Raw genomic sequence first — 288358 nt, 5'->3', positions numbered from 1 at the left:
TATATATATATATATATATATATATATATATATATGTATATATTTCCATTTATATATTTGTTTATCACTTCTCATATTTTTGGCACATTTTATATGCTGCACCATTGTTTTGCGCTGATATTTTCACTTTGTTTTTGACATATAGTTACATTGTTGGTGAGGTTGAAAAAAGACACCGGTTCATCCATCTCAACCTATAATGTGTGTGTGTATGTTTATGTCAATAGTACATCGTATACCCCTAAATGTTGTGGTCGTGAAGGTGCCTATCTAATAGTTTTTTAAACTATCAACGCTTCCTGCTGATACCACTGCTTGTGTAAGACAATTCCACATCCTTACCACTCTGAAAGTGAAGAACCCTCTACACAGTTTAAGGTTAAACCACTTCTCTACCAATTTCAGTGAATGGCCATGTATTTTTTTAAATTCCCTTTCACTGAAAAGTTTTTTCCCTATGCTAGGGTCACCAGTACAGTATTTGTACTATGAAATCATATCCCCTCTCAAGCGTCCCCTCTCCAGAGAAAATAATGGCATCCCAGTTTTAGTCCATAGGGTTCAATATTGAGTTGGCCCACCCTTTGCAGCTATAACAGCTAAACTTCTTCTATGAAGGCTGTCCACAAGGTTTAGGAGTGTGTCTCTCTGACTCTGACACACCGTAGGTTCTTTACCATGTGACCAGCTGTGTCCAATCACAGCTGGTCACATAGTAAATAGGAAGTGCCGTTGATTGGCTTTCCTCAGTTCATGCCTGACAGGCACGAGTAGAGGAGAGCCAATCTGCGGCTCTCCTGACAGGGGGGGTTGGTCTGCACTGGTAATCAGAGCATTGATTACCAGTGCAGACCCTTGGGGGGGTGCCACTAGAACCACCAGGGATGCCCACCCATGACCCCAGGGATGCCCACCCATGACCCCAGGGATGCCCACCATGGCCACCAGGGATGGCAATCGGGGCTCTTGGAGCCCGCCAGTGCCCTCCCCATCAGTGCTGCCCACCAGTGCCCTCCCCACCAGTGCTGCCCACCAGTACCCATCATTGCCATCTATCAGTGCCGCCCACAAGTGCCCATTATTGCCCACCAGTGCCGCCCATCAGTGCCCATTAGTGCCCATCAGTGCCCATCAGTGCTGCCTATCAGTGCCCATTAGTGCCCATCAGTGCCCATTAGTGCTACCTGTCAGTGCCACATGTCAGTGCCCATCAGTCCTGCCTATCAGTGCTGCCTATCAGTGCCGCATATTAGTGCCACCCCATCAGGGCCACCCCATCAGTGCCACCCCATCAGTGCCTCCTCATCAGTGCCTGTCAGTGCGGCCTCATCAGTGCTCATCAGTGCAGGAAAAAAACGTATCTATTTACAAAATTGTTTAACATAAACAAAAAAACTTTTTTTTTTTCAAACTTTTTGGTCTATTTTTATTTTTTTAGCAAAAAAGAAAAAAACCTAGTGGTGATCAAATACCACCAAAATAAAGCTCTATTTCTGGGGAAACAATTTCACAGATTTGGTTTAGGTACAGTGTTGCATGACCGCGTAATTGTCATTCAAAATGCAACAGCGCTAAAAGCTGAAAATTGGCCTGGGCAGGAAGGGGGTAAAAGTGCCCAGTATTAAAGTGGTTAAAGAAAAACTGCACAATGTAAGCACGCATGTTGGCTCCCAGTGGTGGGCTTTTTTAAGCAGCTTACTGTTTTTCCTGACTGATCCCTTCATTTAACCAACAAGAGAAATTGGGAGGGACCCTATTCTAAAGGAGACCTTTAAGGCTTACATTCATATAGCCTCTGGTGAGTGCATATGCTGGTGGAGACTCCGAAGTGCTGATATGGTGTTATCACACCTGGTGGAACATACTGGTTTTTAATGCTGTTGTTGTACAGGCTTCTGGTGAGTGCATAACTGAGCAGAACTTACTTACCATCAATTTGTACACACAGTGGGGATCCATCCCTTGTCAAGGACTATTGTTTCATCAAAATTTTGGGACTCACATTACATTATTTTGAAGTTGTTATTTACGTTGTCACATCTATATCTTCTTAAATACCACATAGCCTGCACTTTCTTCGTTTTGTTGGTTATTTACGAGTTGATCACTCTTTTTGTCCTAGCAGCTTTCTTTATTTGTATAACGCTCACTTACCTACTTGATTTGTATTTTGAAGTTACATAAATAAATAAATGGAACAGTTCTAAAGCTAGTGATATGAATAAAGGAAAAATTATATCAAAATAAAAAAATGTATTTTCAACCTTGTCTGTTGTGCATGATCTGCATTTACCAAAAACTTAGATTTTTTCTATCCCTTTCATATGACTGGTTATGCCTGCCCACACATATTAAGGTTTAAACTACAATTTGTAAATAAATTTGTGAGTGACAATTATGTTTTTTTTTTTTTTACGTTCATTAAAAACAAATATGACCTATAGTGAAGCACATGACGGCTATATTGGCAACAAAGACCATTGACTATGATGTCTTCTGTGCACTACTTTTTGTGTAACTAGCAAGCTGTGCTCTGAACATTATAGGAAATCAATAACAGAAAAATAGAGGGTCTTCATAGATCTTCCCATATTCAGCTTTATGTGCCTTCCTGCTTCTTACTTTTGATTATGGATCTGACCTTGTTTCCTGTGACAGGTAAATAAATGTAGCAATCAATAAAAGGGCAGCAATGTAGCCTTCGTGCTAAGGCCTTGGGCTGTATTGTGGAAAACAGCATTTTCTATTCTGTCAGTTGCATATCTTTCTTTGTATAATATGCTACATTGTAAAGACAATGTATTGCACATGTAAGACCCGTGAATTCAGTAAAACATGAAGGAATTAAACAAATATTATTTATTTGTTTTTAATAAAACATAGGATTGGAATCCAGTACTGAAAAAAATAGGCATGATTTCATTGCGTTCACATCCTCTTGAAATTGTTAATTCCCTGGAAGTGATGTTGCTGCAATGCTTTTGAAAAAGCTGGGGGTTGATTTACTAAAAAAAAAAATGGGCAAGTTTACTTTGTATTATGTATGTTCCTACTGGAAAGTAAATGTTCACTTGTTCAGGAAAAATAAGGTGAGGCTGTATTTACTTCAATTTTCCAGCTGTTCTTTTAGTTTTCCTTGCGCATTAAACAAACCGCTATATAAAAAAAGTAAAAAATGATACAATTTACCTTCAATAGAACAAATAGGTGGTTACCACAGTTTGCCAAATAAACGAATAAATCGAATTATCCTGTAAAAATATCATTTTGGCATTCCCATTGCTGAAAAATAACAAGTCCAATTTTTTGTACAGCTGTATATGTATTATTTTTATTGATATGATTATGCTGGTACTTTGCCCATGAAAAAAGTTACACCAATAAAAAGCACTAGAATTTTTTTTTTGAGTTCAGGGTATCAGTAGTTTATCTATCTATAGCTAACTATCTATCATAAATCCATCCATGAGCATTTAATTGGATCACACAGGGGCCCATTGATGACTATGTCTATCAATAAAGGCAGATGTGTTTTTGTTAGAGGAAAGCAGGGAGCATTGCTCATGGGGAAACCAGGATGAAGTTAAAAAGAACCTGTTGAGCTCACAGACAGCAGAAACATGGCAAGAAATATTCCACCCAAAACTAAATATAGCACAATTTAGCATCTGGTTTAGTATTTTTATTAATGCACTAAATGGAGTCTTGCATGTTTTACGGTATGTGATTATTTTACATTTTACACATTCATTCTTAGCTTTTAATTTCAAGAGCCACAAAACAGTTTATATTTATTTGTATTTTTAGAAGTGAATCCAAAATCTAAAATGGTGTGTTCCATTTTTAAAAGACATTAAATTGAACAATGTAAAGCTAAAGTTTAATTACTTTATTTTAAACCATTCAGTAGTTATATACCCAAAGCACAATGTGGTCATCTAAATGTACAGCTTTATTCTTCTGCTCTGCTCTTATGTTACTTTTTCCCTCTGGGTCAGTGGAATGTTCAATTACACATACTGTGTACACAGGATGTAAGTTATTATGTTCTTATATTTTCATTTCGATGTTAGTGATTACGACAATTGCCTAGGGAAAACTGTATTAGCTGTAAAATATACTGAAAAGTTATAGCTAAAAGCGCAGCACTGTCGTAATGGTTTGTACGTAATAAGAAACCTCGGCTTTAGAGCTGTCGCACATAACATTTATTTTTAACTAAAATATATGACTACCTTTGACAGCATGCTTGTTCATGTTTGACCACATTCTGTTTACAAATGTATTCTTCATAGCTAAATATAAGTTACATATAATATATAAAATATATATTAATATATATATAATATAATATAATATTTTTGAAAGGAAATGAAGTGAATATAATTTCAAATTCTATTTTTCAGTGTGTTTATCATCACATCTCACAATATACAGTATTCTTAAGTAGTATTTTTGAGAATCTTTAGTAGTTTTCTACCTGGAAATCCTGCCAATAACTGCAGTTCCTGTCTTGCTGCAGGCAAGACAGAGAGAAATGTATTTATTCTCCATCCATGTTAACCCAAGCTTCACACCTAAGTGTTTTTAGTGTGTTTTGCAGTCCGACAGGTCAGAAAAGGGAGGGGAGGAGCGAGCACTCCCCTCCTGAACCATACCAGGCCATATATATATATATATATATATGTGTGTGTGTGTGTGTATGTATATATATATATATATATATACACATATATATATATATATATATATATATATATATATATATATATATATATATATATATATATATAATATAACGCATGAATTATAATCTAATCAATAATATAATTTTATTATATAATATAATATATATATATATATATATATATATATATATATATATATATATATATATATATTATATATTATATAATGAAATTATATTATTGATTAGATTATAATTCATGCGTTTGTGTTTCAAATTTATCACATCTGGGATGTCTACTAGACTCTTGTTTTGGTCAGGTTTAAGTCAGTAATTACTAAGAATTGTAGGCCTATAATACATAACGCCAAATTTCCATGAAAAAAATTGTACCGCTTTTGGTACAGAATTCCTGACATAATCATACCGCCAGGGAGGTTAAAGAGAAAAAAAAACACACAAAATGCATGAAAACTGCATGCAAAAACCCATACAAAATAAGGGTTTAAAACCCAAACTGCACTGCAAAATGTGCCTGAAAAACGCATCAGACGCAGCATGCATAGATGTGAACCTAGACTAAATCCACCTTAAAAAGCGTGGATGGAAGAATCACCAATGCCAGCTACTCTATTCTGACAGCCAGCACCAGAGTAAGTATACCAAAAGAGTAGCTGCATCTGATTGGATGCAGCAGCTGTTCATCCGGAAGATTTCTTCCAGACTCCTTCAATTTTCAGATCAAATTCCTGATAGGGCCACCCATGGCTTGCATTTCAATCAGGGTCTCACAGGCGTGGAGTTTGATCTCTTCCCTCTGCCTCTGGAAAAAAACTTTCAGAGTTTAGGGCAGGAGATTCAAATCAACCAGCCTGACTGTTTATCAAGTTTTAGCCTAGGTGGCCGGAATGTTATAAAATAGCCTGAGTGTAATGTTCTGGTACCTTTGGGTACCCTAATTACTCTTTCATAAGTGTATGCGCCCCACCATTCTCTTTTGGTAAGGTGCGCATACACCTTTATGACTGATGCTGTCATCACTGAGCGCCGGACTGGATGGCTATTTAGATCGCCGGCTCTCACTCACATGTGTTCGTTCAAACTGCTTTGTGCCTTGATGCTAACCTGTCTTGAAGCTCACATGCTTGCAAGCATACCTCGCTGTCGGAACCACGCTGCGCTGATCCCTGTATCCCGCTACCGGATCATCCGCACTTGCCGAACCTCTCCTCTGCTACATTGCTATTAGTGATAAGTACCCCACAGGGGAAACCTCTATAACCTTTATACTAAAGCTTACACTATCTAGCTCTGCATACTAAGGACTATTACTACATCTGCATTATCTAAGATTGCTAGCTCTTGAGCCTACTACCACCTGTTCTTGCACTGGGTTGATCTCTCTTGTATGTCCACCTGCTACTCTGTCATCTACTACCATACATGATTGCTAAACCTATCTGCATCCCATCTGCTACTATCTTACCTTCAAGAACATTTCCTTTCAAGTGTCTGTCATCTACCATCTCTACCCAACCTGTCTCTTCAGCCTATCATCACTGTGTTACTATATACATAAGTCACTCTAGGAAACATCTTATTGAGTGTGTGTATTTACTTGCTGAATTGAGATCATCCACACATGATGAGTCATTGAGAGTTGGGAATGGTGTCTCAGCGTTTCTCTACATGACTACTGAAGTGGAATATTTCTGCAGCTGAAAATCCACATCATACGTAAAACGCAGGAGCGTTACAGATTGAACGAACCACAAATGGATTCAGCAGAAATAACCACTCAGATGACACAATTAAAACAGCAAGTACCTGCGTTAATACACGCACTTGCTGAATTAAAAGAAGACAATCAGGCTCTGTCGCAGCAGGTAATTAGACTGACACAACTTACCACTGTTCAGTCCCCTGAACCCAAAATAAATCCTCCTTTGGTATTTACAGGCGATCGCAAAAAATTTCGCGAATTTAAAAACGCATGTGAGTTACTTTTCTTGCTAAAACCCCGTACCTACCTTACTGATCACATTAAGGTTTGTACTATTATTTCTTACCTAACAGGCGATCCTCGGGCCTGGGCAGACTCTCTTTTTGAGAAAAGCGACCAGCTTCTCAACTCCTATGCCTTGTTCCTAGCAGAACTCACTAGCCTATTTGATGATCCCAATAGGCAGAGTACTGCCGATCTTCAATTAAGATCCTTGAAACAAGGTGGGAGACCTGTAGAAGACTTTGTCGAAGAATTCAAGAGATGGACCCTTGATTCAGAATGGAATGATGCATCTCTGAAATCCCAATTTAGGCTTGGCCTATCAGAGGCCGTTAAAGACGAGCTCGCCCGAGCGGATCTGCCAAAAACCCTGGATGCATTGATACAACTCAGTATCACCATAGATAGAAGACTACGAGAAAGAAAGGCTGAGAAAATGGGAATGCCATTATCCAGTTCTTCTCGGATTTCGGCCATTGACCCCGTTCCTATGGAGGTAGGAACCATACGCCCACCTCTATCAACTATGGAAAGAGCCAGAAGACGATCTGGTAATCTCTGCTTGTACTGTGCATCCCCGGATCACAAGATAAACGTCTGTCCCCTAGTCTACAAAAAGAAGGGTGAGTGTTCACATGTCCTCCTAGGGGGATTGACAACTTCAATCACTAACCCTTACCTTTCTGTTTGCTTAACCTTACAGTGGGACCAGAACAGGATTACTACTAAGGCCATGATTGACACAGGATCTTGTGGAAATTATATTGACATACGTTTTGCTGCTTTAAATAAAGTTCCTATTATTTCTAAACTTAAACCTGTCTCAGTGAGTCTTATTAACGGTGTTCCTTTATCCTCTGGTCCGATCACTGATCAGACACAGGCACTCCTAGTCACTACTAACGGGTCTCATATGGAGACCACTACCTTCGATCTAATACCTTCACCCCACTTTCCCATTGTTTTGGGACTTCCCTGGTTGCACACACATCAACCAACCATAGATTGGAAGGAACGGACCCTGACCTTCCTCTCTTGCTATTGCGAGGGTACGTGTAACCTCCCGTCTTTCGGGAAGATAATGTCTGTGGTGACAGATGAGATTGCACCACTATGTTATCAGGATCTCTCTGAGGTTTTTCTTGAGAAAAATGCTCAAGCACTACCTCCCCATCGAGACTATGATTGTAGCATTGATCTACTCCCAAATAGCAAATTGCCGTTCGGTCATGTTTATCCTCTTTCACAGGATGAACTTTCCCATCTCAAAGACTATTTGGATGAGAATTTGGAAAAAGGTTTTATTAGACCTTCCACTTCTTCCACAGCAGCAGGACTCTTTTTGTCCGCAATAAGGACTCAAGTCTCAGGCCTATCATCGACTATAGGCAATTGAATGCTATTACAATAAAAGATCGCTATCCTCTACCGCTTATCCCTGAGCTCATTGAGCAGGTGCGTGGAGCTACCTATTTTTCAAAATTGGACCTGAAAGGAGCATACAATCTCATTCGAATCCGTGATGGACACGAGTGGAAGACTGCATTCAGAACCAGATACGGATTGTTCGAATATCTTGTAATGCCATTCGGGCTATGCAACGCCCCTGCAGTTTTTCAACGATTTATAAACGATATTTTCAGAGACTTACTAGATGTCTGTGTTGTGGTATATCTGGACGATATACTTATATATTCACGATCCCTGTCTGAACACATAAGACATGTAAGACTAGTATTATCGAGATTGCTTGCACACAACCTTTATGTGAAACTGAAAAAATGCTTGTTTCATAAAGAAGAGGTACTGTTTCTAGGCTACATCATATCCAAAACAGGAATCGAGATGGACATGAGTAAGATATCCTGCATTCAGGATTGGCCTACACCAACCACACGCAAGGCGCTACAGCGATTCCTTGGATTTTCGAATTTCTACAGGAAGTTCATTAGAAACTTCTCTGCCATTGTGAGACCCCTCACACAGCTCACTAGCATTAAAAAACCATTCAAATGGTCAAATGAAGCAAATAAAGCTTTTCACCTGTTAAAGACAAGGTTTACTTCTGCTCCCATACTACGCCATCCAGACCCATCCCTCCAATACATTCTGGAAGTAGATGCGTCAAATATGGCAGTAGGAGCAATACTCTCCCAACGACCAACTCACACTTCACCACTTCATCCAGTCGCCTTTTTTTCTAAATCCCTAAGCAGTCCAGAGATAAATTACCCCGTGGGTGAAAAGGAACTGCTTGCTATAAAATTGGCTCTGGAGAATTGGCGACATCTACTCGAAGGCACCCAATTACCAATACTTATATACACGGACCATAAAAATCTCCAATATCTTCAGACTAACAAAACTCTCTCGCACCGACAGGTACGATGGTCACTATTCTTTCTAAGGTTTAACTTCCTAGTGACCTACACACCTGCAGATAAGAACAAAAAGGCGGATGCACTATCACGACTAACTGAAGAAAACTACTTCGAAATCCCTTCCGTTCCTATAATACCTCACAAACGCATTATTGGAGTTGTCTGTTCCTTGAAGGAAGAGGTTTTGCATGGTATAAGTTTGGATTCACCCCCACCACAACTAAATACTGATGCAGAAGGCTTCCTCTACTACAACGACAAACTTTACATACCACCTACCATACGCACCAAGATCTTGGAATTATCGCATGATGTGCCTATGGCAGAACATATGGGTATGACAAAGACTCTTAATCTGATTACCAGGCAATTCTGGTGGCCTGACATGAAAACATCTATACAAAAATTCGTCTCTTCATGCAATGTCTGTGCCAGGTCCAAAATTGACACTACGAGACCATCCGGTCTACTATGCAGTCTACCAATACCCCAAACTCCATGGGAAGTTGTGTCCTTGGACTTTATAGTGGAATTGCCTCCTTCCAAAGGATTTAATACCATCTTAGTGTCAGTGGACCATCTGACAAAAATGGCACATTTCATTGCTATTCGCAGACTACCTTCGTCCAAACAAACGGCAGAACTTCTGATGAAACATGTCTTTAAGTTACATGGTATCCCAAAAACTCTTCTGTCTGACCGTGGATCACAATTTATTTCCAAGTTCTGGCAAGAACTATGTCACATACTACGGATCGAGCGGAAGCTCACTTCTCCTTACCATCCGCAGACCAACGGACAGACTGAAAGAGTCAACCAATGCATCAAGCAATATTTACGTTGTTACACTTCTTACCAACAGGATGATTGGGTGGATCTTCTCCCTCTGGCAGAATTTGCCTACAACAACGCAACCCACAGTACGACCAAGCAGAGTCCGTTCTACTTGAACTATGGGTTTCATCCCTCTATTCTTCCACCACGCATCCTTCCTTCAAATAACCCAGTAGCTTCAGACTATCTTACCCAAATAAAGGACTCTCTGGGTTTGCTTAATACTACCATTGCACACGCTCATAGTCAACAAAAGAAGTACTATGATCTTCGCAGAAGACCTTCTCCTCAGTACGCTATCGGGGACCTCGTTTGGCTCTCAACAAAAAATTTAAGACTGAAAATCCCTAGCAAAAAGCTTGGACCTCTGTTCTTGGGACCTTTCCCAATCAAGAAACTTATTGGAAAAGCTGCAGTACAGCTTACATTGCCAATAGACCTCAAAATACATCCCATTTTCCATGTGTCGCTACTGAAGCCCCATGTTCCTGACCAAGGAATAAGGCCTACTATCCCTCCTCCTCCTCCTGTACAAGTTGAAGGTGGAGTAGAATATGAGATAAAAGAGATTTTGGATTCTCGTATCCACAGAGGAAGACTTCAGTACTTGGTTCGATGGAAGAACTATGGGCCCCAAGACGACACCTGGCTAAACACCTCTGACATACATGCCTCTAGATTAATCCGCAATTTTCATGCGAAGTACCCAGACAAACCAGCTCCAGAGGCCTTCAGGAGATGGCCTTAAGGGGGGGTACTGTAATGTTCTGGTACCTTTGGGTACCCTAATTACTCTTTCATAAGTGTATGCGCCCCACCATTCTCTTTTGGTAAGGTGCGCATACACCTTTAAGACTGATGCTGTCATCACTGAGCGCCGGACTGGATGGCTATTTAGATCGCCGGCTCTCACTCACATGTGTTCGTTCAAACTGCTTTGTGCCTTGATGCTAACCTGTCTTGAAGCTCACATGCTTGCAAGCATACCTCGCTGTCGGAACCACGCTGCGCTGATCCCTGTATCCCGCTACCGGATCATCCGCTCTTGCCGAACCTCTCCTCTGCTACATTGCTATTAGTGATAAGTACCCCACAGGGGAAACCTCTATAACCTTTATACTAAAGCTTACACTATCTAGCTCTGCATACTAAGGACTATTACTACATCTGCATTATCTAAGATTGCTAGCTCTTGAGCCTACTACCACCTGTTCTTGCACTGGGTTGATCCCTCTTGTATGTCCACCTGCTACTCTGTCATCTACTACCATACATGATTGCTAAACCTATCTGCATCCCATCTGCTACTATCTTACCTTCAAGAACATTTCCTTTCAAGTGTCTGTCATCTACCATCTCTACCCAACCTGTCTCTTTAGCCTATCATCACTGTGTTACTATATACATAAGTCACTCTAGGAAACATCTTATTGAGTGTGTGTATTTACTTGCTGAATTGAGATCATCCACACATGATGAGTCATTGAGAGTTGGGAATGGTGTCTCAGCGTTTCTCTACATGACTACTGAAGTGGAATATTTCTGCAGCTGAAAATCCACATCATACGTAAAACGCAGGAGCGTTACACTGAGACACCTGAGAGTAGGGTTCTTTCTCCCTAGGAGGGTTCCAGAGGTGCAGGGACTGCTGCTGCCAGGCAGTTCGTGGACTAACCAGCTGTTATAGGGGGCCCAGGAAGTTCCAGGAATGGAGGCCAAAGTGGACTTTGCTCAGAAATTACTGCAAACCATACCACAAGGAATCCAGTCTTCAGAGGTGCCATCTCATTCACAGGTCTGGGTCCAGAGGATGCTGGGAGGAAGCAGCTATCCTAGGGATGTGTGATTAGTGACCCTTATTTGACTTCTGAGACTGTGTGTGCTGGACTATGCACTAGCTGCTGATAGTTGTGCACTGGCACAGGGTTTCCAGATGCACAAAGATTTGCCCCTTAGTCTTCAGCTGTGGGTCTTGGACTGTTCACTTTGGCTACTGTTACCACTAGAAAGACTATTGTCTCTTCAACAACTACTTTGGAGTGTTTTGGAGTATGCCAAACCCTAATCCCCATCCTGTTCTCAAGTTTACCAGCAATAAACCACAGAAAGACAACCCCTAGACTGTGGACCTCAGCAGTGGCGTAATGATGTCACCAGTATGTGCAACACATTTCTGAGCATTCGCGCAAAGCCACGATCTGACATGTACGCTCCTTTGTCAAGCTGCAGAGACACCTAATGGAGCCTTATTTATACTGACATATGAGGAGCAGCCCTAAGAGCCGAAGGACAACAAAGCCCAGCTATGGGTCAGAAAATAACTATAAATAAACACATGCCAACAGTTAAAACAGTGTTCTCTGTGGAACTTACCCTACTGCAAGGGTTCTTACCTCAATGATACAGATTTCCAAGCATACTGCACAGACTATTTCCAGACAAAACAACAACATGCTGGAGCTACACTAACATCAAATCTGTGCACCACTTTGGTGGAGCTGCTTGAGGCACCAACCCCTATAGAACCAAGAATTTGACATATATCACCAGGTTGCAGGGTCATCCATGCCCAAATCACCTTAAATAGCCCTTCTTTCTATTATCATTTGTCCTCTAATTCCAAAAAGGGCTTGATCTGCTTCTTCTTTGACACACAAACCTTTATTCCCAAGCACTGGAACTCCCCAACTGCCCTGACTATATATGAATGCGTGCAAGGACTCACCCCTATAATAACTTCCCAAGCACTGGAACTCCCCAACTGCCCTGACTATATATGAATGCGTGCAAGTACTCTGTTGTATAAAAACGTAGAAAGACTGACAGCTCATGTTCAAGACTTGTATCAAAAATAAAAACCATGTGGGCACTATGGATCATTTACATGATCATTTTTGGAACCTGAGAGCCACAAACCCATGTGCAGCTTGACATGACCTGCCTTCTAGTTTTGGCTGACCTATGCAGTGCTCTGTGGTCACCTTAAGGATTAACACACAATGCATTCCCCCAATTCCTCAACCCCCTCTTTTATTTTCCTCTTTTTCTATTCCTGCTGGTCTGGCTACTTTATATTTTTTTCCTATCTGCTGACCTGCCAGAAATTAAATCATCTCTTTATTTGCTCTGATATCTGCACCCCAACATTGAACGTATTCATCCTGCTTCGGACCCAACAAAGCTCTTTGGGTTACTACACTGATACCTCACACCCTTTCCAGGTTTTCCCTATGGATCCTCTCTCTGATACCATGTAGTTATTTACCCTAAATCAGAATACTACATTGTTCACTATGCTGATTTTGAAGTGTCTTGTTTGCCAAAATTTTACCTGAAGATTCCTATGTTAAAGTGATTGTAAAGTCTCTGTTTTTTTTAATAAAAAATAACAAACATGTTATACTTACCTGCTCTGTGCAGTGGTTTTGCACAGAGTGGCCCAGATCCTCCTCTTCTCAGGTCCTTCTTCTGTGCTCCCGGCCCTCCCTCCTGTTGAGTGTCCCCACAGCAAGCAGCTTGCTGTGGGGCACCCAAGCCGAGTCACAGCTCCATGTGTCCATTCAGACACAGAGCTGCGACCCGGTCCCACCCCCTCTCTCACCTGATTAGCTGACTGACTTTGATTGACAGCAGTGGGAGCCAATTGTGCTGTGCTGCTGTCTCTGCCAATGAGGAGGGGAGTCCTGGTCAGCTGAGAAACTTTTGAAACTTCGCTGGATAAAGATGGGCTCAGGTAAGTATTAGGGGGGCTGAGGGGGGGCTGCTGCACTCAGAAGGTTTTTTTTTTATTTTAATGCATAGAATGCATTAAGATAAAAAAAAAAAAAAACTTCTGCCTTTACAATCCCTTTAAAATATGTTTTTATCTTTTAGATTGAAAGTTCTCTTTTAAATTGTAAGTTCTAATGAGCAGGGTCCTCTAATTCCTCCTGTATTGAATTGTATTGTAACTGTTCTGTTTGCCCTCATGTTGTAAAGTGCTGGGCGAACTGTTGGCGCTATATAAATCCTGTATTCTAATAATAATCCCTGTTCTAAAACATTTTTATTAAAACTGTACTCTTTAAAAAATAATTACACTGTTTTTTTTTTGCTCTTTTGTGGATCAAAGAAGTCTTACCTCATTAACTATGTAATTATGTCAGTTATGGGTAACTATTCATGGCAGTTATGGTTACCTTTTAAAAGAGCCATTGTTTATATGCAGTAGTACTATAACTTTTATAACTTGATGTTAGTTTTCAATAATATTAAGATTTGGCAAATTTACTACCAGAGACACACCCAAGATTTTGTTTAAAAAAAAAAATTGTTTCTACATCTACAAATTCCTATTGCAAATGGCAAAGTGTACTTTTTTTTTTGTTTGTTAGTTTTTTTTTTATCAAAGTAGGAAGCGAAGAGTACAAAAAAAAAAAAAACCCTGTTGGGTTATTTTTTGCTCTCTATGGGCTTCTAGGGAGATTTATTTTAAACATAAAAATGTAATTCAAAGTCAAAAAATTGAAAATGTAATTTTATCAGAAAATAGGATAGTTACAAGTAGGTTCAAGTGAATTCCTGGTTTGCAGCTGTAAAGGTTGAAGATGTTCAGGGATGGAAGAGGAAGTAAAAAGAGGAAGTCAAAAAAAGGAAGGAAGGAAGGAAGGAAAGAAGGAAGACATGAACAGACAGATTTCTAGCCAGAGCATGAGCAAAGAGAGAAGCCTGTTGATCGAGTCCTGGATAAACGTCTTTCTGTCAATGGCTTGGATTTCCCTGTGACCTTTTGAATTGTGTTTATGCTCTGTTTGTCTGGCTCAGCTTGATCTGTTGGCCTAATATCGCTGGTATTGGCATTCTGTGCTCTGACTGCTTGTCCATAACCTGGCCATCAGGCTTCTGACTCTGCTTCTGTCTGCTTTTACTGTGATCATCTGTGAGCGGACTTGCACCACCAGCATCTGTAATAGCTGTTTACTATGGCAAAACATAGGGTCTACTAATAGAAAAGGAAAATAGAGGGGGGGACCTTTACCCTTGACACATCCTAGTAATATAGATATATATGCAAAAAGGTTGCAAGACACAGTCCTGCTAGTGGTGGATTTTAATGGCACTTACGAGACATATTAATGATATTAATAAAACATATTCTTTTATTTTGACATTGTTTGAGAACACAGAAAAGCGCCCCGACAAGGCTACATTTAAAAATACACAAAAGTGTGATACAGTATCCTTTAAAATGTTGTGAACACCTATATATATATTCAATCAACGATTGAGGTATATGCTCCTTGTTGCCGGTCGACGCGTTTTGCAAGGTGCTTCCTCAGGACCAACAGCAGGTGTGTCACAGTCTATTAATCTAAACAAACATTGTCGTCAGTTTCATATTAATGATATAACAACAATATACAAATTTCTTTAAAAGTTTTTTTTTAATTTTGTTCAAGGTATCACTTACATGTGTTGACATGAGAGGCATACATATGTCACATATGTCTGGGGCGGACACAGGGGATTGAAAATTTGCTATCATATATTTGATGTTCATGTTTCCTTAAATAAATATAATTTGCCATTTATTGTTTTACTCACATGTAAAACAAAAACTATAACTATAAAACTAAACTAAAAATAAAACTATTGGTTACATTTTTGGCTTATATCGCTTATTGTAAAAAATGTTTTTACCTGCTTTTTTATGCGAAAAGGGAATCCATTAGATCATAATGAAATATAATTACAGCAGGCATATATATCGTTTTATTTTGGTTGATCTATTAACCTATATAGAGGAGAAGGAATCCATTAATCAAAACTTCTAATTTCATATTTTTTTGTGTTACGCTTATGTATCTCCACAACCGTTGTACATACTTCAGGTTGTACTCTATCCAAGGGCACTATCCTGTATGTCAGTCTGGTTATATAAAGAAAAAGAGTCAAGACTAGGGTTGAGCGAACACCTAGATGTCCGTGTTCGACGGGTTCGGCCGAACTTTAAAAAAAAGTCCGGGTCCGTGTCCCGGACTTTTACCGAACTTTTCCCGGACACCGAACCCCATTGAAGTCAATGGGGACCCGAACTTTAAGGCACTAAAATGGCTCTAAAACACCAAAGGAAAGGGCTAGAGTGCTGCAAATGGCAGCAAAACGTAATTAAGAGCATGGCAAGTGCTCTGCAAACAAATGTGGATAGGGAAATAACTTAAAACAACAAAAAAAAAACAGAAAAATAAAACAATGTTCTTCTTCATCTCTGAAGGACGAGGCCCATATGGAGTAGGAGGGAGGTTGAGGTGGTGGTGGATGTGGCGGTGACATAGGCGTGCGCACAGGGTGTGCTGGGTGTGCCTGGGCACACCCTAATCACCTAGGGCACATAGCATTGCCAGTGAGGAGATGGGAAAGATCTCCCTGGGACCTGCTCTGCTCTATTTCTCCTTGCCTACAGGTACATGGCCCCGATACATTACTCTCCCTGCTGGCAAACACATGCATGTGTATTTCAACTTTGGGGTGCACACCTTAATGCAATAGGCTGCGCACACCTATGGGCGGTGTAGGTGGAAGCGGCGGTGGAGGAGGACCAGGGCCGGATTAACAGCATCATGGGCTTGGTGCTGAGGATTTTGAAGGGCCTTAAGGGCCGTGCCTTGCCATGCACCCAGAGGAGGAAGGGTGCAGCCATGCATGCCTAATTCAACATGGGATGCTGTCTCTGAAGCCCATAAACACATCCATGCATCGCCAACTGTCCCTCCTTGTCCGGCCTTCACGCTGTGTGGGGAGGTTCTGAGGGTGCTGCCTGGGGAAGCGAGCATAGAAGCCAGACTTCTGTGTTTACAAGTGACAGAAGAGCGGTAACAGTGAATATGGCCAACCCGGGGCCTATATAAAAGGTAGGGGCCTGGAGCTGCAGCTCCAATAGCCCCTACATTAATCTGGCCCTGAGGAGGAGGACGAGGTAGCCAACACTGCTTCTTTTCAAAAATTTTAAATGAGGGTACACCCCAAAAGAGTGAGAAAGAGCAAAAATGGAACAATGGGTGGGTAAGGTCGGTATCCATTGCTATTCTGCATAAGGTACGGAAAAGTCCCGTGGGATCCATGCCTGGTTCATTTTAATGAACGTGAGCTTGTCCACATTGTCTCTGGACAGGCGGCTGCGCTTGTCTGTTATAACGCCCCCAGCCGTGCTAAATACCCGTTCAGATAATACACTGGCTGCAGGGCACGCCAGCACCTCCAAGGCGTAAAGGGCAAGCTCAAGCCATGTGCCCAATTTGGAGACCCAGAAGTTGAAGGGGGCAGACCCGTCATTCACTACATGTAGGCGTGTGCACACATACTGCTCCACCATGTTGGTAAAATGCTGCCTCCTGCTAAGACGTTCCATCTGAGCTGCTGGTGCTGCTGTTTGTTGTGGCGTGCTGACAAAGCTTTTCCACATTTCGGCCATGCTAACCCTGCCTTCTGAGGTGCTGGCGGTGCCCTGGTTGCGTTGGCGACCTCCTCCTCCTCCTCCTCTGCCTTGTGCTTCCACTGTGGCCCCGCTGTCAGATGGGAATGCCAGCAGCATGGCGTCTACCAGCGTGCGCTTGTACTCGCGCATCTTGCGATCGCGCTCCAGTGAGTGAATTAAGGACGGTACGTTGTCCTTGTAACGGGGATCCAGCAGCGTGGCCACCCAGTAATCAGCACAAGTTAGAATGTGGGCAACTCGGCGGTCGTTGTGGAGACACTGCAGCATGTAATCGCTCATGTGTGCCAGGCTGCCCAGAGGCAACGAAAGGCTGTCCTCTGTGGGAGGTGTATCGTCCGTGTCCTCTGTATCCCCCCAGCCACGCACCAGTGATGGCCATGAGCTGGCCTGGGTGCCACCCTGCTGTGAACATGGTTCCATCTCCTCCTCCAGCTCCTCCTCCTCCTCATCCTCCTCATCCTCCAGAACTGTGCCCCTGCTGGACAATTGCGTCCCTGGCGTTTGCGTGTGCAGGAACCCACCCTCGGAGCCCCTTGCGAATGACTGCCCTGAAAGCCTTGGAAATGTTACCTCTTCATCCTCCTCCTCCTCCTCATCCTGTGCCACATCCTCTTCCATCATCGCCCGAATTGTTTTTTCAAGGAGGCATAGAAGTGGGATAGTTAAGCTGAGAACGGCGTCATTGCCACTGGCCATGTTGGTGGAGTACTCAAAACAGCGCAACAAGGCACACAGGTCTCGCATGGAGGCCCAGTTAAATTAAATAGCGGAATAGAAAATATGATCCAAAAAAAGTGTATGTATATCACACGTACACAACCACACTGGGCCCCAATTACTATTGTTTGTACCCCTAAAAGGCTAGATGAGGAGTAGGGGGAGTATGGAACAGGCAGCACCCTCAAACCTTCAGAAGTATGAGATGAACCCCAACAACTTGGAAAGGTGGATCTCTCTCACACGTACCGACACAGACTATCCCGCAATTCAATTGATCCTCAAAGGTTTTTATTGAATAGCGGAATAGGAAATATGATCAAAAAAAGTGTATGTATCTCGCACGTACACAACCACACTAGGCCCCAATTACTATTGTTTGTACCCCTAAAAGGCTAGATGAGGAGTAGGGGGGGTATGGAACAGGCAGCACCCTCAAACCTTCAGAAGTATGAGATGAACCCCAACAACTTGGAAAGGTGGATCTCTCTCACACGTACCGACACAGACTATCCCCCAATTTAACTGATCCCCAAAGGTTTTTGATTAAATAGCGGAATAGAAAATATGATCCCAAAAAAGTGTATGTATATCACACGTACACAACCACACTGGGCCCCAATTACTATTGTTTGTACCCCTAAAAGGCTAGATGAGGAGTAGGGGGAGTATGGAACAGGCAGCACCCTCAAACCTTCAGAAGTATGAGATGAACCCCAACAACTTGGAAAGGTGGATCTCTCTCACACGTACCGACACAGACTATCCCGCAATTCAATTGATCCTCAAAGGTTTTTATTGAATAGCGGAATAGGAAATATGATCAAAAAAAGTGTATGTATCTCGCACGTACACAACCACACTAGGCCCCAATTACTATTGTTTGTACCCCTAAAAGGCTAGATGAGGAGTAGGGGGGGTATGGAACAGGCAGCACCCTCAAACCTTCAGAAGTATGAGATGAACCCCAACAACTTGGAAAGGTGGATCTCTCTCACACGTACCGACACAGACTATCCCCCAATTTAACTGATCCCCAAAGGTTTTTGATTAAATAGCGGAATAGAAAATATGATCCCAAAAAAGTGTATGTATATCACACGTACACAACCACACTGGGCCCCAATTACTATTGTTTGTACCCCTAAAAGGCTAGATGAGGAGTAGGGGGAGTATGGAACAGGCAGCACCCTCAAACCTTCAGAAGTATGAGATGAACCCCAACAACTTGGAAAGGTGGATCTCTCTCACACGTACCAACACAGACTATCCCCCAATTTAACTGATCCCCAAAGGTTTTTGATTAAATAGCGGAATAGAAAATATGATCCAAAAAAAGTGTATGTATATCACACGTACACAACCACACTAGGCCCCAATTACTATTGTTTGTACCCCTAAAAGGCTAGGAGTAGGGGGAGTATGGAACAGGCAGCACCCTCAAACCTTCAGAAGTATGAGATGAACCCCAACAACTTGGAAAGGTGGATCTCTCTCACACGTACCGACACAGACTATCCCGCAATTCAATTGATCCTCAAAGGTTTTTATTGAATAGCGGAATAGGAAATATGATCAAAAAAAGTGTATGTATCTCGCACGTACACAACCACACTAGGCCCCAATTACTATTGTTTGTACCCCTAAAAGGCTAGATGAGGAGTAGGGGGAGTATGGAACAGGCAGCACCCTCAAACCTTCAGAAGTATGAGATGAACCCCAACAACTTGGAAAGGTGGATCTCTCTCACACGTACCGACACAGACTATCCCCCAATTTAACTGATCCCCAAAGGTTTTTGATTAAATAGCGGAATAGAAAATATGATCCCAAAAAAGTGTATGTATATCACACGTACACAACCACACTAGGCCCCAATTACTATTGTTTGTACCCCTAAAAGGCTAGGAGTAGGGGGAGTATGGAACAGGCAGCACCCTCAAACCTTCAGAAGTATGAGATGAACCCCAACAACTTGGAAAGGTGGATCTCTCTCACACGTACCAACACCAGACTATCCCGCAATTTAACTGATCCCCAAAGGTTTTTGATTAAATAGCGGAATAGAAAATATGATCCCAAAAAAGTGTATGTATATCACACGTACACAACCACACTAGGCCCCAATTACTATTGTTTGTACCCCTAAAAGGCTAGGAGTAGGGGGAGTATGGAACAGGCAGCACCCTCAAACCTTCAGAAGTATGAGATGAACCCCAACAACTTGGAAAGGTGGATCTCTCTCACACGTACCAACACAGACTATCCCCCAATTTAACTGATCCCCAAAGGTTTTTGATTAAATAGCGGAATAGAAAATATGATCCCAAAAAAGTGTATGTATATCACACGTACACAACCACACTAGGCCCCAATTACTATTGTTTGTACCCCTAAAAGGCTAGGAGTAGGGGGGAGTATGGAACAGGCAGCACCCTCAAACCTTCAGAAGTATGAGATGAACCCCAACAACTTGGAAAGGTGGATCTCTCTCACACGTACCAACACAGACTATCCCCCAATTTAACTGATCCCCAAAGGTTTTTGATTAAATAGCGGAATAGAAAATATGATCCCAAAAAAGTGTATGTATATCACACGTACACAACCACACTAGGCCCCAATTACTATTGTTTGTACCCCTAAAAGGCTAGGAGTAGGGGGAGTATGGAACAGGCAGCACCCTCAAACCTTCAGAAGTATGAGATGAACCCCAACAACTTGGAAAGGTGGATCTCTCTCACACGTACCAACACAGACTATCCCCCAATTTAACTGATCCCCAAAGGTTTTTGATTAAATAGCGGAATAGAAAATATGATCCCAAAAAAGTGTATGTATATCACACGTACACAACCACACTAGGCCCCAATTACTATTGTTTGTACCCCTAAAAGGCTAGGAGTAGGGGGAGTATGGAACAGGCAGCACCCTCAAACCTTCAGAAGTATGAGATGAACCCCAACAACTTGGAAAGGTGGATCTCTCTCACACGTACCAACACAGACTATCCCCCAATTTAACTGATCCCCAAAGGTTTTTGATTAAATAGCGGAATAGAAAATATGATCCCAAAAAAGTGTATGTATATCACACGTACACAACCACACTAGGCCCCAATTACTATTGTTTGTACCCCTAAAAGGCTAGATGAGGAGTAGGGGGAGTATGGAACAGGCAGCACCCTCAAACCTTCAGAAGTATGAGATTGTGTTCACTGTACCCCACAAAGATTGAGTTCACTGCACCCCACAATGATTGTGTTCACTGCACCCCACAAAGATTGTGTTCACTGCACCTCACAAAGATTGTGTTCACTGTACCCCCCAAAGATTGTGTTCACTGCACCCCACAAAGATTCTGTTCACTGTACCCCACAAAGATTGTGTTCACTGCACCCCAAAAAGATTGTGTTCACTGCACCCCAAAAAGGATGTTGTTCACTGCACCCCAAAAAGGATGTTGTTCACTCCACCCCAAAAAGATTGTGTTCACTGCACCCCACAAAGATTGTGTTCACTGCACCCCAAAAAGATTGTGTTCACTGCACCCCAAAAATGATTTTGTTCACTGCACCCCAAAAAGGATTTTGTTCACTGCACCCCAAAAAGGATGTTGTTCACTCCACCCCAAAAAGATTGTGTTCACTGCACCCCAAAAAGATTGTGTTCACTGCACCCCACAAAGGATTTTGTTCACTGCACCCCAAAAAGATTGTGTTCACTGCACCCCAAAAAGGATGTTGTTCACTGCACCCCAAAAAGGATTTTGTTCACTGCACCCCAAAAAGATTGTGTTCACTGCACCCCACAAAGGATTTTGTTCACTGCACCCCACAAAGATTGTGTTCACTGCACACCAAAAAGGATTGTGTTCACTGCACCCCAAAAAGATTTTGTTCACTGCACCCCAAAAAGATTGTGTTCACTGCAGCCCAAAAAGATTGTGTTCACTGCAGCCCAAAAAGATTGTGTTCACTGCAGCCCAAAAAGATTGTGTTCACTGCAGCTCACACACAGAAAAATGGATGTGGATCACTGACACCTGCCTATCTCCAATCCCACACCACACAGCAATATCGATTGTAGTTTGTAGAACACAGTTTCCCTAAAATTCAGCAGACTCTGTCCCTAACAGGATTGAGAAGAGATCGTAGATCAGGATTGAGTGCAGATTCACCCCACCCCCCACACAGCAATATCGATTGTAGTTTGTAGAAGACACTGACCCTATAATTCAGCAGACTCTATCCCTAAAATGCCTACAACTCGCCCTGCCTAAACACTCCGACCTGTCCCTCAATTCTATCCGGACACAAATGGTTTTTTCCTGCCTATCTTTCCCTAATCAGCAGCCAGCACGTTGATGTGTGCTCTGTCCCTGAATCTAAGCAGCATAATGACGCCGCTGCGGCTGCCTCGAACTTATAAAGACTTGGTCACATGCTTCAGACGGCCAATCACAGCTACTGAGACATTTGCAGGCATGGCTGGGATGGCTTAAGGCACACCAGTTAAACGATTGTTGATTGGCTGTTGAAAGCCCGCCATGAAAAGAGCGCCAAAGCATGCAAAACCCGGAAATAAAACGACCGAACACGGATTTTTACCCGAACATACAGTAAAGTGTCCGTGTCCGTGTTCGGGTACAAAAAATCCAATTATTCGGTACGAACACGAATAATACAGTCCGTGTTCGCTCAACACTAGTCAAGACCAGTCCCTTGTGGAATTATTTGGATTATCAGTCCTGGGTTACAGAATGTATATTCCTATATAGTAAGCATATACTGTACAATCATCAGTGTTCAAAGTTCCTCTAAGTGATTTAGTAACTAATCAGTATACTTTAAAAGTTTCCTTACCCCTGGGTGTTCTTCCATATATGTGTCTTGTGCCTCCATACTGTATCACCCTTTTGTATATTTTTAAATGTAGCCTTGTTTGGGCGCTTTTCTGTGTTTTCAAACAATGTCAAAATAAAATAATATATTTTATTATTATCATTAATATGTCTCATGTGAGTGCCATTAAAATACATCACTAGCAGGACTGTGTCTTGCAACCTTTTAAAGCGGAGTTCCGGGCACAAAAAAGATTTTTTTTTTTGTGCCCCTCCGCTAGGTATGCCGCACCTGAAAAGGAATTGGATAGTTATTTTTTTTTTTTTTGTTTACTCACCTTTTTATTGACGATCGTAAATACTCACCTATGACAGCTTCCTCCTCCAGCGCCGCGGCTCACCCCGTCACTTCCTGCCTCGCGATGATTCCTGGGAGCTAAACGTCATAGCTCCCAGGAATCAATGTGCAGCACCGCCCCACTCGTCATTTCCGGGCGACGCCGCATTCCCCTGCTAAACAGCTTCTGGGCATGCCCAGAAGCTGTTTAGGAATGCGGCGCCGCGCCGGAAGTGACGAGAGGGGCCGTTGCAGTGCATTCTGGGACACGAAGACGCGGAAGAAGACAGAGAAGAGGACCGCGCCGGCTTCAGCTGCCCACAACCGAGATGGAAACACTGTGGAAGAAAATTTCTAAGTAAGTATTTCTTCTAAAAGGTAAGTGCGAACCGGGACAGATCAGAGGCTAGCCATTGTGGAATGTGCTAGCCCTGACTGTCCCGGGGGTATGTTCAACAAAAAAACGTTTCTCTGCCCGGAACTCCGCTTTAACATACATACAGTGCCTTGCAAAAGTATTCACCCCCCTTGGCATTTTTTTTTTTTTTTGTGTTTTCTTGCCTCACAACCTGGAATTAACATGGTTTGTTTGAGGATTTGCATAATTTAATTTACAGAACATACCTACAACTTTGAAGATTTTTTTTTTTTTTTTATTGTGAAGCAAACAACAAATAGGACAACATAATAGAAAAAGTCAATGTGCAAAACTATTCACCCCCCCTAAAGTCAATACTTTGTAGAGCCACCTACAAACTGCTCCAGCTCCTTCAAGTTGGAAGGTTTTCACTTGTGAACAGCAATCTTTAAGTCTGACCACAGATTTTTTATTGGATTAAGGTCTGTGCTTTGACTAGGCCATTCCAACACATTTACATGTTTCCCCTTAAACCACTCAAGTGTTGCTTTAGCAGTATGTTTAGGGTCATTGTCCTGCTGGAAGGCGAACCTCTCTCCTAGCCTCAAATCATGCACAGAATGGTACAGGTTTTGCTCAAGAATATCCCTGTATTTAGCACCATCCATCTTTCCCTCAAATCTGACCAGTTTCCCATTCCCAGCTGCTGAAAAACATCCCCACAGCATGATGCTGCCACCACCATGTTTCACTGTGAGGATGGTGTTCTTTGGGTGATAGGATTAGTTGGGTTTGTGACAGACATAGCGTTTTCTTTGATTGCCGAAAAGTTCAATTTTAGTCTCATCAGACCAGAGCACCTTCCTCCATACATTTTGGGAGTCTCCCACATACCTTTTCGCAAACTCAAAATAAAAACTCTGCCATAAAGCCCAACTCTATGGAGCGTACGGCTTATTGTCCTCCTATGTACAGATACTCCAGTCTCTGCTGTGGAACTCTGCAGCTCATCCAGGGTTACCTTAGGTCTCTGTGCTGCCTCTCTGATTAATGCCCTCCTTGCCCGGTCTTTGAGTTTTGGTGGGCGGCCGTCTCTTGGCAGGTTTGCTATTGTGCCATGTTCTTTCCATTTTGTTTATGATAGATTTGATGGTGCTCCTGGGGGATCATCAAAGATTTGGATATTTTTTTATAACCTAACTTACTTCTACTTCTACTTCTCAACAGCATTGTCCCTTACTTGTTTGGAGAGTTCTTTGGTCTGCATGGCAGTGTTTGGTTAGTGGGTCCTCTTGCTTAGGTGTTGCAGCCTCTGGGGCCTTTCAAAAAAGGTGTGTATATTTAATCACAGATCATGTGACACTTAGATTGCACACAGGTGGACATCATTTCACTAATTATGTGACTTCCGAAGGTAATTGGTTGCACCGGAGCTTTTTATGGACTTCATAACAAAGGGGGTGAATACATACGCACATGCCAATTTTCTGTTTTCTATTTCTAAAAGATTGTTTTATGTATATATTTTTCTCATTCCACTTCACTTCAGGCTGTAATGTAACAAAATAAGTAAAAAGCCAAGGGGGGGTGTAAATACTTTTGCAAGGCACTGTATCTAAGGTCTACTAATGTCTGTGACAGCTTGATCAGGCCAGGGCTGAATTACTAGCATTTAGATTCATCATCCTTGATTAAGGTGCGCTGCAGAGACTTGACCTGCTGTGCTGAGTAAGGACCAGCAAATGGAGAAGGATCAAGGGTGATGGTTATAGTTACTTTCCCCAGGTGGGAGCTTTAAATGGGTCAAGCCAATCAAATCTGATATTTCATTTTTTTGTAGATGCTTACACATTGAATCACAGATTTACTTTTTATACGCCTCAGGCATCCTGGAAGCAAAAATCTCTTTACCAGTTTCCTCATATCATATCTTTCAAGTGATTATACATTATCAGAATTCTGCTAGGGAAATTAGCCTCCATGGTGGGAACATGGCTGAGTATTCTTACTGCTAAAGTCAATTAGTAAGCTAAGAAAGCATTGGGTAATTAATGTAGACATAAACCCAGTCACTAAAATCTCATACAGTATAAGCTTGTTTTTGTTAGATCCCTAATCAATTTTTAGAGTTCATGTAGAATTACTTTCTTGCCAAATACTGTTTTTTTTTTCCATTTAAATGCAGTGCTACTTAAAGCTGTATTCCCAAAACCAAAAATGTAATATATTGCAGCTCACCAATCATTAGCCACTTGCTGACCGCCCTATAGTAGTTTCACTACAGGGTGCCTGTGCTGCGCAGCGCAGGATTACGTAAATATACAAAAAGTGATTCTGCACTTCAAGGCAGCAGGCACGAGTGTGTGCTGCCCGCGGCTCAAATCAGATATGATTCTACACCTGATGTCCGCCTGCACCCACTGATCATTCGGTACACAGGCAGAAAGTCAATCTGCATATGTAAACAAGGCAGATTGCCTTACTGTCAGTAGGGAAGGCATTGATCCTGTGTTCCTGCAAAGCAGGGACCCGGATCTATGCCTTCCCCTATTAAAAGCACCTCCCACAGTACAGTAAAACACTAGCTAGGCACAAAATTAACCCCTTTATTGTCCCTGATGTTAAACCCCTTTTCAGCCAATGTCATTAGTACAGTGACAGTGAATATTTTTAGCATTGATCACTGTATTAGTGTCACTGGTCCCCAAAAAAGTGTCAAAAATGCCAGTGCCCAATTTGTCCGTCACAATATCCCAGTCCTGCTATATGTCGCTAATTGCCCCCACTACTAGTAAATAAATAAATAAATAAACATTTCATAAATATATCCCATTGATTGTAGATGCTATAACTTTCACGCAAACCAATGCTGTATGCTAATTGGGATTGTTTTTCCAAAAATATGTAGCAGAATAAATATTGATCTAAATTGATGAGCAAATTCGATTTTTTACATTTTTTTATTGGATACGTTTTAAAGCAGAAATTAAAAAAATATTGGGTTTTTTTTTCAAACTTGTCAGCCTTTTTTTGTTTACAGCGCAAAAAATAAAAAATGCAGAGGTGATCAAATACCAACAAAAGAAAGCTCTATTTGTGGGGGGAAAAAAAGGACAACATTTTTATTTGGGTACAATGTCACACAACTACACAATTGTCATTTAAAGTAACGCAGTGCAATATAGCAAAACATCGCCTGGTCATGAAGGGGGGGTAAATCTTCCAGAGCTAGTTAGATATGGTGGGTACATTTGTTTTCCTTTTTTTATTTAGGCTTTTTCCCTCTGTTTTTACCTGGTGGTCTGGCCAGTAAAACACCTCATGTATTAGAGTGCATACACTCTGTATGTAGCTGCAACAAAGACACCTTTGAACAGTAGCATTGTCAGTCTGGGGGGAGGGGAGTGTTAGATGCACTAGCCAATTTAGATACACAAACTTGAAACACTGAAGTTGAACTAAAGCTAACAATTTATAAGCAGTTACAGCAACTTTTGTTCCTTTTAAGATAAATGTTTTACAAAAATAAATTAAAAAAAACGTTAATTGTAAACACCCCTGTTAGCGTGAAATGGTTTATCTCAACCCTTTAACCACTTAAGGACAGGAAGATTTTGCTGCTTAATGACCAGGCCCTATTTTGCGATTCGGCACTGCGTTACTTTAACCACTTAAGCCCCGGAGGATTTGGCTGCTAAAGGTCCAGACCCCTTTTTTCAACTTGGCACTTCGTGACTTTAACTGATAATTGCGCGGTCATGCAATGCAGTACCTAAACGAAATTTACGTCCTTTTTTCCCACAAACAGAGCTTTCTTTTGGTGGTATTTGATCACCTCTGCGCTTTTTATTTTTTGCGATATTAATAAAAAAAGAGCGAAAATTTTGCAAAAAAATGACATTTTCAACTTTGTCTTTTAAAAAATATCCAATATACTCAATTTATGTCATTTTTTTTGGCCAAAATATATTTAGCTACATGTCTTTGACAAAAAAAAAATCAATGAGCGTATTTTTATTGGTTTGCGCAAAAGTTATAGCGTCTACAAACTATGGTGTAAATACTGAAATTTACGAAGCTTTAATTTCTGACTGCCTATCTCATTTCATGAAGTGCTAAAATGGCGGGGCAGTACAAAACCCCCCCAAACTACCACTTTTTGGAAAGTAGACATCCTAAGGAATGTTCTGAGGGGCATGTTGAGCTCATTGAATGTTTTATTTTTTTGTCACAGGTGTTTGAAAAATGACAAAAATAATTTTTTTTTTTTTTTTTTACACAAAGTTGTCATTGAAATGATATATTGCTCACACATGCCATGGGTATATGTGTAATTACACCCCAAAATATATTCTGCTGCTTCTCCTGAGTACAGGGATACCACATATGTGAGACTTTTTGGGAGCGTAGCTGTGTACGGGAGCCGGAAAACAAATCACCACCATCAGAATTTCAAAGGGCGTACATTTTTCATTGCATTTTCTCACTACCTATAACGGTTTTGGAGGCCCTGAAATGTCAAGATACCACAAAACCCCCCCAAATGACCCCATTTTGGAAAGTAGACACCCCAAGCTGTTTGCTGAGAGGCATGGTGAGTCCATGGAATATTTTATATTTTGCCACAAGTTTCGGGAAAATTACAATTTTTTTTTTTAATTTTTTTTTTTTACACAACGTTGTCACTAAAAGATAAATTTCTCACACATGACATGGGTATATGTGGAATGACACCCCAAAATACATTCTGCCACTTCTCCTGAGTATGGGGATGCCCCATGTGTGAGACTTTTTGGGAGCCTAGCTGTGTACAGGACCGCGAAAACCAATCAACACTCTCAGGTTTTCTAATGGCGTAAATTGTTCATGTCACCTCTGCACTACCTGTCGCAGTTTCGGAGGCCCTAAAATTCCAAAATAGCACAAAACCCCCCCAAATGACCCCATTTTGCAAAGTAGACACCCCAAGCTATTTGCTGAGAGGCATGGTGAGTCCATGGAATATTTTATATTTTGCCACAAGTTCCGGGAAATATATATATATATATATATTTTTTTTTTTTTTACACAAAGTTGTCAGTAAATGATATATTGCTCACACATGCCATGGGTATATGTGAAATGACACCCCAAAATACATTCTGCTGCTTCTCCTGAGTACAAGGATACCCCATGTGTAAGACTTTTTTGCAGTCTAGCCGCGTACAGGACCCGGAAAACCAATCTGCACCTTCTGGCTTTCTAAGGGCGTAAATTGTTGATCTCACTCCTTACTACCTATCACACTTTTGAAGTCCATAAAAGGCCAAGATGGCACAAAACCCCCCCAAATGACCCCATTTTGCAAAGTAGACACTCCAATCTATTTGCTGAGAGGCATGGTGAGTATTTTGCAGCTCTCATTTTTTTTGGAAAATGAAGAAAAAACAGGAAAATGCATTTTTTTTCCTCTTTTTTCAATTTCCAAAACTTTGTGACAAAAAGTGAGATCTGCAAAACACTCAACATGCCTCTCTGCAAATAGCTCAGGGTGTCTACTTTCCAAAATGGGGTCATTTGGGGGGGTTTTGTGCTATCTTGGAATTTTAGGGCCTCCGAAACTGTGATAGGTAGTCAGGAGTGAAATCAACAATTTACGCCCTTGGAAAGCCTGAAAGTGGAGGTTGGTTTTCGGGGTCCTGTACTCGGCTAGACTGCAAAAAAGTCTCACACATGGGGTATCCCTGTACTCAGGAGAAGCAGCAGAATGTATATTGGGGTGTCATTTCACATATACCCGTGGCATGTGTGAGCAATATATCATTTACTGACAGCTTTGTGTAAAAAAAATAAAAAATATATATATATATATATATTTCCCGGAACTTGTGGTAAAATATAAAATATTCCATGGACTCACCATGCCTCTCAGCAAACAGCTTGGGGTGTCTACTTTCCAAAATGGGGTCATTTGGGGGGGTTTTGTGCTATCTTAGAATTTTAGGGCCTCCGAAACTGTGATAGGTAGTCAGGAGTGAAATCAACAATTTACGCCCTTGGAAAGCCTGAAAGTGGAGGTTGGATTTCGGGGTCCTGTACTCGGCTAGACTGCAAAAAAGTCTCACACATGGGGTATCCCTGTACTCAGGAGAAGCAGCAGAATGTATTTTGGGGTGTCATTTCACATATACCCGTGGCATGTGTGAGCAATATATCATTTACTGACAGCTTTGTGTAAAAAAAAAAAAAATATATATATATATATATATTTCCCGGAACTTGTGGTAAAATATAAAATATTCCATGGACTCACCATGCCTCTCAGCAAACAGCTTGGGGTGTCTACTTTCCAAAATGGGGTCATTTGGGGGGGTTTTGTGCTATCTTAGAATTTTAGGGCCTCCGAAACTGTGATAGGTAGTCAGGAGTGAAATCAACAATTTACGCCCTTGGAAAGCCTGAAAGTGGAGGTTGGATTTCGGGGTCCTGTACTCGGCTAGACTGCAAAAAAGTCTCACACATGGGGTATCCCTGTACTCAGGAGAAGCAGCAGAATGTATATTGGGGTGTCATTTCACATATACCCATGGCATGTGTGAGCAATATATCATTTACTGACAGCTTTTTGTAAAAAAAAAAAAAAATATATATATATATATATTTCCCGGAACTTGTGGCAAAATATAAAATATTCCATGGACTCACCATGCCTCTCAGCAAACAGCTTGGGGTGTCTACTTTCCAAAATGGGGTCATTTGGGGGGGTTTTGTGCTATCTTGGAATTTTAGGGCCTCCGAAACTGTGATAGGTAGTCAGGAGTGAAATCAACAATTTACGCCTTTGGAAAGCCTGAAAGTGGGGACTGGTTTTCGGGGACCTGTACTCGGCTAGACTGCAAAAAAGTTTCACACATGGGGTATCCCTGTACTCAGGATAAGCAGCAGAATGTATTTTGGGGTGTCATTTCACATATACACATGGCATGTGTGAGCAATATATCATTTAGTGACAACTTTCTGTAAAAAAACAACAAAAAAAAAAGAAATAATAATTTTCCCGACACTTGTAGCAAAATATAAAATATTCCAGGGACTCACCATGCCTCTCAGCAAATAGCTTTGGGTGTCTACTTTTCAAAAAGGGGTCATTTGGGGGGTGTTTGAACAGTCCCGGCATTTTACGCTCAATCTTAGCCACACATCACCCACTCTTCTAACCACTTGAAAACCAAGCCTTTTCTGTGCCTTTTTGTTTACATGAAAAAATATTTTTTTTTTACTAGAAAATTACTTTGAACCCCCAAACATTATATATTTCTTTAAAGCAGAGGCCCTATAGAATAAAATGGTGGATGTTGCAATTTTTTTTGTCACACGGTATTTGCGCACAGATTTTCCAAACGCAATTTTTGCGAAAAAAATACATTTTTTTAAAATTTATTGCACAAATACACTATATAATTCCAATTTGTTTGGTAAAATTTAAAAGATGATCTTATGCCGAGTTCATAGACACCTGACATGACATGCTTTAAAAATTGCGCACACCTGCGCAGCGGCAAAAACGTACGTACATTTTTAAAAACCTTTAAAAGTCTCTACAGGTTACCACTTTAGACTTACAGAGGAGGTCTACTGCAAGAATTACTGCACTCGATCTGGCGATCGCGGCGATACCTCACATGCATGCTGAAATTGCGGTTTACATATGACACTAGACCAACGCGTGCGTGTGCCATTGCGCGCAAGCACGGGGGAAAGGGGGCGGAGCTCGATTTTTTTTTTTTTTTTTTGCTCTTTTATGTTATTTTGACACCTTTCCTTTAATTTTTTTTTTTTTTAAATCATTTTTATTGCTATCACAGTGAATTTAGATATCCCCTATGATAGCAATCGGTAGTGACAGGTACTCTTTTTTTTAAAAATTGGGGTCTTTTATACTCTAGATCTCTCCTCTGACCTTAATGCTTCTGACCACGCCAAAATTGGTGTGATAAAATACTTTCCCAATTTCCCAATGGCCCTGTTTATTTCTGGCGAAAAAGAAGTCATGAAATGCTCGTAGCCTCCGGCATCTTAGGCCATAGAGATGATTGGAGCCATTCTAATCTTCAATTAGCTCTATGGTTAGATAACTGAACCACCGGCTGCACTCTCGGGTTAACCGGTGGGACAGGAGAGCCCGAGAAAAACCACGGAAGGCTGCGGAAGGCGGCGGTGGGGGGGGGAGGCCCCTCCCACTGCATGTAAAAGCAGTCTAGCGGCCAATTACCTGCTAGGATTGCTTTTACATGTAAGCCGACCGCTGGCTGTAAAAAACGATACCAAGATGATGCCTAAATCTGCAGGCATCATCCTGGTATAACCACTCAAAGTCCAGCAACGTACCAGTACATTGCTAGTCCTTGTTTGGCATATAGGTTTTTTTTTTTTTCATGCAGCCTGTGGGCTGAACGGAAAAAAAGAGAACCTATCAGAAATCAGCACAAGAATAATGCGTAGTATTACTCATCATTAACCGCCCAAACAACCACCCACTGAATTTAATGATGGGTATACACGGCACTATCCACGTATACCAAAATAGGATTTTAACTGCAGTGCTGAAATCAGAAAATCACCACAGCTGCTATCAGCAAAGGTATCCATATATGCTGAGCGCAAACACTGTTTGTGTCAGAATATATAAAATCAATGCGTGGTAGCCGACGAGTACCTGCAAGAGAAACAGGTCACAAAAGAATGAAAAAACAAAGTACATTAAAAAAAGTACATTAGGAAGAGTAGGACATATAAAATGACTGACAACAACAAAAGTTTTTGGATTCTCATCATTAACCGCCCAAACAACCACCCACTGAATTTAATGATGGGTATACACGGCGCTATCCACGTATACCAAAATAGGATTTTAACTGCAGTGCTGAAATCAGAAAATCACCACAGCTGCTATCAGCAAAGGTATCCATATATGCTGAGCGCAAACACTGTTTGTGTCAGAATATATAAAATCAATGCGTGGTAGCCGACAAGTACCTGCAAGAGAAACAGGTCACAAAAGAATGAAAAAACAAAGTACATTAAAAAAAAGTACATTAGGAAGAGTAGGACATATAAAATGACTGACAACAACAAAAGTTTTTGGATTCTCATCATTAACCGCCCAAACAGCCACCCACTGAATTTAATGATGGGTATACACGGCGCTATCCACGTATACCAAAATAGGATTTTAACTGCAGTGCTGAAATCAGAAAATCACCACAGCTGCTATCAGCAAAGGTATCCATATATGCTGAGCGCAAACACTGTTTGTGTCAGAATATATAAAATCAATGCGTGGTAGCCGACGAGTACCTGCAGGAGAAACAGGTCACAAAAGAATGAAAAAACAAACAAAGGACATTTAAATGTACAGTAAGAAGAGTAGAAGGACATATAAAATGATTTGGGAGGGACTGCGATCTTCTGCGATCTTCTCTTCCAGCTTGGGTCTCTCAAAATGTCGATGGACATCCAACATCCTTCGAGACCCTGTGTTTGTGTGCCCTACACTGTGTCGTGCTGTACCCTACACTAAAACTCCACTAGTGTATGGTAGCGCTCAAAACATTCCCCGATGCAGAGACCAGGTTGGTCAGGACATTTGGGACAATAATAACGGGTGTCACGCCTAAATCCGCGCCTGCTACAGACACGACATCTTCTTTGGGGCCATCTTTGGGTAGGGGTACTCGGGAGGGCATAAGGAAAATGCCTCTCATGCAGCCGGCTCACTGCATCTGGAAGGGGAAGTTGGGCAGGCATGCCTCCTGGGTACAGGTAGGCAAGGATGATCTCTTCCTGGAATTCCCGGAAAGATCCAGTTCGTCCTGACGCCTTGTATAGGACAAAGGCGTTCAGCATCGCCAATTGGAATAAATAAACAGACACTTTTTTGTACCAGCGTCTGGCTTTACGGGCAACTAAATACGGCGCCAAAATCTGGTCGTTAAGGTCCACCCCTCCCATGTTAAGGTTATATTCGTGGACACAGAGGGGTTTCTCCACAACGCCAGTTGCCGTAGTGATTTGGATTGTCGTGTCTGCGTGAAGGGAGGACAGAACATAAACATCCCGTGTATCCTTCCACTTCACCGCAAGCAATTTGTCCGTTTTCAAGCAGGCTCTCGCCCCCCGACTAAGACGGGAATCTACAAGCCGTTGGGGGAAGCCCCGGCGATTAGGTCGCACGGTGCCACATGCGCCAATTTGTAATTCGAGCAGGTGACTAAATAGTGGCACGCTTGTATAAAAGTTGTCCACGTACAAATGGTACCCCTTTCCGGATAAGGGTGACACCAAGTCCCAAACGATCTTACCGCTGCTCCCTATGTAGTCTGGGCAGTTGGGGGGCTCCACACAGCTATCTTTTCCCTCATAGACCCGGAAACTAACTGTATAGCCTGTGGCCCTGTCACACAATTTATACAGTTTGACCCCGTATCTGGCACGCTTGCTGGGGAGGTACTGTTTCATAGCAAGGCGGCCAGTAAATTTAATCAGGGACTCGTCAACGCAGACAACTTGTTCGGGGGTAAACAAGGCTGCAAACCGCTGATTGAAGTGGTCTATGAGGGGCCGAATTTTGTGGAGCCGATCGTATGCAGGGTCTCCCCGAGGACGACAGATTTCATTGTCGCTGAAATGCATAAATCGCAGAATTTGCTCATATCTCGCCCTGGACATGGAGGCAGAGTACATGCGCATATGGTGAAGTGGGCTAGTGGACCAATATAGCCGCAATTCACTCTGTTTAGTTATGCCCATGTGGAGGGAAAGGCCCAGAAAGATCTTAAATTCGGAAACCGTTAAAGGTTTCCAGCCGAATTGTCTGGCAAGGGGCGAATTTGGGTTGGCGGCGATAAATTGTTGAGCATATAAATTTGATTGATCCACAATAGATCTGAAAAGATCTTCCGTGAAGAACAGCTCATAAAAGTTCAGGGGCGTAAAACCAGCTGTCTCCACGTGGATTCCAGGTTGGGCGGTGAATGGGGGAAGTACTGGCGCTGTAGTATCAGTGGGTTGCCAATTAGGAAATGCCAGCGCATCAGGGAGGGCACTATGGGCTCTACGGGCCTGTCTTCGAATACGCGGTGGCTGCGGGCCACTACTTGTGCTAGCCACCGCACCAGCTTCAACTGCACTTAGGGGACTCGCCACGTCACCAGGTCTTACTGCAGTGCTGGTTGTACTAGGTCCAGGGTGTACTAGGCCGCTGGCGCTTGCCAGGTCGCCAGAAGGATGAGCGGCACTAGTACCCACACTCTGCTCCATACGAGCACCCTGCGATTCCTGCATCTCAACAACACCAGAATGGGGTCGGGTACGCCTGGGTCTAACAGGGACCCATCTGTCGTCGGAGCTATCTGTCAGGGAGCCGCTGCTGTCATTTGGTTCGTATACTGACCCTGATTCTGCCGGTGAGGCTTCCCCATCGCTCTCACCTGGCATGGTCATTATACTGTAAATAGCTTCATCACTGTACGAACGTTTAGACATTTTGGTAACTAAATTTACCCGTACAGTGATGCGACTCACAGGTAATAAAAGCACCTGGTTGTCGAAGACTATTTCAAGCGCTACCAAAAAAACTGCTAATGCTAGCAGGGATCAGGCCTGACTCTGCTAACACAGCGGTTTTGTGTCTTGTGTTTTTTTGTAAGTGACAGTAATCTGTTGATTACTACACTTACCTGGGTGAAAGGGTTAAACGCAGGTGCTGGCAGGAATCAGTGCTGATCGTGCAAACACTGCGTTTTGGGAACCCTAAACTATGGGGGCGCTAGTATAGCTCTGATCAGATCAGATATTGATCTGTTCAAACACTATACTAGAAATGGAAGTGTAGGTGCGTGCGTGTGTGTGTGTGGCAATCAAGGGGTTATTTCTAAACTATGCGCTGGGGATCTGGGGGGGGTGGCGGGGACCCTAAACCTCCTTTGGGAAAGAAACTAGCTAGCTAGCACAACCTCAAGTCACAATGACACCAATACAAAATACAGTAAAAACAGTATATTATGTGTGTATTAGTGCTAATGTGACAGAGGGTGTAGGGGTTAACGGGATGTGATCAGGGGGGGATCAGGGGTTTAAATCTTTATTGGAAGGGGCTGGCGGGTATCCTAAGGATAAAAGGAAAGGTGGCAAGCGCTAAACCTGGTCACAAGTCACACTTATACAGGTATATAGAAAATGCTATATACTGTATACAGTGTGCGTTGTGGCAGGGGGTGTAGGGGTGATCAGGGGGGGATCAGGGGATTAAATCTTTATTGGGCGGGTGGCGGGGACCCTAAACCTGCTTGGGACACAAACTTAGTCGCCTGCGCTAATTCTGATCACAATCACACTAATACAAAAATACAAAAACACAGTATATTACGTTTGTATTAGTGCTGATGTGACAGAGGGTGTAGGGGTTAACTAGCGGTGATCAGGAGGGGATCAGGGGGGATCAGGGGCTCAAATCTTTATTAGGGGGGGGTGGCGGGTAATTCAAGTGGAAAAGGGGGGGTCGCAAGCGCTAGACCTGACCACAAATCACACTTATACGGGTATATAGCAAAATGCTATATACTGTATACGGTGTGTGTTATGGCAGGGGGTGTAGGGGTGATCAGGGGGGGGTCAGGGGCTTAAATCTTTATTGGGCGGGTGGCGGGGACCCTAAACCTTCTTGGGACAGAAACTTAGTCGCCTGTGCTAATTCTGATCACAATGACACTAATACAAAAATACAATAACACCGTATATTGCGTTTGTATTAGTGCTGATGTGACAGAGGGTGTAGGGGTTAACGGCGGTGATCAGGGGGGGTTCAGGGGGGATCAGTGGGTTAAATCTTTATTAGGGGGGGGTGGGGGGTAATTTGAGTGGAAAAGGGGGGGTCGCAAGGGCTATACCTGTTCACAAATCACACTTATACAGGTATATAGGTATATGCTATATGCTGTATATAGTGTGTGTTGTGTCAGGTGCTGTAGGGGTTAATTGGGGGGGCGATCGGGGGTGAAATGTGCCTATCTAGCTGTGTGTGATGTGCTTGGTGCAATTACTCACAGTAAGATGTGCTCTCCTCTCACGCTGGATCCGAAAAGACCGTTGGGAGGGGAGGGCACATCTCCTCTAAGCCTGTGTTTACATTTCACAGGCTTAGAGGGAGATCTGATTGGGCAGGACCGATCAACAGGTCCAGACCAAAAATGATTGGCCTGGACCTGATGACTGATCGGTTCTGAACCCAATCGAGTCATCGGCGGCGGCGGCGGGGCGCGGGAGCGCGCACAGGGCCGGCAAAAAGTGCTGACGTAGGCCTACGTCAGTTTGCCTGGCCGGGGCTGAGCGCCGACGTAGATCGTCGTGCGCCGGTCGTTAAGTGGTTAATGGACAATTGTGCGGTCGTGCGATGCTGTACCCATTTTTCCCACAAATAGAGCTTTCTTTTGGTGGTATTTGATCCCTGTGCGATTTTTATTTTTTGCGCTATAAACAAAAAAAGTGCGACAATTTTGAAAAAAAAAACAATGTTTTTCACATTCTACTATATGACATTCAAAAGCAAAAATTTAAAAATCTAATTTTTTTAACATTTTAGGCCAATTTGTTTTCTGCTACATATTTTTGGTAAAAAAAGAAAAAAAAAACGCAATAAGCGTATTTTGATTGGTTTGTGCAAAAGTTATTGCATCTACTAACTACAAGAAAGATTATGTTTTTTTTTTTTACTAGTAATGGCGGCGATCTGCGTTTTTTTGTGGGACTGCAACATTGTGGTGGACAGATCGGACCCCTAACTGACATTTATGACACTTTTGGGGGCACAAGTGACATTACTACAGTAATCAGTACTAAAAATATGCACTGTTACTGTAATAATGCCATTGGCAGGGAAGGGGTTAATACTTTTAGTGATCAAGGGGTTAAATGTAAGCCTAGGGGAGTGATTCTAACTGTGGGGAGGTTGGGCTTGTGAGATCATCACAGAGACATGCATTCCTATATAGCAGGATCACATAGCCTCTGTGACCACTTCAGGGAGAATGACGGACGGCTGTGTTTACATCAGCCGTCCGTCCTTCTCTGTCAGCGGGGGGAGATTGCGAGTGGCCGGCGGCCATTGGAGATGCCTGCCACACGCACTGGCTCCCCGACTGACGAGCAGGGGCGGGAGCGCGGCTGCGGCGGCGCATGCTCGCCCCCTAGAGTCTTCTGAGCGAGCGATGTGGTACTACGTCGATTTGCCCAGGAGCGGCCGCCTACCACAGTAAATCTGTGGTGGGCGGTCATCAAGTGGTTAACTGCTACATCTGCAGGACCACCGGGTTAAAAAAAAAGGGAAGAAAGTCTAAAAATGGAAAATAATGCTGCCACCATTTAAGAGTGTTAAGCTACAATAAATTATTACTTTTGGGTTTAACACCACTTTAAAAGCATGCATTCAATAACAAAGCACAGCATTTTACAAGGAAAGGCCTATTTTGACCTTATTTGCCTGCAATATAAATGTATTTATTTGAGTGCAGTAAGACATACTGCATTCAAAGAAATACAACACTAAGATGGTCATATTCAGCTTCTGAACTGACATCTACATTTTGCTTATGCAGTCAATTGGAATATATTGAGCTGCATTTGGTATGTTTTTTGACTGCATGTCAAATGCAGGAAAACAATGCCTGTCTACATGAGCCCTTAATCTGCACGTTTTATTCAAGGAAAAGCTTGTGATTATGCCATGAAGGTCCATGTGCAGGCATTTCCAGAATTTTGTCCCTGTCTACCAACTGCTCTCCTGCATTGTCACCCAGTTAAATGCACTTCTGGTGCAGTGTATGAGCGGCCATGCTGATATTCATTATATAATCATGGTCCAGCATTGTCACTATCGGGAATTTCACCTAGACGATTGACAGCCATCGCTGGAATGAGTACATATAGGCATGATCACGGCAGTAGATCACGATTAATAAAACAAGCAAAAAACAATGCCAAAAAGGTGAAACTATTATTATTGATTTTTTTTTTATGGTACTGAGGGCTCTAGCAAATTAAATGTTATCAGTTCAGGATGCACATCCACTTTAAGGCTGCATCCCCCATCATTGGAATATAAGTACTGGATGGGCTGACATTGTGGCATGCACGTCCTCTGTAAGGTAATTACTCTGTAGGCATTTCTGTCTAAAGAAGTAAAAGTGAGAATCCAGATCTACAGTATATACCACATATGTACAGTAAGTATATGCTATGCTTGTGCTAGAGAGACTTTTTGTACATGCCTTTGGGAAGGAGAACAAAGGGTAAAAAAAAACATGATGCATGGTTCTTTCAAAACACCAGATTAAGCTTATTGTTTTTCTCAGTTCATAAAAAAATACATCATATAGCATATATAGAAAGTTTATTTTTTAAAAAAACAGGTTGCCCAAAATGTATCAGTGGTAGAGTAGTTTTCAGTTGAAAATGGTAAATTAGTACATTTACCTTTCCTATGAAACCAGAAAAAGCTTACATTAAAGTAATTTAAGTAAGTTGAAATGAAAAGGAGTAGATTTACTGCAATTTTTCATATTCGGCGACTGAGAAATGGGGTGCTGTATACCATTTCTGTGCTGAACAAGGACTGTTGTTAGAAGGGATGATGGACACTCGTATACTATTTTCCTAAAAATAGGGAAAATAGAGATTTTCACAATCTTACCCAGTTTTGTTGCTCTTGTTGATCTCAGTTAATCCTCTTTTACCTTTGCCAATTTCATCTTCACTAATTTCCCAGCTTGTCAATTTTTTTCTTAACTTTTCCTCTCTTTTAACATTTCCATGCTTTCTCAAATTGTCTCAGGCCCTACAGTGCTATAGCACCTCTCAATAGTATTTCTTTGTGGTTTTCTAACCAGAGGTTCCTTGAATTGGGGTCACTTTTTGCCTAGGGGCCTTCCACATTATGTATCTAACTCACTCCGCTATCTCTCTCTCACTTTAGAGTCATTTGTTTTTTTCTGCAGACCTCTCTCTCTCATCTTGGGGTCTCTCACTATCCTACTCTTAAGCTTGCAATTGATGGATTAAAAAGCAGAACCGGCCGAATATTAAACTGTCTATGGCTGTTCCTGCTCAACAGAAGTCAATCTAGCGATCTACTTTGTTATACAGAACTTTTGGAAAGCCTAATTCAACCAAATGGCTGTAATGCTGGTCTGTGTATTCTGACAGCAGAGGAGTCCCTACTGTCAGAATACAATAGCACTGCGGGAAGATTCATCCAACTACCTCACTTGTGTGGATGTGGGAATCCATTTTGTTTGTTGTGACACAGAGCAGAGTGGGTATGTTTTTTTTCTTCCATTTTCTATGCACAGTAACAATTGTGTCATGTTCTGGTATTGAAGATTAGATACTTATTTATATATACTGTGTATTTCAGTATTTGACAGTTTCAGCAGACCCCTGGTAGGTCATTCTCTGGGAAAATGTTGGTTAGCTGTTTGGAATTTTCAAACAGATATTCCAGATATGGAACTGTAGGTAGAACAAAATATTCTATATAATAAATGAAACAACTAGACTCGTGGATTAATAGGCCGCGGCCTTTTATTATAGGTTTAAATATTCTCTCGAACGCTTAACCAAGCTTTACTATATACTGCAAAAGATATTTGATTAAATGTATTACAAAATTACACCAATTTAGCTCAGATATTTTGATCTTGAGCTAAATAATATACACTCAAACAATCCCCTTTTATTTGCAAAAGGGATAAAAGCTCATAATAAAGCCACAACAAATGGGGTGGGGATGTGCCTTCTTCTTCTTCCCTTGCCGACTGCAACTGATGTTACGCATTTTCTTTCTTTTATGGGGCTAGCTTGTGCTGCGTTTGAAAATGTAAACACCAATAGGAGGTAAGTATGCAATGAACTTAAAACCACTATATAAATGTAAAAGTTCGCCACAGCCCCATAGGTGTGGAGGTGGGGACATTTTGCCCCATTCCACACCTTTAACCACTTAAGCCCCAGCCCTATTTCGGACACTTTTTGTTTACAAGTTAAAACCAGTATTTTTTCCTAGAAAACTACTTAGAACCCCCAAACATTATATATATTTTTTTAGCAAAGACTCTGGAAAATAAAATGTCGGTCATTGCAAAATTTTTTGTCATGCGGTATTTGCGCAGCGGTCTTTAAAACGCCATTTTTTTGGAAAAAATTTGAAAAATCACATTTCACTGCATTTGAAAAATACTAAACAGTAAAGTTAGCCCTTTTTTTTGTATATTGTGAAAGATGATGTCACGCCGAGTAAATAGATACCCAACACGTTACGGTTTAAACTTGCGCCCCCCCCGTGGGATGGCGACAAACTACGGTCAATAGAGATCTCAATCGGCGACGCTTTAAATTTATTTAACGGTTACTAGTTTAGAGTTAGAGTGTAGCTCTTTTTTTTCCAATTATTGCCCACGCTCTGGCGGTCGCGGCGATACCTCACATGTGTGGTTTGAACAACGATTTCATTCGCGGCTCGACTTGCGTATACGTTTTTTTTTTGTGCGCGAGCTAACGGTGACGGGGGCGGCCAAATTTTTTCTTTTTTTTTTTCTATTTATGTTTTCTTTTTTTTTAACTTTATTACAGGTTTTAAAAAAAAAAAAAAACTGATCACTTTTATTGCTGTCACAAGCAATGTAAACATCCCTTGTGACACCAATATGTAGTGACAGGTACACTTTATGGAGGGATCGTGGGTCTAAAAGACCCTAGACCCCTCCACTACACTTCCATGTATGCAAAACGCCGAAAACTGCGTTTTTGCATACAGTCGTTTTTCAAATTTGCCGCCTTTTGCAGCACAGTAACCCGGATGTGACGTCATGGACGCCGCCTCCGGGTTACGTCATCAGAGACCCGATCAATGCCGTTTCCGGCATTCATCAGGACTCCATCCAGCGGACGTGCCGGCTGGGTTCTCGGGCTCCCGGTGGGACGGGAGCCCCGAGCAAAGCCACGGAAGGCAGCGGGAGGGGGCGTCCCCTCCCGCTCACCCGGGTAACGATCGAGCGGCTCCCGAGCCGAATCGGTCATTACCGACGGAAAGCCGACCATCGGCTTCAAACCATGGTAACGGGATGATGCCTCTAGCTAGAGGCATCATCCCGGTATAACCCCGCAAAGTTACCTGACGTATGGGTACGTCGATATGCGGTAAGTGGTTAATGGGACCGTAGGCAGAACAAAAACTTTTATATAATAAATTAAACAACTAGACTCAAACTCATGGATTAATAGGCCGCGACCTTTTATTATAGATTTAAATATTATCTTGAATGGTTAGCTAAGCTTAACCAATTAATATATATATATATATATATATATATATATATATATATATATATATATATATATATATTTAATATATACAGCAAAACACATTTTTTTAAAATCCATAACAAAATTACACCAACTTAGCTCAACCATTGTGAGCTGGAGCTAAATAACATACACTCAAAAACAATCCCACAAGTCTGGCACCCCACCTTGGCTACGGCCAACTCCACACAATTTTGTAAGTCTAGGTTGAATATGTCAAGTGTTATACTGTATCAGACAAGTGAACCATGTCAGGTCTGTAGAAACCCAGCAAGGATAAGCCATTTAAAAAGGGCATACATTTTGACATAGACCTATTAACCTTATGATTAAAATCCAAAGATAGCCATAGCAAATGAGGAACTACCTCAGAAAAAAATAAAATACAGTTGGAAAAAACTGTATGAAGACATAACAAATCTATCTTAATTGGTGCTATAATGACTAAAGTTCTTCTAAAACCTAAATCATTACCCGACAAATGAAAAATAATAACATCAAGTGATGGGCAAGACCCGTGTAACAAGGATGAAGTTGAACGTAAATTATTTATTTAAATCCTCCTCTTGCCATACCAATAAATCGTGAAGATGGTAGTCAAAGAGAAAGACCTTAGCTTCTAATTGCATCTCTTTAATGGGTCCAAAATACGTATGAATGACCAATAATCCATATAATGAATGAGTCTGAAAGTTAAAACTAAGACAGAACTCACATAAGAACTATAAAAACTAGACTTCCATCCACCAATATGCATAATACCCGAAAAAGAAAACCCTAGCTTAGCTGCCTCAGTAGTGGCCCCTATGCGAAATTAATGAGAGGAGATGGGAAGATGGTCAAGTTGCAAAAAGGATACAAAAAATGTCAAGACAGTATTAAATTGGTAAATCGTTAATGGAGAACCATTCTGATGAATAAAAAGATGTGCATTTTAATGCGGTCTCCAGGACAAGTATTGATGAACAAATGAAAAAGCACAAATAGGAGACAGAAAGATGGGACGAAGGGTTATCCAACGTTCGTGACCTATCTGATCAGTTTTGCTTTTACGTAGATATACAGTGGTGATCGAAAGTTTGGGCACCCCAGGTACAAATTTGTATTAAAGTGCATAAAGAAGACAAGGAAAGATGGAAAAATCTCCAAAAGGCATGAAATTACAGATTAGACATTTTTATAATATGTCAACAAAAGTTAGCAAAGAAGCAAAACCTTCAGTTTATGCCTCTTGATGTAATCCCCTGTGGATTTCGAGGTGTGTTTAGGATCATTATCCATTTGTAGAAGCCATCCTCTCGTTAACTTCAGCTTTTTCACAGATGGCATCAAGTTACCATCCAAAATTTGCTGAAATTTTATTGAATCCAATTTTCCTTCTACTCGTGAGATGTTCCATGTGGCACTGGCTGCAATACAACCCCAAAGCATGATTGATCCACCCCCATGGACAGAGGTTCTTTTCATTAAATTCTGTGCCCCTTCTTCTCCAAACATACCTTTGCTCATTCCGGCCAAAAAGTTCAATTTTAACCTCATCGGTCCACAGAACTTGTTTCCAAAATGCATCAGGCTTGTCTATATGTTCATTTGCAAAGTTCAAACGCTGAGTTTTGTGGTGAGGACGTAGAAGAGGTTTTCTTCTGATGACTCTTCCATGAAGACCATATTTGTACAAGTATCTCTTTATAGTGGAATAGTGTACCACAACTCCAGTGTCTGCCAGATCTTTCTGGAGGGATCGTGCAGTCAAACGTGGGTTTTAAATTGTTTTTCTCACAATCCTGCGAGCTGTTCTGTCTGATATTTTTCTTGGTCTTCCAGATCTTGCTTTAACTTCCACTATTCCTGATGACTGCCATTTCTTAATTACATTCCGAACAGAGGATATTGACATCTGAAAATGCTTTGCTATCTTCTTATAGCTAGGGTTGAGCGGACACCTAGATGTCCGTGTTCGACGGGTTCGGCCGAACTTTAAAAAAAAGTCCGGGTCCGTGTCCCGGACTTTTACCGAACTTTTCCCGGACACCGAACCCCATTGAAGTCAATGGGGACCCGAACTTTAAGGCACTAAAATGGCTCTAAAACACCAAAGGAAAGGGCTAGAGTGCTGCAAATGGCAGCAAAACGTAATTAAGAGCATGGCAAGTGCTCTGCAAACAAATGTGGATAGGGAAATAACTTAAAACAACAAAAAAAAACAGAAAAATAAAACAATGTTCTTCTTCATCTCTGAAGGACGAGGTCCATATGGAGTAGGAGGGAGGTTGAGGTGGTGGTGGATGTGGCGGTGACATAGGCGTGCGCACAGGGTGTGCTGGGTGTGCCTGGGCACACCCTAATCACCTAGGGCACATAGCATTGCCAGTGAGGAGATGGGAAAGATCTCCCTGGGACCTGCTCTGCTCTATTTCTCCTTGCCTACAGGTACATGGCCCCGATACATTACTCTCCCTGCTGGCAAACACATGCATGTGTATTTCAACTTTGGGGTGCACACCTTAATGCAATAGGCTGCGCACACCTATGGGCGGTGTAGGTGGAAGCGGCGGTGGAGGAGGACCAGGGCCGGATTAACAGCATCATGGGCTTGGTGCTGAGGATTTTGAAGGGCCTTAAGGGCCGTGCCTTGCCATGCACCCAGAGGAGGAAGGGTGCAGCCATGCATGCCTAATTCAACATGGGATGCTGTCTCTGAAGCCCATAAACACATCCATGCATCGCCAACTGTCCCTCCTTGTCCGGCCTTCACGCTGTGTGGGGAGGTTCTGAGGGTGCTGCCTGGGGAAGCGAGCATAGAAGCCAGACTTCTGTGTTTACAAGTGACAGAAGAGCGGTAACAGTGAATATGGCCAACCCGGGGCCTATATAAAAGGTAGGGGCCTGGAGCTGCAGCTCCAATAGCCCCTACATTAATCTGGCCCTGAGGAGGAGGACGAGGTAGCCAACACTGCTTCTTTTCAAAAATTTTAAATGAGGGTACACCCCAAAAGAGTGAGAAAGAGCAAAAATGGAACAATGGGTGGGTAAGGTCGGTATCCATTGCTATTCTGCATAAGGTACGGAAAAGTCCCGTGGGATCCATGCCTGGTTCATTTTAATGAACGTGAGCTTGTCCACATTGTCTCTGGACAGGCGGCTGCGCTTGTCTGTTATAACGCCCCCAGCCGTGCTAAATACCCGTTCAGATAATACACTGGCTGCAGGGCACGCCAGCACCTCCAAGGCGTAAAGGGCAAGCTCAGGCCATGTGCCCAATTTGGAGACCCAGAAGTTGAAGGGGGCAGACCCGTCATTCACTACATGTAGGCGTGTGCACACATACTGCTCCACCATGTTGGTAAAATGCTGCCTCCTGCTAAGACGTTCCATCTGAGCTGCTGGTGCTGCTGTTTGTTGTGGCGTGCTGACAAAGCTTTTCCACATTTCGGCCATGCTAACCCTGCCTTCTGAGGTGCTGGCGGTGCCCTGGTTGCGTTGGCGACCTCCTCCTCCTCCTCCTCTGCCTTGTGCTTCCACTGTGGCCCCGCTGTCAGATGGGAATGCCAGCAGCATGGCGTCTACCAGCGTGCGCTTGTACTCGCGCATCTTGCGATCGCGCTCCAGTGAGTGAATTAAGGACGGTACGTTGTCCTTGTAACGGGGATCCAGCAGCGTGGCCACCCAGTAATCAGCACAAGTTAGAATGTGGGCAACTCGGCGGTCGTTGTGGAGACACTGCAGCATGTAATCGCTCATGTGTGCCAGGCTGCCCAGAGGCGACGAAAGGCTGTCCTCTGTGGGAGGTGTATCGTCCGTGTCCTCTGTATCCCCCCAGCCACGCACCAGTGATGGCCATGAGCTGGCCTGGGTGCCACCCTGCTGTGAACATGGTTCCATCTCCTCCTCCAGCTCCTCCTCCTCCTCATCCTCCTCATCCTCCAGAACTGTGCCCCTGCTGGACAATTGTGTCCCTGGCGTTTGTGTGTGCAGGAACCCACCCTCGGAGCCCCTTGCGAATGACTGCCCTGAAAGCCTTTGAAATGTTACCTCTTCATCCTCCTCCTCCTCCTCCTCCTCATCCTGTGCCACATCCTCTTCCATCATCGCCCAAATTGTTTTTTCAAGGAGGCATAGAAGTGGGATAGTTAAGCTGAGAATGGCGTCATTGCCACTGGCCATGTTGGTGGAGTACCCAAAACAGCGCAACAAGGCACAATATATGCAAATGTCAAATATGCAAACTATGCCGCAATTTAATGTTTTTTACACCAAAAGGGTGTGTATTGAATAGCGGAATAGGATAAAAAACTGTGTATCTCACACGTACAAACACAGACTAGGCCCGATTAAATTTTTTCCTACCCTAAAGGGAGGATGAGGAAGAGGAGTATGGAACATGCAGCACCCTCAAATCTTCAGAAGTATGAGATGAACCCCAAAAACTTGGAAAGGTGGATCTCTCTCACACGTACCAACACAGACTATCCCCCAATTTAACTGATCCCCAAAGGTTTTTGATTAAATAGCGGAATAGAAAATATGATCCAAAAAAAGTGTATGTATATCACACGTACACAACCACACTAGGCCCCAATTACTATTGTTTGTACCCCTAAAAGGCTAGATGAGGAGTAGGGGGGGTATGGAACAGGCAGCACCCTCAAACCTTCAGAAGTATGAGATGAACCCCAACAACTTGGAAAGGTGGATCTCTCTCACACGTACCAATACAGACTATCCCCCAATTTAACTGATCCCCAAAGGTTTTTGATTAAATAGCGGAATAGAAAATATGATCCAAAAAAAGTGTATGTATATCACACGTACACAACCACACTAGGCCCCAATTACTATTGTTTGTACCCCTAAAAGGCTAGGAGTAGGGGGAGTATGGAACAGGCAGCACCCTCAAACCTTCAGAAGTATGAGATGAACCCCAACAACTTGGAAAGGTGGATCTCTCTCACATGTACCAACACAGACTATCCCCCAATTTAACTGATCCCCAAAGGTTTTTGATTAAATAGCGGAATAGAAAATATGATCCAAAAAAAGTGTATGTATATCACACGTACACAACCACACTAGGCCCCAATTACTATTGTTTGTACCCCTAAAAGGCTAGATGAGGAGTAGGGGGGGTATGGAACAGGCAGCACCCTCAAACCTTCAGAAGTATGAGATGAACCCCAACAACTTGGAAAGGTGGATCTCTCTCACACGTACCAACACAGACTATCCCCCAATTTAACTGATCCCCAAAGGTTTTTGATTAAATAGCGGAATAGAAAATATGATCCAAAAAAAGTGTATGTATATCACACGTACACAACCACACTAGGCCCCAATTACTATTGTTTGTACCCCTAAAAGGCTAGATGAGGAGTAGGGGGGGTATGGAACAGGCAGCACCCTCAAACCTTCAGAAGTATGAGATGAACCCCAACAACTTGGAAAGGTGGATCTCTCTCACACGTACCAACACAGACTATCCCCCAATTTAACTGATCCCCAAAGGTTTTTGATTAAATAGCGGAATAGAAAATATGATCCAAAAAAAGTGTATGTATATCACACGTACACAACCACACTAGGCCCCAATTACTATTGTTTGTACCCCTAAAAGGCTAGATGAGGAGTAGGGGGAGTATGGAACAGGCAGCACCCTCAAACCTTCAGAAGTATGAGATGAACCCCAACAACTTGGAAAGGTGGATCTCTCTCACACGTACCAACACAGACTATCCCCCAATTTAACTGATCCCCAAAGGTTTTTGATTAAATAGCGGAATAGAAAATATGATCCAAAAAAAGTGTATGTATATCACACGTACACAACCACACTGGGCCCCAATTACTATTGTTTGTACCCCTAAAAGGCTAGATGAGGAGTAGGGGGAGTATGGAACAGGCAGCACCCTCAAACCTTCAGAAGTATGAGATGAACCCCAACAACTTGGAAAGGTGGATCTCTCTCACACGTACCAACACAGACTATCCCCCAATTTAACTGATCCCCAAAGGTTTTTGATTAAATAGCGGAATAGAAAATATGATCCAAAAAAAGTGTATGTATATCACACGTACACAACCACACTAGGCCCCAATTACTATTGTTTGTACCCCTAAAAGGCTAGATGAGGAGTAGGGGGGGTATGGAACAGGCAGCACCCTCAAACCTTCAGAAGTATGAGATGAACCCCAACAACTTGGAAAGGTGGATCTCTCTCACACGTACCAACACAGACTATCCCCCAATTTAACTGATCCCCAAAGGTTTTTGATTAAATAGCGGAATAGAAAATATGATCCAAAAAAAGTGTATGTATATCACACGTACACAACCACACTAGGCCCCAATTACTATTGTTTGTACCCCTAAAAGGCTAGGAGTAGGGGGAGTATGGAACAGGCAGCACCCTCAAACCTTCAGAAGTATGAGATGAACCCCAACAACTTGGAAAGGTGGATCTCTCTCACACGTACCAACACAGACTATCCCCCAATTTAACTGATCCCCAAAGGTTTTTGATTAAATAGCGGAATAGAAAATATGATCCAAAAAAAGTGTATGTATATCACACGTACACAACCACACTAGGCCCCAATTACTATTGTTTGTACCCCTAAAAGGCTAGATGAGGAGTAGGGGGAGTATGGAACAGGCAGCACCCTCAAATCTTCAGAAGTATGAGATTGTGTTCACTGTACCCCACAAAGATTGAGTTCACTGCACCCCACAATGATTGTGTTCACTGCACCCCACAAAGATTGTGTTCACTGCACCTCACAAAGATTGTGTTCACTGTACCCCCCAAAGATTGTGTTCACTGCACCCCACAAAGATTCTGTTCACTGTACCCCACAAAGATTGTGTTCACTGCACCCTAAAAGGATGTTGTTCACTGCACCCCACAAAGATTGTGTTCACTGCACCCTAAAAGGATGTTGTTCACTGCACCCCAAAAAGATTGTGTTCACTGTACCCCCCCAAAGATTGTGTTCACTGCACCCCACAAAGATTGTGTTCACTGCACCCCAAAAAGATTGTGTTCACTGTACCCCCCAAAGATTGTGTTCACTGCACCCCAAAAAGATTGTGTTCACTGTACCCCCCAAAGATTGTGTTCACTGCACCCCACAAAGATTCTGTTCACTGTACCCCACAAAGATTGTGTTCACTGCACCCCAAAAAGATTGTGTTCACTGTACCCCCCCAAAGATTGTGTTCACTGCACCCCACAAAGATTCTGTTCACTGCACCCCACAAAGGATTTTGTTCACTGCACCCCAAAAAGATTGTGTTCACTGCACCCCAAAAAGGATTTTGATCACTGCACCCCAAAAAGGATGTTGTTCACTGCACCCCAAAAATGATTTTGTTCACTCCACCCCAAAAAGATTGTGTTCACTGCACCCCACAAAGATTGTGTTCACTGCACCCCAAAAAGATTGTGTTCACTGTACCCCCCAAAGATTGTGTTCACTGCACCCCACAAAGATTCTGTTCACTGTACCCCACAAAGATTGTGTTCACTGCACCCCAAAAAGATTGTGTTCACTGCACCCCAAAAAGGATGTTGTTCACTGCACCCCAAAAAGGATGTTGTTCACTCCACCCCAAAAAGATTGTGTTCACTGCACCCCACAAAGATTGTGTTCACTGCACCCCAAAAAGATTGTGTTCACTGCACCCCAAAAATGATTTTGTTCACTGCACCCCAAAAAGGATTTTGTTCACTGCACCCCAAAAAGGATGTTGTTCACTCCACCCCAAAAAGATTGTGTTCACTGCACCCCAAAAAGATTGTGTTCACTGCACCCCACAAAGGATTTTGTTCACTGCACCCCAAAAAGATTGTGTTCACTGCACCCCAAAAAGGATGTTGTTCACTGCACCCCAAAAAGGATTTTGTTCACTGCACCCCAAAAAGATTGTGTTCACTGCAGCCCAAAAAGATTGTGTTCACTGCAGCTCACACACAGAAAAATGGATGTGGATCACTGACACCTGCCTATCTCCAATCCCACACCACACAGCAATATCGATTGTAGTTTGTAGAACACAGTTTCCCTAAAATTCAGCAGACTCTGTCCCTAACAGGATTGAGAAGAGATCGTAGATCAGGATTGAGTGCAGATTCACCCCACCCCCCACACAGCAATATCGATTGTAGTTTGTAGAAGACACTGACCCTATAATTCAGCAGACTCTATCCCTAAAATGCCTACAACTCGCCCTGCCTAAACACTCCGACCTGTCCCTCAATTCTATCCGGACACAAATGGTTTTTTCCTGCCTATCTTTCCCTAATCAGCAGCCAGCACATTGATGTGTGCTCTGTCCCTTAGCTAAGCAGCAGAATGACGCTGCTGCGGCGGCTGCCTCGAACTTATAAAGACTTGGTCACATGCTTCAGACGGCCAATCACAGCTACTAAGACATTTGCAGGCATGGCTGGGATGGCTTAAGGCACACCAGTTAAACGATTGTTGATTGGCTGTTGAAAGCCCGCCATGAAAAGAGCGCCAAAGCATGCAAAACCCGGAAATAAAACGACCGAACACGGATTTTTACCCGAACATACAGTAAAGTGTCCGTGTCCGTGTTCGGGTAAAAAAAATCCAATTATTCGGTACGAACACGAATAATACAGTCCGTGTTCGCTCAACACTACTTATAGCCTTCTCCAGCTTTGTGAGCGTCAACTATTTTCAGTTTCAGTTTTCTAGACAACTGCTTAGAAGATCCCATGGTGCTGATTGTTGGGGCAAGGTCAGATGAGTCTGGGCATTTAAAACCTTTGAGATTGACATCACCTGGTCTTCCCAGATGATGATTGAGAACAATCCATGACACTGGCAGGTTTCAGCCTTGCAAAGGGGGCAGTGCATGCTATAAATTCTGCAGGGTGCCCAAACTTTTGCAGGCACCATTTTTTTTTGTTTTCTGTAATTTTGAAAGTGTCAATGATGGAAATAAAATCTAACTTTTGTTGACATTTTATAAGAATGTCTAATCTGTAATTTGATGCGTTTTGGAGATTTTTCCATCTTTCCTTGGCTTCTTTATGCACATTAATACAAATTTTTACCTGGGGTGCCCAAACTTTCGATCACCACTGTATGTGAAGAAATTTAGGAAGCAACCGAGCCTCTGAAAGAAACAAACCTGAAACTTCTTTCACCCAATGGGAGAGCAATTCCTATGTTCTAAAAACTCAAAAAAAAAAAACAAAAAACCGAAAGCAGTTTTGAAAAGCAAAGATTCGTAAGGAGAAATGCAAACCGACTCATTGGCAATACATAAACGACCGACAAGATAATGGGAAGTTTCTTATCCAATACAACATGGCTTTTGTGATAACCTTTGAATGCACTCTTTACTGAGAAAAAAAGACTGCATGAAGGTTTACCAAGTAATCACAAGAAAAAAGACACATCTAAATAGTGTAATAAATTGCTAAAGCCACATTGAGAACTCACCACCTATTCAAGAAAGATGGAAAATAATTCAAAGTATTTACAAGACAGGAAACAACCCATTGGGAGGCATTTATCGAAATAATAGCCTTCCTGAAAATAGATACCCAATGAATTAAATGCCATAGGATGAATAGACAATAAACGAAAGGCCGATTTAATATCAGCCTTAGCTAAGAGAGCAGAATGGCCAACACTTCTAATTTTAAACCATGCATCATCAAATGATGCATAAGAAACAGAACACAGGTCATGCATGGTCAATCTCATTATTGAATGAAAATCCATCTGGATAGGACAGATGATCGATCAGCCGGTATGAATGTGGTTCCTTTTTAGGAATCACACCAAGTGGGGATGTACCTAAAAATTGGTAGGGGAGGTGTAGAGAAAGGGCCAGCGGCCCCACCTTCAGCTATTTTATTTTTTTCATGAACAATAGCAGGGTTTGCTTTAACAGAAGGCAAATTGGGAACTATAACCCAACCTGAACCTGAGAAGAAAGGAAACCTGAAACCGTAAGAAAAACCTTCGTACAAGAGGACCCCAATGTGACAATTTGAATACTGAAGAAGCTTATATTTACAAGTGTGGGGCCCCTTGCACTGTCCGCCATTGAAACTGAAGCATATACCACGTTTGAAGGACCCTGTATTAGGGCTGTCTAGGAAACTGTTTCTGTGGCAGTAGCAAGTTTAGGCACAAACCCACACCCTTCATTCCCCATTTCAAAGAATGATGCAGTTTCTGACTAAATGATTTGTCGTAAAAAAAAAAAAAACATGACAACCCTGGCAAATTCTTGTATGCCTCGAGAATTATCTCAATGTGTTGGAATATGCCATTGCATAATTCTGTGTGGCGTTCACCCATCACACTGGCGTAAATGCAAGAGGATTGCAACCAGTTATTGAAACTGCGAGGCACATATTTTCGCTGGTCATCCTCTGATTTTTCTAGCCTCTCTAGTCTGGTTATTTTTCGCTGAAGGGAGACGGGATAGAATGTCCACCTTTTCTCCTCTCCATATTTTTTCTTTCACTGATCCTTGAAAGTGAAAACCCAAAGGCGAAAGCTCACAAGACAAATCTTTTAAGCATGAATCCGGCATTACAGAAGAAGAAACCTGAGAGGTAATTACATCCACAGTCGAAGCATTACCTATATCGATAGACAGGGGCGTGGCTGGGTTATGGCGGCGTGAGGATGCTTGTTTCTGGTGCTCCCGCTTCCTGGCCTCCCTACCCGGCTTTTATCATCACTTACAGGCTGAAATGAGCACTTACAAAAAGAGGAAAATGAAGACTGCTTCCCGGGCGACTCCATCGGCTCCCATTCGCAATTTTTTCCGGGAGTCCCGAACCCCGGGGCCGCGGTCTCCAGCGGTAGGCCCAAGCAGCGGTCTCCCCCAGGTTGTCTTCTCCCCGCCGCTGGCGGCTGCTTCCTCCCCGCCCTCCAGTGCGGCCACGATGTCCCAAGGCTCCGTGCCCCCCTCGTTGCCCTCCCTGGTGTCGAGCCCTGCGGAGGAAAGAGACATATGGGCACTGCTCCATTCCCTTCCTACCAAACAAGACATGGAGGCCATGGTGGCCCAAGTTACAGAGCAGCACCGCCGTGACTTCCAGGCGATCACGGCAGACGTGGCCCAAGTGAAAGATCGAGTGACGGCTGGTTGGTGACCTGTGGTCCCGGGTTGCCCACCTGGAGCAAGTTCAAGCCTCCCACGTGGATGCCCTAGCGGAACAGCAGCTCCGGCTTGAGGACATTGAAAACCGGAGCCGCCGTAATAACTTGCGGCTCCGAGGCATCCCTGAGGCGACGGGTCGGGAGGACCTCGCGGTGACGGTACAGGCCATTCTTACCAGGATCCTGCCCCAAGACCCTCCTGTGGAATTTGTCTTCGACCGCATTCATCGGGCCCTGGGCCCCCGGTCTCAGGATCCCGCCAGACCGAGGGATTTGATCTGCCGCCTGCACCGCTACACAGTCAAGGAACAAGTCCTGAGGGCGGCGTGGTCGAAGGGCCCCGTGGATTTTGATGGAGCCCAGGTCGCTGTCTTCCCGGACATCTCCCGGGGCACGCTACTGCGCAGGGCAATGCTAAAGCTTCCCTGGAGTGTCTCCGATCTAGGGATGCCACCTACTGCTGGGGATTCCCCCTGCAGCTCAACGTCCGCAGAAATGGCGCCTCATTCACCCTCCGCATGCGGATCTCCCGACACTGTTCCGGTTTGTGGACATGACCCCGATGGACTTACCGGACTGGATGGCGCGGATCCCGGACCGCGACATCCGCTCCGCTGGCGGTGGCCCCTCGCGGCCCCGCTCGTCTGGGCCGCGGTGCCCATGAAGAACCTCGGGATCAAGTTCCACCGGCCCCGCAGTGACTTCCCCGGAATACTAAGATCTGACCTGCAACCGTGAGTCTACTCGTGGCCCTGGTATGCCCCTACGGAGTACTTTCCCCCCCTCTCCCCCCCATGCTCCATTTTGCTCCCCGCGGTCCGGTTCTCCCCCTTGTGTGCCCCTCACTGCTGCTCCTTTACCTGGCCTTGGTTGGCGAACTGAAGTTCTGCACATGCCTCTTCTCCTTTCCCAGCGTACACGTTTGGACAGACCGATTCCTGCGGCTCCCTCTATGCTCTGGATCCCCCGGGGGTCCTCCTTGGCCCTTGTGAGCTTAGGGTCCCATGGCGGCCCACAGACTGATGCCTCCCGCCCTCCCCCCCTTATTCTTTCTGCCTGTCCGCAGGCGGTCTCCAGATATCGGACACTTGAACTGGCGGTATGGTTGATCGTGATGTGGCGAGTGTCTTCCTAAGCTCTGCGAACAGGGATGTGTACGTCCTGGCATCCTTCTCTGTGTTTGCTTTAATGTAATGTGATAATATGTCTGTGCTGCTGTTGCTCCATGCCCCCCTAGCTGGGGGAGATGCTGATTGTTCACTGGTGGGTCTGGGAATGCCCGGTACAGGGGAAGCCCCCCCATCCCCCCTTCCCCCTCCTCTCCCCCTCCCCTCTCCCCCCCCATTCCCCCCCATTCCCCCTTCCCCCCCCCTTCCTCCTATGAGATATATAATGCTACATACTCCTGATCTATGTGCTTGTCTGTGATTATATATCATTTTTTGCATGGCTTCCCTCCCCCCCCCCCCGCTCTGCTCGGGGCCTTACCACTCCCTATTGTTGTGTCTGAAATGTATTTTTTTTTTTTTTGCCACTCAATAGCCACGGTTGCGAGGCTATCATACCCTCGCGGGTTCCTCTATTGCTGCTCCTAACGGTTCTCGTTTTTTTTTTTTTTCTTCTTATTATGCACTTTGTTTCACATGCATTGCCTGTACTATTATTAAGCTACTGTTCTACTGCTGGTTTGGGGGGTTCCGGGAAGTGGTCAACTCCCTCTCTTGGTTGTGACCCTCCTCGTTCCCCATGTAGGGTGTCCCTTGAGGTCCCACCTGGTCTGCCCGCTGTTTGGGCAGTGTGGGTCGAACCTCTTGGTTCTTTGAGACTCGGTCTCCGTAGTGCGCTTGGCACTATAATACTTCCCACCGGTGCACCAAGAGTGCACTCCTTCCTCTTCTACTCTACTCCTTCCTCTTCTACTCTACTCCACGTCTCACTCTATCCCTCTCCTCCCCCTTTCCCTCTCTACCCACCCTACCTCAGTCTCTCTAGGCCTTTTTCCCCCTTTTCCTACTATCCCTCCCTGACCCTGGGGGTGGGGGGGGGATGGCTCCCCCCATAGCGGAACCGCTGCGCCTGGTGTCCCTCAATGTCAAGGGGCTGAATACCCCTGAGAAGCACTCTGTCGTTCTTTCTGATCTTCACCGTCTCTGTGCCCAGGTTGGATTTTTACAAGAAACTCATTTCAGGGCGGACAAGCTTCCCAAACTGGGAGACCGCCGATTCCCCATAGTCTACCACAGCTGCTCCCCTGACTCCAAGTCTAAGGGGGTCTGTATACTGATTAATGGTCATGCTCCATGGACGCTCTCGGACTCGTGGGGGGACGGCATGGGTCGGGCTCTGTTTGTCAAGGGTCGTCTGGGGACCACGGCGGTTACCTTGGTTAACCTATATTTCCCAAATACTAACCAGGTGTCTTTCCTGGAATCTCTGCTCTCGAAGTTGGAAGAGTTTGCGGAGGGCCAGATCATCCTCGGGGGGGATTTTAACCTGGCGTTGGATCCGATTATGGACACCTCCAGGGGCTCCTCTCACCTTTCCTACGCTGCCCTGAGACGCTTCAAGAAGCTGTTCCAGGCATTCCGGATGGTCGACCCCTGGCGCATTCTCCACCCCGGGGAGAGGGACTACACCTTTTACTCCCCTCCCCATGCTTCCTATTCTCGAATTGACTTTTTCTTGCTGCCTCAGGCCTTGCTACATCGCGTCGTTGCTGCGTCCATCGGATCTATCACAATCTCCGACCATGCTCCGATCCTTTTGGATCTGGAGCTGAGCTTGCCAGACCGCCCGCAATGGCAGTGGCGGCTCAATGATAGTCTTCTCCAGGATGCTACCATCCTGGAAGAGCTGGGCTCTGAGCTCCGGAGTTACTTTGCCTCCAATGTCACAGCCAATAGTCCTCCCCTGATGGTATGGGAGGCTCATAAGAGCTACCTGCGCGGTGTTCTCATTAAAATATGCTCGCGTCGCAAGAAGGAGCGTACGCAGCAGATGTGTGACCTCCTTTCTAACATTAGCAAACTTGAGCTGGTCCACAAGCAATCTCAGGCACAGGCTACCCTTCAGGAACTTACCGCTCTCCGAGACCAGCTTAGATCCTTGGTCCTCGTTCGGGCGAAGGCGTCGCTGGCCAAGTGTCGGCGGACCTTTTACAAACATGGTGACAAATGCGGGAAGTTACTGGCGCGCGCACTTCGTGCGCAGAGGGCCCGCACCTTTGTCCCGGAGATTTCATCCTCTGGGGGCCGCAGGGTACACTCCACGGCGGACATCATGGAAGCCTTCCGCCAGTATTATTCTACTCTCTACAACCTGTCCCCAGACCCGGCGGGGTCTTCCGGGACAGGGCGGCTGGATGCAATCCGATCCTACATCTCTGCCTCGGGCCTCCCATCCCTCCCAGTGGAGGAGATTGAGAAGTTGGACGAACCTCTACGTTTGGATGAATTCTTGATGGCGGTGAAGGCAACCCAGCCTGGGAAGGTCCCGGGTCCCGACGGCTACTCCCTCAGATATTGTAAATGCTTTCTGGACCTCCTTTCCCCTCATTTCCTTGCTGCATACAATGCGACTGGAGAGGGAGCGGTGTTCCCGACTGATTCGCTTAGGGCGCATATCGCGGTCCTCGCTAAGGAAGGGAAGGATCCCCTGGTCTGTACAAGTTACAGACCTATCTCGCTTTTGAACGTTGATTTGAAGCTCTTTACGAAGATCTTGGCCTCCAGATTGGCCCTGCTGTTACCACAACTGATACATGACGATCAGGTGGGCTTTGTTACTTCTCGAGAAGCCCGTGACAATACCACCAAAGCACTCGATCTGGTCCACCTTGCCTGTGCCCGCCGCCTTCCGACCTTGATTCTATCTACGGACGCTGAGAAGGCATTCGATCGGGTGAATTGGGAATTCCTTTTTGCTACGATGGAGCATGTAGGGATGGGGGAACGACTTATGTCCTGGATCTGGGCTATTTATTCGGCCCCATCGGCGAGGGTGAGGGTTATTGGCTTTTTGTCTGGTCCCCTGGAGATCTCCAATGGGACTAGGCAGGGCTGTCCCCTCTCCCCGCTGATTTTCGTATTGACCCTGGAGCCTTTCCTGCGATCGGTGCATGCTAATGATGATGTCGCTGGGGTGTCGGTCTCCCCGACTTTATCCCCTAAGGTGGCAGCGTACGCAGATGACCTCCTCTTTTTTCTTACTAAACCCCTTACCTCTCTTCCCAATTTGCTGCGAGAATTCCACATTTACGAATCTCTTTCGTTCTACAAGATTAATCAATCCAAATCAGAGGCTCAGTGGGCTCTCCCGCCCACTCTCTCCACTCTTCTTAAAGCGGACTTCCCCTTTAAGTGGTGGTCATCTCATATTGGATACCTAGGGATATCCCTACTGCACTGCCCGGACAGGACGTTTGATTGTAACTTCCCTCCCCTGCTGGCCCGTATTAAAAGAGATCTAGATGAGTGGCATGAAGGCAGGTTTTCCTGGTTCGGGCGCTGCAACATCATCAAAATGAATGTGATGCCCCGCCTACTGTATGTATTTTAGGCTTTGTCGGTGGCCGTTCGGTCTTCCTTCCTCAGGAAGGTAAACCAGCTATTCAGATAGTTTCTCTGGCGTAGAGGTCCCCCGAGGTTGGCCTTACGCATTCTTCGCATGCCTAAATTGAGTGGTGGCATGGCTCTACCGGACGCCGCAGCATACTATGAGGCGTGCCACCTGTCCCGCATCCTTGACTGGTACCGCCATGGCCCCCATAAGCAGTGGGCGCGGCTGGAGAGACACTCAGTGGGGTCTCCCCCGGAGTCCTCTTTGTGGACTCCCTCCCCTGTTCCTAGGGAACTGTCTGATCACCCGACCATTGGCCCTACCCTGCGGGTCCGTAGACGGTTGTGCCACGGGGGCCGACTGGCTACTCTGCCGTCGCCGCTTCTTCCGGTGACTGACAGCCCAGACTTTCCACCGGGCATGGGCCACCCGGGATTTTGGTCCCTGAAGGAGGCCGGATTCTGCCAGGCTCGTCACTTCGTGCGGGACGGGGCGTGGGTACTTAGATCTCTCCTTCACTCGGATGCCACCTTTTCTGTGCTGTCTTTCTGGCAGCAGGTTCAGCTTTCCCATTTTTTGCAGTCTCTGCCCTCGGGACCTTTGTTTACCAGACGCCTCACCTATTTTGAAGAACTTTGCTCTGTTACGTCGCCTTTGCGACATACTGTTTCCCTGATGTACAGGGCATTGGTTACGCCTGAGGCTCCATTTCGACCTCCTTACATAGCGGGCTGGGAACGGGCTCTCGGCCTGACCTTCACCGATCACCAGGTAGAGTGCCTACTATTCTTTGCGTACAAAACATCGCTCTGTTCTCGCTACCAGGAAGTTGGATACAAATGCCTGACCCGGTGGCAATACACCCCGGAGAGGCTTCGTCGGATGTTCCTGACCTGTGCGGACACTTGCTGGAGATGCGGAAAGGAGATGAGGACGTACCTCCACGTATTCTGGTCTTGTGAACGGCTGCAGCCTTTCTGGACTTCGGTGTGTACCATCGCCCAAAAATTCACAGACCATCCCTTGGCAATGGACCCTGCGCTTTTCCTTCTTCACCACCATGAGTATCCGAGGGCGTCTTATCGGAAATCCATCCTGCCGCTGTTGCTCACGGCGGCGAAGAGTTGCATCCCCCCTTTGGAAACAGGCTCAGCCCCCAACTGTGGCCATGTGGCTCCGTAAAGTGAAATACATTAATGAAATGGAGGACCTGATGGCGACGGAACGGGGAACGAGAGAGAAATTTTCGAAGCGCTGGTTCTATTGGCATGAATTCACATTTACAGCGGAGTACCGTGCCTTACTGGTCGGTTGAGGCGGGTGTCGCCTATCTGCTTCCCCTTTCTGGCCTTCCCTTGCCTTCTTTTTCCCTTTCCTTTTTTCTAATTACTGCCTCTAATCTGCCGTGTCTTACCGTGAATACCGCGGATTAGACTTCTCTTTTTTCACTGTCTCCCTTATTCCTAAGTTTACCTTTCGGCATATTTCTCTAGCTGACTGTTGGCTCCAGGTCCTACCTCTGATCGAACATGCTGGTACCGTTCCCCACTGGGACAGAAGAGCACTCTGAGGACCGTCGGTGTGCGGCCCTCCCCCGCACCGGTAACAGGCCATTGATAGACGCCGGTGGTGACGGGGGATGGCCCCAGGATGGTCCTTCCACTTACCATTCTGCATCTGGTAACATACCTCTCTATGTGCTTGGTTCCCTGGGGGCAGCATATTTATATTGAGTTATGGTATAATATCTGTTTATATGCTTCGATTCATTGTTCATCTGCTATCTTATACTGGATGTGTTGACCGAGAGCTCTGTATTGTGTTCTATCTTGATACTGCTCATTGAATTTGTATTTCTATTCCTTTTTGTGACCTGTCATATGCCTTGTCCTTTTCAATAAAAGAATTTATAAAAAAAGAAGCATTACCTATATCAATAAAATTGCTAATATTTCTTGAAGGATCGATTTGTACAGCAACCTGATCTTGCCAAGCTGCCAAAATACTCAGTGTAACAGATTGGGAAGAAGAGGTAGTAGGCACCAATTTAGATAAAAATGTAGAAAAGGAAACAGTGAATTCTTTTAACAAGGATGTATCAAAAAATTTACCTGCCGCATATTGAGAAGCTGTCACAGAAGAGTCAACCACAACGGAGGTTGCTGGAACAGAATCAGGTAAAAGAGGAACCTCAGAACCAGCAGTTTTCCCACCGGTAACAATAGCAACCAGATTTTCAGTCAATGGGCCCAGTTGGGTGTGAGCCAATGAGACCCCATTAAGGTTATATTGCAGGCTAGATGAAGAATGAAATTCCAAAGTATTAGAAGAATGTTTAGGAATATTTGGTACTGAAAATTTACCTTTTTCTTCAATTTTTTTTTGCTGTCCTTTCTGTCCCCCATCCCTTGGCAGGGACCAGGATTCGAACCGACATGGCCATTTAATGGGTCTTTTATTTTTATTTTCTCGTGGCTCTGCACATGTGCCCGCCTGTAACATAAAAGGCCATAGTCATGGCAGAGGGAGGTGATCTACTGACCCGGAGGAGGAAGTGAAGAGAGGAACCGCCGGTAAACATTGCCGAGGTATAGCGGAGCCGTCCTCCACCATGTTCCGCAGTAGCCCGGGTGTATCTAAAGGAACAGGGGGAGCTTGCAGCAGAGGAAGCCGGCGGCAAGGAGAGATAGCACCATATCCATTTGTCACCATCTGCTGATTCAGCACGCTCCATTATCTGATAAAGTAAGGTTTTCATAGTGCACAGGAGATACAGCCGCAGATGTGCCATCTTCTTCTTCCCTTGCCGACTGCAACTGATGTGACCCATTTTATTTCTTTCATAGGTGACAGCTCGTGCTCCAGCCGTTTGAAAACTTCAACCACCAATAGATGGTCAGTATGCACTGTAACTTAAAACCACTATATATATTTAAAGTCTGCCATGGCTCCAAAGGTGTGGGGGTGGGGACATTTTGCTCCACTCCACACCTTTCATTCTCCTGGGATAATGAGGGTTCCAGGGATTTCTGATAAATGCATAGACATGTATGCTTGGATAATACCAACACAGAAGTCTATACCTCTAGACTGGCAATACATGGAATGTTTTTTCTGGTAAAGCTTAATGAAAGACAGGCAAATATTTATTACCAAAACACACATAAGTAAATCAATAATCATTTCAAATTTTGTAAATGTTTAATGTGGCTCACACAATTTTAGGGAGCTGTTTGGATCTTTTGTGTATCCTCATGATCATCACCTGTTCCCACCTTCCCACAAGGAAACATCAACTAATGTGTTAAAGCCTTAATCCAGCCATTTTCTTTTTTATTTAGTTGGGAATAGTAAAAATTCCTGTTGGATTTAATTTTTTGTCTTTCCTTCCCATCCCTGTGACACCTGTGCAAGGAATATCAGCAGAACAGGAAAGCACAGACAGCATTAAAATATTGTCAGACCCTTCCTCGCTCTACCAAAAATTAGTTTTTTGTCTGTTTCCCCAAAAAAGACACTTTCTATCACTTTCGGTCCTTATGTGTATGATGGGAGATCTCTCTAAATGGAACACAGAGAGCAATGAAAAATTGATAAAGACTTTAACCCCTCCCTGCTCTATCCAAAATAAAATAAAAAAGGTTTTGAGTGTGGTTGGGCTTTAAGTCTTGTCCCACTACTATGAACTGGTCTTTTATGGTGCTATTTGATTTTTTAATATAAAGAATAATAAATAAAGTGACAACTAATCACGGTTCAGACACGTTCAGCTTTATTTTCTCCTGTCAGAAAAAGAGTGCAAGGATTACATCAAAATACTCCAGTCTCCGCTAGCTACTCACAAGAAACACGCCACCAAAATGATGAAGTAATGAATGGGCAAATGGCTTCTATACATAGTGACAATGTATTTACAGGTGAAGAAGAGGAGCAGCGGAAATAAGTCCAGTAGGTAATTTGGCACTATAGTCTTGGTACAGCACACATTAACTCTGCAGCTGAGGTGTATGGGTACATATGGCAGCACAGTTCATAAAGCTATGCACATTTCTCACTACAAAGGAAATCAACTGGAAATGAGACTTGCTTTAGGAAACCAGATTAACAAACAACAACGTATACATTAAGATGTTTCATTTCAAAGAACGTAATTCCTGTAGTGCTAACCTAACAACAATAAAATATTTCCCTACAGTCCTCAACTGAGCTCAATTTGATTAAGTCTTGTGTGGCCTGGAACCAAAGATCCATTACAGAATGTAATCATGGCTTAAGGGAATGTAAGGTAGTAATTCCATCAAAGCAGAAGAAGGATGTTTCCTCTTGGGTAATGTGCATCATTTTAACGTGGCACGCTATTTTATAATAGAAGCCCAAGTAAGTATAGCTAAAAACTTCATTGCTGCAAAAATAATTCTATTTTTATATCCTGCACAAACAATGCCAATAAAACTAAGGAGATATACAAGAAAGCTTTCTCACCAGGTGAAGCCTACAAATCGGTTTAAATTTAATATATAGCTGGCTTTACAACAGCTTTACAGTAGTAGGGGCCAGAATATTCCTTTCTTGCTCCTTTTTAGGCATGCTAGGATTTGCAGTTAGTTTTTACATTTTTATACCTGTTTCGCCTACACTGCATATTGATATTTATAAGCACAGGCTGTAAAAGTCCCAGGCCTCATTCACATCGGCGATTACATGCATAAAAATTGATGAAAGGCTGAGAGGAATCATCACAGTTGGCATGTATCCGCACAACCAGCAGTCACCTGTCCAAGCCTGGATGCATCTGTTTGGAGTCCAAGGTCGTTCATCCATCACTAGCCACAGGTAACAGCTGGTTGTGCGGATACGAACAATGGCTCCCCTCAGCCTGTCATTACTTAGTATAGTCCAACCACAATGTGTACACCGCTCAGGCAATTAATAGGTTTCTGACCACTGCAGGTCCTCACCCCGGCTCACCACCAAAAATGCAAATGAAGAAAGGAAGATGGTGGCACACCGCAGTGAAGTCAAAATATTAGGAGTTCTTTTTTTGTCACCATGCCAGACAAAAATACAGGAACATAGCTGACACATTTTACAGAAATCACTTGTGCTTACTCAGTATACACCTATCATCCCAGCCACAATAATCCACTGATTCTTGCCACTGGAATCTGATGCATGCATGCAATCGCTGATGTGAAGGAGGCCTTATAATGCTTAACGTAATCATGTATGCTATATTAATTAATTGTTTTCAATAAAGTCATACCTGTAAAAGAAGAGTTTACTTATTTTATATATACTGACTGTGCTAGCAAATGAAGGGAAAACAAAATTTCCACGTAGCTCTCACTGGTTTATTCTGCTGACCTCCATGCATTAGAAGATAGAGAAAGTCAGCAAGTGTAATCAGTGAGATCTGCGGGACCCAGGATCTGTTTATCATCCAAAGCTATGTTTTTTCAACCAACTTTCACCCAAAATTAACAAATATTTCCAAATAAATCCAAACAAAATTGTGTAAGTCTTAGGTGAAAAAATTGATTAACAGACAAATTTAATTTTAATGATTTTAATCATTCAATTTGATGTTAGTTAATATTAAATTGATTAACTGTTCCTATAAGCTGCTTGTGTCATCAAAACCTTGCTTCCTGACCATCCTTGCTCACCTTAAAATCCATATCAATGTTTCCTAAACTTGATTCAGTCATGTACCACTATCCCAATCTCTGCAGTGTCAAATGTAACTTTTGTCCCTTCCACCTACGTACATTGTAGGATTCCAGTTTGGACATTTCCACATACAAGCCAATACAAAAATGTTCTACCATGTGCCTTCTGCCAATGTCACCTGAGGCATCAATAAAAATACTCTTCAAAAGGTCAGTGTTGCACAAAATTTCTAGGCTCTGCAATGAGGGAAAATGCCATTATAAAAATGATAAAAGGCAAGTTATACTTGCCAGCATTTCTGGTTAATAGCAAGCTTTAAAAAAGGAATGAATTAAGAAAAAACCTTGGATTGCTGACAAATAAACATCAATCATACAGAAAAGTAGTAATATACAGTCATATTGATATGTTCTTCATGGTGCATACATCTTTGTGAGCGCAAATCCTATGAGTATATTTGGCTGTGAACAGCAGCACCTCAAACATCACTTTACTTGCATCAACACAAAAAGCCTGAAATTTACAACCCATCCAGAAGACTTTTACTTTGTTTAAAAGTCTTTTTATCTATCCTATTAGTATGCTATTAGGCTGCCTACTGCATATACCAATAACTAAGGAGGTATCAAAGGTTTACAGATACATCTTTCTATAAATCTTTATTAAATAATTCAAATCTACGTCAAATAGGTATTTTATTAATTTGGCCTATTGTATTCAGATTGGACTCAACTTTTCCAACTTCATTATTCCTGAAAATGTTCAACTGATGAAAAATATTTTTTCTCTAATGAGTAAAGCTTTCCCTAATGCACAATACAACTGTGTCCGTTCACAAAGAACAATGACAAACTATTATAAATGAGCACAAAGCAAAACATTCACCTGCATATGTCCTCATCATCTATCAACAGTAAAATCCATTAACTTAATTTGGCAAATGTTAAAAAAAAAAATTAGAAATTCCATTTGTATTTTTTTTTTTTTTTTACTATTTTTACATTGCAAGGTAACAATAAACATTAAACATGCCTTTGTACAAGGTTGTGACTTGGTTACAAATTAACAATAACAATGCACGGAAAAAGAAACTCTTTTTGTTTTGTTCTCAGTTAATAAACCCCGCAAGTTTGTTTTTGATTTTGCATTTTATCTGAGCTGTTCTTCGGACTCAAGAAGCAGGGAAGTCCCTTGTTCTCTTGACCTTCTAGTGACCTTCAGGTTTACTAGATTTGGCTTCATGATTAACGGATCCCGAAGAAAGCCACGGGGAGACGGATCTTGAACTTGTTTGCTTAGCCATGCTGTAGTGGCTGATTACAGTGTAAAACCTTCCCCGTGAGTTGGAATCCTGCGCAGAGTAGTAGGCATCCAAGGAGGATGGTATGCATCTCTTATGCTGAAAATACAAAGGAAAAGTAATATTTATTCTAAAAATAGAAAGAATTTACATTTTGAAAATGTAGTTGTACATTAATAAAGTACTGCTAGTTTGACTATTTGCTCATTATCAACTTTTGTCCAGTCTACCGTTGGTATAATATGCCTTTTTCTTAAGGCTTAAAGAGGTTGTAACCCTAAAAAAAAATAAAAAAGAGAGATCCTGTTCCCTTATAGCTGGTTAAACAGCACATTGCTTGTCCTGTCTAATCTGTCCCTCCCTAAGTTGTAAAAAACCTGGTTGATCCTGCCTGTTCCTGTGTCCCCCCTATGTAAAATGACTACGGTAATCATGGCTACTGATCCATGATTACCATGGACAGTTTACATGCCTCCGGCATCCCGCTCCTCTACTTTCTCCTTCTCTCCCCTCCCTCTCTGCCTGTCAGCTCCTATGTGTGTGTGAGTCTCCTCCGACCCTCTCCTCTCCTGCCGCTATTATTAGCTGGCAGTAAAGTTAAATAAAGATTACTGCCAGCCGCTCTGTTCTACTAAGTGATCCTACACTGGGTACATGTTATTATAAAATTGTCCTCGTAAATACCTTATCTCAGATCTTTTCTGGGCAGTCATGTGACCTTTGGCCACTCTCCTCCCCGATCTAAGAGCTACAGAGGGAGGGGCTGAGCAGAGAGCACAGCCATCACGTGACCTCCCAGCTGACGTCAGAGAGGGATCTAGGCCCCTCCCACTGTTGCCCTTGGATTGGAGGAGGAGAGTGGCCGGAGGTCACATGACCAACCAGAACCGATCTAAAATAAGATATTTACAGGGACAATTTTATAAACATGTACACAGTGTAAGATTGTTTAGTAGAACAGAGGGGCTGGCAGTAATCATTATTTGACTTTACAACCACCTTAACTCCAAGCTCACCTTCACTCTTGCACAGTTATACAGGCTCCTCTCCTGAACTGCAATTGCTTACTCTGTGGGTAATACCTAGGGCAGTCCGCATGCAACAGCAAACCTGAGTAGAGGGAGAGGGCTCCAGCATTCTGGGGATAAAGGAATGAATATAGATAAAAACCCATTTTGGGAGATGATTACAAAATGAGAAAACTCATTTTGGAAGTGAAAATGGTGCATAACGTCTGAGGAACATATGATTTCGCTCAGGCTCGGTGGAGGGCAGCTGATGAGAGTTGGATGAAAAACACACCCTCAACATAACCACGTCACTCTCATAGAGACCCTAACCCAGCTGACCTTCTCTGAGAAGCTGACAGGTCTGGGACACCATTGCACTGCACGGTAGTTTGCACTTCTGCCTGGGTAAGACAGTAGCCCGGTACAGCTTCTACCTTGCTATAGAGCACCATCATTCCACACCTGGATGCAGCCACACTGCCATAGAGCCCATACTGGTCAGCCTCAGACTCCATGAAAGTGAATATAGTCCAAAAGGTAGTGCCACAATATCCATAAGTCCCAAAGTGTATTCTTCATCACTCAGTAAACTGTGCTCCCATATGAAAAAGAAAAGCCTCAATCGCACAAATCGGCTGCTTACCAGATGATAATGACATCCTATTTATGGAAGGTCTCACTGGCCTGTAGCTTTAGTCCAGCCTAGGCCTCTGTTCCAATAGTGGGAAAGTTGAAGGGATCATTGCCCAACACTCATAGGAGACTCAATTAAAAGTACCCCAAAAGAAAGAAAGTTTCCATAGCATAAAATCCTTAAAACGTTTATAAACGAATATGGTTGCACTTACATATAATATGAAAACACACGCATGGATAAGCTGGCTGGCTCTGTACAACAGCCTGTCCTTCCAGGACTTAAGCAAATGCAGTGACGTCAGTACCTCACTCCTCTCTGACGCTCTTTGTCACAAGCGGACGTCGTCCTGGGGCACCTTGTCACCGACGCCGGCTTGTGACAAAACGTTTTGGGAGGAGTGACGTACTGATGTCACCACATTTGCTTAAGCCCCAGAAGGACAGGCTATTGTGCAGAGCCAGCCGGCTTTATCCATGCATGTGTTTTCATATTATATGTAAGTGCAACCATTTTCTAGGAGTCTAGTGCTTAGACCCCACACCTTGGATGAGCCCATGTTTTCCGCCAAGGTGACCTACTTGTATATCTATCCTGCTGGTCGTTGGGATCCTATCTACTGCTATAGCTACTGGTCTCCTAGTTTGACCCCTAATTGTGACAGATTCACTGAAGTAGTACAGTAATCATTGCTGTGATCCCTAACCACAGAGGGTCACTACTATGCACGGGCATAAATCAGAGAACGCATTACATTTTTCTCAATTGATGTAAAGATTTCTCTTATCGAACGAGTTGAAGAGGAGGAGACCATGACATCTTGATCCTGCCTCGCCCAATCAGAGACACCTTTGCATTCATTGAGAAGGCCTTCAGTGGGTCGTGCAGGCAACCCTCTGTGAATATTATGCAGCAGGACAGTCACATGGGATCAAAATGACAGCAACAATTACTATAGTAGTGATTCTCCACTTCCACATGGGTCTGCCAGGTATGGAATATGTATACTTACATAGGTCCAAGCTGGGAAGTTCAGCGGTTGTCATGGTTTTATATGCCAGGAATAAGCTGAAGAAGAATGATATCATTGCTCATATTTGGATGAATATTAAAAATGGCAAGAAACCTGTCCCCACATAAAACATGCCAAGTGCAAGAACTTTCTTATTGCTCAAACAGGTAAATAGTTGTTAAGTCTAAGTTCACTTTTGGAACATGTTACATGTTCCACCAATATGTAGGTTGGAACACATAACTTGTTCCAGCCCCTGCTTCCTCTCCCCAACCCCACTGCCCCATCAACCTTCCCCCCTGAAAAAGCGGGTGGGGGCTTTCTCCTCGCACCTGTTGTCACTTTTTAAAAACAGTGTGGCTGTGCATGGCTCCACCCACACAGCTGCATCAATCATTTACAGATTCCTGTAAATAAATAAAATACAAGTACCGTCTTCAACCGCAGCAGACATACTACTCCTCCTCTCCCACCTACATGAATTCAGTGGCTGCAGGAGGAAAATGAAGGGCATTCGTTCCTCTATATGCCGCCCCCTCTGCCCCTCCTATCCAGGTGTGTTTCCCTAGTCCCCCACCTTCCCTGGCAGTGCTGCCAGCTTTCCCCCTTTCTTGTCCTGCCGGCTGCTGCAGGGGATGTGTCAGGATGGAAAGCAGGGAAGGGGCCAGTAAATATGTAATTTACTGGCTTCTTCCTTTTCTGAATGGACACAGTGAGTGATCAGTACCAGTCACTCCTGTGTCCATTTATAACTGAATCATACGAAACTGTGTTTACTATGCTTCGGTTTGTGAATAAATGGGGAGCTATTCCTGTCCATTTATTCTGTGTCATTGAGGCTGCAGAGATGGAGATTGAGGGCTGTGTCCTCAATTTCCTTTCTCTGTCTCAAAGTAAAACATTAGAGGTCTGTTTAGACCCCTAATATTTCCCCAAAGCCCCCAAACGGGGCTCCTAAAAAATTGTAAAAAATAATAGGAACTAAAATTGCCAGGGGGCCTGGCCAGCAGGAAGGGGACCCACTGCAGAACACGTGAAAGGGTCCTGCTTCAGGACCATAATAAATGGCCCCATGATGGGAGTAAACGGCTTTGGAACCAGAGGAAAAAAGAGATTTAGCATACTCTATTGTATTTTATTAGAAAATACAATGATTCAGCAGCTCAAACCAGGCAAATTTACATGAAAATAGGTTGAGGGAATATCTGGCAAACCTGTATGGAAAATAGCATTCACCCATTTCTTAAAGGCCTTTTCCGCATGAAGTACAGATATTGCCTGTTAGGAAATTCTGAATATCAGGGAACACACCTGGCTGTGATTGTCCACTGTCACATGTTGATCAATATACCACTATAGGTTTTTTTTAAGGATAGCATAGCTAGGTTGAACTGGATGGACTATTGACTTTATTCAACCTCACCTACTATGTAACTATGTAAGAAACTGCACACCCATTTCTCTTCTTCTCTAACTACAACTTGAAACAGAACATCTTCAACATAGCCAGAGGAAAGGGGAGAAAGGGTAAGTGTCATTCCTCTATTCATTCTGGTATATTTCAGCTTGCACTATTGAGCTCTGTAAACAGACCATTTCAGCAAAACAGATAAAAATACCTCAGGAAACCAGTGGAAGGATGCTAGATCTCAAAACACTGGGTGGACATGAAACTTCTAAATATTTATTTTTTAACTTCATTACAGGCCAGTTCACAGTAGGAATCCCACAGGAACGTATGTGATTTAAGTGCAGAGCATTTTTAGCCCATTTATTTGAATGGGTGGAAATAGCACATTATTGCATAAAAAGTAATGCATGCACTACTTTTAAAAATGTGCTGTAACTGGTTTGCATGGTACTTTGGTGCCACGCGATCCGGTGCAAGCAAAAGCATGGCGTTTGCTATCTGTGTTTAGGGTGTTTTCGTCTTTCACTGTACACTGACACTCGCTGCAGATTGCAGACACAGCGCATTTTGAACAGGGTATGCAAAACACATTTTCTGCACCACGTTTCAGTGTAAACTAGCACTAGATTAAACAGTATTGTTTTTAGTTTATTAGATATAAATTAATACAGAATATATATATATATATATATATATATATATATATATATATATATATATATATATATAGAAAACCACTAAACATTTACTTTAACATAATTCTGTTTTATAACTTTTTTTTACTGTTCACAAGACAAAATATATGTAATGGTAATAAAATCTGTAATGTAATATGATATTAAAGAAGGAGAAGATCATTTTACTTACAACGGGATGGCTGTTTTAGATTTGGCTCCCATGGATATCAATCAGCATGTTGTTAAACATAAATGTCTTATAGGAAATCAATGGGAGCTTCTCCATTTCCCTTATTTCATTATATATTTTAAGTAGAAGGATGCAAAGATGAGATGAGCCATATAAAATCAGTAATGATCAGAACAGCAAGCGATCAATATTTTCATATCTGTGTACTGGGTACTTGCACAGTACAGTATGTTATGACTCACACTACATACAATTATATTATGTTACTATCATACATTATTGATTTTGTGTGTATTCCTTAATGAGCCTCTTCACTGCTATACCTCCATGAATACTTAGTAAACCTACAGATTTCCTGTATATCCATCTCTCCAGTGCCTGCGTTTAATGATTATGATAGTCATCAGTGTTTTTTATGCAAGTCTTAAAATGATTAGCTGTCTTACATTACTATCCCAGTGCTATTTTCTTTTTCATTCTGGGAATTGATACAGTTTGTTGCAAGAAACTAGTAAAACTACCACATTTATTCGAATAAAGTTCTTGAACGGTCAGTCCACCAAAAAATTATGTTTCTGTTACAGGCAGAATCTAGTGACTTAAGTAGCAAGCTGGCTTCATATATTGTATGATTTGGGGATTACAGTGGTAGGATCTTCAGGAGCATTGCTAGGATTCTGATGACCTGGAAACACCCTGGCGCACATTAGGGAGGGCTTAATGGTGGGGGTGACTTGAGGGGGAATGGTCAACGCTAGACCATTGATGCTAGAATGGCCTACCGAAGAAGTCAACTCTAGACGTAACGCGTATACAGAGCGGAGTCTGTCAGTCACATCAGATCAGCATCTGCTATCAACGCTGATATAGTCGGGACTACTGAAGTGCTGGGTTTGTAAGTGCAATATATCTTCTTTTAATAAATGTTACTTGTGGTTCATTCAGAGAGCACTAGATATCTTTATTCTCTCTTATACATCTATGCCAATCTGAACTGAGAGTGATTCACTGCCGATTCCGGGTTTAGCTGTTAGCCCAAAGTCTCCACTCATCCACCTGCTCTTGATCCCTGAGGGAAACAGCTCATACTGACCCACTGGTAGGTAACACAGGGGTCAGATAGGAAGGTGAGAAGATAGTGCGTATGGTGGTGGTGCAACACTGAGCATGGATTTCCAATTTTTCCGACAAGAGTTGAACACAACTGCAGTATATTACTATCACTCACAGACTATTGATCACGGATTGGAACACTGTTGGAGTGAATTGTGATTATTCACAGATTTTTTGTGTCACTTGAACTTTTCTTACTGATCTATTGGAGTGAACTTATAACGCTCACAGATTATAGTCTGAAGAAAGAAATTCCCCTATTGGTGGGACTTTTTGGGCACTCACGTATACACAAAAATTGTAAAAATTTTGTAATTTTATTGAAGAAAATTGTTACAAAATATAAAAGGCAAGTAGAATAGAATACATCACATGTGCAATAAAGAATGACCACACCAGTTCAGGGTGAAGACTCAAATCCCGACTAGTTTCGGAGTTTACAACAGATACTCCTTCTTCAGGGGGAGAGAGGAAACCCTGTGTGGTGGTATTCTATGCAGTGATGAAGAGCACTATATACTTGCGCACATAATGTTAAAATCAAGTGGTCTGCATGCTCCGCTGAATACAAACATTGGCTGTATCAAAGATGTAATTAGAGTGACGGTGCCTCTCAATTATATATTGTATCAGAGAGGGATTGTTATGGTATGTAGTGGATGGCCCCCGGAGAGCACCAGATAAAGACAACTGGATCCCAAGTATGGCTGATCAGCTTGTTCAGATGGCAATTGGCTTAGATACTGCTGAACAGTCCTCAATGTTCTCAGCGAGCGAGCAATGTTGCTCGCTCGCTGAGAACATTGAGGACTGTTCAGCAGTATCTAAGCCAATTGCCATCTGAACAAGCTGATCAGCCATACTTGGGATCCAGTTGTCTTTATCTGGTGCTCTCCGGGGGCCATCCACTACATACCATAACAATCCCTCTCTGATACAATATATAATTGAGAGGCACCGTCACTCTAATTACATCTTTGATACAGCCAATGTTTGTATTCAGCGGAGCATGCAGACCACTTGATTTTAACATTATGTGCGCAAGTATATAGTGCTCTTCATCACTGCATAGAATACCACCACACAGGGTTTCCTCTCTCCCCCTGAAGAAGGAGTATCTGTTGTAAACTCCGAAACTAGTCGGGATTTGAGTCTTCACCCTGAACTGGTGTGGTCATTCTTTATTGCACATGTGATGTATTCTATTCTACTTGCCTTTTATATTTTGTAACAATTTTCTTCAATAAAATTACAAAATTTTTACAATTTTTGTGTATACGTGAGTGCCCAAAAAGTCCCACCAATAGGGGAATTTCTTTCTTCAGATTTAGATTGGGATGTGGCACCATTATTAGTACCCAACACAGGCAACCTTCTCTCACAGATTATAGTGACACTTTGATTTTTTTGCACTATTGTTTAATAACATGTATTGATGAATTTTTCTCTGGTTGTGATTTAGAGTCGGTTCACACTATGGCGACACAACTTCGGGGGTGACTAGTGAAGTCACCGTGCACCGCGACTTTGGAGCGACTTGCACAGACTTCACGTAATGGAAGTCAATGCAAGTCGCTCCAACTTCGGTCAAAAGTAGTGCAAGAACCTTTTTCTAAGTTGGAGCGACTTGAGTCACTCCTATTAGAACAGTTCCCATAGCACAGAATGGAGCACGACTTGTCAGGCGACCAAGTCGAATGACAAGTCGCGGTAGTGTGAACCGGCAGTTAAGCACTTATTTATATGTGCACATGCGTAGTATTTATTAATTTTCATCATTAAGGTATAAGCACATCTTATCTTTTTTATGTATTTATATATTTATTTGATGTTTGGTTGATTATTCTATTCCCTATTTATTTATTTATTCACATATATATTCACCTTTTTGGACATAGGAGTCCTTTTTATATTTTTTTATCTGGCGCAACATTTTTTTCATTAAAAATTTGATGGTCAAATAGAGTCTAAGCTTTCTCAATGTATACACTAGGTACATATGCTGTAGTCCTTGCACCAACCAAATATGCTTTAATTACTGAGCGACAATTGACAGTCTCACAGATGCATATAAACCTGAGGTCACAGGATCATTGTTTGATAAAACTAAACACAAAAACGAAATTTTAAATATTACAGCTTACCAGTCAAATGTGGTGGCTACATTGGTTTTCTTTTTAGGCCTTTTTTCCTTGTTTTTTAGCTGGTAATCGGGCCAGTAACACATTTCCTGTCTTAGGGTGTGGAGGAGCAATGCAGTCACTTTTGGACAGCAGCATTGCCAATATGGTTAAATGGTGGTGTTAGATCTACTAGCATATTTAGATGAACTTGATTAACAATTTAAAGTTGACAATTTGTTAGCAGTTACAGTATTGTTTTTTTTTTCCTTTTTGTACATAGGTTTTACATAAGTAAATAACAGCTAAATAACAGTAAATATCAAGCTGTAGCTTTTGTTGTGGGGTGTATTTGAATGTATTCCTGCTGTTCTAATGATTGAACTGTGTAGCTATTCAGATAGTCCAGGCTGCCCATGATTGGAAGGGGGTTAAATGTGTCTAGACTGTTTCCCAGGCTTTATGAGTCCAACCCCCTGCTGCAAGCCACATAAATACCAGGGAAGGGCTCATACCACTCACTCTCTTCCACATGGGATTTACAGAGGAATAACTGCTGCAACAAGTAGTCTTACTGGGGCATGTGGCTCCCTCCTAGGTCACCTTGCTGGGATTCCCCCTGGAATTGGAACCTACTATTACTGGACTTTGCTTCTCTGAAAGGTATGAAGCTGGCAGCCTGCTTTAGTTAATTAGGGCTGGACTCTGTTTCACATGTGCTGTGCCGTTGAAGTGCTGTTGAGTTACTGACTCTTCAGTAAAGCTGTTAACTGTTTCTGTTAACTGTTACCTGTTGGCTGGCTGTTCACATAGTGCTGTATCGAAGCATAATAATGGAAAGTTGAGTGGAAAGAAAAAGTGTGGTAGCAAAAGGTGCACAAGCAAAAGGGATAACCGCAACCTTGAGAGGATTATGAAGCAAAGGCAATTCAAGAAATTGGGGGAAAATTCACAAGGAGTGGACAGCTGGTGGCAGTGCTTCAAGAGCCACCACACACAGACATATCCAGGACATGGACCACAACATTCTTTGTATCAAGCCACTCCTGAACCAGAGACAACATTCGAAGTGTCTTACCTGGGCTAAGGAGAAAAAGATGGTCAGTGGTCCAAAATCCTGTGGGCAGGTGCCAAGTCCTGCTGGAAAATTAAATCAGCATCTCCATTAGGCTGGTCAGCAGAGGGAAGCATGAAATGCTCTATAATTTCCAGGTAGAGGGCTGTGCTGACTTTGGACTTGATAAAACACAGTGGACCGATTGTGAAGAATTTCGGAGAATTTGGGAATAATTTGGGAGAGATGTTGCTCAGTGGTCCAAAGTTCTCTTTTCGGATGAAAGTCAATTTTGCATTTAATTTTGAAATCAAGGTACCCGGGTCTGGAGGAAGAGTGGAGAGGCACAGAATCCAAGTTGCATGAGGTCCAGTGTGAAGTTTTCACTGTCAGTTATGATTTGGGGAGCCATGTCATCTGCTGGACTGGTGTTGGTCCAGTATGTTTTATAAAACCAAAGCCAGTGCAGCTCTCTATCAGGAAATTCTAGAGCACTTCATGCTTCCCTTTGCTGACAAGCTTTATGAAAATGCTGATTTCATTTTCCAGCAGGACCTGGCACCTTCCCACACTGCCAAAAGTACCAATACCTGGTTTAATGGTCATGGTATCACTGTGCTTGAATGGCCAGCAAACTCGATTCACCTAAACCCTATAGAGAATCTGAGGGGTATTGTCAAGATCTGAGGGGTATTGTCAACAATGCAGATGAGGTGAAGGCCGCTAACAAAGCAACCTGGGCTTCCATACCACCTCAGCAGTTCACAGGCTGATCGCCTTCATGCCACGCTGCATTGATGCAGTAATAATTCAAAAGGATCCCCGACCAAGTACTGAGTGCATACTATACTGTACATGGACATACTTTTCAGTAATCCAACATTTCTATATTAAAAATATTTTTTTTTATTGGTCTTATGTAATATTCTAATTTTTTTGGAATACTGAATTTTGGGTTTTCACTAGCTGTAAGCCTTAATCATCCAAATTTAAAGAAATACATGGTTGAAATATATCACTCTGTGTGTAATGAATCTATATATGAGTTTCGCCTTTTTGAATTAAATTACTGAAATAAATGTACTTTTTGATGATATTCAAATTATTTGAGATGCACCTGTACAAAATGGGCTGGTGTAAAATAGCAAATGTACAGCGCAGCATACAGAATGAGGTAGAGTAAGGAACTTGGAGCAAATTTTACAGAATGATAGTGATGTGAAATTGGGTATGTGCAGCACAGTATACAAAATAAGGGTGTGTGGCATAAGGAATGTACATGGAGATGTGCAAAATGTTGCAACGTGGAATAGGGAATGTACGGTACAGTGTACAGAAAAAGGCTTGTAGCATGGGGAATTGTACAGCACAGTGTACAGAATATTCTCTGTGACATAGGGAATGTACATCGCAGTATGCAGAATGAGACTGTGGAGTTAAGTGTGTACAGACTAAGGCTGTTTGGCATAGGGAGTTTACAGCACAGCGTAGGTAAAAAGGCTATGTGAGATAGGGAATGTTCAGCACAATGTGTAAAAATAAGGCTGTGTGGAATAAGAATGTACAGCACAGTGCACAGATTAAAGCAGTGTTGCTTAGAGAATGTATAGAACAGTGCGCAGAATGAGGCACTGTGTAATAGGGAATGTATAGCGCAGTGTACATAAAGCTGTGTGGCATAGGAAAGGTACAATGCAAGGTATCACACACAGAGTAACACATTTAATATGTGTTTTGCTGTTTTTTCTTAATTTCACCCCAAGGCACTGTAGTGCCCCTGTGTTATAGTTCACCACAATGCACAGATGCAAATGCCCTGTGCCTTGCAGTTAACTTTTAAAAATAATGCAAGACCTATTTTTTTGTCCGTTGAGGTGCATTGACAGCCTCTTCAAAATTAATGAGCTGCCTTGAGAAACGCCACCGAGCACATGTAAAGATGTTGGGCTGAATCAAATAATCAAATACATACTACATTAAATTATTATCAATGTATATATTAGCATGTATGGTTTACAATCCTCGGATGCAAATGAACAATATGGCTTACCACTGTGGATCACTGATCTGCTCCCTCTTCATGTAGCTACAGCTCTAATGTATGCAAGATCCACAATATTCAGGAAGTCATTTTCTGAACCTGAAATGAGGTCCTCTTACAACTACTACTTCAACTATTGTCCAGTAAGCTGCCTGCCACTTGTTGGGTGCCTACAACTGCTGAGGTCTGGCAGCTGTCAGGAGTCTATTATCAACAACTACGGAACAACAACTTGTTTAAGCAATAACACTTACATCAGCTATAAGCATCGCTACATCACATACAGCGCAAAAGAAACACTGTCTGAGCTTTCTCCTGGCGTTCAGCCCCGTCCTGATGACGCTTATTATAGAGAAATGCGTTGGACGGGACCACACACATGATGTCATTACACACGCCAGAAGGAAGCACTGGCAGTGTTTGTGTTGCTGTATGTGATGCTTATGGCTGATGTAAGTCCTATTGCTTATACAAGTAAATCATTTGCCGATATTACTACACTATGAGAGCCCCTTCTATGTTCTATTTTCTGCAAGGAGTATTTACATCCAGGAGTTGAAAGGTGGCTTTTTTTCAAGGAGACCAGAATTTCAGTGGCTGGGGAGCATCAATACACTAGATGATTTCTGTGTGGCATCTGTCCATCTAGTAAGGAGCTTATTAACTCTTCTCTGGCAAAGCAGTTCTGTGGCTTGTTATTTTTCTCTGGTGACATCCTACCTCTATATGTTCACATAGAATCTAACTACTTTTGGGAACTTTTCCCTTGTAGCTTTGGAGTCAAATTTTCATATATTGGGACTTTTTCACTAAATTACTTATGTGGATTAAAATGCGATTGTTTGCACTTATTGTATTTATAAATTTCACTTTTTGATGTTTATTATTATAGCGCTTTATTATTGGGTTGGCACTTTATACAATTGATGAATTTTTAATTCATTTGTTTATGAATTTATTTATTTAAAGGGACATCACATCTTTATGTGGTTTTATTATATAATTTTACCTGCCATGGGATACTGTGGTTGTGTTGGTCATTACATTCTGCCCTTGGTACCATACTGGCAAAGTTGCTTTAAAATAACGATTTGTAATGATGACATTGAGAACTTGGGCTCCCAGCAAAAGATGTTGCTACATACTCCAGTGCTAGTGATGCCCATGTCCGTATTTCTCCCATCTATAGTTCTGGGTTGTGTTTCGATCCATCCTAGCATGCCACTCCTACCTAAGGGCATTTCTATCCTTTAGCCATGTCATTGCATGTGTTATTTGTTTTAATTACAAGCATATAATAGTTGCACTTACTAAAAATCAGTTTCACTCTTTAAATATCTATAAATCTGCCCAGACAAGTAGGACATGTGAATTATGGTAAGATTATTCATGAGATTGTAACCCAATAATAAAATTATCAAGTTGCAAAGCTAAATAGTACCATGACAAATTATTTTTCAGTTTTATTTAAAAAAAATTTTTTTTTAAAGTGCTGACATAATTCATGTGTTTTTGTATAGGCCACTTGACCAGTTGCTGTGGCAGATTGATGAACATAAAACTCTCAGATTACCCTAAGTAATTTATTTTTCTGTATCCGATGGTTCAAGAGAGAACCCTGTGCCAAATGAACTGTGTTTGTGTTTTGAGCAATTAGCCCCAGCTCTTGTCTCCACTCTGTAATAATTCACCTAAAGGGGATACAGGTTAGGTATTAACATAATAGAGAGCCTGCATGCTTATTGTTCCTTGCCACTGCCATACCAGCCTGTATTCTTGGGTGTGCTAAGCTGGGAAGGGAGGGGCATACATTATTATATTTAATAATAAAAAAAAAAACAGTGGATTGTTTTCTAATTTTCCTTAGACACATATCAGTTTTTTAATGAGCCATGTCCCACTCAGATCTCAGCTGTCAACTACAAGCTGTCAGCCTCAATGCCTGACAGTATTTGTAGGCCTTAATTCACAGTAAACTGTGAATTAATGATGCGGCCGTGACAGCAAGTACAGGGGAGCAGGTGGGAGAGGCTGCATATGCTGGAGCATGTTACATGTTCCACCCTAAAAATGGGTGAATGTTCCAAAGGTGGACTTATCATTTAAAATGGAATATATCTCAGTCCACATTGCTAAATTCACTGCTAAACGTCAACCTTCAAGGGTAAATCTAATTCCATGGAAAAAAAAAAATGATATATAAATATATATATATAAATGTATACAGTATATATATATATATATATATATATATATATATATATATATATATATATATAAGTCAAAGCAATAAACACAAACCAGGCACTCCCGGGGTTGTTCTGTTGTTAGCCAACTAATGGCTCAGTAAAGAGATTCGCACCCAGGGCAACCATAGGAAAAAATCCAATCCAGAAGTCAAAGCAATAATCACAAATCAGGCACTCCTGGGGTGCCTTTAGGGTGGAGAGATAGATATAAGCCTGTGAGGCTCCCCAGCGGTTTTTCTGCTGCTAGCCAACTAGCATAGGAAGGGTGCTGATACGGACAAAAGTATATGAGGAAGGCAGCGCATGAACCACACCGGGATGCAATGGATAAAGAAATCAGGTGAACATCCAGTATAGAAAGGGTTAACAGTTTATTGGTATTGATAACCGAAAAACAAAGTACATAAAATGCTTACATCCCCCTGGGCTGGAGTGGACAAGGGCACCTGGCAGCAAGCAACACAAGCGTGAGGAGGTCAGTCTCCCAGGACCTCTGAGCGGTGTGTGCACACAGCCGGAAACCAGCCGACACGAGGATGAAAGGACTCTGCTGTAGTTCCGGAGCGGTGACATCAGCCGGACAGGCGCCACTTGCGGGGAAACACCAGGAACCAGGGTGGAACACAAGCTATATGGATGCCATGACTACATGTTTTGCGCTATGCGCTTTATCAGGTCACGATGACTTGATAAAGCGCATAGCGCAAAAAAAATGTAGTCATTGCAACCAAATAGCTTGTGTTCCACCCTGGTTCCTGGTGTTTCCCCGCAAGTGGCGCCTGTCCGGCTGATGTCACAGCTCCGGAACTACAGCAGAGTCCTTTCATCCTTGCGCCGGCTGGTTTCCGGCTTTGTGCACACACCGCTCAGAGGTCTTGGAAGACTGACCTCCTCGAACTTGTGTTGCTGGCTGCCAGGTGCCCTTGTCCACTCCAGCCCAGGGGGATGAAAGCATTTCATGTACTTTGTTTTTCGGTTATCAATACCAATAATCTGTTAACCCTTTCTATACTGGATGATCACCTGATTTCTTTATCCATTGCATCCCGGTGTGAGTCATGTGCTGCCTTCCTCATATACTTTTATATATATATATACAGTATATATATATATATATATATATATATATATACACAGTATCTCACAAAAGCGAGCACACCCCTCACATTTATGTAAATATTTTATTATATCTTTTCATGGACAGCGCTGAAGAAATGAAACTTTGCTACAATGTAAAGTAGTGAGTGTACTGCTTGTAAAACAGTGTAAATTTGCTGTCCCTTAAAATAACTCAACACACAGCCATTAATGTCTAAACCGCTGGCAACAAAAGTGAGTTCACCCCTAAGTGCAAAATGTCCAAATTGGGCCCAAAGTGTCAATATTTTGTGTGGCCACCATTATTTTCCAGCACTGCCTCAACCCTCTTTGGCATGGAGTTGACCAAAGCTTCACCGGTTGCCACTGGAGTCCTTTTCCACTCCTCCACAATGACATCACAGATCTGGTGGATGTTAGAGACCTTGCTCTCCTCCATCTTCTGTTTGAGGATGCCCCACAGATGCTCAATAGGGTTTAGGTATGGCGACATGCGAGGATGCCCCACAGATGCTCAATAGGGTTTAGGTCTGGCGACATGCTTGGCCAGTCCATCACCTTTGCCCTCAGCTTCTTTAGCAAGGCAGTGGTCATCTTGGAGGTGTGTTTGGGGTCGATATCATGTTGGAATACTGCCCTGTAGCCCAGTCTCCGAAGGGACGGGATCATACTCTGCTTCAGTATGTCACAGTACATGTTGGCGTTCATGGTTCCCTCAATGAACTGTAGCTCCCCAATGCCGGCAGCACTCATGCAGCCCCAGACAATGACACTACCACCACCATGCTTGACTGTAGGCAAGAAACACTTTTCTTTGTACTCCTCACCTGGTAGTTGCCACACACGCTTGACACCATCTGAACCAAATACGTTTATCTTGGTCTCATCAGACCACAGGACATGGTTTCAATAATCCATGTCCTTAGTCGGCTTGTCTTCAGCAAACTGTTTGCAGGCTTTCTTGTGCATCATCTTTGGAAGAGGCTTCCTTCTGGGAAGACTTGAATGCAGACCAATTTGATGCAGTGTGCGGCGTATGGTCTGAGCACTGACAGGCTGACCCCCCACCCCTTCAACCTCTGCAATGCTGGCAGCACTCATACGACTATTTCCTAAAGACAACCTCTGGATATGATGCTGAGCATGTGCACTCAACCTCTTTGGTCAACCCATGGCGAGGCCTGTTCTGAGTGAAACCTGTCTTGTTAAACCGCTGTATAGTCTTGGCCACCGTGCTGCAGCTCAGTTTCTGGGTCTTGGCAAACTTCTTATAGCCCAGGCCATCTTTATGTAGAGCAACAAGTCTTTATTTCAGATACTCAGAGGTTTCTTTGCCATGAGGTGCCATGTTGAACTTCCAGGGACCAGTATGAGAGAGTGAGAGAGATAACACCAAATTTAACACACCTGCTCCCTATTCACACTTGAGACCTTGCAACACTAATGAGTCACATGACACCGGGGGGAAAATGGCTAATTGGGCCCAATTTGGACATTTTCACTTAGTGGTGTACTCACTTTTGTTGCCAGTGGTTTAGACATTAAGGCTGTGTGTTGAGTTATTTTGAGGGAACAGCAAATTTTCACTGGTATACAAGCTGTACACTCGCTACTTTACATTGTAGCAACGTGTAATTTCTTCAGTGTTGTCACATGAAAAGATGTAATAAAATATTTACAAAAATGGGAGGGGTGTACTTACTTTTGTGAGATTATATATATATATATATATATATATATATATATATATATATATATATACACATACAGTGTATATATACATACATACATACATACATGATTCCAAAAAAGTTGTGACACTGTACAAATTGTGAATAAAAACAGAATGCAATGATGTGGAAGTTTCAAATTTCAATATTTTATTCAGAATACAACATAGATGACATATCAAATGTTTAAACTGAGAAAATGTATAATTTTAAGGGAAAAATAAGTTGATTTTAAATTTCACCTTGGCATCAACACATCTCAAAAAAGTTGGGACAAGGCCATGTTTACCACTGTGTGGCATCCCCTCTTCTTTTTATAACAGTCTGCAAACATCTGGGGACTGAGGAGACAACTTGCTCAAGTTTAGGAATAGGAATTTTGTCCCATTCTTGTCTAATACAGGCTTCTAATGCTCAACTGTCTTAGGTCTTCTTTGTTGCATCTTCCTCTTTATGATGCGCCAAATGTTTTCTATGGGTAAAAGATCTATATATATACACACAGTAGTGAACGACCGATATCGTTTTTTAGTTGCCGATACCGATATATTGCCGATTGCATATCGGTATCGGACGATATTGGCCGATATTTTCGCACATTTAAAAATTACCCAAAAAAACACAAAAATTGACAGAAATCTCTTAATAAACATGTTAATCTTTATTTATTAACATTTTTAACATTAAGTGCTCGTTCTTCACACCTTAACTGCATAAAAACTGATATGAAAACTTCAATTCCAGGGACATTTGCATTTCACATCCTGATTGTGCATTAATGCATAAAACTGACTACACTGCAGTAACATATTGCAGTGTGTGAGTCCACTACTGCAGCACTTTTATGATAAAAGTGCTGCAATAGTGGACTCACACACTGCAATATGTTACTGCAATGCAGTCTGTGCAAAACAGCTAGAACAAAAACTAGGCAACAACAACAGCTACACAAAATACACATACAGTGGATTGGATGGACTGGAGTCAGTGGAAGAGGACTACCTCTGCAGTAAGACACTGACTGCGACTAATGCAGTGCAGTCAGTGCAAAACTGCTAGAAAAAGAGCAAGGCAAGAGCTACACATGTCAAAGTTGATTGGACTGGAGTCAGTGGAGGACTACCTCTGCAGTAAGGCACTGACTGCAAATAATGCAGTGTAGTCAGTGCAAAACTGCTAGAAAAAGAGCAAGGCAACAGCTACACAATGTCACAGTGGATTGGACTGGACTGGAGTGAGTGGAGGACTACCCTCTGCAGTAAGGCACTGACTGCAACTAATGCAGTTCAGTCAGTGCAAAACTGCTAGAAAAAGAGCAAGGCAACAGCTACACAATGTCACAGTGGATTGGACTGGACTGGAGTCAGTGGAGGACTACCCTCTGCACTGCAGTAAGGCACTGACTGCAACTAATGCAGTGCCGTCAGTGCAAAACTGCTAGAAAAAGAGCAAGGCAACAGCTACACAAGGTCACGGTGGATTGGACTGGACTGCAGTCAGTGGAGGACTACCCTCTGCAGTAAGGCATTGACTGCAACTAATGAAGTTCAGTCAGTGCAAAACTGCTAGAAAAAAGCTAGGCAACAGCTAGACAGTGGATTGGAGTCACTCAGCGGACTACCTCTGCAGTAGGGCACTCACTGCAACTACAGCAGTCAGTGCAAAACTGCTAGAAAAAAACTAGACAACAGCTAGACAGTGGATTGGATTGTAGTCAGTGGACTACCTCTGCAGTAGGGCACTCACTGCAACTACAGCAGTCAGTGCAAAACTGCTAGAAAAAAGCTAGGCAACAGATAGACAGTGGATTGTATTGGACTCTTAACAGTAGGGCACTCACTGCAACTACAGCAGTCAGTGCAAAACTGCTAGAAAAAAAGCTAGGCAACAGCTAGACAGTGGATTGGAGTCACTCAGCGGACTACCTCTGCAGTAGGGCACTCACTGCAACTACAGCAGTCAGTGCAAAACTGCTAGAAAAAAGCTACACAACAGCTAGACAGTGGATTGGAGTCACTCAGCGGACTACCTCTGCAGTAGGGCACTCACTGCAACTACAGCAGTCAGTGCAAAACTGCTAGAAAAAGGCTAGGCAACAGCTAGACAGTGGATTGGATTGGAGTCAGTGGACTTCCTCTGAAGTAGGGCACTCACTGCAACTACAGCAGTCAGTGCAATACTGCTAGAAAAAAACTAGGCAACAGCTAGACAGTGGATTGGATTGGACTCTTGGCAGTAGGGCACTCACGGCAACTACAGCAGTCCGTGCAAAACTGCTAGAAAAAAAAAGGTAGGCAACAACTAGACAGTGGATTGGAGTGGAGTGAAGTGGACACTACTCGTTTCAGTACTCCCAGTTAAGTAGTAAAATATTATAATGCAGAAAGGGAACATTTCAGCATGTCCATGGTCACCTGTTAAAGGTCTTCTGTTTTGTTCAAACAATGCTGCAACTTTGTAAACATGCTCAGGGGTGGAAGACAGAGGAGCAGAGAGAGAGAGGTATCTTCTAGCATGGGAAGCAAGTCTTTTGTAATGTGTCTCATTTTCTCTCCACCACTGAACAGGAGGACTTCTTCTGTCAATTACGGCTTCTTTCAAATAGAGATGACGTTCATCATCCAGGCTCATCGTTGCAGATTCAGAAGAAATTGAATCCTCCGCATGAGGCCCCAATAAAACACAGAAAATGTCCTGAACAATTTGATGACGAAGCAGATTCTCTTCTGTTCATTGACGTATTTTTGGACATTTGTCTGTTTTTTCAGAATTGCTGCTCTTCATAAAAGTAGTGTTCTGGACTTTTCTTTTGGGCAGGAACCTCCTGCACCTCCATCTCTTCTGTCAGCCATTGTTTCGCCTTAGCCAATACATCATCTGAAGAGAAAGAATGGTTCTTGTATCGAGGATTCAAAAGACTTGCAAGCACAACATGTTTAATCTCTTCATGCTTCTCAAAACATATATCAAGTAAAGCTCTTTGGCTTGACAGACCATCATTTGAAAGTTGGAGGCTGTTGTGTGCCATGATGACACAGAGGTCTGACGTATCAGCAAGCCTCACTCCTTTAGGCATGTTTGCTCCACTGTCTCTAAGTTGCGCAACTGTGGTGCCTGTTTGGCTGGCTTGGTGTCACCCTGTTCTGGGTGGCTGGCTTGCAGGAACACTGTGGTGGCACTGGCTGGCTGGCTTGGTGTCACCCTGTTCTGGGTGGGTGACTGGCTTGCAGGAACACTGTGGTGGCACTGACTGGCCGGCTGGCTTGGTGTCATCCTGTTATGGGTGGCTGGCTTGCAGGAACACTGTGGTGGCTGGCTGGCTTGGTGTCACCCTGCTATGGGTGGCTGGCTGGCTTGGTGACTGGTGTCACCTTGTTATTGGTGGCTGGCTTTCAGTAACAGTCTGTCGTGTGGTGTGGTGTCGTGGCTGGTTGGCTGGCTTGGTGGTGTCACCCTGTTATGGATGGGTGGCTGGCTGGCTTGGTGACTGGTGTCACCTTGTTATTGGTGGCTGTCTTTCAGGAACAGTCTGTGGTGGCTGGTTGAATGGCTTGGTGTCACCCTGTTATGGGTGGCTGGCTTGCAGGAACACTGTGGTGGCTGGCTGGATTGGTGTCACCCTGTTATGGGTGGCTGGCTTGCAGGAACACTGTGGTGGCTGGCTGGATTGGTGTCACCCTCTTATGGGTGGCTGGCTTGCAGGAACACTGTGGTGGGTGGCTGGATTGGTGTCACCCTCTTATGGGTGGCTGACTTGCAGGAACACTGTGGTGGGTGGGTGGCTGGCTTGCAGGAATACTGTGGTGGGTGGCTGGCTTGCAGGAACAGTCTCTGTGGTGCCTGGTTGGCTTGCTTGGTGTCACCCTGTTTGGGTGGCTGGCTTGCAGGAACTCTTTGGTGGGTGGCTGAATTGGTGTCACCCTCTTATGGGTGGCTGGCTTGCAGGAACACTGTGGTGGGTGGCTGGCTTGCAGGAACACTGTGGTGGCTGGCTGGATTGGTTTCACTCTCTTATGGGTGGCTGCCTTGCAGGAACACTGTGGTGGCTGGCTGTCTTGCAGGAACACTGTGGTGGCTGGCTGGCTGGCTTGCAGGAACACTGTGATGGGTGGCTGGCTTGCAGGAACAGTCTCTGTGGTGCCTGTTTGGCTTGCTTGGTGTCACCCTGTTATGGGTGGCTGGCTTGCAGGAAAACTGTGGGGGCTGGCTGGATTGGTGTCACCCTCTTATGGGTGGCTGGCTTGCAGGAACACTGTGGTGGGTGGCTGGCTTGCAGGAACACTGTGGTGGGTGGCTGGCTTGCAGGAACACTGTGGTGGGTGGCTGGCTTGCAGGAACACTGTGGTGGGTTGCTGGCTTTCAGGAACACTGTGGTGGGGGGCTGGCTTGGGGTCACCACGTTGTATGGGTGGCTGGCTTGGTGTCACTCACTCACCATGGCCTGTTGTGGCTGCTGGTTTTCTGGAACACTGGTCACGGTGGCGGGTGGCTGCGGGTGACTGGCTTGGTGTCATCTGGGTGGCTGGTTGCTTGCTCACTGGGCTGGCACCCTGTTGTGGCGGGTGGCTGGGGCCAGGGCCTGTGGCTGGATGAATGGCTGGCAGCGTGACCGGACTGTACTGCAGTTGGCTGTAACACGAGGCTGTGGGAGGCGTGGGAGGCGGTCTTAAGTGGTGAAATGGCATTATGTACAGGCCGTGCAGGCGTGGGAGGTGGTGTTAGAAGGCAGAACGTGTGCGTGCAACATACGGAATGACATCACGAAAATATCGGCAATATCGGTAAATCAAAAGCTGATTCCGATATATCGGGGAAAGTCCATATCGGCCCTCGATATATCGGCTTTGCCGAATATCGGTCTATCTCTAGTATACAGTATGTATATATATCTATATACTGTATATAGATATATATATATATATATATATCTATAGGATCTAAAATTTCTGGACAAGCCATGTTGTAATTTAATGTTTTTAAAAATGACCTTTTCCTAAAAATAACATTGTTATCTAGACTCCTTTAGCCCCGATTTACTTAAGCTACAATCTAAAATTATCAGATTTGTTTGGGGCAGAAAAGAACACAGACTTTCTATGTTGTACCCCCCTAAATCCAAAGGCTGCTTACCAAGCCACCTAACTAGTCCAGCTGTCAACTGTATACTTACAGGGAGAGAAACCAGACTGTGTGCGTCCAGAAAAACAAGCTGGCTGAACATTTACCTACTGGGCAGACACAGAGTCTGCCCATACTGGTCCCAACCCTCTACAATTCACTAGCTGTGTAGGATAGACTGAGGAACAACACCGCTATTATTTCCTCCTTCTGTCCTTTTTAATAAGCTAGGATTCCTCCTGGGTCAGGATCCTAGGGCTTTTCGGTGGTGGTTAAATAAGGACTTATATAGGACTAGCCATTTTTTTACGCATAGAGGCCCCATTACCCTGTGTCATTATCAAGAGCACTTAAAAATGCCACCATCAGAAACTTTTAGATTTTTTTCAAATCTCTAATTTCTTACGCACCTTGCCTATAGACCCTGTGGTGGGTAATAAGGTCATGCTTTATGACAAATGGTGTACACAGGATATGCATGGGGGGGGGGGGGGTTCCACCATATATGGCCTTCTACTGGATACATCTGCTAAGCTTCCATATATGAGGGATTGGGATGCCGATTTGAATACCGATAAGGCATTAGGCTTATGGCATTCCCAATTCCAGAGGTCTCACCAGGGCATCCAGAATGCATCACTGATTGATGCTAATTTTAAAGTACTAACTGAATGGTGTATGGTCTTTACTCTGATTGATGCTAATTTTAAAGTACTAACTGAATGGTGTATGGTCTTTACTCGCCTGAACTCATCGGCGTTATGTTTTAAAAAGGTGATGTCAGTTGGAAGGCACAATGTTCCATGTTTGGTGGGAATGTCCCCAATTATGGGCTTGGAAAAAGGTGTTTTCCCTCCTGGGTGACAGGATCCTCAGCTTCACAATACCCAGATATAATGTTGTTAAATGAATCCATTGAGCACACCTCTTGAGCTACGTAGAGATTGGCATTCTTTATCTTCTTAGCGGTCTAGCTCAAAATTGCTTGGAACTGGAAAAAGACTTCAGTCCTGGTTTCTCAGGCACGGCAAAATGTTTCATGAATTAGCATAATCCAAGATTTACAAAAGCCTTTTGAAAATTTTTAGAGTCCCTGGGCACACTATGTGCACACTGAGTTAGAAGTCTTTTGAATTATGTAGTATCTAATCAGTAACCTTTACTGCCATTGGGATCCTTCTTCTCTCTTCTCTACCTTTCTCTTTCTTAGCTCTTATGCTATCTTTTTCCACTGTTTACGGCTCTGTCAATATTGTCTGGTGATCTGGCTATGTTAGAATGGTCTCCTCAAGTTTACAAACAAGGATAGTAGCTATATTTTGTGTATAGCGCATTTTTTTGGAATCTTGGAGTTTATTTCAAAATTAAGCTAATAAACTTTTATAAATCCTCTTTGTGTTTATAAGGCCAGAATATTGTTGTGTTGCCTGTACTTGTAATTGTATGCAAAATATGTACAACAATTGCTTTCTCTTGTTTTTACAATTATTACCTTTACAAAAAAAACATTAAAAAAAAAAAATAACTTTTCCTTTCTTAATCTGCAGCACTCTAATTTTCTGTAAAATTCAATGCAATATGCCATTTTAGAGGCATTTTAGAGGACTCTTTTCTGTGTAGATACCAATCTAATGTGCAGGTTGGTGTCAGTGGAGATGGGAATACAGTTTGTTTCAGGGGTTATTTAAAAAAAAAAAAAAACTATAAGATCCGGCATTTCTGGCAGTGAACTAGTCAATATGAGTTAGATCTTTAACTCAGGAAATCACTTCACTCATTTCTGGTTACTGTTTAGTGTACACTACTTTTATTACATTCTGAGAATAAAAGATGTTTACAGGGGTCTGACGTTAGCTCAACTTACTAGCACCCCAGTAGGCTTCTACTTTTAATTATATTTATTTTTTGGCCTCCTTGTAAGCAAGGAGAGCAGTTTTTGTTTTAGTAATGTCTGTTCTAGATTCTGCTAGTGCAGGATAAGCTACTTTCCCCTCCATTCCACTAACCTCTAGGATATAGTGGGGATATAGTAGGTGGAAGAGCTTAGACCCTGGCTTGCATATTCATGTCTCTTCAGCCAATCCCTGGTCAGGACAGTAAGTGACCAGCAGGGGGCTGAGGATATAAAAAGGCTGGGGCTTAGAACAGCTCTCTTGTTCCTGGGGGAGTAAGACCCAGCCTGAGGGCTTAGGCATCCTGGGAGATCAGCTGCAACATGCAAGAATGCATTTTGGGGTCCCAGGTCCTGCTTGGACTGGGGAACCTCTAGCCTGTCCTCCTGACCATATATACAAAGCTTATCTGAGGACCCAGGATACAGGCAATTAAGTACAGAAGCTGTCTGATACTGCAGGTAACACAGTATTCAGGGCACAGTGAGTACCAGCCTTTTTGGACTTTAGAGACATTCCTTTGCTTTACTCAGGAGTGCTTTTCACAGTACATACAGGACTTTACTCCTGTTGAGGAGTCACTGTTTGGAATCAGTTTATCCTTCACTTTAACCGGTTGCCGACCGCCGCACGACTATATACTGCGGCGGTCAGCCCCGGCCAGGCAGAGTGACGTATGGATAAGTCACTCGCCTGTCACTGACTTGCAAGCCAATTGCGGGTGGGCGTGCGCGCGCCGCGGCTCGTTCACAGACAAGTCAGTGCGTGTGACTGGCGGACTCGATGTCCGCCGGTCACACTACGATCGCTCCTGTGTAAACAAGCCGCCCGTCATTCTCCCTGTGTAAAAATGAAGATCAGACGGTTCTACTATGTAGAACCGTTGATCTTTGTTTTTACACCAATAGCAATGTCCCTGCACAGTTAGAAGCACGCCCCTAGGACACACTTAACCCCTCCCTGTCCAATAAAGTTAACCCCTTCCCTGCCAGTGTCATTTTGCCGTAACAGTGCATATATATAGCACTGATTACTGCAGTAATGTCACTGGTACCCCCAAAAGTGTCAAAAATGTCAGTCAAGGGTCCCATCTGTCCGCTGAAATGTCGCAGTACCGAAAAAAAATCGCAGATCGCCGCCATTATGCATTAAAAAAAAAACACCAAAAATGACAAAAATCTTTCCCTTTGTTAGTAAACGCGATAACTTTTGCGCAAACCAATCAAAATACGCTTTTTGCGATTTTTTTTACCAAACATGGGTAGCATAAAACAAACTGGCCCGAAAATGTTAAAAAATTTAGATTTTTACATTTTTTTTGGGGAATTTCATATAAAAAAATGTGAAAAATATTGTTATTTTTGCAAAATTGACGCTCTTTTTTTGTTTATAGTGCATGATCAAAAAATCGCACAGGTGATCAAATACCACCAAAAGAAAGCTCTGTTTGTGGGAAAAAAAGGACGTCAAATTAGTTTAGGTACAGCGTCGCACGACCGCGCAATTGTCCGTTAAATTCACGGAGTAAAAAATTGCAAAAAAACCCCTGGTCTTTTAGTAGCCAAATCCTCGGATCTGCTTTATAGTCCTCAATTACAGTTTGCTACCAGTTTTTTGGAGTATCCCAAGGCTCACCCTCACCCTACCCTGGTTCTTTCAGCAAAATGGACTGCAAAAAGACATGTACATCTTGTTTTGGACTGTGTGCCTGGCTGCTGTGTACCTATCAGGGAATGGAACCTGGGACCAAACGGATAGACTAGTCCTGGACCTGTGCTACACATATTCTCACATTTCATATCTAGAAACATATGTTTAATAACATTAGTAGTTTTTGCATACCTTGTAGACAAATCCATCTGGGCAGCTATGATCGTATGTGAAGGCTTTGTACACCACAAGGAACACTATGCAGGCGAGGAACGCAAGTGCCAGGCTTATCAGGATTGTGACCTAGAGAAAAAAAGATAAGTAAAATGTTATGTTCTTAAAGCCATGTGCAAAACTCACCTGTGAAAAAAAAAGGTCTGTGCTGTCACATACTAGATATAATTATTTGGTTATACTGATGTATTTATTTGGCAAATACTTCAATGGAAAAGATGTTGTTTTCGAGTGGCTGTTTTGCCCCTGGGATGGAAAACAGGGACATTGCGGTACTGAAATGATTACAATCAATAGGAGGAAATTGACAGCTTCCCTCTCACATAGCCAAAGAATGAAGACAAGTAAGCATCATTAGGGCCTGAGTGTTCTTTCTGATCTTCTTGGAACCTGACATCACTTCTTTCTTTGCATGGCCTTTTGATAATGCTCCACGAATTAAATTACACAGAGCATTGCAAGGTTTTCAAAGGATAGAAAGCTTTTCAAGAGGTTTGTACTTTCAGAACATCTGCTCATGAGCAGAAAAAGTTCTTTGAATCTGTCGATTAAGAGATCATATAAAACCGGAGAATCCACCCACCAGCACAAAAAAAGATGTCACATTCCTGCCCTCATAAGCCATTATTTGAAAACCCACATTTAACCCCTCCTACACTTTCTGAACTCACTTTACTGAATGATTCTTCTAATATGATAAGACCCGCCTACTTGTCCTATTTTTCGTTTTTCAGGGCATTCTGTCTCTGCCATTGGGAAATGTTCAACTCTAGTATGTTATACTACAAGGCATTGCTTGACAAACTTTCAGGTGCTCTTTCTTTGTGAAAGGCAGCGGACAAGCTGTGCTATTATAAAGATGGACATAAAGACTGAGAAAGAGTAGTTGCTTAGTACATTCCCTCTGAATTTTGTTAAAAAAAGTGTCTGGAAAACAACCAAAGTGTACGTCTGGAAAAAACATATTCAGTACATTTCTTCAATATATGCACATCTGCCCAGATCTTTTCTCTTGTGCAAGCACAAAAAAAAAATACCTGTTGATCTGCCAGAAATCAAGTATGCTCCTAACTTCCTGTAGTGAACCAACAACACTGCCTCTGCTACAATGAAATCCCAAGCAGCCAATTCTCCTATGCTAGGCTGCTAAATACCTCCCACCTTATAATACAGAAATGGAGAAAAGGGTCCAAAGGAGGAGAACTCAGACAGACAACAACAGTTTTGGCTAGAGAAATGGATGGTTTAATCTTGGGAAGCACTGATTCCATTTATTTTACAGCGAGTATGGGTACTGATACTTTTTTTTTAGTACTCGCCGATACCAATTACCAATACCTGCCGGCAACGGTTTTGTTTACACTTCAGCTGTCAGCAATGGTACAAAGCATTAAAAAGTTATTTAAAAATGAAATACTTTTTTTTTGTATGTTGCGCTTTTGTCAATGTGAAACGTATGAATATTTATTAAAGGTGTAAAAATATTAACGAATAAAGCAAGCAAAAAAAAAAAATATATAATGATTAATAGTTTTGTTTATAAAATAGAATTGAACAAAAAAAAATCAGCAGGAAAATAATATTTAAATGGAGAAGGAGAATAAGGAGTTAATTAGGGTTGACTAGAGTAAATTAAGGGTTAATAAGGGGTTAACAATTTCAATACTGGGCCCTTTCACCCCCTTCCTGTCCAGGCCAATTTTCAGCTTTCAGCGCTGTCCCACTTTGAATGACAATTACGCGGTCATGCAACACTGTACCTAAATTAGATTTTTATCATTTATTTTTCTTTTAGTGGTATTTAATCACCACTGGGTTTTTTATTTTTTGTAAAAAAAAAAAAAAATTAAATATAGACTGAAATTAAAAAAAAAAGATTCTCTTTTATATATTTTGTAAATAAGTAATTTTTCTCCTTCACTGATAAGGCTGCACTGATGGGCACTGATGGGCTACATTGATGGGCACTAATGAGGCGGCACTGATGATAAAGCACTGAAGGGCACTGATGAGGTTGGACTGATGAGGAGGCACTAATTTGCAGCACTGATGGGCACTGATATGCAGCACTGATGAGCACTGATAAATGGCACTGATAGATGGCATGGCTATGCAGCACTGATTTGCATCACTCATGAGCAGGCACTGATGGGCACAGAAAGGCAGCACTGACTGGCATTACTGATGGGCACTGATTGATACTGATTGGCATCACTGATGGGCACTGATTGGCATCACTGTTGGGCACTGACTGGCATCACTGCTGGGCACTAACTGGTATCACCGGTAGGCACTGTTGGGGCTTCACTGATAATCAAATTCTGATTATCTGTGCAGGTCTCCCCTGATCAGCTCTGTCAGTGTGAGGAGAGGAAAGCCGATAACGGTCATTTCCTTGTTTACATGTGATCAGCTTTATGTCCCAGGGCCAATCGCGGTGCTGCATGCCCCGCATGTGCGCAAGTGTGGTGAAAGTGGGATGACGTCATAAGACGTCGTCCCTGAACAAGAGCCACCTTGCGCTCGTCATTTGTCATAAGGCGAGTGGGAGGTGGTTAAACAGAGAAACATTTTTTTACTTGACAGGTTGCTTTAGGCTGCATTCACACTTGAGCGTAGCGTTTTACCGCGTTTTTTACCGCGATTTTACCGCGATTTTTACAGTGATTTTCAGGCATTTTTTTCAGGCGTTTTTCATTGACATCTATCAAAAACGCTGGTAATCAGCCCAAAAAGAAGCTCATGTACTTTTTTCAGCTACAGGCGTTTTGCAAAACACTCAGATGTGAACAGGGGCCATTTAAATGAATGGGGTTTTACTTGTTGGGCGTTTTGGAACGTTTTTTTTGAGCGTTTTTGGAGCTGAAAAACACTCAAAAACGCCCAGGTGTGAATGGAGCCTCTGAAGATTGAAGTTCATCCCTTTGATCTGTATATAAATAAACAGAAAGATACAAAATTAAACAATGTTTCTTTTTATCTTTCTGTTTTAGTGGCTGAGCAATGTTGTTGATAAACAGTGTCAGGCTGCTTTTTTTTTTTACAGCTCCGATTGCCGGGACTTTGTTTACACTTCAGCTGTCAAAGGGGATCCATGGGTTTTAGTAAGATTTTACCCCCTTCCTGACCAGGGCCTATTTTGCGATTCGGTACTGCGTGACTTTAACGGACAATTGCGCGGTCGCGCGACGCTGTACCCAAATGAAATTGACGTCCTTTTTTTTCTTTCTTTTGGTGGTATTTGATCACCTGTGTGATTTTTTGATCATGCGCTATAAACAAAAAAAGAGCGACAATTTTGCAAAAATAACAATATTTTTCAAATTTTTTATATGAAATTCCTTAAAAAAAATGTAAAAATAAATTTTTTTTTAACATTTTAGGCCAATCTGTTTTCTGCTACATATGTTTGGTAAAAAAAAATCACAAAAAGAATATTTTGATTGGTTTGCACAAAAGTTATTACGTTGACTAACTAAGGGAAAGATTTTTGTAATTTGTAATGTTCTTTTTTTAACGAGTAATGCCGGCGATCTACGTTTTTTTTGCGGGACTGCGACATTGCGGCAGACAGATCGGACCCTTGACTGACATTTTTTACACTTTTGGGGGTACCAGTGACATTACTACAGTAATCAGTGCTATACATATGCACTGTTACTGGAAAAATGACACTGGCAGGGAAGGGGTTAACTTTATTGGAGAAGGAGGGGTTAAGTGTGTCCCTAGGGGCGTGCTTCTAACTGTGATTGGATGTGGCTTTTCATGTAACAGCAGAGATCTACAGTCCTACATAGCAGGACCGTATGATCTCTACTGTTGCACAGGGGAGAAAGACAGGCGGCTTTGTTTACATTAGCCGCCTGCCTTTCTCCCAGTGTAACCGACGATCGCGAGTGAGCGGCAGACATCGGATCCGCCGCTCACACGCGCGGGGGGGGGTCCATGAGCAAGTGGGAGCACGCCTCCGGCGGCGCGTGCTCGCTCCCTAGAGCCTCACAGGCTAGCGACGTCACTTTGCCTGTGAGGGGCTGACTGCTGACCTAGATAGTCGTTAGGCAGTCGGCAAGTGGTTAACAACCGGTAACTCCCTGAGGAAACCAAGTGATCGTGACAATACGCGTGGAAGGCGTTGGATCCTGTGCATCTTTGGGTCCGATCCAGGTGTGAATTCAGGCAAAAATTCAGACCCGATTCGCACCTGAACCGGTGAACAGGGACACACTGGACCCCAGGCGCGAACCCGCGGCTGCATAGGTGTGAACCCGTCCTTAACAGGGACACAACTTTGATCAGCCCTAGCATCGTAGTGAAAACTTCAGTGAAAATATTTATGCACTCCAGGAGAATATAGGAAATCATTTAGACAAAATGTTGCTTTTTTTGGACTTAATTGTCTGGGCATTTTAAACAGGGAACAACTCTAATAACAATGAATGCATAAGTCATTTGTTCAACCAATTTTCTCCTGACCTAGTTGCTCTATCACACGTGAAGGTTGAAAAGAAGAGGTGAAATTCAAGTGGTGCTCATCAGTAGCTCTTAGCCAATTTATCTTCCTTTAGTTTCAGCTAAATTCTTTGTCTAGAACAATAATTATAACTATTTTATCTCTAATTTTAGCCAGAAGCAACTTATTCACCTTTTAAAACTAGACCTCTTATAGACCTCTTTTCTGCTCTTAGCACCCTTAAATATATATCATTTATATGTACCTAGCCTGAGCAGGGCACTCTTGGACATTGGCCAATGCATAGAAGCATATGGAGTATATCAGGCCATGAACTTTCTCTACACATTCCAATATCAGAATAAAATATTATTTCAGTGGGCTGTTACCAAATGACCCAGTAAGGCATATGGGGTTAATTTACTGTGCAAGTTCAGTTGCTTTAGAGCTTAGCAAATCAGGAAAAGCTTCACTTTACAAAGAATATCCAATCACATGCAAGGGAAATTAAAAAAAAAAAAAAAAAAAAAAAACAGCATTTTGTTTTTTCACATGATTTAATGATGGAAGTTAGCAGAGTTTTCCCTCATTTACTAAGCTCTGAAGCAAGTGTGCAGTCTATTTCACTTTAGTAAATCAAACCCACTGACTGTTAAATGTCTGGTCTTATGTCACTTTGCATCAAGCTAGCTAGTCTCTTTTATCATCACTAAATCACACGACCAAGCACTGAAACACAGGTCACAGAGAGATAATGGCAATAAAAGTGTTTGTTACCCCAGTATTTCATATTCCTGATATGTGCCTGCTGTACCATTTACGTGTATGAAAAAGTATCCTGTTTTCTTTGTATTGCTTCATTTGTGTGAAATCCCTGGTGTTCCTGACAGTGTCTCTTCTTTCCTATTAAAAACTGACCACACTAAACAGGAGAATACAGCATGGTCAGTTCTCTAGCTGTACTGGGAACTCAGCCTGCTCTCCTCCAAAGATCAGACTTGTCCTGACACCCCCCCCCCCTCACTGGGAAGCTCAGTATACTGTTGCTTCTTCTCCCCCAGCTGAGAACAGAGGGAATGTAATCACTTATAAAAAAGGGGGGGGGAATGTATTTAAAATGTATTTTTTTATCTATACACAAATGTGTGCCTTTCATTTTTATTTTACACAAAATGGGTTGTTTTACAGGGTGATCATTTACAATCACTTTAGGTAATTTAGATAGTATTCACCATCATGGGCTATATAAAAAAAAAAAAAAAAAAACTTGCCAGATATCATAGCTAGTCTAGAAACCTGACTTGTTTTTCTAGCAGACTAATGAGCTTGTCTATTAGGTCCCTTTCATACGGGCTGTCTGATCCTGTCCGCCTGTCAGTTCTTCAGGCGGACCGGATCGGATGCTCCATGCAGCCATGGGCATCCGCAGAACTTTTTTCGGGGGGCATAATTTTAAGGTCACCCGTGCTCCGCCCCTTTTTGACAATATCATGAAGGGGAGGGGCTTAGTGATGATCACATAAAGCACAGGCAATGTACTCATCCTGCTGCCTCTGGTCTGGTGCATAACCCACCAATATCCCATTCCCTAGGATTAATATCCTTCCCTTCAAATCAACATGTTGTGAGTTAGTGGCAGTGCCCCTGACTGTGTCTTATCTTGCTATTAGTTCTACATCTTCGAACAATCAATTAGACTTACTCTTCACTGCCACCGTTCACGTGTGTCCAAACTCCCGCTGCTTCTCTCCTCCACAAGCCGCAACTCCGCCCCTCCTGACTGACATCAGCAGGGGATCCTCGGCCCAGCATGGGGCACACAGTAGGGCATATCATGGAGCACACAGTAGGGCATATTACAGGGCACACAGTAGGTCATGGGACACATCACAGGGCACACAATATGGCACATCATGGGGCACACATCAGGGCATAAGGGCACACAGCAGGGCATGGGGCACACAGCAGGGCATGGAGGGACACAGCAGGGCAAACAGTAGGGCATATCATGGAACACACAGTAGGGCATATCCCAGGGCACACCGTAGGTCATGGGACACATCACAGGTCACATAGCAGGGCACACAATATGGCACATCATGGGGCACACATCAGGGCATGAGGGCACACAGCAGGGCATGGGGACACACAGCAGGGAGATGGAGACACACAGCAGGGAATGGGGGCACACAGAGCATTGGGGCAGACAGCAGGGCATGGGTGAACACAGCAGGGAATGGGGGCACACATTAGAGCATTGGGGCAGACAGCAAGGCATGGGGCAGACAGCAAGGCATGGGGGCACACAGCAGGGCATGGAAACACACAGCAGGGCATGGGAGCACACAGCAGGGCAATGGGGGCACACAGCAGGGCATGGGGGCACACAGGGTGATGGGGGCACACAGCAAGGCAATGGGGGAACACATTATGGCATGGGGGCACACATTACGGCATGGGGTACACTTCACGGCATGGGGGCACACATTACGGCATGGGGACACACATTACGGCATGGGGGCACACATTATGGCATGGGGGTACACATCATGGCATGCGAGTACACATCATGGCATGGGGGAATACATTACGGCATGGGGGCACACATTATGGCATGGGGGCACACACCACGGCGTGGGGGCACACACCACGGCGTGGGGGCACACATTATGGCATGGGAGTACACATCATGGCATGGGGGCTTACATCACCGCATGGGGGCACACATCACCACATGGGAGCACACATCACCGCATGGGGGCTTACATCAGGGCAATGGGGACACACAGCATGGCAATGGGGGCACACATCAGAGCAATGGGGCAATATCAGAGCATGGGGGCACACAGCTGGGCACATAGCAGGTTGCTGGGCAGATAGAGGGACACGGGACACAGGACACACATTAGAGCATGGGGGCGCACAGCAGGGCATGGGGGCACACAGCAGGGCATGGGGGCACACAGCAGGGCATGGAGGTACATAGCAGGGCATTCGGGCACACAGCAAGGCAAGTGGGAACACAGCAGGGTTATGGGGGCACACATTAGAGCATGGGTCAGACAGCAGGGCATGGGGGCACACGTCACAGTAGGGGGGCACACAGGGTGATGGGGGCACACAGCAGGGCAATGGGGACACACAGCATGGCAATGGGGGCACACATCAGAGCAATGGGGCAATATCAGAGCATGGGGGCACACAGCTGGGCACATAGCAGGTTGCTGGGCAGATAGAGGGACACGGGACACACATTACAGTATGGGGGGACACAGCAGGGCATGGAGGCACACAGCAGGGCATGGAGGCACACAGCAGGGCAATGGGGAACACAGCAGGGTTATGGGGACTGACAGCAGGGTATGGGGGATCACATTAGAGCATAGGTCAGACAGCAGGGCATGGGGGCACACATCACAATATGGGGGCACACAGCAGGGCAATAGGGACACACAGCATGGCAATGGGGGCACACATCAGAGCAATAGGGCAATATCAGAGCATGGGGGCACACAGCAGTGCAATGGGGACACACAGCTGGGCACATAGCAGGTCACTGGGCAGAAAGAGGAACACAGGACACCGGGCACACAGCAGCATACAGGCAGGCTGCGCTTTCCTCCATGCAGAGTAGCGTGGGAAGCAGCTTTCATTAAACCTCTCATGCCACACTCCTCCCCACTGCACCCTCCTCTCTTCTTGTTCCTCCGAGATGATGACCAATACAAGCACCTGTGGTGGATGGGAGGGAAGGAGGGGCCAGTGGGGAAGAGCTCATCACGAGACGTCTATTTACAGTTTACACTTCAGTCTTCTAGCAGGGAGCCGGGACCCGATTTACCCGTCATCTAGCTGTGATTGACGGGTAGCTCGAAGTGAAAGCTGTCATGGGGCCCCCTACTGGCTCTGAATGGTCAGTCCACACCTGGGCAAGAGAGAGAGGAGCGAGCCGGAGAATCACTTGGCGGTGATTAGAGCACCGGCCGCCGCACAGGCAGGAACACTGTGTGGATTAACACAGATATAATGGGGAAGGAAGCTGAAATTCCAGGGGGGGGGGGGCGCTCGTCTCCCCCTTGCCCCCCCTTGCGGACGTCCATGCATGCAGCCCTATGGAATAGTAGATGTTAGCGGAGACATCTCCGCTGACACCTGCTGCTATCCAATCCGATCCTGTCCGTGAAATCCAGATGTATGAAAACCCTATTTTCCTACATCCGGATCTTGCATAAGATCGGAAGAAAACGGACAAGCTGTCCGTTCTCATCCGATCTCCCATAGAGGAGAGCGGGGCTCTGAAAGCTCTGTCTCTGCACACAGAGCGGAGATGGTGGAGTCATCCGCCTGCTCAGCGGGAATCGGCAGATCGATCCCCGCTGAGCTAAACAGACTCCGTTGGGCGCACCGCCCGTGTCAAAGGAGCCTTACTCTGCTCTCTTCTACTATCAATATTTTCATTGTTAGCACATTAGCTTTTTTAAGAACTGATTGGCAGCTTGTGATGCCTGTCCTCTCCCATACTGAGCTGTTCTATACAGGAGATTGGAAAAAACAAATATCAAGTCAAATTCAGGTATTAGTTGCCTTTAAAAATACTCGTAGAGTGATTGTAAATAAAAATTAGAAAAAAAAAACAGGTTTATATTTACCTGCTCTGTTCAATGGAATTAAACAGAGCGGCACCAAACCTGCTCATGTCCCCTGCCACTGCCCCTGGCTCCTCCTCCCTGGCGAGTGCCCTCATGGGAAGCTGATTTCTATGGGGGCACATGCATGGGCTCGCTTCAGAGTCTTGCTGCTTGCACCTATTGACAAAGAGTGGGACTCAGGCCCTGCCCCCTGCTTCCTTGCCAATGGCTCCCACTGCCTCAGCAAAGCCAGCGAGACCCGGGAAGTGAAGGGAGTGAAGAGCTGCAGACGTGCAAAACGCTTGATCAAATGAGGGCTCAAGTAAGTAAAAATGGGGAAGTGAGGGGGGGTATTAATGATGCCTAAACATTTTTTAGCCTAATGCAAGGAACGCATCAAGGTACTGACTTAACATGAACACTTACCTGCAAGAATTGTTGTTTATTTTAATCTGCCTGGAGTTAAGCTTTAATATATAGACAGTGTAGCATTAGATCGCCAGAAAAAATTATGTTTAAAGCTATTTATGTGGGTAGCTGAACATATGTGTCTTCTGAAAACCCAAGGAAAATCTGCAGGCTGCATATTGTTAAACTACAACTAACAGAAACAGATTGATGAAATATGTATAACTGAATACAATGATGCAGGCTTTTCCTCAATGTGTCTGCGCAGTTTGGTTTCTTAGCAAAATGCAGGCTTACCACAATAGTGAAAATCAACTCAAAGTGTTTGGTTGCTCTGAACAAAAAAAAAAAAACTAATAATGAATCATCAAAGGTGCAGTTACACAAAGTTCATAAAAATTAATATAACAGTGCTGCGCCACTTGAATAAATGTGACTAACGAATAGAAATAGAAATCTGTACAACCGTGCACATCAATAGTACAATAAGCTGATAAATAATGTGTTAAACATAATATGTGATAACATTAAATCATTACAATGTCCCAAATAAAATGTGCAAAATAGCATGTGCAAATTAGCAAAGAATGTGCAACATCAAAAAAAGTGTGAGTGCTCTTGCAAATAATCCAGTGCTTGTGCTCTCCTTCACCGATAAGTGGATCACCTCATTTATCGGTTTTGTTTTGGCTATACAGAAATCAGTCCTTGATAATGTTTAAAATCCAGGCATAAAAGTCACCCCTTGTAGGCCATAAAATCACCCCTTGTAGCAGCATGGGTCAGATAAACTAGGGTTCCCCTTCACCATGGGACCAAGGTAAGTATGTACTGCTTTGAGAAAGATATACTATAAAAAATAGGATTTTTAACTTACCATAAAATATATATATATATATTTTTTTTTTTTTTTTTTTTTTTTAAGTACTTTACAGAACACAGAATGAAGTAATTCAGATACACAGGATTATTCTGCTGCTTTCAGGAGATTGGACACTGGTAAAACAAATCTGTAAGAACAGCCCAGTATAATCCCTCCCATTCCCAGCATGCATCAGTTTTGTTAGCAAGCAGTAGTAAGGCTGGATCATAAGAACAGAGGGGAAGGACCTGTGTCAAAAAATGTACTCCAAGATAATGATTTTACAGTAAAGCAAAGATCCTATTTTATTTAGCATACATTAGGGGACACAAGATAAAGTAATTTAGGTACATGATATCCAAAAGCAATGCATCTGAGCGGGAAATAGAGCAAACAAAGGCTAAAGGGCAAACAAAAACCAACAGGTTAACAGAAGTGCCTCAACAGTATGTACAGGACCACCTGAGAAGCCTCAGCTGAGGACTAGCTAGTAAAATTTAAGGAACATGTGAATAGAAAGCCAGGTGCCATTCTTGTAAATCTGAGAAAGAGATGTCTGATGCTAATAGCCCATGAAGCACTAACTGATCTAATAGAGCAGGGGTATTGCATTACAATTCATGGAAGTCCAATCAGTAAAAATTTCTTCCAGCAAAGGCCCAAATCGCATGATCCTTCATCTCACCCTCCACCCTTATATATGTGTCCTCAATCCCCCCTGCATAGTACAATCCCCCCTTTATATCACAGTTTCTCACTTCACATTACAGTTTCCCTTCACAGTAGTGTTCTGAACCCCTTTTACATCACATCCCCCTCTTCACTCACAGCCATTTCCTCCATGTCCCCTTCACTCACAGCCATGTCCTCTACCCCCCTTAACATACCCTCTCAGCCATGTCCTCTACCCCCTTTCACATCCCACCCCCCACAGCCATGTCCTCTACCCCCTCCCCCTTATAGCAATGTTCTCTACCCTCCTTCACATACCTCTCCCTCCCCCCACCCCACAGCCATGTCCTCTGCCCCCTTCACACCCCCCACCCATGTCCTATATTCCCCTTTACACCTCCCATTGCCCCCCACAGCCATGTCCTCTACACTCTTCACACTCTCTCCTCCCCTCTACAGTCATGTCCTCTAGCCCCCTCTCCCCCATGTCCTCTACCCCCTTCCCCCCCAGCCATATTGTCTACTCCCCCCCCAGCCATGTCGTCTACACCCTTCACACCCCTCTCACCCCTACAGCCATTTTCCCCCACCCACATCCTCTGCCCCCATCAAATCACCCCCCCCTCACAGCCATGTCCTCTGCCCTCTGACTTCTCTGGTATTACCACAATGCATACAACTCAACATGTACAAAACACAGAGCACTAAGTCTCCTCTCTGGGTACTCCATATTCCACTCTGCAACCATAGAAACAAGCTGGACTTCTCCCAACACTGCATGCCTGAACACAGAGAACAAACAGTTAAGAGGATGCAGAGACTTCCACGCAGTTCTGAATGGCGGGCGGCACAACACTGGAGGGCAGCCTCTGCTGTTGTCATTCTTATAGAGTGGAGAGAGGCAGCACAGCACTGGATGGGGGCAGGGTGGGAGCAGGAGCTGCCAGAGTTAACGTTTCAAGTTAACCAGTAGGTAGTTGGTTGCTTGGACGCAGGGTGGTCCGAGCAACCAATCACCAGCTTGTTATTAGAAAAAGTTAACTCAAACAGCACACGCTCTCACCCTGCCCCCATCCAGGGCTGTGCTGTCTTCCTCTCTCTTCTTTATGAGAATGACAGCAGCAGAGGCTGGGAGGAGAAAGCAGCTCCTTCAGTGGCGTGGAATGGAATGGACAGTGACTCAATCTGGATGTGGACCTCAGTCCACTATTTAAGGATGCCTGTGATAGAGCGTGCTTTGACTCTGAGCATAACCCCTTGTCCTTGAGGATATTATCTTAAATGATGAGCTGTCGAATCCAGCCTGCCATAGTGGAATGAAAAGCAAGCTGTTCCCGACAAGTACCTTCAGAAATGGCAACAGAATCAGACTTTTAAAAAAGAGCTGTAGCTGAGAGATACCACATCCAAATAAAGGAGGGACATCTTCGTAGAATGTTTAAGAGCAGGAAAGGGGTGGTAGAACAATGTCCTGGCTAAGATAAAAGGAAAAAAAAAAACACCTTGTCCTTGTGTAGCACATAGTCAAATAGCCACCTGCCCCTTACTTACAAGCGGGGGCATCCCTTCATGTGAGAAGAACTTGCTTGAGGACTTGGGGGTTCAGGACCCATGAGGGTACAGGTTTCATGTTTTGCCTTGGGCCTGGAAACCTGAGGGAAACAAATGGAACCCTTTTGTGCCTAGAGTAAAGGGATAGTGATTTTACCTTCTTTTTCAGGGGAAAAGGGGTAGCCTTTCCCCTAGTGACTTTCTAAATTATGTTACTCAAGAATTCGCCAAAGGGGTGTTCCCCATCAAAGGGCAGATGCAAGAAATGTTTCTTGCAGTGATGTTCTGCTGATCAACATTTGACCCAAAAGGTTCTTTTCATCTGTACAGAAAGAAGGCCATTCTGCATATTTGGCATATAATATTCACTTGTCTGTCAACACAATATAGCAGGGCCACAGGCATGAGCTTCAGTTCCTGGAGGACAGAAGGATCCATTACGATAGACTTGGGATCCAAGAAATAACCTTAGACCAGACAGCTAAGATCTAACAGATGGATACAGTTTCAATGGCAGTTTGTAGGCAAGACCTGCAGGGGAGAATAAGTCTTTAGAAAAAGCTTCTAGTCTTTTATCTAGTCTTTGAACATATAGATGCCCTTAATGGGGTTTTGTTAGGACAAGAGGTGGATGGGTCCACAACAGGCAAAGACCACTTCTGTAAAACATATCCTCCATAGTGTATTTCTGGGGAAAATATTTAGAATGAGCAAAGACCCTTTTCTGGGTTAGGCCACTCACTTTACAGGACCTGATAGTTAATGCACACGAAAGGTCTTTTCAGGTTGAGGGCTCTTTAGACAACCCAGGCTACTCACTTTAGATGTAGCCAAAGTAGGCAGCTTCAAATCTAGGCATGTGCAGACAATAAGGACCAAGTTATTATCTCTAAGTTTTAGTGTAATATCTGCAGAATGAGATTTCCAGTGTACCAAGTCCTCAAATAAGGACAAGGTACAATGCTCGTCATCCTCACCTGATTGTGCAGAAACACATGTAGCCTCAGAAAAATCAGAAATGGACTCTGAAGGAGAATATGTGATAGCATGCTTGTGGCCCCTGTGTCCTAACTCCGCTATCATGGTTGCAACTTTGACCATGTACCCAGACACAATAGCTGAGAACCACCACTAAGGTTCTTGTACAAAGGGCAAAACCGTGACTTATAGCAACTGAAGTTCACAAACGATTCTGCAGTACAACCCAGAAATGACAGGACAGAGGGCAATACCTAAGGGACATGTCCCACCCTGACAGTCTTCTTCTCCAATTGGCACACTCCCTATAGAGTCCTCAGTAAAAAGGTTTCACCAGATAAATACAACACAGTGTTGAAACTGCTGGACACTTCATGGCTAACTTAGCACATTACAAACATGTGTTCAGGAGGTGCTCACCTAATGCAGAGTCCCATTGATGCATTATAGGCTGGGCCTGCTGGGGGGGGGGGGGGTCTTGGAATGGTCTCTGCAGCAATAGTGAAGATAGTCAATCTGAAAAGTTGCACAATGAGCCCCTTTCTTTCTCAACAGCAGTTGCAGAGGCTTGTTAGAAAAAATTAATTATTGATAAAAAATAAAATGGTTTGCTTCTCTCAGAGCAGAATTACTTTAACCTGTGTAATGTATGATTGAGGAATGCATTATACAAGTGGAAGTATATAAGGCATTAGCAATCAATTTACACAGGAAGGGAAATCCACTCCACCTCCGAATCTAATCAGGATTCATGAAAACCCAATGCACAGACTACTTGTATGCTCCTACATAAAATTTCAATTAAACTGCCACAAGGCAGTAAGCCTTGTTTAAGGGTCACCTCGCTACTGTGTATTGGTTTTCTTTTGCATATAATTTCAATTAAACTGCCACAAAGCAGTAAGCTTTGTATAAGGGTCACTCTCTACTGTGTATTGGTTTTATTTTGGAAACAATTAGCAAGCAATTCCAAACCACAGTAGAAATATTGCTATACTAATAGGTGACGAGGAAAGGAGAGCTGGCTGACAGGTAAAACAAGATCTTTTTTCTGCATTTTATTTCAGGTACTTATATAGCGCTGTCAATGTACACAGAGCTTTACATATACATTGTACATTCACATCAGTCACTACCCTCAAGGAGCTTCCAATCTAAGGTCCCTAATTCACATTCCTACCTACACATAGTAGGGACAATTTAGACCAAATCCAATTACCTACCAGCATGTCTTTGGAGTGTGGAAGGGAACCAGAGTACCCAGAGGAAACCCACCAAGGCAGGTAGTGTTGTGGTTGAGATTTGAACCAGTGACCCTTTTGCTGCTAGGCGAAAGTGCTAACCACCACTACACTACTGTGCCATCAACATTTTATTTTGTAACGAAAAGGGCATAATGGGGGTACATACTTTTTGAGACAGAAGTGGTGAAGGAAACTTATGACAATTTTGTTAAATTGGAGCCAAAATAAAATTTAAATTCCACTTTTTTCCCCAGCTTGTCTGACATATTCTAAAGAAATTGGCTAAAAATACATCTCTAGCACTTACTTAGCAGCACCAGTGACCCTTTTGCTGCTAGGCGAAAGTGCTAACCACTACACCACTGTGCCACCCACATTTTCTTTTGTAATGTGAAGGGTATAATGGGGGTACATACTTTTTGAGACAGAAGTGGTGAAGGAGACTTATGACAATTTTGTTAAATTGGAGCCAAAATAAAATTTAAATTCCACTTTTTTCCCCAGCTTGTCTGACATATTCTAAAGAAATTGGCTAAAAATACATCTCTAGGACTTACTTAGCAGCACCAGTGACCTTTTTGCTGCTAGGCGAAAGTGCTAACCACTACACCACTGTGCCACCCACATTTTCTTTTGTAATGTGAAGGGTATAATGGGGGTACATACTTTTTGAGACCGAAGTGGTGAAGGAGACTTATGAAAATGTTGTTAAAGTGCAGCCAAAATCAAATTTAAATTCCACTTTTTTCCCCAGCTTGTCTGCTGTATTCTAAAGAAATCGGCTACAAAGACTTCTCTAGCACTTACTTATCAGCATCAAGTCTCCATCTATCATTCACTCCAAAGCCAATCAGTAGCTCAGAAGTTGGAGAGAGGCTACTGCCTCTCATAGTTCATAGAGGATCCATCTTAGATAAGTTCTTTGAAGGACAGGAGTATAAAAAGTGGTATAAAATTGATGTTAGTTCCACTTTGAGTCTTGTACCTTTGGAGGTATAAAAAGTAGTACTTTCAGGATTTCACTGGAACACTTTGAAGGGTAGTTATAGGTGTGACTTCACCCCACACGACTTTGCTGTCTAACAGTTTAAGTAGATATCATAGAACTTCATCCCCTAACTAATTTTACTTTAGTAAATTGTGATCTAATTGGCTTCCAAGGATTACAACTTCCGTTTTCTAACATACTTTTTTTTTGCAGCACCTGAATGAATCCCAAAACACCGCACATCCTCCTGCTGGATACACTGCATGCACTGCAACCCCCTGCCATATCCCTGTATACCTAATTTTTCTAAAATTGTAGAGCTATAGCCCTTAGGAATGGTTTGGTAAAATGGCCAGCACCAGAAAAGTACATGAACACAAACTGGTAGAATAGGCTAAAATGTGGAAACACAAACAAGGCAGGTGTTTTGCTACACTAGAAATTCAAGTGTATAATTTCAGAGACGCTTAAAGAAAACTGCACCAGCAACACGGCGATTTTGTGAGCAGACTGAAGATAAAAAAGGCTAAGACACACGTCAGCTGTTTTGTTACTAAAAAAAAAGTGCACTGTTTCAGAGACACTTTAGAAAAAAAGACCTGCAGCAAGTTGGTAATCTAACATATTCTGGTGGAATTGTCCAAACTGACAAATACAAACATGGCAAGAGTGTTTTCTGCAATTAAAAACTACAGTGTAGTATATCAAATACTCAAAAAAAAAAAAAAGCAGAAGCAAGACACTACATAAGCAACATATTCATAAATGAACTAGAGGAGGGGATATCTAGTACGATCTCAGTATTTGTGGATGATACTAAACTAAGCATGCCAATATCTTCTATGCAGGATGTGGAAACCTTACAAGCGGACCTGAACAATAATGGGGTAAGCAACTACATGGCAGATGAGGTTTAATGTTGAAAAATGTAAAGTAATGCACTTGGGTGCCAGAAACCAGAAAGCAAGCTACTCACTAGGGGGGGAACCTCTGGGTGAATCTAAGATGGAAAAGGACCTGGGTGTACTGGTAGACAACAGGCTTGGCAGTGGCATGCAATGCCAAGCCGCTGCAAGCAAAGCCAACAGAATACTGGGATGTATAAAAAAGGGGATTCACTCCAGAAATAAAGAGATTATTCTCCCACTCTACAAGACTCTGGTCCGGCCACATCTGGAGTATGCTGTCCAGTTCTGGGCACCGGTCCTCAGGAAGGATGTGCTGGAACTGGAAAGAGTCCAGAGAAGGGCAACAAAAATAATTAGGGGAACGGAGGACATCAGCTATGAGGAAAGACTACAAGCACTGAACTTATTCTCTCTGGAGAAGAGACGATTAAGGGGGGATATGATATCAATGTACAAATACTGTACTGGTGACCCTAGCATAAGGAACAAACTATTCATTGAAAGGGAATACAATAAGACACGTGGCCACTCACTAAAACTAGAGGAAAGGCGGTTTAACCTTAAAGTACGTAAGGGGTTCTTCACTGTCAGAGCAGTAAGGATGTGGAATTCTCTTCCGCAAACAGTCGTATCAGCAGGGAGCATCGAGAGTTTCAAAAAACTATTAGATGGGCACCTTACAACACAACATACAGGGGTATACAATGTACGGTTAACAGCAAACACACACACATCATAGGTTGAACTGGATGGACTGATGTCTTTTTTCAACCTCACTAACTATGTAACTATGTAACTATGAATAGGCCAAAATGTTTATATACAAGGTTTTGTTTTGTCAGCAATTTCATCTTGTTAAGAACCAAAAAAATATGCCAGTCTGAGTGTGCCCGAGGGCTGCACACAAGGAGCCCCCATGCAACAAAGTCCATAACTCCTTGCAGGGTGAGCTGGTGAGGAGTCCTTGCACCTCAGGTCTTGAGCAATTTGGCCCCCTGGCACCACATTGTCAAGACAACAACAGGCCTAACTGGAGAGACACAAGGCATTGAGAACAGGACCAAATGATGAGACAAAAGACACATAGGGTTCTCTCCCAAAAAATTTGAACTTCAGCTCTTTTTGCATTGGAGGGGATCAATTATTCATTTCGCCAAGGGAATGAAAGAAAAAATGAGGAGGAAGGGTGTCAGGAGGCAGAAATATCGCCAGCACTGAGAGCAACAGCAAGAATAACAGGGAAAAAATGTTGGTCCTTTCTTAGTTGGGCCATCTCCAGCCAGTGATATATCCGTGACATCCAGTAGTTCATGGTATAATTGCTCTCCAGAATTTTAGTTACATCCTTGCTTTACCTGCCACTATTTGCTTGGCCAGGGCAGGGAAAGCCTTAGGAGGAAAATAATAAAAAATATATAAAAAAGTCACACTGACATGTACAGCATATGTTGTCACATTTATGATGAACCTTTGAGTCAAACACTTGCTCTATAACTGGACCAAGCTGTCGTGTCTACCCAGGACTTTGTGGCCTCTATAGGTGGCCAGCACACCGGGGATGTGAACAATGGTTTCCATGGCGATGCAGGCCCACTTTGTATAATTTGCCCCATGTTGTTGGGAATTCTAAGCTGGACACCTTCCTGGTTTATAATAAACTTCCATGGTGATCTAAACCACAGATGCATGATATTGCCAACAATGTAGTTCAAGGGACCTGTTTTGGGTCCCCAATGATCCTATCTGAGTGCACTTTTAGAGTGGACATATATTTTTTATACTAAGGAGTGCATACAGTGAAAAAAAATGTTAAAACCAGTTCTGTGGTATACAGAAACCTAGCAGAAGAAAAGAAGATGTATAATATTATCTTGATTAATACCACGCTTGGGTCAACATTTTTCAATGTAGAAGTGGAGTAAGGGGGTTGTTTTCACCAGTCCCTCATAATTTATTATTCAGGGGCACCTTTCTCTTTGCTTTCCACATTGTGTTATGCAAAGGAGCACATTATAGAGGTCAAATTCCTATGCAAGCTCCCACAAACAGAACACAACTTTAGGGTGTGGATTTTTTAAAAGTTAAATTGCTACCCCTGCTCATGTTTTCTTGATCTGGTTTTACAAGGATAACACATATAATTATTATTAATTATTAAAACAAAAAGAATGTTAATAACAAAAACAATAAAAAGTGATGGTAACTGAAAATATGGTAATTTGAGGCTGCCCAGGGCAAGAACCTTTGCACTTAATAATATAGAAGTTAATGTTTCTGTGTGAGTGATCCCATCTTTTAGGCTATGCTGGGATTGTGTCATTATTTCCTGCCTCATTGCAGACCACCATGTATAGCTGCCTGCCCTTCCCCCTGGTGGTAGGATTCCCCCCCATTTGCTGCTGCCTGTCTTTCACCTTGTGTTGTGCAACTGCAGGCAGCCTATGACCATAGGTTTTATCCCTGCAGCTATGTGCCTGATTTAAATTATATAAAAATGTTAAAAAATTATTTTCTATGTGACAAAATCCCGTTTTTTTGGAAAAGTTTGCTAGACATATTTAAGAGTATATAGCAGTGTGCAGAGGGTTTATTCAGAATTTTCAGTGTTAACATGTGGTCATATCCCTTTAGCATCTGATGGCTTATATTTATGTGTAAGCTATTTGGATTTCTGCACACACATTTTATTTCTATTGCAAAGTGCAAGTCAGTGACCAGGCCTGAACCTGCATTTTTCCTTCAACTAAGTCTATCTGCCCAATACTGACACTATACAGTGCATCCAGAAAGTATTCACAGTGCTTCACTTTTTCACAAGTTATGTTACAACCTTATTCCAAAATGGATTAAATTCATTATTTTCTTACAAATTCTACAAACAATACTCCATAATGACAATGTGAAAAAAGTTTGAAATCTTAACACATTTATTACAATTAAAAAAAGAAAAAAAATCCCATGTACATAAGTATTCACAGCCATTGCGCAATACTTTGTTAAAGCACCAATTACAGCCTCAAGTCTTTTGGAGTATGATGCTACAAGCTTGGCACACCTATTTTAGGCAGTTTCCCATTCTTCTTTGCAAAACCTCTCAAGCTCCATCAGGTTAGATGGGGAGCATCGGTGCACAGCCAATTTCAGATCTCTCCAGAGATGTTCAAGGGGGTTCAAGTCTGGGCTCTGGCTGGGCCACTCAAGGAAATTTACAGAGTTGTCCCATAGCCACTCCTTTGTTATCTTGTCTGTGTGCTTAGGGTCATTGTCCTGTTGGAAGATTAACCTTCGCCCCAGTCTGAGGTCCAGAGCCCTCCGGAGCAGGTTTTCATCAAGAATGTCTTTGTACAGTGTTGCATTCATCTTTCCCCCAATCCTGACTAGTCTCCAAGTTCCTGCTGCTGAAAGACATCCCAACAACATGATGCTGCCACCATCATGCTTCACTATAGGGATGGTATTGGCCAGGTGATGAGCTGTGCCTGGTTTCAGGCTGAAGAGTTCAATCTTTGTTTCATCAGACCTGAAAAATTTGTTTCTCATGGCCTGAAAGTCCTTCAGGTGCCTTTTGGCAAACTCCAGGTGGGCTGTTGTGTCTTTTACTGAGGAGTGCCTTCCATATGGCCATTCTATCATACAGGTCTGATTGGTGAAGTGCTGAAAAAAATGGTTGTTCTTCCGGAAGGTTCTCCTCTCTCCAGAGAGAAATGCTGGAGCTCTGTCAGAGTGACCATCGGGTTCTTGGTCAACTCCCTGACTAAGACTCTTTTCCCCTGGTTGCTCAGTTTGGCCAGGTGACCATCTCTAGGAAGAGTCCTGGTGGTTACAAACTTCTTCCATTTACAGATGATGAAGGTCACTGTGCTCATTGGGATCTTCAATGCTGCAGAAATTTTCTGTACCTCTCCCCAGATATGTGCCTTGATACAAACCTGTCTCAAGGTCTACAGACAATACAGCAACTTCATGGCTTGGTTTGTAATCTGACATGCACTGTTAACTGTGGGAACTTATATAGACAGGTGTGTGCCTTTCTAAATCATGTCCAATCAACTGATTTTACCACAGGTGAACGTCAATTAAGTTGTAGAAACAGCTCAAGGATAATCAGTGGAAACAGGATGCACCTGAGCTCAATTTTTAATGTCATGGCAAAGGCTGTGAATACTTATCTACTTGTTTTTTTTGTTTTTTTTTGTTTTTTTTTAACTTGTTGTAAATTTGCAAAGATTTCTAACAAACTTATTTCACGTTGTCAATTATGGGGTATTGTTTGTAGATCTTTGAGGAAAATAATTAATTTAATCCAGTTTGGAATATGGCTGTAACATAACAAAATGTTGAAAAAGTGAAGTGCTGTGAATTAATTTTCTGAATGCACTGTATCCACTGAAGTATGCTAAAGGCAAGTAACTATTTTACATCTTGCAGAGTAAGGTAGAGATTAGCCAGAGAAGGATTACTTTGTTTCAGATGGCAAGCTTAAACATGTGTTGCAATATAAGAAAACCAAAAATTCCTGTTTTTGTTCAAAGTTTGCCAGAAATGTTTAGGAGAATATAGCAGTGTGCAGATGATGTATTCCGATGTTTTAATATATTTTAACTGAAACCCCAAAGGCCTTGATATGCATTTATAACTTTCTAATTTTCTTCAGAAGCATGGTAAAATGTAACTGTAAAAGTTCAAAATTCCCAAGCAACTTTTCACATAGCATGATTAGCGATGGGTCTAATGTGAAAGAAGCCATAGCCCAATATGGACAATCAAATCATGCATGTTCATTGATTGACTGCTATAGTTTCTGCTGAATCAATTCTTCCACAAAGAATGATCAACCTGGTTGTGTTTATCTGTGTTTATCTGCAAAAGTCAACCGTTATTGGGTGGATTAGGAGATGATCAGCTCATGTCTATGGGTAGCATTAATGAGTAAATTTAATTAAATGTTTCTTCTCAAACTCTCCTATAACACCAGGAAAAAAGGGAGTATTAATCAAAAGTATTAAAAAGAATTTGTGCTTATTAAGAATATAAAAAACCTTAAATGTCTGTAGTCTGGTCCCAAATTTACTTTTAAAGCCCATTCATCTTTTCCAGTTGTCTAGGATATGCTTTGCCAAGTAGTAGTAAAACTGACTTAGATTAATTGAAATAAAACTTTATTCTTCTAGTGAGCATTTTGGCTGAATATGTAGTATGTAGTCACGTAGAAACATCGCACCAGTGCTAGAAGACATGTTTGCAGCACTCATTCCCACAATAAGTGAGCAATACCCCCTCAGCCTAATAAAGTGATATTTTAGAAAAATGATCTCTTGGAAAAATGTATCTTGGCCCCTGTTCTTCATCTAAGAGGAACCAAATTAAAAACAGGTGCTCACACCGTTCATGCCGACTAGGAAGGCTCCAAATAACTGTGGGTGCTCACCTCGGCTAACCACCACCAAACTTGAAAATACCAACGAAAATGGCTGCACTCCAACAGATATAATGATACTTCTTTATTCTATTATTGAACAAGCCCAATAAACATAAAGGGGACAGAAGTAGAGATCACTGTGGATAATAGGTCTATAATTTGTTTCCGATATCCAACAATTGTGAGGCATATCAAATTTAACCTAATTTTTCTGTGAGAATACAATTTGGCTAATCTTTTGAGCTCAATAACACAAATGTATTAAAACTGTTTATCTGCCCTTAGTCTTGCTTGCACTTTGGCTAATGATAGCGAAATAGGAAAGTACAGAATGTCACAAGAAGGTGAGGAGAAACTTGTCATCAATCTTAGCACCTACTATAGTAGATGAAAATTTAGTTTTTCCTTGAAATGAATTGGGTCACTATGACTAATAATCTAAGTGTCTCATGGCTTTACAACACATTTTTCTAACATAACTTTGTATTTAACACACATGATTGATTCACATTCTAAAACCAATAGAAGATTTTTAAAGTGAATGCCCATTTACGTAAATGCCTCTGTGCACATTGTTATGCATCCTTACATATTTCCAGCAAACTTTTACCTAAACACAGGGATTCTTGGTTCTACTCCATGTGACATCAGTAGATCAATCAGTAAAGTTCATATTCCCATTGCACACCTTCCTGGTATATAGGCACTTATATATTGGGTGCAGAAGCAATCACCAGCTGGACACTGGATCAGTTACAAGTAGATACATATTCGCCAGCACACCATGGATCTTGCAAAAGCAGTCCAAAAGCTTTATTGCAAAAAGGATCAGATCAAAAAAAAACAGGGCAACCTTTCAGAGTCACGCAGGACCCCTTCATCAGGCATCCTTTTTGCAATAAAGCTTTTGGACTGCTTTTGCAAGATCCATGGTGTGCTGGCGAATATGTATCTACTTGGATCAATCAGTAATCTCATAGCAGGGGGGTCAATAGCCTGGTGTATTCTATCACTCTGACTCCTATTTCACGCAACTTCCAGCTGATGAATGGAGCAGTGACGACTGAAAAGTAAGGTAGATATACGTTTCTGTAGAGCTGTAGAGAAGTACGTTAAAGATAACTTGTTGCTTTGCCCTGAGTGGTTTACTTTAGTGGTGTCTAACCTTGAAGTTGGTTCCTTGGAAAATAACATCATGTGGAAGGCCATACTTTTTGCTGAGTAAAAATGCTAAGACTTTATTATTATTATATACATATTCATGTATACTTGTGCCCTCTAGAAAATGTCTTTGGTTTATTTGAAGGCATGCTGGCAATCTGTTTCTGTTATGCTTTCTGGTTCTTTTATTCAGGCACTTGTTAAGCCCATTTGTATGAGAGGGTTTGCTTCCCTGTGTGCACAGCAGAACATAGGTTGATGCAAATCTATATGATATGTTGACTTTATTTGCTTGTGATTAATGTTGATGCACAGAGCCAGCATTCTGTCTACTCTACAGCAAATGGGGTTAAATGTAAATACCCATTTAAAAAAAAAATGATATAACTTTTTGCATATAGTTAGGAAGGATTGGTACCTCTGTCAGATTTTACTGCTTTCCGGAGTTTCATTAGATTTCCCCTCTTTGACTTTCCCAATGACTAAGGTAGTAAGAAAAAACCTGCAAGGGGATGCAGACAGAACTAAAAAGCTGACAGGTTTCTATACTTCCCTGACTCTACTAAAAAAATTAATATTTTTCTCTGTGTTACATTTGAAGATTTTACTTCACATTCTGTCTTGTGAAACCATTGTGATGAGTTCTAATCCTTCCATACTCTATCTAACACTGAACATATCGTTTTGGCTGATCAATTCCTTTAAAGTACCACGACTTGGAGGGTCTATATATCCATGTGCCTACAAATCAATGATTTCTAAAACTGAGCTTAAAATTATTAGTGCAGCATCAAGGGATGATGTGGTTGGTACATTGACCATAAGCTAGACACACTTCCTGACCACTCTGAATTATGGGAAACACAATTCTCCTGCAAATGGTCTGAACATAGAGCATTCTAATAAAAGCTGCATTTCCAATAGGTGCTGTACACTACAGTGGCTGGCATGCAGTTAAATTGTTTGGTATTGATGATCACTAATGGCTCACATACACAAGAATTCAGAGAGTGTCTAAGCCTCATTTACATTTAACTCCATTTGCTGCAGAGTAGACAGAATGCTGGCTCTGTGCATGAACATTAATCACAAGCAAATAAAGTCAACATGTCACATAGACTTGCATCAACCAATGTTCTGCTGTGTATTCAAGAAAAAACAAAACCTCCTGCGCTCAAGTGCTGTCTGATGGAGTAGAAAGAGGTGCACTGCAGACTCAGATGTAGAGAGAGCTGTTTGGTCTTGCTGCCCCCTTCAGGATCAAGGGTATCCAGAACCACTGGTAGAAAAGACAAAAAAGAAAAAAAGGGGGCGCACCGACCTAGTGCATTACCATAAAACCATTTATTAAAATATTAAAAGGTGTACAAAGTACTCACAAAACTAGTGTGATACAACACACATCGAAAATAGCATAAACAGTCTCCAAGGTAGCCAGGTCCCAATTATGACGAATGGGCATGCAGATGGTCGCATGGGGCTGCTATGGCTAGGCTGACGCGTTTCAGGGGCGAGCCCCCTTCCTCAGAGCCAGATGAAATGCCGCTAGATCACAAGCCGAACGGCCGAAGACTAAATGGGAGTAGACCCCACCTCTTCCTGTTCTGCCCCCAACCCCAAGGGCGGGGCAAAGGGGAGGGAGGAAGGGAAGAAAAGGGGAAGAGGGAGGGGAAAAGGGAAGGGAGAAGAATGAGACGGAAAAGGAAGCCAAGAAAGAAGAAGAGAGGAAGGAAAAATGGGGATGCTGGGACAGGGAAAGGACATGGAAGAGGGGGGGGGGGGGTGGTCAAGGACACTTGTCCAGCCCGAACCAAGCCACACCCACCTTCCAAGGCCAGCTTGGACTATGTGATCAGCGGCAAAAAATGTACAGCAATTGAAACACTTGTTATAACAAAAAAAGGGGGGGGAACGATAATGAGTCAGATGTAGTGGATAATGCATTTGAGGACAAAGGCGGTATAAATATATATATATATATATATAGACACATATGCACATATGCACACATGCATGTACATACATATACGCACACACATAGACAGTCAGTACTTTAGGTCTCCATAGGAACAAGAACATACTCCACTGCTTTACCCGTGCATCTTCATTGGTAAGCAGAACAGTATCAGCCACCCCCAACCTGTAATACTGCAGGGGGGACTACCCATGGGAGCAGAGCTTATACAGATCACCTGGCATGGTGCACGGGGATCCCGCTAGCCTCCACACGCTGACGATCCCTGTATCCTAATATGAGGAGGGCACCGCTGGCCGGGACTGAAATGGTCCGCTGCATGTTGAAAAAGCGCCATTCGGATGGCTGTGTCCCTTCTCTGGGACGCACGCCAACCCGTACCCGGAAGTGAAACACCGGAAGGGCGGGTGGATGCGTTCCACCAGCATCACTTCCGCCATCACTACAGGGCGCCGCACGGACCATATGTCCACAAGTCACTGGCTGTGCTGCCCAGCAGTGAACATGGACAGAGCGGAACTCACCCGACTCCACCCTCCTCCCTGCTTCCCTGCATAAACTACCAATACTACATGTCCACAAAGGCGGCTCAGAATCATGGACAATGATGAAATGGGCTCGCAAGACACATATAAACCATGATCAAGACACAACAACAATCAAAGAACACTGATTAGTAATAAATGATAAATTAATAAAATAAGGTAATAATGACCATAATAACGCTGAAATATAATACTAAAATAAGGAGATTTTCTTGAGGGATGAAAGTAAACCACATATAAAAAATATATATATATATAATAAAATAATATAATCCATAATAGTGGTGCCAGTAATCATAGAACGTATATAGATATACATATATATGTTTATATTTAGACATGTACTATTTGTCTTCATTACTGTTTATATTTGTTTTTTGTGTCTTGCCCAAAATATGTATAGTGCAAGTAATAAATGGCCATTGTGTCATCACCGTCCATAAGCAGGCCACAGAAAGACAACCATGTCCCCGTGCAGACATGCGTAGTGCAGAAAACATACACTCAAACCAACACCAGCTGGTCGTTGGGTACATACACCGACGCTGATCCTAATAGCCATTTTCTTTTCTTTTTTGTCTTTTCTACCAATGTTCTGCTGTGCACACAGGGAAGCAAACCCTCTTATACAAATTGGCTTAACAAGTGTCGGGAATAAGAGAACCAGAAAGCATAACAGAAACAGATTGCCAGCATGTCTTCAAATAAACCAAAGACATTTTCTAGATAGCACAAGTATACATGAATCTGAAATAAAGTCTTAGCACTTTTACTCAGCAAATATTATGGTTTTCCATATGATATTATTTTCCAAGGAACCAACTACAAGGTTAGACACCACTAAAGTATACCATTCAGGGCAAAGCAACAAGTTATCTTTAACGTACTACTCTACAGCAACTTATATCTACCTTTCTTTTCAGTCATCACTTCTCCATTCAGCAGCTGCAAGTTAAGGAATATCTTGCATGAAATAGGAGTCAATGTGATAGATTACACCAGGCTATTGACCCCCCTTCTATGAGATTACTTATTGATCCAGTGATGTCACCTGGAGTAGAACCAAGAATCCCTGTGTTTAGGTAAAAGCTTGCTGAAAATATGTAGGGATGCATAGCAGTGTGCGCAGAGGTAATTCAGAATCTTCAGTTTTCTATGTGCTCACACACTCTTCTAACACCTACTGTGAGATATACAGTCATGGCCAAAAATATTGGTAACCCTGCATTTCTGTCAGATAATGCACCACTTCGCCTAGAAAATTGTTGCAATTACAAATGTTTAGCCATTCTCATGTTTATTTCTTTTGTTTGCATTGGTATGAGACAAAAACATGTGGAGAAATAAAAAAAACAAATCTGACACATTCCACACACAACTGAAAAATATACTGGACAAAATTATTGGCACCTTCTTAAAAATTTAAGAAATAATTGCATTTCAAGTGTGTGGTGCTCCTGTAATTTGTAATTAAACTGACCTGTATCAAATAACAAGGGCTGACAATACAGAAATCACACCAGTAACCAGTTAAAAAGGGGGACAATTGACTCAACCTTTCTGTTGTGTGTCTCTGTGTGCCACACAGAGCATGGAGAAGGGAAAAAGCAGCAAAGGATTTGAGAACAAAAAAATTGGAAAAGCATGGACAATCTCAAGGTTACAAGTCCACCCCCAGAGATCCTAATGTTCCTGTGTCCACTGTGCACAACATTGTCAAGAAGATTATAGCCCATGGCACTGTAGCCTTATCTCACTTGACATGGGCAAAAGAAAAACATTGATTCAAGATTGCAACAATGGATTGTTCGAATGGTGGATAGAAAACCTTGATCAACTTCCAGACAAATTTAAGCTGACCTTCAGGCACAGGGTACAACTGTGTCAGCTCACACTATACGTCGCCATCTGAATGAAAAGAGGACCCCACTACTGACACAGAAATATATAAAAGCTAGATTGGAGTTTGCCAAAACTTACCTGAAGAAGCCAAAATGCATTTGGGAGAATGTGCTGTGGACAGACGAAACAAAATTACAGCTTTTAGGTAAAGCCCATTATTCTACAAAAGGACAATGACCCCATGCACACTTCAAAAAGCACCTAGAAATTATTTAAGTCTAAGTGCTGGAGAGTACTGAACTGGCCAGCAATGAGTCCAGAGCTAAATCCCATAGAGCATTTCTGGAGAGAATTCAAAACAGCAGTTGGGAAAATAAATATTTCCAAACTGAGAAAGCTGGAGCAGTTAGCAAAAAAAGAGTAGTCCAAAAATCCAGTAGAGAGGTGTGAGAAACTCATTGATGATTACAGTTTACAAATAACAGATTTCAGTTATTTTTTTCCAAGGGGTGTGCTACTAAATATTAAATTTAGGGTGCCAATAATTTTGTCAAGTCCATTTTTGGAGTTTTCCGTGGAATGTGTCAGATTTGGCTTTTTGTTTCTCCACTTTTTTTTTGCCAGACCACTACAAACAAAATAAATTACCTTGAGAATGCCTAGACATTTGTAATTGCAACAATGCCCTGGGTGAAGTGGTGTATTATCTGACATATATGCAGGGGTGCCAATATTTTTGGCCATGACTGTATATCTCACATTAGGTGTTAGAAGAGAATGTGACCACATAGAAAAACTGAAGATTCTGAATTACCTCTGTGCACACTGCTATGCATCCTTACATATTTCCATATATTCCATATATACACATACAGTATCTCACAAAAGTGAGTACACCCTTCACATTTTTGTAAATATTTTATAATACCTTTTCATGTGACAACACTGAAGAAATAACACTTTGCTACAGTGTAAAGTAGTGAGTGTACAGCTTGTATAACAGTGTAAATTAGCTGTCCCCTCAAAAGAACTCAACACACAGCAATTAATGTCTAAACCGCTGGCAACAAAAGTGAGTAAACCCTAAGTTAAAATGTCCAAATTGGGCCCAATTAGCCATTTTCCCTCCTCGGTGTCATGTGACTCAGTGTTAGAAGGTCTCAGGTGTGAATGGGAAGCAGGTGTGTTATCGCTCTCACTCTCTCATACTGGTCACTGGAAGTTCAACATGGCACCTCATGGCAAAGAACTCTCTGAGGATCTGAAAAAAAGAATTGTTGCTTTACATAAAGAAGGCCTAGGCTATAAGAAGATTGCTAAGACCCTGAACAGGACAGGTTCCACTCAGAACAGGCCTTGCCATGGTCAACCAAAGAAGCTGAGTGCACATGCTCAGCATCATATCCAGAGGTTGTCTTTGGGAAATAGACGTATGAGTGCTGCCGGCATTGCTGCAGAGGTTTGAAGGGGTGGGGGGGTCAGCCTGTCAGTGCCCAAACCATACGCTACACACGGCATCAAATTGGTCTGCATGGCTGCTGTCCCAGAAGGAAGCCTCTTCTAAAGATGATGCACAAGAAATTTCACAAACAGTCTGCTGAAGACAAGCAGACTAAGGACATGGATTACTGGAACCTTGTCCTGTGGTCTGATGAGACCAAGATAAACGTATTTGGTTCAGATGGTGTCAAGTGTGCATGGCGGCAACCAGATGAGGAGTACAAAGACAAGTGTGTCTTGCCTACAGTCAAGCATGGTGGTGGGAGTGTCATGGTCTGGGACTGCATGAGTTCTTCCGGCACTGGGGAGCTACAGTTTATTGAGGGTACCATGAATGCCAACATGTACTGTGACATACTGAAGCAGAGCACAATCCCCTCTCTTCGGAGACAGAGCTGCAGGCCAGTATTCCAACATGATAACGCCCCCAAGACGACCTCTGCCTTGCTAAAGAAGCTCAGGGTAAAAGTGATGGACTGGCCAAGCATGTCTCCAGACCTAAACCCTATTTAGCATCTGTTGGGCATCCTCAAACAGAAGGTGGAGGAGAGCAAGGTCCCTAACATCCATCAGCTCTGTGATGTCCTCATGGAGGAGTGGAAGAGGACTCCAGTGGCAACCTGTGAAGCTCTGGTGAACTCTATGCCCAAGAGGGTTAAGGCAGTGCTGGAAAATAATGGTGGCCACACAAAATATTGACACTTTGGGCCCAATTTGGACATTTTCACTTAATGAAAAAGTGGTATAAAGGGTGCGCTGATGTGTCTGTAAGCTGCAACCAAAGGTCCTATTTATCTGGTATGGAATATTATGTTAATAAATTGTCTGGTGTGCTATAGACAATAAATGGTTTTCAAATATAATGAAGTGAAAACACAAAAAGAAACTTGTGTTGATATATACACAGAAATCGTGGTCCTGCATATGTTTAAATGAGTGTATTGAATGTGACTATTATCAAAACAAAGTCCATAAGTGTCCATAATGTATAAATATAAAGAATGATTATGGATCCAAAACGAGAACCAACAAAGTGCTAAAATAAGTCCAAATTAAATATCTGTGATTTCACCACCTGTGAGGTATCTTCCTTACCAGACGGGGAAAATTAAGGTGCAATAATCTCCCCAAAATAATCTCTGTGAGGTAAAGGAAATCCAATGCTGTGTTCACAACGTGAAATATGTCGAATATCCAAGCCTCTTACCAGATGGCTAAAACAAAGCGCATGGATGCGTCCCTATAGGCGCTGTCCTTTCTTCAATCACAGCAGATCAACCTGGGTATTCTCAGAAGCATACACGTATGGCTCCTATACTCTTCCATGATGTTCCACCAATGTTCACCATAAATATGACAAAGAATGCAACCAATAGTGCATTACCCCAAAACTTTATTGTAGAAAAAAGCATATGCACTTACATGTAAGTAGCGAGAATAATTGCTCGATAACCGTCTAGCTGTCCGTGGCCGGCTGCAGCATGGACTGCACGCCTCCTCTCTTTTTTCTACAATAAAGTTTTGGGGTAATGCATTCTTTGTCATATTTATAGTGAACATCAGTGGAACATTGTGTATACCCGTCTGGTAAGGAAGATACCTCACAGGTGGTGGGATCACAGATATTTAATTTGGAATTAATTTGAGCACTTCGTTGGTTCTCGTTTTGGATCCATCATCATTCTTTATATTTATACATTATGGACACCTATGGACTTTGTTTGGATAATAGTCACATTTAATACACTCATTTATACATATGCAGGACCACGATTTCTGTGTATATATATATATATAAACACACGTTTGTTTTTGTGTTTTCACTTCATTTGTGTTTATTACATTTGAAAACCATTTATTGTCAATAGCGCACCAGACAATTTTCACTTAATGGTGTACTCACTTTTGTTGCCAGTGGTTTAGACATTACTGGCTGTGTGTTGAGTTATTTTGAGGGGACAGCAAATTTACACCCTTATACAAGCTGTACACTCACTACTTTATATTGTAGCAAAGCATAATTTCTTCAGTGTTGTCACATGAAAAGATATATAAGAATATTTACAAACTTGTCAGGGGTGTGCTCACTTTTGTGAGATATATATATATACATATAGATAGATAGATAGATAGATAGATAGATAGATAGATAGATAGATAGATAGATAGATAGATAGATAGATAGATAGATAGATAGATAGATAGATAGATAGATAGATAGATAGTATATATATATATTTGACATTTTTTAAATTTTTGAGCACAGACATTTCTCAATTTCAATTTCTATGATAGAGTAGGTCTCATTCTCCACCATACCTGGATGTTGAAAGGAATCGTACGGGGGTGGAAAAGGTAAGAGTGTGATGGAAAAGGAAAGGGGGGGGGGTAAACAAACATATTGCTTTGCCTTGAATGGTCCAAGCACAGGTTTGCCCTACGTTTATTCTCAAGTGTATGATATGTGATGTCTCCTTTCTCACACTTGAACTGCAATGTTCACAGTAATTGTATTTTGGAAATAAGTTGTTTTTTTTGGAAATATACCAGGGAAAGATTCTTGGAAAATACGCCCTTCACTGCTGCAGTAATCTATAGTCTATTAATATATATGAGTGCATATTTTGCTTTAGGACTGGACTGCAAAGCCTATTTTTCTCCAACTCATATTGGGTCTGTTGAATCTTATTTATAGTCCCTTGACTATAAGATACAAATACTCTTACTGTAAACACATTCTATGGAGGTACATACATACAGTGCCAAAGGCCAACTCTAGCTCTGACAGTAAGCATACTTACCAAAAACACTCCAAGTAAAAACACCCTTAAAGTGTGTTTAAACTCAGACATTTTTTAAAGTATAACTAAAGGCAAAATGTTATTTTTAGATAGAAAGCAGAAATAATAAAATTCTTGCTAATTTTGATTGCTGTCTGTGCCCCTGTTAGAAAAGTTCACCCTCTCTATTTGCCATTCTTACCATTATTATTGAAAGTAAAAGAAAACCCACATTTTGGGTTGTCCCCAGAAAAGTAATAGAGGGGAAATCTTCAATTGGGGACCTTAGTTCTGGTGATCGCCAGGGAATTCCCTTAATTTGCAGGGATTGTCTCCCACTTCCTGTTTGGCTACAGGACAGGAAGTGAAGGGAAATCCCTGCAATGGGACACACATGGCAGTAAAAAATCTGAGGGGGTTATAACGCTCCTTTGCTCTATCCAAGATAAAAAAAAAACATTTTGTCTATAGTTCTTCTTTAAGTGTGTTTATCTATAAAAGTAGGCATTGTACCTTTTGGCAGAAGCTTACAATTAGGTGGTAACCTTATAGCATCTGATTCTCCCAGCTGAGCATTGCCACAGTCACTACACATGCTCTGCAACCATACTCCTGTGAATTTATATACTACAACTACCGTCAGATAGACAGGTCTCTTCCAGGATAACAAGATACACAGTGGGAAACATGCAGATATTTTAAACATTCTGTGTGTAGTAAACCGAATTTCCCTCATTTTCCCTTAATTCCTCAAAGCTTTTGAGAATGCAGTCTGTATACAGATTAGTTAACATATAAATATATTTTTAATGTCAATAATTAATAGACATATGGGGAATAAGAGCTTGAAGTACAGTTGAACAGAAGACAATTGTGAGGACTTTTTAAATAAAGAGCTCTCCATGCTAATACAGATGCTTGGATAGGGGTGAAAGATTCTTTAGGGAAAGAGGTTGCCAAGCGTCAGCTAATAAATATACGCGGTCATGTATAGATATTAATGCTCTTTCAATTTCAGTTTATTGAACATCTGAAGATGGATGAAACCAGTGCTTGAGATTTTCTAAATGCACTGCAGTGTAGTAATCTTTAATATTCACATAACCATCCATCCTGCCTTTCTATGTTCAATTAACTGTGAATGGGAACATCTAGCCTTTCCATTGCACCATATAAATCTTTTAAGCAAAGAGTTTAGAGTCCTAAAGTGGGTAAAATGAACAGGAACAATCAATGTTATAAATAAATTAATAGAAGATTGGGGGCAGAAGCAGAATCTTAAAGAGGCCAAGCAACCTCACCAAGAGAGCTCCAACTTAGCCAATTTCTGAAGTTCGAGTAATCTGAAATTTTGGTTCACCACCAAAGTTGTGTTGGGCATTAAAGTAATATCTAATGAAGAGACTCCAACCTCACTCCATACAAGGAAGGTCTTTTAGAGATATAGTTTAGTAGCTGGATCAACTCCAAAATCTAGCACACGAGATTTAGAGATGTTTACTTTATAAAAAGACAATGCACTCAAAGCAGGTAAGATTTGATGAACTGTATCTAGAGGATGAGTTTGATTTGTAAGCAACAAAATGCCATTGTCAGCAAAAAGATCGATTTTATGTGACTTATGTTGAAACAAAACCTGTATTCCCGCAGAATGAGAGCGAAAAGCTTTGGCCAAAGGCTTTTTTAAGAATTTAAAAAAAAGGGAGAGAGGAGAGCCTTTTTTGATACCATTAGTTATAGAGAAAGGAAGGTTGAGATGACATGTTAGAGGTATATACTTGAGCAGATGAACAAAAATATAAAGCCAGGATGGCAGTAAAAATTGGGCCAGTAAAACCACATTTTTTAAGTGCCTAAGACGTATACCTCCATGGGATTCTAATAAATGCCTTCTTTGCATCAAGAGAAAGAAATTGAGAAGGCCCTCGGATGACTATCACAAAATAAATTACATTGAGACATCTCCACCTGGCATCAGAGGCCTGCCTGCCCTAGGTGAATCCCATTTGATCAGGTCGAATCATGGTGGGAAAAATATTAAACTAGTGTTGAGCTATGAATTTAGCAGAAATCTTAAACGCTAAGTTCACCTTTTTGAACATATTACACGTTACACCGGTATTTAGGGTGTAACATGTAACATGTTCAGCAACCTCCCCCTGCAACCTCACCCCCCCCCCCTTCCCTGTGACAGCTGTCATATTTTGAAAATGGAACAGCTGTGTGGGGCTCTGCCCACACAGCCATGTCATTCATTCTCAGAAATCTGTGAATGAAAAAACGATTTCTTCCTGTCTTCCACTGTGGCAGACAGACTTGTAGTTTGAAATGGGCCAGGAGCATTACTGATCAGCATGCTCATAGTCCATTCACATTCCCTCTAGCATACAAGCTGGCAGCCCATACAGAGGTACCAGCTGAAAGCTGGAGGGACATTGTGCAGAAGCCTGAAATTGTACCCACAATCTACTGAACGTGGGTGTAATACTTTCCAGGCTTCTTTTTTAACAGAAAAATAAATGCACATTTTCTAACCTGCAAAAATTGTGCATTTACTATTCTTTAGTAAAAGGTGAACATAGCCTTTATTGTCTGTGTTTTAAATGCAATATAGGCTTAAAAGTTTGTGGGGCTGTTGGCTCTTTCTTGGAATGGTCACAATAAATGCTTTTTCAGGGGGGAAAAAAGGGAAAAGAGGCAGAAGATGCAGCTTTGGAGTAGCTTTGGAGTAGAGATGATGGGACAAGATCATTTTGAATAAATTATAATGCTCACTAGAGAACCCATTTTCAGGTGCTCTAAATGTTTCATTTAAGCAATCCAATAGAGCTTCAGGGAGATTTAATGTAGCCAAGAAAGTGGCAATGTTAGTCTCAGAGGGTTGAAGAGTCTGAGAGTCAACCTTTAAGCTGTATAAAGAACTATAGTAAGCAACGAGAGTCTGCTATTTGTTTTTTTAGGGTTAATGTTTTTTTGCTTACCAACTGGGTGTGGTAAGTGTGAAATTTTTGTCTTAACCCGCTGGGATCTAATGCTGCTTGACAAACATTTTCCAGCTTTATTACTACTTACATAATAGGCAGTGTTGGGGGTAACTAGTTACAAAGTAACTGATTACTTTTTTTGGTAACGAATTAACGTAACTAGTTACAATACTAATATTGGTAACTACACTACTTCACTAGGCTATAGGAACGCGCTTTCCTGCGTTACCCAAGCCGTGCGATACAATCGTTATTTCGAAGAATAGAGAGGGATGAAGTTTATGACTTTTTGTTGCACTTTATGTTTTATTCTGTTTTTTCAGGTTTTGTTCTCATGTTTCCCAAAGCCTGTGTTTATACAATAAGCTCTATGCAGAAAGAGTGTCATGTATCTTCTTCTACACGGTCAATTAAGAAAGAGGAAAGTAAAGTAATAAGTAGTGAAGTTACTTTTCAAATGCAGTAACTAGTAAAGTAATCTCGTTACAATTTACAGAAGTAACTAGTAACTAGTTACATTTTTTGAGTAACTACCCCAACACTGATAATAGGCAAGTTTTGTGTTACAGGAGTATTTATCAGTAAAAAGCATAGCTCATGTCTAAGTTTAAGCAAGGTTGATGGAATAGTAGAGGTGGGAGACAGTTCATTTAGGTTTCCATTGTATGGATTTCAGAAAGAAGAGTACAGATATGATGGTTCCTCTGCCTCTTAACCCTCACACAAAGTTGTCATATGATACCCTGCATTTATGCTTTCAAAGCACAAAGGGATCATTAAAAGATGAAGCATTGATAGAAAAATCCTGCTCCTCCAATACAGAAATAGAAATAGCTGCCTGGTCAGACCACATTATATCATGAATAGTGGAGGAAGAGACCTTTTACAGGAGCCATTTATCATCTGAAAACGGATCAATCCTTTATTGAAAATTGTGTTTGAAAGAGAAAAACGTGAAATCGCATTCATTTGTATGTTGACATCTCCAGGCATTGTAAACATCCTCTAAGTGAAAAAGGGATCAAAGCATAGTCACTGGCCTTCTAGTGGGAGTGGATGAATCTTTCTGGATCCACAATAAGACTGAAGTCTGCACAAATAATAAGGGAGTCTTTTTTGAGAGTAGCAACTTTACATAAAAAAAAAAAAACACAGCTAATGGGAATTGGATGCATAAAGGTTTATTAGATTATAAGGTATATTGTTAATCTCGCAAATGAGAATAATGTATCTTCCAACAGGATCCAAAATAGAGCTTGTTAAATGAAAGGAAACAATGTGTTACTCTCCTTTTCTTGACTGGGGCACTTGCCATAAAAATGTGAGGAAAGTTCTTGTATGCACCTTTAGTGGTGGCATTAAGGTGAAAATGGGTTTCCTGTATACACAAGATGTCACATTGTAGGCTATGTGCCTGTGCACATCGTATATCTTTTAGCATGTTGATTCAATCTGTGAACATTAAAGGCTAAGTTCACCCTTCTGAACATGTTGCATGCCACATCCTTATTTATGGTGTAACATGTAACATGTCCACCCCCAATCCCCCACACCCACTGTCACAATATAAAAACAGCATGGCGGTGCAAGGTTCTGCCCACATGGCAGCGTCATTCATTCCCTGTGAATGAATAGACTACAAGTACAGTCCGCAACTGCGGCTGATGGCTTGTAGCTCTCAATAAACTGCAAGGGCTCTGGTGAGCGGTCTCATAGTTCATTGATCTTCCTGCTCTAAAGAAACTGCCTGTCCATCAGGGGTACAGACAGACAGCTATCCTGAGAGTCTGCAGAAGCCAGGCATTGCACCCGTGATCAGCTGATCACGGGTGCAATGCTCTGCAGGCTTCTTGGAAAAAAAATACTTAATGCACTTTTTTTACCTGCAAAATATTTTTATTTTCAAAAAGTGAACCTTTTTAGAGAAAAAAAATGAATTCCCAAATTCTCATTGTGAAAATATATAGTCAAAGAAAACTGAGAACTCACATTAGGCCAGATAATGTGATGAACATAGGAAAAGCACTTTGAATGCCAAACACACTGACGAGAATCGCATCCAGAAGACCTTGAGTGAAACTTGCATTGCAAAAAAGGTTAATGGCGAAAGCAGAAAACAAAAAAAAAACCATGGCAACCAAAAAGAATGAAAAACAACAGTCATATAATAAGGAAGGATCCAAAAAAGATTCCCGATGTAGTGCGAACTGCGCATAAACTGTGGTGAAACAGAGCAGTTGAGCATGTTCCAGCAATACAGAAAGGTATATTGAAAATATTAAATCATGAAATAATCCATTGCTTCCTCGTGATGATCGCTTATCTTTGCATTTGTGAGTTATCAGTTGCCACCAGTTACACAGAGCTTTCGTTATTGGCAGCAGATTTCTGAGAATTTGCAAGGTGAGCTAGGAGAGAATATTGGCTTGGAATCCGGCCATGTTTTCCAAAAGCGTCTAGTGTTTTCTCTTTGAACTGATAAATATCGATGTGGAGGATCACATCTCAAGGAAAATTATCAGGAAGATAAGGTGGATGAGGCATCACATCTCAAGGTAAATAATCAGGCAGAAAAGATGGTTAAGGCAAGCAATGCATTCTATCTACCACTGACTCAGCAACTACTAACTACTGAGCAATGGTAGGCAGGACAGACCATATAAGGTCACAGGCATACTGGTGCAGCTGGTTGGTTTGCACATATTTAGGAACACCACTGATTTTAAGATTATTGCAATGTGACCTGTTCTCCAAATCCACAACTTTAGATTTGAGCCAAATTAAATCATCGTCTTTCTCATTATGAGTGTCCACCAACGTGTTAAATAAATAAGCATATCTTTCAACATTATGTCCAAAATAGGCTAGTTAGTAGTGGGGAATGCATTAATAGGATAATAAGCCCCCTGGTATCCTACGTGGACCCATTAGCTGTGCTCACTTCAATACAGTCCTCCTGTGTTGTCTGCATCCTAGGTTTGGATTTCATAGGGCTCCTGGTTGGGGGTGATGAGGACTCTGAAAAAGCTGACTGTGGAATAAGCAGCAGGAAAGAGTTTGGGCTTTTACTACCCAGAGGAAGGCTGCTGGCAGAGTGAGCAGAGTGATATTGCTGTAGCCCCTGAAGCAAAGAACTTCTGCGGCCGTGGGAAATCCTTCCATTGGCAGGGCATTCCTTTATGTGCCTGAAGCCTTGGGGAACTCTCTCAATGTGCAGCCATTCCGTAGTGTGGTCACCCCCTCCCACCCACATTGTGAAATCAATTGTTCCATTATCTTAACACAGTCATGTGGTAATGATTATGGAAGAAAGACTTAGCTAGCTTCAGCTAGCTTAGCAGGAACCGGACACATTTTGATTCATCAATGGGCAGGCTGGATGCACTGAAAATGATCTATTGATTGACTTTAGTACAACCAATCTGTCATTTTTTTTTTACGTACACTTACTGCCCCTGGTTATAGCCGACAGCAGTAATCATTGTGTTCTGATGGTGGGGAAACCTCCCACTGTCAGAACATAATAGTGCAGTCGAAGGAATTCCTCCATCAACTCTGAATGTGCTGATGGGGGAACTGAGTGATTTTCTTTTCTATGGTTGAAGAAAAGAAAATTACCTAATGTATGGCCAGCCTTAATTTTAGTGTTATGTGAACCGATTAGGTTCTCTTGCCAGGGTGACACCATCCTGACTATGCAGCACAATAGAAGTTAGTGCAACAAAAAGCTGGCTGCCTTTCAGCTCATGGTCTGATATAGATGTTATTAAGGATCCTAAAAAAAAAAACTGTGATTTGAGCTAAAAATGCATACCAAACTCATTGGGGGGGACCCCATTAAATAAAAATAAGAAAAAAGTGTGGAGTACCCTGTAAATTGCAAACCATCCCCTTATCCATGCATGCAGTCTGGCAGGCCAGGAAAGGGGGGGGGGAGGACAAGTTTGAACCATACCTGACAACGTGCCTTCAACATGGGGCGGTCCCCTTGCAAGAGAGTACTCCCCCTGGCAAAGCAACTTGTCAAGCACCTTGTCCTCATGTTGATGAAGACAAGGGCCTGTTCCCCACAACTTAGTCCAGTGGTTGTGAGGTTTATCATATTCTGGAAGCCCCCTTTAAAAAAAAAAAAGAGGCCCCCGCAAAGGAATGAGTAAAGGGTAATTAGTACCCCTATTTATTCACAAAAAATGTAAACAGTAAAATTAGACACACACTGTCCTTAATTAATCAATTCCTGCCTGGCCTTTATACATAAATGGGCAGGCAGGAGCCTTCTTGTTTCAGGAGGATGTACCCATATATCTTTCCATTTTTGGAGCTGGTACTTGGCCTCCTGGTTACTCATCTGTGTGATCGCTGTGTCTACTGGACACAGCGAATCACAGACCGGGGTACTGTGCCATGTGATCACTATGTCCAATCACAGCAGATCACATTAAAACACAGGCTGCAATGTCTTTCCTCATACAGTGATCAGCTGTGAATGGAGAGACTACACACTTGAAAAGTAAAAAAAAAGAAAAAGGATATGGCACTGATCACTGTCATCAGAGCAGTGCAGTGTCATTTTGGTGACCTTATACTGCTCTGGTTAGTGATCAGTGACACTAAATGCCATTGCAGTATACAGTGTCTCTGATCATTTCTGAGAGCAGCATCAATAGTGACACTGTGCTGCAAAAAAAAGCCTTCCTGATCCCCATCACACCAGTGCATGGTCACCCCTGCCTACCATCTGTACTGACCCTGGCCTGTTTATTGACCATGTTTCTGCCTAGACTGATTCTTTGCCTGTTTATTGACAATTTGACTACCTGCCACCTGAACTGACCCATCTGCACGTCCGGCTAAATACATTCCTGCCAGACACCAATCCCAGCCATCCCCTGCAGACAATTGCACTTCTGGAACTACAGGAACTTCTTTGTTCTTCCTTTCTTCAGCCCCCTATACTTCCTGGTCAGTGAACATGGCATTTCTGTCAGCAGCCATGTACCAGTAGGTTAGGCTTGTTTGTCTTATAAAAATTGATACTGCTATGGGTAACACTACGCTAAGCTATTTTCCCTGACCCCTCATACAGAAGCGAACATTAATGTACATTATTTTCTATGCAGTGTAGGTTTATTTTTGTGATACACTACATAATGTTCTGAACATAATCAGTCCAAAAATAAGAAAAGACCCACACATGTGGCATCCCCATACTCGAGGGGGATTAGCAGAATGTGTTTTGGGGTTAAACTCTAAGTATGCCTATGCTGTGTGTGAAAAATATCTTATAAAACTGACAACAAAAAAATAATTTTTATTTTCTTTCTGCATTTCCAAAAGACTCACTATGCCTCTTAAAAATACCTTGAGGTGTTTGCTCTCCAAAATGAAGTAATTTTTTGGGTGTTTCTACTGTCCTGGTGCTCCAGGGTCTCAAAAAACATGATAGGTAGTCAGGAAATTAGAAAGCCTAATGGTGCTCCTTGAATTGTGGACCCCTCTATGTGGTTAGGCTATAAAAAAAAGTCTCACACATGTGATATCACCATACTTGGGAGGTATAGTAGAATGTGTTTTGGGGTGTAATTCTAATTATGCCTATACTGTGTTAAAAAATATCTTAATAATTGACAACTTTATGTAAAAAAAAAAAAAAAAATACATTTTCATGTTCTTTCCACATTTTCCAAGAAATGTATTGCAAAAAATTACATCTTTGAAAGAGCAAATTATGCCTCTTAGAAAATACCTTAGAGTGTTTTCCAAAATGTGTTCATTTTGTGGATGTTTCCACTGTCCTGGTACTCCAGGGCTTCTTAAATTGTGACAGGCAGTCAGGAAATTAGATGTGTGGTTTACGACCCTATAAAGCATGGCGGTGCTCCTTGGATTTTGGGACTCTCTATGCAATTAGGCTGTGAATAAAGCCCACACATGTGGTATTTCCATAATCAGGGTGAGTAGCAGAATGTTTTTTTGGGGTGTAGTTGTATGTATGCCTATGTTGTGTGAGAGAAATACCTTGTTAAATTAAAATTTTGTGAAAAAAAAAAAAAACACTTTAATAATTTCTTCATTTTCCAAAAAATTTTGGCAACAAAATTACAAAAATTGGAAAGAAGGCCCATCTCACAGTCTGTGCTCTAATTAATCTAAAAAGTGTTCTGTCGGGTTGAGGTCAAGACTGTTGGAACAGGAAGGGCCAACCCAAAAGTGTTTCCACAAGGTGGGGAGCATGAAATTGTCCAAAATGTCTTGGAATGCTGACACCTTAAGAGTTCCCTTTACTGGAACTAAGGGGCCAAGCCCAACCCCTGAAAAAGAACCCCACACCATAATCCCCCCTCCACCAAATGATTTGGACTAGTGCACAAAAAAGGTCCATAAAGACATGGATGATCAAGTTTGGGTTTGGAGGAACTTTACTGACCTGCAAAGAGTCCTGACATTAACCCTATATAACACCTTTGGGATGAATTAGAACACAGACTGCGAGCCAGGCCTTCTCTCTAACATCAGTGCCTGACCTCACAAATGCCCTTCTGGAAGAATGGTCAAACATTCCCATAGACACACTTCTAAACCTTGTGGACAGCCTTCCCAGAAGAGCTGAAGCTGTTATAGCTACAAAGGGTGAGCCAACTCAATATTGAACCATGTGGACTAAGACTGGGGTGCCATTAAAGTTCATGTGCGTGTAAAGGCAGGTGCCCCAATACTTTTGGTAATATAGTGTATATATACCATAGTTTGTAAACTCTATAACGTTCACACAGACTAAATCATGTACACTGATTTGGGTTACTTTTACCAAAGAAATGTAGCAGAATACATCTTAGCCTAAATATATGAAGAAATATAATTTACTTGCAAAATTTTATAACAGAAACTAAGAAAAACGTGTGTTCTTCAAAAATTTTGGTATCTTTTCTTTTATATAGCGGAAAATAAAAAACAGTGGTGATCAAATACCACCAAACGAAATCTCTATTTGTGTGAAAAAATATTATACATTTTGTTTGGGTACAGTGTTGCATGACTGAGTAAAATATAAATCCATTGTCAGTTACATCATCCATCTTGGAAAATGAGAAAACTAAATATGGCATGTCTTTAGAGTGAACAGAGAATGTATGCGGAACATATGGCACATTTACATTCCCTATTATTTAAATAGGCAGTATGTGAGTACAGACTCGTCAATGTTGGGATCAGGGCTCTGTGGGGGTCAAACCATCACTGTTCTTTTTTACATTAAAGAAAGTTCTTAATGAATTTGGCTGTATGTTTGGGGTTGTTGTTCTGCTGCAGAATAAATTTGAGACCAATCACACGCCTCCCTGATGGTATGGCATGATAGAAAAATATCTGCCTGTATTTCTCAGCATTGAGAACATCATTAATCCAGACCAATTCTCCAACTCCATGAGCAGAAATTCAGCCCCAAACTTGCAAGGAACCTCCACCATACTTTACTGTTGCCTGCAAACACTCATTATTGTACCGTGTGTTGTCATGGCTACAAGGTTTCAACATTTGGTGTATTTTTCATTATTAGAAAATTCGTGAAATGTTATTTCAGTTTTTAACAGATTGGCGGCCGCCGCACGGCGATTTACGTCGGCAGTCAGCCCCTCACAGGCAAAGCAACGTAGGGCTACATCGCTAGCCTGTGAGGGTGTAGGGAGCGAGCATGCGCCGCCGGAGGCGCGCTCCCGCGCGTGTGACCGGCGGACCTGATGTCCGCCGGTCACTCGCGATCGTCCGTTAGAGCAGGAGAAAGGCAGGCGGCTAATGTAAACAAGCCGCCTGTCATTCTCCCCTGTGTATGAATAGTGATCATACGGTTCTACTATGTAGGACCGTTGATCACTGTTCATACACCTCAAGCCACAGCCAATCACAGTTAGAATCACACCCCTAGGGACACACATAACCCCTCCCTCTAAAAAAAGTTAACCCCTTTCACTGCCAGTGTCATTTTACAGTAACAGTGCATATGTATAGCACTGATTACTGTAGTAATGTCACTGGTAACCCCAAAAGTGTCAAAAATGTCAGTCAAGGGTCCGATCTGTCCGCCGCAATGTCGCAGTACCGCAAAAAAAAAAACCGCAGATCGCCGCCATTACGCGTTAAAAAAAAAACAACAAAAATTACAAAAATCTTTCCCTTAGTTAGTAAAAGCAATAACTTTTGCGCAAACCAATCAAAATACGCTTTTTGCGATTTTTTTTACCAAACATATGTAGCATAAAACAAATTGGCCTAAAATGTTAAAAAATTTTGATTTTTACATTTTTTTTGGGGGAATTTCATATAAAAAAATGTGAAAAATATTGTTATTTTTTGCAAAATTGACGCTCTCTCGTTTATAGCGCAAAAAGTAAAAATCGCACAGGTGATCAAATACCACCAAAAGAAAACTCTGTTTGTGGGGAAAAAAGGACGTCAAATTCGTTTAGGTACAGCATTGTACGACCGCGCAATTGTCCGTTAAAATCACGCAGTGCCGAATCGCAAAATAGGCCCTGGTCAGGAAGGGGGTAAAATCTTCCGGGGCTTAAGTGGTTAAAGTGGTTTTTAACCCACTCTGCTAACTTTATATAATCCTCTGTGTCTCGTTATACTAGGTTCTCCTGTCTGTGTCTTATAAAAAAATGCTGGTTGTGAGCTGCTGCCTCTCTCCTCCTATCGTCTGACAGCTGCAATGGGCAGGGCCGAGTTTCCCCCACTGACGTCAGTGCAGACGAGAGGAGGAGAGAGCCGGCCGGTAAGCCTGAAAACAGGTATAACTGCATTTTTTTTATAAATCACCATGACATGAGAACCTTGCATAACAAGACACAGAGGAATATATAAGGTGTTCAAAATTATTCCAGCAGCAGGCTGGGGGGTGGGCACTGTCACTAGCTGACAGGCAGGGAGGGGAGGAGGGATAGAGAACAGAGGAGAGACAGGAAACTGTGGATGACAAAGGCACGCAAACTGACAATAGTGTCAGGGCTCAGCACCCTCCACAACCTCAATCCCCCTCTCATGAGGGATGGAATTATATAGGGCCTCCACATCAATCGCAACCAACCATGAATTTGCAGGTATACATATGCCATCTAGCATCCTTAAGAGATCAATTGTATCTTGTACATAGGAGGGTAAAGAGAGTACATAGGGACGTAGGTAATTAACCTCACCTACTAAGTTATTTACCAGTTACTCAGGACAACAAAAAAAAGTTAGACATATAATGGAGAGATATTGGCATCTACTTACGGCGGATGAGGTAGTCTCAAAATACATAATCCCTATGCAGAAATTACTTTTCCTAGATCTCAATTGTTAAAGGATCAGTTATTACACATCATGCAGGAAAGGCACTGTGGAAAACTACCAAATTGGGCACTGCCCCTTGTGACAAGTGTAATTATTGTGTGTACATTCTTCATGCTCACCAGATCAAGTTACCAAATGGCATGATCTGGAAATCATGCTTCTTTGCTAATTTTTAAACAATTGGCATTGTGTATATAATGCAATGCAATTGTGGGACCTGATATATAGGGAAAACAAAGACCTTTTTTTCACTGTATTAGGGACCAATAATCTCTAAAAGAAATGGAAACTCTCATAAGTAGACAAATAGGATTGTACCATGGATTCGATTTGTTGAATGTCCATTTCTTCACGCTAGATCATGTCCCTCCTCATGAAGGTCAAAGAGATGCTTACAAAAAACTCTTACAGCGCGAGGCGAGGTGGATCTATAAACTGTCTGCCACTAAGCACTAAGCCACTAAGCGCTAAGTTTGAATGAGGCCAAAGGCTTCAAGCCCAACTTATAGCAGTGATCTTTTTTTCTATATATGTTTGTATATTTTACTTATACTGATTCATTCCATGACGCACACTTTACCACACCATGCATAGAAGAAAGCATGTTCTTGTGTATTTGTATCATTTTTACTCAATGATTTTCTGACCGTTTACCTAAAGGGCTTTTTTTGGAGGTATTAATGAAACATTGTTTGACCATTTTCATGTTGATTATGAGAAGGTTTTGTCCATTGGCAATCTTATATATTTGTTCTTATTTTTGAATTTTATCCTCTAGAGCAACCACTGGATAGGTAGATCACTTATCGTATGGGCACGCGGGGTGTTTCTCCTCGCAGGATGGTTGTGGCCCCTCAGGGTGTACTCTCATCCCTGTTAGAGGTGGGCACCATTGCCTATCGCACTGCCGTTGCTGGTCTATAATCTTTGGCTGTGGTCGGGGTTTAGACCTGTTTGGCAGGAAGTTTCTTCCTTGGTATGTTTACCCTGTTCTATTCTAGTTCCCATTTGGTAAGTGACCATCCCTATGGAGTGAATTCTCCAAGATAGCAGCGGAGGACTTGCGGCACACGTGTCCCGTCAACGATGGACGGCGTTCGCACATGCTCGGAGGCGAACTAATGTCCGTGATCCGCCAGTTACGTCAGATGCCGGTTAATCAGGGGGAACATATAAAGGCAGGACTATTGGCGGTGCCACATTCCCTGCCTGGGGCTGGAGGAAGCTGTCATGTCTCCATGCTTGTTGCCTTAGTGAGTAGTACATGATCTGAAAGTGTTTTGTTTTTGAAAAAAATGTTGTGAACAGCTTACAAACCGCATTCCTTGTGATCTTTGTTTACCTTTGATGGGACATCTTTGATCATCTGGGAGTGCTCTGCTTATTGCTTTGCTTTCATCTATTACCTTTGTAACAACTTATCCAACTCTGAATGGACATCTCTGGACTTTTCAATTCTGTTCCCTATATTTGGGAGGATGATCTGACAGCAATTTAAGGTAATTAGGGTGTCTTATGATAAATGTAGATAGGTGGTGTCTTTATTTATGAGATTGAATATGCAGATGGGGTCCAAAAGTACCCAATCAGCATATATGGGGCTGTGGCTTGACAATAGTTAAAGAAAAATTTATCAGTTTTTAAAGTAGTAAGGTTATTTGGTCTATAAACATAGAGATACAATTGGTCAGTTAAGGGATTGAAGTAGATTGGTAAAAATACTGGTCACTTAAAGGTAATTGGTCAAATTTGGATACCTTAATGTTAATCAGTTGCCTATAAAAGAAGAAGATTAAGTGAGCCCTGGCTCAGTCAGCGGGAGCAGAGGAAGAAGGTTTTTGCCTGTGACTTGCCTGTGATGGAGTCGCTTTTGCAGCAGTTGGTGGATAGAGCGAGCAGCGCTGATGGAGAAGCCTGGTTGCGGAGGTGCCTGTCGATGCAGCCTGAATCAGTCGTTGCCGGGACATCGGATCCACCATCTTCGTCGCCTGCTACTGACGTTCTTCCGGCCCCCGTTGACCTAGGAAGTGACGCATCTTCAAGACGGCGAATAGGTGATGTTGGAGGACCTGACCTCGGTGACGACTTCCGCGGTCGTCATCTCCGCTCGTCGGCCGAAGATGGAGGAGTCTCTAGAAGATCTCTACGGTTGTCAAAACGTCCACGGAGGTTCGGTCCGGTTCCCGTTTCTGCTGCAAGAGGGGCAGCGAAGAGGGGGAGGGTAAATAAAAATTGTTTGGGAGCTGGTGCTCCGTGGTTGAGGCCTGCTTTTAACCGTTTTGATTTGCAGGATGAAGCTCCGGTGGATGGTCTGAGAGCGGCAGTTGCTTCGAGTACAAGGTTGGTCGTCCCGGATCCTTCATCAACGGTGATTCCGAGGGTTCAACGGTCGCCTTCTCCTGGTCCTGCGGTCACTAGTGGCGCAGGTATTGAAGGTGAGCCACAGTCTAATGCTGTAATGCTAAAATTTTTTGACATGTTTCAGTCATTTTGTGACAAGTTATTGCCTAAATGTAATGTTGATAACCCTGCTTGTTTGTCTAACGTGGTTGGTAATGTAGTTCCTAATTTACATGAGGTATGGGGCGATTGAAATGAAGTTTTAATTCCTACTGGAGGGGTGGCTAGTGGTAGTGGTGTTATGGCCAGTGTTTCTCCCCCCCTACCTTCTGTTGCTATTCCTACTCACCATTTTAAAGAGGCATTGCCGTGTGCTGTTTCCCCATTGGGTTTTCATCTTAAAGATGGTGTGAAAGAAAAAATTTGGAATGGGGATTATGTGGATGTTTTATCCTTGTTACCTAACTTTAGACCTTCTAAGTTTGACGGTGAAAAAGTACATGAGGACAAGCTTAGATCTCCTCCACGTTTGTTTAACAATTGGTTGCAGGGTTTCTGCATCTTTGCCAGTGTATTGGGGGAAAAGAGACCTGAGCTGTGTAGTGGTTTGTTCCAGCACCTGGAAATTATTTTGGAGGCTTATAAGAGTTTTCCAGGTTGGGTTGGTATGGATATGACGAGTCTTTTCGACAGAAATTGTCTATTTACAAGTTCCTGACTTGGGGAGTTAAAGACGTTGGGCTGTGGATTAATCTTTTGTTACCACAAAAGCCTGTTGTTTTTCCTAAAACAGGGACTATGGGACAGCACCGTAAAGGTGTATGTTTCAGTTTTAATGACAGCCAATGTAAATGGCCTAATAACTGCAGATTTAGGCATGAATGCTCTTTTTGTGCTGGGTCGCATCCTGCTAATAAATGTTTTAAGAAGGCCTCAGGTATGGTGGCTCAAAATCCTAGAGAAAGTCTTTTTCTCAAAAGCGTAAACTCGGGTGAGCTTGGTAAAAATGTTACCATGGCTTCATCTCTACCCAGACAGTGAAAATGCCTTTTTACTTTTTCAAGGTTTTGATTCTGTTTTTTTTCTCCCTGCTTTTACAGGTTCAGGTTGCATTATCCAAGCTAACCTGCCTTTAATTGCTTCCTTTAGTGAAATAGTTAGTCTAAAAATTGCTAAAGAAATTGAACTGGGTAGGGTGTCTGGACCATTTGCGGATCCACCTTTTGAGAATTTTTGTATATCCCCATTAGGCATTATAGCTAAAAAAGAGCCTGGGGAATTTAGGGTGATACATCATTTATCATAGATAATATTTTCTATTCCGCTATTCAATAAAAACCTTTGGGTATAAACAATTAAATTGTGGGATAGTCTGTGTTGGTACGTGTGAGATACACCTTTCCAATTTTTGGGGTTCATCTCATACTTCTGAAGATTTGAGGGTGCTGCCTGTTCCGTACTCCTCCTACTCCTCATCCTGCCTTTGAGGGTACAAAAAATAGTAATTGGGGTCTAGTCTGGTTCTGTACGTGTGAGATACATACACTTTTTTTGATAATATTTTCTATTCCGCTATTCAATAAAAACCTTTGGGTATAAACAATTAAATTGCGGGATAGTCTGTGTTGGTACGTATGAGATACACCTTTCCAATTTTTGGGGTTCATCTCATACTTCTGAAGATTTGAGGGTGCTGCCTGTTCCGCACTCCTCCTACTCCTCATCCTGCCTTTGGGGGTACAAAAAATAGTAATTAGGGCCTAGTCTGGTTCTGTACGAGTGAGATACATACACTTTTTTTGATAATATTTTCTATTCCGCTATTCAATAAAAACCTTTGGGTATAAACAATTAAATTGCGGGATAGTCTGTGTTGGTACGTGTGAGATACACCTTTCCAATTTTTGGGGTTCATCTCATACTTCTGAAGATTTGAGGGTGCTGCCTGTTCCGAACTCCTCCTACTCCTCATCCTGCCTTTGGGGGTACAAAAAATAGTAATTGGGGCCTAGTCTGGTTCTGTACGTGTGAGATACATACACTTTTTTTGATATTATTTTCTATTCCGCTATCCAATAAAAACCTTTGGGTATAAACAATTAAATTGCGGGATAGTCTGTGTTGGTACGTGTGAGATACACCTTTCCAATTTTTGGGGTTCATCTCATACTTCTGAAGATTTGAGGGTGCTGCCTGTTCCGAACTCCTCCTACTCCTCATCCTGCCTTTGGGGGTACAAAAAATAGTAATTGGGGCCTAGTCTGGTTCTGTACGTGTGAGATACATACACCTTTTTTTGATAATATTTTCTATTCCGCTATTTAATCTACACCTTTGGGTAAAAACAATTAAATTGCGGGATAGTCTGTGTCGGTACGTGTGAGATACATACACCTTTTGATATCATATTTTCTATTCCGCTATTTAATCAAAACCTTTGGGTATAAACAATTAAATTGCGGGATAGTCTGTGTCGGTACGTGTGAGATACACCTTTCCAATTTTTGAGGCGCATCTCATACTGCCGAGGATTTGAGGGTGCTTCAGTCTGCCTCCTGCCTGTTCCGAACTCCTCCTACTCCTCATCCTGCCTTTAGGTTACAAAAAATTGTAATCTGGGCCTAGTTTGTGTTTGTACGTGTGAGATACACCGTTATGTAAAATTTGTCATATTCCGCTATTCAATATACACCCTGTTTGAGTGTAAAAAATTAAATTGCGGGATAGTCTGTATCGGTACATGTGAGATACACCTTTTTAAATTTGTTTGGCGCATCTCCTTCTACCGCCGAGGATTGCAGGGCGCTTCAGTTTGCCTTCTGTTCCCAACTCCTCCTACTCCTCTTCCTCATCCTGCCTTTAGGGTACAAAAAATTGTAATCGGGGCCTAGTTTGTGTTTGTACGTGTGAGATACACCGTTTTGTAAAATTTGTCCTATTCCGCTATTCAATATACACCCTGTTTGAGTGTAAAAAATTAAATTGCGGGATAGTCTGTATCGGTACATGTGAGATACACCTTTTTAAATTTGTTTGGCGCATCTCCTTCCACCGCCGAAGATTGAAGGGCGCTTCAGTTTGCCTCCTGTTCCCAACTCCTCCTACTCCTCTTCCTCATCCTGCCTTTAGGGTACAAAAAATTGTAATCGGGGCCTAGTTTGTGTTTGTACGTGTGAGATACACCGTTTTGTAAAATTTGTCCTATTCCGCTATTCAATATACACCCTGTTTGAGTGTAAAAAATTTAATTGCGGGATAGTCTGTATCGGTACATGTGAGATACACCTTTTTAAATTTGTTTGGCGCATCTCCTTCTACCGCCGAGGATTGCAGGGCGCTTCAGTTTGCCTCCTGTTCCCAACTCCTCCTACTGCTCTTCCTCATCCTGCCTTTAGGATACAAAAAATTGTAATCGGGGCCTAGTTTGTGTTTGTACATGTGAGATACACCGTTTTTTATCCTTTTTCCTATTCCGCTATTCAATATACACCCTTTTGGGGTAAAAAATATTAAATTGCGGCATAGTTTGCATTTTTGACTGTGAGATACACCCGTGCGATACTGTTGTTGTTTTGTTCCGCTATTCAATAAACACCTTTCTAGGGCAAGATTAAATTACAGAAATATGAGGAGACCGTCAAATAGGGGCCGTGGCCTGGGTCGTGGTGCTGCTGGTAGAACTCCTGTTGCAAGGAGAGGACGTGGTCGATCTGTGCCAGCTACACGCACAAGTGAAACACCTTCCTCAAGTGTTAGTAGGCGACAGAACCTGCATCAGTATTTGGTAGGGCATCATACGCCTCTAGAAGTGATGATGCCAGAACACGTAGAGGCGATAGTAGATTGGTTTGCTGCTGACAGTGCCTCCAGTTCCTTCACATTGTCTCCCATCCAGTCTACTGCAGAAAGGTCAGAGTTGGCACCTGCAACCGATGTCCAACCGTCTTTCACCTCACCCCCTTGCAAATCAGGCAAGCAGTCTGAGCCCCAAGCCATACAGCAGTCTCTTCTTCTTTTTGAGGACTCTTTCAGCAGGGTTTCCCAGGGCCATCCACCTAGCCCTGCCCCAGAAGTGGAAGAGATTGAGTGCAGCGATGCCCAACCACTTATTTCTCAAGATGAGTACATGCAAGGACCATCGCAGCATGTCTCCGATGATGACGAAACACAGGTGCCAACTGCTGCGGCGTTCAGAATTGTGGAGACCGACAAGGAGGGCAGGGGTGAAGACTGGGTGGAAGATGATGTGGAGGACGATGAGGTCCTTGACCCCACATGGAATGAAGGTCATGCAGGTGACCTGAGTAGTTTGGAGGAAGAGGCGGTGGTCACACAGAGCCACCAGCACAGCAAAAGAGGGAGCAGGGTGCAGAAGCGGAGCGGCCGTGCCCTAAACACTACGCCTGCTACTGCCCAACGCAGCAAGGGAACGAGCGCACCAAAGCCAGCTCAAAGGAGTTCTCTAGCGTGGAAGTTCTTTAGAAAATGTGCTGATGACAGGACACGAGTGGTTTGCACCCTGTGCAATCAGAGCCTGAAGCGAGGCATAAACCTTCTCAACCTGAGCACAACATGCATGATCAGGCATCTAAGTGCAAAGCACGAGCTGCAGTGGAGTAGACACCTTCAAAACCAAGAAACGTCTCTGGCTCATCCTGCTTCCTCTTCTGCTGCAGTCTCGGCCGCTCCAGCCATATCTGTAGTGATACTGGCACCTGCCACCCCGCAAACAGAGGATCTGTCACCAACACCACCACCTGGGTCACCAACCATCTCCACAATGTCCCGTGGAAGCGTTCAGCTTTCCATCTCCCAAACACTTGAGAGGAAGAGGAAGTACCCCCCTACCCACCCACGATCCCTGGCCCTGAATGCCAGTATTTAAAAATTCTTGGCCTTTGAAATGCTGTCATTCCGTCTGGTGGAGACGCACAGTTTTAAAAACCTTATGTCGGTGGCTGTCCCACAGTACGTCGTGCCCAGCCGCCACTACTTTTCCAGGCAAGCCATCCCTTCCCTGCACAACCAAGTGGGGAAAAAAATCAGGTGTGCACTGCGCAACGCCATCTGTGGCAAGGTCCACCTAACTACCGATACGTGGACCAGTAAGCACGGTCAGGGGCGTTATATCTCCCTAACGGCACACTGGGTAATGCAGTGGTGGATGGGCCTGAGGCGGATAGCAATTTGGCGCATGTCCTTCCACCACCGAGGATTGCAGGGCGCTTCAGTTTGCCTCCTGTTCGTAACTCCTCCTACTCCGCTTCCTCATCCGGTCAGCGTAACACCTTCACCACCAACTTCAGCACGGCCAGGGGTAAACGACAACAGGCAGTTTTAAAACTTGCCCGTTTGGGGGAAAAACCACACACCGCGCAGGAGTTGTGGAGGAGCATGGAACAGCAGACAAATGAGTGGTTGCTGCCAGCGAGCCTCAAGCCCGGCCTGGTGGTGTGCGATAACGGGCGAAATCTCATAGCAGCTCTGGGCCTAGCCGGTTTGACGCACATCCCTTGCCTGGCGCATGTGCTGAATTTGGTGGTGCAGAGGTTCCTTAAAAACTACTCCGATATGTCAGAGCTGCTGCAGAAAGTGCGGGCCATCTGTGCGCACTTTCGGCATTCTCACCCTGCTGCTGCTCGCCTGTCAGCGCTGCAGCGTAACTTCGGCCTTCCCGCTCACCGCCTCATATGTGACGTGCCCACAAGGTGGAACTCCACCTTGCACATGCTGGAAAGACTGCGCGAGCAGCAGCAGGCCATAGTGGAGTTTCAGCTGCAGCACGCACGAGTGAGTCGCTCTGCGGGACAGCACCACTTCACCACCAATAACTGGGCCTCCATGCGAGACCTGTGTGCCTTGTTGCGCTGTTTTGAGTACTCCACCAACATGGCCAGTGCCGATGATGCCGTTGTCAGCTTAACTATCCCACTTCTATGCCTCCTTGAAAAAACAATTCGGGAGATGATGGAAGAGGATGTGGCACAGGATGAGGAGGAGGAGGAGAAGGAGGAGGAGGATGAAGAGGTAACATTTCCAAGGCTTTCAGGGCAGTCATTCACAAAGGGCTCCGAGGGTGGGTTCCTGCACACACAAACGCCAGGGACACAATTGTCCAGCAGGGGCACAGTTCTGGAGGATGAGGAGGAGGAGCTGGAGGAGGAGATGGAACCATGTTCACAGCAGGGTGGCACCCAAGCCAGCTCATGGCCATCACTGGTGCATGGCTGGGGGGATACAGAGGACACAGACGATACACCTCCCACAGAGGACAGCCTTTCGTTGCCTCTGGGCAGCCTGGCACACATGAGCGATTACATGCTGCAGTGTCTCCACAACGACCGCCGAGTTGCCCACATTCTAACTTGTGCTGATTACTGGGTGGCCACGATGCTGGATCCCCATTACAAGGACAACGTACCGTCCTTAATTCACTCACTGGAGCGCGATCGCAAGATGCGCGAGCACAAGCGCACGCTGGTAGACGCGATGCTGCTGGCATTCCCACCTGACAGCGGGGCCACAGTGGAAGCACAAGGCAGAGGAGGAGGAAGAGGTCGCCAACGCAACCAGGGCACGGCCAGCACCTCAGAAGGCAGGGTTAGCATGGCCGAAATGTGGAAAAGCTTTGTAAGCACGCCACAACAAACAGCAGCACCAGCAGCTCAGATGGAACGTCTTAGCAGGAGGCAGCATTTCACCAACATGGTGGAGCAGTATGTGTGCACACGCCTAGACGTACTGAATGACGGGTCTGCCCCCTTCAACTTCTGGGTCACCAAGTTGGGCACATGGCCTGAGCTTGCCCTTTACGCCTTGGAGGTGCTGGCGTGCCCTGCAGCCAGTGTATTATCTAAACGGGTATTTAGCACGGCTGGGGGCGTTATCACAGACAAGCACAGCCGCCTGTCCAGAGACAATGTGGACAAGCTCACGTTCATTAAAATGAACCAGGCATGGATCCCACGGGACTTTTCCATACCTTGTGCAGAATAGCGATGGATACCGATCTTACCCAGCCATTGTTCTATTTTTGCTCTTTCTCACTCTTTTGGGGTGTACCCTCATTTAAAATTTCTGAAAAAAAGCAGTGTTGGCTACCTCGTCCTCCTCAGGGCCAGATTAACATAGGGGCTATTGGAGCTGCAGCTCCAGGCCCCTACCTTAATATAGGCCCGGGGTTGGCCATATTCACTGTTACCGCTCTTCTGTCACTTGTAAACACAGAAGTCTGGCTTCTATGCTCGCTTCCCCAGGCAGCTCCCTCAGAACCTCCCCACACAGCACGAAGGCCGGACAAGGAGGGACAGTTGCCGATGCATGGATGTGTTTATGGGCTTCAGAGACTGCATCCCATGTTGAATTAGGCATGCATGGCTGCACCCTTCCTCCTCTGGGTGCATGCCAAGGCACAGCCCTTAAGGCCCTTCAAAATCCTCAGCACCAAGCCCATGATGCTCTCAATCCGGCCCTGGTCCTCCTCCACCGCCGCTTCCACCTACACCGCCCATAGGTGTGCGCAGCCTATTGCATTAGGGTGTGCACCCCAAAGTTTAAATACACATGCATGTGTTTGCCTACATGTACATGGCCCCGATACATTACTCTCCCTGCTGGCAAAGAGTAATAGAGCAGAGCAGGTCCGAGGGAGATCTTTCCCATCTCCTCACTGGCAAACAGAGCGATAATGCTATGTGCCCTAGGTGATTAAGGTGTGCCCAGGTACACCCGGCACACCCTGTGCGCACGCCTATGACACCGCCACATCCACCACCACCTCAACCTCCCTCCTACTCCATATGGGCCTCGTCCTTCAGAGATGAAGAACATTGTTTTATTTTTCTGTTTTTTTTTTTTGTTTTTGTTTTAAGTTATTTCCCTATCCACATTTGTTTGCAGAGCACTTGCCATGCTCTTAACTACGTTTTGCTGCCATTTGCAGCACTCTAGCCCTTTCCATTGGTGTTTTAGAGCCATTTTAGTGCCTGAAAGTTCGGGTCCCCATTGACTTCAATGGAGTTCGGTGTCCGGGAAAAGTTCGGCAAAAGTCCGGGACACGGACCCGGACTTTTCTTTTAAGTTCGGCCGAACCCACCGAACATGGACATCCAGGTGTCCGCTCAACTCTATCTGTGACTACATCCACAGATTTACCTGACTTCCTGTCACAATATATATATATATATATACTACCGTTCAAAAGTTTGGGGTCCACTGGACAATTTCATGTTTTCAATGAAAACTCTCACTTTTATTCATCAAATGAGTTACAAAATGAAGAAAAAATATAGTCAAGACATTGCGAGGTTAGAAATAATGATTTTTATTTGAGATAATAATTTTGTCCTTCAAAACTTGCTTTCATCAAAGAATTATCCATTTGCAGCAATTACAGCCTTGCAGACCTTTGGCATTCTAGATGTCAATTTGTTGAGGTAATCTGAAGAAATTTCACCCCACGCTTGCTGAAGCACCACCCACAAGTTTGATTGGCTTGATAGGCACTTCTTACTTACCATACGGTCAAGTTGCTCCCACAACAGCTCAATAGGGTTGGGATCTGGTGAGTGTGCGGCCCACTGCATTACATACAAAATATCAGCTGACTGCTTCTTCCCAAAATAGTTCTTGCATAGTTTGGAGGTGTGCTTTGGGTCATTGTCCTGTTGTCGGAGGAAATTGACTCCAGTCAAACGCTGTCCACAAGGTATGGCATGGCGTTGCAAAATGGAATGATTGCCTTCCTTATTCAAAATCTCTTTTGCCTTGTACAAATCTCCCACTTTACCAGCACCAAAACAGCCCCAGACCATCACCATACCACCACCATGCTTGACAGATGGCGTCAGGCAGTCCTCCAGCATCTGTTCACTTGTTCTGCATCTCACAAATGTTCTTCTGTGTGATCCAAACACCTCAAACTTAGATCTGTCTGTCCATAACACTTTTTTTCCAATCTTCTGTCTAAAGTCTCTGTTCTTTTGCCCATCTTAATCTTTTCCTTTTATTGGCCAGTCTCAGATATGGCTTTTTCTTTGCCATCTGTGGATGTTGAGACTGGCATTTTGCGGGAACCATTTAATGAAGCTGCCAGTTAAGGACCTGTGAGGCATCTATTTCTCAAACTAGAGACTAGTGTTGAGCGAACACGGACTGTATTATTCGTGTTCGTACCGAATAATTGGATTTTTTGTACCCGAACACGGACACGGACACTTTACTGTATGTTCGGGTAAAAATCCGTGTTCGGTCGTTTTATTTCCGGGTTTTGCATGCTTTGGCGCTCTTTTCATGGCGGGCTTTCAACAGCCAATCAACAATCGTTTAACTGGTGTGCCTTAAGCCATCCCAGCCATGCCTGCAAATGTCTCAGTAGCTGTGATTGGCCGTCTGAAGCATGTGACCAAGTCTTTATAAGTTCGAGGCAGCCGCAGCGGCGTCATTATGCTGCTTAGATTCAGGGACAGAGCACACATCAACGTGCTGGCTGCTGATTAGGGAAAGATAGGCAGGAAAAAACCATTTGTGTCCGGATAGAATTGAGGGACAGGTCGGAGTGTTTAGGCAGGGCGAGTTGTAGGCATTTTAGGGATAGAGTCTGCTGAATTATAGGGTCAGTGTCTTCTACAAACTACAATCGATATTGCTGTGTGGGGGGTGGGGTCTGCACTCAATCCTGATCTACGATCTCTTCTCAATCCTGTTAGGGACAGAGTCTGCTGAATTTTAGGGAAACTGTGTTCTACAAACTACAATCGATATTGCTGTGTGGTGTGGGATTGGAGATAGGCAGGTGTCAGTGATCCACATCCATTTTTCTGTGTGTGAGCTGCAGTGAACACAATCTTTTTGGGCTGCAGTGAACACAATCTTTTTGGGCTGCAGTGAACACAATCTTTTTGGGCTGCAGTGAACACAATCTTTTTGGGCTGCAGTGAACACAATCTTTTTGGGGTGCAGTGAACAAAATCTTTTTGGGGTGCAGTGAACACAATCCTTTTTGGTGTGCAGTGAACACAATCTTTGTGGGGTGCAGTGAACAAAATCCTTTGTGGGGTGCAGTGAACACAATCTTTTTGGGGTGCAGTGAACAAAATCCTTTTTGGGGTGCAGTGAACAACATCCTTTTTGGGGTGCAGTGAACACAATCTTTTTGGGGTGCAGTGAACAAAATCCTTTGTGGGGTGCAGTGAACACAATCTTTTTGGGGTGCAGTGAACACAATCTTTTTGGGGTGGAGTGAACAACATCCTTTTTGGGGTGCAGTGAACAAAATCCTTTTTGGGGTGCAGTGAACAAAATCATTTTTGGGGTGCAGTGAACACAATCTTTTTGGGGTGCAGTGAACACAATCTTTGTGGGGTGCAGTGAACACAATCTTTTTGGGGTGGAGTGAACAACATCCTTTTTGGGGTGCAGTGAACAACATCCTTTTTGGGGTGCAGTGAACACAATCTTTTTGGGGTGCAGTGAACACAATCTTTGTGGGGTACAATGAACAGAATCTTTGTGGGGTGCAGTGAACACAATCTTTGGGGGGTACAGTGAACACAATCTTTGTGAGGTGCAGTGAACACAATCTTTGTGGGGTGCAGTGAACACAATCATTGTGGGGTGCAGTGAACTCAATCTTTGTGGGGTACAGTGAACACAATCTCATACTTCTGAAGGTTTGAGGGTGCTGCCTGTTCCATACTCCCCCTACTCCTCATCTAGCCTTTTAGGGGTACAAACAATAGTAATTGGGGCCTAGTGTGGTTGTGTACGTGTGATATACATACACTTTTTTGGGATCATATTTTCTATTCCGCTATTTAATCAAAAACCTTTGGGGATCAGTTAAATTGGGGGATAGTCTGTGTTGGTACGTGTGAGAGAGATCCACCTTTCCAAGTTGTTGGGGTTCATCTCATACTTCTGAAGGTTTGAGGGTGCTGCCTGTTCCATACTCCCCCTACTCCTAGCCTTTTAGGGGTACAAACAATAGTAATTGGGGCCTAGTGTGGTTGTGTACGTGTGATATACATACACTTTTTTGGGATCATATTTTCTATTCCGCTATTTAATCAAAAACCTTTGGGGATCAGTTAAATTGGGGGATAGTCTGTGTTGGTACGTGTGAGAGAGATCCACCTTTCCAAGTTGTTGGGGTTCATCTCATACTTCTGAAGGTTTGAGGGTGCTGCCTGTTCCATACTCCCCCTACTCCTAGCCTTTTAGGGGTACAAACAATAGTAATTGGGGCCTAGTGTGGTTGTGTACGTGTGATATACATACACTTTTTTGGGATCATATTTTCTATTCCGCTATTTAATCAAAAACCTTTGGGGATCAGTTAAATTGGGGGATAGTCTGTGTTGGTACGTGTGAGAGAGATCCACCTTTCCAAGTTGTTGGGGTTCATCTCATACTTCTGAAGGTTTGAGGGTGCTGCCTGTTCCATACTCCCCCTACTCCTAGCCTTTTAGGGGTACAAACAATAGTAATTGGGGCCTAGTGTGGTTGTGTACGTGTGATATACATACACTTTTTTGGGATCATATTTTCTATTCCGCTATTTAATCAAAAACCTTTGGGGATCAGTTAAATTGGGGGATAGTCTGTGTTGGTACGTGTGAGAGAGATCCACCTTTCCAAGTTGTTGGGGTTCATCTCATACTTCTGAAGGTTTGAGGGTGCTGCCTGTTCCATACTCCCCCTACTCCTAGCCTTTTAGGGGTACAAACAATAGTAATTGGGGCCTAGTGTGGTTGTGTACGTGTGATATACATACACTTTTTTGGGATCATATTTTCTATTCCGCTATTTAATCAAAAACCTCTGGGGATCAGTTAAATTGGGGGATAGTCTGTGTTGGTACGTGTGAGAGAGATCCACCTTTCCAAGTTGTTGGGGTTCATCTCATACTTCTGAAGGTTTGAGGGTGCTGCCTGTTCCATACTCCCCCTACTCCTAGCCTTTTAGGGGTACAAACAATAGTAATTGGGGCCTAGTGTGGTTGTGTACGTGTGATATACATACACTTTTTTGGGATCATATTTTCTATTCCGCTATTTAATCAAAAACCTTTGGGGATCAGTTAAATTGGGGGATAGTCTGTGTTGGTACGTGTGAGAGAGATCCACCTTTCCAAGTTGTTGGGGTTCATCTCATACTTCTGAAGGTTTGAGGGTGCTGCCTGTTCCATACTCCCCCTACTCCTAGCCTTTTAGGGGTACAAACAATAGTAATTGGGGCCTAGTGTGGTTGTGTACGTGTGATATACATACACTTTTTTGGGATCATATTTTCTATTCCGCTATTTAATCAAAAACCTCTGGGGATCAGTTAAATTGGGGGATAGTCTGTGTTGGTACGTGTGAGAGAGATCCACCTTTCCAAGTTGTTGGGGTTCATCTCATACTTCTGAAGGTTTGAGGGTGCTGCCTGTTCCATACTCCCCCTACTCCTAGCCTTTTAGGGGTACAAACAATAGTAATTGGGGCCTAGTGTGGTTGTGTACGTGTGATATACATACACTTTTTTGGGATCATATTTTCTATTCCGCTATTTAATCAAAAACCTTTGGGGATCAGTTAAATTGGGGGATAGTCTGTGTTGGTACGTGTGAGAGAGATCCACCTTTCCAAGTTGTTGGGGTTCATCTCATACTTCTGAAGGTTTGAGGGTGCTGCCTGTTCCATACTCCCCCTACTCCTAGCCTTTTAGGGGTACAAACAATAGTAATTGGGGCCTAGTGTGGTTGTGTACGTGTGATATACATACACTTTTTTGGGATCATATTTTCTATTCCGCTATTTAATCAAAAACCTTTGGGGATCAGTTAAATTGGGGGATAGTCTGTGTTGGTACGTGTGAGAGAGATCCACCTTTCCAAGTTGTTGGGGTTCATCTCATACTTCTGAAGGTTTGAGGGTGCTGCCTGTTCCATACTCCCCCTACTCCTCATCTAGCCTTTTAGGGGTACAAACAATAGTAATTGGGGCCTAGTGTGGTTGTGTACGTGTGATATACATACACTTTTTTTGGATCATATTTTCTATTCCGCTATTTAATCAAAAACCTTTGGGGATCAGTTAAATTGGGGGATAGTCTGTGTTGGTACGTGTGAGAGAGATCCACCTTTCCAAGTTGTTGGGGTTCATCTCATACTTCTGAAGGTTTGAGGGTGCTGCCTGTTCCATACCCCCCCTACTCCTCATCTAGCCTTTTAGGGGTACAAACAATAGTAATTGGGGCCTAGTGTGGTTGTGTACGTGCGAGATACATACACTTTTTTTGATCATATTTCCTATTCCGCTATTCAATAAAAACCTTTGAGGATCAATTGAATTGCGGGATAGTCTGTGTCGGTACGTGTGAGAGAGATCCACCTTTCCAAGTTGTTGGGGTTCATCTCATACTTCTGAAGGTTTGAGGGTGCTGCCTGTTCCATACCCCCCCTACTCCTCATCTAGCCTTTTAGGGGTACAAACAATAGTAATTGGGGCCTAGTGTGGTTGTGTACGTGCGAGATACATACACTTTTTTTGATCATATTTCCTATTCCGCTATTCAATAAAAACCTTTGAGGATCAATTGAATTGCGGGATAGTCTGTGTCGGTACGTGTGAGAGAGATCCACCTTTCCAAGTTGTTGGGGTTCATCTCATACTTCTGAAGGTTTGAGGGTGCTGCCTGTTCCATACCCCCCCTACTCCTCATCTAGCCTTTTAGGGGTACAAACAATAGTAATTGGGGCCTAGTGTGGTTGTGTACGTGCGAGATACATACACTTTTTTTGATCATATTTCCTATTCCGCTATTCAATAAAAACCTTTGAGGATCAATTGAATTGCGGGATAGTCTGTGTCGGTACGTGTGAGAGAGATCCACCTTTCCAAGTTGTTGGGGTTCATCTCATACTTCTGAAGGTTTGAGGGTGCTGCCTGTTCCATACTCCCCCTACTCCTCATCTAGCCTTTTAGGGGTACAAACAATAGTAATTGGGGCCTAGTGTGGTTGTGTACGTGTGATATACATACACTTTTTTTGGATCATATTTTCTATTCCGCTATTCAATAAAAACCTTTCTAGGGCAAGATCTTAAATTACAGAAATATGAGGAGACCGTCAAATAAGGGCCGTGGCCTGGGTCGTGGTGCTGCTGGTAGAGCTCCTGTTGCAAGGAGAGGACATGGTCGATCTGTGCCAGCTACACGCACAAGTGAAACACCTTCCTCAAGTGTGAGTAGGCGACAGAACCTGCATCAGTATTTGGTAGGGCATCAAACGCCCCTAGAAGTGATGAGGCCAGAACAAGTTGAGGCGATAGTAGATTGGTTTGCTGCTGACAGTGCCTCCAGTTCCTTCACATTGTCTCCCACCCAGTCTACTGCAGAAAGGTCAGAGTTGGCACCTGCAGCCAATGTCCAACCGTCTTTCACCTCACCCCCTTGCAAATCAGGCCAGCAGTCTGAGCCCCAAGCCATACAGCAGTCTCTTATTCTTTTTGAGGACTCTGTCAGCAGGGTTTCCCAGGGCCATCCACCTAGCCCTGCCCCAGAAGTGGAAGAGATTGAGTGCAGCGATGCCCAACCACTTATTTCTCAAGATGAGTACATGCAAGGATCATCGCAGCACGTCTCCGATGATGACGAAACGCAGGTGCCAACTGCTGCGGCGTTCAGCATTGTGGAGACCGACAAGGAGGGCAGGGGTGAAGACTGGGTGGAAGATGATGTGGAGGACGATGAGGTCCTCGACCCCACATGGAATGAACGTCATGCAGGTGACCTGAGTAGTTTGGAGGAAGAGGCGGTGGTCGCACAGAGCCACCAGCACAGCAGAAGAGGGAGCAGGGTGCAGAAGCGGAGCGGCCGTGCCCTAGACACTACGCCCGCTACTGCCCAACGCAGCAAGGGAACGAGCGCACCAAAGTCAGCTCAAAGGAGTTCTCTAGCGTGGAAGTTCTTTAGAAAATGTGCTGATGACAGGACACGAGTGGTTTGCACCCTGTGCAATCAGAGCTTGAAGCGAGGCATGAACCTTCTCAACCTGAGCACAACCTGCATGATCAGGCATCTAAGTGCAAAGCACGAGCTGCAGTGGAGTACACACCTTCAAAACCAAGAAACGTCTCTGGCTCATCCTGCTTCCTCTTCTGCTGCAGTCTCGGCCGCTCCAGCCACATCTGTAGTGATACCGGCACCTGCCACCCCGCAAACAGACGATCTGTCAGCAACACCACCACCTGGGTCACCAACAACCATCTCCACAATGTCCCGTGGAAGCGTTCAGCTTTCCATCTCCCAAACACTTGAGAGGAAGAGGAAGTACCCCCCTACCCACCCGCGATCCCTGGCCCTGAATGCCAGCATTTCAAAATTATTGGCCTTTGAAATGCTGTCATTCCGTCTGGTGGAGACGCACAGTTTTAAAAACCTTATGTCGGTGGCTGTCCCACAGTACGTCGTGCCCAGCCGCCACTACTTTTCCAGGCAAGCCATCCCTTCCCTGCACAACCAAGTGGGGGAAAATATCAGGTGTGCACTGCGCAACGCCATCTGTGCCAAGGTCCACCTAACTACGGATACGTGGACCAGTAAGCACGGTCAGGGGCGTTATATCTCCCTAACGGCACACTGGGTAAATGCAGTGGCGGATGGGCCTGAGGCGGATAGCAATTTGGCGCATGTCCTTCCACCACCGAGGATTGCAGGGCGCTTCAGTTTGCCTCCTGTTCGTAACTCCTCCTACTCCGCTTCCTCATCCTCTACCGCCTCCTCATCCGGACAGCGTAACACCTTCACCACCAACTTCAGCACGGCCAGGGGTAAACGACAGCAGGCAGTTTTACAACTTGCCTGTTTGGGGGACAAACCACACACCGCGCAGGAGTTGTGGAGGAGCATGGAACAGCAGACAAATGAGTGGTTGCTGCCAGCGAGCCTCAAGCCCGGCCTGGTGGTGTGTGATAACGGGCGAAATCTCATAGCAGCTCTGGGCCTAGCCGGTTTGACGCACATCCCTTGCCTGGCGCATGTGCTGAATTTGGTGGTGCAGAGGTTCCTTAAAAACTACCCCGATATGTCAGAGCTGCTGCAGAAAGTGCGGGCCGTTTGTGCGCACTTTCGGCGTTCTCACCCTGCTGCTGCTCGCCTGGCAGCGCTGCAGCGTAACTTCGGCCTTCCCGCTCACCGCCTCATATGTGACGTGCCCACAAGGTGGAACTCCACCTTGCACATGCTGGAAAGACTGTGCGAGCAGCAGCAGGCCATAGTGGAGTTTCAGCTGCAGCACGCACGCGTGAGTCGCTCTGCGGAACAGCACCACTTCACCACCAATAACTGGGCCTCCATGCGAGACCTGTGTGCCTTGTTGCGCTGTTTTGAGTACTCCACCAACATGGCCAGTGGCAATGACGCCGTTCTCAGCTTAACTATCCCACTTCTATGCCTCCTTGAAAAAACAATTCGGGCGATGATGGAAGAGGATGTGGCACAGGATGAGGAGGAGGAGGAGGATGAAGAGGTAACATTTCCAAGGCTTTCAGGGCAGTCATTCGCAAGGGGCTCCGAGGGTGGGTTCCTGCACACGCAAACGCCAGGGACGCAATTGTCCAGCAGGGGCACAGTTCTGGAGGATGAGGAGGAGGAGGAGCTGGAGGAGGAGATGGAACCATGTTCACAGCAGGGTGGCACCCAGGCCAGCTCATGGCCATCACTGGTGCGTGGCTGGGGGGATACAGAGGACACGGACGATACACCTCCCACAGAGGACAGCCTTTCGTCGCCTCTGGGCAGCCTGGCACACATGAGCGATTACATGCTGCAGTGTCTCCACAACGACCGCCGAGTTGCCCACATTCTAACTTGTGCTGATTACTGGGTGGCCACGCTGCTGGATCCCCGTTACAAGGACAACGTACCGTCCTTAATTCACTCACTGGAGCGCGATCGCAAGATGCGCGAGTACAAGCGCACGCTGGTAGACGCCATGCTGCTGGCATTCCCATCTGACAGCGGGGCCACAGTGGAAGCACAAGGCAGAGGAGGAGGAGGAGGAGGTCGCCAACGCAACCAGGGCACCGCCAGCACCTCAGAAGGCAGGGTTAGCATGGCCGAAATGTGGAAAAGCTTTGTCAGCACGCCACAACAAACAGCAGCACCAGCAGCTCAGATGGAACGTCTTAGCAGGAGGCAGCATTTTACCAACATGGTGGAGCAGTATGTGTGCACACGCCTACATGTAGTGAATGACGGGTCTGCCCCCTTCAACTTCTGGGTCTCCAAATTGGGCACATGGCCTGAGCTTGCCCTTTACGCCTTGGAGGTGCTGGCGTGCCCTGCAGCCAGTGTATTATCTGAACGGGTATTTAGCACGGCTGGGGGCGTTATAACAGACAAGCGCAGCCGCCTGTCCAGAGACAATGTGGACAAGCTCACGTTCATTAAAATGAACCAGGCATGGATCCCACGGGACTTTTCCGTACCTTATGCAGAATAGCAATGGATACCGACCTTACCCACCCATTGTTCCATTTTTGCTCTTTCTCACTCTTTTGGGGTGTACCCTCATTTAAAATTTTTGAAAAGAAGCAGTGTTGGCTACCTCGTCCTCCTCCTCAGGGCCAGATTAATGTAGGGGCTATTGGAGCTGCAGCTCCAGGCCCCTACCTTTTATATAGGCCCCGGGTTGGCCATATTCACTGTTACCGCTCTTCTGTCACTTGTAAACACAGAAGTCTGGCTTCTATGCTCGCTTCCCCAGGCAGCACCCTCAGAACCTCCCCACACAGCGTGAAGGCCGGACAAGGAGGGACAGTTGGCGATGCATGGATGTGTTTATGGGCTTCAGAGACAGCATCCCATGTTGAATTAGGCATGCATGGCTGCACCCTTCCTCCTCTGGGTGCATGGCAAGGCACGGCCCTTAAGGCCCTTCAAAATCCTCAGCACCAAGCCCATGATGCTGTTAATCCGGCCCTGGTCCTCCTCCACCGCCGCTTCCACCTACACCGCCCATAGGTGTGCGCAGCCTATTGCATTAAGGTGTGCACCCCAAAGTTGAAATACACATGCATGTGTTTGCCAGCAGGGAGAGTAATGTATCGGGGCCATGTACCTGTAGGCAAGGAGAAATAGAGCAGAGCAGGTCCCAGGGAGATCTTTCCCATCTCCTCACTGGCAATGCTATGTGCCCTAGGTGATTAGGGTGTGCCCAGGCACACCCAGCACACCCTGTGCGCACGCCTATGTCACCGCCACATCCACCACCACCTCAACCTCCCTCCTACTCCATATGGGCCTCGTCCTTCAGAGATGAAGAAGAACATTGTTTTATTTTTCTGTTTTTTTTTTGTTGTTTTAAGTTATTTCCCTATCCACATTTGTTTGCAGAGCACTTGCCATGCTCTTAATTACGTTTTGCTGCCATTTGCAGCACTCTAGCCCTTTCCTTTGGTGTTTTAGAGCCATTTTAGTGCCTTAAAGTTCGGGTCCCCATTGACTTCAATGGGGTTCGGTGTCCGGGAAAAGTTCGGTAAAAGTCCGGGACACGGACCCGGACTTTTTTTTAAAGTTCGGCCGAACCCGTCGAACACGGACATCTAGGTGTTCGCTCAACCCTACTAGAGACTCTAATGTACTTGTCCTCTTGCTTAGTTGTGCACCGAAGCCTCCCACTTCTCTTTCTTTTCTGGTTAGAGCCTGTTTGTGCTGTTCTCTGAAGGGAGTAGTACACACCATTGTAGGAAATCTTCAGTGTCTTGGCAATTTCTCGCATGAAATAGCTTTAATTTTTCAGAACAAGAATAGACTGTCAAGTTTCAGAAGGAAGTTCTCTTTTTCTGGCCATTGGGAGAGTATAATCGAACCCCACAAATGTTGATGCTCCAGATATTTAACTAGCTCAAAGGAAGGCCCGTTTTATAGCTTCTCTAATCAGCACAACAGTTTTCAGCTGTGCTAACATAATTGCACAAGGGTTTTGTAATCATCAATTAGCCTTTTAACGTGATTAGCTAACACAATGTACCATTAGAACACAGGAGTGATGGTTGCTGGAAATGGGCCTCTGTACACCCTGTATATCTAATGTAGATATCCCATTAAAATCAGTCGTTTCCAGCTACAATAGTCATTTACCACATAAAAAATGTCTAGACTGGATTTCTGATTAATTTAATGTTATCTTCATTGAAAAAAAGCAGTGTTTTTCTTTAAAAAATAAGGACATTTCTAAGTGACCCCAAACTTTTGAATAGTAGTGTGTATATATATATATATATATACAGTGGGTACGAAAAGTATTCAGACCCCCTTAAATTTTTCACGCTTTAATATATTGCAGCCATTTGCTAAAATCATTTAGGTTCATTCTTCTTCCTCATGAATGTACACATAGCACCCCATACTGACAGAAAAACACAGAATTGATGACATTGTTGCAGATTTATTAAAAAAGAAAAACTGAAATATCACATGGTCCTAAGTATTCAGACCCTTTGCTCAGTATTTAGTAGAATCCCCCTTTTGATCTAATACAGCCAGGAGTCTTTTTGGGAAAGATGCAACAAGTCTTTCACACCTGGATTTGGGGATCCTCTGACATTCCTCCTTGCAGATCCTCTCCAGTTCTGTCAGGTTGGATGGTAAACGTTGGTGGACAGCCATTTTTAGGTCTCTCCAGAGATGCTCAATTGGGTTTAAGTCAGGGCTCTGGCTGGGCCATTCAAGAACAGTCACGGAGTTGTTGTGAAGCCACTCCTTCGTTATTTTAGCTGTGTGCTTAGGGTCATTGTCTTGTTGGAAGGTAAACCTTCGGCCCAGTCTGAGGTCCAGAGCACTCTGGAGAAGGTTTTTGTCCAGGATATCCCTGTACTTGGCCGCATTCATCTTTCCCTCGATTGCAACCAGTCGTCCTGTCCCTGCAGCTGAAAAACACCCCCACAGCATGATGCTGCCACCACCATGCTTCACTGTTGGGACTGTATTGGACAGGTGATGAGCAGTGCCTGGTTTTCTCCACACATACCGCTTAGAATTAAGGCCAAAAAGTTCTATTTTGGTCTCATCAGACCAGAGAATCTTATTTCTCACCATCTTGGAGTCCTTCGGGTGTTTTTTTAGCAAACTCCATGTGGGCTTTCATGTGTCTTACACTGAGGAGAGGCTTCCGTCGGGCCACTCTGCCATAAAGCCCCGACTGGTGGAGGGCTGCAGTGATGGTTGACTTTCTACAACTTTCTCCCATCTCCTGACTGCATCTCTGGAGCTCAGCCACAGTGATCTTTGGGTTCTTCTTTACCTCTCTCACCAAGGCTCTTCTCCCCCGATAGCTCAGTTTGGCCGGACGGCCAGCTCTAGGAAGGGTTCTGGTCGTCCCAAACGTCTTCCATTTGAGGATTATGGAGGCCACTGTGCTCTTAGGAACCTTAAGTGCAGCAGAAATCTTTTTGTAACCTTGGCCAGATCTGTGCCTTGCCACAATTCTGTCTCTGAGCTCTTCAGGCAGTTCCTTTGACCTCATGATTCTCATTTGCTCTGACATGCATTGTGATCTGGAAGGTCTTATATAGACAGGTGTGTGGCTTTCCTAATCAAGTCCAATCAGTATAATCAAACACAGCTGGACTCAAATGAAGGTGTAGAACCATCTCAAGGATGATCAGAAGAAATGGAAAGCACCTGAGTTAAATATATGAGTGTCACAGCAAAGGGTCTGAATACTTAGGACCATGTGATATTTCAGTTTTTCTTTTTTAATAAATCTGCAACAATGTCAACAATTCTGTGTTTTTCCGTCAATATGGGGAGCTGTGTGTACATTCATGAGGAAGAAGAATGAACTTAAATGATTTTAGCAAATGGCTGCAATATAACAAAGAGTGAAAAATTTAAGGGGGTCTGAATACTTTTCGTACCCACTGTATATATATATATATATATATATATATATATATATATATATATATATATATATATATATATACACTATATATTTTAAACCTTTTTTCAACTACCCTGACTGGGTGTGCTCTCCCTACGATCTATTGTTACTGCAGATGCTGGCCCTCCTTTCTATATCAACTCTAGGACTCCTACTAGTGTGTTTAACAGAGTGATTACGATATATGCATATGATGAGTGTTTCTGTATCATGTGCCCTTATGTGTTGCCCTCAGACTATCATTGAGAGTAATGTAAATTGTTTTGATTTTGATGTAAGGATTTTGTTTCTTTTCGATGTATTCCTTGAAAAATACATGTATATTTGTGTAGCATGTACACATACATGCAAACATATATTAGTAACGAATGGGAATTGTTACTATCTGTATACTTTATTATGTTGACTTGTAGTTACACATGCTTTATAGCTCCTAGCTTAAAGCTAGCATTTTGTAATTATAAAAAAACCCAGAGCAATGAAGATAAGGAAATCTACAAGATTAGGCAGAAAGAGGCCAAGCAAGTTATAAGAACTTCTAAAGCGCAGGCAGAAGAAAAACTAGCTCAGTCTATGAAAAAGGGGGATAAGACATTCTTCAGATATATAAATGAAAAAAGGAAATTAAAACAAGGAATAACTAAATTAAAAACAAAGGACGGAAGGTATGTAGAAGAGAATAAAGGGCTAGCCGACTGCCTTAATGAATACTTCTGTTCAGTTTTTACAGAAGAAAAAGAAGGAGAAGGACCTCAACTTGAAAGGATGACTAATGAATCATTTGATGCATGTGTCTTTACAGAGGAAGACGTTCTAAGATTGCTGTCTAAAGTGAAGACAAATAAGTCACAGGGTCCTGATGAGATACACCCAAAATTATTAAAAGAGCTTAGTGGTGAGCTGGCAAAACCATTAACAGATTTATTTAACCAATCATTAGTAACAGGAGTCGTCCCGGAAGATTGGAAATTGGCAAATGTCGTGCCCATTCACAAGAAAGGTAGTAGGGAGGAATCGAGCAACTATAGACCAGTGAGTCTGACATCAATAGTAGGCAAATTAATGGAAACCCTATTAAAGGATAGGATTGTGGAACATCTTAAATCCCATGGATTGCAAGATGAAAAACAACATGGGTTTACTTCAGGGAGATCATGTCAAACAAATCTTATAGATTTTTTTGACTGGGTGACTAAAATAATAGACGGTGGAGGTGCAGTAGACATTGCATATCTAGATTTTAGTAAGGCTTTTGACACTGTCCCACATAGAAGACTTATCAATAAACTGCAGTCATTGAGCATGGACTCCCATATTGTTGAGTGGATTAGGCAGTGGCTGAGTGACAGACAACAGAGGGTTGTAGTCAATGGAGAACATTCAGAACAAGGTCATGTTACCAGTGGGGTACCTCAGGGATCTGTACTGGGACCAATTTTGTTTAATATCTTCATAAGTGATATTGCAAAAGGCCTCGATGGTAAGGTTCGTCTTTTTGCTGATGACACAAAGTTATGTAACAGGGTTGATGTTCCTGGAGGGAAACGCCAAATGGAAAAGGATTTAGGAAAACTAGAAGAATGGTCAGAACTCTGGCAACTGAAATTTAATGTGGATAAGTGCAAGACAATGCACCTGGGGCGTAAAAACCCAAGGACAGAATATAGAATATTTGACACAGTCCTGACCTCAGTATCTGAGGAAAGGGACTTAGGAGTAATTATTTCAGAAGACTTAAAGGTGGGAAGACAATGTAATAGAGCAGCACGAAAAGCCAGCAGAATGCTTGGATGTATAGGGAGAGGTATAAGCAGTAGAAAGAGAGAAGTGCTTATGCCGCTGTACAGAACACTGGTGAGACCTCACTTGGAGTATTGTGTGCAGTACTGGAGGCCATATCTCCAGAAGGATATAGATACTCTAGAGAGAAGAGCTACTAAACTAGTACATGGATTGCAGGAAAAAACTTACCAGGAAAGGTTAAAGGACCTTAACATGTATAGCTTGGAAGAAAGAAGAGACAGAGGGGATATGATAGAAACTTTTAAATACATTAAGGGAATCAACTCGGTAAAGGAGGAGAGCATATTTAAAAGAAGAAAAACTACCACAAGAGGACACAGTTTTAAATTAGAGGGGCAAAGGTTTAAAAGTAATATGAGGAAGTATTACTTTACTGAGAGAGTAGTGGATGCATGGAATAACCTTCCTGCAGAAGTGGTAGCTGCAAATACAGTGAAGGAGTTTAAGCATGCATGGGATAGGCATAAGGCTATCCTTCATATAAGATAGGGCCAGGGACTATTCATAGGATTCAGATATATTGGGCAGACTAGATGGGCCAAATGGTTCTTATCTGCAGACACATTCTATGTTTCTATGTTTCTATGTTTCTCCAGAAGAAGCAGGAAAGGGAAACATTTCGAACAACAAGCATTGTGAGTTGACACAGTTTGTCTATGTATATGCATATGGGTATAGTGTAAAATCTTTTTTAAATGTTTCTTTGAATTGTAACTGTATATTAAACATATCTTTTTACATTTTTATCCAAATAAAAATAGTTTTTACTAATTTCTGTGGTTGTAGCACCATTAATCCTTTCGCTGCCAGGCCCCGTGCTCCACGTTTAAACTTAGCCGGACAGGCCATTTTTGCAATTTTTCCAATGCTTTTTTATTTTTCCCTCACAACTTTCAGAGTTTGGTAATTTTTTTTTTTTTTTCATCTTTAAGAAAATATTTGCAAAAATATTGCCTTACAATACATTTTCTATCTTCCCTCTCCCTCACCTCCTTCCTCTCCCTCTCCCTCCCGTCTCTCCTCCATATTCATTCTTAGCCAACTCTATTGCCATCTCTGTTATTTTCTCTTTCATAATATTTAAAATATTGAAATTATTGAAATATTCATTTCTACATATTTGCTTGATTTTTTATAATTTATCAATTTTTCCCATTTTTTTTCATATTTACAGTATTGGGTTTTCCTCCTGGCTATTACTAATGTATTCCATGTTGAAGATATAATTTATCCTATTACACCATTCTTTTAACTCTGGGGCATCTGCTTCACGCCACTTCTTCAGTATTATACCCTTTGCTGCATTTAGCAGGGTTGGGACTAGAGTTGCTTTATATTGTTTTTTTATTGTTCAGAGTTTGTTAAAGACCCCCCAAACTATATATATTCTGAAAGTCAATGACCAGTAGAATACAAATAAGGTGCTACTAATTTTTACGGCACAATGATATAGCGCAAATGTTTATCAAAACAATATTTTCACTAAATATACACTAAAATCATTATTAGCAGATAAAAACACAGCACATTTTACAAAATGCCTACTAAATATAAAAGCTAACCTGTACTGAGGAATAAATAACCACTATTTGTAAATTTTAGATTGTGCTTGTTTGCGAAATGGTGAAAATTGAACATACGCAAAGATGGAAATATCCAAATTTCTTAAAAAATCTAGAGGTTTTCATTGTTCTCTTGCTTTCAGAGTTTGTTTATGACCCCCTCCCCCAAACCATATATTTTCTGAAAGCACATGACCTGTAGAGTAAAAATAAGGTGCTACTGATTTTAACGCCCTGTGACATTTGCGCAAATGTTTATCAAAACTATATATTCGCTAAACATTCTCTAAATTCATTTTTAGCAGATATAAACACAGCAGATTTTACAAAAGTCCTGCTAAATTCCTACTAAATGTAAAAGCTTAACCTGTATTGAGTTAATAAATAACAAATATTTGTCATTTTTAAATGACGCCTTTTTGCAAAATGGTGAAAATTTAACGTACATAAAAATGTAAATAACCACATTTCTCTACAAATCTGAAGCTTTTTATTCTTCCCTTACAGCTTTCAGAGTTTGTTAAAGACCCTCCAATTTATATATTTTCTAAAAGCATAGGACCAGTAGAATAAAAGGAAGGTACTACTGATTTTTAAGGCACCACGATATTTGCGCAAATGTTTACCAAATCGATATTTTCTCTAAAAATACACTAAAATCATTTATAGCAGATACAAACACAGCAAATTTTACAAAGTTCCTGTTAAATTCCTATAAAATATAAAAGCTTAACCTATATTGAGCTAATAAATAACAAATATTTGTAAGTTTTTAATTGCACCTTTTTGCAAAATGGTGAATACTGAATATAAAAACAATTTACTCTAAAAATCCAGAGGTTACAATTTTTCACTTACAGCTTCCAGAATTTGAAAAGTCCCCTCAGGCTCGGTTCACACTGGTGCAATGCGGGAAACCCTGCGAATCCAGTGCGGTTCCCGCATCACACCTGAATCACCGGAAGTTCACAGTGCCCTCTGCGAACTGCTGCGGGTGTCAATACAAAGTTAATGACACCCCAAGATTGGTTTGCAGATCACAGTGCGAACTGTGAATTTGGACAGGAGTCGAACCGCATGGGTGTCCTGCACAAGTTTGATCCGAATGCAATGCAAATTCAGTCATACAGTTTGTATGGCTGAATTTGCATTGCACAGACATCACATGTGATCTGCACAGCAATGCGGTACAAATCACATGTGATTTCTGGCATCGCACCAGTATCGGCCCTCAAACCAGACATTTTCTAAAAGCACATGACCTGTAGAATAAAAAAATGCTACTGATATTTTGGGCCCCGCAATAATTGCACAAATGTTCATCGTATCACTATTTTCTCAAAAAATACACCTAAATCAATGATAATGCACATAAACACAACATAACTTGCCAAATTCCTGTTACATTACTGCTGAAGTATCGTTCACATGTGGCATACACCCATGGGGGCCATGTTTACCTGCACGGGGATGCACAGGTGTTCCGTGCATCCCCGTACAGGCAGTCCCATTTATGTCAATTGGGATGCAACGGCTGCACCAGCATAGCAGCTGTTCCCAATCTGACATCCGTGTGCGTGTGGGTGTGGGTGCACGACCCCGATCACGGACAGAGTGTGAGATCAGGGAAATGCATGAGGACCTACATGGATGTCAAATTGGGAGCAACGGCTTTGTTCGTGCTGTTGCTAGATCCCAAATTACATCAATGCGACTGCCTGCAAAGAGATGCACGGAACATCTGTGCACCCCTGTAATGGTATGCTGTGTATGCCCTGTGTGAAAAGGCCTTAGGCTCGTTTCACATAAGCAGATCTATTGGGTCTGACTGCCTGTTTTTAAAGGGGGCCTGATCAGATCACCCATTGTTTGCTATGGAACAGTGGGCTGTGTCTGTATCTGTTCAACATCAGCCCCCGTCCTCCAGTGATTGCCCCGGGGAAGAGAGAGGAGAGGAAGAGGAAAGCTGAACGAATCATCACAGAGCGGGGATTGCCCCGCGGTAAAAGCTTTTATTTAAATTGCCGGGCACTTGCAGTCACACACAGTCCCGCCTCCTGGCCCAGCTCCTTTGATGGACAATAGACTGGTCCAGTGCCAGGACGTGTGATGTCTATCATAGGAGCCAATCCAAGAGATGGGAATGTGTGTGACGGCCACCGCCCAGCAATTCAAATAAAAGCTGTTGCAGCAGGGTGATCCCTGCTCTGTGATGATCCAGCCGGCTTTCCTCTTTCTCTCCTCCCCTGCACTGGTCAGGCTGCATTTATTGGGCACAGGTGAGCCTGCATTGATGGGCACAGGTGAGGCTGCTTTGATAGGCACAGGTGAGCCTGCATTGATGGGCACAGGTGAGGCTGCATTGAGGGGCACAGGTGAGGCTGCATTGAGGGACACAGGTGAGGCTGCATTGAGGGGCACACGTTATGCTGCATTGGGGGGCACAGGTGAGGCTGCAATGATGGGCAAAGGTGAGGTGGTAATGATGGACACTGATCAGGCTGCATTGATGGACACAGGTGATGTTGCATTTATGGACACTGGTGAGGCTGCATTCATGGGCACTGGAGAGGGGGCATTGATGGGCACAGGTGAGGATGCATTGATGGGCACAGGTAAGGCTGCATTGATGGGCACAGGTGTGGCTGTGTTGATGGGCACTGATGAGGCTGCATTGATGGGCACCGATCAGGCTGCCTTGATGGGCACAGGTGATTTTGTATTAATGGGCATCAGTGAGGCTTCATTGATGGCCACTGGTGAGTTTGCATTGATGGCCACTGGTGAGGTTGCATTGATGGCCACTGGTGAGGCTGCATTCATGAGTACTGGAGAGGGGGCATTGATGGGCACTGATGAGGTGGCATTCATGGGCACAGGTGAGATTGCATTGATGGGCAATGGTGATGCTGCATTGACGGGTACAGGTGAGGCTGAATTGATGGGCACAGGTGAGGCTGCATTGAGGGGCACATATGAGGCTGCATTGAGGGGCACAGGGGAGGCTGCATTGATGGGCACCAGTGAATCTGCATTGATGGGCACCAGTGAATCTGCATTGGTGGGCACTGATCAGGCTGTTCGATGGGCACAGGTGAGGTTGCATTGATGGGCACAGGTGAGGTTGCATTGATGGGCACAGGTGAGGTTGCATTGATGGGCACTGGTGAGGCTGCATTCATGAGCACTGGTGAGGGGGCATTGATGGACATTGATGAGGCTGCCTTCATGGGCACATGTGAGGTTGTATTGATGGGCACTGGTGAGGCTACATTGAAGTGCACTGGTGAGGTTGCATTGAAGGGCACTGGTGAGGCTGCATTAAAGGGCACTGGTGAGGCTGCATCGATGAGCACTGGTGAGGCTGCATTGATGGGAACTTATCAGGCTGCACTAATGAGGCTGCACTGGAGAGGGGTCATTGATGGGCACAGGTGAAACTTCCTTTATTGGGCACAGATGAGGCTGCAGTTATGGGCATTGAGGGGCACTGATCAGGCTGCATTGATGGACACAGGTAAGGTTGCATTCATGAGCACTGGTGAGGGGGCATTGATGGACACTGATGAGGGTGCATTCATGGGCACAGGTTAGGTTGCACTGAAGCGCACTGGTGAGGCTGCTTTGAAGGGCACTAGTGAGGCTGCATGGATGGGCACTGGTAAGGCTGCACTAATGATGCTACACTGATGGGCACTGGTGAGGCAGCACAGATGGGCATTGGTGAGGCTGCACTGATGGGCAATGATGAGGTGGCACTGATGAGGCGGCACTGATGAGACAGCACTGGTGAGGGAGCACTGATGAGGCAGCGCTAATGCGCTTCACTCATGATCTACACTGATGGGCAATGATGAGCACTGATAGGCTGCATTGATAGCCACTGATGAGGTTGCACTGATGGGCACTGATAAAGTTGTTATTAATATTTATTTTTGTAGCTTCTGCATAAAACATTAAATGGTGTAATTTTTTGAGATAATTTATGAGGGCATGTTTAGAGGCAGAATTAGGGGTGGAATAAGGGGTGGGGTAGGGGTTGGGTGGGGCAACTGGTGGCGAGTAATCCTTAAGGCCTGGCTAGTAGTTTGGGACTTGAAATGTTAAGCCCTGTGTGTGTGTATATATATATATATATATATATATATATATATATATATATATATATATATATATATATATATTTATTTATTTATATATATATATATATATATATATATATATATATATATATATATATATGTGTGTATGTTTTTTTAGGGGGGTGGGGGTCTTTGGTGAGATATCAGAGGTCTAACCCTCTCTTTTTTTTGAGACAGAGAAAGGGACTTAAGAAAGTCCCTTTCTCTGCAGCACTTTCCCTGAAAGAATAAGCAGTCTGTATAGAGACTCCTTATCCATTCATAAACTGACAGTCTGACATAGTAAACTCAGTTTACTATGGTCAGTTGAACAGCTGTCAGTGGACATAGGAGCCAACGGTAGCGATGGCTGCCTCTGTCCACTATACTACAGGGAGGGGGCTGATAAACACATGTTTACCAAGCTTCTCCAAGCCCCAGCTTCACCCGCACTGCGCCCCTCCCCCCCCCGCTAAGCCTGGCAGCTCACCGGAGTGCTGGTCAGCAGCTGTAGGTGGTGGGAGGGAAAGGGAGGGGTGAAGGCAATAGAAAAGGAGAGTGGGGGGAGTAGTTTTAGGTGACAGGGATCGGCTGGGGACAGGGAAGCGGCAGCATGGGGTGGGGGGGGTTAGTCACATTTGAGGTTAATAACTCTGATTAGTGGATTGTAATCCGCTGATCAGAGTTATAGAATTGCTCAGCAGAGTCCGCTGAACAATTCTGTTATAAGTTCATTGTCACTGAAGGGACCATGAATTTATAGCAGAGGGAGAAATAAGGTCCAGACCTGGGGGTACAGACCTGGCCAGCTACAAGCAGTGCTGTAGGTCCGTACGCTGCACGGACCTGGCAGTAAAGGGTTAAAATCCCTTTGTTCCTCATTCGTTCAAAAAATCTCATAATATATTTGTGAGGTTTTTATTTTTTTGCCTGTGCTATAACATGTCTTGAAGAACCCTGTTCCAATGACTTTAACAGAAATATGTAGATCAACAAATGAAAAATGTGAGAGTCTCATCTTACATGAGCCAATAAAAGCCACTGAATTTGCCATGGAATGCAGAAATCATTTTAAAAGTAGAGAATAGAAAATATGAGAAGGAGTCTGATCTGTCTATTCCATTAACTAAGGTCTCTTCTTTCCAGCCAAAAGCTCAGTGAAGAATAAAATACAATAGGATAATACAATACAACAATAAAGCTTCATGTATACAAAGCCTACTTTGACCGCCAGCCGCAGGAAAACATAAAACGAAGCAAAATCGCACCATGATCAAAACGCTCCTATCCTGAACGTGATTCTTACGCGTTCAGGAGAGGGAGGCTGAAGCTCCCCTAACCACAGAAGACCCTAAACTCTGCTAAAAGCCTATGTGTACATTGACACATAGTTTTTTTTTGGAGTTGAGTTTAGGAGCTTTGGCAAAAAAACACCAAAAGCTCCTAAACTCAAGTTTAGGAGCTCCTAGTGTACATGAAACCTAAGGCTAGAGCAGAAATTGTAGCAATTAGTGATCTGAAAGTCAAATTGAGTAAATAATCCTTACACACACAGAATTGTTGTCAATGCATACTATGCCTGTCATACATTTTAACATTTTTAGCCTACCCTATTGTATTATACATATTTTTTTAGGACAAGATAGAGCTTTGACCCCATTCACTTCCACTGATATATGTCCTATATCATCAGCAATGGGGACAATTTCAGTGGCTGACGGGTGGTTTTTTTGTGGAATTGACTTCACTCCTTGATCACTTCCATATATAGGTTAATGTAATTGTTTATATTTTACCAAAAATTGTTAGTGTGTGCTAAAATAATATGGGGACAAAAATACACTTTTTTCATTCATGGGGTGGTGGGGTGACCAGAACCAGACCCCCATGCAGCTCTGCAGCAATAGATCGCTTCTAATAGTGATCTTTTACTTGAAATCAGCCAGCAATAGATCACTACGTATATAAGGAGAAGCTGCACAGAACTCTGCCTGGGCCTTTGCACTGAAAGTAAATGCCAACTGGTGACATTGATACACTCCTGCTGTAAACACAATACAGAATACAGAATACAGGATCTGTAGAAGGATCATTTCAGCTCCTACGCTTAGCGTTGGGTCCCGGCTGTGGTTGGCAGGTGGCAGTTAAAGCACCAGTGCTGGCCAAGGTTCATAGGATCCACTGAGATCATGTGCTATTTTAGGCCTGGTTTGCACCAGAATGCACACTATTTTCATGTGTTCTCACACGGCGCATTTTTGATAGTTTAGTCATTTCAATGGGCTGCTAAAAAGCGCGGGAACAAGTACGGCAGGTACAACATTTAAAATCATGCTGCACCAAACTGCATCGTACTGTGGTATCGTGCAGTTTTGTGGCATACACACATTTCCTAGATGCGTTTGGGGTGCTAATAACGATCAATGGCACCCAAGCGTAACTAACAAGGGCAGGGCATTCCTGTGCAGTGAGGGAAACATGCACTGAAATGCGCATTTCCTGCACCGAAATTTATGTGAACGGGATGGCGCTGGGCTAATTAGTCACTGTCTCTGTGTCGTTTTAAACAGCACTCGGTACTCAAGTAGTTAATCGTATTTATGGCATGAAGTCTACTTACTGTATAATGTAACAGTCTGTAAATATGAACATAACTTGTTTACAGCTATTCTCTTCAGAGCAGCTGTACATCATCTGTTAAAACACATAGACATATGGAGCAGGAAAAAAATCACAACAATATACTGTATATTGCTCACAGCATAGTGTAAGCACCTGCATACACCGCCTGCACATACAGTATACACATAACACACACATATGTCAATACACAATACAGGACTTAAATTGGTAGTAAAGCCCCTCTTGTTTGAGTGTACCTAAGGCTATAATAAGGCTTATCTGTAGGTTCAGTAAATATCTCCTAAATGTGCACCTTTTAGGAGATATTTACAATATTAGCAGTCAGTGATGTCACCGGTCAATGCGCACAACGCTCTCCATGGACGGCATGCCATCCATTAAGAGAGCCTTGCCACAGGCCACGATTCCCGTACCGGAGTGACATCATCGTGGCTCAGCCATTCAGACAGCCTAAGCCTGCAAACCCAGAAGGAAGACCAGGTGAAGATGTAAGTCCTGTCAGCAGTGACAGTGCATCGCTGGAGGGCTTCATTCTAAGGTGAGCCTTTCATAATGTGCTTGTATGAGATGCATACTAGCTCATTATGCTATTATCCTGCAGGGGACCATTTGTTTGATTTTTTTTTTTTTTGCAGTTTACTACCTCACTAAGTGTAAATGTGTATATATACTATGTGCAGGGGAGGACTGGGCCAGGGGTAGGGGGGCAATTGCCCCCTGGGCTGCTCTGATGCCTCGTAAAAAGGCTGCACTGCTTCTGCCACAGGCAGGCCTAAAGGATTCCTGGTGAAGAGAAGTAAAAAGCCCCAACCGAGCTGTCCCAGCACCCCCCAACCACCCCCTGATTCAGCCGGTGATTAGAGAGTATCTGGAGCAGGGCTTCAGCTTGGAATGGGGGTCAGGAGGAGGCCGGGAAGAGGGAGAGTGGGAGGGGGGCTGAGTCGCTGCACCATGGGCCTCTGGTTTGTACTTGCCCCCTGGGCCGAAAGTTGCCAGTCTGCCCCTGACTATGTGTGTGTGTGAGTGTACATTGGGGTGGGTGTGTGTGTGTGTAGGCACTGGGGGACAGGATTGTGGACAATATGTATGTGTCACCTAGGTTTCTCACCTACACATAGTGAAGGGCTCCAGGGTTTATGTATGATGTGGAGAAAAAAAAACTTAATAAGCTCTATTCTAGGTCCCAAAGCCCTGAGGCTATGTAGCGCTTTGAGTGAGATAAAGCCTATATTCCTAGGTTCACGTCTTATATGTTAGGCATACCCCATTATTAGGCCTCGTTCACAATGGGCATTTTAATACTCCATGCAGGGCTGTGTTTTATTTGCATGAGGATGCAGAGGTGTTGCATGCATCCCTGTACCCGCAGTGCCATTGCTATTTATTGGCATGCAGTGGCTGCTGCTCCCAATATGACATCTGTGTGGGTACGGGTGCATGGCCCTGCACAGGGCAAGCATTAAAATGTCCCTTGTCAACAAGGCCTTAGCCTTAGCTGTCCACAGGTTATACATATGTGCGATAACTGATGCTCAAAGCCTTCTCTTTTTCTTGTTATTTTTTTCTGTTGTGGGAAACCACTGCTGGATGGAAAGACTGAGTGCTGGCAGAACACTAAAAAGGTACAAGTATTGTCCATTTGTTTTGGTGAATCCATTTAGGGGCATCTGTTAGTCAGAAACTGACCTAAGCTTAGTTGACTTGGACAAGCAAATGCTTTGCTTGCTTTATGCTATGGACTTGCTGTACAAAAGCCTCCGCCATTGCCTCGCTGAAAAGGAAAGCAAGACAAATCTGCTTGAACTGTTCCTGTCTCTTACCAATAGCTTTCCAATGTCCCCCTTACAAGATAGATATAGATAGATAGATAGATAGATAGATAGATAGATAGATAGATAGATAGATAGATAGATAGATAGATAGATAGATAGATAGATAGATAGATAGATAGATAGATAGATAGATAGATAGATAGATAGACTATATTACCAAACGTATTGGGAGGCCTGCCTTTACACGCACATGAACTTTAATGGCATCCCAGTCTTAGTAGGGTTCAATATTTAGTTGGCCCAACCTCTGCAGCTATAACAGCTTCAACTCTTCTGAGAAGGCTGTCTATAAGGTTTAAGAGTGTGTCTATGGGAATGTTTGACCATTCTTCCAGAAGCACATTGGGACCTTGCTTTGTGCGCTGGTGCGCATTCATGTTGGAACAGATAGAGCCATCCCCAAACTGTTCTCACAAAGTTGGGAGCAACAAATTGTCCAATGTCTCGATATGCTGATGCCTTAAGATTTCTCTTCACTGGAACTAAGGGGCAAAGCCCAACCCCTGAAAAACAACCCCACACTATAACCCCCCCCCCCAACAAATGATTTGGACGGGTGCACAAAGCAAGGTCCATAAAGACATGGATGAGCGATGAGCAAGTCATGACCTCAACTCGATTAACACCTTTAAATCAATGGGCTGTGACTTGTCATGCGACTTTGTGTGTCCAAAGTTGCATGACAAGTCACAGTAGTGGAAATGTAGACTTAGTGTGGATGCCTATACTATGATGATTGTAGACTGTGAGCTGAGACTCCAGAGCACTTCCAGCTACACTGTCAGCCCCCCATCCCTGTGTCCAGCTTCCTTCTCCTATGGTAGTCTTCATTCAAAGCCGAGCACAGCTATACTGTATATGTGCACCTAACCCCCAACCCCCCTCCCCCCTCCCATGTCTTGTGCGCATGTTTTTTTTTTATATTTCTTCATTTTCTCATGAATTAGGATGTACGATGCATCCTTACTGATGAGAGAACACTGGGCGGGAACCTATGATCAGCTCCTCCTATTCTGTATACACCCACTAGCTACACAGGAACAGTGCCCCTCACTGGAAGTGATGTCACTAGCTTTCAGTAACCACACCCACTTGCTGCTCTTGGACTCAGCAGGAAGAGGAATTGAAGTCATGTGACAGCACCGAATATTGCAAAATAAAGGTATAAAAACTGTGATTTTTACATTTTTAAACATAAGGCTGAGCTCAGCTCACATTAATGATTGCAGGGGAGAATTTAAGGTATTAGGCTGGACTTCTGCTTTAACCATTGACTTCATCCATGTAAGACATGTCCACAGGATTGTCCATGTTTAAGCTCTGATATGAAACTACTTTGGTGGATATCCTCTCCTGGATTACTGTTTTAGTGGTCTTTGTTAGCCTTCCTTTTGTTTATATATATATATATATATATATATATATATATATATATATATATATATATATATATATATATGTATACTAGAGATTGTTTTGATGCCATCTTTTTTTGGATCTGCTAGCTATTTGAACTCTATGTGACCTTTTATAAAATAAAGGAATTACAAAAAAAAATATATGAACCCGTACCCGTTGTTAACAGTAAACACACACAAACTCATCATAGGTTGGAATGAATGGACTGGTGTTTTTTTTCAACCTCACTAACTATGTAACCTTATTAACAACCCATTCAGTTTGAAATTAGAAATTCAAGGCAAAACATTTGTGTATAGAAAAGAATGAAATGTAAAGAGAACAGGATTCAATTAACACAAGCACACATTGCATATCAGAACATAGTCTTTAAAAGACCTTGACTTTAAAAAAATAAAGTACTTACTTAAAGGAGACAGATTAGTGGAAGTTCCACTTTTGAGTGGAACTCCGCTTTAAGTAGCACCCTGTCAGGAGAGGCTTTACCATAGTACAGATGCTGTTTCCAGGCGCACACGTATGCACATGCGCCAGCCAAGAAAGAGCCGAACAGATGTGGGCAAACATGCACATGTGCATTCTGTCACCAAAGATGGCTCCAAACAGCCTATTTAAACTGAGCTTCAGCACTGGCTAATTTCTGTTTGGTCTAAAGTGTTCTGTGTATGTTCCTGATTCCCCTGTTTGACCTCTGATCCTGACCTGGCTTGCGCCCGACCATTCCTGTCTACTACTTTCCTGACCCCTGGCTTCACCCCAGGTTCTGTCTCTGCCTACTGCACCTGTTTGATCCTGCATCAATTACCACTCTGCCTGTGACCCAAATATGCTGCTGTATATGCCTGATCTGTCCGTTCATTACCTACCCGGCTCACCTGACCCTGCTTCCAGCTCTTCCAGCCTGCTACAGCCCCGTCTACCTAGCATCTTCAGGCACCTGTTTCCTGCTGTGCAGCCATAGTCTGTCATTAGCCAAGCCAAGCCAAGCCAATCTGTCTGCTTTCAGGATTTCACGTATGCCTGCTGTCTCATCTGCCTGCTCTCAGCTACTCCTGGCTTCATTCCCATGGGTTTCCGGCTACTACCTTCACAGACTACTGGACTGATCATAGGCGCCCATACCTCGCCGTGCTCCAGCGGCTACTTTCTCACCATCAGTGGCCCTCAAGCCAGAGCTGTACGAGAGGCTTTCCTCTGCATGTCAGGCTCACCAACCAGGTACATGACACATCCCCTAGCAAGTGTGCTAATGTATATAGCTGGTTGTTAGTGTAGGTAAATTGGTTTGGCTGAAAGCCAGGTCTGGGTTGAATCTGGCTCAGGGTTGAGTGACTCAGGGAGGCTAGATAACTCAGCAGACAGCTCTTCTGGTGCCTCCCCCTGGTTTCTGGAACCTTGGAGAAGGTTCTAGATGTAGTGGGTTGAATTTTGCTCAGGTGCTGGAGGGACCCTCTACAACAAATGGAGGAATCCTATCCTGGAGGCACAGGAGCAAATGGGAGGACAGCAGGAGCAGGTCAGCATGTCAGGGAGATCTCCTGAGAGTCAGCCAGGTGGACTGGTGAGTTTCAGTCTGAAGGACTGTGGAGAGAGTGTCAGTCTGGAGAACTGTGGGAGAAGTTAGCCTGAAGGGCTAGTGAAAGGGGCAGCTGCAGCCAGGGAGGCTGACTGTGCCCTGAAGAGGAGGTGCTGGGCTCAGTGACCATGGGAGGAAGTCCTGGAAATGTGTTAGCTGTGTCACTTCGTCATCCTACAAGCATGGGGGCTGCAATTCACTGCCTGTAATGGGCCATTACTACAAATCATTTTAGAGTAACATAGCTGGGTTCTGCAAGCAAAAGTGTGCTGGAGGAAGAAGAGGAGCTGTATATAGGACTTATATAGAAGAAGTCTGAAGTCAAGTGGGCATCCCATAAACTCCAACTCCTATCCAAGTTCTAATCTAATCCAAGTTCTAATCCCTCAATAAACAAAATTAAAAAAAGTACCGGACTGTTCTCTGACTTTGAAGTGCCTGTGAAAATCCAATGTGCCCAGCTGTGCACTGTGGGGGCGCCCATTCTACTTGAGGTTTCTTAGGGGGTGCGCTACACTTAAAAATTTGAAAAACAGATTATACAAACCTAAGAAAATCTGACTAGTTATAGTAACTAAAGATTGAATTTTCAGATTCCTGAAAAATCGAACTCATGACTTGTTCTCTTTAAGAAACACTATTCAGATATCACACTATCCGAAAAGAACATCATAAAAAGATTTTCATTTAACACATTTCCTTCTGGATTTTGTATTCTGCCCGGTGCTGTCTAAAATGTAAGAATCTGAGAAGTGTGTGCGCAGCAGGCAGGAATTTCAGAACTCTCTACATGACTGTTTGATTCAGATGGTGAGAAACACAGGTAATTGAATCAATGCAGTACATTTCTCAGGTACCAGCTGGAGTGCTGCTGGATTTTTGGCCTCGTTTCTTTCTCCTTTGTTCTTGCCTGAGCCTTTATCAGGTCGGGCCTGCATGCAGCTTGATGATCACAACGCATCTCACGCAACACTCTTCTGCACCCAGATCCATCATCAAGGAAACAATCAGGCATCACCAGTTAATTGCACAAAATCAATTCATCATTTTTTTTCTTTAGCTTTCATCTGCCAACTTGAAACAAAATGAGGATAAAAGCTTAAAAGTGTGCCCATTTTTCCACAGGCATCCAAACACCTAAAGGAAGTCATCTACACATTTATTCTGCAGATCGGAGGCTGGGGTTGTTATCTTAGTAACAGCAATAGACTGAAAGATGATAAAAATTATTCCTCGCATAAATTGCTAGCGAATGTTATAATTTAACGCAGAAAAGCACTTGCCTTTTCTGGTGCTTAGTGTGTCATTTAAAGGTTTATTTATTGAGGAGAATATTCTTGGACACAGATGCTCTGCTCGGTTTGTGTCTCATTGATATGCGCGATCTCTCTCTGCATACTTAATAAGCACAAAATGTCAGGAATGTGAAGAAGATATTGTGCTGAGTTAAACACACACGCCACATATACATATGGCAGTACACTAAATATGCTAATGATGAGATATGGGCTATACTCTTTAAAGCACCCCTGTATTTAACAGTGAATATTATGCTATTAATGAGGGAGTGGTAATGAAGATACCGTGCTTGTGTTTTTCCACTCTTTTCTGGGCATTTTGAAAGTGTCATATCTATTCTAGTGTGCCGCCATATTTTTTGCTGCCATGCTGGTTGCAGAGGAGTTTGGTTTAACAAGGCCACCTGTCATTCAGTATCAGAAAACATTACTGTGGCACTAAACCTGATCTGCTGAAAGTAGATGTAAATCCTATTCCCCTTTTTGTGATGTGTTAATGGGCATTATGTTGCCCATTAACATGCGGTATGTTAAGGTAGCCCGTTGAAAATAATGAACTGCCAACACACCAAAAGATCCTGAAAATGAGACATGTCAGAAAACTTGTAACAAAACACACTTCACCACATATGTGTTGCTTTAGTGGCACCACAATGCATGTAACATGAGTTGCCATTTACAGAGAATCACATATAACCAAATTGCAACAGTCTAAATAGGCCCTTAAAGTGTTACTAAACCTAGGACCTTGTATTCACTATATCTAGTCTCCCACAGTACACAGAACATGGAAATGCAATATTTGTAGTAAATACAAAATGCTAAATACCCTTTCTCATCAGCAGTAGATAGCAGTCTTGCGACTTCTATCAGTGTCTGGGTAAAGCTTGTAGAAGGAGTTTTCATACTGCAATGACTGTCCTATAAGGCTCATACTCTGCTTCCCTTTTTAATCACTTCCAGGCTGGGCTAATTCTGACATTCCTCTCCTACATCAGCATTTTTTGCTAGAAAACTACTTAGAACTCCCAAACATCATATATTTAAGTAGAGGTCCTAGAGAATAAAATGGTGGGTGTTATATATATTTTTATGTTTATTATATGTTTTATTTTTTATTTTTATGTTGTATGTATTTTCAAATGCAATGTTTTTGTAAAAAATATACTTCAATGAATTTTAATGTGCAAAAACACAATACCCAATTGCTTGGCAAAATATAAAAAATTAAGTTACACCAAGTAAATAGAAACCAAACATGTCACACTTTAAATTTGCATATGCCCATTGAATGGCGCCAAAGTACGGTACCTTAGAATCTCCATAAGTGACACTTTAAAAGCCTTTACAGGTTACCATTTTAGAGTTACACCGGGGGTCTGGTGCTAGAATTATTGCTCTTGCTCTGAGGTTCACAGCATTATCTCACACATGTGGTGCGATTGCAATTTACAAATGCATGCTGAACCCTACACGCTCGTTCGCTTTCACATGTGATTATTTAACTCTTTTTAACACTGTACCTATACATTTTTTTATCAACTTTATTGCTATCACAAGGGATAAACAACATCCCTTGTTACATAGTTACATAGTTAGTCAGGTTGAAAAAGACAAAAGTCCATCTGGTTCAACCAATAAACTTTGTGATAGGCCATGACCGGTCCTCTTTATGGAGAGATCTGGGGTCTATCAAACCCCAGACCTCTCCTCTGGCCTCCAAAGCATCAGATCAAACTGAGATTGGTTTGATCAGATGCTTTCACAAGCTGGCTTGTTTATATGCGACCAAAACTGGAAGTGACAAAATCCTTGTTGTTTCCAGTTTCTGACTTCACGCGGTGGGAGGAACAACATCAATTCCTCTCACTGTGGGACAACAGGACTGCAGCTTTCTGGCCACACATACTTTATTCCCAACAAGGCTGAGCATGTATGGTATCAAACGGATCATAGACCCCCAGCACCGTTATGTAAACAAAAATCAGTAAGTAAGAACATATTAATAATACAGAAAAATTACAAGAAAGAAAAAGAATAATACAACTGATGTTCTATAAAGATAACCCTCATGAAATAGTCATCATTCAAAAATCATTTATCGTATATTACATGAAAGTAACCAAACAATATGTATAGATATTTAAGCCTACAAATTAAATACCAGGAATAGGAATGCTTCATAGTAAGACTAAAAACCCTGTGGACATAGACTCAAAGAAAGGACTTGTAAGACTGTATGGTGGATAGGTAGTGTTAAGTCGCTCTTATCCACAAGATTTTTTTCTTTAAGTATTAGTTTATCCCTATCACCCCCCTGGGGTCCAGGGGGACAACTTCCAACACCAAAAAGTTTACCAGATTTGTGTTGAATCTATGATATAGATCCAAATGTCTGCTTACAGGGGTAAGCACTTTTCGATTTGCTGAATATTAAATTTGATCATTCAGACTTTTGTTTGTTGAATTGTTTTCCCAACATAAAAGGCCCCATATTTTCAGAGCATGAGGTAGATGACACCTTGGGTGCCACAATCTGCCCAGAATTTGGGAAGAAAAATCTCCCCATTTATAAGCATAAACCTAAAGCCTTTGGAAATCGAAAGGCAGAAGGCACAGTGGCCACATTTGAAAACCTATTCTACATTTGCTCCGGTCCCAGCATCAGCTGTCAGCGGGGGCTTCAGTGTAAAGGCAGGTGCAGGAGAGCCATTGTTGGTCCTCTCCTGCACAGAGCTTCCGCCCTGGATCGGGTGCAGAAAAGGTAAGTACAGCAATTTTTGCATTACAAGTGCTACACTACACTAAACCTTTAGTTCAACCTCTAAAGCACAGGTGTCAAACACAAGGCCCGCGGGTCTAAACCGGCCCTCCACGCCTTTACATGTGGCCCCTCGCCCCCAGCTTTTTCCAAGGAGCAGTACAAGGCAAGGGGGGGGTGCACTGTTGATGTAAGAAAGACTCTTGACTTCTGATAGTGGGGGGCCTGGGGTGCTCTAGACATCTGCTTTTAACTACAGTATTATGGGAATAATACAAGTCTATGCCTGTTGCATAGACTTGGGGAACGGAGGGTTGCATACTGCTGGTGTCATCCACAAGAAACTTTATTGGACGCTGCTCAGACAAAACACCTAGGCAGAACCATGTTTTGTCTGAGCAGTATCCAATAAAGTTTCTTGTGGATGATACCAGCGGGGTGCAATCTTCCTTTTCAGATTTGCATCATCTGCTACAGGAGTTGGAATGGGCTCTGTGCCAGTCTACACCTGCCCATCACAGCTTAAGTCTTACATTCTAAATTCAGTAATAATGGATTGCAGGGCAATTATTTATTATGATAAAAAGTAGATACATTTATTTAGTCTTACAGGTACAACCGGCCCTTTGAGGGCAACAATAATGCTGATGTGGCCCACAATGAAATTGAGTTTGGCACCCCTGCTCTAAAGTATTGTGCTAATACTTTGAAGAAACCAGTAAAAAGGATGATCACATTTAGTGTAAATAACAATAGAACAAGGCAAGTGGGGAACATAAAAACCCTTAACTTCAGAAGGCAGACTTTCCAAAATTGTACTCATTGATGGAAAGGGTAAACTGGGACCGAACCCTGGGATCCCTGACCACAGAGGAAAAATGGGAATGCTTTAGAAACATATTAAGCAAAGGCATCTTGCAGTGCATTCCTATGGGAAATAAATTTAGAAGAGACAAGGCCAAACCTGGCTGGCTAAACCGTAGCGTTAAAAACCTTATTAGGGGAAAAAAATTGGCCTTCGGGAAATATAAATCAGAAGGCACAGTATTGGCTTTCGACCAATACAAGGAGGCAAATAAGAAGTGTAAACACGAAATCAAGATGGCTAAAATAGATTTTGAGAGACAAATAGTGGAGGATATTAAAAAAAACCCAAAGAAATTCTTTAAATACATCAACAGCAAAAAAACTAGGGCAGAGCATATTGCACACATAATTAGCGATGATGGGGGGATGGTTACAGAGGACACTAAAAAAGCAACCGTGCTGAATGCTTTTTTCTCGTCAGTATTTACACAGGAAACGGAGGGGTACACTGACCACGACTGTTTGGTTAGTAGTAATACACAGGACTTGCCACTATGGCTAACAGAGGGTGAAATCAGGGAAAGGCTGGATAAACTTAGCACAAACAAATCACCAGGCCCGGATGGCGTACACCCAAGAGTACTCAAGGAACTCAGTAAGGTTATATCCAGACCACTGTTCCTGATCTTTGCGGACAGTATTAGGACAGGAGATGTACCAGGAGATTGGAGGAAAGCTAACGTGATTCCGATATTCAAAAAGGGTCAGAGGCATGTCTCGGGAAATTATAGGCCTGTCAGTTTGACATCGATAGTATGTAAACTTCTGGAGGGGATGATAAGGGACTATATCGTAGGGTTTGCTAAAGACAACAGCATCATCAGTAATAACCAGCACGGGTTTACAAATGGGCGTTCTTGTCAAATCAATCTCTTAGCATTCTACAAGGAGGTGAGCTGTGAGCTAGATAGGGGCAGACCAGTGGATGTGGTGTACCTAGATTTCGCTAAGGCGTTTGATACAGTTCCCCATAAGCGCTTAATTTATAAAATAAGGTCTGCAGGTATCGACAGCAGGGTTTGCTTTTGGATACGGAACTGGCTAAAAGGGCGTGTCCAAAGGGTGGTAATAAACAGCGCATACTCAGACTGGTCTGAGGTGGTAAGTGGGGTCCCCCAAGGCTCAGTCCTGGGACCAAGCTTGTTCAATTTATTCATAAACAGCATTGAGGTCGGGTCAGTAGTTCAATAGCAGTTTTTGCAGATGACAAAATTGGGCAGGGCAATAACTGCACAGCATGAAGCAGATATCCTACAGGATGACCTGGACAAAATAACGGAGTGGGCCACGACTTGGCAAATGAGGTTTAACGTAGAGAAGTGTAAGGTTTTGCACTTGGGGACGAGAAACATAAAAGCACAATACACGTTAGGAGGGGAACCCTTGGGGGAATCAAAAATGGAGAAGGATCTGGGAGTCTTGGTTGATGATAGACTAGGCAACAGCATGCAATGTCAAGCGGCAGCTGCCAAAGCTAGCAGAATATTAGCATGCATAAAGAAAGGGATGTATTCCAGAGATAAAACTATAATCCTTCCACTTTATAAAACTCTGGTCCGACCGCATCTGGAGTATTCTGTCCAGTTCTGGTCGCCAGTCCTCAAAAGGGATGTGTTGGAGCTGGAGAAAGTCCAGAGAAGGGCAACTAAACTAATTAGCGGATTGGAAGACCTTGATTATGAAGAGCGTCTGCAATCGCTTGATTTATTCTCCCTGGAGAAGAGATGCCTGAGGGGGGACATGATAGCTATTTTTAAATATCTCAATGGGGATCTCAGCTTAGAAAAAAAGCTGTTAAGTCGAAGGGATTGCATGAGGACTCGGGGGCATACAATGCTATTAGAGGAGAAGCGTTTTAACCTCAGGCAACGTGGGGGGTTCTTTACTGTTAGGGCTACAAGATTGTGGAATTCTCTACCACAAGAGGTGGTTTCTGCGGGTAGTATGGTGGCTTTCAAAAGACTATTGGACGTGCATCTCAAGGATCAGAACATTCAGGGGTATGTGAGAGGATTACAGCCACACACACCTACACAGGTTGAACTGGATGGACTATTGTCTTTATTCAATCTCACCTACTATGTAACTATGGATATACAATTATTTATTTATTTATTTTGGTCAGTTTAACCACTTTACCACCGGAGGATTTTGCTGTCTTCCGTCCAGGCCACTTTTTGCGATTCGGCGCTGTGCGACTTCAACTGACAATTGCGCGGTCGTGCGACACCGTACCCAAACGAAATTTACGTCCTTTTTTTTCCCACAAACAGAGCTTTCTTTTGGTGGTATTTGATCACCTGTGCAATTTTTACTTTTTGCGCTATAAACAAAAAAAGAGCGTTTATTTTGAAAAAATAACAATATTTTTAACATTTTTTTATATGAAATTCCCCCCAAAAAAGATGTAAAAACCAATTTTTTAAAAAAATTTTGGCCAATTTGTTTTATGCTACATATGTTTGGTAAAAAAAAATCGCAATAAGCGTATTTTGATTGGTTTGCGCAAAAGTTATTGCGTTTACTAACAAAGGGAAAGATTTCTGTCATTTTTGGTGTTTTTTTTTTTAACGCGTAATGGCGGCGAACTGTGATTTTTTTTGCGGGACTGCGACATTGCGGCGGACAGATCGGACCCTTGACTGACATTTTTGACACTTTTGGGGGTACCAGTGACATTACTGCAGTAATCAGTGCTATAAATATGCACTGTTACTGTAAAAATGACACTGGCAGGGAAGGGGTTAATTTTATTGGAGAGGGAGGGGTTAATGTATGCCTGGTGCTTACTGACGTGTAGGGGGGGAGGTGACTGTGTGAGTCATGGACAGATCGGATGTCCAGCTATGCTGAACAGTCCGATCTGTCACTCCCTGTCACTATGGAGATCCCCGACGATCGGGTAAGAGCAGCGGCGATCGCCGCTGCTCCTCCCCTGGCCCGACTCCCGCTGTGAATGAAAACAGCGGGAGCGGGCCTCCGGCGGCGCGCAAGCGCCGCCCAGAAGGGGGAGTGTCTAACGACGTTAATACTACGTCGCTGGACGATAACAAACCACTCTGCCGCAGTAGTATTACTGTGAGCGGTTCTAAAGTGGTTAACTGGGGGTGTGCAGAGCATGTCGTTTACCTACATATTTTGTAATAAAAGTTGTCCCTCTTTCTTTTCTTGGAAAGTTGGAAGGTATGGTAGTGACAGACATACACTCCCAGGTATTATATTAAATATTATCTAGCAGTCAATAAAAAAGGCCAAGTATTATGTACTATTGATTATGGTATTGATTTGCCATCTTTGTCTAAAAGTGTTACTAAACCCACAACAGTAAAATCAGTGTGCATATGCAGTATAGTATGCTTGTTATACTGTGGAACCTAAGGGGTTTATCCTCTGCATTGTGAAAAAAGGCTGTTTAATCCTGTCTTCTCTGAACCTCCCCTTCTTCCACTGTCCCATAACCATCTCCTGATAAGACAGAGCCTTTGGAGTCACTCTGCACATGCTCAGTTTTTTTGTGTATTGCTAGAGAGTTGTTTTTTTTTTGTTCTTGGAAGAGTACATGTGATCAGCACTATCTACACAGAGGGTCAGGGGTCCTGCAGCCTCAAAGGACAGTCAGAGGAGAATGAAAACTCCTCCTACAAGCTTTAACCAGACAATGATAGAAGTCACAAGACTGCTCTAACTGCTGATGAGAAAAGGTATTTAGCAGTTTATATTTATTAAATTATTGCATTTCCATGTTCTGTGTACTGTGGGAGACTAGATATTGTGAATGCAGGCACCTGGGTTTTAATAACACTTTAAGCTGGCCATACATGGACCGAAATTCAGCCAATTCTGAAGGGACTGCCTGAATTGCAATCTATGTATGAGCACTCTGGTTGAACAGAAGTCACTCTACCAATCAACTTCTGTAGAACTGTCCAGTCTGATTTTAGCTGCTTGATCAGCCTGTAGTGCTGATCAGTGTATTCTGAGGGTGGGGAAGTCTCTCAGCTGTCAGTGGGAAGGATCCCTCATCCAACTCAAATGTGTGAATGAGGAATCTGGCCAGCTTTTTCATTTGACCCGCTGGTTAAGTGAAAAAAACTGACTTATCTATGGGCAGCTTCACTCAGTGGCTCAATATACATTAGCATTTCAAATGCTGTGATGCAGAAATGTTGTGGACATCCACTAATGGAACAAAATTATGCTTGGTGCACTGATGTCATTATAGTCATTGCGATGAGGTCATTAGGTTTACTGCCCTTATGCAACAGAAAAAAGTTTGAACTTCCCATAAACCATGTCATCACAGAGTGGATTTCAGGAGCAACGTCACATAAAACTCCCTTTTCAGATCTAAAGTCATGAATGGGAAAGGTTCAATGTTTAATTAACCTCCTCTCACACTCGCCTCAGGGACTTCTCCTAAACCTCTCCTATCCTATGGAACTCCCTACCGCAATCTGTCTGATTATCTCCTACTCTGTTTGCATTTAGACAATCCCTGAAAGCCCTTCTCTTTAGAGAAGCTTATCCACCATTCACCTAACAACTGTACTTTAGTTTCCTCCATTACCTCATCCACCACAGCTATTACCTTTTGTATCACTTGACCCTCCCTCCTAGATTGTAAGCTCTAACGAGCAGGGCCCTCTCATTCCTCCTGTTTTGAATCGTATTGTAACTGTACTGTCTGCCTTCATGTTGTAAAGCGCTGCGCAAACTGTTGTCACTATATAAACCCTGAATAACAATAATAATAATAATCATAATACAAGAAAAATATAAGAGTAAATAAAAAAAAAAAAAAAAAAAACATTTATCAGAAATTGTCTTTCAAGTGTAGCTTAGATTTATTCCCTGATTTGCCACACAATGACTGCAAAAAGCAGCAGGTTCTTTCCCCTAAAATAAATTGTCTGCATCTGGCCAGATCTCCCAGGAGATTATTGGCAAATTAAAAGCGCAATTCTTCCAGGCATGACGTTTAGTCAGTCCTCCCCCTCCCTTCTTCTCATGCATATTATCAAATAACTGCTGTTGTTCTTGGAAAATTTGTGAGCACTGCATGCAAATGTTCCCTTAATGTGGCTTAGCTTTATTTATTTTTCAGTCAGCAATGCTGCTCTCTGCTACACTACGAAGAAAAAAAAAATGGCAGCCAACTAAGCACTCGTATTTTCTTTCTCTTTAACTACTTCTGGACCAGGAGATTTTCCCCCTTAATGACCAGGCCATTTTTTGCGATTCGGCACTGCATTATTTGAACTGACAATTGCGCGGTCGTGCAACACTGTACCCAAATGAAATTGATGTCCTTTTTTTCCCACAAATAGAGCTTTATTTTGGTGGTATTTGATCACCTCTGCGATTTTTATTTAAATTTTTTAACATTTTAGGCCAATTTGTTTTCTGCTACATATTTTTGATAGAAAAAAAATTACAATAAGCGTATTTTGATTGGTTTTGTGCAAAAGTTATCGTGTCTACTAACTACGGGAAAGATTTATGTTATTTTTATTGTTTACTGTTTTTTTTTTGGTTTTTTTATGGTTTCGCCAAATCAGAAAAAAAAAAAAATATATATATATATATATATATATATATATATATATATATATATATACACATACAAATAAATAATGGTGATTCTATAGTGCAGGTTCTTTTCCTCCACCTTTAACCTCCTTGGTGTGGGCTTTGTTCAGTGATTTCACTTCTAAGTGTACTAGATTCTCACCTCAATAAAGACAATAATACGTCTGTATTATTTAACCGGGGTTAGTAGTTGTTCCTCTTACTCCTTTTTTCCAGCGTAGTTTCTGAGAGCATCAATTTCCTCCCAGGGATCCGTTGGTTCCTTTCTGGTGTTGTGGTTTCTATGGGGACCTTTAGTAACTTCCGTTGAATGCGACCTCTTAATTGTGTTTCTCCTCCTTGGGGCTCATTAAAGCAATGAGGCCATCATTATGTAGTATATTAGCATTTATTAGTAGAAAAAATTAGCAAACTTACATTTAAAAACACTTTCTTCCATATGAGATTAACCGCCGTGGGAGCTCTGTACCGTACCACACGTCACTCCCGGGTTCCTACGCGTTGCGTCACGGTATCACGTGACTTCCTCAGGGAAATTTTGTTCTGCACTCTTGTGACTTGTTTTCAGCTGACAGTGGGCTAAAGCCGGTCAGGATCCACTCCAATGCCTGAACCGGCAGTTGGCTCAGCCTCTCAGCGAGCTGCTGAGAGTCTGAGCCAGCCGCTCCCACCCCTCCACAGCCCAGCACTCTATTGAGCGCTGAAGGGGCAGAGCAGAGAACCGTTGACAGACAGTCACTGGCTCTCTGTTCCCTGAAGACTGAGAACCAAGCGATCAACAGTCTTTGATTGCTTGGTTTTCAGTCTTAGAAGAAGCAGGGGAAAGATGCAGCATAGGGTCCAATGCTGCATCCACCTAGGTGAGTACAATTGTTTTTCTTAAAGAAGCCACACCACTCTTTTAACATTATTGTGTAGTAGAAGGGTCTTTGGGCACAGATTTTAAGTTTATCAGTTTTTTGTAAATGTTTAGCCGTGGTGTCTAAAATGCACTTACAAATAAAATACTTAAAAAGGAGCTCCAGGCTCTCTCAGAACAAATGAAAAGTCAGCAGCTACACATACTGTAGCTGCTAACTTTTAGTATTAGGGCGCCTACCTGTCCAAGAATAGGGATGATCGAACGGTTTGGGTCGACCATCGGTTCAACCCGAACATTGGGTGTTCGAAATTCGGCCGAATTCCGAACTTTTTGCTGAAAAAGTTCGGAATTTGGCAACCAGAACCGACCAAAATGCAATGGGACAGGAAATGGGCTTTAAAAGCCTGTGATTGGACCAGAACCATCAGTAAAAGCCAATTGAGGGGGCAGGAGAATGCTAGGAATGTGATTGGAGTGACTAGGGGGTCCAGAGGCCAATCATTAGTGAATACGCCCCCCAGTATATAAGATAGCCCCGCCAAATTCCTAGCATTGTAATACAGGGACGTGGAAGAGAGTGGAAGCAGTTCTGTTTCTTCTGCTTCAAAGTGTCATTTAGCAATTATTAGTGTGAGGAAAGGGATATCTAGTGTAGTTAGGGTGCTATTTTCCACTTTAGTTAGATTCAAAAATCTAGTTTCTGTAGGGAAAGTGTTAAGTGCCAGTGTGACCGTAGTGTAGTGTAGGGTAAACTGACTCTGACTGCTATGGCAGGATGAACAAACCCTTTCATGTCAGGGTGACCGCTATAGAGAAAAGATTGTTTCTCTTAGGTCACTTATAGAACAGGGATATGGCTTCCCGCCTGTCACCCTGCTTTTTGCTGCAGGCGTTTATAGGGCTTTTTTGAGGACATGTTTGGAGTCAGGCATGACATCTGAACTTCTGTATAGGGGTATATATACACACACATGTATGTATATATACACACCTACACATATATAGGTGTGAAAGTAGCAGAACACTATGCTTGCGCTAATGAAATAATTAACAGGCATAGGGCTCCGCTCCTATAACACCTATATATGTGTAAGTGTATAAATACATATAAGTGTGTGTGTATATATACCCCTATACAGAAGTTCAGATGTTTTGCCTGCCTCCAAAGACCCCAAAAAAATGCCCAAAAAAACGCCTGCGCCAAAAAAAAAACGCCCAGGTGTGTTATTGCAGGCGTTTTTTTTTTTTTGGGCATTTTTTTGGGGTCTTTGGAGGCAGGCATGACATCTGAACTTCTGTATAGTGGTATATATACACACACATGTATGTATATATACACCTACACACATATAGGTGTGAAAATAACAGAACACTATGCTTTGCGCTAATGAAATAATTAACATGTCTCCGCTCCTATAACACCTATATATGTGTATGTGTATAAATACATATAAGTGTGTGTGTATATATACCCCTACACAGAAGTACAGATGTTATGCCTGCCTCCAAAGACGCCCAAAAAATGCCCAAAATATATATAGGTGTGATAGGAGCGGAGCCATATGCCTGTTAATTATTTAATTAGCGCAAGCATAGGGTTCTGCTACTTTCACACCTATATATGTGTAGGTGTATATATACATACATGTGTGTGTGTATATATACCCCTACACAGAAGTACAGATGTTATGCCTGCCTCCAAAGACGCCCAAAAAATGCCCAAAAAAACGCTTGCTACAAAACCGGCAAGGTGTGAAAATAGCGGAGCCATATCCCTGTTCTATATTAATTCTAATACGAACAAACTTTGTTCTGGTTCTGGACATGCTACAGAGCTGAAACTTCACAGGTACAATTTTTAGACCCCCTAGACACTAAATCCAAAGAAATCTATTTTTTTTTTGTTTTTTTAATTTTTTTAATAATTGGCTCTCTATCAAAAATTACAACTTTTAAGAACTTTTTTGTGTGTGATTAATAGTCCCTGGGGCATGACCCAGAACCCTAGGCACTTTTTAGGGGCATTTATTGGGTTTTAGGGCTTCAAAATGGTGTTTTTTGATTACCGAAGTTCGGGTCCCATTGATTTCAATGGGGTTCTGCAATCCGGGCCGAACTTTTGGGAAGTTCGGGTGTTCTGGTCGAACCGAACTTTTGAAAAGTTTGATCATCCCTATCCAAGAATTCAGCGGTGTCCTCACCCAAGCTGATTTTTCAATCAGCTATCAGGTGCCGCCGCTGCCATCTTGACTAAGGGAAACCAGCAGTGAATTGTGTCTTCACAGCCAGTTTCCTACAGCACAAGAACGCTGTGCTTTGTGAATGGGCCGGTTGCAGAAAAAGGGGGGGGGGTGACCTTCCTGTCAAAACCAGGTACCATCTCCCCCACCAAAGGGTGTCAAATATGGCAGCGGAGGGGGTGGAGCTCTGATTTAACTAGGTGACTGTAGATTTTTTTCTGTAAAATTAGAATAGTTACAAAACAAACACATCTAGTCCTAGGTTTAATTATGTATTCTAGGGAAACCAACGCAGGTCTAAATCATTCATTCTCAACCAGGGTACCATGGAACCCTAGTATTCCCTGAGGTATGGTTAGGGGTTCCTAGAGCTGTGGCCTACTGACCTCTTATCTGATAGTGCCTGTATAGTTCCAGGCGCAACACCACTTGGCAGAGCCAGCAGCATGACTAAATATAAAGGATAAGGATAAAGGTTTTAAATAAATGGATAAAAGCTGATCATTGTAAGCACCCCTGTCAATGTTATATGGTTTGTCTCAAACCTCTAGCTACCATTTTTCCTGGACAGCTTGGTCTGTTACGGGAAGTGGAGAAATATAAAATTTACTGGCAAGATCAACAGGTGAAAATTAAAGGAGAAGTATGATTTTATGAACAAAAAAAAAAAAAACATTCCATACCCACATCTATGCCGCAGCATCCGTGTGATACTGAATTGGTCCCATGTTGGCTCTAAGACTGAGAACTGAGCAATCACAAGACCACTGATCACTCAGCTCTTGGTCTGCTTGGCGCAATAAGCAGTGGCTATCTGTCATCACTCTCCGCTCTGCCAGCGCTCACTGGAGGGAGCAGGCGCAGTTGGCTCTGGCTCTCAGCCATGTGCTGAGAGGTGGCACTAGCCATCAATCAGGCAGCCAGGTGGATCTCACACATATTGTTATGATCCTTCCAGAGTCTACAGCGGCTTTGCTCTGTCAGCTAATAGCAGGCAAAAGCTCACTATAAGCTGACTGTGGGTCAAAGCAGTACACAAGTATATGTGCTCCTGTGACCCACAAGTACAGCCAAAAAAGTCTAAAAAGAAAACTAAAGCAGCTACCACATCTAAGAATTGGTAATTTGCAGGAAAATATATTTTAGTTTTCTGATTCAATATTGCTTTAAAGCTGAAATCCAGGCAGATATGAAATTCACAAATGAGGTCACTTCTGTGCTCATAAATATACCACTACACATACTACAAAACAAAAGGTGTAGGCTATAGAGCTGTGAGCTCTATCCTAGCTTCAGTAGATAGAGAGTCACTTACCTGGATAAGTAAAAAATAAAAAACATATCCTGGCCTCCTGGTCTGCACATTTTTTACAGGTCAGTTTGTCCCAAGGTAAAGAAGCCTCGATCAGCATGAAAGCCACCAGTCTGGGGCTCTCAAAAGAAATCAGCAATGGAAGCTCCCACATTTTTATCTTTACAAATTCCATTTAAGGTAAATCTTTTAGAATTCACTAATGCTTTGTTAGCTATTTGTAGACCATTATTGAATTTTCATATTTTATAGACCACTAATGAAATGGTCGCAAAACAAGCAAGCACAGGTAGATTTCAGCAAAAATGAAAATGACTCCTTTAGTACATCAACCCTGATGCGTCTATAGAGACTGGCATTTGCAAGTGTCCTCAACCATGTGAAACCTTGGTTGCTATGGTAACCTTTTTCTCTCCTGAACAAGTGAGTGAAATAATTGAAGAAAGTGCATATAAACTGCTGCTGCATAAGTTATGAGCACCCTAGAGAAAGAAAGTAATTAAAATTAAGTTAGAAATTAAAAATATATGTCCCTACATAATGAAAGATGTTATTAAAATAAATCATTTATAATACACTGTATAAGAGATTGGACTTTATTTACCTGTCCTTTCTGTTGAGCAAATGAAGGCCTGAAAATAATGACATTATCCAACACTACTAGTATTAGGCTAATTCTCCAGCAATTAGGAAATTACTTAATCCGGGAAACTGCAGATAATTTATATGTGGGCGATTTTATGAAATGAGCGTACCACTTTCCCATCTTTGTACATTATTACAGCAGAATCAGAAAAAGCATTAATCACTACAGTCATTTATTCACGATGGGCAATAAAATTATGCTGGAAGGATGATGTCGAATGTAGACATAATTATATAAAGATGCCTGACTCAGAGAATGATCTATGCTCTAGTCCAAAGGCTGTAGCCTAACTTCTACACAATCTTGTTCTATATATTGCCAAAGATTACCTTGTACTACCTGCGATGACTGTATTCAACAGAGGGCTCTGTTTGCATGTTATCTGCGTAAATCTCTGCAGATTATAAAAGCTTTTCTTGGGTGCATCTTTATATTTTACCTATATTTCCTCCCATGACACCTATTGCCACTTTATTGACATGCACTGTCTGGTTTCCCTGTTCCAGTTACATTACTTCTAAGAGAACATCTGCCATGGTAAGTTTACAATTAAAGTGGAACTATACTTAGACCTCAAAAATCCCTAATGGGGATTCATTGGCACAGTTTAAAGTGATATTAAAGGCTAAATTATTTATTTTTCTAAAAATAACACACATTTTATATACAAAGTGATTCCCATTCAAAAACAACAACCCCTGAGCTGCGCATTAGAAAGTGCATGTGCAAATAAATAAATCACATAATACATAATATTAGTGAAATAATATAAATTGACAACAATCTTCAAATAGATCTGCAGGGGAACTAGTCCAATATACTCCATGTATTGTGCAGTTCTTATGAAGTAAATAATTGGTAAAAGTGACATCAGACAATTAGGGCTCTTTCACACGGGCGATCCGATCAGATCCGCCTGTCAGTTTTTTAGGCGGATCTGATCGGATCCTCCATGCAGCTCTATGGGGCAGCGGATGTCAGCAGAGACACCTCCGCTGACACCCGCTGCCATCCGCATCCGATCCTGTGCGTGAAATCTGGACGGATGGAAACCCTATTTTTCCATCCGTTCAGTAATCAGATCGGATCTGATGAGAGCGGACAAGCGGTCCGCTCTCATCCGATCCTACAGAGAGGGCAGCGGGGGCTGAGACACCTCCCTCTCTGCTCTGCAAACAGACGGAGCTCTCATCCGCCGGCTCAGCGGGGATCTCGGATCGACCCCCGCTGAGCAACACGGATCCGCCTACGGAGGCGGACCGTGTGAAAGAGCCCTTAGAGTCCCATCATTGGGTCACCATAAATCCACCAAAACATTACACCACTCCCATCAGCTGGCAACTCACCACAAATTATTGCCCCCCATTCTCATGGTCAGGGCTCATTAACAGTGGGAACACTAGTAAAGGGATCATCCTTAGATCGTCCTCCTCCAACATCGTTTTCTCTCTCACAAACAGCCCATCATTAAAATTTTATTAAAATTAAAATCCCACAAATAATGCACTCAAGATGTCATAATGCAAAGCGCATGGGTGTTAACTAGGGTGTCTGGGGCATTTCCTTAGTCCTCACCACCTCTATGCTGGTATAGCGGACCATAGGGAGTAGCCTCCGAGGCGCCGACAGATTCTCCGCTGTGCCCTGTAGCCACGCCCCAACGCGTTTCGTCACTTCAGACTTCGTCACAGGGGACGAAGTCGGAAGTGGTTTAACACCCATGCACTTTGCATTATGACATCTTGTGAGTGCATTATTTGTGGGATTTTAATTTTAATAAATTGATGTAAAGACAATATCACACTAGTGGAGCTTTTTCTTTTTATGATTCACATTGATGGGCCGTTTATGAGAGAGAAAAAGACGTTGGAGGACGACAATCTAAGGACGATCATTTTACTAGTGTTCCCACTGCGCATGAGCCCTGACCATGAGAATGGGGGGAAATAATTTGTGGTGAGTTGCCAGCTGATGGGAGTGGTGTCACGTTGGTGGTGGATTTATGGTGACCCGATCATCTCCAATCACAGGACTCTAATTATCTGATATCACTTTCACGAATTATTTACTTCATAAGAACTGCACTATTACACGGAGTATATTGGACTAGTTCCCCTGCAGATCTATTTGAAGACTGTTGTCAATTTATATTATTTCACTAATATTTTGTATTATGTGATTTATTTATTTGCACATGCACTTTCTAATGCGCCGCTCAGGGGTTGTTGTTTTTGAATGGAAATCGTTTTGTATATTTAGTTATTTTATTTAAAGCTGCAGCAATATATTTGTATTTAATTTAGTTTGAACTGACTAGAAATAGCAAGTTATACACATAATCGTAGCTGTGTTTTGAAAAGAGCAACCCTGATCCTCCTCTTCTCAGGTTCCCCACTGGCGCTCCTGGCTCCTCATCTCCAAGTGCCCCTATAGCAAGTTGCTTGCTATGGGGGCACTTGTGCCTGCTTGCTCCCAAGCCTTGCTCTGTGTGTTCATTAGATGGCTCAACCCCACCCCTGCTCTCTCCTCACTGGCTTACTGGCTGTGATTGGCAGCAGCACAAGCCAATGGCTCCCACTCAGGGCCGTCTTTAACCACTTACCGCATACTAACGTAGGTCTACGTCAGTAAACTTTGCGGTAGTGTACCGGGATGATGCCTCTAGCTAGAGGCATCATTCCGGTACCGTGGTTTGAAGCCGACGGTTGGCTTTCCGTCGGTACTGACCGATGCGGCTCGGGAGCCGCTCGATCGGTACCCGGGGGGGCGGGAGGGGACGTCCCCCCCCTCCCGCCGCCTTCCGTGGCTTTGCTCGGGGCTCCCGTCCCACCGGGAGCCCCGAGCACCCAGCCGGCGCGTCCGCCGGCTGGATGGAGTCCCGATGAATGCCGGAAACAGCATCGATCGGGGCTCCGTTGACGTAACCCGGAGGCGGCGTCCATGACGTCACTTCCGGGTTACTGTGCCGCAAAAGGCAAATTTGAAAATCGGCTGTATGCAAAAACGCCGTTTTTGGCATTTTGCATACAGGGAAGTGTAGTGGAGGGGTCTAGGGTCTTTTAGACCCTCGATCCCTCCATAAAGTGTACCTGTCACGACATATTGCTGTCACAAGGGATGTTTACATTGCTTGTGACAGCAATAAAAGTGATCAGATTTTTTTTTTTTTTTTTAAAACTGTAATAAAGTTAAAAAAATAAATAAAATAAATGGGAAAAAAAAAAAAAAAAAAAATTTAGCCGCCCCCGTCACCGTTAGCTCGCGCACAAAAAAAAACGTATACGCAAGTCGAGCCGCAAATGAAATCGCTGTTCAAACCACACATGTGAGGTATCGCCGCGATCGCCAGAGTGTGAGCAATAATTTAAAAAAAAGAGCTACACTCTACCTCTAAACTGGTAACCGTTAAATAAATTTAAAGCGTCGCAGATTGAGATCTCTATTGACCGTAGTTTGTCGACATCCCACGGGGGGGCGCAATTTTAAACCGTAACATGTTGGGTATCTATTTACTCGGCGTGACATGTTCTTTCACAATATACAAAAAAAATGGGCTAACTTTACTGTTTAGTATTTTTTAAATGCAGTGAAATGTGATTTTTCAAAATTTTTCCAAAAAAATGGCGCTTTATAGACCGCTGCGCAAATACCGCGTGACAAAAATGATTGCAATGACCGACATTTTATTCTCCAGAGTCTTTTCTAAAATAATATATATAATGTTTGGGGGTTCTAAGTTGTTTTCTAGGAAAAAATACTGATTTTAACTTGTGAACAAAATGTGTCAAAAATAGGCTCGGTCCTTAAGTGGTTAAGGCAGGGCAAAAAGGGCAGCTGCCCATGGCCCCATCATTGTTGTGGGGCCCAAAGCAGCTGCCTCATACTTGCCAACTATCCCTGTTTAAATTCCCTTAAAGTTTTAGTCCCATAGCTGCCCAGCTCTGCCCTATTGCCATGTACAGATGACTCACCTGCAGACCCTGTGTTTACCTGTAAATAACCTGCAATGATATGTAAATTGAAAGACATTAATATGTAAATAGCCATGGATTAGCTGAATTGATATGTAAATAGAGCAGCATTCATATGTATATGATGACACCCTGAGTTCATATCCACCTTCACGTCTGTTGAATGCTGCCCACTGGGGAGTAAAGGGCCATACACACTTGACGAAAATCGGATAAAATATCCTCCGATTTTTCTCTCTCTTGCTCAGCGTTCATAACCGTTTTTAGTTGACAGTGCATAAATGTTCATTAAATTTCTCGTCCGATTTTTTTTTTTTTTTTTGGGACATTTGTTTCTAGACTTCCGGGTTGTCAGCAACTTCTGATCATGCGCGGTCTTTCGTATCCGATTTTTCACGGACGTACTGCCTACACATTAAACGAAAATTGGTGGTCTGGGGACGGACAAAAAAATTTTTGGTGTTTGTCCCTCCATTTTTTTTCGTTGAAAATGTCGGCATCGGCTGCTGAAAGTTCTGTACACACTAGGCGAAAATCGTACGATTTTACCTCGGACGGGAATTTTCGGCAGATTTTCTACTAGTGTGCACCCCACTTTAAAGGGGCATGCTTGAAAGTTCTGTCAACTGAGGTCATTAAGCCTACCATCAGCCTGTTCTGCAAAGGTAAGCAAATTGGAGGGGGAACCTCTTTTCAAAACACCATGGTGGCACTGCACCCTGAATTTTGGTGGATGTGAATACGCACATCTCAGCAGATGCGTGAAGGTGTCATTAACAATAATGCCACTGCTGTGTACCAGGCGAAGGGCAGCACATTTCTGTGGTGTCAGGAAAGCAATTTTGCATGTTTTCCTGACACAAGAAATGTGAATGCAGGCTAAATGTCTCAGTTACATTGGTGGTCAATGTAAATCTTCTCATTACATTGGGGCTTGGTGAAAAATCCTTTCATTCACACTAGTGGCCAGTGTAAATGTCCCCCTTACTTTGGTTGTCAGTGTAACTGCTTCATAACATTGGTGATCAGTGTACATTTCCCTTTACAGTGGTGGTAAGTGCAGAATTGCTCTTACATTGGTGGCCAGTGTAAATCCCCCTAACATTGGTGGTCGGTGTAGAAGTGTCACCTTACATTGGTGGTCAGTACAAATCTCCTCAACAATGGTTGTCAGTGTAAACTCCCCCTTACATGGAGGTCATTGCATATTCCCCCTTACACTGGTGGTTGATAAAAATGCTCCTATTACATTGGTGTCAGTGTAGAAATCCCTCTTTATATTGGTGGGGGCGTAAAATCACCCATTGCATTGTGATCATCAGTGCAAATTGCCCCTCACATTGGTGATCAGTGTAGAATCTCACCTCACATTGGTGGTCAGTGTAAAATCCCCCACTATATACTTGCCAAAGATTTCCTGCTTTGCTCTACATGATTCAGAATTTGCCACAGTGTACTGCCTCCTGACTAATCCCATCCCCCCACCACTGTCACTGATCCCATCTACCCCTCAGCATTGCCACTGATCACTCCCCTTCCCCAGCAATGCCACTGATCCCAGGAGTCCTAGTATCCCTAGGAGTTTTCTATCTATTGATGGGTCCCCTCACCTCCCCAGTCTATGGTGTGCAGGCAAGCAACCAATCAGTGGGCAGTAATGATGTGCACTAACCTCTTGCAACCAATTATTGACCGGTAAGGATGTGCAGTAACCTCTAGCAACCAATCAGTGAGCAGTAATAATGTGCAGTAACCTCTAGTAACAAATTAGTGAGTGGTAAGGATGTTCAGTAACCTCTAGCAACCAATCAGTGAGCAGTATTATTGTACAGTAATCTCTAGAAACCAATCAACAAGCAGTAGTCACGTGCTGTAACCTCAAGCAAATAAACAGTGAGCCATAGTGTGTGCTGTAACCCCTAGCAGTCAGTCAGTGAGCAGTAATGATACACTGTAACCTCTGGCAACCAATCGCAATTGCTGCCTGATCTGATTAAGTAAACTGATTTTGAGTCTAGCTGCTGTTTATTGTATGTTTCAGAGAAAGTGGAGAGCGAAATTGCATGGGGGGCCCAAGAAAATGTTTGCCCAGGGTCCAATTAATATTAAAGACGGCTCTGCTCCCACTGCTGTGTCTAAGCCAATAAGGGGGTAGAGACCAGGGAAAGCAGCTCTTCTTGTGCGCATAGCTGGATCGGGATAGGGTAAGGGGGCTGGGGGGGGTAAGCTGCATAATAATGTTTTTTTACCTTCATGTATGTAATGCATGAGGGTATAAAACCTTCAACCTTTACAACCACTTTAAAGTGAGTAATGAAAGGAATATGCATCTAAACAAACACATTAAAAATATATAAAATATAATATATTGCATCTTTCTAGCACCAGTGTCTGCAATACATTTATTTTTTCCGTCTTTTTTTTCCTCTCTATGCTTACCTGAAAATAATACACCTCTTGTCCCTGGAAGGCTATGAAGACTTCTCCACATTGTTTATAGAGAGAGCTAAGATTGTTACCCAGGCTGGATAACAAATATGTCCGCCTTTCCTCATCTCCAATGCATGGGGGATGGGGCGATTAGTAGTTTACAGAAGAAAGATACACTTTAGTTTTCATGGCAGCTTACAGAAAGTGACAAAGACACTACATTTATGGAAAGATCAATAAAGATCTAATGTATTGTTTGAACGTGCTGAAAATTTTCATAGCTTGTAAAATGAAAACGAATGCAGACACCATATTTAAGGATGGTAAGCTGCACTATATTACATTATATTATTCTGGGGTTTAGTTATCTCTTAATCACTGTCAAAAAATTTGAACTAGAAGCAATAGAGCACTTCCAAACATGATCGTGACATAGTTATGTAGTTGCATAGTTGGTGAGGTTGAAAAAAGACATCAGTCCATCCAGTTCAACCTATAATGTGTGTGTGTGTGTTTGCTGTTAACTGTACATTGTATACCCCTGTATGTTGTGGTCTTTAAGGTGCCCATCTAATAGTTTTTTTAGACTATCAATGCTCCCTGCTGATACCACTCGTTTTTGGAACTGAATTCCACATCCTTACCGCTCTGACAGTAAAGAACCCTTTACGCAGTTTAAGGTTAAATCGCTTTTCTTCTAGTTTTAGTGAGTGGCCCCGTGTCTTATTGAATTCCGTTTCTCTGAATAGTTTGTTCCCTATGCTAGGGTCACCAGTTCGACATTTGTACATTGATATCATATCCCCCCTCAATCGTCTCTTCTCCAGAGAGAATAAGTCCAGTGCTTGTAGTCTTTCCTCATAGCTGATGTCCTCCATTCCCCTAATTACCTTTGTTGCCCTTTGACAGTGTCCAACCTCTGATTTTCTGGTCTCACAGAAGTCTTTCAGAAGATTGTTATCATCTGAGGTATACCCTCCTTCTGATTTCTGTCAAAGTCAATGACAGGCTGAAATAGGCTGACACAGGAGTTGTACTTGTGAAGTGTGTTGGATTCAGTGTTGTCTTAAAACAAAAAAGTGCCCTCTACATAAAAATTGCCAATATCACTCAATCACTGCAAATTATGCTAGAATACAAAATTAATTGATATGTCAGTTCATAAATTACATCACATAAGGTTCATATAAAAATAAAGTTCATATAAAAAAACATATTTGTGTTGTCTTCTAAGTGCAATGACTTTAAATTATTCCTCTAAAGTGCAATCTGTGCTCCAATGTTCGTGTGGCAATAATGTGCAGTTAAAGGAAATAAGGTGCTATGTTCCCTTCCTTATTGCCTTTACCTGCACATTGTTGGCACAAGAATATTGGAGCACGGATTGCATTTTAGAGGAATAATTTAAAGTCATTGCACTTAGAAAAGAACACAAATATGTTTTTTATATGAACTTTATTTATTGTAATCTATGAATTGATATATCAATTCATTTTGTATTCTAGCATAATTTGCACAGAGTGATATTGGCTTTTTTTGTATAGGGCACTATTTTGTTTTAAGACAGCGCTCCAACACAGTCCACGAGTCCAACACACTTCATGTTTAAAGGGACCCCACACCTTGCACCTCAGCAGCAGTCTATATTACTAAACTAAAAAACTATATTACTAAAAATATTGGTAGTCATAACGTAGTGCGGGGACACCAACACCAAGGAGTTGTACTTGTGTTTAGGCCCTATGTATTCAGGGATGCATGCCTGAAGACCGTTATTCTGCATATTTCTGGGCATACATCTCGAATTAAATATAAAAACTTGCGCCAGGAACAATTAGTACACTTAATATAAGGGAATTGCTGCTGCTCCTCGTCCACAGAGGAAAAGTCTAGATCTCAGAATTGCAGAAACAACTACAATTCAAGCAGCGCAAAATTCCTTGTAACCACTAAAGTGCATACGTGCTATCACAAATAATGTAAAAATGATGTACTGTGCTAATCAAAAAACTTGTTGTGCCAAATATAATTCATATAATTCATATGGAATAAATAATTCCTATACAACCACTAAAGTGCATACGTGCTATCATAAATAATATAAAAAATTGTATACTGTGCTAATAATCACATAAATTGGTTGTGCCAAGTATAATTCATATAGAATATATAGGTAATTCATATACAATGTTAATTAAAGTAAAGTGCATAAATAATTAATTGGTGTGCAAATTGTTATTACATTAAGCGTTCTGTGCAACATACAAAGCTTTTCAAAGATTTTTACCAAAAATATGTACCAGAAAACAAATTGGCCCAAAATGTTAAAAAATTTTTGATTTTTACATTCCTTTTTTGAGAATTTCATATAAAAAATTTGAAAAATATTGTTATTTTTTTCAAAATTGTCGCTCTTTTTTTGTTTATAGCGCAAAAAGTAAAAATCGCACAGGTGATCAAATACCACCAAAAGAAAGTTTTGTTTGTGGGGAAAAAAAGACGTCAATTTAATTTGGGTACAGCGTCGCCAACCGCGCAATTGTCCGTTAAAGTCACGCAATGCCGAATCGCAAAGTAGGCCCTGGTCTTTGAGCAGCCAAATCCTCCAGGGCTTAAGTGGTTAAAATTATGGACAATCTCGAGGCAGCCTTGAAACTTATTGACAGTCTCAAGGCACCCTCAAAAATTATGGACAGTCTCGAGGCACCCTCAAAAATTATGGACAATCTCTAGGCACCCTTGAAAATTATGGACAGTCTCTAGGCACCCTTGAAAATTATGGACAGTCTCGAGGCACCCTTGAAAATTATGGACAGTCTCGAGGCACCCTCCAAAATTATGGACAGTCTTGAGACACCCTTTAAAATTATGAACAATCTTGAGGCACCCCATCCTAAAATGTAAACACCATTCTATTCGTTTTACAAAATGAAGCAACATTCACACATGTAGAAGACCCAATGTTAAAGGTGCAAACTGGTACTGACTAGTATTCCAATGTTTCTCTTCTTCTTCAGTTTTTCTCCATCACTCAGCTAATGTGACCCCAAAGCTGATGGAGAGAGGCAGGGGATAGTCAAAAAAGGATGCTATACAGACGACTGACATCCTTCTTATCAACTGATGACACCATTGGTTGTTAGGAGTTTGGCAGCTAGAAAGTCCTAATGGTGCACAATGAAAACCTGTGGCTTTGTGTAACTCAAAAGCAGGCTTCATCCACCTTCCACCTTGTATACAATTTTTGGGCAATATTTAGCCATTTTGCTGAGGCACCCCTGAAGAAACCTCAAGGCACCCTGGTTGAAAAAGGCTGGTCTAGGTAACGGGACTGGCTGAATAGAATAACAACCCTTTTAGAATGTAAAAATGTTCAAATATATGCATTTTAGTAGTGAATATAGCTGTTCCCTTGCAGTTCAGCCTTAAAATCTCTGCTGCATATAATCATACGGTATATTCTGATAAAATAATTGATACTCTGTATTTAAATTCTTGAAGAGGTGAATATACCTAGAAAAAGAACATTTAATGAGGAAATGGGCAATAAAGTAAATTGAAACAGATTGACTACTATAGAAGAAAATTAGTTTTTTTCGAATGTCATTGTTCTGTCTAGAAATACAATTTCCTGCTTTAACAGCTTAGATCTTTATCCTGGTTCCCACTGTTCAGTCATCATATTTTACTGGAATTTAGGTTATCTGCACTCATATCTACATATAATAAAATCTAAAAGGCAATTCATTAAATATTTACACCAGTGCGCAATCAGCAAAACTCAGCACTAAAAGAAGACAAAGACGTTTTAACTGCCAAAGATTTATTGAAAAGATTATATAGTTGTAAAGTATAACTAAGATTTTCCCTGGGGATCTTTTTTTTCACAAATATAACCATTTAACAAAAATGTGTCTTTTCTAAATGTACTCCCTAGAAGGCAATATATATAGCTGTACTATATCCACATTTCTGAATCTGAGTACACCTGGCATGAGATATCTATGGGAGCTTATGCTGCTGACTTATTCTTATGAAAATGCTAGTTGTTTCTCCCCCAGGCTGAACTTTGAACTCCAGAAAGGTATAAAATACACATAGTAATGTAACTCAGTATTCATAAACATATATATATATTTTAAGTAGCCAGTGTAAGTGTCTGAATTTGACTTGGTATCAGTCTCTCACAATAGCCTTTACAACAGCACTTATATTGGGAGAGGGAAAGATAAGACGGGGAGCCAATTATGTGTGTAACATGCCTATGTGCTCACAAGTACATGATGATAAAAGAAGAGAAAAGAGGGAGCAGAAAGGTGACCTCATCAGTCTATACAGTGGCTTAAAAAAATATTCATACCCCTTGAAATTTTCCACATTTTGTCATGTTACAACCAAAAACGTAAATGTATTTTATTGGTAGTGGAAGGAAAATGATAAATGGTTTTAAAAATTTTTTACAAAAAAATATCTGAAAAGTGTGGCATGCATTTGTATTTAGCCCCTTTACTCTGATACCCCTAACTAAAATCTAGTAGAACCAATTGCCTTCAGAAGTCACCTAATTAGTAAATAGAGTCCACCTGTATATAATTTATTCTCAGTATAAATACAGCTGTTCTGTGAAGCCCTCAGAGGTTTGTTAAAGAACCTTAGTGAACAAACAGTATCATGAATAACAAGGAACACACCAGACAGGTCAGGGATAAGGTTGTGGAGAAGTTTAAAGCAGGGTTAGGTTCTAAAAAAAATATCCCAAGCTTTGAACATCTCACAGAGCATTGTTCAATCTATCATCCAAAAATGGAAAGAGTATGGCACAACTGCAAACCTAGCAAGACATGGCCGTCCACCTAAACTGACAGACCAGGTAAGGCGAGCATTAATCAGAGCAGCAGCCAAGAGGCCCATGGTAACTCTGGAGAAGTTACAGTGATCCACACCTCAGGTGGGAGAATCTGTCCACAGGACAACTATTAGTTGTGCACTCCACAAATCTGGCCTTTATGGAAGAGTGGAAAGAAGAAAGCCATTGTTGAAAGAAAGCCATAAAAAGTCCCATTTGGAGTTTGCGAGATGCCATGTGGGGGACACAGCAAACATGTGGAATAAGGTGCTTTGGTCAGATGAGACCAAAATTGAACATTTTGGCCTACAAGCAAAACGCTATGTGTGGTGGAAAACTTGCACATCACCCTGAACACACTATCCCCGCCATGAAACATGGTGGTGGCAGCATCATGTTGTGGGGATGCTTTTCTTTAGCAGGGACAGGGAAGCTGGTCAGAGTTGATGGGAAGATGGGGACAGCCAAATACAGGGCAATCTTAGAAAAGAAACCTGTTAGAGTCTGCAAAAGACTTGAGACTGGAACGGAGGTTCACCTTCCAGCAGGATGACTGTAAACATACAGCCAGAGCTACAATGGAATGGTTTAGATCAGAGGTGTCCAACCTGTGGCCCTCCAGATGTTGCAGGACTACATCTTCCATAATACTCTGTCAGCTAATAGGCTGGCAAGGGAGTATGGGAGATGTAGTCCTGCAACATCTGGAGGGCTGCAGGTTGGACACCCCTGGTTTAGATCAAAGCATATTCATGTGTTAGAATGGCTCAGTCAAAATCTAGACCTAAATCCAATTGAGAATTTGTGACAAGACTTGAACATTGCTGTTCACAGACCCGCTCTATCCTATCTGATAGAGCTTGAGCTATCTTGCAAAGAAGAATGGGCAAAAATTTCACTCTCTAGTAGGGTTGAGCGGACACCTAGATGTCCGTGTTCGACGGGTTCGGCCGAACTTTAAAAAAAAGTCCGGGTCCGTGTCCCGGACTTTTACCGAACTTTTCCCGGACACCGAACCCCATTGAAGTCAATGGGGACCCGAACTTTAAGGCACTAAAATGGCTCTAAAACACCAAAGGAAAGGGCTAGAGTGCTGCAAATGGCAGCAAAACGTAATTAAGAGCATGGCAAGTGCTCTGCAAACAAATGTGGATAGGGAAATAACTTAAAACAACAAAAAAAAACAGAAAAATAAAACAATGTTCTTCTTCATCTCTGAAGGACGAGGCCCATATGGAGTAGGAGGGAGGTTGAGGTGGTGGTGGATGTGGCGGTGACATAGGCGTGCGCACAGGGTGTGCTGGGTGTGCCTGGGCACACCCTAATCACCTAGGGCACATAGCATTGCCAGTGAGGAGATGGGAAAGATCTCCCTGGGACCTGCTCTGCTCTATTTCTCCTTGCCTACAGGTACATGGCCCCGATACATTACTCTCCCTGCTGGCAAACACATGCATGTGTATTTCAACTTTGGGGTGCACACCTTAATGCAATAGGCTGCGCACACCTATGGGCGGTGTAGGTGGAAGCGGCGGTGGAGGAGGACCAGGGCCGGATTAACAGCATCATGGGCTTGGTGCTGAGGATTTTGAAGGGCCTTAAGGGCCGTGCCTTGCCATGCACCCAGAGGAGGAAGGGTGCAGCCATGCATGCCTAATTCAACATGGGATGCTGTCTCTGAAGCCCATAAACACATCCATGCATCGCCAACTGTCCCTCCTTGTCCGGCCTTCACGCTGTGTGGGGAGGTTCTGAGGGTGCTGCCTGGGGAAGCGAGCATAGAAGCCAGACTTCTGTGTTTACAAGTGACAGAAGAGCGGTAACAGTGAATATGGCCAACCCGGGGCCTATATAAAAGGTAGGGGCCTGGAGCTGCAGCTCCAATAGCCCCTACATTAATCTGGCCCTGAGGAGGAGGACGAGGTAGCCAACACTGCTTCTTTTCAAAAATTTTAAATGAGGGTACACCCCAAAAGAGTGAGAAAGAGCAAAAATGGAACAATGGGTGGGTAAGGTCGGTATCCATTGCTATTCTGCATAAGGTACGGAAAAGTCCCGTGGGATCCATGCCTGGTTCATTTTAATGAACGTGAGCTTGTCCACATTGTCTCTGGACAGGCGGCTGCGCTTGTCTGTTATAACGCCCCCAGCCGTGCTAAATACCCGTTCAGATAATACACTGGCTGCAGGGCACGCCAGCACCTCCAAGGCGTAAAGGGCAAGCTCAGGCCATGTGCCCAATTTGGAGACCCAGAAGTTGAAGGGGGCAGACCCGTCATTCACTACATGTAGGCGTGTGCACACATACTGCTCCACCATGTTGGTAAAATGCTGCCTCCTGCTAAGACGTTCCATCTGAGCTGCTGGTGCTGCTGTTTGTTGTGGCGTGCTGACAAAGCTTTTTCACATTTCGGCCATGCTAACCCTGCCTTCTGAGGTGCTGGCGGTGCCCTGGTTGCGTTGGCGACCTCCTCCTCCTCCTCCTCTGCCTTGTGCTTCCACTGTGGCCCCGCTGTCAGATGGGAATGCCAGCAGCATGGCGTCTACCAGCGTGCGCTTGTACTCGCGCATCTTGCGATCGCGCTCCAGTGAGTGAATTAAGGACGGTACGTTGTCCTTGTAACGGGGATCCAGCAGCGTGGCCACCCAGTAATCAGCACAAGTTAGAATGTGGGCAACTCGGCGGTCGTTGTGGAGACACTGCAGCATGTAATCGCTCATGTGTGCCAGGCTGCCCAGAGGCAACGAAAGGCTGTCCTCTGTGGGAGGTGTATCGTCCGTGTCCTCTGTATCCCCCCAGCCACGCACCAGTGATGGCCATGAGCTGGCCTGGGTGCCACCCTGCTGTGAACATGGTTCCATCTCCTCCTCCAGCTCCTCCTCCTCCTCATCCTCCTCATCCTCCAGAACTGTGCCCCTGCTGGACAATTGCGTCCCTGGCGTTTGCGTGTGCAGGAACCCACCCTCGGAGCCCCTTGCGAATGACTGCCCTGAAAGCCTTGGAAATGTTACCTCTTCATCCTCCTCCTCCTCCTCATCCTGTGCCACATCCTCTTCCATCATCGCCCGAATTGTTTTTTCAAGGAGGCATAGAAGTGGGATAGTTAAGCTGAGAACGGCGTCATTGCCACTGGCCATGTTGGTGGAGTACTCAAAACAGCGCAACAAGGCACACAGGTCTCGCATGGAGGCCCAGTTAAATTAAATAGCGGAATAGAAAATATGATCCAAAAAAAGTGTATGTATATCACACGTACACAACCACACTGGGCCCCAATTACTATTGTTTGTACCCCTAAAAGGCTAGATGAGGAGTAGGGGGAGTATGGAACAGGCAGCACCCTCAAACCTTCAGAAGTATGAGATGAACCCCAACAACTTGGAAAGGTGGATCTCTCTCACACGTACCAACACAGACTATCCCCCAATTTAACTGATCCCCAAAGGTTTTTGATTAAATAGCGGAATAGAAAATATGATCCAAAAAAAGTGTATGTATATCACACGTACACAACCACACTAGGCCCCAATTACTATTGTTTGTACCCCTAAAAGGCTAGATGAGGAGTAGGGGGGGTATGGAACAGGCAGCACCCTCAAACCTTCAGAAGTATGAGATGAACCCCAACAACTTGGAAAGGTGGATCTCTCTCACACGTACCAACACAGACTATCCCCCAATTTAACTGATCCCCAAAGGTTTTTGATTAAATAGCGGAATAGAAAATATGATCCAAAAAAAGTGTATGTATATCACACGTACACAACCACACTAGGCCCCAATTACTATTGTTTGTACCCCTAAAAGGCTAGGAGTAGGGGGAGTATGGAACAGGCAGCACCCTCAAACGTTCAGAAGTATGAGATGAACCCCAACAACTTGGAAAGGTGGATCTCTCTCACACGTACCAACACAGACTATCCCCCAATTTAACTGATCCCCAAAGGTTTTTGATTAAATAGCGGAATAGAAAATATGATCCAAAAAAAGTGTATGTATATCACACGTACACAACCACACTAGGCCCCAATTACTATTGTTTGTACCCCTAAAAGGCTAGATGAGGAGTAGGGGGGGTATGGAACAGGCAGCACCCTCAAATCTTCAGAAGTATGAGATGAACCCCAAAAACTTGGAAAGGTGGATCTCTCTCACACGTACCAACACAGACTATCCCCCAATTTAACTGATCCCCAAAGGTTTTTGATTAAATAGCGGAATAGAAAATATGATCCAAAAAAAGTGTATGTATATCACACGTACACAACCACACTAGGCCCCAATTACTATTGTTTGTACCCCTAAAAGGCTAGATGAGGAGTAGGGGGGGTATGGAACAGGCAGCACCCTCAAACCTTCAGAAGTATGAGATGAACCCCAACAACTTGGAAAGGTGGATCTCTCTCACACGTACCAACACAGACTATCCCCCAATTTAACTGATCCCCAAAGGTTTTTGATTAAATAGCGGAATAGAAAATATGATCCAAAAAAAGTGTATGTATATCACACGTACACAACCACACTAGGCCCCAATTACTATTGTTTGTACCCCTAAAAGGCTAGATGAGGAGTAGGGGGGGTATGGAACAGGCAGCACCCTCAAACCTTCAGAAGTATGAGATGAACCCCAACAACTTGGAAAGGTGGATCTCTCTCACACGTACCAACACAGACTATCCCCCAATTTAACTGATCCCCAAAGGTTTTTGATTAAATAGCGGAATAGAAAATATGATCCAAAAAAAGTGTATGTATATCACACGTACACAACCACACTGGGCCCCAATTACTATTGTTTGTACCCCTAAAAGGCTAGATGAGGAGTAGGGGGAGTATGGAACAGGCAGCACCCTCAAACCTTCAGAAGTATGAGATGAACCCCAACAACTTGGAAAGGTGGATCTCTCTCACACGTACCAACACAGACTATCCCCCAATTTAACTGATCCCCAAAGGTTTTTGATTAAATAGCGGAATAGAAAATATGATCCAAAAAAAGTGTATGTATATCACACGTACACAACCACACTAGGCCCCAATTACTATTGTTTGTACCCCTAAAAGGCTAGATGAGGAGTAGGGGGGGTATGGAACAGGCAGCACCCTCAAACCTTCAGAAGTATGAGATGAACCCCAACAACTTGGAAAGGTGGATCTCTCTCACACGTACCAACACAGACTATCCCCCAATTTAACTGATCCCCAAAGGTTTTTGATTAAATAGCGGAATAGAAAATATGATCCAAAAAAAGTGTATGTATATCACACGTACACAACCACACTGGGCCCCAATTACTATTGTTTGTACCCCTAAAAGGCTAGATGAGGAGTAGGGGGAGTATGGAACAGGCAGCACCCTCAAACCTTCAGAAGTATGAGATGAACCCCAACAACTTGGAAAGGTGGATCTCTCTCACACGTACCAACACAGACTATCCCCCAATTTAACTGATCCCCAAAGGTTTTTGATTAAATAGCGGAATAGAAAATATGATCCAAAAAAAGTGTATGTATATCACACGTACACAACCACACTAGGCCCCAATTACTATTGTTTGTACCCCTAAAAGGCTAGATGAGGAGTAGGGGGGGTATGGAACAGGCAGCACCCTCAAACCTTCAGAAGTATGAGATGAACCCCAACAACTTGGAAAGGTGGATCTCTCTCACACGTACCAACACAGACTATCCCCCAATTTAACTGATCCCCAAAGGTTTTTGATTAAATAGCGGAATAGAAAATATGATCCAAAAAAAGTGTATGTATATCACACGTACACAACCACACTAGGCCCCAATTACTATTGTTTGTACCCCTAAAAGGCTAGGAGTAGGGGGAGTATGGAACAGGCAGCACCCTCAAACCTTCAGAAGTATGAGATGAACCCCAACAACTTGGAAAGGTGGATCTCTCTCACACGTACCAACACAGACTATCCCCCAATTTAACTGATCCCCAAAGGTTTTTGATTAAATAGCGGAATAGAAAATATGATCCAAAAAAAGTGTATGTATATCACACGTACACAACCACACTGGGCCCCAATTACTATTGTTTGTACCCCTAAAAGGCTAGATGAGGAGTAGGGGGAGTATGGAACAGGCAGCACCCTCAAACCTTCAGAAGTATGAGATGAACCCCAACAACTTGGAAAGGTGGATCTCTCTCACACGTACCAACACAGACTATCCCCCAATTTAACTGATCCCCAAAGGTTTTTGATTAAATAGCGGAATAGAAAATATGATCCAAAAAAAGTGTATGTATATCACACGTACACAACCACACTAGGCCCCAATTACTATTGTTTGTACCCCTAAAAGGCTAGATGAGGAGTAGGGGGAGTATGGAACAGGCAGCACCCTCAAACCTTCAGAAGTATGAGATGAACCCCAACAACTTGGAAAGGTGGATCTCTCTCACACGTACCAACACAGACTATCCCCCAATTTAACTGATCCCCAAAGGTTTTTGATTAAATAGCGGAATAGAAAATATGATCCAAAAAAAGTGTATGTATATCACACGTACACAACCACACTAGGCCCCAATTACTATTGTTTGTACCCCTAAAAGGCTAGATGAGGAGTAGGGGGGGTATGGAACAGGCAGCACCCTCAAACCTTCAGAAGTATGAGATGAACCCCAACAACTTGGAAAGGTGGATCTCTCTCACACGTACCAACACAGACTATCCCCCAATTTAACTGATCCCCAAAGGTTTTTGATTAAATAGCGGAATAGAAAATATGATCCAAAAAAAGTGTATGTATATCACACGTACACAACCACACTAGGCCCCAATTACTATTGTTTGTACCCCTAAAATGCTAGGAGTAGGGGGAGTATGGAACAGGCAGCACCCTCAAACCTTCAGAAGTATGAGATGAACCCCAACAACTTGGAAAGGTGGATCTCTCTCACACGTACCAACACAGACTATCCCCCAATTTAACTGATCCCCAAAGGTTTTTGATTAAATAGCGGAATAGAAAATATGATCCAAAAAAAGTGTATGTATATCACACGTACACAACCACACTAGGCCCCAATTACTATTGTTTGTACCCCTAAAAGGCTAGATGAGGAGTAGGGGGAGTATGGAACAGGCAGCACCCTCAAATCTTCAGAAGTATGAGATTGTGTTCACTGTACCCCACAAAGATTGAGTTCACTGCACCCCACAATGATTGTGTTCACTGCACCCCACAAAGATTGTGTTCACTGCACCTCACAAAGATTGTGTTCACTGTACCCCCCAAAGATTGTGTTCACTGCACCCCACAAAGATTCTGTTCACTGTACCCCACAAAGATTGTGTTCACTGCACCCTAAAAGGATGTTGTTCACTGCACCCCACAAAGATTGTGTTCACTGCACCCTAAAAGGATGTTGTTCACTGCACCCCAAAAAGATTGTGTTCACTGTACCCCCCCAAAGATTGTGTTCACTGCACCCCACAAAGATTGTGTTCACTGCACCCCAAAAAGATTGTGTTCACTGTACCCCCCAAAGATTGTGTTCACTGCACCCCAAAAAGATTGTGTTCACTGTACCCCCCAAAGATTGTGTTCACTGCACCCCACAAAGATTCTGTTCACTGTACCCCACAAAGATTGTGTTCACTGCACCCCAAAAAGATTGTGTTCACTGTACCCCCCCAAAGATTGTGTTCACTGCACCCCACAAAGATTCTGTTCACTGCACCCCACAAAGGATTTTGTTCACTGCACCCCAAAAAGATTGTGTTCACTGCACCCCAAAAAGGATTTTGATCACTGCACCCCAAAAAGGATGTTGTTCACTGCACCCCAAAAATGATTTTGTTCACTCCACCCCAAAAAGATTGTGTTCACTGCACCCCACAAAGATTGTGTTCACTGCACCCCAAAAAGATTGTGTTCACTGTACCCCCCAAAGATTGTGTTCACTGCACCCCACAAAGATTCTGTTCACTGTACCCCACAAAGATTCTGTTCACTGTACCCCAAAAAGATTGTGTTCACTGCACCCCAAAAAGATTGTGTTCACTGCACCCCAAAAAGGATGTTGTTCACTGCACCCCAAAAAGGATGTTGTTCACTGCACCCCACAAAGATTGTGTTCACTGCACCCCAAAAAGATTTTGTTCACTGCACCCCAAAAATGATTTTGTTCACTGCACCCCAAAAAGGATTTTGTTCACTGCACCCCAAAAAGGATGTTGTTCACTCCACCCCAAAAAGATTGTGTTCACTGCACCCCAAAAAGATTGTGTTCACTGCACCCCACAAAGGATTTTGTTCACTGCACCCCAAAAAGATTGTGTTCACTGCACCCCAAAAAGGATGTTGTTCACTGCACCCCAAAAAGGATTTTGTTCACTGCACCCCAAAAAGATTGTGTTCACTGCACCCCACAAAGGATTTTGTTCACTGCACCCCACAAAGATTGTGTTCACTGCACACCAAAAAGGATTGTGTTCACTGCACCCCAAAAAGATTTTGTTCACTGCACCCCAAAAAGATTGTGTTCACTGCAGCCCAAAAAGATTGTGTTCACTGCAGCCCAAAAAGATTGTGTTCACTGCAGCCCAAAAAGATTGTGTTCACTGCAGCCCAAAAAGATTGTGTTCACTGCAGCTCACACACAGAAAAATGGATGTGGATCACTGACACCTGCCTATCTCCAATCCCACACCACACAGCAATATCGATTGTAGTTTGTAGAACACAGTTTCCCTAAAATTCAGCAGACTCTGTCCCTAACAGGATTGAGAAGAGATCGTAGATCAGGATTGAGTGCAGATTCACCCCACCCCCCACACAGCAATATCGATTGTAGTTTGTAGAAGACACTGACCCTATAATTCAGCAGACTCTATCCCTAAAATGCCTACAACTCGCCCTGCCTAAACACTCCGACCTGTCCCTCAATTCTATCCGGACACAAATGGTTTTTTCCTGCCTATCTTTCCCTAATCAGCAGCCAGCACATTGATGTGTGCTCTGTCCCTTAGCTAAGCAGCAGAATGACGCTGCTGCGGCGGCTGCCTCGAACTTATAAAGACTTGGTCACATGCTTCAGACGGCCAATCACAGCTACTAAGACATTTGCAGGCATGGCTGGGATGGCTTAAGGCACACCAGTTAAACGATTGTTGATTGGCTGTTGAAAGCCCGCCATGAAAAGAGCGCCAAAGCATGCAAAACCCGGAAATAAAACGACCGAACACGGATTTTTACCCGAACATACAGTAAAGTGTCCGTGTCCGTGTTCGGGTAAAAAAAATCCAATTATTCGGTACGAACACGAATAATACAGTCCGTGTTCGCTCAACACTACTCTCTAGATGTGCAAAGCTGGTAGAGACATACCCAAAAAAGACTTGCAGCTGTACTTGCAGTGAAATGTGGTTCTCCAAAGTATCGAATACAAATGCATGACACACTTTTCAGATATTTATTTGTAAACAATTTTGAAAACCATTTATCATTTTCCTTCCAATTCACAATTATGTGCCACTTTGTGTTGGTCTATCACATAAAATCCTAATAAATAAATTTACATTTTTGGTTGTTACATGACAAAAGGGGTATGAATACTTTTTCAAGGCACTGTAGCTGGTCTTTTAGGAGACATGCACCGATTTAGGCTTAAAGTGTGATTAAACTCAAAACAGTAAAATCAGCCTGTATATGCAGTAAAGCATGCTTTTTATACTCACTGTGGAACCTAAGGGGCTAATCCTGCACATTGTGTAAAAAGGCTGTTTGATCCTGCCTTTTCTGATCCTCCGCTTCTTCCACTGTCCCCTATCCATCTCCTGTTAGTACAGAGCCTTGGAGGCACTCTGCATATGCTCAGTTTGCTGTGTATTGCTAGAGAGTTTTTGAGGGGTTTTTTTGGGTGGGTGCATGTGATTGGCACGAGGCCAATCAACGCTGTCCAGACAGAGGGTCAGGGGTCCTGCAGCCTCATAGGACAGTCAGAGGAGAATGAAAACTCCTCTTACAAGCTTTAACCAGTGCTCAACATTGATAGAAGTCACAAGACTACTATATACCGCTGATAAGAAAAGGTATTTAACAGTTTATATTTACTGAAAAATAATTGCATTTCCATGTTCTGTGTACTGTGGGAGACCAGATATAGTGAATACATGGTCCTGTGTTTAGTAACAGTTTAATATATATATATATATATAAAAAAAAACAAAAGAAAACTACAGTTACTTTAAATGCCCACTTTCAAAAACTGTGAGCAGAAAGTCAATTTATAACAGAAGAATCATGCAATATCGGTGTGGAGCAATGACTGCACTCCTGTGCTTGTGCAGGAGTGCCGTCATCCCTCGCCAGCCAATGAAGATACCTGCAGCCCTGCAAATGGAAGAAGCCAGGTAGAAGATGCCAGCACTGGCTAGCAATGTCAAACCATTGAAGCATAGGTAAGTATTGCAGAATTTACCTCTGACATAAAGTAGTATTAAACCCAAAATCAACATTTATTATTGCAGCTTACCAACTTTTAGATGTGATAGCTGCATTAGGTTTTTATTTTATAGGTTTTCTTTCCTTTATTTTTATCTTGTTATCTGGAGTACTGTGTGCAAAGCCTGTGTGATCATGCACCCTCTTAGGACAGGAGTAAGGCTACATTCACATTTGGTGGCTCTGAAAATGCACTTTAAGAAACGCGGAAAGCCATGGGCTTATGGTGCCATTATGTTTTAACAAACAAAACAAGGGAAAATTGCAGCAAAACATGTTGCCAAACAAGCCTGGCCCAATGCCAACATTTGGTATGTGAGCTTCTTTGATGCATTTGTTGCACATAGGGCAGCCCATTTAAGTGAATGGGCTGCCCTATGCTTGACGCGTGGAAATGCAAGAAAAACGCAATGGGAAGTGTGAATGGGGCAATAATATCATGCTGGATTCGCAGGAAATTGAGAGGATAACATAAGAGTTCTTCTGCACAAAGAGGGTCACAATAGAAAGGAAGAGAACCAAGTAGGAAATCAGAGAACAGCACTGGAGCATGTGGAGTGTAAGTAGAGATTGATATTATAGTTTATTTATATGGGTGGGTGAGGGATCTAAAAAGTAAAAAGATATCTTGCAGTTCTACTTTAAAGAAATTTTCTTATTATGCGAGGGAAAAAATGGGAGGAGCTAGGTCACGTGACGTCGCCATGCTGGTTAGTCGGCCATACTGTTGGATGGAAACATCAGCTATCATATGAGGACTTACATGTGGTTTGCATGCTTCTGTTTATGAGTATTTTGGATCTTACCAATAAATAATTATAATACTGCGCAATGAGGTTCTTTTCTGCTTATCTCTATATATTTCTATCATGAGAGTCTATATATGGTGGTATATCCCGTTTTATTGAAGATCATTGATGCCATAACAGTGGAGAGTTGGAGTGAGATATGCCTAAGCTTTATTGACTACTCTTGCACAAGTAGTCCACCTTTTGGGGTAAGGGTCAGTGTGAACTCTTTCCTCTGGTGGTGGATTCTTCTCAACACTTCTCCTGCATGCATTTTTGCACACGTATGGACTCTTTTTTGGAATATTGTTTTTCATTTGCATATTGGACTTTTTAAGAGGTCTTAAGCGCCGCATTTGTGTGTTGTTTTTTTTTTAATGTTCCTTGACCAGGGTTATAGTGTTAGCAGCTTTTGACTCTATTAATATTTATTTTAGCACGGGCGATTTCTTGGTTTTTAGTTTCATATTATGCAAAATGGTTGATATTGCTGACCATGTGTCTAGTTCTCAGTGGAAATACTTCAACTTTAGGTGTCAGATATTTAAAAGATCACCACTTTAAGCATCCATACATGTACATTCTGGATCATCCCTGCTAATAGAGGCAAGCATAGTCAACCAGAGGGACGTCTGAAGCATTCCTGCTGCATATTTCCTGCAATAAGCTTTTTTATTGTAGGCTGAAGCATTTTGAATCCCCTTCCCAAACCAGGATCCCAAATGTCTGAGCACTTTGTCTCTTGTTCTTACAACTCTCTTCACTTTTGTAGCTGTTCTGTGACCCATTTTAGCATTATTGTTGTTCTGCAGTTAATAGGGTGGCTTTATCAGCAGTTTCCACTGCTACTGCAATTTCTATTGCCTGTTTAAAAGTAATGTTATCTTCCATCAGCAGCCTTTGTATATGCTTTCTCTGCATAATCCACTATTAAATCTGCCTCTCAAGAAATTTAGTCCATCTTCAAATCACCATTACTGCAGATGCAAAACTCAAAACAATCCAACCCTGTATCCAGCCTGTTTAGTGAAATCCGAATATTTCTGTCAGGGGCTTTCCTAACATATTTTCTTGCATTTTGATGTTGCACACAGCATTTTAATGGCAATTTCAGCTGCCTAGAAGTGACCAAATGGATGACTTCCGAGGCCAACAGTTTTATTGGCTCCATAAAATATTCTAATGGACCGGCAATGGGTTGTCTTGATCTGTTTGGTTGTTTTAGGCTGGGTTCACATATGTGCGGCCATGGGTTCATGCTCGGGGTCCGGTGCGTTTCTGTTCACTGGTACAGATGCAAATCAGGCACAAATTTCCGCCTGGATTTGCATCTGAATCGGACCAAAATACACACAGGACCCTTTTGAAATGCGGACCGCGGGCCCCCAGACCTGTGTGAACCGGCTTCATTGAAAGCTGGTCACACTCGCCTGTCATGCAAATTGGATGTGGGGAAACCCACATTCCAATTCACATATGTGAACCCAGCCTTAGCAATTTTAAGCTAGTTGAAAGTTCCTGGAAACTACATAAAGTCTGGCCCTGCACATTACAATCTCATTAAACAATCTGCTTTATATTTACAACTAGGGTTGAGCGAACACCTAGATGTCCGTGTTCGACGGGTTCGGCCGAACTTTAAAAAAAAGTCCGGGTCCGTGTCCCGGACTTTTACCGAACTTTTCCCGGACACCGAACCCCATTGAAGTCAATGGGGACCCGAACTTTAAGGCACTAAAATGGCTCTAAAACACCAAAGGAAAGGGCTAGAGTGCTGCAAATGGCAGCAAAACGTAATTAAGAGCATGGCAAGTGCTCTGCAAACAAATGTGGATAGGGAAATAACTTAAAACAACAAAAAAAAAACAGAAAAATAAAACAATGTTCTTCTTCATCTCTGAAGGACGAGGCCCATATGGAGTAGGAGGGAGGTTGAGGTGGTGGTGGATGTGGCGGTGACATAGGCGTGCGCACAGGGTGTGCTGGGTGTGCCTGGGCACACCCTAATCACCTAGGGCACATAGCATTGCCAGTGAGGAGATGGGAAAGATCTCCCTGGGACCTGCTCTGCTCTATTTCTCCTTGCCTACAGGTACATGGCCCGATACATTACTCTCCCTGCTGGCAAACACATGCATGTGTATTTCAACTTTGGGGTGCACACCTTAATGCAATAGGCTGCGCACACCTATGGGCGGTGTAGGTGGAAGCGGCGGTGGAGGAGGACCAGGGCCGGATTAACAGCATCATGGGCTTGGTGCTGAGGATTTTGAAGGGCCTTAAGGGCCGTGCCTTGCCATGCACCCAGAGGAGGAAGGGTGCAGCCATGCATGCCTAATTCAACATGGGATGCTGTCTCTGAAGCCCATAAACACATCCATGCATCGCCAACTGTCCCTCCTTGTCCGGCCTTCACGCTGTGTGGGGAGGTTCTGAGGGTGCTGCCTGGGGAAGCGAGCATAGAAGCCAGACTTCTGTGTTTACAAGTGACAGAAGAGCGGTAACAGTGAATATGGCCAACCCGGGGCCTATATAAAAGGTAGGGGCCTGGAGCTGCAGCTCCAATAGCCCCTACATTAATCTGGCCCTGAGGAGGAGGACGAGGTAGCCAACACTGCTTCTTTTCAAAAATTTTAAATGAGGGTACACCCCAAAAGAGTGAGAAAGAGCAAAAATGGAACAATGGGTGGGTAAGGTCGGTATCCATTGCTATTCTGCATAAGGTACGGAAAAGTCCCGTGGGATCCATGCCTGGTTCATTTTAATGAACGTGAGCTTGTCCACATTGTCTCTGGACAGGCGGCTGCGCTTGTCTGTTATAACGCCCCCAGCCGTGCTAAATACCCGTTCAGATAATACACTGGCTGCAGGGCACGCCAGCACCTCCAAGGCGTAAAGGGCAAGCTCAAGCCATGTGCCCAATTTGGAGACCCAGAAGTTGAAGGGGGCAGACCCGTCATTCACTACATGTAGGCGTGTGCACACATACTGCTCCACCATGTTGGTAAAATGCTGCCTCCTGCTAAGACGTTCCATCTGAGCTGCTGGTGCTGCTGTTTGTTGTGGCGTGCTGACAAAGCTTTTCCACATTTCGGCCATGCTAACCCTGCCTTCTGAGGTGCTGGCGGTGCCCTGGTTGCGTTGGCGACCTCCTCCTCCTCCTCCTCTGCCTTGTGCTTCCACTGTGGCCCCGCTGTCAGATGGGAATGCCAGCAGCATGGCGTCTACCAGCGTGCGCTTGTACTCGCGCATCTTGCGATCGCGCTCCAGTGAGTGAATTAAGGACGGTACGTTGTCCTTGTAACGGGGATCCAGCAGCGTGGCCACCCAGTAATTAGCACAAGTTAGAATGTGGGCAACTCGGCGGTCGTTGTGGAGACACTGCAGCATGTAATCGCTCATGTGTGCCAGGCTGCCCAGAGGCAACGAAAGGCTGTCCTCTGTGGGAGGTGTATCGTCCGTGTCCTCTGTATCCCCCCAGCCACGCACCAGTGATGGCCATGAGCTGGCCTGGGTGCCACCCTGCTGTGAACATGGTTCCATCTCCTCCTCCAGCTCCTCCTCCTCCTCATCCTCCTCATCCTCCAGAACTGTGCCCCTGCTGGACAATTGCGTCCCTGGCGTTTGCGTGTGCAGGAACCCACCCTCGGAGCCCCTTGCGAATGACTGCCCTGAAAGCCTTGGAAATGTTACCTCTTCATCCTCCTCCTCCTCCTCATCCTGTGCCACATCCTCTTCCATCATCGCCCGAATTGTTTTTTCAAGGAGGCATAGAAGTGGGATAGTTAAGCTGAGAACGGCGTCATTGCCACTGGCCATGTTGGTGGAGTACTCAAAACAGCGCAACAAGGCACACAGGTCTCGCATGGAGGCCCAGTTAAATTAAATAGCGGAATAGAAAATATGATCCAAAAAAAGTGTATGTATATCACACGTACACAACCACACTGGGCCCCAATTACTATTGTTTGTACCCCTAAAAGGCTAGATGAGGAGTAGGGGGAGTATGGAACAGGCAGCACCCTCAAACCTTCAGAAGTATGAGATGAACCCCAACAACTTGGAAAGGTGGATCTCTCTCACACGTACCGACACAGACTATCCCGCAATTCAATTGATCCTCAAAGGTTTTTATTGAATAGCGGAATAGGAAATATGATCAAAAAAAGTGTATGTATCTCGCACGTACACAACCACACTAGGCCCCAATTACTATTGTTTGTACCCCTAAAAGGCTAGATGAGGAGTAGGGGGAGTATGGAACAGGCAGCACCCTCAAACCTTCAGAAGTATGAGATGAACCCCAACAACTTGGAAAGGTGGATCTCTCTCACACGTACCGACACAGACTATCCCGCAATTCAATTGATCCTCAAAGGTTTTTATTGAATAGCGGAATAGGAAATATGATCAAAAAAAGTGTATGTATCTCGCACGTACACAACCACACTAGGCCCCAATTACTATTGTTTGTACCCCTAAAAGGCTAGATGAGGAGTAGGGGGAGTATGGAACAGGCAGCACCCTCAAACCTTCAGAAGTATGAGATGAACCCCAACAACTTGGAAAGGTGGATCTCTCTCACACGTACCGACACAGACTATCCCCCAATTTAACTGATCCCCAAAGGTTTTTGATTAAATAGCGGAATAGAAAATATGATCCAAAAAAAGTGTATGTATATCACACGTACACAACCACACTAGGCCCCAATTACTATTGTTTGTACCCCTAAAAGGCTAGATGAGGAGTAGGGGGGGTATGGAACAGGCAGCACCCTCAAACCTTCAGAAGTATGAGATGAACCCCAACAACTTGGAAAGGTGGATCTCTCTCACACGTACCAACACAGACTATCCCCCAATTTAACTGATCCCCAAAGGTTTTTGATTAAATAGCGGAATAGAAAATATGATCCCAAAAAAGTGTATGTATATCACACCTACACAACCACACTAGGCCCCAATTACTATTGTTTGTACCCCTAAAAGGCTAGGAGTAGGGGGAGTATGGAACAGGCAGCACCCTCAAACCTTCAGAAGTATGAGATGAACCCCAACAACTTGGAAAGGTGGATCTCTCTCACACGTACCAACACAGACTATCCCCCAATTTAACTGATCCCCAAAGGTTTTTGATTAAATAGCGGAATAGAAAATATGATCCCAAAAAAGTGTATGTATATCACACGTACACAACCACACTAGGCCCCAATTACTATTGTTTGTACCCCTAAAAGGCTAGGAGTAGGGGGGAGTATGGAACAGGCAGCACCCTCAAACCTTCAGAAGTATGAGATGAACCCCAACAACTTGGAAAGGTGGATCTCTCTCACACGTACCAACACAGACTATCCCCCAATTTAACTGATCCCCAAAGGTTTTTGATTAAATAGCGGAATAGAAAATATGATCCCAAAAAAGTGTATGTATATCACACGTACACAACCACACTAGGCCCCAATTACTATTGTTTGTACCCCTAAAAGGCTAGGAGTAGGGGGAGTATGGAACAGGCAGCACCCTCAAACCTTCAGAAGTATGAGATGAACCCCAACAACTTGGAAAGGTGGATCTCTCTCACACGTACCAACACAGACTATCCCCCAATTTAACTGATCCCCAAAGGTTTTTGATTAAATAGCGGAATAGAAAATATGATCCCAAAAAAGTGTATGTATATCACACGTACACAACCACACTAGGCCCCAATTACTATTGTTTGTACCCCTAAAAGGCTAGGAGTAGGGGGAGTATGGAACAGGCAGCACCCTCAAACCTTCAGAAGTATGAGATGAACCCCAACAACTTGGAAAGGTGGATCTCTCTCACACGTACCAACACAGACTATCCCCCAATTTAACTGATCCCCAAAGGTTTTTGATTAAATAGCGGAATAGAAAATATGATCCCAAAAAAGTGTATGTATATCACACGTACACAACCACACTAGGCCCCAATTACTATTGTTTGTACCCCTAAAAGGCTAGGAGTAGGGGGAGTATGGAACAGGCAGCACCCTCAAACCTTCAGAAGTATGAGATGAACCCCAACAACTTGGAAAGGTGGATCTCTCTCACACGTACCAACACAGACTATCCCCCAATTTAACTGATCCCCAAAGGTTTTTGATTAAATAGCGGAATAGAAAATATGATCCCAAAAAAGTGTATGTATATCACACGTACACAACCACACTAGGCCCCAATTACTATTGTTTGTACCCCTAAAAGGCTAGATGAGGAGTAGGGGGAGTATGGAACAGGCAGCACCCTCAAACCTTCAGAAGTATGAGATTGTGTTCACTGTACCCCACAAAGATTGAGTTCACTGCACCCCACAATGATTGTGTTCACTGCACCCCACAAAGATTGTGTTCACTGCACCTCACAAAGATTGTGTTCACTGTACCCCCCAAAGATTGTGTTCACTGCACCCCACAAAGATTCTGTTCACTGTACCCCACAAAGATTGTGTTCACTGCACCCCAAAAAGATTGTGTTCACTGCACCCCAAAAAGGATGTTGTTCACTGCACCCCAAAAAGGATGTTGTTCACTCCACCCCAAAAAGATTGTGTTCACTGCACCCCACAAAGATTGTGTTCACTGCACCCCAAAAAGATTGTGTTCACTGCACCCCAAAAAGGATTTTGTTCACTGCACCCCAAAAAGGATTTTGTTCACTGCACCCCAAAAAGGATGTTGTTCACTCCACCCCAAAAAGATTGTGTTCACTGCACCCCACAAAGGATTTTGTTCACTGCACCCCAAAAAGATTGTGTTCACTGCACCCCAAAAAGGATGTTGTTCACTGCACCCCAAAAAGGATTTTGTTCACTGCACCCCAAAAAGATTGTGTTCACTGCACCCCACAAAGGATTTTGTTCACTGCACCCCACAAAGATTGTGTTCACTGCACACCAAAAAGGATTGTGTTCACTGCACCCCAAAAAGATTTTGTTCACTGCACCCCAAAAAGATTGTGTTCACTGCAGCCCAAAAAGATTGTGTTCACTGCAGCCCAAAAAGATTGTGTTCACTGCAGCCCAAAAAGATTGTGTTCACTGCAGCCCAAAAAGATTGTGTTCACTGCAGCCCAAAAAGATTGTGTTCACTGCAGCTCACACACAGAAAAATGGATGTGGATCACTGACACCTGCCTATCTCCAATCCCACACCACACAGCAATATCGATTGTAGTTTTGTAGAACACAGTTTCCCTAAAATTCAGCAGACTCTGTCCCTAACAGGATTGAGAAGAGATCGTAGATCAGGATTGAGTGCAGACCCCACCCCCCACACAGCAATATCGATTGTAGTTTGTAGAAGACACTGACCCTATAATTCAGCAGACTCTATCCCTAAAATGCCTACAACTCGCCCTGCCTAAACACTCCGACCTGTCCCTCAATTCTATCCGGACACAAATGGTTTTTTCCTGCCTATCTTTCCCTAATCAGCAGCCAGCACGTTGATGTGTGCTCTGTCCCTGAATCTAAGCAGCATAATGACGCCGCTGCGGCTGCCTCGAACTTATAAAGACTTGGTCACATGCTTCAGACGGCCAATCACAGCTACTGAGACATTTGCAGGCATGGCTGGGATGGCTTAAGGCACACCAGTTAAACGATTGTTGATTGGCTGTTGAAAGCCCGCCATGAAAAGAGCGCCAAAGCATGCAAAACCCGGAAATAAAACGACCGAACACGGATTTTTACCCGAACATACAGTAAAGTGTCCGTGTCCGTGTTCGGGTACAAAAAATCCAATTATTCGGTACGAACACGAATAATACAGTCCGTGTTCGCTCAACACTATTTACAACCAATTAGTGTGAGGGTCTCCTTGACTGTATGCTATTTTAGTTATTGTTAAAGCTGAACTCCAGAAAATAAAAATGTTCTTTACCATGCAGTGGAGCTGTTCCCACACTGCATGGGTAAACTGTTCATTTTGGTCTAGGCCAGTGGTCTCCAAACTGCAGCCTGGGGGCAGGATGTGGCCCATTGCTTGCCTTTATCCAGCTCTTAGGGCTCTATTCCCCACACTGACACCAATCATGGGGTACTATTTTTCCAATTGACACCAATGATGGGGCAACATTGCTTCCACTGACACCAATAATGGGGCACAATTCTTCTCACTGACACCAACAATAAGGCACTATTCCTCCCACTGACACCAGTGATGGGGTACTATTCCTCCCATTGACACCAACAGTGAGGTCTAATTCCTGCCATTAAAACCAACAATGAGGCATTATTCCTCCAATGGACACCAATTATGGGGCACTATTCCTCCCACTGACACCAACAATGGAGCACTATTCCTGCCATTCCTGCCTACCAATGATGGGGCACTATTTATCTCATTGACACCAATGATGGGGCATTGTTTACTCCCATTGATGCTGGGGCATTTTCTATTCTCACTGGCCACAGTCCAGCCCCCTCAAAGTCTGAAGAACAGTAAACTGCCCCTTTGTTTAGAAGGTTTTGAGACTCTTGGTCTAGGGGGTTCGAAAACTAAAGATATACTCACCTAGCCCTCCATCCTCCCAGCGCAACACTGGTCCCTTTGGCTCCTGCCCCCCCTCCCCATTGTGGTCCAGTAGTCTTGTGCGGTGGACTCTTCCTGACGTCATCACACCCATAGACCGGCTCTAGACATAAGAACATCAGGAACAGTCCACCGCTGGACATGGGGGAGTGCTGTTTTCTGGAGGATCGAAAGGGTCAGGTGAGTATAGGAGTTGTGTTCACCCCTAGAGAAAAAGATCAGTTAACCCATGCAGTGCAGGCACAGCCCCACAGGAAAGAAATGTAGCCCAGAGTTGGGCTTTAAGGTAGTCCCTTGCACTACATAGTTGGTGGTAACTCTAAAGGCATTTTTACAGAGATTACACATTAGTAACTGACATATTTATCTTAAAATTATATTAAAGTTTCTTTTTTAATATAAAATAAAAAAAGATGTTATACTTACCTGCTCTGTGCAAGAACAGACCCTTACCTCCACTTCTGGAGTTCCCCAGTACAATTCAGTAGGCTCTTCCCAGGAGATATGGGCTACTAAGTGGGGTAAAGGTAGGCATACCAACTATCTTTTTTTCCCACCCACAGGTTGTTTTTTTTTTGTTTTTGTTTTTTGTGCAGTGCAGTGCAGTGATTTGACATAGGTGAGGGGAGCTGTCAGTGAATTGGCAGCCCTTGATATTTTTGTGAAATGTCTGCTTTAATAAATATATGCAACATCAAACTGCAGTCTCTACAGCAAACAATATACTTTCTTGCTTCAGCTGGCCACAGGCACATATTGAATATTTAAAAAAAAAAAAAAAAAAAATTAACAGATTCCTTAATTCTTGCTAAACAGTATGGATGGATGAATCTCTCAGTGAGGCTATTGTAATCCTACAGCCGACAATGCCAGCTGTTACAATACCCGGACAGTGCCTGGATATGACTGAATACAGACACTATTCATCTGACAATTTTTACCCAGATCCTTTAATTTTTCAATGAAAGGATGTCAGGTAGGAGGGTGCCAACAAGGCAACCTACAAAGGGAATTTGCTGGTGGGAGGACCAACGGTGGCCACGTCTCAGGATTTCTGACAGTTTATGCGAGTTGTACTATACCTACAAGTGAGTGCAATGATTGTTGATTTTATTTAATAAACTTCATTCAAAAACGGTATCAAGCTAGTGGAGGCTTCTGTTTATATCCTTACATGTAAATGTATGAAGAGGCATCTATTCAGAGGAGCAGCTGGCGTTCTGAGAGAATCTTATGATTATATCACACGCTTATTTGCCTTATCCATGTGAGTGGGTAGGCAAATCTATCTGGTGAGTCTCCCATTTGTCCGGTGTGTTCCTGACACGTTGGTGGCGGAGTGTTTTGGTGATTCCATAAATACACAAGCACCTCTCTATTGGATGTTGTTTATGGACTTTTTATGGACTTTTAATGAAGGATTTTAGGAGTCAATTGTAAATGAGCTATTTAAGTTTGTTTGCAAAATATTACTTGAATGCATCTCTGTCGAGGTGTACTGGGATCTTATGACACCATTATAGTTTGCGCTACTTGAATTTTGTACGTTGCTCTTTATTGGAACAGTAACTATAGAACAGAACTATGAGATTTCATACTTTATTTTTACTCTTTATAAATAGCAGCATTAAGTTCAATCTACATTATACTCCTGAGCACATAGGTTCACTTTAAATTTCCCCCCTTTTGTTGGCCTTTAGGGGATTTTTCTGAAGTTAGAAGCTGATTGGTTACTATGCGCAGCTGCGCCAGAATCTGAGTGCACCAGTTTTAGCAAATCTCCCCCACTATGTCCAGGGTTGCCTGCTAAGACTAAATTGTATGGCATTTTATGCTTGCCATACATTTTTTATGCATGTTCTTCTTCCCCTTACATAAATATAATTATCTTTCTATTACCCTTTTCAATTCTATTTCCGTTTTCACTTTTTCCTCTCGCTTTCCAGTACATTTTTGTTATGTTGCTCTGCTTTTCTGCACTCATGCACCGTTAAAAATGTTGCTGTGGATTATCTACAGGGATATCCCTAAACTGAATAACTGCTGATAACGCTGAATGAAGACTAACACAACATGACTGAAACATGACTAACATGCCAAGAAATATAAAACAGTGTCTCCACACTGCTTAATTACTCTCAAAAACACTTTATTACCCTCAATGACTTTGGAGAATATTGGTATTGGTAACATGCCAAGAAAGCCGTAGTCAGTTGCCTAAAAACTACCCTAATTCAGAAGGCACTTTAACTTAACTGCACTCTGTCAAAACAGCTAAATACACAGTTGAACTATATACTGTATATATATATATATATATATATAGATATGTATATGGACTATCTTACCTGTCATAAAATATGTATTTTCAGTTTTTCAGTCAACCTTATGATATAGCCAGTCGAGCTGACGCATGTCAATGTCCTCAACTTACTTTATCCAAAGTTAGGCAGTACAGTTTGGTCATTACCCAATCCACAGTCTGCTGATTGGACAATGAAGGAGTATTAGAAGGCCAAAGTGGTCATCACACTGCACACTTCTTTTCAGCAATCCTAAGCCAACCATGGAATGGCACAGCTGTCTATTAATATCTGTAAAAGCACCTTCCTACCTAAAGAAGAATGATCTGGCCCTATGGTTGCACCTGTTTGTACAATAAAGCAGGAGGGAGGAAACAAGCTATTTCCTCATTGCCTTATCCTGGGGGAACATTAGTGACCTTTTTTTTTTCTTTTTTTTTTTTCTATAAGCAAGTGCAAACTCAATTGTACTGTGCCTCTAAACTTGCTAGCAAAACTGAATATTTCAGGAAAACCAGTTCCCTAACACAGTCCCCTGCCTCCTTGTATGTCACAGTTCTCTCCTTTTCTGGGAGTGTTTAATTACAGTCTGTGCTGATGAGCAAATCCACCTCTTGCTTACAGCATAACCTTTTTTTGAAGCAGCAAGTAAGAAGTGAAGGGGCTTACTAACACCATTCCTAGAGTACAGCATGGAGGTGGTAATATCCTGTTATGGGGATGTTTCTCTGCGGTAGGGGCTGGAGCACTTGTCAGGATAGATGGGGCAAAAATACAGTCAAATTATTGAGGTAAATCTGCTGCCCTCTGCCAAAAAGTTGTCAATGGGAAGAAGGTTTACCTTCCAACATGACAATGACCAAAGCACACAGCAAAAATGACAACATATTGGTTAAAGAGAAAAAAGGTGAATGTCCTTGCATTGCCAAGTCAGAGCCCAGACTTAAACCACTTTGAAAATCTGTGGAATGACTTGAAGACTGCAGTCCACAAACAGTCACCATCAAATGTAACTGAACTTGAGCAGTTTTGCAAAGAAGAGTGGGCAAATATTGCAAAGTCTAGAGGTGGAAAGTTAGTAGAGACATATCCCAACAAACTAAAGGCTGTAATTAAAGCAAAAGGTGGTTAAACAAAATACTGACATGAAGGGGGTGATCCTTTATCCAACTCAGTGATTTTGTTTTTGATTTTGTTTTCTGCCATGTTGGTGTTTTATCTTTCACTTGGATGTTATACAGCTGGATAAAACAAAAACTGGATCAGTCTTCATTTTAGGCTGCAAACCAACAAAATGTGATTATTTTAAAGGGGGGGGGGGGTGATTCTTTTCTATACCCACTGTACGTAATTACATTGGTCCACACAGGTCCTGTGCTGATGCATTCTGATCACAGAATGTTGACTGCTCAGCACTTGCGCCATTTAGAGAACGTCAGACTCTCCACCTCCTTCAATCAAAGAACACTTTGCTTTCACTCAAAAAATTTGAATAGAGCACATGCTGAATGGCTGGCCTCCTGTCTTCAGAATGCATCAGGCTAGCCACTCAGCAAGGGACCAGAAAGCAAGTGGAGATCACTGGAGTAGTGATGTCTACTTCAAGGATTTTCCAGCTACCAGGGGCATTGGCTAGATATGATATATACATAATTACACTGGTCTAAGCTTGACTGATGAAACCCTTCATAATATACAGTAGCCATACCTAGAGTTAGTCTTTAAGCTATGTTAACTTAAAAAGTATAATGTGTTCAGTACAATGCTTTGGTTCCTTTCTCATTTTGTTCCAGAACTGAAGAAGTATATGCAGTTGTACTTAACACCCAGAAAAAAAAAATAGCTTTTACAAGTGCAGTATTTACTTTAGTCTTTAAAACCGCAAAATTGTGGATAAAAGAAAATCATGCTTTTCAGGCTTATGAAAATGGTGTTGTGACAATGAGAACAAAGAGGAAAGAGTAAGGATATTATATACTCACAAAGAACAGAGTAATAATTATATATAGCCCTAATAACAGCTTCAGTGACTCACAGTATATCTCTTATAACCACAACTTGATTAACTTGAGTAGTTGATAAAAACACTGTAGACGCTGACACCAACAGCACACAGTTGCCAGTCGTGTTTGCTGTGCATCTATTTTTACATCAAGGTGAACAAGACCATTCAAAGAATGATTATGATTCCCTTAAAACAGAAAAATAGAATCACGATCTTTCACATTGTAGACCATGTTGTGTGGGCATCCATCTGTGCCAAAGCTGCTCAGCCAAGCATTATCTGATATAAGAAAAAGGAAATTATTTGTGGCAAGTAGTTTTGCATGTGTACTTACATCAGAAATGGCTGAATGCACACAGAAGTCCTGCTTTGCCCATTGCGGATGAACTGCGGCTCATTGTGGTTCAACGGGAATCGCTGAATGTAAGCGGCACGTGAAATAAGTTCAAACTAACCCCTATTGTAACCACACATTCCAATCACTTGGCTACAGAGGCAACAGTACGAATGTAAAACCACATTTAGAAAAAATCTACAGGAATTTAAAACACAAGTATGACCATAGTCCAAGAGTGTGATTTTACTACATAGTACTGTGTGTTTGGGTAAGCAATAACCTGATCAAAAGTCATCAGCCACAATATTAGCTCTTTCACTTACCATACAATTTTGATTCAAAAGATTTAGGGATCCCAAAGAATAGTGATGGGCCGAACACCCCCGTACTGGTTCGCACCAGAACTCCCAAACATGTAAAAAGTTCTGACCCAAGCCACAAAATCTATTAAAGTCTATGAGACCTGAACTTGAAAAAGCTCAATTCTGAGGGCTTATATGCAAGTTATTGGCCATAAAAAGAATATGGGGCCCTGGGTACTGCCCTGGGGGACATGTATCAATGCAATAAATGTCTTTAAAAAAGATCATTATTACAGGAGCAGCGATTTTAATGATGCTTAAAGTGAAACAATAAACATGAAAAAATCCTTTAAATATAGTGCCCGGGGGGTCCTCTTAATCTGCCTGTAAAGTGGCGCATCTGTACCTTCTATAGAACCTGCTGCAGCAAAACTGATAAAGAAAAAAAATGTAATTTAAATTTATTTTCCTGGTCCGCTCCTCAATACCCAGCTATTCTCTGTGCCCTGACTGGGCAAAGTTTTGCACCTGACCAGCAGTCAGGTGCATTGCTTCAGCTAATCAGGGCTTAGAACATCGAACATTCTGCCGAGTGCCCAGCAAATTCAGGTGTTCGCCATACGGGCGAAGTTCAGGCCAAACTTATGCTCAGTCTGAACCTTTCGTCCAACATTACCAAAGAACTTTGCCAACTGCAGTTTGTCTTCTGGCAGAATACATTGTCACAGATCATTCTTAACAGAACACACAATATACAGGAGGATCCTTAAAAGTATGCCTATTATCTATTCAAAAGGAAGGCAACCACTTTATGGGCTGGATCAATCTTTCAGAGAAGGCAAGCTCAGCTCAACCAGAAATAGCGACACACTTGTGCAATGAGGCTTTAGGCTTAATAATAACGCAGTACAAAAACTATATATGGTTGGCAGGTTAATTTAAAGAGAGATTGTTTTATTTGAATTTTTAGAGGTTTACATACACTAAGAATTAGAAAACTGTTGTGAGGTTAAAGTGAATCTGGCTGCTATGGGTAGGAATTACACTTTTTTTACAATGTATTTGCAAAAAGCAAATTATACTGCATCACATCAAAGGGAAGATATTAGTCTGCACTTCCCAAGGTGGATCTGGAACCTGGGTAGCCTTTTCAGGTGCACAGGGGCCTTTAAATCCATGGAGACCATCAGTATCTCCTCTCTAGCAACTGAGTAAGGTAAGTAACCACTGTCCAACAATGTACCAAGTCCTTTCCCCTACTACTGGCCCCTAATGTATTGGGGGCCCTTTTCCCACTACCTACCAAGGTAACAGGGGTCCTTCTCCCACTCACCATCAATGTACTGTAACAGAGGGCTTTTCCCCACTAACTACAAATCCATTAAATAATGGGATTTAACATATAGGAGGGCTGGTAATGGTTGAATATAAAAGGCCTCACGATTTGAACACACACAGTCAAGTTTTTACTATTTTCTCTGTCTATACTAGGTAGATTCATCCTCCCTAATTCTCCTGGTACCTTTGTTACTGAGAGTGGCGGGACAAGGTCATCCAGAGCCCAGGGCAAAGATGCCAAACTGCACCCCCCTCCCCCATTCATGGGGGATCCTACACTCAGCAGTCACTTGCTTATCAAAATCACTGCTGCTGTCACCACTCCTGTCAGCTTTGCAATAGAAGAAGGTGCCCCCATCCCTACAGTGAACCATTGCGCCAAGGGCAGCCACCCCTCCTGCCCACCCCTTGTCCTGGCCCTGGTTACTGATACAAAAAGTTTTGGGAAATCCACAATATTACAGTTGTAACCAGAAATAGAGGTGAGGGTTTATCTTTCAGAATGGATGCATTTCTATGACAACAGTCTAAAAGATATGTTTACATGATATGACATCTGCTTCAGGTCAGTTTAGAGGTAGCTAGCTCAGTGGAATCTGTGGGCAGATCTAGGCTCATTTCCCACCCACCCCAAAAAAATGGGAGATCGCACACTATGGAGGTCTATTCATCACGGCTTTCCCCTAAGAAACACACTTTTAATACAATATCAAGTTTATAAATGTGTGAATCCTGGGTGAAAGCTTTGTAGATATTTTGATAAAATATTGATAAATAGAACCCTATATCTACTAATAATGTTATTCCTTTATTTCAAATTAGCACAGGATCAAAGATAAAGCTCTAAAGGCCTTTGTTTTCAATACTTTGTCAAAGAGGTGTGGGACATGATGTACATCTTCCTTTTTCTTCATTTGGATAACTACTCTGTATGCATTGCAATCTGCCTTTACATACAGTGCACAATCTACTTTAGATGTACCACAACCATGTAATTTGGGGGCCTATCTCAAATATCCATTTAACTTGTATCCAATCAGGCAGAATCTTGCACTAGATCTAAAGGAGGCTAAAGGAAGCTGTATAGTCACTTGTAATGTATTGTCCTTCCATTGTAGGAGACCCAAAGATATTCTGTGGGTCTGCTCCTTCCTTGTATGGTACCATAATGACAGATACAGTATAAATGAATAGTGGCTAATGAGTTCAGCTAAAAAAAAAAAAAATGTGGTTGTGCGGATCTGTGGGTGTAAAAAGGTGGATCAGGACAGAATTTTGAAAAGGTATTGGGGGGTATAAACTGTTTTATCAGAGCTCCAAGGTATTTCTATATTAAAACATATTTGGAATGATTTCTTTAATCTAAATCCAGAAATGTTTGATCTGCTCCATTATTAAATACTGTACAACATTTAAACATAATACATTTTTATAAGATAATATGTGGAAGCCAATTCATCTGTAAAAGGTACAGTACATTAAAGCAGTAGTAAACTGCAGCTTTAAAAAAAAAAAAAAACACCTGGATACTTACCTTGGAACGAAGCCCCCCAGCGCTGTGCTGACTGAGGGGGCCCTGAGAAGGCTGACATCTTCCCCCGTCTTTCTTTTGGGTTTGCGCAATCCGGCAATGTGATTGGCCGGAGTAGTGGTCTTTCTTCCGGGTTTACACACTGCGGTTATGTGACTGGTCAGAGCCGCTATAAACTGTTTTATCAGAGCTCCAAGGTATTTCTATATTAAAACATATTTGGAATGATTTCTTTAATCTAAATCCAGAAATGTTTGAACTGCACCATTATTAAATACTGTACAACATTTAAACATAATACATTTTTATAAGATAATATGTGGAAGCCAATTCATCTGTAAAAGGTACAGTACATTAAAGCAGTAGTAAACTGCAGCTTTAAAAAAAAAAAAACACCTGGATACTTACCTTGGAACGAAGCCCCCCAGCGCTGTGCTGACTGAGGGGGCCCTGAGAAGGCTGACATCTTCCCCCATCTTTCTTTTGGGTTTGCGCAATCCGGCAATGTGATTGGCCGGAGTAGTGGTCTTTCTTCCGGGTTTACACACTGCGGTTATGTGACTGGTCAGAGCCGCAATGACGTCACTCCCTCGCATGTGCGTGGGAGCACTCGGTTCCGGCAGAAAGCTCTGAAGGTCTAGCAAGGTATGCATGCGCCGCTGACGTAACTGGATGCATTCAGGGTAAATATTTCCCAAACAGCGCACGTTTAGGAGACATTCCCTTTAGCTACAGTTAAGTCTTATTATAGGCTTGCCTGTAGGTAAAAATCACCAAGCAGGCTTTACTGCCACATTAAATCACGCCAAACAAACATAATACAAGGGTATGTTCACAAGAGGATCTCTGTAATTTAGGAAATGAAAATAAAGATACAGTACCTTTAACCTTTCAGTCACCCCATCTGTGAAGCTGACAGTGAACTCAGCAATTTTCGGCACTCTTATTTTCTTGTTCTTTTGTTCAGACTGATACTCTGTCCTTGTCTTCACAACCACCTAAAACACACCAAAGTGTTAGCCCTGAACATGGAAGAACAAATGAGATTTAAAGTGGTTACATTATTCGCAATAAGTTTTCTTAGTTTAAAGCAATATTTTGAGCTAGAAAATTACTTAAAATCCCCAAACATTATAGATTTTTTTTTTAGCAGAGACCCTAGGGAATAAAATGGCAATTGTTGCAATTTTTTATGTTGCACAGTAATTGCACAGCGGTCTTTCAAACGCTATTTTTTTTTTTTTGAATATATAAAAAAAGAACACAATATGTACCCCAATTTTTTACTGGTTACGTCGAGTAAATAGATATCTAACATGTCACACTCTAAAACTGCGCACGCTCGTGGAATGGTGACAAACTATGGTACTTAACGACTTGCTGCAAAATCACATACCTGTACATTATTCTTCTCAAGTAGTTTTACCAGGGTGATGCCTGCAGCTGCTCGGCTGTTATTACAAGCAGCTGGATGGGTCATTTCCCCCCTCCCCCCCCCTCCTCTCACACCACCTTCTGCGGCTTGCCCGGGCCCTCCCATCTCACCGGGAGACCCGAGCCTGTGCTGGCTGGCCGGAAAGCCGAACAAACCCAAAATCGGCATTGATCAGGTCTCCGATGTAGTAATCCAAAAGCAATGTCACAACGTCACTTACGGTTGACTCGGCAGCCAACGGTGCCAGTTTAAAAAATTCCACAGTATTCAAAAACGTTAATCTTGGTGTTATGAATATTTTTAAGTGCAGAGGAGGGGTTTGGGGAAAAATGTAAAGTGGCCCATCCCTCCGTGCTTCCGTGCCAAAGCAAGTACATACATAAGTTGCGCCTGCAAATGTAAACAGTGTTCAAACCACACATGTAAGGTATAGCCACAATCGTTAGAGCAAAAGCAATAATTCTAGTAGTCTAGTAGTAGCTCCTCTGTAACTCTAAACAGATAACTGTTGAAAAATTTTAGTCGCCCATGGAGAATTTTAAGTACCATATTTTGTCGCCATTTCTCGAGTGTGTGCAATTTTAAAGTGTGACATGTTAGGTATCCATTTACACATCTTTCACAATATACAAACAAAATGGGCAAACTTGACTGTTTAGTTTTTTTTTTTTTTTTTTAATTCATTGAAGTGTATTTTTTACCAAAAAATTGTATTGGAATTATGCAATAAAATACTGCAACAATCGCCATTTTATTTTCTAGGGTCTCTGCTAAAAATATAATATATATATATATATATATATATATATATAGTGTTTGGGGGTTCCAAGTAATTTTCTAGCAAAAAATCCTCATATTAACTTGTAAGCAACAAACTTTAGAAATAGGCCTGGTCTTTAAATGATTAAATATCTCCATAGGCGACAGTTTAAATAACTCTACAGGTTACCTATTTAGAGTTACAGAGGAGGTCTATCACTAGAATTATTTATCTCGCTCTAGCATTCGCAGCGATACCTCACATGTGGGGTGTAAACACCGTTTACATATGCGTGCGCGACTTACTTATGAATTTGCTTATGCGTGAGAAACGGAGGGATGGGGTTTATTTTATTCTTTATTTATTTATGCTACGTCCGTGGGCGTTACGTCCGCTGATGAAGTCCACGCCCACGGACGTAACGCGTACGGGGAAGGAGTTAGGGCGTCACCCACGGGTGCCACACTGATCAGTTTGTACCATTCTGCCTGCATTTTGCACAGAGACAGTGCTTTACTTGTGAGTATATGAACGTTTATGATAATAAATTGTGTGTTATCAACCGGAGAGCGCTAGATCCTTTTACTTCATTTACATGTTTATCTGACATTTGTGGAGGTTAAGACTGGCATCCCGCTCTGGGATTGGATCGGTCCTTGGATGATTATACATGCCTTGTGACCCCTAGTAGTCGAGTTGTTGAGGTGAGAGGCAGTGTTTGCCTTGGTGGATGGGCTGTTTCCTCACGGATCCTATGCATGGAGTTTGTTTTCATCTTTTTCCACACAAGGCTTCCTTCCCTCCCTTAACCAGTTATATACTGAATCAGTTATGGACCACTGTTCATGATATTACACATCTTCAACCAGCTATTTAGTGCATATTTATGGACTATATTTTGGATGTCTTTTATACATGCTATTTATTTTAATATGTGCTGCACTTTATTTGTATGACAATGACGTGAATGAGCCTTAACCTTTTCATTGCCACTGGCGTAGAGATTACACTGGCAGCAGCACTAACATGTTAAAGGGCACGTTTACCAGAAAATCATTGTGCTGGTGACAGTTGCTGACAAAAGAAAAGAGTTTCTAAACTTAACAGAATCATTATTAACCTTACAATTAAAAAAAAAGGCTGAACCTGTTTTCATCTCATCCAATTAGGTGTTAGCTAAAAATTCAGTTAAAAAAACAATAATACTGAGTTGTTGCTGTTTTGAGAAAGAATGCCATGATACGTGAGGTGTTTTTGCTGCTAAACTCTATAGAGTGAATACAGACTTTATGTTGCTATGCTTGCACTGCCTGCCAACATGCTAGAAAAATGGAAGCTCATTTATAGTGAGTGACAGCACGAAAGTGTGCATTTAAAAGTCCACAATCCACCTTTAATTGTTTAATGATAAGAAGGTTCGTGTGGTTATTGTATAAATCTTTACCTTAAAAGAAAACATAGACTGTATAGGTTTATCACCATATTTATGAGTTTATATCAATAGTGACATAACAGTGTGTTTAATGTGGGTATGATCAAACTGTGGACATACTGTATTTTAAGAGGTGTGGTAAACAACACCCACACCACCTTCTACAGCTACAAGAAAGTTACACCGCCCCCCTCTTCCTTCGCCAAACAGATAATACCAGACAGCCAGTCCTCTTTACCATGTTAGACCTTCCAAACCCCTCCAGCCAGTGCATATCTAGTGGCAGCCATCTTTCTAGAGGCAGCATGCTGGTTGCAGGGGGCAGAAAGAGATAGTGCCTGGCCATCACACAATGTTGCTGCACACGCTGAGCACAGGAGAGGAGGAGCCACTCACATGTGCTGCCTCTATGTCCACTGTCCCAGGGGGGACCTTAGCTGATCCTGGCTCTCCTGTTTGTCCCCCTGATGTCACACAGCAGGTGTCTGCAAACCTGGCAGTGCGAGGAGGTATGTATTAGCCTGCACATCTTCATTCTGAGATGTTCAGCCTATTTCACTGAATATTGCTGTATGGTAGGAAATGCTTCACTCCACTTTTGTTGAGAAAAAATTATTCCCCTCTGGGTGAGCTATGGTGATTACAAACTTATTTGCAGATCTCTACCTTTCGTTATTCTGAAGAAATCACTGTTTGTTCCTCTGTGCTGAGTGGGTCCAATAGGAATGGTTTCAAAATTATCAATCAGCTGTGCAGCTGTAGAGCACTAATAAGGAAAGCTGCTGGGTCTGCATCTCTTTAGACATGTTCCTATTCAGAGTATCTCACCAAAAATGACATTTTTGTTGCAGGGGATGCCAATCACACAAGCAGGAAATCATGTTTCTGGGGTGTGGTCAGTACACATTCTGTGTACAGAACAACTCTAGGCAGCCATATTGCATTGCATTTTCAGAAAATTACAGTGGCTGTAGATTGAAAAGGAATGGTAGATTTTAATAACATTCAATTACAATATGACTTGTGTCAAAATTGCATATGCTTTATTATTTTTTCTTTATTTGCTATTTTTTCCCCAAGAAAGACATTAACCATGCAGGGGGTTTCCTCCTTAAGTGTCCTTTTGCGACTATAATTTGGGATGTAGCTGTTGATTCTTGTCTCAAAAACTGGTATATATATATACTCTAAGATAATTGTTTTCTTTGTGTCTTTGCCGAGACCTATGTTAAAAAAAAAAATGATGTCACATGGTGTGAACAAGCCCATAATATTCTAAGCGAGTCAAATCTGAATGTTTTTTTTTTTTTTTTTTATATCAGTTTTTGTGCACATATGGTGTGAATGAGGTCTTAAAGCTGAACTCTGTGTCTGCATGGTACATAAAGACATTCAAGGTCCACCCATATTTTGAAGTTGGCTGCCAGGACAGCAAGGATCAAGGCAAGGTATTCCTCTCTGGTATATCTTTCTAGAGTCTAGACCAAACAAGAATTGGACCCTTACTACCAGGGGTGGATTGACAACTCATGGGGCCCCTAGGCAATAGGAGATCATGGGGCCCCCTGTGTCCCCGTCCACACTCAAGCCTCACCCACACAAAGCTCCACCTACATATTGCACTGGCCATATTACATGTGTGTTTGTGGCAGCCATCCTCCATATATTTCAGCTCAGTTGCACAGAAAAGCTCTTTTGAGCATACATCTCCAGTGGATCACAGGAGTGTAGTTCATTCTGTAGTATTTGAAGCCCACTGTCAGCTGACATCACAAAGTCAGTCCAGGCTGGGGAAAGATCCCGACCATATGGCCAGGATCCACCCAGATACCTGGACCGTGGGCACCTGGCTCAGCCTCTCAGCAAGCTGCTGAGAGCCTGAGCCAGCCGCTCCTGCCTCCTCCACAGCCCAGTGCTCCAGTAAGTGTGGGGGGGGGGGAGCAGACAGAGGTTACTGACAGTTACCAGCCCCCTGTTTAGAGCGGAGGAGGAGAACTGAGCAATCAGTGATCTTTGATCACTCAGTTCTCAGTCTTAGAGCTGGAGGGGGACAGATGCAGCATCAGAGCGAGGTAAGTATGATTTCCTGAAAAAACAACGTACTTCTCATTTAAAAAATGAACCAATGCCTAGGGAAAGAGGCAGGGAGAGAATAAAGTAGAAAATAAATGAAGGAAGGGGGGTGGATGAGAGAGATGGGATATGGGAGAGAGAGGGGGTGAGGGGGGAAGCAGAAAGGCGGTGGGGGTGAAAGAGAGAGAGAGAGGTGAGTGAGAGGTGGTAAAAAGCAAGAGAGGAGGTGAAACAGAGAGAGAGGGTGAAGGCGGGGATGGGGGTGTGAGAGAGAGCGGAGATGAGAGAGGAGGGTGAAGGAGAGAGAGATGGGTGAGAGAGGAAAGTGAGAAGGAGGGGGTGAAAGAGAGAGGGGTTGAGAGCAGAGTAGAGAGAGGGGGGAGAGAAAGGGGGTGAGAGAGAGAAAGGAGAGTGAGATAGAGAGGGGAGTTAGAGAGAGAGAGGGGGTGAGAAAAAGAGGGGGGAAAGGGAGAGGGATGAAAGAGAGAGAGGGGGTGAGAGAAAGAGGGAGGGAAAGGGAAAGGGATAAAAGAGAGAGAGGGGATGAGAGAGAGAGCAAGAGAGGAAGGGTGAGAGAGGGTGAGAGAGTGAGAGAGGGGGGTTAGAGAGAGAGGGAGTTGAGGGGGGTTAGAGAGAGAGGGAGTTGAGTCCCCCCCCTTCCCCTCCTCACCTTCCCTTGGCTCCTTAGCCCTCAGCTGATTTCTGCAGATCCTGTCCAGGCACACAGCCGCGACTGTTATCCTCCCTGGGGGGCACAGACAACACAGTTGGAGGCTTTGTGTGAAGGAATGGAAGGAGGGTAGGAGTTTCTGGGAACTACCCCAAGCATATGATTTGTGTGTGCCCGAACCGCGACGGGTATCACAAAGATGGGGGATTACTCACTTAGTCACATCCCCTTCTGGTCAGTCTTTGCCACATCTACCTACAGGTTATCACCGATAAGGGTAATGCGCACACCTTTGAACTTTGTACCAGGAGCCTCTCATGGGACGGACCTCCTACTGGAAGTGCCCAAATGGTCAGTCCGCCCCTGCTTACTACACACAGGGGACCAAAAAAGCTGATTGAGATTTAAGTGCCCCACAGCAGGTATGCACAAATGCAAGGAAATATAAACACTATACAAACACAGTCCACATAGCCTTAAAGTGGTTGTAAACCTTTGCTAGCACTAACACCAAATTTGAGCACGTCAAATCAAGCTTGAATGTGATGCAATCTTTGTTTTTGTTTGTTTTTTTAAATTGCCCTTACTGAACTGTGCAGCCTCATACCTGCAGGTCACATGATTGCTTTCGGTTCCACAGTGATGCACGAACCTGCAGGTGAGTGTGTTCAGTGTCAGGGCAGTACGTCAGGACCGGTAGTGATGCTGCCACTCAGCATCTGTGTTTCCATGGCAGTGGAACTCTTTCAGACCTGGCAGGAGACATCACTTCCTCCTTTCCCCATCCAAGAGTAGGGATGGGTGAGGGGGGACTTCTTTGCACTGTCTGCCAAAGATACAGTCGCGCTGTGCTCTTGCACAGCGCGGCTGTATCTTTAGTGGGATGACGCAAGATGTAAACTGACCATGGTAGCATGGATCAGCTGCCACGCTACCGTGGTCAGTTTATGTGTAAAAGTAGCAACACAGGCAGGATCAACTATGAAAGAGACAGTGCGATATTTTTTATTTTACCCTTTACAAACACTTTAGGCAATTACAAAAGTAGTCCATCTAAAAAGGAGTGCTTGGCCTGTCCTGCCCATGCTTCAGCTGATAAATCAGACAGCATCAAAGACCTTGTGCAGGATTAATAGATGCCTAAAAAAATGTGTGAGCCACTGCTGACTAATGCTTTTTAAAAATGCAAATTGTCTAGCTGTTATGTTGATTCATTAACTTCAATATGTTTAGTTTAATAAATAATTGACCTGGAACAAATACAATGATCTAATGTTTATATTCCTCTCTGACTTTACCTGTTGCGTACGTGTTTCAGGTCTGAATTTCAGAAAGTCATTGGTTTAAAAGCAACTAACAGTTTCCAAAGGGGGACAGCAACCGGACCTTCCATAATTTTCTCAGTATGGTTTCCCTTAACCATAATAACAAAGTGCTAAGTAATTGCAGTAGACAAAAAAGACCTGCTAGACATGTGATTTGTGGTACAGCTAAAAAGCTCCCAAGTATGCTATCTGTTTATTTAGCTTGTAGATAACAAATATATACATATATGGCATCTATGTATTAAAGTCAGATTAAAGTCTTGTTTTTTTTTTTTTTTTGTTTAAAAATAAAAAAACATGTTATACTTAAACTGCTCTGTGTAATGGTTTTGCACAGAGCAGCCCAGATCCTCCTGTTCATGGGCCCCTCACCAGCGCTCCTGGCCCTCCCTCCTGCCGAGTACCCCCACAGCAAGCAGTTTGCTATGGGGGCACCTGAGCTGCTCCCTATGTCCATTCAGACATGAAGCCACAGCTCTGCCCCGCCCCCTCTCTCTTCTCATTGGTTTGCTGACTTTGATTGACCGCAGTGAGAGCCAATGGTGCCCGCTGTGTGTCTCAGCCAATCAGGAGGGAGAGTCCCAGACAGCTGAAACATCACTGAAATGACATGGGGCTCAGGTAAGTATTAGGAGGTCCGAGGGAGGCTGCTGCACGCAGAATGTTTTTTATCTTAATACACAGAATGCATTAAGATAAAAAAATTCTGCCTTTAGAACCCCTTTCAGCCTGTAACCCTCTAATATATATTTTTTTAATGCTTTTAGCTTGAAGTTTAGCTTTAAAGTGCATCTAAACCCCAAAAATGTAATACATTGCAGCTGACCAGTTCTTAGATGATGTGGAAGCTGCATAGTTTCTTTTTGTACTTTAATATTTGTGACGCTGCCAGTAACACACTTCCTGTCCTAGGGTGAAAACTCTCACTTATTGTACTACATCTATGGAGCAGCACCATTGTAAACTCTGCTGATTTGGACTACACACACCTCCCCCTATCCTCATCTCCATTCCATTGAGAAGAAGGTGTTTTATACTTCAGATAGCTGTGAAAAACAGATTTCAGTTCAGTGCAGAGGATGTGGCAAGGACACTGGGATTCTAGTCAGGTATTTTCTGGACTTGATCAAAATGTACTTAGTCTAAAAAAAAAAAAAGAAATGCAGCCATCACATCTAAGCACTGGTAAGCTTAAAGAAGAGCTCCAATCCCCCCCCCCCCAAAAAAAAAATAAAAAAATAAAATAAAAGTCAGCAGCTACAAATACTGTTGCTGCTGATTTTTAATATAGGGACACTTACCTGTCCAGGGATCCAGAAATGTCCTCACCAGAGCTGATTCTTTCATTGACTTTGGGTCCAAGAGCCGGCATCCTAAGTAAGGAAAACGGGCTGTGAAGCCTTCCGGCTTCACAGTCGGTTTCCTACTGCGCATGTCTGAAGACTTCTGAAACTGTGATGTGTCCCAGAAGGCTGCGTGGGAAGGATGAGGGCCTAATTTCACTGTGGCTATCTTACTTGAAGAGGAATCGGGTACCTGTCAAAACCAGGTACCTGCCCCCCTTCACCCCAAATATTGCTAAATGTGGTAGTAGAGGAGGGTGAAGTTCCACTTTAAATACATCACATTTTTGTTCTTGAATTTAGATATCCTTTAAGCTGCACTGGTTTTAGTTTGAAAGGTTAATCATTACATGGTTTTACAAAGGGAATCTGTTTGCATTTTTTTTTCCCAGTAAAAAAACAAATTTTGGAAACAATTGGTACAACACAACATTTCCACGGCCTTGTTTACTTGAATTCTCTTCCGGAAAGGAAATTTCCCAAAACACAATAGTGAACAAGTTAGCATATTGTTTTTCATTGTTCCGATTTCCTTTTAGAACATTTACCAATACCTGCCAGTGCCAAGATCTGTCACAAGGTAGCTTATACATTTATTATCCAAAATTATTGTCAAGGTAAAGCTATATTGAGGGAAACAAAACTTATCCTTGAAGTGACATTAATCATTATAACTGATGCTTATATTCTGGAATAAACAAGTATTTAACAATACCTGAAAATCTCAGGAGTGGAAAGCCAACAATATTACCTAAAATCTCAAAGGTGGAAAGCCAACAATATTACCTAAAATCTTCAAATGGGAAAGCCAACAATACTACCTAACATCTCAAGATTGGAAAGCCAACAGTATTACTTAAAATCTCAGGAGTGGAAGGGCAACCATATTATCTAAAATCTCAAGAGTGGAAAGCCAACAGTATTACCTAAAATCTCAATAGTGGAAAGCCAACAATACTACCTAAAATCTCATGAGTGGAAAGTCAACAATATTGCCTAAAATCTCAAGATAGGAAAGCCAACAGTATTACTTAAAGCGGTAGTATCCCGCTTTTTGACACTTTTACCTACAGGTAAGCCTATAATAAGGCTTACCTGTAGGTACAAATAATATCTCCTAAAACTGGTTTAGGAGATATTTGCAGTGCATGCAGCCGCTCGCGCGAGCGGCGCATGCACTCTGAAGGTCCGGGGAGACCTTCAATTTTGTTTGCCGGGAGCTTGCCGGAAAATCACTCCCGCGCGCATGCGCGGGAGTGACGTCATCACGGCTCCGGCCAATCATTGCGCCGGAGCCATCTCTTACGGCCAATAACCGCGCCGGAGCCGCCGAACCCAGAAGAGACGGCGAGGGATCATGGCAGCGCCCGCAGCGATGTCCGGGGGTCTGTGTCGGGGCTTCGTTCTAAGGTAAGTTACACATAATGGGCTAGTATGCGATGCATACTAGCTCATTATGCCTTTGTCTTGAAGGTTTTGTTTTTTTTTAGGGTTTACAACCGCTTTAAAATCTCAAGAGTGGAAAGCCAACCATATTATCTAAAGTGGAATGCCAACAGTATTGCCTAAAATATCAAAAGTGGAAAGCCAACAGTATTACTTAAAATCTCAAGAGTGGAAAGCCAACAGTATTACTTAAAATCTCAAGAGTGGAAAGCCAACAGTATTACTTAAAATCTCAAGAGTGGAAAGCCAACAATTTTATCTAAAATCTCAAGAGTGGAAAACCAACAGTATTGCCTAAAATCTCAAGTGTGGAAAGCCAACAGTATTACCTAAAATCTCAAGAGTGGAAAGCCAACAGTATTATCTAAAATCTCAAGAGTGGAAAGCCAACCATATTATCTAAAGTGGAAAGTCAACAGTAGTGCCTAAAATCTCAAAAGTGGAAAGCCAACAGTATTACCTAAAATCTCAAGAGTGGAAAGCCAACCATATTATCTAAAGTGGAAAGCCAACAGTATTGCCACAAATCTAGAAAGTGGAAAGCCAACAGTATTACCTAAAATCTCAAGAGTGGAAAACCAACAGTATTGCCTAAAATCTCAAGTGTAGAAAACCAACAGTATTACCTAAAATCTCAAGAGTGGAAAGCCAACAGTATTATCTAAAATCTCAAGAGTGGAAAGCCAACCATATTATCTAAAGTGGAAAGTCAACAGTATTGCCTAAAATCTCAAAAGTGGAAAGCCAACAGTATTACCTAAAATCTCAAGAGTGGAAAGCCAACAACGTTATCTAAAATCTCAAGAGTGGAAAACCAACAGTATTGCCTAAAATCTCAAGTATTGAAAGCCAACAGTATTACCTAAAATCTCAAGAGTGGAAAGCCAACAGTATTATCTAAAGTCTCAAGAGTGGAAAACCAACCATATTATCTAAAGTGGAAAGCCAACAGTATTGCCTAAAATCTCAAAAGTGGAAAGCCAACAGTATTACCTAAAAACTCAAGAGTGGAAAGCCAACAGTATTACTTAAAATCTCAAGAGTGGAAAGCCAAAAATGTTATCTAAAATCTCAAGAGTGCAAAACCAACAGTATTGCCTAAAATCTCAAGTGTGGAAAGCCAACAGTATTACCTAAAATCTCAAGAGTGGAAAGCCAACAGTATTATCTAAAATCTCAAGAGTGAAAAGCCAACAATAGTAACTAAAATCTCAAGAGTGGAAAGCCAACAATATTAACCATGCTAGCTTTACTTACTGGAATGAATATTAGCCACGTATATATGCCCCACCTGAGTCTGACACTAGAAGCAATAGCCTTTCACTGGAATATTCCATCAAATAGAAATAGGTTAGCATCACGTTACTCATGTTCCCCCTCCAGCACTGACATAAAGGGGTCTTTAATTTAAAGATGAAGGTGGAGTAGGCAGGCTGATGGATTTGACACACACACACACACACAAATAAAGCAGAGCCCTGTAGGTCAGTAGGGGATCAATTCCTAATAATATTACCTTTTCTGGAGCAGAAAACTGCAGATGATTTACATCCAAGGGTGTGATCAAAGGCACCGTCTGAAAGCCATCTTCAACAGAAGCCTCCTTAGTGTTCTTGTCACTCAGATTGCTCCCCAGCTTGACCATCCTGATTCCTCTCTTCCCACACCTAGAGAAGCAGCAAAATGCCCAGGCTCAGTCAAAGGTATCCTTTATAAATGGAGGGGATCAGGGCTCATCACAATAGATGTACATGCAAAAAAAAAAAAAATGTTTTTTTTACAATACTAACGTATGACAGTAAAACACACTGTTATGCAATGCCTATAGAGGATGCCTATAGGTAAGCCCTTTTATTACATGCGCAGGCATTCTATGATTGAGCAGCCAGGGAGTGTCTGCTATGGATGGTGGCTGATAGAGCTGATAACATACTCACGATGATGAGAAGCTGTCTGTCTCTGTCCAGGCTGCTAGGAGAGGAGCAGAGCCGAGCGCTCTCCGTGGTGCTGATGATGCAGACAGCGATCCTAGAACGACGGCTTCTGACAGCTTGTAAAGGCGAGCGGGGCGCCTATTGCAGCACACTCTTCCTGCGGCACTCGCTCTCTATCTCCGCTCTCCCTGATCCCCTGTACAAGCTCGCCCTCTGCTGTCCAAATTCCAGAAAGCGCATGGCACATAAAAATTCCATTTACTGACCAAGCAGCAGGGAGAACAGACGGACAATGTTACCTAAATATAGACATTTAGCCCGGCTGTGTTTATTTCTAAAGGTTTGGCACTGTGAAATCTTTGTAGTGATGACTAAAAGGCGAAAGTATAACCATTAGGAGCATTAAGGCATGCTATAGCTATTCTCACTGTTGCTATGAAATGTTACAAGCCTATTCTTTACAGGAATGAGAAAAAGTATTCGTCATGTTTCCTTAGAGACGAGACAATGCAGAGGTTTGATGGATGTCACGATGAAATGGCTGTAGACGCGAATATGTAATTATAAATTGTTATTCCGCGCTCTCCCTGTTACTCCCACCCACCAGCTGCTCATGGAAAATAACCTGCTCAAGGTATTTACATTGAGGTTCTGCTTTTAGGGAAGCACATTCTGTGATTTGGGGGGGTTATCTTGTTATGGGTGGGGTTTCATCTTTGTTTTAAAGTAGAATGTCAGTCTTTTATTTATTGTGCTGACAATTTACCTTTACATCAGTCTCTGTCATCAAGGAGCATACAACCTAACAACCTGACAACCTAAAAACCCAACATCCTACATACTAGGGTCAGTTTTAAAGTGTTACTAAACCCACAACAATATCAGTGTGAATACGCAGTAAGGCATGCTTGTTATACTCACTGTGGAACCTAAGGGGATAATCCTACGCATTGTGTAAAAAGGCTGTTTGATCCTCCCCTTTTTCCATTGTCCCCAACTCATCTGCTTGTAGAACAGAGCCTTGGGGGCAAGCTGCACATGCTCAGTTTAGTGTGTATTGCTAGAGAGTTTTTTTTTTGTGATCAACACTGGACTTGTGCTTTTTCATTCATAAAATACATCATTTCCTTCAGTTATAATCATTATGTTACGTTAATTTGTTTTCGGATAATTTATTATTTCTGTAGAGTATAGATGTTCGTTATAGATAATCAATTCATTTTATTGTTTAATTGTTTCGTTTTCAGATAATTTGTTTTTTATGTACAGTATCTAACAAAAGTGAGTACAGCGCTCACATTTTTGTAAATATTTTATTATTTCTTTTCATGTGACAACACTGAAGAAATGACACTTTGCTACAATGTAAAGTAGTGAGTGTACAGCTTGTATAACAGTGTAAATTTGCTGTCACCTTAAAATAACTCAACACACATCCATTAGGCTCCTTTCACACACAGTAGTCCATCAGCGGACTCCGTTTATCTCAGCGGGGGATCGATCCGCCGATCCCCCGCTGAGCAGGCGGTTGGTTGGCAGCTCTGTCTCCGTGCTGTGTGCGGAGACACAGCTGTCAGGTCCCACTGTTCTCTGTGGGGGAATCGGATGGGAATGGACCGTCTGTCCACTCTCATCCGATCCCATCCCATCCGATCCGCTGGACAGATGGAAAATAGGGTTTATATCTGTCCAGATTTGACGGATCGGATGTCAGCGGACATGTCTCCGCTGACATCCGATGCCCCATAGAGATGCATGGGGCATCCGTTCAGATCCGCCTGAAAATGGACAGGCGGATCCGAAATGTTCCCTTGTGTAAAAGGGGCCTTAATGTCTAAACTGCTGGCAACAAAAGTGAGTACACCCCTAAGTGAAAATGTCCAAATTGAGCCAAAGTGTCAATATTTTGTGTGGCCACCATTATTTTCCAGCACTGCCTTAGCTGGTGGATGTTAGAGACCTTGCTCTCCTCCACCTTAGGTTTGAGGATTACCCACAGATGCCCAATAGGGTTTAGGTCTGGAGACATGCTTGGTCAGTCCATCACCTTTACCCTCAGCTTCTTTAGCAAGGCAGTGGTTTTCTTGGAGGTGTGTTTGGGGTGGTTATCATGTTGGAATACTGCCTTGCGGCCCAGTCTCTGAAGGGAGTGGATCATGCTCTGCTTCTGTTCTTCTTGCTTTGTACATATATTGGAATGGAGGCTCATCATGTATGGTGCCACGGACCACACTTTCTTCTTTTGCATTGTATTTTGGGTGGTAGACACCCCGGTCACTCTGTGGTCTGTTACACCATACACACCAGGTCAGAACTTGGCCACTGGGCATTATGAGGAGGCGGGGACATATATTTTCATATATGTGTCCCAGGACGTACACAAGTCGGGTAGTTGTTTCCCCCTCCTCTGTATATACATATATTTTCTGACCTGTTCAACAACAATTTTTTATCATAACATGATTACATACTCATCCATATTAGGATACTACCTTCATACTTCTCTGGAAGCACCTATGGATGTTTGGGCGTCTTGGGTTCTGTTGCTCTGGGGACTGCGATGGGCCACTGGCTCGGCCCCCCTTTCCTTTTTTTCCAATGCATTTCTTTGTTTGGGCAGTGGGGGGGGGGGGGGGGGCGGTCCCCCAGTGACGCATCAACGCCATGTTTCCACGCTCGACACCATATATGTCCTGGCGCTGTGGCTGTTGGTATTCATTCGAGGCCGCACACAGGGCTGAGTGGATGACATGCCTTCCCGGTTCCCGGTACACGTGCCGACCAGCTTTGAACGCCATTCCTCCCTAAGCCCCCCACTTTTGGCAATACATGGTGTTGGTGGTGGGCCCCACACTTACCTCATAGCTGGGATGTGGGTGGTGTGGTATTATCACCCCATGTCCTTCGGTCTTTCATATCGGTGGACACGCCAAACCGTCTTTCACACCTAGGATATTACTTGTAAGTCACTTGGGGACTCATTGAGTCATTTTGAGCACTTTCATCTTTTTATCTACTTGTATATGTACATGTATATTCTCTTATGTCTATCCTATGTCAGTTTATTTGTCACTTTTCTCTCCACTAGTCACACACTGCCTCTTAAGTCTGGTCTTGTTCTGTGCCTATTCACCTCCTACTCCATTCATTGGTAATTCCAAGTACTTATATAGTCGTTATGGATTTTTCACAGATCATTGCTGGTTACCTGGCTATTACTTTTGCACAGTGCTTATGGACCCCCTTGGACAAGGCCCCTCCCTCTACCGCCCCTCTGTGGGGTTCTCGTTCGAACCCCGCTGCCTCAGTCCTCTGGGGTGACTGCTCCCTGGGGTTCCCCCACCCACAGGGCTGCCAGACTCCTTTCTTCCTCTTCCAAATTGAGCTGTCATGTAAGTACCAGGGCTTCAGCCCTTTTACTACCTCCCTTCAGGGATTCATTACATATACCACATTACTTTGGTCTTTTTCCATTCATTTTTCCAGACTTCATTCTCTGCATCTACTCCTGAAGAAGTGGATACTAATCCACGAAACGTGTAGAGTTATAGGATGCCTAGATATGTTTGGAATGTTTCTCTGTTACTTTTTGTACTTTGTCAAGCTTTTTACTCATATGTATATATTTTGTGACCATCATGTTTATTATTGACCATATTACAGCTCAATTAATTGCTTTTTACCTACCTGATTAAGTCTGATATTTTTATTCGTATCAGTAATATGTAATAAACGTTTATGATATGTCATTGTTTTTATTTACTGTTCATTTTAATGAAGAGCCTCATTTAAAGTCCCCTTGACCAATGTTCTTCTTGCTATGTCATGTATACTGTACATGTTAAATACTGTACTGCCTTGCGGCCAGTCTCCAAAGGAAGGGGAGCATGCTCCTCTTCAGTATGTCACAGTACATGTTGGCATTCATGGTTCCCTCAATGAACTGTAGCTTTCCAGTGCAGCACTCATGCAGCCCCAGACCATAATTCTCCCACCACCATGCTTGACTGTAGGCAAGACACACTTGTCTTTGTATTCCTCACCTGGTTGCCGCCACACACGCTTGACACCATCTGAACCATATAAGTTTATCTTGGTCTCATCAGACCACAGGGCATGGTTCCAGTAATCCATGTTCTTAGTCTGCTTGTCTTCAGCAAACTGTTTGTGGGCTTTCTTGTGCATCATCTTTAGAAGAGGCTTCCTTCTGGAACAACAGCCATGCTGACCAATTTGATGCAGTGTGCAATGTATGATCTGAGCACTGACAGGCTGACCCCCCCACCCCTTCAACCTCTGCAGCAATGCTGGCAGCACTCATATGTCTATTTCCCTGTCACGAGGCTTACCTTTGTTGGAGTCTGTAACGCAGAGATGCACGCTCACCCTTGCAGATATCCACAGTCCAAGGTGACCAGGTAAGAAAGCCACCTGGCCTGTGAATTTGTGCACGGGGGCTTGGCAGGGACAATGCTCCAATAGGCAGGACCGGCAGGAATGCAATGGAAAGGGAAGTCCAGGAATAACAGAAGTCACTGGAAGACAGGAGTCCGGATAAGGATCACAGGAACAACAAGGTAAGGATGGAAGCCGGAGTCAGTCTGGAACACACGCTTGGGAAACAGGAACACAGGAACAATGTCTGTCAACAGGAACAAGGTCTGGAACATAGATCAGCAACACAGGCACAAGGAAGGATCAGCAATGAACTGACAATGCTCTCAGAGAGAGACAGTGTTTTATAGCTTGCTTAATTAAGCAATTAGCTTCAGGTGGTCAATGAGAGACAAGAGCACACTCAGGTGAAGTCCAGCCCCCTAGTGCTGAAGGGAATACCAGATTAACAAGACAGGATCCATATGAGCTGAAGTGTGGCTCACAGGCAGGTTAACAGGACAGAATGTCAAAGTACACAGGTTCAAATCCCATGTTAGGTACTTAACGGCGACCACGCCTGACTGTCTTAAAGCCAAGGCGAGAACCGTGACAGTACCCCCCCTTTAAAGACACCCTCCGGACAGGAACAGGTTCTTTGCAGAGGTCTTCCACAGGATAGGCATTTGCAGCTTTTAATACTTCCTCAAACAACTTCAGATCCTCCTTACGTACCACAGTGCCATTAGAAGCATATGTGCAGTCAGGTGAAAGAACTTCATTGTCAGGGCAGGAAGTAATGAAGGTGCTTTCTAGAACAGGAGTTTCTTTGTAAAGATGTACAGACATTACTGGAGCTGGAGGAGGGACTTCCACAGGAGTACTGGTTTCAATGATTGCCATAGTCTGGGTGCCCTTTTCAGACACAGAACGGGAACAGGGCTGGCAGCAACTTTGGCAGTTTCCAGGCTGTGTTTCTGGAAAGACAGGACGGATCTGCATGGTACCCACTGGGAGAGCCCTAGGCCTGGATGGACGAGTTGGGCAAAATGTGATAAAATGTCCCCTCTCTCCACAATAGAAACAAAGGCCACTGTTTCTCCTACGTTCTCTTTCTTTGAAAGACAGCCTGGTGCGCACGGCGCCGATCTCCATGGGCTCCTCTTTAGGCTCTGGAGGATCAAGGCATATTGGAGTAGTATCAGGGTGACAAGGCGGGTTGGTGCAAGCAGGCTTGTACTGTGACCAGGCAGAGTCATATTGGTATGGGTTTGCTTTTTCTCTAGGTACACGAGGTCTGCGGGAACTGGGAGCAGGCTTGGAAGTAGCCTTCTAGGAGGGAAGACACTGAGAGTCCATGGCAGTTATAAATGACTCCCAATTGTTCAAGATAGGACTTTTCTCCTGCAGCATCTGGTATGCCCATGTCTTTATCCCTCCGGAAAGCAGATTAATAGCGGAATGAACCTTGATAAAGTCATTGTAATAGGTCCTGGGTTTAAGGACAAACAGGAGCTCACAATCCATCCGGAAGTTTGTAAATGAGGAACGGGAACCATCAAATCTGTCAGGTAACAGGACATAGGGTTCTGGATGTGCAGGTTCCAGGGCTGGGCGTACTGTGCCTTTAAGTATCAGCACTTCTTGCTGCAATTCAGCCACAGTCTGGGCCAGGCTGGACACCTGCTGGGTGAGCTGCTTGTACATCTCTGCGGACTCCATATGGTCAGTTCATTATGTCACGAGGCTTACCTTTGTTGGAGTCTGTAACGCAGAGATGCACGCTCACCCTTGCAGATATCCACAGTCCAAGGTGACCAGGTAAGAAAGCCACCTGGCCTGTGAATTTGTGCACGGGGGCTTGGCAGGGACAATGCTCCAATAGGCAGGACCAGCAGGAATGCAATGGAAAGGGAAGTCCAGGAATAACAGAAGTCACTGGAAGACAGGAGTCCGGATAAGGATCACAGGAACAACAAGGTAAGGATGGAAGCCGGAGTCAGTCTGGAACACACGCTTGGGAAACAGGAACACAGGAACAATGTCTGTCAACAGGAACAAGGTCTGGAACATAGATCAGCAACACAGGCACAAGGAAGGATCAGCAATGAACTGACAATGCTCTCAGAGAGAGACAGTGTTTTATAGCTTGCTTAATTAAGCAATTAGCTTCAGGTGGTCAATGAGAGACAAGAGCACACTCAGGTAAAGTCCAGCCCTCTAGTGCTGAAGGGAATACTAGATTAACAAGACAGGATCCATATGAGCTGAAGTGTGGCTCACAGGCAGGTTAACAGGACAGAATGTCAAAGTACACAGGTTCAAATCCCATGTTAGGTACTTAACGGCGACCACGCCTGACTGTCTTAAAGCCAAGGCGAGAACCGTGACATTCCCAAAGACAACCTCTGGATATGATGCAGAGCAAGTGTACTCAACTTCTTTGGTTGACCATTGCGAAGCCTGTTCTGAGTGGAACCTGTCCTGTTAAACCGCTGTATGGTCTTGGTCACCGTGCTGCAGCTCAGTTTCAGGGTCTTGGCAATCTTCTTATAGCTTAGGCCATCTTTATGTAGAGCAACAATTCTTTTTTTCAGATCCACAGCGAGTTCTTTGCCATGAGGTGCCATGTTGAACTTCCAGTGACCAGTATGAGAGAGATAACACCAAATTTAACACACCTGCTCCCCATTCACACCTGAGACCTTGTAATACTAAGAATCACATGACAATGGGGAGGGAAAAAGGCTAATTGGGCCAAATTTGGACATTTTCACTTAGGGGTGTACTAACACACACACAATGACAATGTCTTCTATGTTGCTTCTCAAAACTCGTCTCCTCTGCTCATAGCAAAACAACACCCTTCTCCGGAATGCACTTTGCCAGTGGTTGTGCTGTGTCACTGCTGCTGGTACCAGGAGGAACCTGATGTTTAGAGCTTGAATCCATTAGCACACACACACAATATCTCTTCTGATACTTCTCAAAACTCATCTCCTCTGCTAAAATACAACACCCTTCTCACTCAGTTCTCAGGAATGTACATTGCCAGTATTAGTAATCCAACCTCCAGCACAAAATGAATCAGCTGATTGGGCTGTAAGATTTACTCCGAGTCAACCTGCTGTTTCATTAGACCTTTAACGAATTAACGAATGATGCCAAATTTATTCGTTATTTTTGCTATAATTTCTGTCGGATTAGTTGAAATTCGTTTTTTTTTTTCGGATTAGTTGAAATTATTTATTTTTTTCATTCCAGGGCAATGGAGAAAGCACTGGGGGGCAATCTAAGGTCAATTTATTTTATTTTAGTAATGTAATCCAATAGGATTACAGTGTATCAGTGTTTTTGGGCTTTTAACTTTTTGAATTTGCCACCGGTTCCACCCCCCTGCTAACGTCATGTCGCAGGAGACGGAAGCCGGGGCACAGAGAGCATCGGGAGGAAGATCCACCACTGCACACCGCCCGCATACATTGCTGGATCCCGGTGACAAGGTAAGTAACCCCTCTTTCAGGATCCAGCGATGCTTCTGGCGGTACCCCGAGTGTGGCTCGGGGTTACCGATTTTGGCACTGAAATTTAACCCCGAGCCACACTCGGGAATACCGCTAGGAAGGTTAATAATGGGAAAAGATTACAGAGATATCACACTAAGATATATAGAATGGGTTAGCACTGCACTTAATGTATTTTTCTTTCAAAAACATTTTATTAAATTTCTTGGTGAACATGAACATGTAAATAACAGTGGATTTACAAGGACCGTATAATACAATGCAAATTAATATTAGACATGTAACAAGGTCAATAGCAAAAGGGAGACTTAAGAACTCTTAAGATTTGAGGGGAGAGAGGAAAATACAATATCATCACAGAAAAAAGTGAATGAATAGGTAACTGTTATGGGGGGGACACAGTAAACATATTGTGAATTAAACAGAATGTGTAAATCACATGGGAATCCGTCCCATAATCCAGACACCCCCAAAGGGGATCATGCTGTGTCCGGTTCACGGGAGGGCTCCACGGAGATGGGCCGTGTATTTTCTAAATAAGAAAGAGCGGATAATAGATGGAGGGGGAAAAAGATAGAGAAAAAAAAAAAATAAATAAATAATAATAGGGGGAGCCTCTTATAGTATTAGCGAAAGGAAGCTATTTAGGAGGGTGGAATGTTTGAGGGTTAGAAGACTCATATGCACCATATATGATAGTATGTAAACGTATCAGGTGTGGTGGAGGGGGGGGGGTGGGAAGGGAAGAGGGGGATGTAGGAAGGGCAAAAAGGGGAGGTATTGTAGAAAGCAGATCAGGGATAGACTAGACATTGTTAAATAGTAATCAACAACTTGTCAAGATAATGATAGAGAGATACCAAGCAAGCATTATGAAAAAGAAAGAAAAAGAAACTTTGGGTTTAGTTTGATGCTGAAGTGTAGTTCGCATAAACATCAGATTTAGTGAATTCGAGCCAAGGGGCCCATATCTTGTAGAATTTATCAGGGGATTCTCTGGCTTGGTGGATTAATTCTTCCATTTCGGCAACTTTAGTAATACGGGAGAACCATTCTTTTATAGAGGGCGGGGTTATTGATAACCAATGACATGGGATGCACATCTTGGCAGCGTTGATGAGGTGTAGTATAAGTGATTTTTTGTAGGCTGATTGTGGGAGGGAGGTATGGTGTAAAAGGTATTGTGCGGGAGAATATTCTGGAGTATAAGTAGTAATTTTAACGATAAGGTCGTGGACATTTCTCCAAAAGGATTGAATAAGGTGACAATCCCACCAGATGTGTAGGAGTGTGCCTTTATCACTACTACATCTCCAGCAGAGAATTGAATTGTTAGCATTGATCTTGTGTAGTCTATCTGGTGTCATATACCATTTCGTAAATATTTTCATACCGTTCTCTTGTGCTGAAACATTTAGGGAACCTTTATGTATATGAGAGAAGATACGTGTCCAGTCAGTGTGTGAGAGGTGTAAGGATAGGTCTTCTTCCCATCGTTTGCAGGTTTTGTCTAGGTTGAAGTCAAATTGCGAGGACAGGAGAGTGTATATGGTTGAAATCAGATGTCGTTGGGGTTTGTTTTGAGCACACAAGGTTTCAAACTGAGAGAGGGGTTTCGCCCAGCCTGAAGACCTTTTGGGGGATAGTAGAAATTGTCTAATTTGAAGGTAGTTGAAAAGGGGTATGCCATGTTTGGGAAACCTAGCTGTCAGATTCTCAAAGGAGGAGAAGGAGCCGTTGTGGAATAATTGTTCAACCCTTTCTGGACTATCTGAGGTGTTGGTAGGGTTGTTGTGTAACTTGAGCCCGCGGGGGAAGCTTGGATTATTTGAAAGAGGCGTTAAAGGGCCGGGGGCTGAGGCTAGGTTGAACTTTTTACAGGTGAGTCTGAATATTTGAAGGGTGGCAGCGATCAGTGGGTGTTTTGTGTGTGGTTTATGAGTCAGAATTGGATCAATCCAGGGAAGTTGCATTGTGGGGATTTTTGACATCGAATGTATGCGGGCGGTGTGCAGCGGTGGATCTTCCTCCCGATGCTCTCTGTGCCCCGGCTTCCGTCTCCTGCGACATGACGTTAGCAGGGGGGTGGAACCGGTGGCAAATTCAAAAAGTTAAAAGCCCAAAAACACTGATACACTGTAATCCTATTGGATTACATTACTAAAATAAAATAAATTGACCTTAGATTGCCCCCCAGTGCTTTCTCCATTGCCCTGGAATGAAAAAAATAAATAATTTCAACTAATCCGAAAAAAAAAAACGAATTTCAACTAATCCGAAAGAAATTATAGCAAAAATAACGAATAAATTTGGCATCATTCGTTAATTCGTTAAAGGTCTAATGAAACAGCAGGTTGACTCGGAGTAAATCTTACAGCCCAATCAGCTGATTCATTTTGTGCTGGAGGTTGGATTACTAATACTGGCAATGTACATTCCTGAGAACTGAGTGAGAAGGGTGTTGTATTTTAGCAGAGGAGATGAGTTTTGAGAGGGAGGGAGGCTAGGGACAGTACCCTAAAAGCTCTGAATATCCATCACTGGCTCAATAACTCCAGCACACAGGGTTTCTTCCTATCCTTGGATGCGGAGAAGGCGTTCGACAGAGTGGCATGGGACTATATGTCCGAAGCCTTGAAAGCAATTGGCATCGGCGACCAGATGCTCCAATTTATCTTGACCCTTTATACCAAACCTAGTGCCCGTGTCAGGGTCAATAACCAACTGTCGAGCGCCTTCTCCGTGTCAAACGGTACCCGACAAGGATGTCCACTTTCCCCTCTTATCTTTATTATTACACTTGAACCCTTTCTACGCAGACTACGCACACACCCCGACATCAAGGGTGTTACTATTGACAATAAACAATACAAGGTTGCAGCATACGCAGATGATATCCTTCTCTTTCTTACCGAACCCCTTACCTCAATCCCCAACTTGTTGCACGAACTTACGTCCTTTCAAAATATTTCAAACCTAAAGATTAACTACACTAAATCTAATGCACTGAATATCTCCCTTCCCGCAAACACTCTCAACCTTTGTCAATCAAACTTCCCGTTTGTATGGGATCCCCACTCGATTACCTATCTTGGTATCCAGATCCCCTCATCACTAACTGACCTCTATACACTAAACCACGCTCGATTAATTCGCTTAATTAAACAAGATTTATCTGAGTGGAAAAACTGCCCCTTTTCATGGTTTGGGAAAATCGCCATCATTAGGATGAACATCCTTCCGCGAATACTTTACCTTCTACAAACTATACCCATCAAACTCCCCCCCTCCTTTTTTATAACTTACAAACGGATTTGTTCCGAATTCATCTGGTCCTCCAAACGCCCGAGGCTGAATTGGCAAAGACTCACCTCCCCCAAAATGCAAGGTGGCGTAGGCCTTCCTGACATGCTCAAGTATTATTGGTCTTGTCATCTCACAAGAGTTGTAGATTGGCATGCCCATGCCTCTTCCAAGGACTGGGTCACCTTAGAGAATTAATGTATTTTTCTATACAGAATGTATTATGTATTTTAGGTGCAGTAACAATAGATTAAAATAGAATTGAGTAATGGGGTAAGAGATGCCCAGACCAAATGTATCTGCTTCAATAGTCATCTGTGTATTTGAGAATAACTTTAGGAGTAATTTGGACTTCCTCTTTACTAATAGATTAATCTTTGAGCTAAAATGGACATCTTGTCACCTGTATTCCTGAGAGCAATATAACATCCCTGCCTGCTCCATCCACCTGTAACATGTAATGTTAATTACCATAAATGAGAATGCAAATTTAACAATCCATTTGTTGCTTTGGGCACTCATTGTTGGTAATATAGATATTATTTTTATTGTTGTTTGTAGGCAGGTAATGGTTAATGCTGTCTAATCCAGGAGGGAAACAGTTTCCCTGTTTTCCACATTTTTGCTGCACTCTGCCTCTCTCTCCCTGTGCTGTACATAGAAGGGGGAGGGCTCTGCCTAGACACTCAGACTGCAGGGGAAGGAAAGACACACACAGCCAGCAAGACTTATGATCCTGTTCCTGATTCCAGCAAAGGTGCTACTCGCCTGTGTCTAGGGGCCTTCTACATGTTGGGGATTTGCTGGAACTTACAGTCCTTCCTGAACATATACTATAAAAGTGCAGTGCTGAAAAGTGCAATAAGTAGAAAAACTTGATGTATCTTATCAAGTGTATATCATAATATACTTTAAAGTTCAATGTGCAAAAATAAACAGTAAAAAAATTGTTGAAAAGTCTATTTCACATATGAAAGAAAGTCCAAAAAAGAAGGGCGAATCCTGGTGCAATCACAGTGATTAAGGGTAGCGGTGTTATTGTTCACGTATCACTCACCCATGTCTGAAAATCCACCACCAAAGGGGATAATGCGCTTACCGAAAAGGGGGGACACACTGAGTCAACCACGCTTTTGTGAATCCAAACAATGGAGTTTAGAAGGCAGCTCTAAGGGTCTCATGACTTAGCTTCACGACAAGATCACCATTCACAGTGTTGTGTTGTACAAATCGTTGGACCATAGAAATAAAAAAAAGCCTCCACAGAGTCTAAAACTTCAGCTGCAGAATTTATTTAAAAGGTAGAACACTTACATAATATCCAAAGTAAAATTGCCTTGTTACAAGACCCAGCAGGAAGTAGACTTGTGGAATGCAATCGCCTGAATACGGTTAAAATCTGACACGTTTCATCGCCTAAGATATCATCAGGGGTACTGTTGACTGTGAGGACAAGGTGCCTTGGGGTGGGCAGGGGCGCTTGCTCATCCCCCCTCTTTTCCTTACCTGCCAGGCTGCATGCCCAGATAAGGGTCTAGTATAGATTTTGGGGGGAACCCCCAACATCTATTTTTTTAATTTTGACGTGGGGTTCCCCTTAAAATTCATGCCAGACCCGAAAGGCCTGGCATGAACTGGGGGGGGGACGGGACGCACGCCAAATTTTCTTTATTTTTTTAATAGCCGGCTGCCCACAATTATATCCGCGAGTCGTTTTAAATGTGATTTGTCTAATTTTTTTTTTTTTGTCTCAGTTTTGCTGTAGCATGTTCTATATATGCTACAGATGCGTCACTTTACATGAAGACTAAGGAGAGCCCCCGGGCACTAAATATAAAGGATTTTTTTCATTTTTTTTGTTGCACTTTAAGCATAATTAAATTCACTGCTTCTAAAAAACAATCTTTTGAAAAACAATTTTTCATTTATACATGTCCCACAGGCCAGTACCTGGGCCCCCATACCCCTTTTATGACCAATAACTTGCATATGAGCCTAGTACTGCCTAAAGTAAAATGCACTTTATTCCATTAAAGGTCAGGGGTACAGATCAAGAAATAGATCAAGATTGTATAATGTATGGTTCCATTTATACTTGCAAGCTTTTTTATTTATTTTTTCTCTCTCTTTTTATTAGGTTAACATCTCATCCACTATGTATAATTTTAATAATAGTGATGGTTATTTTTAGTGTTAATATTATTACTATTATTATCATAATTTTTTTTTCTTTCAGGACCCATCTTATTTTTATTTAACACTCATTTTCTCTTTTTTATGTAATTATTTTGACACTCTCATCACTATTGACTGCTTGGTTTTAATTATGACCCAGAGGGGTATTGATGTCAGATTGACATTATAATCTTCTTATGTTCTTTCTAGCCCTGATTAAAGGGGCACGTAGACCCCCGAGATGGGTTGGATATTTCTTGATCTGTACCCCTGACCTGTAATGGAACAAAGTAGTATCTGGACCTCTTAGCAGTGGCATGGTGCTTGAAGAGGAACTACAGTCTGCTCACATAATATGTAATAAAAACATCTTTGACATTCTAAAGCTTCCCTCCAACCACTTTGCATATTATTTTATATATACTGCGATTCCTTGCTTGCCAAATATGTTGCAAAAATCTCAATCCACTAAGTCTGGCTGCAGCCATTTTAACTGTGGACAGCTGAAGCTGCTGCCTGTTCACTTCTTGGATTTACACAGGCACAGACACACAGAAGCACACAGACACACATATACACACACACTTACACCAATGCTTGCCTGCACATTTGAAGAAGAAGAATACTCATGGATCTCTGTAGTCTCCTGTTATCTCTGCCCTCGTCCAGCCCCCTCTAGCTCTGCAGCTCTACTTTGCTCTCCTATGACTGATCTCTCCTCCCTTGCTGGCAAACTCTCACAAGAGTGAGAGAGAGAGCTGTGCATGATGTTATTAGCCTAGGCCAGTGGTGGCGAACCTTGGAACCCCAGATGTTTTGGAACTACATTTCCCATGATGCTCATGAACTCTGCAGTGTAGTTGAGCATCATGGGAAATCCAGTTCCAAAACATCTGGGGTGCCAAGGTTCGCCATCACTGGCCTAGGCCAATTACCAGACAAAAAAGAGGAAGTGGGCTGTATAAGGTATTTATTGGCAGAAAAAAAATGTTTTACTATCCAAAGATAAAACAACAAGGCAGAAGATTTAATAGATGGAAAGTTGAAAAATTACATTACACTACAAGCCAAGGAGATTGTGGAGATCCTCTGGGGTGTAGAAGCCACCTGCCCAGGAACCAGATCATTTACACCAACATTAATACCTTAAGATTTCTGCAACTAAAAAGGCAGGCACTGGAGATTTTTAACCCAAAAAAGAGCACCTCTCTTTAGGATGAACTCTATAGAAGCATGTGCAGCTTATTTTTAGCTCCCATTACTAAAAACAGCAGTTGTTCTGGAAAAGAATACTTACAGCTTAGTGAATTAGGCCTTTGAAACACCAACTGTAAATGCATTACCCTTCAAGCCAATACAAGGGCTCTTAAAGTGGAGTTCCACCCAAATTTATACTTACCTCCATCTTCTCGCTCCGGGTCACCTGAAAAACAAATGGATAATCGCAATTTTTTTTTTACTTACCTTGTATAGAAGAAAATATACTTACCTTACTTCCTTCTTCCTACCCTCGGCGGCCATGGCGATTCGTCACTTCCTGGCTTTGCAATGATTCCTGGGAGCTGAACGTCATCGCTCCCAGGAATCAATGCGCCTGCACCGGACCGCGTCAGTTCCGGTGCGTGCACGTCATTCCCTTCTAAACAGCTTCTGGGCATGCCCAGAAGCTGTGGAGGGATGACGCGCACGCACCGGAAGTGACGGAGGGGCCGGTGCAGTGCATCGTGGGACCAAAGAAGACGGAAGAGGACGCAGAAGAGGATCGCGCTGGCTTCAAGCTGCCCACACCTGAGATGGCAGCGCTGGACACTTTTTCATGGTAAGTATTTCTCCTAAAAGGTAAGTGCAACCCGGGACAGATCAGAGGCTAGCCATTGTGGAATGTACTAGCCCTGACTGTCCCGGGGGTATTTTTATTAAAAAAAGTATTCCCAGGGTGGAACTCCGCTTTAATGTGTATCACAAGGCCCTTTTAAACACTGGTCCATTTCTGATACCTCCATTAGTCATTCTGTTGATCATACAGGCTTAATATTTATTTATTAGATCAAGGTATTATTTGATAAAAATGATCAGCAAGGGTGGAAAAACGTATCATTTTGCATTGATTAACAGCACCTTGATGATTTGGTTATAAATAGATTGTGAAACTATGTAAAACACTGAAATATTATATGTGGACTTGATGATAAATCATAGTAGAATTATATATACATGTTTGCATGAAAATCTATCAGCAGCTGTTAATTGTATGCAGCACAGAATTTAGAACTGGATCTGAATACTTGTTCCAGGTTCAGTACCTTGGAAATTTTTAAATCCACTGGATCAGCATGACAGCCAGGTGAGCATTCGAGGTGGAGGCCAGGTGAGCCTCCATATTCTCTCAGTGCAGGCTTCTTTTAGGGAACCTTCATAAGACTCCTGTAATAGCAATTAGTGTGGTGGAGCATTAACTATTATGATTTTTTTTTTTTGCTTCCACTGGTGCCAAGTACTGGAAGGCTGGAAAGATAATGACTTCCGATTGCAACATATTTCTCTTAGAAACTGTGTTTAATCTTTAAATGTAGTGACGGTTATATTTTTGCATGGAGGTTGGAGAGCCAATAGGCCCAACAATGATTTCCCTATCCACTTGCATATCTGTAAAATGATGGGTCATTATGATGTGATAAGGGCCAACATTGTACTGCTCCGGCTGCCTCATTTGGTTTGGTTTGTAGTATCCAAAATAATACCACAAGATGGCAGAAAAGGGTTACCTAAATATTGAGAAAAACACTTTCAAACTGAAACTTTTATACATTTATCCAGGTCATGGTATATCTGGTAGTAGGTAGTCACATTTTGGATTTATTCTGCAGTTAGTGATGAGCTTAGGCATGTTTGGATCCTAGTCTGAACCCACCTGAGCAAGCCCACCAGGAAGCTATCACTGCGGCATGGGCATTACCTGCCCCACAGTTGCACCCAATTGACGTGTATATGCACGGCTGGGGGGCAGGGAATGCCTTGGCTGCTTATGATTGGCCCAGTACAGGGACAACTGTCTTGCGGGCTCGTTGAGATGGGTTAAGACTCAGATCCGAACACAACTGAGCTCATTCCTATATGTAGTGACGAAAACATTGCACAGCTTATTAAAGTGTTATTAATGCTTTTTTTTTTTTTTTTAAATAACAAACATGTCATACTTACATGCTCTGTGCAGTGGTTTTGCACAGAGCAGCTCTGATCCTCTCTTTTTGGGTCCCCGCTGGCACTCCTTGCTCCTCCTCCTCAAGCAGTGCCCCCAGAGAAACCTGCTTGCCCTGGGGTGCTCCGCTGTTTGTTCGCTCCTGAGCCACTGCTCTAGGCATCCATAAGACACATAGAGCTGCGGCTGCCCCCTCTCTCCTCATTGGCTCACTGGCTGTGATTGACTGCTGTATCAGCCAATGAGTAGGGAGAGTCCAGGGACAGCCGAGGCTATGGTGAACATTGCTGGACCAGAAAGAGCTCAGGTAAGGATTGGGGGGGGGGGGGCACTGCACACAGAGGTTTTTTAACCACCTCCCACCCGGCCATAGTACATATACGGCCGGGCGGGAGTCTCGTCCTTCTGAATGGACGTTCCGGAACGTCCTTCAGAAGGAGAGAGATCGCGCCGCCGCGGGCATGCGCAGTGGCGCGATCTCGATGTGCCTGTGTCGCTCGGACACACGGCAACAACATTCGGCAGGAGGGCCCTGTGATTGGCCCTCCTGATCACATGACAGCTGTGTCCAATCACAGCTGTCATGTAATGTAAATACAGCCGTTGTAACGGCTTTGATCTCTTCCTCTCCTCACACAGATCCTGTCAGTGAGGAGAAGAAGAGACAATCTGTGCTGCAGCCAGGGGATCAGTGAGTTTGAAGCATTTTTTTTGCTAATTACACACTGATCACCCTGTTAGTGTCCCCAAAACACAGTGTCCCCAAACACAGTGTCCCCAAAACACAGTGTCCCCAAAACACAGTGTCCCAAAACACAGATATAAAAATCATCAGGCGCACATCTGTCTGTGGATCATCCCGCGCACATCGTCACCTGATCTGCTACACCTGTCTGATCTGACACATCTGTCCGTGGATCATCCCGTGCACATCGTCACCTGATCTGCTACACCTGTCTGATCTGACACATCTGTCCGTGGATCATCCCGCGCACATCATCACCTGATCTGCTACACCTGTCTGATCTGACACATCTGTCCTTGGATCATCCCACGCACATCGTCACCTGATCTGCTATACCTGTCCGTGATCTGACGCACCTGTCCCAGTGAACATCTGCCGCATCTCACTTCAACACCTGTCCCAGAAATCATCTGTGCACATCTGTCCACATGGCGAAAAAATGTATAGCGGCGAGGAGGCTGTCCAAATTATTCAGAGTATGTCGGATGAGAGTACCGTGGAACTCTCTCCGTCAGACTCGGATAGCGAGTATAAGCCAGTAGAAAGCAGTGGCTCAGAAATGGAAACGGAGGATGACAGAATCCTTACAAAGAGGATCAGGAGATTTGAGCAGGCGCAGGCTTCCACCAGCAGCGCAACAACTCCTGAGGCCTCCACCAGCTGCGCAACAACTCCGCAGGCATCCACCAGCCGCGCAACAACTCCGCAGGCATCCACCAGCCGCGCAACAACTCCGCAGGCATCCACCAGCAGTGCAGCACTCCACGTCCACAAATATACGCAGGCATCCACCAGCAGTTCTGCAAGTCCTAGTGCAGTGGCAAGCGCAAACAGGGCATCATCCCTGCATGACAGGCCAGCTGCTGGTAACGGGGCGTCCCACCCACAACGAGGCAGGGACCATACTAGCCTTCCGGATGTTCTGTTATATCCGACATGGCTGCCCGATACTTCAGCAGAACCTGTAATTCCCCCTTTTACAGCACAGCCAGGCCCTCAAATCCAATCGGATAATGTAACCCCACTTTATTACTTTAATATTGTTTTTCACGAATGATCTGCTGAACTACATCGTGGAGCAGTGTAATCTGTACGCCAGCCAACATATTGCCAGCAATCCGGATTCATCCTATGCCCGCCCCTTTGTTTGGAAACCCCTCACCGTGGAAGAATTTAAACTTTTCCTTGGACTGACCCTCAACATGGGTCTGACAAAAAAAAAATGAACTCCATTCCTACTGGTCTACCGTACCTTGCCATCATATGCCAGTCTACTCCTCTTTGATGCCCAGACACCGTTATGAAATGATAATGCGATTTTTAAATTTCAATGACAATGCCCAGTGCCTCCCCTGAAATCATCCAAATTATGATAAATTATTCAAAATTCGGCCCCTAATCAATTTTCTTTGCTCCAGCTTCAAGCAAATGTTTACCCCTGATAAAAACATTTGTGTGGATGAATCCCTAGTCCACTTCACCGGAAGACTTGGGATAAAACAATACCTCCCAAGTAAACGTGCCAGATATGGGGTAAAGTTTTACAAAGTATGCGACAGGGCCACGGGCTACATTTTTTATTTCAAAATTTATGAGGGAAAGGACAGTCAGATAAACCCCCCTGGGTGCCCTACCTATATCGGGACAAGTGGCAAAATTGTCTGGCAGCTGATTGAACCACTGCTTGGGAAGGGTTACCACCTATATGTTGACAATTTTTATACAAGTCTCCCACTTTTCCGCCATCTATACCTAAAAAAGACTGTGGCCTGCGGGACAGCACGGTCCAACCACAAGGGCTTCCCACAGAGATTGATCAGCCAAAGATTAAATCGGGGGGAAAAAGCCAGTATGCGCAATGAAGAGGTACTAGCTCTGAAGTGGAAAGATAAAAGGGACGTCTACATCCTTTCCACAATACATGAGGACACCCTGGTGGAACTTCAGACAAGACGAGGTCCCATCCAGAAGCCAAAATGCATCCATGAATATAACCTATTCATGGGGGGGGTGGATATGAGCGACCAGCTGATGCAGCCCTACTTGGCCACCAGGAGATCACTGTTCTGGTATAAAAAAGTCGCCATTTATATAATTCAGCTAGCCCTGTTCAATTCCTATGTCATTTTTTCCAAGTGTACCCAAGGATCCCTAACCTATTTAAGATTTCAAGAGGACGTTATCATGGCCCTTCTCTATCCCCATGGCCACCCCCCCCCGAACAAATTCGCTCTGATGCATTAGCCAGACTTCATGAAAGGCACTTCCCGGATATCCTCCCTCCTACCCACACAAGCCGCAGACACCAAAAAAAATGTTGTGTATGTTCAAGTAGAGGAATTCGCCGCGACACCAGATACTACTGTCCCCAATGTCCCTCCCAGCCAGGCCTCTGTATTGTAGGGTGCTATCGTGTTTATCACACTTCAGTACACTATTAGTAAAGACATTTTCCCAGTTTCCACTATCTGCTATTTCTGTGTATGACCCGGACTGTTTATCGACTATGATGTGAAGATATTTTTCCAGTTTCTGCTATTTCTGTGTATGACCCGGACTGTTGAATGACCATTCTTTTTGCCTGCCTCCTGGAACTGATTATTTGCTCTGCCACTGTACTATTCAACACAGGGGTCTCACACAGGTGAGAGGCTCCAGAATAGAATTTCCGAGTGGAGAAAACTTTTTTTTCTCCAGGTTTTTGTTTTCTCGGATTAGGGTCTGGATCTCGGAGGCTTCAAAGAGATTTGGGTGGGAGAAGCCTCTACCCCTGTCCTCAGGTCTAAACTGACCAAGGCCCACAAGCCTTATAGTGCTGCCTGCTGCCACCTGAACTGGCCATGCCTATGCCTGCCACCTGAACTGGCCATGACTATGCCTGCTAACTGAACTACTGCCAGGACCAATACTTTGGAATATCCGTGCCTGCTGCCTGGAAAATTCCTGAACATCTCCATTGGCTGCCTGGACCAATGCTTTTCCTGTGCTGGGACCGTATTCATGCCTGCTAAAACCACACGTAATCATTATTTTTTACCCTTTGCTCAGCAGAATGTATTTTGGGTTGTAATTCTTGATCTGTACATGCTATGTGTTAGAAGCCTGACTGTGCTACTGGGATGTTGGGCCTCTGTATGTGGCCAGGCTGTGGAAAAGTCTCACACATGTGGTATCGCCATACTCAGGACGAGTAGCAGAATGCATTTTGGGGTGTAATTTTTGCTATGTACATGCTATGTATTAGAAATATCTTATAAATTGACAACTTTGTGTAAAAAAAAAAAAGTTTTTATTTTTTTCCATATTTTCCAAAAACTTTTGGAAAAAAATGACATCTTCAAAATACTCATCATGCCTCGTAGAATATACATTGGGGTGTTTTCTTTCCAAAATGGGGTCATTTTGTGGGTTATTCCATTGTCCTGATGCTCCAGGGCCTTCACAAATGTGATAGGTACTCAGGAAATGAAATGTGTAATTTATGCCTTTAGAACGCCTGACTGTGCAACTTGGATGTTGGACCTCTGTATGTGGCCAGGCTGTGGAAAAGTCTCACACATGTGGTATCGTCATACTGAGGATGAGTAGCAGAATGCATTTTGGGGTGTAATTTTTGCTATGTACATGCTATGTATTAGAAATATCTTATAAATTGACAACTTTGTGTAAAAAAAAATACGTTTTTATTTTTTCCCACATTTTCCAAAAACTTGTGGAAAAAAATTACATCTTCAAAAGACTTATTATGCCTCATAGAATATACATTGGGGTGTTTTCTTTCCAAAATGGGGTCATTTTGTGGGTAATTCCATTGTTCTGAAGCTCCAGGGCCTTCAAAAATGTGATAGGTTGTTAGGAAATGAAATGTGTAATTTATGGCTTGCGAACGCCTGACCGTGCTACTTGAATGTTGGGCCTCTGTATGTGGCCAGGCTGTGGAAAAGTCTCACACATGTGGTATCGCCATACTCAGGAGGAGTAGCAGAATATATTTTGGGGTGTATTTGCAAGTTTATGTATGTCATGTGTGAGAAATACCTTGTTAATTTAACAATTTTGTGGGAAAAAAAAAAATCTTCATTACCAAAACTATTGTGGCCAAAAAATTGCAACTTCAAAAAACTCACTATGCCTCTTACTAAATACCTTGGACTGTCCTCTTTACAAAAAGTGGTAATTTGGGGGGTATTTGTACTCTCCTGACATTTTAGGGCCTGAAGAAATGAGATAGGTTGTCAGTACATCAGGACTGTTAAATTTTCAATGATACATAGCCTAGCTTGAGGGCGCTCTAACTTTCACAAAAACCTATTTTCTTACACTTATCAGGATTTTTTTTACCAAAGACATGTAGCAGAATACATTCTGGCCTAAATTTATGACAAAATTTGATTTTATTGGATTTCTTTTAAAACAGACAATAGAAAATATAATTTTTTTTTTTCGCTATTTTTTCGCTTATATCACAAAAAAATAAAAAATCCAGCGGTGAATAAATACCACCAAAAGAAAGCTCTATTTGTGGGAACAAAATTATAGAAAATTCATTTGGGTACAGTGTAGCATGACTGAGTAATTGTGATTCAAAGTGCGAGAGCACCGAAAGCTGAAAATTGGTCTGGGAAGGAAGGGGGTTTAAGTGCCCAGTATTGAGGTGGTTAACATGCATAGAATGCATTTAGGTAGAAAACCTTTAGCCTTTAGAAACAATTTCAGCAATTATCCACTGCTGATGAGTACTGGGAATATATCCCAGCATTTATGTAGTCGCACAGGTAACTGTTGATTATCAAAGAACAGAATGGGAGAAGTGAAGGTTTGTGGAAAGACAAGTTTTATTACATTATCCATATCCTTTGATCTCCGGAAAGTCTACAATAGATATTTCTATCAAAAGAATTTCTCTGTAGATCAGTTTACAATACACTTGGTGGTTTCAAAGGAATGTCTTTGTAGAAGAGTAAAAATTCAGAAAGAACCCTCTGCACACTGGATTTGGCACCCTTTCTAGCAAACTTGGCAACAAGCAATGCATGTTTAAGCTGACCAGCTACGTCAAAGTTATCCCTTTCTGGCCAGTCCTACATTACTCTATCTGTGTGTGTATCTGACAAGCCAACTGTCGGCAGTCAGATAGAAGCAATTTGGTGGCTGTGTAGCTTTGGGATCACTGCCACACATCCTTGTAAATGTCGGCCCTCATTCCGCACAGGCCTTAGCCATGTTTCCTAATGACCCACAGAGTGATTTATAAAACATAATTTCCGGGTCCTGGTGTCATTCTAGATGGGGAAGAAGTTAATGGAGAGTCTGGGGGATAGGTGAGACATCAGAGGTTTTTAGACCTCTGATGTTTGATTAAAGAGAACATGTCACTAAAAAAGAATCATGATGAATATGCAATAAAAAAAGGTTTGTAACAAAATTAAAGTTACACCTACCACTTTTGGTACAACCAAAATTCTTGAGTCCCCTACCCCCACACAGGGCCAGCTTTAACGCAGGGCAAAAGGGGGCAGCTACCCAGGGCCCTTTATTGTTGGGGGGCCCAAGGCGGCTACCCCTTGCCCTTGAGTCCGCCAGAGTTTTCGGCCACCTCCGGCGCTGGTCACATGGTGGTTGCTCGCTATTGTCACTTGTAAATACAGAAGTGCTGCTTCTGTATTTACAGGAGACAGGCCTCCTCACCCGGCGGCTGCTTTGATCCCTCTCACATGGCTGAGTGAGGGGCAGACATGGAGGTGGCAGTGTCTGTGGTGCTTGGGGGGATCATCCTTCTGCTGGCAGTGTGGAGACAGAAGGGGAGAGAGGTCAGCGAGCCGGGGCGGAGCGATCACAAAGCCAATGGACAAGCTGTTCCAGAGAAGCAGCTAAGAGCAAGAGGAGGAAGGGGGCAGGGAAGCTGCTGCTAAAACCGGAAGGCTCCACGGACATCGGACATAATGCTGTGAGTAGCATTTGGGACAGAGGAAAACTCTGTACTGGAATCCGGGGTGCGAGGAGAGCCTTGTTCTTGGGGGGAGTGAAGTTCTGTACTGAAATCCTCGGGCGGAAGCTCTGAACTGGAATCTGTCTGGGAGAAGGGAAGTGGAGCTCTGTACTGGAATCTGAGGGGGAGGAGAGCCGTGCACCCCTGCATTCTGCACCTACCTCCACTCTGCATTTACCTCCACTCTGCACTTACCTCACCTCTGAACTCTGCACTTACCTCACCCCTGGACTCTGCACTTACCTCACCCCTGAACTCTGCACTTACCTCACCCCTGAACTCTGCACCTACCTCCACTCTGCACTTACCTCACCCTTGCACTCTGCACCTACCTCCACTCTGCACCTACCTCAACCCTGAACTCTGCACTTACCTCACCCCTGCACTCTGCACCTACCTCACCCCTGAACTCTGCACTTACCTCACCCCTGCACTCTGCACCTACCTCCACTCTGCACCTACCTCACCCCTGCACTCTGCTCCTACCTCTCCCTTGCATTCTGCATCTACCTTCACTCTGCACCTACCTCACCCCTGCACTCTGCACCTACCTCACCCCTCCACTCACCTCACCCCTGCACTCACCTCACCCCTGCACTCTGCACCTACCTTACCCCTGCACTCTGCATCTACCTCACCCCTGTACTCTGCACCTACCTCCACTCTGCACCTACTCCATCCCTGCACTATGCACCTACCTCCACTCTGCACCAACCTCACCTATCCACTCTTCACCTACCTCTACTCTGCCCCTACCTCCAATGTGCACCTACCACACCTCTGCACTCTGCACTTACCTCTACTCTGCACCTATCTCACTCCTGCACTGTGCACCTATCTCCACTCTGCACCTACCTCACCCCTGCATTCTGCACCTACCTCCACTCTGCACCTACCTCACCCTTGCACCTACCTCCCCCCTTGCTCTTACCTCACCCCTGCACTCTGCACCCCTGCACCTACCGCACCCCTGCACTGTGTACATAGCACACCCCTGCACTGTGCACATAGTGCACCCCAGCACGTAGCACACTCCTGAACCCTGCACTCTGTACCAAATGCACCCCTGAACTCTGCATTCTGTACATAGCACACCCCTCAACCTTGCACTCTGCACATAGCGCACCTCTCAACCTTGCACTCTGCACATAGCGCACCTCTCAAGCTTGCACTCTGCACATAGCGCATCCCTCAACCTTGCACTCTGCACATAGCGCACCCCTCAACCTTGCACTCTGCACGTAGCGCACCCCCAACCCTGCACTCTGTACATAGCTTACCGCTGCACTCTGTGCCTAGTGTACCCCGCAACTCTGTATGTAGCACACCTTTCAACTATGCGCTCTTTCTGTAGTGCACCCCTTAACCCTGCACTCTGTACATAGTGCACCCCTCAGTGCAAGTGCAGTTTGGCCACACCCATAATTTGATGCAGAGGTCATGATGTGCAGTAACCTCCAGCAATAAATCAGTGAGCAAAATTGATTTGTAGTAACCTCTGGAAACCAATTATTAGTGAGCAGTAATGATGTTATGTAAACCTCTAGCAATCAGTCAGTGAGTGGTAATGATGTGTAGTAACCTCTAGCAACTAAACAGTCAGCGGTAATGATGTGCTGTAACCTCTGACAGCCAATCGGAATCACTGCCTGATCTGCTGCAGTAAACTCATTTTGAGTCTAGCTTGGGGAGGGGCCCAAAAAAATTTTTGCCCAGGGTCAAATCAATATTAAAGACGGCCCTGCCCCCACATACACGTATATATGCCTATGTGCGAAAACTTGAGCTACATATGTTAAATTTTGTTGTCAGTTCTTGAGTGAGAGCAGTAAATTCATGGTTATCTCCAAACTGATGACCTGTAGGGCCTTTTAAAGCATCGCTTAAGGAAAATATCGGGATACTGAAAGTTTATCGTTGCTTCACAGGTGTATGCAATTTTAACCTCCTTAGCGGTATTCCCGAGTGTGGGTCGGGGTGAAATTTCAGAGCCATTAGCGGTAACCCCGAGCCACACTCGGGGTACCACTAGGGTCAAGAGATCACTGGATCCTGTAAGAGAGGGTACTCACCTTGTCCCCGGGATCCAGCGATCTATCCTGGCAGTGTGCGGCGGCCGGATCTTCCGCCCGATGCTCTGTCCCCCGACTTCCGTCTCCTGCGACGTGACGCTCGCAGGGGGGTGGAACCGGCAGCAAATTCAAATAGTAAATTACACAAACACACTGATACATTACAAAATAAAATAAATTCACATTAGTTTGCCCCCCCCCCCAGTGCCCTTTCCTGCAGGTTTACTGTACTTTATATATATACTGTATATACATATATATATATATATATATATATATATATATATATATATACAGTGCCTTGCGAAAGTATTCTGCCCCCTTGAACTTTGCGACCTTTTGCCACATTTCAGGCTTCAAACATAAAGATATAAAACTGTAATTTTTTGTGAAGAATCAACAACAAGTGGGACACAATCATGAAGTGGAAGGAAATTTATTGGATATTTCAAACTTTGTTAACAAATAAAAAAACAGAAAAATTGGGCGTGCAAAGTTATTCAGCCCCTTTACTTTCAGTGCAGCAAACTCTCTCCAGAAGTTCAGTGAGGATCTCTGAATGATCCAATGTTGACCTAAATGACTAATGATGATAAATAGAATCCACCTGTGTGTAATCAAGTCTCTGTATAAATGCAACTGCACCGTGATAGTCTCAGAGGTCCGTTTAAAGTGCAGAGAGCATCATGAAGAACAAGGAACACACCAGGCAGGTCCGAGATACTGTTGTGGAGAAGTGTAAAGCCGGATTTGGATACAAAAAGATTTCCCAAGCTTTAAACATCCCAAGGAGCACTGTGCAAGCGATAATATTGAAATGGAAGGAATATCAGACCACTGCAAATCTACGAAGACCTGGCCGTCTCTCTAAACTTTCAGCTCATACAAGGAGAAGACTGATCAGAGATGCAGTAAAGAGGCCCATGATCACTCTGGATGAACTGCAGAGATCTACAGCTGAGGTGGGAGACTCTGTCCATAGGACAACAATCAGTCGTATACTGCACAAATCTAGCCTTTATGGAAGAGTGGCAAGAAGAAAGCCATTTCTTAAAGATATCCATAAAAAGTGTCGTTTAAAGTTTGCCACAAGCCACCTGGGAGACACACCAAACATGTGGAAGAAGGTGCTCTGGTCAGATGAAACCAAAATCAAACTTTTTGGCAACAACGCAAACCGTTATGTTTGGCGTAAAAGCAACACAGCTCATCACCCTGAACACACCATCCCCACTGTCAAACATGGTGGTGGCAGCATCATGGTTTGGGCCTGCTTTTCTTCAGCAGGGACAAAGAAGATGGTTAAAATTGATGGGAAGATGGATGGAGCCAAATACAGGACCATTCTGGAAGAAAACCTGATGGAGTCTGCAAAAGACCTGAGACTGGGACGGAGATTTGTCTTCCAACAAGACAATGATCCAAAACATAAAGCAAAATCTACAATGGAATGGTTCACAAATAAACATATCCAGGTGTTAGAATGGCCAAGTCAAAGTCCAGACCTGAATCCAATCGAGAATCTGTGGAAAGAACTGAAAACTGCTGTTCACAAACGCTCTCCATCCAACCTCACTAAGCTCGAGCTGTTTTGCAAGGAGGAATGGGCAAAAATATAATTCTCTCGATGTGCAAAACTGATAGAGACATACCCCAAGCGACTTACAGCTGTAATCGCAGCAAAAGGTGGCGCTACAAAGTATTAACTTAAGGGGGCTGAATAATTTTTTCAGTTTTCTATTTGTTAACAAAGTTTGAAATATCCAATAAATTTCATTCCACTTCATGATTGTGTCCCACTTGTTGTTGATTCTTCACAAAAAATTACAGTTTTATATCTTTATGTTTGAAGCCTGAAATGTGGCAAAAGGTCGCAAAGTTCAAGGGGGCCGAATACTTTCGCAAGGCACTGTATATATATATATATATATATATACATATATACTGTATATATATATATATATATATATATATATATATATATATATATATATATATATATATATATATACAGCGGTGATCGAAAGTTTGGGTACCCCAGGTAAAAAACTGAATTTTTGTAAAATCTTACCGTAAAATTCCTTTCTCTGAGTCCTCCGACAGTCGCCGCCCACTCACAAGTCTTCACCAATGGGTATTGACCTTTGTTCCGCAGGAGTAGCTAGGCAACAAGAATTGTTAATAACAAAAGCTTTTAGCATAGACACACCCCTAGGGGCTGTCCCCTCAGTCAATACCTCCCTGCACCAGCATTCCCAACTCAGTTTGGTAGCATAGCAGTAAGAGTACTAAAACCCCAAAAGAGGGGCGGGGGGCGGCGACTGTCGGAGGACTCAGAGAAAGGAATTTTACGGTAAGATTTTACAAAAATTCAGTTTTCTCTTACGTCCTCCGACAGTCGCCGCCCACTCACAAGTCTTCACCAATGGGATGTCCCAAAGCAGTGTAGGCATGAGGGGTGGGAGACGCAACCGTAGAAAAGGCAACGCAGTACCCACATCAGAGAAAGGAACCTTACCATAGTAAGAGAACCAACTGGGCAACAGGAAAACGTTGTCAACAGGAGCAACAACCCAGGAAAGCAAGTAACCCAGGGGTAAAACACCCCAATAACCAAGGGCCCAGAAAAACAAGGGTCCCTAAGAAACTGACGCACTGAGAACTTTACGGCCAAAGGAGGCATCGGCCGATGCCTGAACATCCACCTAATAAAATTTTGAGAAGGTGTGAACGGACGACCAATTCGCCGCCTTACACACCTGGGCCACAGAAGCCTGATGACGGTAAGCCCAAGACGTACTCAAAGATCTGGTAGAGTGCGCCTTCACAGGGAAGGGAGGAACCTTCCCCTTCAAGGCATAGGCTTGCTCAATGGTCTGTCTGATCCATTTGGCGATGGTCGCAGCCGACGCCGCCATGCCCTTCCGAGGTCCCTCAGGAAGGACAAAGAGGGAATCCGACTTGCGAAAAGATTTAGTGGACGACAGGTAAACCCTGATAGCCCGGACAACATCCAAGGAATGCAAGGCAACCTCCTTCGGATGCTTAGGCTTCGCGCAGAGCGAAGGCAAGACAATGTCTTCATTAAGGTGAAACTCCGAGATCCTTTTCGGAAGAAAGGATGAGTTAGGTCGCAAGACCACCTTATCCTTGTGAAGCACCAAGTAGGGAGAGCTGCAGGACAAAGCCGCCAGCTTCGACACCCTGCGAGCCGAAGTGATCGCCACCAAAAAGGCAACCTTTTTTGGACAACAGAGACAACGAGATCTCCCTGATCTATTCAAAGGGAGCCTGTTGTAACACGGACAGAACTAAGTTCAAGTCCCATGGAGGCAAAGGTTCCCTCCTAGGAGGGGCCAAATGTCACACCCCCTGAACAAAGGTGCTAACCAATTAATTAGACGCCACAGGGCGTTGAAAGAGAACGGCCAGTGCAGAAATCTGACCCTTAATCGTGGCCAGCGCCAAACGCTGGTCCACTCCAGTTTGGAGGAAAGCCAACACTCTCGACACCGAGTATGAGCGAGGGGAATACCCCCTGGACTCACACCAGGCAAAGTACGCTTTCCAAGTACGGTAGTAAATTTTCCCTGAAGAGGCTTTTCCAGCCTTGATCAAAGTGGGAATGACCTCAGGGGAGAGACCCCTATCCTTCAGGACCTGGCTTTCAACAGCCAGGCCGTTAAAGCCAGCGACTGTAAAGCAGGATAGAATATTGGCCCTTGAGACAGAAGGTCTTCCCGAAGCGGCAGGCGCCATGGAGCGTCGACTGCCAGATTTACGAGGTCTGCGTACCAAGACCGGCGAGGCCAGTCCGGTGCCACCAGAATCACTGCATGCTGTTCCGAGGCTAATCTGCGAAGCAGCCTGGACAGTAGTTGAATCGGGGGAAAGGCATACATCAGACGATACTGATGCCAGGGCGCCACTAACGCGTCCGAGGCGTCCGCCCGAGGATCGTGCACTCTTGCCACGAACCTTTCCACCTTGTTGTTTAGACGAGACGCGAACAGGTCCACATCTGGAGAACCCCACTTCGCGCACAACACCTGGAAGACATCCGGGTGAAGGGACCATTCCCCCTGGTCCAGGGTCTGGCGACTGAGATAGTCCGCCTGCCAGTTCTCCACCCTCTGAACCCGAACTGGACAGCCCGAAGCCGGTCCGTCCATCGCAGAAGGCAAAGCTTTATCGCCCTCAATTCCAGAATGTTGATCGGGAGGGAGGACTCCACCTCCGACCAAGTTCCCTGGGCGGACAAAATGCCCAGAACACCACCCCAGCCCGACAGGCTGGCATCCGTGGTGATCACCGTCCACAATAATGGACGAAAAGACTCGCCCCCCGACACTGCCGGGGACTGGAGCCACCACAGAAGATCTCTTCTGGTGCTGTGGCTCAACGAGATCCGCAGATCCAGGGATTGCGGCCGCCCGTCCCACTCGACAAGAATCTCTGCCTGGAGACCCCGCGTGTGAAACTGGGCAAAGGCGATCGCCTCGAAAGCCGAGACCATTAAACCTAGACATCTCATGCATGTCCGGAGAGACGAGTGCCGATTGTCCCTGAGGGACCTGACCTCGTCCTGAAGTGTCCGAAGCTTGTCTTCCGGTAGGAAGACCTTCGCTTGGACAGAGTCCAGAATCATTCCCAGGTAGGAAAGGCGAACCGAAGGACACAGAGTCGACTTCGGAATGTTTATGGTCCAACCGAACTCCTGCAGTGTCCGCATCGTGGTGGACAGGTCGGTCACCAGGCTCTGACTGGCATTTGACCTTATCAGGATATCATCCAGATACCCCAAGACAGCAATGCCCTGTGCTCGTAACAGGGCCAGAACCGGCGCCAGCACCTTGGTAAAAACCCGCGGAGCCGAAGCGAGACCGAAAGGTAAAGCCACGAATTGGTAGTGATCCTCCGCAATGGCGAATGGAAGGTACCTCTGGTGACCCTCGAAAATGGGGATGTGTAGGTACGCATCCTTCAGATCGATGGAGGCCATGAACTCCCCCGGACTCAGGGCAGCCACCACTGAGCGCAGGGATTCCATGCGGAACTTGCGAACCCACACAAAGCGGTTTAGAGCTTTCAAGTCCAGAATCGGACGCACCTTGCCCTCCTTTCTGGGCACAGTGAACAGATTGGAGTAAAACCCCCGAAATCTGTCCCGATGAGGCACCGGAACAACCACCCCTTGGCCCCGCAGGTCCCGCACCGCCAGGTGCAGATCCTGCAAGCGCTCCGGAGACAGCTGAAGATTTGAGGGAAAAAACCTGCCCGCCGGCCGAGAGAGAAATTCGATCTTGTAACCAGATGGAACGATTTCCTGAACCCATCTGTCCCGAATGCGGGTCAGCCAAGGTTGTGGGAAACCACGCAGACGTCCCCCCACCCCAGAAACGGGTGAGGGCGCCCCTTCAGGCGGAATTGGCATGGGAAGTCGAACCGGACTGGCCGGACTTCTGCTTACCTGCCCACGGCTTCTTCTGGGAGCCTTGGCCTTTGAAGGGCTTGTCCTTGGATTGCGACCGAAAGGCAAGAAAGGACCCCTGAGAGGGCCTAAACGAGGAATTCCGTTTGCCACGGAAAGATTTGTGCTTGTAAGTCTGGGGTAAGAGAGTACTCTTGCCCACCGTAACTCCTTTAATCAGAGTATCCAAAGCCTCGCCAAAAAGGCGAGATCCCGCGTAGGGGAAATCCACCAGCGTCTTGCCAGAAGATTGGTCGACCGACCAACTTTTCAGCCATATCAGACGACGGTTCAGTATCGCCACGCTGGACAGTCGCGCAGCCAAGGGAGCTAAATTCAAGTCCGCATCACACAAGTACATGACACCTTGATGGATTTGAACCACCATAGCCAACGTGGTAGGCGGAGCCGAATCAGCCACCAGGGTGCGCCTGAGCACCTTCGTCCAGTCCGCAACAGCCTGGGCCGCCATAATGGAGGCAAAAATAGGCTTCAGCATAGAACCAGCAACCATATAGGCATGACGGGCAAGAGACTCCAATCTCCTGTCCGTGGGGTCCCGGAAAACCGGGGTATCCTCAGAAGGAACCGCAGTAGCCTTGTTCAAAATGGCCACCGCGTGATCCACCTGAGGCGCCACACACCAACGCTCGTCGGTGGAGGGCGCAAACGGATAAAGCAGTTTAAACTTATTCGGCACCGTAAAGGGCTTCTTTAAATTACGCCACTGCTCATTAACAGTATGATGAAATTCTGCAGGGCAGGGAAAAACCTGCGCTGATTTGCGGGTTCTTTGCGTCCCAAAAGAGGACACCCTAGCAGGAGGAGTGGGCTCATCCTCCAGGTGTAATGTCTCCTTGATAGAGGTAATCAGCTCATCCATAAGTGCAAGCTCTTCAGGCGAGCCAGGGGGAGAAACATCAACCCCCTCCACCTCCGCCTCCCCCTCAGACCCCATAAGGTCCAGAGATGAGCGAGACCCTGAGAAGGGCACGCCAGCCACAGCAGCCACATCGCCCTCTGAATCAGAGGAAATGGATAACCTGGCCCTTTTTGCGGATCGATCAGCCATCAGCATCTGCACCTGAGAAACCAAGGATGCCACTACCGCGGCCAGATCAGCCCCCTCGGGGGGTGCAGCAGCCCCCTGGTCCCCCACCAGGGCAGGGGGAAACTTGCTATCCTGAGAATCCATGCCCACAGTAAGAAAGGAGAAAAAGGTACTGTCCCTTTAACACCACGGCGAGCGCAGCCCACCGTACACTACTGTATGCACCGATCCCGCGGGGATAAAGATCACTGGGCAAGGAATGACAGGACAAAGAAGGTAAAAACCTGGAGAGAGCACAAACAGGCTGCTGCCACCGATCGCTGTTCCCAGAGAAAGAGGAAGTGATGCAATCCAGCTGACTGATACAGCCTATGAGGCTCCGCAAACATGGCTGCTCGGCTGAGGGGAGAAGGCTACAAGAAAATGGCGCCGACATGTGCTCTGACGAGGCGAAATGGCGGCGATTGGCGCCAAAACACAGCGCTGTGCCGATCACAGCATTACAGCAAAAAAATGGCGGACCGCCGCAGCGGCCGCCGCTCAATCATGTCTGCACCCAAACTGCCCATATAAATCACACAGCAGAGCGGGGGCCCCCCCCCTTTGCAGCCAACAGAAAGGCATGCTAACCCATACAGGGATCTGACAGGGAGCCCGCACTGTACACAGACATGGGGGTACACACAGCACAGCCACAGACTGACACCCACACAGATGGTCCCCACACAGCAGGTGCTTACCGTACCGGATGGCGTGGGGAGCCGTCTCCAGCGACAAACCGCCATCATGGTGACAGGGAGTGCCGCAGCCAGGACGCCTGTGTTCTGCAGCACGAGACCGCATAATGGCGTACAGTGAGGTAGCCACCTCACAGGCAGCATCCCTGCAGCGAACAGGGATGGGTCGTTCAATGTGCCAGGGCAAACCTAAGCTGAACGCTCGATGGCAGGCTGGGGATCCATCTGGCACTCAGCCCTGAGATCCAGGGCGGCCAGTCCGAGACCCAGCTCCGCATAAACATCTTCATCTGAAGAACCCTAAACTAAAGCTGACAAAATAACAGCTAGGTAAAGGAAAGAAAAATACTTTGAAATAAAATCAAAAGGGTAGAAGGCTGAGACTAAAGCCCCAGCACAGGAAAGCCTGCTACTCCTAAGCTAGGCAAGATCAAACTGAGTTGGGAATGCTGGTGCAGGGAGGTATTGACTGAGGGGACAGCCCCTAGGGGTGTGTCTATGCTAAAAGCTTTTGTTATTAACAATTCTTGTTGCTTAGCTACTCCTTCGGAGCAAAGGTCAATACCCATTGGTGAAGACTTGTGAGTGGGCGGCGACTGTCGGAGGACGTAAGAGAAATTTGTATTAATGTGCATAAAGAAGCCAAAGAAAGATTGAAAAATCTCCAAAAGGCATCAAAGTACAGATTAGACATTCCTATAATATGTCAACAAAAGTTAGATTTTATTTCCATCATTTACACTTTCAAAATAACAGAAAACCAAAAAATGGCATCTGCAAAAGTTTGGGCACCCTGCAGAGTTAATATCTTGTACTGCCCCCTTTGGCAAGTATCACAGCTTGTAAACGCTTTTTATAGCCAGCCAAGAGTCTTTCAATTCTTGTTTGAGGTATCTTTGCCCATTCTTCCTTACAAAAGTCTTCCAGTTCTATGAGATTTCTGGGCTGTCTGTCACGCACTGCTCTTTTAAGGTCTATTCATAGATTTTCAATTATGTTGAGGTCAGGAGAATGTGAAGGCCATGGCAAAACCTTCAGTTTATGCCTTTTGATGTAATCTCCTGTGGATTTTGAGGTGTGTTTAAGATCATTATCCATTTGTAGAAGACATCCTCTCTTTAACTTCAGCTTTTTCACAGATGGCATCAAGTTACCATCCAAAATTTGCTGAAATTTTATTGAATTAATTTTTCCTTCTACTCGTGAGATGTTCCCTGTGCCACTGGCTGCAATACAACCCCAAAGCATGATTGATCAACCCCCATGCTTAACAGTTGGACAGAGGTTCTTTTCATTAAATTCTGTGCCCCTTCTTCTCCAAACGTACCTTTGCTCATTCCGACCAAAAAGTTCAATTTTAACCTCATCGGTCCACAGAACTTGTTTCCAAAATGCATCAGGCTTATCTATATGTTCATTTGCAAAGTTCAAACACTGATTTTTGTGGTGAGGATGTAGAAGAGTTTTTCTTCTGATGACTCTTCCATAAAGACCATATTTGTACAACTATCTCTTTATAGTGGAATAGTGTACCACAACTCCAGTGTCTGCCAGATCTTTCTGGAGGGATCGTGCAGTCAAACGTGGGATTTCAATTGTTTTTCTCACAATCCTGAGAGCTGTTCTGTCTGATATTTTTCTTGGTCTTCCAGATTTTGATTTAAATTCCACTGGTTCTCCTGACTGCCATTTCTAAATTACTTTCAGAACAGAGGATACTGATATCTGAAAACGCTTTGCTATCTTCTTATAGCCTTCTCCAGCTTTGTGAGCGTCAACTATTTTCAGTTTTCTAGACAACTGCTTAGAAGATCCCATGGTGCTGATTGTTGTGGCAAGGTCAGATGAGTCTGGGCATTTAAAACCTTTGAGATTGACATCACCTGGTCTTCCCAGACGATGATTGAGAACAATCCATGACACTGGCAGGTCTCAGCCTTGCAAAGGGGACAGTGCATGCTATAAATTCTGCAGGGTGCCCAAACTTTTGCAGACGTCATTTTTTTTTGTTTTCTGTAATTGGGAAAGTGTCAATGAAGGAAATAAAATCTAACTTTTGTTGACATATTATAAGAATGTCTAATCTGTAATTTGATGCCTTTTGGAGATTTTTCTATCTTTCCTTGGCTTCTTTATGCACATTAATACAAATTTTTACCTGGGGTGCCCAACCTTTCGATCACTACTGTATATATACAGTATATATATACATACATACATACATACTTTAACTTATTTATAGTTATTTATTATATTATAATTTATGATTTTGTGTTTCAAACTTTATCATGAACCGAGATGTTATAAAGAACGCACAGTAAAAAAAAATCATATGTACATTTGGTTGGTTTGCGCTGCTCGTTCTTAAGAATTACTAGCAAAATAATGGTACCGCTTTCAGCACCTAAAATCAGAAACAATCATACCGCCAGGTAGGTTAAGGCTTGACATGTTGGGTATCAATTTATTCTGCTCAACCTCATGTTCTATATTTCCTGACAATTTGGGTAATATATTGCAGTTATGTGCCCTCTAGTTTAGTGTATGTCTTACTAAAATTTTGCATTTCATAAACCATTGTACGAATATTGTGTGATATAAAAAAAATTGGAGCTACCACTATTCTTTCTTTCTAGGGTGTCTGCTTTCAGAAAGTATATAGTGTTTTGGGGGTTTTAAATACTTTCCAGGCCTAAATTTTTTTTTTAAAATACGCATTCCAAGAAAACAGACAAAAAAAAAAAGTCTTGTTGTTTGGGCATACACACAGGATAGTTGACAGATTAAAGGGTTGTAAACCGAGGCAGAAATAAAAACTTTCCACTGTAAGGCAATGGAATATTGTGCTAGTATGCATCGCATACTAGCACATTATGAAATACTTACCTTAAAATAAAGCCCTCTAGTGGCATGCTGTCAGTGCTGACAGGGCTTGCATCCGCCCCCAATCTTCATTCTGGGTTCGTGGGCTCCGGTTGTATGAGTGGCTGGAGCCGCAATGATGTCACTCTTGCTCATGCGTGTGGGAGCCATTGGTATGCCAGACCTTCAGAGCGCATGTGTCGGTGACGAAGTATATCATATTTACTTGTTTTAAACTTTTTTTTTTTTTACATTTCTTCAGTTACTTCCTGGTTTCTATGCCTAGGCAAATGATGTCACGCATCCCAAGAATCTTCAGGAGAGGAGGGAATGATCTCAGCTCAGCCTATGCCTAAACTAAGAGCAGATGGATTCCAGTAAGTAAATGATACACAAATCATTTGCCCTTACTCAAGATGGCCACGACCAGAAATGCTAGGCGGGGTGTTTTTCAAAATTATTTCTCAGCAAAATAAAGCACGGAGACCTGGATGGATGGGGGAGATTGCTTTTAATAATACAAATTAATTAAATAGTATTTTTGGTTTGTGGTGCTCAGATGCAGTGCAGTTCCACTTTAGGTGCAAGTTGGCTTGAAACGCATTAACACTGGCTTTACATCCTGAGTTTTTTGTAAGGACATTTTTTGCGCCTTGAAATAGACCTTTGGATCTTATGCATATCGGTGTGGGGTCATTCTTTCTTCATCTCTGCTATTCTGCTATCCTATGGTACGAGCCGGACCAGCACCTGATCTTTTGGAGCTGGATGATTTTGACAGACCCACCAAGAGTAGTGTATAATTTTTAAGGTCTTTTATTATAGGCCTCTTCATTTATACTTCAGTGTTTTATGTAATTTGTGTAAAAACATTTAAGTTAATGTTAAAGCGGAGTTCCACCCATTTTTAATAGGTTGGAATACATAGCTGTATGTAATCCCCTTTAAAACGGCTTTTACCAATGGAAACTTTTTTTTTTTTTTGCTAGTAAATACCTTAATTTCTGCTTTATTCCTCCTCTCCTCACTTCCGGGTCCGATCGGCGATTACGTCATTCGGCGATTCGCAGTGTCTGCTGGGATGTATTCTATTCCAGAAATCTCGCAGTAGCTGAGCTGTAGTGAGCCGTGCCTGCCCCGCCTCCGCCCCGCCTCCTCTCATTGGTTGTATTGTATGAATGTATTAAGGCTGTTCTCTGCCCCGCCTCCGCCCCGCCTCCTCTCATTGGTTGTATTTTATGAATGTATTAAGGCCGTTCTCTGCCCCGCCTCCGCCCCGCCTCCTCTGCCCGCCTCCTCTCATTGAGTTGTATTCATACAATGCAACTCAAAGAGAGGAGGCGGGGTGGAGGTGGGGCAGAGAACGGCCTTAATACATTCATACAATACAACCAATGAGAGGAGGCGGGGCGGAGGCGGGGCAGAGAACAGCCTTAATACATTCATACAATACAACCAATGAGAGGAGGTGGGGCGGGGCGGAGGCGGGGCAGAGAACGGCCTTAATACATTCATACAATACAACTTAATAAGAGGAGGCGGGGCGAAGGCGGGGCAGGCACGGCTCACTACAGCTCAGCTACTGCGAGATTTCTGGAATAGAATACATCCCAGTAGACACTGCGAATCGCCGAATGATGTCATCGCCGATCGGACCCGGAAGTGAGGAGAGGAGGAATAAAGCAGAAATTAAGGTATTTACTAGCAAAAAAAAAAAGTTTCCATTGGTAAAAGCCGTTTTAAAGGGGATTACATAGATCTAAAGTTCCAAAAATGGGTGGAACTCCACTTTAAGTCTTATTCTATTTTTTTTTATTACATCCATGTTATACTTACCTGCTCTGTGCAATGGAATTGTACAGAGCGAAGCCTCCTCTTCTCTGGTCCCCCTCCAGCGCTCCTGGCTCCTTCTCTTCTACAATTGCCCACATAGCAAGCCAATTTGCTATGGGGGCACTTGTGCAGGCATACACAGTGCAGCTCAGCCATGTCCCCCCTGCTGCCTCAGTACAGGCTTTAAATGAAATCAGCGGGAGCCAATGACTTGGTGTTTGAAGTGATCCCAGATTCTCATTATCTAATTTAAAGTGTTCCTAAACCCAGGACCTTGCATTCACTATATCTGGTGTGCCACAATACACAGGACATGGAAATGCAATTATTTTATAAAATACCTTTTCTTATCAGCAGTACATAGCAGTCTTGTGACTTATATCCTGTCCAGCCGAGCACTGGTTAAAGCTTGTAAGAGGGGTTTTCGTTCTCCTCTGACTGTCCTATGAGGGAATATAACCCCTGACTTTCTGTCTGGACAGTGTTGGTTGGCCCTGTGCTGATCACAGGCACTCTCCCAAGAAAAAAAACTCTCTAGCAATACACACCAAATCAGCATGCCCCTTATTTTATGTTAAGGGTCACACTGATGGACACATTTTATGTTAAGGGGCACACTGATGGGGATATCTGATGTAAGGGGGCACTCTTAAAGGAAAGCCTGTTATAGAGGTGGCACTGTAATAGGGACACCTGATGTAAAGGAGCACTCTGATGGGGACACCTGATTTAAAGGAGCACTCTGATGGGGACAATTGATGTAAAGGAGCACTCTGATGGGGACACCTGATGTAAAGGGGTACTATGTTGGGGACACCTTAAGTAAAGGGGCACTCTAAAGGGGACAATTGATGTAAAGGGGCACTCTAATGGGCACACCTAATCTAAAGGGCAATCTGATGGGCACACCTGATGTAAGAAGGCAATCTGATGGTGACACCTAATGTAAGGGGGCACTCTGTTGAGGACACCCTATGTAAGGGGGCACTGTGATGTGGGAACCGTATATAATGGGGCACTCTTATGGGGACAAATTATGTAAGGGGGCATAGTGATGGGAGACACCAAATGTAAGGGGGCCTTCTGTTGCAGAAACCTGATGTAAGTGGGCTCTCTAACGGGAATACCTGTTGTAGAGTGGCACTTTGATGGAAACAAATTACTAAAGGGGGCACTCTGATGGGAACACATTACTTAAGGGGGCACTCTGATGGGGATATCTGATATAAAAGGGTACTCTAACGGTGGCAACTGATTTATGGGGTTAGTCTGATGGGTGTACCCAATGTAATGAATTACTCTGGTAGGGGAACCTGATGCCATCTGATAACAAAAGCGCCAGAGCGTAGCTTGCGCCAAGAAAAGGAAAATAGAGGCGTACAATCTTTCATGGCAAAGACAAGATATGGACCCTGGCCGTATTGTGGAAATTTTATTAGGACTAGTGTGGACATTTTTCAGGATGTGTTTTATTTAGATTGTCATTATGGCTCCTTTTGTCAGTTTGCTTGCAATACGCTCATTAGAGCGTGTACGGGCGAACAGGCATTGAGGAAAGACTACTGGCAGTGAAAACCTTCCCTTAGATGTGTAGACGTGTTCGCTCTACATAGACATCTCCACCAGTGAACACTCCATGCATGGATCTGTTTGCCGGTATAGATCTATGTGTATTGCGGTGCGGAGTCAATATCATTTTGATATCTATCTGCCTTTATGAAAGGAAAACACTCTCATGTCTTTCTACTATGCCTGCTCATCATAGTGGAAACAGCTTGGCTCTTTCCATGTGGATAGCCTCACGTTTATGGGAACAGTAGTATCATCCTATTAGGCATTGTTCTCTGAAACTTTGCTGAATGGGATTCATATCTGTAGTAGTGGCGGGAATACATGCGCAAGTTTAATCAGAGCAGCATTCACGGTTCTACATGCAGGTTTCATTGTGTAGTATTAGGCGGGAAGCCGTGCACACTGTTCTGCTCATTCATGATCATGTACTCCTCGTTTCTATTGTATATTTGAATGTATAGAAGTGTGTTATTGGCTGATTCTATGTGAGTAACTTGTGTCATGTGACTGTACATTTGGAACTGATTGGCTGATGTTGTATAGCCATCACTTCCTGTTGTTGTCCCATAAATAAACGGAGATCCATGCCCTTAAGCAGGACATTCTTGTGAGCATCCAATGTGATAGCAGCCTTTGTGTCTGTATTACTAACTAGGTACTGCTGAGCGTGCTCAAATACCTTATACAAAAGAGCTGAGAACTGCGGTTTTTAGCACAATGGGAGTGATTGTGCTTGGCGTGGATTAACCACTTGCCGACCGCCGCAAGTACATATAATGCGGCGGTCAGCCCCTCCTGGGCAAAGTGACGTACCGGTACGTCACTCGCCCACAAACCTCTAGGGGGCGAGCGCGCGCCGCCGGAGGCACGCTCCCGCCCCCGCTCATTACCTGCCTTCCCATTACCTGGCTCCGATGTCCGCCGGTCACTCGCGATCTCCCCCTGGAGAGGGAGAAAGGCAGGCGGCTAATGTAAACAAAGCCGCCTGTCATTCTCCCTGGTGTAACTGCAGAGACTATACGATCCTGCTATGTAGGATCCTATGTCTCTGTGGTTACATCACAAGCCACGCCCCTTGACAGTTAGAATCACGCCCCTAGGGACACACTTAACCCCTTGATCACTAATAAAGTTAACCCCTTCCCTGCCAGTGTCATTTTTACAGTAAGAGTGCATATTTATAGCACTGATTACTGTAGTAATGTCACTGGTACCCCCAAAAGTGTCACAAAATGTCAGTCAGGGGTCCGATCTGTCCGCCAAAATGTCGCAGACCCGAAAAAAATCGCAGATCGCCGCCATTACTAGTTTTAAAAAAAACAATAAAAAGGACATAAATCTTTTCCGTAGTTAGTAAACGCAATAACTTTTGCGCAAACCAATCAAAATCCACTTATTGCGATTTTTTTATACCAAAAATATGTAGCAGAAAACAAATTGGCCTAAAATGTTAACAAATTTTGATTTTTACATTTTTTTTTTGAGAATTTCATATAAAAAAATGTGAAAAATAACGGAAAATTGATATCAAATACTTACCGTAATTTTCCTTTCCTGATGGACTCCATGGCAGCATACGTTTGGGTAGGCCCCGCCTCCTCTCCTACCTCATAGGACCCCACTCCCATAAATCTTTGCTCCCTTTCAGCATCAGTGTTCTGTAACTAGCCTACTCAGGAATTGGGAGGGGACTCCTGCTGCCATGGAGTCCATCAGGAAAGGAAAATTACGGTAAGTATTTGATATCAATTTTCCGTTTTCCTGACAGACTCCATGGCAGCATACGTTTGGGAAATAACTCGCTATACACTCCCGGGTGGGAAGATGCTGAACAAAGAAACTTTAATTGGCACTGTCAAACTGACAAGACTTGAACGCCAAAATTAACGGAAGATAAAGCAGCAGGTTCAAAACAATAATGGGAAAGAAAAGTATTAACAGATGACCAAGATGCTGCCTTGCAGATCACGTCAGGTGCGACGTGCTTGGAAGCTGCCCAAGACGTAGCGACGCTTCTTGTAGAGTGAGCTGTAATCGCCTCTGGAGGAGCCAAGCCCTTTGCTCTATACGCCCATTGGATAGCCTGAACGATCCACGCAGCCACTGCTCTGGAAGATGCACGCATTCCCTTCTTTTTGCCATGTAGCAGAACGAAAAGGAAATCCGATTGGCGGAAGGAGGATGTGGCCTCCAAATATTGACTTAGAGTGTTGGCCACGTCTAGAGGATGGACTGAAGAATTCTCAACAGTTCTGAAAGTGGGAAGAACTATCTCAGCATTTTCGTGGAAGACAGAGGTCACTTTTGGATTTGACCCCAGCATAGGGATAAGGACCACCCTGTCTTGAAAAAAGGTCAAAAAAGGTTCTTTGTGACCCAAATTGTGTATCTCGGAGAAATGGCCACCAAAAATGCTGTCTTCAACATAAGTTCCTTGATAGACATGGAAGCAACATCCTTTGAAGAAAAAAAGTCCAAAACTAATGGAAGATCCCATTTTGGAAATCTCGGCCTTCTCTGAGGCCTAAGCCTGGCTGCTCCCTTAAAAAATTGCTGAATCAGATGATGACTTGCCCACTGAATTCCGGTGAAGGCTGAAATGGCGGATACTTGCACCCGGAGAGAACTAACCGAGAGGGACAGATCCAGACCAGATTGCAAAAAACTTAAAATCTGCTGAACAGTAGGTGTACCTACTGGACCTGACCTCTGGGCCTGATGACTCACAAACCTGGCCCATATCCTTTCATATACCCTGTTGGTGCTGGGTCCTCTTGAACTCATGAGAGTCGGAATCACCTCCTCTGGACATCCGAGAGCTTCCAACCTCCCCCTCTCAAAAACCAAGCCCTGAGGTGCAGCCGTGCAGGGCATGGGTGCAGAGTAGGACCCTGAGACAGAAGGTCCGACCTGAGAGGTAGAGGGATTGGATCCCTGAAGCTCAGAAGGGACAGCAGGGGAAACCATGGCCTGTTGGGCCAGAAGGGGATTATTGCCACGATCTCTACTTCCTCCATCTTCAGTCTCCGCAGGAATTGGAGTACTATTGGTACTGGTGGAAAAGCATAAGCAGACTGGAAGTTCCACCTGTCCGTGAGGGCATCCACTTCGAAAGCTCGAGGATCTCTGAATCTCGTGTAGTACTTTCAAAGCTTCTTGTTGCGTGGACTCGCAAACAGATCCACTTCCGGTGAAATCCCCAGGGACAGCACCCAGTTGAACACCTCCTGATGGAGGGACCACTCGTTGTTGTCTAGTTGGAAACGGGATAGGAAGTCTGCCTCCACATTCAACACTCCCGGAACAAAGACCGCTGAGAGATTGGCCAGATGATGCTGAGCCCATGTCATGATCGGCTCTGTTTCTTGGAGGCGAGACAAACTGCGTGTTCCTCCCTGCCTCTTGACATAAGCCACTGCCGTGGTGTTGTCCATCCTTAACAGCACTGAAGCCCCCTGTGTTAGATGGTGAAAAGCCTGGAGTGATTTGAGGGCAGCTCGTAGTTCTAGAACGTTGGACACCACTCCGTGACCTGGGAAGTTCCATCTGCTTTGTGCCACTTCGGTCAGACAGTGGGCTCCCCAACCGGTACTGCTGGCATCGGAGGTTATCGTTATCCAGGAAATTGGAGCGATTGAGTGACAGTTGGTCAGATTTGTACGGCGTAACCACCAGGGAAGGCATCCCTTCATGAATGGGGTCAGGTGAATAACTTGTGACAAATTCTCCGTCGTCCATTGTTGGAGAAACCCCTTCTGGAAGGGTCTCAGCTTCCACATAGCCCACTTCACCATGGGCGAGGTAGCCACGAGCGTCCCTACTACCTTCAGACACTGACGAGCAGTGAGACGAGAGGCAGCGAGAGCGTGAGACACCCTGCTCTGGACAACAGGAATTTTCTCTTCTGGCAGGGAAATTGTGCACTTCACCGTGTTAAACAGTGCCCCAAGAAACCCCAGTGACTGTGTAGGTACCAGATGGCTCTTTTCTAGATTCAGAATCCAACCGAATTCCTGAAGCGTAGATGTCACTTGCTCCAGATGTAAGAGTAACTGATGCCTGTCTTGGGACAGAAGGAGGAGATCGTCCAGATAATGATGCAATCTGATGCCTCTGGTCCTGATGAGAGCCATAACTGCCAGCAAGGTCTTCGAGAACGTGCGAGGCGAAGTTGAGAGCCCGAAAGGGAAGACACGTAAATTGCATGTGAGCATGACCTACAGCAAAGCGGAGGAACTGATGGTACTCTTTTGCCACAGGAACGTGGAAGTATGCGTCTTTTAGGTCGATCAATGCCAACCAATCTCCTGGGAGAATCGAATGTTGTATGGTGACTAGGGACTCCATTTTGAACCTTTCCTGATGGATAGACCTGTTGAGATATGTGAGGTCTATTACCGGACGCCAGGTGCCGTTCTTCTTCTGGACGAGAAACAGAGGTGAATAGACTCCCAAATCTCGTTCCTCCTCGGGAACCGGCACAACAGCTTGCTGAACCAGTAAGGAGTCCACATAGGCGAGAAGAATCTTCTTTTTTTCTGCCAGTGTTTGTGTAGGACATCACGAAGAATTTTCTCATGTACAGAAAATCTCGTGATGAACCTCACATTTTGTTGGTCATCTCTGGGTGTAGTTTTATACAAGAGTTCAGATCTTGATTTTGCCTTTGCTCGATTGAATGCTTTTCTCAAGAGGCTTTTAGAATAACCTCTGGCCAATAGTCTAGACCTCAAATGATTAGCCTGAATGTAGAAATTCATGTCGGTTGCACAATTTCTACGAAGTCTAAGATATTGCGCATATGGTATGCTTTTTATCAAGGGGGTGGGATGGGCACTCGCTGCGCACAGTATGGTGTTACCTGCGCTGGGTTTTTGGTACAGATCCGTGTCGATGCGGCCATTGGGCAGCAGAGAGATATTAAGGTCCAAAAAAGAAATTTGTTGATGACTAATCGTGTGTGTAAATTTTAGATTAAGATCATTATTGTCCAGTGCTGATAGAAATTCCTCTAAATCCTCTCTGCTGCCTGTCCAGATTAACAATAAATCGTCAATGAATCTGTACCAAATGAGAACATGGAACAACCATTGCTCCATGTTCTCATTAGAAAACACCAAACGCTCCCAACCGCCAAGGTATAGGTTGACATAGGATGGTGCGCAGCAAGTGCCCATCGCGACCCCCTGTATTTGCAGATATATCTGCTCCAAAAAAGTGAAGTAATTTCTAGTCAAAATAAATCTAAGTAGTTCAAGGACAAAATTCATGAGGGGCCAGGTGGTACGGTCTTGTTCTTTTAAGAAGGACTCAGCCATCCGGATGCCCTGCTCGTGCGGGATACTCGAGTATAGGGCTTCGATATCGATGGCTACGAGCAGGGCATCCGGAGGGACTTGAATCTCTTCCAAGTGTTTGAGAAGATCAGTGGTATCGCGTATGTATGAGGGCAAACCACATACATGAGGGATAAGAAATGAGTCAACAAATTTGCTGGCGTTCTCAGTTAGTGATTCGTTACCGGATATAATCGGTCTGCCCGGGGGGGATAAGATGTCTTTGTGAACTTTCGGTAAGAAGGAAGTGAGGTTGCGACAAACCTGGGTTTGGGAACGTTGTCGAACGCCCACGAATGTCCCTGAGACACGATGTTTAACACCCAGGGATCCTGGATCGAGGCCGCCCAGACCTCCCGAAATTGGAGCAACCTGGCCCCTACCGGGAAGGCCTGGACGGGCCCAACCTCAAAAGGATTTGGTGACCTCTCGGTCACCAGACGAAGAGCCTTTAGGGCCTTTCTGGAAGGTGGATTGCCTTGACTTCCAACCTCTTCCGTAGGACTTGCCTGGTCTGTAGCTGCGAGCTTCCCTGGCACGATTGATAGTTTGTCTTCTCGGGAAAGAGCGCTTCTGAGCGCCTGGACGTTTATCCTGAGGGAGGAATCCAGACTTTCCACCCGTGGCCCGAGTTATGGCTGCATCCAATTTGTTCCCAAAGAGGGAAGAACCCTCAAAGGGAATTCGGCACCATGCCTGTTTGGAAACAGCATCAGCCACCCAAGGCCTAAGCCAAAGGGCGCGTTTAGCCGTAACCGAAGCCAGCATAACTCGAGCCAAAAGGCGAATGGTGTCTAAAGACGCCTCCCCCAGAAAACCCGCAGCCATCTTCAGCTCCCGGATTGGGGAGCCCTGGAGCAGTTCTTCCGAAACTCCACCAAGCGTGCCCTCGAGGGCATTAATCCAGACTTCCATGGCCTTTGTAAATTGTAGCCAAAGCCAAAGCTGGCTTACAGGCCATGCCGGCCGAAAGATATGCTGGTTTAAGGTCAGCGTCGATCCTTCTGTCCAACGGATCCCTAAAAGAGGCTGTATCCTCCATTGGAAGGGAAACATGCTTGACCAAACGCATCACAGCTGCATCCACACTTGGGGAAGATTCCAGGTACTTCACCTTTTCTTGTTTGAATGGATACAACTTCGCCATCTTTGTGGTCAGAGAATTCTTCCTTTTCACTTTGCTCCACTCTTCCGTAATTATGTCTCCCAACTCCCCTAAAAATGGAAAGTCCAAGCGCTCTTTGCATAGCTGCTTGAAATATTTTCATTGTTTTGGGGAGGAGACAGCCGGATCTTCCCATTCAAGGGCTTCTCTTACCGCCTTCACTAGAGGGGAGACAAGGCTAAACTCAAAACCTGAACCGGAGTCATCTGAATCAGATTCGGACTCTGACGGAAGGATAGAAGGATGGCTGGGTTGAGAGGATTCAAAAGGATCCTGAACCAAAAGATCTCTTTCCGGAGAGCGGGATGGTCCTGCAGAAGTACTTGGCTTTTGTAACTCAGCTAAAGAGTCTTTGAGGACTCTGCGCACCACTTCCTCGATATGATGGTCTGACTTCTCCCTTTCACCCGTGGCTTGGGCATAACAGGGTTTACACAGAGAGGAGCCATCAGTTACCATGATACCACAACCCCAGCATTTCTTCCCATGCGGGTGCTCTGAACGGCCATGATGTGTTGACCCAGAAGATTTGCCGTCACGTCCCCTATTATGGGGGGAACTGCGTCTGGACCTAGACGAGGAGTGCCGGTGATGCGACTTAGAGTGTCTGTCTTCGCTGCGTGCGCTAGGCTGGTGTTCAGACCTGGAAGAGCTGGAGACAGACACATGCAGCGATATGTAAGGGAAAGACACACAAATCCTCCCCACCCCCCCTCCAATGCCCAGCACATACCTGGTATGAGCGGGCTGGCCACTAGGGGGTGGAGAAGCATCCATATCGAAGCAACCGAGGGAGCGAAGAAACTCTTCACCACTATGCAAAAGGTAAATACATAGAGCTAAGTCCAAGCATCAAACAAAAAAACTGCCAGTCAGAGTCTGGGGGAGGCTGTATGTGTGTGCCGACCTTCCCACCTGCTCTGACATACTGAAGGATTTAAATATGCCGCCTCGCGGCTGCCGATCGCTACCGCGCATGCACGAGTGACGTCACGCGTCACTCCCGCGCATGCGCACCGAATCCAGTGCCCGGCGGCTACCGCGCATGCGCAGAAGCGCCGCGCAACCTGGAAGCGACGGCCGCGATCGTGGCCGCGGCGGGACCAGGAGCCACCAGACAATGAAACAAAGGTAATGCCGCAGACGCAAACACCACAGTAAGAATATTGACATATGCCTAAATCAATAGCTTTAAACTGGCACAAAAACGATAAGAATAAACTAAATGAAAAAAAAGGTCCCATAACAGGGCTTACCACCCTGCCCAAGCAGAGAAGGGTCCCAGAGGCACATCACCGGACTGTGTCTTCTGGCAAAATTAGGCCACCCGCGGCAGCAGGGCTCTCTCGGCCAGACCACAGCGATCCTGCTGAGGGTCTCTTCCATTGCCCCCTCCATACCCTGCTAATAGCCAGGGCTTATCGGAGTCTCCACGACCCAATCTGCTTCAAAGTATAGGACTTGAAAATAGTAGGAACATAACACCGTATGTATGAGGAGGACGAAAAAAGAACACTGATGCTGAAAGGGAGCAAAGATTTATGGGAGTGGGGTCCTATGAGGTAGGAGAGGAGGCGGGGCCTACCCAAACGTATGCTGCCATGGAGTCTGTCAGGAAATTGTTATTTTTTCAAAATTGTCGCTCTTTTTTTGTTTATAACGCAAAAAGTAAAAATCGCAAAGGTGATCAAATACCACCAAAAGAAAGCTCTGTTTGTAGGGAAAAAAGGACATCGATTTCATTTGGGTACATTGTCGCACGACCGCGCAATTGTCAATTAAATTCACGCAGTGCCGAATCGCAAAATAAGCCCTGGTCTTTGAGCAGCCTAAACCTCCGGGGGCTTAAGTGGTTAATATCAAAAAGTGCACTTATTACACAACGGATTTATTTGTGCATCAAGAGTATATTAATTTCCAAGACAGCCAGAAGAAATTTTTAGTGACTGGACCTCCTTAAATTATATTTTAACGCCCTTGCTTTACTGAATATACAGACTACATATACAGACACTTCAGCCTTTAGTAAATGAGGCTCAATGCCTGAGAACAGCTGCAAATGGACCCATAACAATTTCAGAGAGATAAACAACCTTCATGTAATTAGCAGAGTGAGTCAGAGCTGGTCAGTGAGAGGTACTTGGAATACATCTTTTTACACTGAAAACTGATCCTCCTATAAGCAATCTTTAACATCTATTTTTTTCCCTGAGAATACATTTTTTATATTGGAGTAATTCAACTGTTTTTAAGCTTTTATGTACTTGTGTTAATCTTTGTAGAAAAGCAAAGACATTTGGCTATAATACAATCTTGTAAAAACTACAAATATTCAGGATTTTCCACAACAAAAACATTTTTATTTATTTTTTGGTAATTACAATTTCTGTAAAGATCTGTTTTCCTAGGATTTTACAAATATAAGCCCAGGTTGACAAGGGAATCCTTCAATGTCGAGCCTGAAGGGTCATACATTAAGCGAAGGGGGAAACATCTCACTTAAGGGTCCATGTACACGGGACGCTGGAAATGGCCGTTTAGGAGCAGTTGGGCGTTTTTTTCAGAAGCCCCTGAACCCATCTACATTTTATCTTATCTGTCCATGTACACCAGGTCGTTTACAGTCATTTGCAGGCATTTGCATTCAGGGATTTTTTTTAGAACGCAATTATTTGCGTTCGAACGTGTGTTTCTCGGCGTTTCAAACGCACAAACGCGTCCGAACGCGTATGAACGCGTCCGAACGCTTCTGAACGCGATGACCCGCGTTTAGCGTTCGCATTTTTCCATTTTAAAGGGGAATCTTTTTTTTGACCTCTAGGAACGCTTCTAAACGCAAACGCCGCTAAACGCGGGTACAAACGCGACCGAACGGACGTTTCTTACGTCCTAAAAATTCCAGCATTCAAAGGGACTTTTAACAACGTCCCGTGTACATGGAGCCTAACTCTTCAGGCATTTGACCACTTTCAAAACACTAGGTGCTTCCAGGGCCGCACATTTAGCCAGCATGCCCAAGATTTATCCTGCAGGACTGGTGACTTATAAGGCTTAGCTTCTTCTTTTACAAACTGGCCTTCACACTGGTTCTAAATCTAGGAAGCCTTATGCATCAGCTGCCAGGAGTCCAATCCTCGCTGACATTTTACCAGGGCCAAAAACCTGGGGAGACAGCCTACCTTCTTCACACCACCCCCAGTGCTAAGTCTTTTATCCTCCTTATTCACTGCTCAATTAATTACCCATTCCACAGCTTTGACAGTAACATTGGAGACAATGGAGGGAGAGACACTTGAATGCTTAGGCACTTTTACTAAAGACTTTTTGTATGCAGAACATAACATCTTCCTCAGTAGATCAGGCACACTTCAATAAAGTTACTTGATGCGCTCCTTTCTTTCTTAAAATATATCTAAATGTGAAACTTTTGTTATAGATTGGAGTGATGAGGCTTAGAACCACTGTCAGATTTTATTGTTGAACCAAATTCCAACCCACACTTTTAGGTTTTATGTCTTTACAAAGGATGCACAGCCAACAGAAATGCTCTTGTAAAAAACTAACTCAACAAAAAAGGCCAACATACCAAAGGTCGCAGATCTCAAATCCCTACTAAGATCTTGGTTGAAAATAATTTATTACACTCCAGGCACATATGGGATGACTATATTACTTTG

The 288358-nt window shown here is 43.4% G+C and overlaps 1 protein-coding gene across 1 annotated transcript; it reads right to left on the bottom strand.

Moving 5' to 3' along the window:
- Window positions 1-64377: 64377 nt before the first annotated feature.
- On the bottom strand, window positions 64378-239738 carry NSG2 (neuronal vesicle trafficking associated 2). Its single transcript, XM_082255564.1, has 5 exons — window positions 239278-239738; window positions 238857-239007; window positions 227738-227854; window positions 89901-90011; window positions 64378-64808 (listed from the first exon to the last, which is right to left on the bottom strand). The coding sequence occupies exons 2-5, from the start codon at window positions 238983-238985 to the stop codon at window positions 64617-64619; spliced, it is 549 nt and encodes a 182-aa protein (XP_082111690.1). The 5' UTR covers window positions 238986-239007; window positions 239278-239738; the 3' UTR covers window positions 64378-64616.
- Window positions 239739-288358: the final 48620 nt, after the last annotated feature.

Source organism: Pelophylax lessonae (genome assembly GCF_965119305.1).
Source record: "Pelophylax lessonae genome assembly, chromosome: 4".
NCBI lineage: Eukaryota > Metazoa > Chordata > Amphibia > Anura > Ranidae > Pelophylax > Pelophylax lessonae.
This window is presented reverse-complemented; position numbering and strand designations above follow the sequence as displayed.

What these genes read in the sequence shown, in the direction of transcription:
- NSG2 (XM_082255564.1), bottom strand. Translation starts at nt 238,985, where the DNA reads ATGGTCAAGCTGGGGAGCAATCTGAGTGACAAGAACACTAAGGAGGCT. An exon ending in AGTTTTCTGCTCCAGAAAAG is followed by an intron (nt 227,855 to 238,856) that starts GTAATATTATTA and finishes GGTGTGTTTTAG; the next exon opens with GTGGTTGTGAAGACAAGGAC. An exon ending in CAGATGGATTTGTCTACAAG is followed by an intron (nt 64,809 to 89,900) that starts GTATGCAAAAAC and finishes TTGTATTTTCAG; the next exon opens with CATAAGAGATGCATACCATC.